This window comes from Balearica regulorum, chromosome 8 (genome assembly GCF_011004875.1).
Source record: "Balearica regulorum gibbericeps isolate bBalReg1 chromosome 8, bBalReg1.pri, whole genome shotgun sequence".
NCBI lineage: Eukaryota > Metazoa > Chordata > Aves > Gruiformes > Gruidae > Balearica > Balearica regulorum.
The window spans coordinates 21,103,264-21,347,056 of record NC_046191.1 but is presented as its reverse complement, the minus strand read 5'-3'; the positions used below and the strand labels follow the sequence as shown (position 1 = coordinate 21,347,056).

The window sequence follows — 243,793 nt, the reverse complement described above, 5'->3', positions numbered from 1 at the left end:
TGGAAAGGGGGAGCCCTTTGTCAGGTGAGATTAGCTGCTTCTCTAGGGTGACCTACGGTAACACGGCAACATGGGCACATCTCAAATTTCCTGACTAAAATTGTTTCCCAAATTGCTATCTGCAATCTTAAAAGCAGCTTTCAGCAGAAACCTGCCCAGTCACTGCTAACAAAAACTTCATCTGTTTATTCCTCAATTTAGCTGCTTGAGTTTCAAAGTTGGCAGCTCCTGATCTCTGCAGTATGTGTAAAGTTGTCAACTGAAGAAGCAGCAGCATCTCTAATGTTTGACTTTTTTCCAAAGAACCACGTGAAAAGGTTAGCTCTGAATTAAAGAATTTTATTTTGTGCATTTCAGAAATAAATGAATAATGACATTTTCTAAAATCAGTTGTTGCTGTGCTAGACAGACACATGTAAAACTCATCTTTCCATTTTACATTACAACATGCAGTACGAGAATGATACATTATTTTACTTGATTTATTCAAAGACGATTAACTTGAGAATTCAAGAGCTATTAACTGTACGAACACTGGTAACAGTCAATATTATTTCAATTGGGAGGAAGGAAAAAAAAAGTCATCTCAATACCATATAGATGAAGACGCACTACCTGGAACATAATGGATTCACAGTTCTTACTAAGTTCTTTAGTTTATTTCTAAAACATATTTTACTGATTATAACTTTGCATTATTAGAAGGTTTTGAGTGTATAATACAAATGATACTAATGAATGAAAATACAGTTCAGGATCAGTCAACATAAGTCAGCTATTTTTAGGGGATAATGACTTGGGTATAGAGTTTATCTAGATGAATGCCAGCTCATGTAAGTTAGATTTAACATTGCTTGCTTCCCTCTTCGTTTTTAATCTGGCTCAACAAAGTGTAGACTAGCTTTGTGATAAACCCCGCCCCCCCCCAAAAAAAACCCCAAACCAACAAATCACCACCAACTCCCCCTCCAACAGTTATAACCTCAAATCTTACTTTTGTTGCTACTTAACAGCAAAGTCAACCAATATGATACATATTTTTTCCTATTTAAAACATTTATCTGTCACTAAAACTATGCTCAACTAATCGGTGCAGAAGCAACATTATAAATGGGCATGTTTAGAAGTTCCGTATGTATTTTTGTGTACACAGTGGGGATTTATCTTTAAAATTTTACTATTAGATTAGAAAAAAACTAGCTGTGTCAAACATGCAGTGTCAAACAGTGCAGTTTGCAATACAGTAGAAAGTCATCTGTAATAATGTAAGAAGGTTTTGATGAATAATTTTCCAATTCTAAAAGTTTTCATCATGTAAGAACAGTTTGTTCTGCCATATTATTCCTGCTTTCTAAGCCATAGGAGCTATAAAACATACCTTGAAATAATAAATGAGAAAACAGTAAAAAGCTAGTGATACAGTAGGACTTAAACCTCAGTATCATTATCAAGAATTTTGGAAACTTCAGTATATTATGAAAAATACTTCATATGCCTCTTGCACATTAAAAAAAAAAAAATATCCACAGCTGACATTTCAGTAATGTTTTCGATCAAATGACATCTCTCTTGCATTGTGTCGAGAAAATAAAAATTTCCTAACCCATGTACTGCAGCAGCTCAAAAGCTGAGGTACAATACAGACCTTCTCTAATCATAACTGCTAAGTACTGAACACTTCAGCAAGGGAGTTCAAATTCTTATTAACCTTTCAATTAAATAGTGTGAATATAGCCACTTCTTACAATTCATCTATCTTCAGCCTACTAACTTGCCCTTAAATGTATGTATCTGTAACACATCTCCCTAAACAAGACAGCACACTTGCACTGTACTTTAGACAGGGTACAGAAACTTTAAAGTACGGATATAATAAAACCTTGACCTACGTGTTATTAGTGCATTGTAATTACATCCTGTGTTATTTTTTTTCAGCATGTGTTGTCTAACATTAAGAAATGCAGTATCAGTTTTGCTTTCCCCCGTGATGTGGGAAGCATTGTCAGTCTCACTCTCCGACTGTTTATTGCAGTAAGATGGAAAAATCTCATGAATAGAGAGTTGAGAATTACCAACCAATTCTGTCAACCATCCTTCAGTTTGGGAACACTGAACTGAACCCAATAAGGGCATGCAGGCATCCAAATATGAAAGAATATACATGCTTTGCATCATTTTCACTGGATGGTGTTCCCAAAGAACAAAACATAGAGGTAGCATGCTTATTCTTACTCGTGTAATTTCCAAAGGCCTAGAAATCTCATCTCTTCTCTGGTGGTAGGCTAGTATCTCTTCCCACCCATGTTAAGTGTTTCCACCCGCTTCAACAGATCTAGGATTTTCCTAAGAATACAGGGCTGAGGTGACCATATCTCCAATAAATTCATTTAGTTAAGCAGTCAAGCACATTGACTTCTGTATCTTTGGCCTCACCTAAAATATAGGCTGTGCATTATATACACATGGACATGTTTCTTATGAATTCCTTACGGTGGAAAAACAGATTTAAATGAATAAATAGGTTTGCTGCATGGCCCACAGTATTTAAATAAAGTTTTAAATGGATTAGCATAGGGTATTACCTTATTATTGCTCGAGTTAACTCTCCAAAGTAGTTTAGAGTTTTTGAAAATTTTATATATAATTTCAAAGGTTGGTTTATTTACAGTATTTGTAAACTTTATTTCTGTGGTTGCTTAATGGAGTATTCAACTGAACACATACAAAAAAAGCCCCGTCATACAGTTCAACAGAGACAACATATTCTGCCTTCATTAATGTATGGTGCTACAGCACAAAGCATACCAAACTCACAAAGCTATAGGTTAGTCTACTCTCCTTAAGCATGCATTTGCAAAACATCCATTTACTCTTTAAGAGACAAAAAAAAAAACAACCCATAAGAGCTGTGCTACTTATTTTTAGCTCAGGAAAGAGCCACCTTGTTACATTAAGATTTTGATTTGAAAAGTCTAAAAAACCAAAGCTGCTTGAAATTAAGTTTGTGCATATTCTTAAAATTGCTCCTTACAAAAAGCTTCTGCATCAAGTGTGCACTGCAGTTTTATTTTATTTTTGTGGCCTGATTTTCAAAATACAACCCAAGCCCCACACAGTTACAGGGCATAGAGGCTGCCTGGCATTCAGCATCTTTGAAAGTCAGGACACAGCTTAAGTGATTGTGCAGAACAGGACATTTCCCTTGCAGTATATAAGTGTTCATCTATGCCCAATAATAAGACCACAGAAGTCTCAGCAAATCAATCAAAGTAAAACTTTTACAAGTCATAAAGTATTTCAAGGATAACACCAATCGACCAGGCCTGAGTTTCACAGCTAAAAGGGCAATACTGTCCATTTTCATTGGTCAGTTCTGGAAGCCCTTTCCAGGATGATCTGATACAAGAAAAAAAAAACAAGTATTGTTGTTAGATTATACATTGAAATTAAAAGAACAGTTCATTTTAAAGCCTTTTAAAAGATTATCTCATTAGGAAACTCAAACCCATGACTAAAGGTCTATTGTCCTACAGCCATAGGATGTTCTTTGACAACTGAGATCTAATTCTTTTTTTTTTTTTTCCCTGCAGCTGAGAATTGTAGGGGTTTTTTGGAGGTGCCTCTCCTTCAAAGTAGACTCTCTGCTACTAGTGGCAAGATAAAAAAAAAGCTGGAAGATAGCATGACTGTATAAGCCTTTTTTTCCTCCATAGGAATAAAAAACCACCCACAAACTAATATACAGAAATACTCAGAAGTTCTGCCTGTTGCCACATGAATAATTCTGTGCACAAATGAAACACCAAAACAGAGTAAAAGTACACTATTTAAGTAGTAAGACAGAAAAACCAAAGAAAGTTACCAAACTGCAAGTTGTTTGTTAATACTGCCAAACTGAACAAATATCTTTTCTTATTCATGCAGTCAGACCAACCCATCCTGTCATGGCCAGTCCTACTGAGTTACTCTTATGGATACAAATAAATGCATATTTGAAGTACTACAGAACACATTATATGGAAGAGATATCAAGGGAAAGATCTTTGTTTTGTTTTTGTTTGTCTCAAATCCTTAAGAATTGAAAATATAACAGACAGGAAAAGGGGAAAAATAGTGTGGCTTTGTTGGTTTGGTTTTTAAGCGGGAGAACTCAAAAAGTACAGGAACATTTAAGGGTCATAAGCAAGTTCCTCTGCCTTCTTAATAACCTTGATATTCTAAGATTCTGAAACACTGTCGTACTAATTTCCTCTTTTATAACACAAGAAATCCTAGCAATATTTTGCATCAGCTTATCAGACAATTTTAATCTGGCACTACTAGCCCTTTAACTATTTTGTTTTGCAGGTTGTTTTGAAATATTTTGATTTTTTTATAAAACAACTCACCAACATTTTTTTCTGCAATTTTTTTTTGGTATGAAAATAAACCTTAGGTAAAAATTAGGATCTATCTATTTCACCCAGTCTTCACATGGTTAAGTATTAGTAATTCTGCAATCTATAAAAAGCACTAGATCTCAGCTGTACTTGAAACCTGACTTGAGATCTGCAGTAACACATACAGCTGTGAACTTTATATGTAGAAAACAGATGCTGTTTATATTATAGATCTGTACTTTTACATGCAATTGGATAGTGGATACCACTAGCTTGAATGAGTATTTTGAACCTGTGTTAGTTGGTGTCTTACCTTTCAAGGTGAACATAGTGGCGAGAAAGAACATTCTTAATCATAACTACAGTTTTTGCATATATCTCTGGACCAATCAACTTTGAGAAGTACAACTTGGCACGAAGAAAATATCCAATTGGCCACAGCCATTCCTAAGCAAAGAATGAAAAGAGATTATTACTATAGCTGTCAGTTTGAAAAGGTGACAGCACTTTTTCTAAAATTGAAGAAATTTGCTCTTACTGGTCCTTGGTGATAATTAAAACCTCTGGCTACATTATAGTTGTCATTGTCAAGAGCATTATCATATACTCCACAGTAAACCATATCACTGCAAGAAAGAAGAAATAAATTATTAAACAAAGCCTTAAAAAATGATACATGAAAATGGAAAGCAGAAATGAACCAAAAATTTGTCATGGCATTTACATTTAATAATGGTTCAGTTAGGGAGGTCTCCACCAGGTTCTGTATTGTACATGACAATGGAATTCCAAATACAGTTTAAACTAGTAGGGAAATGGTTAAAGTCTTGGAATGACTTGAATTCATAATTTTGCCCTGATTCTTTTACTCAAACTGTAGTGCTGTGCACTGTATCATATATAAGTATGTATCAAGATGCAAATTCAACATCTTTCATGATACCAGATTTGACTTGTGTACTGTGTGGCATCCAAACCCACCTGGTGATTGTCTACATAAATAACATCAATTGCATGACTTTCCGAACAGCAAAATAATTGTTCCAGAAGTATTTATTGCAGCCTTATTTCACAGGTATATATGAGGATTTTAACAAAAGTAGTACTACCCTCACATGTCAAATAACTCCTACAGTCATGTTTTGTAATTAACACTTATTGTTATCTCTACTATACTTACTCTGGGTCTAAAGTTTTCATGCCTAATGGACCAAGCAGTTTTTCCTCTGCTATTTGCAGAGCTTTCCAAGCTCTCTCAGGTGTGAACAACTCAGGGGCCTATTAAAATAATAAAGATTTAATGAGTAAACTGTGCACATGTACTCACATAAGACTGTGTGTACAAATCTAGAAAAGCACAAAAAGCCTAAGTTTTGTATTGCTGAATCAACTTCTGGAACCTACAAGTAGAGTAAAGCAAGATGACTGAAGCTATCAAGTGCTTTTTTTTTTTTTTTAATTTTTTGTTTTATCTCAAATACATTTGTCAAGTAGTATTACTGAAGCTCTTTACAAACCCAATAAAGACAACAAAACAACCCATGCTTTTTAGCTAATTAGATAGGGAAAGTGGTCTCCCAGACCTAACCTTAAAAGACATTCTGAATACACTTAACACTGCAAATTTATCCTAGATATACACTGGACAGCAGTTTCATTTAGCTAAGTCCTGTCAAGGACGTGTTTTTAAGAGATACTCCAAGATGGACTAATATTAAAAGCATGGAAAAGAAAAACTTTCAAAAAGTTATTTTAAGCAATGTATGTTTGTTGTGGTTTAACTGGTCAGGCAGCTAAAACTGCCACACAGCTGTTTGCTCACTTTCCGCTCCCTCAGTGGGATGGGGGAAGAGAACCAAAAAGAAGTAAAACTTGTTGATTGAGATAAAGACAGTTTAATAGGACAGAAGAGGAAGACGATAATAATAATAATAATCCTAATAAAACATACAAAACAAGTGATGCACAGCACAATTGCTCACCACCCAGAGACGAAGCTCAGGTAGTTTCTGAGCTGCCTCCTGGCCTACCCCCAAGTTATATAGGGAACACGATGTCATATGGTATGGAATATCCCCTTGACCAGTTTGGGTCAGCTGTCCTGGCTGCGTCCCCTCCCAGCTTCTCGGGCACCCCCTGCCTTCTTGTTGGCAGGCCAGTATGAGAAGCTGAAAAGTCCTTGACTGCTTGGCAACAACTAAAACACCAGTGTGTTCTCAGCATTATTCTCATCCTAAATCCAAAACACAGCACTATATCAGCTGCCAGGAAGAAAATTAACTACCCCAGCCAAAACTAGAACAATGTTCAGGCTGCCCAGGGAAGTGGTTGAGTCACCATCCCTGGAGATATTTAAAATGTGCATAGATGTGGTGCTTAGGGACATGGTTTAGTGGTTGGACTTGATGATCTTAAAGGTCATTTCCAACCAAAACAATTCTATAATTCTATATAATGCTGTGCAGATGAACCTTACGATGAAAACTTAGTTCAATAATAAAGAAAATTTTAAGTGCAAATGCTTCCCCCCTAGCCCCCCTCACTTACCACAACCATTGCTATTGTAAAATTTGGCCTGAGTTGGTAATCACACCATGGACTTGAAGCTCCATAGCTATCCTTATAGATTCCACGTTTGTGAACGAGATTTGGATGTTTCTCATTAGGATCTGCTGGATTCTCAGAGACAAAGAACAGCCTTTCAAAGTGTCCTTGAATTTTTCTGTTCCACTCATCATATGTGACAGTCTCCTCCTTTCCTGCAAGATGTTACACAGAAGTTTTATTTTCTGAAAACAGCCACAATATTAAATATGCTTAAGTCTGTTTTTACTGTTTTGCTTATTGAAGTTTTACTTAAGATACTCTTAACACAATAAAGGCCACAGTAGCATTGCAAAATGTTTTCTAGAAATTGAATTATACTGCAGATCAACTCCAAACACATCCACAACTTTTTTGTTTTTTTTTTTACAACATTCTCCATCTTGCAGTTAGCTAGGAGCAAACAGTATGAGGTACTGTGATCTATAATAAATATTTAATTGAGTAAGTTTAAAATTCATAATTAACATTTCAGCATGGTAACACATCAACTCTTTCATAGTACTTGATATACATACTCTTGCTATTTTGGAGACTTCAAAGAGTTTCAAAACATTAGCGTTAAGTGTCACTTTTAAAAGCTTTCTCTTCCTGAATTCCTGACACTTAACATAGCAGGAGCAGACCTAGGATCACCTCTCTCCAGCTGGTGATTCCCCATGCTTAGGCCAATTCTACAGTTCACAGGAACAACTCACTGAAACTTCAAGTGAGACTAGAAAAACATCAAGTTTTAGTCAGCAGAATTGTGCTTGGGATATCTTCCTGATCGAGATACGTATATGCATCTTAAATAAGCCATGCTTTTATGAAAGAACCAAAAATAGTAAAGAATTGTACATTAGTTTTATATTAGGTGAGTACAGGAGTATCACCTGTTTTTTTTTAAACTACAACTGAAATATAGCAAAAAGGACAATACTGCCAAAATCAAAAGTGGTATTGCCAGAAGAACAAAAAGCCTAGAACCTCTAAGACTAAGCCTATTCTTGAAAAACAAGGCATAGATCTTGAATAAGAATTAAGGCCGATTTTAAAATAGATTCAGCAGTAGATGAATGAAATTTAAACATAGGTACATGAGATTAACAACAGAAGGGAGTATGCAAACATCAAATTGAATCTAAAAAAGTTGCTTATGATTCTGGTATAGGAGAGAAGTCCTATACACATTATTTCTACATCTATGGATTATAATACTGCTGTGTTCTGAATTCTAAATTGTCTTATTCTAGACATAGATTTTAAGAAATCCTGAAGTGACAGGTAAGTTCAGGACCTGAGAATTTCTACTGTCTAGGACAGGTAGGACAAAAACCACAAAACACCAAAACTTACATTCACATTTTCTAAAACAGAATAAAAGAACCATTAAATTAATTGTTTTCCAGTATTATTCTTTACTGAAGAGTAAAAAGGCTTTATCGGGCATGTATATTAATTTGGGCTGGGTAAGCTTGTAAAGTAACTTTGTAATCACAGCAGTATCCCTCTGAAACATAAGGGATCTCTAAAGATATTTACATAAGTATTCAAAAAAGTGGTTTTCTGTGCTGTGAATATTGAGGGAAAAAAAAGAAAAGAAAAATAGAAGTGTCTTGGGTCAATTTACTTAGTATTCTTTTAATGAATGATGCATATCATCATAATGCATAGTAATCCTATCATTTATATCCATTTTGAGAAATGGTATTTAGGCTCCAAAACTCCTTTGTCATCCACACCTTAATACATGGAATAAAATATTTGAAATATTCACAAGGCAATATCAACTCTAAAAAAAATTTTCTAGTAAGAAAAGATTTTAATCATACAAGATACTTTCACAAGTTTTTCCCCTTTTCCCCCTAAACCTTCTTGAGTAGTTTGACAATCATCCCTGATGTTATATGGCCACCATTTCATCCTTTTAGTTATTTTTATACTCCAGTAATACAATTATGGGATGTGCCTGTTTTTACCATGTCTTTTTACAGTGACTCCACGAAATGGAAACACATTTTTTCTGGATAAATCCAGCAACCAGCGAACAGCCGACTTGCACAGGCCAACAATTTCCACAGCAGAGCCATCTCTAGAATAATAATGATTAAAAAAAAGCCCAAGAATTACTTTAAGAAGGCTAAAGTTCAATAAGTAACTGAAAAAGAAATCTCTATCTTATTTAGACACTTTATTTTCCCCTATTCTCCTCCTATTCCCCCATTTCTCCTATATGCCCCAAAGTTCTATAGTATTGCAGTGTTTTGTGACTAACAGCTCCATCATCGTCACTAATGTCATAATTTTTCTAAACTTCAGTCATATGTCTCTCACCCATATTCTTTTGAAAATAAAGAGTCCTTAGACATTCCGATCTCTCCTTGCAAGGCAGCTACTCCATCCCTTTGAGTTTTAGCTGCCCATCTTTGTACCATCCTTTATTATGTCCTCCTTGAGACGAGCACTACACATGACACTCAAGATACAAGTGCACTTGGCAGGTGCAAGGTTTCACAAGGAAGCAGAATGATGGCCTCTGTCTTTTCTAAAAACCTTTACTGATGACACTCAGTATTATTTTTTATTCACTTTTTTGGTTGCTGCTGTACACTAAGATACGATTTCAGAAAGCTACCAATGACTCAGATTTCCTACCTGGGTGGTAGCTTAGTTCTGACAGCGTTGTGTAGGCATGGTTTAACTATTTTCCCTCTAGATGTGTATCTTCTCTAAGCTGAAGCTTATTTACCACTTTCAGGCACACTCAGTTTTATAGGGTACTTTCGAGTTTCATGAAAGGTCCAAGAATAAGAAAAAAGAACACTAGCATAAGCAAACTGTGTCAATTTACTTTTATTTAGATCAGTAATATCCTATCTGATGAAGAAACAAGGGAGGAAAGGGCAGAAAACAGGTGAGGGTTTTTTTATCAGCTAAGTCAGGGAACAAGCTCGATTGTAAACTTTTATCCCTAAACAGATACTTTTTTCTGTACAATAGACTAATTTAAAGTGATATTATCATACCCAGCTAATTCGCACCAATTTAAGGTAATTTTATACCAGTGATGGAGGAACGTGAAAAAAGGATCAGCCCCAAACAACTTGATCCTCTGATATTAAAACTGCTCAATATAGATGTTCTCATCTTCATGTGCTTTTAGGTAAATTAGGTAATATTTCTGCCCTAATAGATTACTCAAATCAAAAGGGAGACATTAAAATAAGCACTAAATGCACTTCTTGGACTTGCTTCTTATTTCAGGTGATATTCTATAATCACCGTATGCATAAATTTCATATTATATCAAGTTTTACTGCCTGCTTGATGTAAAGTTTTCTCTAGCATCACTGATGATTTAGCCTCTTCAGGGCACATACCTCAACCTCTCCTTGTTCCCAATTAAAATCCCTGATTTGTCAAGCAAAATAATGTTTTCCTTCAGTTCTCACCCACAGATAGCAATTGATTTGAAACTGATGCTGTATTAAACTCAAGCAAGGATGCCTGCAGCAGATTGCTAGCACATCGTAAAGAGCTTATTTTTAAAATGTTTAATCTCAATTTTAAAAACTTAGATGTTGTAGATATTTTTGAATTCTAAGTAAATAGTATTCAAACAACACAACAACTATCAATAGATATCTCCTATAATAAGTCTAAATAACAAAGTACTGTTAGTACTACATGTATACAATTTTTCCTAAATTACGTTTTACTACTCGAATCCAAAAGTCGACTCTTTGCATGGAGGTAAAACCATGCCAGAATTTGAGGGCTTCACCTGCTAAAAACACACTTTTTTTTCTTCAAATGAGCACAAAGAAAAAAAAAAAATCCATTAACATTGTAGTAAGCAGAAACATTTAAAACATCTGAGAAATCACCTCCCAGATGTGTTAATGGAAGGCACAGTAGTTCTACAGAAGAATTTCAGTTTAAAAAAATAGTTAAACAAATCCTCCCCAAAAGCCTGGGTTTTGTACCTTGGAGTAGCTGGAATTCCTCTGTTGCGAGCTCTGTCACTCTCTCCCATTTTATCCATCCAAGTGCCACAATTGAAACGGTTCCCTCCAAAGACAAAGCCAGTTTCTGGGTCGACACCTGCAGTTACATTAAAACCTGCAAAGAAAGATCACATGTGAAGTCTGTATTCTAAGCAAAACAAAACTCCAACTGCCCGACCCCAGCCCAAGCCTCATAAATAAACAAAAAAACCTCCAAACAAGAGATCTGAGGTGGGTTTCTGAAGGCAACTATACTTTTAAAGTGAACTTTTATTTAAAGATAACTTGTACCACAACATATAAACAGTTGCTGATAACATGAAATTAATTAAGCACCTCTTAAACATTAAATGTATTTAAAGTAATGTAGTTTTAGTTAAACATAATACATTTTTCAAAAATATACTCAACAGCTAGAGGAAAAAAATACCAAATATATCAATCAAATATAATAATCTTCTGAATTGCATAGCAAGTGTTCTACTTATGTTACCTTCATCTCTCATGTTTTGATCTATCTGTGGGCCAGCATTCCTTTCTCGGAAATTTATGCCTTCCACGTGTCGTTGCATTGCTTCCTGTATTACTTCATAAAGTGGCTGATCCTAGATTGATTGAATGTTTGGATGATATATGAAAGGCAAGATTAAAAACGAGTAGAAAGGCTCTAATGTGCAAATAGTAGCAACTCTCAGCCTCTAGGTTAAGATACTTCAAAAGAAAAGCATCTAACATTTTCAGTAGCATCTTTGTCAATAGCAATACATTGTATACAATTTTTAATATAAATGTTTTTTCAAGACAAAAAGCAAAGAAAAGATTTAAAGTAAAGCTGATGGATTTTTTTTTTCCTCCATCCCCAATCACCCACACCTGTCTAATCATGTGATGCAGATGTAATGAGGCATGGCTAAAACATGCAATTTTTGTGCTACAATCAAATTTCACATAAACAACAGACAGCAACAGGTTCTTGTAGCTAGAAAAGTTACACTCTTACATTAAAAATTTACAGTTATGTTAAATACTTAAATCAGAAGTGATCTTTACCAAAGCGCCTGCAGGCTGAGGAGAAGAGTCATCTCTTGGGTACATCCTAGAAACAGGACACCTGAGAATGTCTAATCCATTTGGAACAATTTTACAGTAGTCCTGGATACACTGAAGCCACCACCATATAGCATCACGACAGTTGTATCTGGCATGTGTCCCCTGACCAAGCAGATTGGGAATGAGACCATGTCTTAAAGTCCCACCAAATGCTAAAATGATGTTTCTAGAAAAAGAGAAAACCAGTCTTGACTAAGTAATTTCAAGGCCATTATTGGACCAACTATTAAGTACAAAGCGTACAAGTTTATCTTAATAGCAGGGTAAGTCAAGGGGACAAACTGGATCTTAAAGACAGATGCCAAAAGTTTGCTGTTGAAAGCTACAAATTACTTCATTTAGCACGAACTTCTTTAAAATACAAAGTCATCTATTCCCTACAAATTCCCCAACATGAATACATTTAAATCAGTTTGTACAAGACATACAACATCTGCTAATACAGAAAAGCTAGTTTGCTTTTTCATAGGTAGTGATATAGAGCCTAAATCCAAATCCCACTGAGGTCACAGGGAAGATTTTTACTGACATTGTTTATGATTACCCTGGTATCCATTCTGATGGGTGGGGTGGAATGGGGACGGAGGGCAGGAGTAGATGGGAATTTCCTATTAAAATACAGAGAGGTGACAGCAACTGAGGTTATGAGAAGATTAATTTGAGAACCGTCGCGCATACCTTGCAGAAAACATGGATTCCAACTAGCTTTAAAAGGGAATATAAACATGCTAGTAGACTGCAGATCTTACTGCATGAGAAAGGTCATAGTTGGCCAAATGTACAACAGCAGAAATACATGCTAATTTAAAACAACTGATTTTTATGTTTGTATCATGTGACAAGCTCCACCCAAATTAAAATATTAATGGAAAGATCAAATCAATAGATCTGGCTTGTATCTGGCTCATTTGTCAGGTTAAACATTTAGAAACAGATATCAGATTGTAACAATCCACGATTAGCTGATTTCTAGTATTAACAGACAAATGCTAGCAGTTACAAAAACAAAATCACGATACATGCAATCATACCTTTCTGATTAAAATAGTATTCTCTTGCTACTTTAAATATTTAAATAAATAATTTGGAAATTATTGCTCAGTAACAGCAATGCAAGTACATGTGACACACAGTCGCTTTAAGGACAAGCAGTAGTGTTACATGGGTTAAACTACCTGATCTATACAGAACATCAGCTTCATATCAGAGCTAAGAAAGCAAGATAGAATCATTTAAGTAGTATTTTAATTCCACTTAGACAGAACTCCCAAATCTGTCTAGGGCCATTAAAGTTTTATACTGCACATCAACTGTTTCTAACAGCTTGTGTGTCATCTCAGGTTTTGAGATCTTGCTTTTTTCCTAACTACCTGCAAACCCAGTAAGAACTACGAATAAGTTGGTCTTACCTTGCTTCTAGATAGCGCCCAGTAACTAACATGAGACCCCTGAGTGCAATAAAGGTATCCCTTCCCCAAGAGCGAAAAATTCCAGAAGAGAAGTGAGGTAAACCTAAACAGAAATGCCACTGTTCATTGCATTTATTGATATTGCAGAAAAATTCAGGCACACATGTATGTATAAAATAACCGGAAGTAAAAATACATTCACATTTGTATTTTTTTTCCTGGATTAAGATACTTAATCTTCTAGACCAAGCTCCTGATAAAATGAAATAAAACCTCATTTTAGAACAATTATTTTCTAAAGTTTCAAGATCATGCAACAGAATTTCTCATAATATTCACATTTAAATTTTTATTAAATCACTTTGTAACTTAACCAAGTGCCATCCTTTAATTAAAGGAAGCAGAAAACTCCTAACATACAAAAAGCCAGAACTATGACAAGATTTATAATGCTTTGTTGGCAACAGCTCACGTATGAGAGCTGTGCCATCTTAGTAGCATAAAGGGGATAAGACTGCAGAGCTATGAATTTCTTCAGCCAAAAATTGTTCTCAGCCACTATAGAAGGAATCCTGCTTCTCTTTTACAGCAGCTTCTAGAACTACATCTTACTGCAGACATTATAACACGTAACTTTAAGAATGATTCTGACCGATAAAGCATAATAATTACAACACTAAGGTCCATCCTTGTCTTCCTTTTTTTTTTTTTTTAAACTTTTTCAATCTAATAAACAAAAAATTCCATAAAGTTTCAAAACAGTAGCGTCTCATGCATGATTGACAGAACAACATTTTAACTTCTATCACTTACTTTTCCAAAGTATTTGCTAATATTCAAATACAGCCTCCACACCTCTGCAATTTTATAGTATATGGCAACAGCACTTGAGAATGACAATCCATGTACGAGTTAAGTCTCAGACACAACTACCAGTTAATATGTGAAGGGAATATGAAGTATAATTAATCCATACAATATTAATCTTTTTTTCCAAGGGAATGTTGTGCCTCTGTGTTTCTAGGTAAACACTAAAGCAAGCAAATGGAATGCTACTAAACCCGAGAAACTAAAAACAATAAAATTCCATGAGAGAAAGAAAATAAACACCCCAGTAAGACAAATGCCATAGAATCTGTCAACGTTAAAAGTTTCCATGGTTTCAGAAAAGGAACGGGCCAAGGCAGACCAAAAATAAATTCACTCTACGCCACTAAACACAGAAGACAATACGTCTGACATAGGAAAGTACCCAATTCAAAGACTGCCAGATGCTGGCAGAACATTTGGAGGTATAAACACTATTTGCTGACTGCTTTTATGCTCTTTCCTTTTGGAGACTGTTTCAGATCAGGCGTTCTTCTGGTCTGCTAATGGTTCTTTCTTTTTCTGAGAACTTATAAACAATAAATTCACCCTTGTGCTCCATTACAATTCAGTTCTTAAATTCATGTTTAAAAAAGATAAATTAAAACCTATTATGTTAAGTATATTTATCTCAAGAAGGTTTTCTGGAAAGAAAGAGAACATACTTGTGATCTCTATATATGATTAAAGTGGATATAGCTAAAAATGTCTCTAAATAAAGTGTTTATAAGCACCCCCTCCAAGAGCAGTAACAAAATGGTTGTGCCCAAGTAGTGCTAGACGAAACTCTCACATTTTTAATATGGGCAAATCTTTATCTGAAATACAAGCTAAAACACAGGGGAAAAGTGAGGAAAACTGCTACCTACATTTTATACATGTTTGGTGACATATGGATCTCAAGCACAATGGAGACAATTTTAATATAGTTACTAAAAATAGTTTAACTACTTTGGAAGACTTTTTTTTTTTTTTTTTAAATGTTGTCCTCACTTACCAGCTGCCAAGGAAACACAACACTGTTCTTTCTCATTTGTAATCTCATTCAGCCTATAGGGAACATCATGTAAGGAAGGAGACAGATCTGGCAGACAAGAGTATTTTCCTATCCCACACATCTGGACTGAACCCAAGGAAAGATGCTTAACAAATGTTGATCCATTCTGCACAAAGCTGTAATTCAACATAATTAAATTAATTTTACATTCAGCAACATCAGCCTATAAAATGTACCTTTTTTCATTTACACAAAACTATTATAAATACTATGTATAATAAATGTAATAAACTAACAATGAGTTAATAGTAGTATTTTGCATTAACTTATTTTGTACACAAGCTTTAATTTGTAAATCACTTTTTTTCCCCAAAATGGGTGCTCAATGTTAGCCTTAAATTTTATTTTATTAATGCCAATGGGATTGTTTATGTCAAATACTTCTAGGGAAGAGGGTTAAAAAATTGCTTTGGTTTACTTCATGCCTACATACAGACCTAAGACCTCAAAAATATCATAAAAGATATTTTACTATGAACAAAAGTATCTGTCGAACCTAGTCAGTATTTTTAAAGATTGGCACACTTCTATATCTACTTATATATACAAAAATTTGTAAATAAATAAATCAGTTAACACATTGTCTACAACAACACAACCTGTATTCCTGACTAGTTCATCTTCAAGCATTTTTTCATAAAATACACTACTTTCCACATGATTTTGCAACCATAGCAAATTCTATGCCCATTTTAACATCTGTATTTTAACAAAACAATACTGATTTGTTCAGAATGCTCATAGCTAGAATAAAGCCTCCATTAAATCAATCTCTCTTCCATTTCCAAAAAACAAAGGAGAAACTGACGCTGAGGATTAAACAGTTATTTCAAGAACTAAGGAAAGTGCTCAGATTATGACGGGCTGTGTTAGAGAAGAAATGTTGAACAAAGCACCAACATCAAGTACAGTCTGGTATTTTCTTTTTTCCCCCGAACTTTAAGGAATCATTGCAGCTGTACTAAAATTATAGCAAAAAGAAAGTTTCTGAAGTCTGGCAAAGAAATGCTGGCTTAAGGTTTCCTCCTCCTACTGCACAATGCCAACAGTAGTTATAAATTCAAACCCTGGATAGACATCTGAACTTTTGACCTTCCAAACTACCACCATTAGAAGATGGGTTTGATATTCACTACCAGTTTTACCCTTTTACATTAGATAAGTATGAAAATATTCAAATTACATTCTTCAGCAGATAAAACTTAAAAGGTGCAAATATATACAGATACCTCTATGGCTCTGATATGCCAAGCGTACCTAGACATCTGATGCCATCCCACATCCAGAAGCGTTGTGTATGCACCCACTAATATGGCATCAAAGTAGCATGGGATGAGGTAACGTGGAATTCTCTTTAGGTAGACAAACATGGCCTTCAACCATTTACCAACCTATTAAAATACAATATAATTAGAACTTGATAACACTAGGGTTCAAAAATCAGTGCTTTCAGGATCCGTCTAGTTAAAGTATTTGTCACAGTTTTGGTATGTTTATTACACCCAAGTTATGCTTGACCTCTACAATGATAAGGTTATCTTATCTTCAGTTATTAATAACACCACTAGCATGCAACTGTAAACGTCTAAAGATGTCCACGCTAGGTATTTGTGGTAGAATTGCTGTACCCTCCTGCTTCAAAATTTCAGCTAAAATAGATGAGGTCTAAGAAAAGTAGTAGGGAAAAAAATCTGTACTATATATGTACTATGACATAAATAGACAAGAACATCAACTACAGAAAGAGATTATATTTTGCTAGTATTGTAGGAAGAAAAAAAAAATCGTCACAAAGAAGTTATTAAAACTGAGTAGCAAAGGAAAGCTGCAACTCAAAAGGCATCACTACAACCCAAGTGTGGGAAGCTTGAGACTAGAGATCGAAAAATTATCAGATCTCCTAGAAGAAATTGCCTAGACAAGAAATGTTATAAACAGACTAAATTTAAAAACATACCTGTAATTGAAAAGGATGCAAACTAGTAATTTAAAACCCCAAAGTCACTGTAAGTATTTTTACTCACTTCTGCACAGGCTCCTGCACGTGAAATCAGACGATTACTGACATAATCAATCATCCAGTCTCCAGATCTTAAATTATCACAAAATGGATGACCCAAATCATTCTTTGGTCTAATGTCTGCCATCACTGACATTAACCCTGAAGATACAAACCCAACTCTGTATTAAAAGACACACCATTATCACAAACAGCAATTACAATTCAGGAGGAAAAGGTACACAGCAACAGATGCTTTAACTGGATTTAACCGTATTACTTATCTTGATCTGCAGAATGAGTTAGGATACAACTCAATTGTAGTTTCCTCAGCATACATCCTAGACAGCTATGAAAATCATTATGGAATAACTAGCATGACTGAATTCATACATTTGACAAATGACTGATGCTCCTCAGTAATCTAGTAATGCCGAGGGTTTAATTAATGTGGAGGTATATGTATTTTCTTTTTATTTTAAAAGGGCATTGGTGTTAAAACACATATTGAAACTTAATTTTGCAGCCCAGAGTATCGAGGGAGAGTGTGCTTGTTTAAGTGTGTGATTTCCTGGGTACAGCATGGAAAAGTAGCATGGTCAAGCAGAAAAAACTTAACTGTTTTTCTATCCAAACAATGGCACTAGTCATAAAACAGCATTAAGGTACGATCTAGATTGAGTAGCTCTACTTTACTTTTTTTCCTGACAGAAAAGGAAAAGAATGCTGCAACTATTACCTTGGAGGCCTGCATACTTCAGTGGTGACCAGTTTGGTATATTGTAACAACCTCCACCATCTTCTTGTTCTTCTGCCTCACACCTATACAGTACTTGATTTAGGTCAGACAAAGTTAGCTTCGATGCAATACTGAAAAAACAGTGGAGAAAAAAAATTATTTCCAAACTCAAAAGCAACATTACTAGAGAAATGGCTTTAAGCTGAAAGAGGGTCGATTTAGATTAGATGTTAGAAAGAAATTCTTTATTGTGGGGGTGGTGAGGCACTGGAACAGGTTGCCCAGAGAGGTTGTGGAGGCTCCATCCCTGGAAGTGTTTAAGGCCAGGTTGGATGAGGCTTTGGGCAACCTGGTCGAGTGGAGGGTGTCCCTGCCCGCAGCAGAGGGCTGGAACTAGACAATCTTTGAGGTCCCTTCCAACCCAAACCATTCTATGATTCTATGAAATAGAAAAAAGATTTCACAAACAATTCTAGTCTCAGACTTACATTAAAATAATCAAATATATACAACTCCCTCATCACTTAATCTTGGAAATCAAGAGCCTGATTTTCAGATGTTCTGCTCAGATGTTTCAGTTATTTATTCAGAAACGCAGTATTAAGTTCAAACCCTGAATAATCATACTCCAACACTGAGAAGCACTCCATGTTAATAAGTCTACTTTAGGCAGCAATTACACAGAACGTGAACAAAAGAGCCAGGGAAGATTAAGTATCAACCCTGCTTAGTATTACAGATATAAAAAAAAAAATCTCAGTTTTTTTATTGCACTGACAATCCACATCCATCTGTAGTAACAAAAAAAAATAAATTCCTCACTTTAAGTTTACAGACTGCTCCCACTGTAGCTCTCGGTTCTACTTCAGAAACTTAAAGAATACTTACGAAGAAAATAATGTTTTTAATATAGGTGCTGAATGATCATCAGGAAGACTTCCAGATTTAAAATGAGGGCTGAACTGGACCAAATGATTGCGGAGTACACCAACAGCCTCTTGTGCCTTTGGGTCAAGACTAACTCTGTAAATATGAATACATAACTTCAGAATAGTTATTGTAAGTGCTACATTTCTACAAGTCTCAAAACAAAGAATCCCATAATTCTATTAACTAACACAGTCATTTGGCAATTATAAAAACGTACCTGAATACTATCACACTTCCTGGTGTTAATTTTTCAAATTCTATTTCTTGAACAAATTCATTTGGCCCTTTTATGGCAGTTCCAGCTTGCTTTATAATTTTACTCTCTTTAATCTTAGAAAAGAAAACACATTTGCAACTGAAATTCAGGTCTTTTTTCTAATAAGAAATATCACAAACTACAAAATATTAGATCAGAACATGGGTGAAAGAGGCTAATTACCTGGATATGCTCTCTGAGCTCCATTGTGAAATTAGGCAATCCATTTATAAAATGTTCATCTTTTTTGTAAGGACTAACGTTTCTCTCAATAGTCCTAGCCTCAAGTACTACTTCTTCTATTTTTCCTAAAAAAAGTTAAATCATGTAGTAGCTGTTAAGATACTTTAAATGAAAAATGATTCTTTTGAAAACATGAAGCAAAACCCAAAACTAAAAACCTAAATATTCAAAATACAAGCCTTGATTGTAAAGCTAAAGAACAACCAAATGTGACAAAACCTATAGGGAAGTGTTTTAAATATCCTATAAACACTCATTACACATTCATTGGCTGTATTTTATTTAAAACTGCAATTCTGTTATTTTAGAAGAAATTAACAATAAAAATCAGTTAGCAGGTAGTGAATTACAACCTGTCTTTTACTGATCACCAGCTCTGTTAGTTTCCTTATAATCTTTTAGGAGACTGTATTAGATTGGTTTCCAAACTGCAGCTACAGATGGTTTATCTTCAAAGCGTAACAACTTATCATTAATGTTCAAATATTCTTATTTTCTTTATCCTTTCAATAATCTACAAAATAAGGTATACAAGTACTGCAGCCACTTGTAAATGTCTTAACACATAACGTGACTGACTTTAAAACAGGCACACATGTGCACACAAAGAATCGAGTATACTTAAAAAGCTAGTTTGGAAAGGTTCTCTTCAGAAATATGTCCAGGTAATGTGTAGAAGTCATTATACTTTGCTACTATTAAGTATAGTAAACACTTTGCATATTTAATTAATATTATGTATTACCTATACATTACCTTTATATAAACTTACGCAGTACAAAGTTATAATTTAAAACCACAAAAATAGTCATTATATAAGAACACTGAATAGCAATAACATCAACAAGTATGATGAGATTTTAGCCTTTTTCCTCAGTATAAGACTTAATAAATATTAATTTCTCCCCAATTCTATACAATTAATCATCTTGCTGTTAACTATTTCTCACCAGTTCACAAAACCACACCCTCATGGAGAGCTTATAGCAGGAAGTATACTCAATATGAATGCCTTTGAAAACCTTAAGCAAGGTAAGTGTGTTATTGTTTCTTTAACCACTTTTGGTATATGCATGTTAGCAGATATAAAAGGAGTGTTATATACTGAAAATTCTCATGTTGATTTCATGCGTTTGAAGTTAGAAAGTATGGAATTAGGGTAACTTGAATTTTTTTGTACACCTGCTATCTCCCAAAAAGAAATCTGATTACCTGGGATACACATTTCAGGTACTTCTTTACTGTAGAAGGAAGTTTTCGGATCCCTGAAGGCAGTTCGACTTACAGCCACAACAGACTGGTGTGTGTTAGGGCAATGCCTCGTCACTGCCACTATATCTTCATCAACTTGATCTACATACACCTAGAAAAGACGTACCATTGCAACTGTGCTCACTCAGAACACAAATATAGAGAAATTGCAGTGGTACCCTCACTTCTTGCCTGATTAAAGCCTTTAGCCCCCAGCTCCTGATGCAGCCTGTTTATGGCCAGCCTTCCTGCTAGAATTCCTGTTTGGAAATTAACTTCACCAGAAGTCAGGTGTGCTGCTGGATTCCACTTTGCATAAAACCTCTCTTCAGATACTACAGAGATCTGCAAAGAAATTAAGATTTAAGCAAGTATTAACTACTCTGAAAAAAAACCCCAAAACCAGCTGGAGGTCTCAACTACATAATCAATTCAAATTTCATATGAAATTGGACAATTTTTGAAGTAATGCCAGCTAGTAAAACTGCTTGGAATTTCAAATAAACAGTGTTAAAATATATGTCCTAGGACAAGAATAAAAGTTTACATTTTTAAAAGTAACTTAGGAGTTAAACTGTAGGCACATACCTGGTGTGGTATTAGTTCATCATAGCCTTTGGTGCTTCCTGTAGCACAGCATGCCATGGAAACAATCATTGCACTAGGAAGAGCATCATATGCAGATCGGTGCTACATTAAAAAATAAATAGGTAATAAATAGTGCAACAAAGACATAATTCACCCCTCCCAATTCAGCATACAGAAGATATACTTAGTTTAACAGAGGAATTGCCAACCACGTGATGATCATTTTCTCAATCACAATAGAATTATTGAAAAAAAATTACTACAAATGTACTAACAAAAGCAACTTAAGAGAAACCCTCAAAAATAAGCACTCCAATTCCCACCATTCTCTCTCATTCTGTCCTGTAAAACAGGAGCTTAAGAGAGCAGATTAACAAGCAGAGACAGAACCACTTGTAGTAGCTCATTAAGTAGCTTTATATACTTTTTTCCCTTGAAAGTCAAAATCTTTACTGTCGGAGGGACTTATAAAATTCTATTCTCTGCATGACGCTTGGGAAACACATTTTCCCAAATATGGCTGAGAAAAAACATCCAGATTGCACCAAGCCTTCTAATAGTTCAGAAATATCAATTCAGAAAACATTAAATGTAAACTTTGGGTTTCGGTTTAGGTGCTCACCTGAATTGGACACTCATTATCATGCGTAATATCCATAAACAGTGCATGAGCAATAGCTGGCATCAAAGGCCTCAAACGTGGCTGAACAAAAGAGCCAACAGGTTCACCTCCAAAACGATAAACTAACCTTCCCTCTTCATGGCTATTATAAGCAGTCATTGCCTCTAAAGAACAAAACAGGTAAGTGTTTACATAAAAATAACTACCATAGAGTACAGCATGCACAAAGAGGTTAATGCAGCATTTTATAGTTGTTATTTTGGTGTGTTCAATCATTAAAAACAAAAAAATCACATATAACTATATTCTCCAACGTGGATACACAACCTTGGAGTATTCCATTTATTATAATATGCTAAGGAAAAAAAAGGAGAAAAAAGCAGAGATCTGAAACTGGTTTTCATAGGCTTTAAGAAACTCATGCAACAAAAATCAGACTTGATGCACCACTTGCATAGCAGAACTGTGCTACTTTTTTGCTCTTGCTAGAATAAGAGAGAAATATTTAACCTTCTGTAAACTAATGCAGGATGTCTTCTCTTATTTCACAGCTAGTATTGTATTTTTTGCTGAGTATCAATAAAGTCACAATACAAAAGCTGTACTTCTGATTGCATGGAGTATGCAATTAAAAGTACATAATACAGAAGAAACCTTTTCCTTGGAAAAAGTACGTCATCCATAATCCCTCGCTGGAAAGAGACCACACACACAGCAAGCCTACCTCTTATTAAGGAGGTAATGCCCAGCCTATTCACAAAGATATTGTCCAGCTCCTCATTTCCTGTGAACAGTTCAGCCACTACATACAAATCGGCTCGCAATTTTCTAGCTGTGTCCAGCATGTACTGCAAAAAGCACAGCCAAAAAAGCCACAGAAAGGGGAAAGGTAGATACAAAAAAGGACAAGTTTCAAAGCTAGGCGGGGGGTTGGACAATAGGAAAATGCCATGCAGCAAAGACAAACAGAAAGCCAAAATTAAGGAACAAAAAAAGTTGTTACACAGAAGAGGACACACAAACACACGTAAAAATCAAGAATTAGCATATAACACAGGAGAAGGTAATAGAACAACAAGAAAAGGTGATTGCGTAAGCAAAGAACATGAATATGTAAAAAAAATAAAAAAAAGTATACCAGTGTTAGTTTCACATTAAAAACTCCAAACCATACACGACAATCCTACATAATTTTCAACTGCTTATTGTACCTCTAATCAGGCTGGTAATTCCCAGGCGGTTGACAAAAACATTGTCAATGTACTCACTGCCCGTGAAGAGTTCAGCTATCACATAAAGATTAGGTCTGACTGATCTGGCTGTTGCTAGCATCTCCTATAGATCATAATACATTTTTAATGCAAGACATCAATTGTCAGCTGTGTATATACAATCATTAACATGAATGTTAACAAAACTTAAATGAGTCATTCATATATGCAGTTCATTTAAAATATTAATAACAGGTAAGATTCATAAAACCATGCTTATATTTTACAGAGATTATCTATGGATCAAGTAATTCTAGGAAATTCTCTGAAGACTTTAAGCCTTGTTTTTAAACAAAATCTTAACTCAAAATGCAAGAACAAAGGTTGCATAGAAGTGATGCTTGTTAAGGTAAGAAATAGGAGGAGGAGTTCAGTTTAAGCCTTTGAAGTTACCATTCCAAAAATAGTAACAATAAATGAAAGAATGGCAGAAGTTTTGAAATGGCTGCATTTAAGAGCCACTTACAACTTTTGTGTGGGCAAATCAACTTGTTTTAGAGAGCTCTTCATATATTTAGGTAAGGTCTGTAATCAAGCTAAGACTAAGCACTAACAAGCTGCACTACTCAAATCTATTTAAAGCTAATTTACTAGATAAGTACAATTTCTGGCTGTAGTCAGCTCTGTGGCAAACTGTAAGCACTAATCTTAGCAATAAACCTGCCAGACTAAACTTTTTGCACGTGTTCTTTACCAACTTTTAAATTCTGGGAAATAAAACACTTCCTGTTTAATTCAGCAATAGCAAAATATATCTGGCAAAGAAACACTAAGACTTTCAACCAAGTCTTGGCAGTGACCCCAGCTAAAACTGACATACTGGATACTGGCAGTCATTGCACTAAGTCCATAGCTACGCAAGGAAACAGTCAGGTCCATCTGCATCCACAATATTTCAGCTAAAGTGGAAAATTAAAAGATATACCACTCTGTTTAGAGTAGCTGAAACCATATCTAAACATCACCAGTCAAGAAACCTTGCTTATGGTATGAGGAAGATTCATTCACACCTTAACTCTGTCATGTAGATCCTTCAGATTTTGTAGCAACAGTGCAGGACTTAAAAGTTGCTTTATAATAAACATGCTTAATTTTGCGTACCTCAGCTACATGAATAGGTGTTGAGTGACAGTTGTCAAGACGAACACCATGGAAATACTTGGCAGTGATTTCAGTGTATTTTTTCATATGTGCCCAGAGATATGGGCAGTCTTCAGGTTTATTACCATAACGCAGTTTCACACTGTCTCCCCAACAAATAAGCTCTCTTCTCAAGTAAACATTTGAACCTGTAAGGGAAATAAATTCACTATAGTGTACACACAGTGTAGAATGTGCACCAAAATGAAAATGTGGTATTTCATTTTCTACTGCTGAAGAAGAGGAAGACACTGTGATGAAGAGTAAAAATTCTAACAATAATCATATCAACTCAAAACCTATATATCCTACACTGTTGTATGATTTCAGACTACTCCAATGAAAGACACACAACAAGAATAAGCAGCTAGTAAGTAAAGAGTACGGATTGTAAGTCACCACTGTGTCCAAAATCATTCACCTTAGCACAGCCTACCTTTCATCTTCACTAACAGCAACATAGCTACACAGACAGAAAAACTGGCTTTATCTGGATGTACACATGATTTTTTAAGGGTAATTTATAGCAGTAGCTGGATTTACTTTGCAATTCCTGTATTTGTGCTCCTCTGTATCATCTTTTCACATTGTATTCTTAGTTGAAACAACATGTGGCATAAAACAAAGGTGAAACACATGTAAAAAGCACCCAAAAAGCTGTAGACGAATTAAAAGAGAAAACTCAGTAATGGAAGTTAGGTATGCTAACTGTAGCCAGTGACTGAAGGAAAAAAATACAACAGTCTGCCCAGAAGAAAGGGCAATTAGCCAAAAGACAACTGAACAAAACCACCCTTGAAACACATATTATCTTCATCCTTGTGAGGGAGAAAAAAAAAAGTAAATAAAAAGCAGTGAATGGGCTGTAGATTATTTTGCAGAAATGAGGTGTTTGATAACTCCAGATCACCCTGGAGTATCAATCAGATTAGCTTCTAATGTAGACTTAACAAACTCTTAGATAGATGTTTTTAATTATAATTAAACTGGCCTTTGTTTGATTCCATTTATAAAGTGAACGACTACTCTGAAAACAAGAATTGTCAACTTCATTTTTATTGGATATCAATGCTGTCCCCAGAGGGGTTAGAATACAGTATTTCAGTGCACGGTGAATTCATACCCTATCTTACCTTCACAAGTAATCTGTATACTTCATTTGGATTAACTGAGTCATCTCTTGTCTGCCAGAATGCCACTCACTGGACCTTTCAAGGACCTCGTTTTCACTCACTAACATAGTAAAATACTATCCACATTTTTATTGCATTAGCTTTCTGCCACATTGACATTGTCTTATGGAAATGCCAACAAACAGTAGTGTTGGTAAAAGTACAAAGTAAGCAACAAAGACAGTGACAGAAGCGGGGAGGCAGAATGTCCCCATTTCAGTGGCAGAAAGCTGGTAATTTCCCTCTCAAATCTTGCAAAAACTGTACTTGAAGTCTCAGTTCTTACATTTGATCTGTAAGCTGAATGGGAAACAAAAGTGCTGTAAACTGAGTATCTGTCTGCTATTCTGCAACTTCACAGGAATACATCTGGAAAAAAGACAGATTAAATAAAATCTTTTTTTCACTTTGTCTAGCATATCAAAAGTTATGTAAGATAATTCAAAGTTCTTTTACAAACCTGGTTCTGCAAAGTTTCTGAGAGGATCATCTCCCATAACCCAGCCATTATGAGCCATGAAATAACAAGCTTTATCTGGCTGATGTATCATTGTTTCTTCTTCTTCCACAGTCAGCTCTTTGAATGGATAAGTAAAATACCTATCAAATAGACAGGCAATTAAAAAAAACAGAACAAAACCCAAAACCAAACCACACACAAGGTAACATAAGCTGAAATTCATTGTGTTTGAAATTAAAATATCTGCTATGAATTAGCTTGTAAATAAAACAGATACAAGAAGCAAGCAGCTGCTAGACTATAAATGATGGGAAGTTTTCTATTTTGTAGCATGCTTTGAAGGAGAAAGGACAGGTGTTGCCACTATCTTGGTGTCAGCTGGTAGTGTCAGATTAAAGCCCTAGCTCTTCAGATACATGAGTGGCATCAGGTACATCAAACTTGAAAGGTCTAAGTTGTCCTAGTTCCACCTCTCTTCCACTTACAAGAACAATTTGCATTATGTAAGGCTTCAATGTGCTCTGAGTATTGTTTCATACCCTCTGGCCACATTTAGCAAACAGTTATCGCTGTTGCTTAAAAAAGACAGTCAGTTCATGAAGAGGCATTTGTCCATGGGAAAGAAAACATACACTTGTACATATAAATGTATACTTTTAATGAACTTTGAACTCACTTTCCCTGGAGAGACTTGAATAGTTTACAAACAAACAAACGAAACACAACCCCGAAAAATAATACCTGGTAACTAAAGGATATTTTCTACTGATAGGACCCAGCTTAGGACCATCGCCAGCCAGTCGTTCATAAACCACAGTCCCCACAAGACAATTGACAGCCTAGAAGTAATTAAATTATGCATTATTGAAATGCATGCATTTATTTGCATTTGAAAACAATTCAGCATTAAAGCACAGTAATTCTAAGACCTGCTCTTGATGGTGATTAATTTGTCTGTATTGTTCAGCATTCAGTTCCTCAATCCTCTTGCGAAACCAGTTACAACATTCTTCTATTGCAGCTGGTCCATTGCTTATCAGGAGGACATTAAAAGCAGAGAACAATTAGAATAATTTATTTTTAAAACATGTAGTATACATAACTAAAAGGAATGAAAAATTAAATTTTTCCCATCTCTGAAAATAACGTCATTTATTTGATTTTGCAAATTTAACTTCACTTGTGATTTTAACTTGTAATCAATACTACAATACCTGTGTGGTATGAATGTTGCCAATGCGATATTCATATCTACAGTACACCCAAATCTTCTATAATCAGGGTCCTGAACTATTTGAAGATGTTGATTTGGATCAGATTTAGTGCTCATTTTGCCTAAGAACAAGATAGAAAAGAGTATTCATAAAGTACCAATAGGAAGTACATTTAAAAGACATACAACTTTTATAATTCTAGCACAAACAAGATATGAGTAGATAAAGGCTTTGGAGGGGTGTGAAGTCTTCAAAGGCTTTACTAGCCCTCAAAGCATTCTTGTATGCTTAAACCAGCACAGTAGATTTCTCACATAGCAAAAAAATGGAATTATTTTGTTTTCCAGCTTACTGTTAAGTTTACCTATAAATTTCTTGAACTATAAATATATAATCCACATGCTTCAGCACATACCCTTCCTTTACCTTGAGATAGAAGGGTTTTAAATTGCTGCACAGCTTTGTTAACATCCACTTGGAAAAATTCCCATAGTTTAATTTTTGGATATATATCTTCCCAAATTATTTTACGGATACACTGTAAAAATAAAAGTTATGTTAGTTAATAATGTTGATGATTAATATAACTAAGAAAAGCTAATTGCTTGTATGAATTGTTCAGAAAAAGTATTGGGGAGTAAAGGGTTATTTCGTTAACTATATCTGTAAAGCATACACCATTTTTTGTGCATTTCCACAACCCTGGAAATATTAAAGGTTTATTGAGCTGTTTATAGTGTTCATTACCTTACACTTAGTTCTCGTTCACTTACATTCAGGTGATGATCATTTTCAATCAAGGGAGGAACCCCTTTAGCATTACACTTTCCATCAGCCACCATACAGGTCAAGTGCCACAGAGCTCTATCCAAGACCCAAGCTGGCTTCAGGTGAGGAGAATTTACAAGGTTATAGCCACATTCTGGATGCATCCTGAGCCATTCACTGTTAGTAGCTTATTCAAGAAAGGGAGCGGGGAAGAAAAAAAGAAAAGTAAGTACACAAGATGAACATTTAGTTGTTTTGTGCAAATGTCTTAACAACAAGAAGTTAAGGTACTATGATATGTATAGTTAGTTCACATTTCAACTAAAGTTTTCCATGCCAATAGACAATCATGTCTTATACAGAGGTGTGCATTACGGATAGCCATTTATTTTGCAACAAATACAGCTGCAGAGAAACTTTTTGTTATTTACATAATAATATGCAATAGTACCACCAATTCTAAAACACTAAATAAAAAATTTAAAAAAAAAATAAATCACATTTTTGTTGCAGGAAATGTATCAAATAATGGACATGAAATACACTTTGTGTGTTGAAAGCCAAACGTACATCCCAAACCAAGATTTAAGATGGCCTAAGTTGTCTATTTTTTAATATTCTTAATCCTAGCGGATCCTACACACAGAGCCAGATAGCAAGAGTGCACATACACTGCCCAAGAAATAATTAATGAAGAATATAGTTAAATGGGCTTTTAAGAAAGGATTAGCTGTGACACTGCTGTGTACATAATAAGCAGCAGGGTGGTGGGAAGTGATGCCACCGAGTCTTACACAGGAAGATGAGTGTACTGCCTGGTGCATGCAAATGGAACACCAGTTCAGATCAAACACTGCACTCTACTGTGTCCATTTTCTAAACTTTCCCCATAGCCTCAACAAACACCAGAACATACGCTGAACATTAAGAATTAACTCAGAGAAAGTAAGGAGCCTTCACTAGAAAATGAGTGCAATATTCAAATATAAACAGTAGTGTGCATGCAGCAGTATGAGTAAATACATGTACAGAAGAAAAATTTTTATTTTGGAAGTATGGAAGAAAAATCCTCAGGAGTTAATCTCTTTCAATTTTTGGAACAGCCCTAAACACTGTTTAACTGAAACTAATTTTCGCATACTCTTTTGAATGAAACTCTGCAATTGAAAAACTAAATATTAAAAAAAAAGGCACGGAGTGTATAAGAACAAAAAAAATTTTACTCAAGTTTTACAAGTTTTTTTTAAAATAATTTTTCATAGAACATGGCTTATTAATCCATTATTTTAGAAAAGCATAGAAAAATAGAAGTAGTACTTCACACAAGGGAAAATACATAACAAATTATTATATTGGAAACATGAAGAAAGAGCCATTAACACGCCCAAAATTATAGCAGAACAATTAACACCTAGAACTCAAGGTTGCTAAGTTCAAAGTTAAAACAAAAACATCCAAGGGAAAGAAAAGAGTGTACTCTTTCAGTCTAATATATGAACAGCTCTTCTGAACAACCTCTCACATTACATCTCAACATCATTACAAACATGGCAAAATTCGTGTTTATAATTTCCACAAATAATTTGACCATAAGATAGTCATAGTTTAAATGCCACCTACAACTAAAGCCACCATAGTTATTTTAAAGTTACATAAAGCAATAATAAGCTCAGGCTGTTAAAGGCCAACCAGATCTTCTCCCTCCCCCCCACACCTTTTTTTTTTTTTTTAATATATATACTACTTCTGGGGAAAAAAAAAAAATTCTCCAAAAAGCAAAACTAGTTTACTCCATTAATCTAGCAAGAACCACAATTTACTATAAAGGACTTGCATGAATAAATACAATTAATTCTAAAAAGCCAATAAATCATTTAAATCTAATTTATCATGTTAAAAAAAAAAAAGTCAAGAGGCCTTCCACTAATTCTGGTATAGAACAGAATGATGTTTTCTGATCAGAAGGTAAGCTCCAATGATTGATAATGTAACACCAAAAGAAATCTAATTCTGCAGAAAAAATTGCCCAAAACATGACTTGTAATTATATTTGTTACAGCTGGGGAGAAAATACACGTAAGTATAAAAATATGGAAATATCGAGATAAGCAATTCCAGAAAATAGTTTCTAAAATTCATTACATTTGTATTAAGAAAATAACCTCATATTTTTCAAAGGACTAATTAATTGCCATAACATTAATCACAAACTTAATATTTAGTAGTGATGCTCACTGCCCAAGACTTTTTTTTTTTTTCCTCCCCCTTATAAAGCTGAGAAAAGGTGGTGTTTGATGTGATTAGTCAAGTGCTTGGAAATAGGATTTACTCAAGTGTTAAATTGCAATTCGACAAGAGTAGCCTCTTCTGAAAGATAAAGAAGATAAATCATATCATTTATTTCAGTTTAGTTTATTACTTTATACTACAGCCACTGAAAGCTCAGAAAAGAAAATAAACAAACAATTCTCCTTTTTCTCTGTAGTGGAGGGTGTCCCTGCCCATGGCAGGGGGTTGGCAACTAGATGGTCATTAAGATCCCTTCCAATCCAAATCATCTTATGATTCTATCTCCTGGTGAAAAGTAAATGCCAGCAAACACAGTATTTCTTATTTGAGGGTGTTTGAACACCCTGAAGGAAATGGCAGCCTAAAAAGGGCACATCTACCCAGTTACCAGACAGGGTTTTCAAGTTTATCTATAACACCTACTAATACACCAAAGGTGCATCTATATTTAACATTAGCACATACATCTACTTTACTTTTAAAGTCAGGCCGTAGATGCTGGCTTTCATCAGATCCAAACAGAGACCTTAGTATCAAAAACTGATTCCCACCATTCTGTACCATACAAGCAGACTGTCCTCCATTCCAGTGTAAAAACCAAACACCTTAGCTTAACCATTTAATATTTAAAGTGAGCTGTCCGACTTTACCACAGGAACAGAGGGGAAGCATTGCCATTTTCATACAGTGGTTGCAGCTAGAAAGCGGAAACTACCAACAGATACAACCACTGTAAGCGGAAGGGTCATGAGCTGTTAGCATTACCAGCCTTAGAAGATTTACTGAGACAACTTAAGCTTTTAATGCAGACATGCTCCAGAATTAATAACAATGTACAAGTATCCATAATCTGCTCAAAATACGTGACTAGACACTTTGTGTCTTTTATATTCAAATGGACCTATGAAACATGTTTTACAATTAAATCACCCTAATGTGCAGGAATTAATTTAATGACTAGAAATTACTGTTCAATTAAAATAAAATTTAAAAAAAAGGTGAAGTTAAATTTCCATCTAATCAAGATCCAGACAAAAAGAACCCCAAAACCCATTTGCCTATTTTCTTATTTCAAACGTCCCCAAAAAAGCTCCACAGGCATATACGACATTATTGTTTACTCAGACATTTACCATTCTGCTTATGCTAAATCTGACTTTTAACAAGTTTGGAGCCAGATGTAAATCAAAAGGCTTTGATTATAAACAACAAAGAGAGGGGAAAAAATTCCAGTTTGAAAGCAGGAAACAAAGCCATCAAGTACACCTTGCTTAACGATGGAAGTCAGGACTATGGTCATTTGAGTATTTCTATGCTGTTAGAAGACACTTCTAAACAGCCTTTCACGATAGTATAAGTGTTTAGTCATCCATCCCAATGAAAATTACTTTGAAGTCTGAATGTAACCTGAAAGTCCTTCTACAAATGTAGCCAAATAACGTGACATTTCTCAAATATATTTCTGGAGTCTAACAATTAGTTTGGACTTAGGCATTTCTGTCCATAAAAACGTTCTCCTTGGTAGCATGCAAATATAAAGAGTAAAAAGATGACAGGATCTCAAACATGTGAGAGAGAAACTGGACTTCTAGTTGGTAAAGTGCAAGAAATTTTTTTATCCGAAATTGGGAGAATGTCTAAAAGCCTAATTCCCTCAGACACATAGCTAATAACTATACTTAGTAACTTTTCAACAAACAGGGCAAACAACAAGGCCCACATTGCATTGCAGACTGATTGGACAGGAATGTTTGGCAGCAGTCAACACCAAAGAACTAAAGCAAATAAAGCTTGAAATTCACAGATATCTGGTGTTAGGATCTTTTCAAGCCTCAAAGGACTGTAACATCAACATACATAACCATTTGTTGTACTCCCTGCTAAGAGAATGCTAATTATTGTGATCTTCAGGATTACAATGCAAGATGATGTATTATAAACATAATCAAAGTAAACATTATCCAAGTAATCAGCAAAATTACAAATTGTGAAGTACTATAAATTTCATCAGATCATACTGAAGAGAACCCACTGTCTCTCAAGCAATTAAGACAACTAAAGCCTTAAAGGCATTGGCGTATCTATGCTTCAAAAACCCCATCTCAAACACAAAGCTCTTTCCCCCCCCAGACTGAGCTGTACCATTTCCTCCATTGCTTAATCCTAGCCTCTTGTCCCTATTCTGTTTATTGTCTGCACGTTAGATCCAAATTAGAGCAGTTACTTTTAAGCAGCTATAAGAACATTCCCCTGTTTAAAAAGAAAGTACTCAGTTTATGTTCACCAAATAATTCACAATGCAGATTCCATTCATTTATATGGGAGATGCACACTGCAGAATGATAAAAAAAAGCATATTATAAAAAATACAGGCACATGCACAGTTCATTAATTCTCTTTAAGAAGGGCTCTATTCACTCTTACTCTTTCAGCAACAGTACTAAATTCTTTTACATCTGTTATGGAGACATCTCAGTTATAATTGTAAAGAGCTGTCGTGGATTTGAGAGATTCAAAAACAGAAACAACTGAGTTACTTAAAATAGCTACTAAAAGTTGGGTTCAAGGGGGAAAGTTAAGGGAAATAATGAAATATAATTATAGGACCAGTCTGGTTATTAACGCACACAAAAATCATACCAGTATGATTGTAGACTACATCTGTGATGCAAAGCATATTCCATTCATTTTTCAATTTTTCCACAAGAGCTCCTATATCGCTCCAAGTGCACTTTTTATTATGGCTTGAAAATTCAGGATTTACTTCTAACTGATCAGCCAGTGAATAACATGATCTAGACAGTCCAAGCTTCTGCAGTGGTGTAAAATGAATCATGTTGTAACCTATGTAGTAAGAAGCCATTTATTTAATAAGAAAAACAAATTTCAGTCAAAGTTAACTGAAAGAAGCATAATAAGTTACAGTGATAACATATGCTTAAAAAGCTAGTGTTTGGAATAGCCAGTGTAAAGTAATCTGAATCTTCTCCTTGAAATTCTACATAACAAGCTTTATAAAAATCACCCTGACAGTTCTACAAACTTCCAAGTCTATCTGAAATCAAGATAATAAAAAGTGGTTTCCTGTATTCAGAAGTCCCTGAATTTCTGGACCTCTTCAAATATTTTAATCATCTCACTGACTTAATCTATTAACTAAATCTAGTAGAAAATATCTAGTCTACAAACTAAAGAACACATGAACTGTTTACACTGAAGAGCTTCAGTGTAACTTTGGGGTTTGATCATAAGACAAAAAACATATATCCTTTAATATGTGTATTAGCATTACCTGTTTCTTTTGCAACTTTAAGCCTATCTTCCCATTCATGAAATGGTCCCAGACACTTAGCGAGGAACGTCTGGAGTGTAACACAATCCAATGGTAACACATGATTATCGGCTCCAACATGCAAAATAGGATCCACAACTATGTAACCTCCACCACTTTTTTCATTTCTAGGAAAAATTAATTTTTGTTGGTATAGTGAACATCCATTGTACCAGTCAGTTTCAAAAGAGAATCCAACAAGCACAGCTATTTCAAAAACACAGTAGCCCAGTACAGTGGTTGAGGGGAGGTGGGGAACAGGACCGCAGGGCACCTGAAGAAAAGAGGAAACACTGAAGAGATGTTAATTTCTTAGGCATCATCTCTCTACTGGACTTAGAAGAATACAGTTGGGATACAGAGCTTTAAAGCCTCTGCAAAAGTAAGACAGAGTATTTGGTCTTCCTTTCAGGACATGGACAGGAACAGAGGAAGCATGACTGCCCATCTTTTATACAAAGACCTCCATTTGGAACACCATCACGGGAAGAGACCTGAGCTGAATGCCCTTTTAAGCCTAAAGGAATTTAACCACCCATCTTCCAGAAACTCAGAATACCAGACTACAAACATTAGAGATACTGGCATTCTCTTCTACACTTGCCCTGCTGAAACAAAGGAGGAAGTAAAGAATCTGAAGTAAAGCACGACAGCACCTCTGTGCTAGAAAGATAGAAAACCACCTTTCGAAGTCAATGAAGAAAGTGCAAATTAATCATTCAGATACTCAGAATGCTAATGACTTTGAAAACTGGTAAAACTGGCTTGCCTTTCCAACATTCACAGAAAACTGATCAATTTTGTTCTGTATATTCTCCAGAATATCTTTGCATTAGAAACTATTAAACAATCACCACAGCTACTGCCTTGTATTAGCAGATTCAGATAGGCCCATGGCTGCAATCTGAAAAATGCATGGAAAAAATCTTTTTATTCCTAACAGTGATTTTTTTCAGGTTAGACGAAGAGAGCAGACTGCATTTGGCTGTAAGTATAGCATTTCACTTACCCAAGACTGAAATAGTACTGGTATGACCCAGAAATTTGGAGATCCAGCTTGCAGTACTTGTCAGAGTCATCTTCTTTTCCTGTGGGATTATGCCACGATAGTGTCCTGAACTTGTGGCGATCAAATATTTCTCCAGAAGCTGGATAATTTGTGTATACAGTAACAGGCTTGCCTTGAAGAGTTGGGCCCAATCGGAACTGTAGTTCAAAACCTCAAGAAAAAAAAAAAGATAAAATCAATTTATCAGGAGGACTAGATATTTCTATTCTGTATTTACAAATCATAATTTGATATTATGTTAAGAAGAAAGTGCACCAACATATCTGCCAAGAATTTCAGCAGAACAATGTATTTCTACAGCAACATCACTCCCTACTTTCCTAACTTTTTCTTTGCCCACTTATATGACACTAGTCAACTCCTTTCCAATTTGTTCATCTTTGCTATATAAAAAGTCTTTTATAAAAACAAAACACAGCAAAACACCATGATCATCAGCCTACTATGCATATTCTGGATTATGTAGTATTCAAGTATTCAGGTTTACCAAGTCTATATATAAAGCTGACCCACGAAAACATCTGAAAAAAATAGGAACACATTCCGAAACAGAAAATATTTCTAATCCCTTCTAAATTTCTAAACCCCTGAGGGTTTATTAAACAATGCTAAACTCCTTATGCTTTTAACTGTAAAGTGATATATACTTGTGTGTAATCTACAACGTATAAACAAATTGTTAAGCTTTCAGAGAGCTCAACAAACAGAAGGGAGTTTTGTATGTGTGCTGCAGGTCACACACACATAGATACGCTTAAGATTCCCATGATAATGAGAACAAAATTAAGTTAAAATAAATAAAATAAAAAACATACTGTGGTCCATTTGGTTGGAGACAAAAAATTCAATTTAGTCAACAGGTTTCAGAACAGGTTCTACTTGCAGGTATGAGGGCCACCATCGTGTGCACGGCTAATTACAGGGTCCTTTCAAGTGACTGATACAGGTATGAGAGCTGGCACAATACCTTTTACTAAATTACATGTCAGTCGTGGTGAACTGTAGTAAGATACCCACTAGCCCTAGCAGTCTTCAAAACTGGGAGTAAAAGAAACCTGAGTATTTGTAAAAAGAGAAAGTTATTAATACACAGATAATGAATTATAGTGTGTTAAAAGAAACCCTGAACAATGGTAAGTTTCAAGTATTTTAAGTTGAAAAAAACCCACTTGCTTATTAAGTAGAATCATGGGGACTCTAATACCAGAATTCAATGTCTGAATACATTTAAATGTAAGTCTCATCAAGCTTGCAATTTCTCTTATTAACATAATCACCAGTGCACCAAAAACCATGATGTAAAGCAGTGGTTTTAGGATCTCAGCGCGTGTCAGGTAAAATGAAGCTTATTTGACTGCAAAAAAAAAAATCTCATATGAAAAAAAATCACTTTTGGAAGGTTAAGTACACTCTCCCCAGTACTGTCCTGACATTTTATTACAGAGATTACTAAAATTAGAGCACAGGGGTATATGCCATTGATATCTTATTTCCTGTAACAGTTATACTGACATCAGGAATGCTGTGCTCAAAATTAGCTATGCCCTCTCAGAGACTGCTACCAGCAGAGGCACTTTGCATGTTTGATAGCTATGCACTTCTGTGTGACTCCTTCCAATAAAATTTACGCAACTGGAAGGATGAGTTAAAAATGGAGTTTAGGTTGCACTTCTTCACTACTGACATTTTCTTACATTACACTGTCAGAAAATTTTGAAATTAATATAGCTTAGGAGAATTCTTATTCTCAAGAACCAAAATCTTGCTCCTCTACTAAACCATTTTAATATTAGGTTCCTAGATCAGTAACATAAAGTAATAAAAACCACAAAATGTCACGGATAATAAAAACTGTTGAATCATTAAAAATGTTTTCTAAAGACAGTGGCTTTATTTTCAGAGTCTGATTTTCCTGACCGCATTACAGTGGACCAATACGTGGGGTGTTTTTTGGTTTGGTTTTCATTTGGTTGGTTTTGGGTTTTTTTGCAAATAGACTTAAGAACACTTCCAGAAAGAAATAACATCAAGTTCTTAGAAGTATGTAGCCAGAATACTAACATAGCCCAGCTGTAAGAAATCTGCCAGGCAAGATAAGATTTAGGAGGAGGTAAAGATCCCATATTTTGAAATATTACCTGAGACCCTGCAAAACATTAGTATTACTGTTATACCTCAAAACTATAATATTAAAGATGAGGTGCTGCATAACTCATTGCAGAGCATAGAGAGCTTGACTTATGAGGAATTTTTGGGTCACCGAAGTACAGGTTATAAAAGGAGAGGTCCTGTCCTGCAGGACCTGTCTAAAAAACACTTGGCACTTAATTCCTATGAAGACTGACAGCTCTTAGCCCATCTGCTCTTCATTTCTCAAGAGTTTTATGAGTCAGACTGAATCGCGACTGGAGCCCATAGTGCTCTGCAGTGGAAGTAAGCATGTCAGAAATTGTTTCATATTAAAACAACAACAAAAAAAAAAAAAGGGAAAAGAAAAAAAGACCACCACCACAGGCTAAGCTCCTTTCCCACTGCTGCCCAAAGAAGGTGGAAAGCTCCCAGCCGACCCCGAGGGCTCCCCGCCGAGGAGGAGGAGGCTGAGGAGGCCGCAGCCCACCGCCCCCGACCTACCTTGCTCCAGTCTGAAGAGCGTCTTGTCCAGCTTCTCCATCTCGCTGAGGTGCAGCAGCCGCGTCTCCTTACTGCTCGGCATGGCTGCGGCCGTCTGCCCGACGCTCCTCCCGTGCCAGGAGACTCACTTCGGGGAAGGAGAAGCGAGCCCTGCCCCAAGGGAACACAGACAAAAACCCACAGGTCAGCGGCGGCTCCTGGGAGGACGGCGGCCGTTTGAGAACGCCTCACGCCGCCGGTCTCACTTACATGTTCCCCAGCCCCAGGGGAGAGAGGAGACTAGGCGCTGCAGAGCAGGGAGAGGAAGAGGGAGCTGTCAGGAGGCACCCAGCCCTCCCGAGGCCGGGGACCACCGCCGGCAGCACCCCAGAGCAGCTCCCCGTCCCACAGCGCGGCCCAGCCCGCAGCCAGAGCCGCGGAGGTGCCCCCAGCCCGAGCCGCCCCCGGGGGGGGGGGAGCCTGACACCTGTCACTCTCCCTGCTCGCCCCGGTGCTGCCGGGAGTGATCGCCAGGCCCCTTATCACTGCCCTGCCTCTGCGGGAAGCCGTGCCCGCCTCAGCCGTCCCACCATACTCACGAGCGGGCCCGGGGAGCGGCGGAGGCGCAGCTCCCCGCTGACGGCGACGGCTGCCGAGGCCGAGCGGGGCGGGGGCTGGAGCAGCCCCTCCGCCCTCGCCTGCTGCAGCAGCCCCGGGCTGGCCGCGCGGGCAGTCACTCACGCACTCGCCAGCAGCCGCGACAGACTCGGCAGGACTGCTTCTTTCCTCCTCTTTTCTTGCTTTTTTTCAAACAAACTTTACTGGTTCCTCCGTAGCCGCGCACTGAAACAGGCGACACCGGCCCAGCTCCCGCGAGAGCGCAGGGCCCGCCCAGGCGGCGGTGCAGGGCGGCCAGGCTGGGCCGGGCCAGGCTGGGTCTGCCCCGCCCCTCCCCGCCCCGGGAAGTGCGCCCTGAGGGGAGAGGTTACCAGAGAAGTGAGCTGCGTCCCCGTCGTTGTTTTGGGTACGAGCGGGCTGAGGTCCCCGCGAGTCTGGGCCCCGGAGTACCCCAGGGCTTTCGGGGAACGCAGCGTGCTGGTCCCTGATCTTCTGCCCCTGCCTTTACAGCCATAGCCCCCGCCAGCCCCTTTACACACGGCTTTGTGCGTACCGGCACGAGAGGCCGCCCGCCGAGGGGGCTCAGGCACCTGAAACTAAAGCTCTATGTGATTTAACGGGCATTCCCCTGAGGAAAATGTGACGTAAAAGGTAGCCTGAAGCAGCCCGGCTGACGTGTTTGGGCGCAGCCGCTCCTTGCCATGATGGAAACGCCGCTCCGCGGGGCTTCCTCAGCGTTCCCGCGCTGCTGCCTGAGGGTCCAGCCCGGGCAAGGAGCCCGCTGCCTCCCGCCGCGTCGCGGGCACAAAGCGGCCAGGCAGCCGCTGGTAGGCTGCGCTGCAGAAAAAACACGATGTCAGCTAGGGTTTAAGAGCTATATATAGAGTATGTGGACAAGACGACAAACTCCGGGCATCTGTCTTTGACCAAGAGGTAAGGTGGTTTAAAAAACCACAACACAAAACCAAAAAACCACCAAACTTGTTTTGAAGCATACTGTCATCTGAACTGCTGTCACGAGACAGCAATTTCCATTGCTTTTTATTGCAGAATACCTGGGACAGTTTCTCCAGGCCTCTCACCACAAGTAGTTAACTGCACCCCACTGTAAAGGTCAGCCCTGCAGCTTTGGAAGGTCAGTCTATTTTTATTGCCTAGAACTACATTTAAAAAAAAAAAAAAAAAGGTGCTTCTCAATTTACAGTCACTATGTTATACTGTTTATTGTTTTTTTCTTTTCAAAAGTGGTATATTTTGTGGAATTGGGAGGAGTCTGCAAAACAATTTAAATTTAACCATTTACTTCCAGTCATCCCATGCATACCCTTATAACTCTGTCTTCCTGCAATGTGTTCATTCAATTACGATGCATTTAGGGACAGTCCAAAGGCCTTGATACTCACGGAAACACTTCCACCCATTTCAGACTGAGTTTGTTATCTTTTGATAGGTAATTTGTTTCTTTCCTCCTTCACCTGCCCCTCCCTCTGAACATTTTAAGAAATGTTTGTTCCTCATTACAGCTCAGATTTTTTATTATTGCTGAGAAAGGTTTTCATGTTGGTGTAAGCAAATATGTCAACTTTTATGCCCTCTGACAATATTAGGGTCCTTAGACAGACTGAGGGAAAATTCCTAGTAAAAGCCCCCCTGTGTGTTTGTGCAGTTCCCCTAACATTCACCTCAGTGAGACTCATTCAGATACAATTCAAATGTGATACTTCCAATCTGGATTATTTTACACAGATATTTCCTGGGGGTCCAGCAAGATTCTCTCATCTTCCTTGTCCTTCCTAGCCCCTTTATTCCTTACTCAGCTTGCTGGCCTGTGGGTTTTGTATATAGGACAGACTTGTACCTAGCAGAAGACTGTCTGTCCTGGTATGCTAGCTGTTTGCTCTGAATTGGACGTGTCCTAGTAAAGAAGATAAAACACAGGAAGGGGAAATACAAGAAGCTCCAACAGGAATGGGGGTCATAGGAACAAAACCAACAGATATTTCATTGAAAGAAATCTGGACCATCTCTTTTGCTATGGTCCTCAGCAGGCTTCAGTATCTTGTAGTGACTTTGCAGTTTGCCTCCCACAGAGCCTTGCACAAACGCCTCTTCCTCCAGGCTTGCTATTGCATTGTCACATACTGCAAATGGGGTGGGATTTAGAAATTTCATGAGCTGCTTACGCAGTGAACAGTTCTGAGAGAGGAAGAGCAAATAAAGCCTATGCACCCAAGTCCTTTTTTTGCATGAATAGTTACCCCAAAGTACATTCTGAATACCTTGTAAAAAGCAAGAAAAACCTAAAAAAGTATTACTGAAGGCAATTTCACTACTGCTACTAAGTTTTAAAATGTGGCTCTCTTATTTTCCCTACTTAATAGGGAAACTCACCCTACTCTACTAGATTTGCAGTGCCACATCTCCACTATACTATGCATTTAGACAGGTTTTGCAATGTATCCAAGCTTATGAAAAAGGATTTTTAAGTTTCTCAAGACAAGAATCATTAGGAAACCAAACTAGCATATGGCCTGCTGATTCCAAATCCTGAACCAGTTATTTTGACCAGTATTTCTGACTGCAGCTAGAACAGATGTCAACAGTCTAAATGAAGGACTTGATCCACTATACAGCAAAAAAGTTCCCTAAGTACTATTAAGTCACTTAATAATTACAACAGTATCATTTAATTGGCCTTCAATATGAAAAAAATACTATTACAAAGATACGGAATGAACATAGCAGGTCCCTTGATGAAGTTTAATCAGGAAAGCAGAGAAGACTGCTCTAATGCTTTCTCAATCAACATCACTTCTTATGGTGGCACATTCTTTACAGACTTTGGGCCTCTGTTAATTTAGCAGATGTAAGTTGAGCAGGCTTTCTGTGTATGGGAAGCACACCAGAAAAACATCAATGCACATACCATTGCAGATATTGTATAGGACACAGCCAACAGCAATCATGCATGGCATTTGCTATACTGGCATCTAAATGGTGGGTTTCACAGTGCCATTTTATCTTCAGTTTGCAGTTTCCCTGTGTGTGATGTGATATACCACAGCAGGAAAAGATCAAAAGTTGCTTCAAAATAAGAGTAGATACCATGTCAATGTCATTATCAGGAAATAATTTTCCAGCTTTTTCAAATATATTAATACCAGAATTCTTCAGTCCTTTTACATATACCTTCCTAGTACTCCCTCCCCTTCCGCCTTCTGTTTTGCAAAACAGTATTACAGAACACTGCTCTAGCAGTGGCCTCAAAACACTTTGGGGAGCCTGTTCACAAGGTGTCAGATCACACTCACGTCATATTGCTTATGTCTATTTCAAAGATTATGACTGTAAAGTGTGGGAACTTAGAGCACTTACATAACAGTACTTTTGTTTGTTTGTTTGTTTTCCTAATAGCAGAACAATAGCTCCCAATAACAACAGTAAAAGGCACCTAGCACAGACAACTTAACTGAACATCTAACTAAAATTAAAAGCAGATTCCTTTGGCCTGTATGCAGGAGCTATGAGACTTCATAACATTTAAAGTGATAGCACAGTTTTTCTCAATGCCCCACACTCATGACCTGTACATTCACGAATTAATATTGTACTATTGTTCAAACAGTAAGAAGCTTCAGAGGTGTTGAATCTCCTGTCTTGCTTTTGTCTTCTAATGGGGAGATCTCATGCAGAAATGCAAACCTGATTTTCAAAGAAAGCTCCTTTTCTTTAAAACTGTATCTCTGCAATTTGGTTAGACTGCAGTCTTTTCTGTTAGATCTTTGCTATGCAGTGGCTGAAAACAAGTGCTGTTCTTAGACACATTACGTGCCCAGCGGGAATTTACACATGGCCTTAGACGTTAGAATCTAGTATTGAGAGAAAATTTTAGCCAGAACATTGAAGTAATTACCTGTAGCCTATTTTTTAAAAATCCCTTCTAAATAGCTAAACAGATTGCAATAGCCTGATAGGCAGTGAATAAATAGTAGGCTGGAATAAAAATGTCTATATAATTAAGAAATCTATCGAGATGGAGAAGTTAGGACACTAGACTACACAATTTGTTCTTGCTGAATATGTAAATACCCTTTCCTCTAGTTACTTGTCAGCGTTGGTTTGACCTTTCAAAGATAAACTTGGCGTCATGATGAATTTTTGGATTGCAGAAACATTTTTGGTTTGTTTTTAATCCCAGCTTGGCCATTCTTTTACTGTGTGGCCTCAAACAATCAATGGTCTCTGCATTAACGTCTGTGTAAAGTTAGACTGCTATTAATTTTTAATAGAAATTTGTAAAATTCAATGTATTTATCTTTAAAGAGGTCCAAATAAAATTTTATCATAGTCAAATATAGTTTTTCACATAATTGCTTAAGATATATTTGTGCTTTAGCTAACAGCATCACATTAATTTGATATTAATAATCTTCTGCAAATGTGGTGACTTGGCAAACAATATTTTAAACTGTCTGAATGGTATTCTTGTACCATTTAACTTAGTTAAGTGTAAAATAAATTCACATGTACTGGGCCAATTTTTGTTTTACAAGGAGAACATACACCAGTTTGCTGAATCACTACCAGCACTTGTTCTATTTAAACACTAATGAGATATGTTGAGATTTAAGACTTCAGAGTATCCATTCTTAAAGAAACTGTAGTGATGTTTTATCAAGCAGATCTACTCTTTCAGTTTTATATTTCCTCCTCAAAAATAAAATTTAAAGAGTGCCTCTTACACACTCCATTTTCTTTATGATGCTCTTTCCTACTGTATCAAACTGTAGTGAGAATACCATGGATATTTTCATGGCCATTAAAAGAATAATCCTTAGCACTTATCTAGACAGCTCTTTATGCTCAAATTGTAAACAACTGATTGGCTTGTGTCTGTTATATAAAATTGACATTTGATTTTTAAGCGAAGAAAAAAATTTTGCCTCCAACTACGTCACTGACGTATTTGTTGGGTCACTGCAGGCACTGTGCAGCAGGTTCCCCCAAAGTTTGGAACTTCCTTGGAGGTACTGGCTTGGACAGAGACTATGTACTGACCTGGCTCTGCAGAAGTCAGCTTCCCATAGCATCTCTGGACTGGGTCACTTTACATCTTGCTTCATATTCCTCTGTGATCATCAAGTGAGGATTGCTGCTTATAGGACTTGAAAGCTGGTATGAAACAATCTTCTCTCTTTTATTCTTCTCACAACTCTCCTATGTTGCATACAGCTTTTACTAGCTCTGTTATAGTCTGACCAGCTTATTAGCTTTTCAAAGTCTCTGCGAGCATTTAGGTGAGTCTTGCCAAAGTAAGAGCTACAATCCCTGCAAGCATTCCTACTGTTTGAGCAGGCTCAAACATCACCACATGGTTCCCCCCCAGGGGTACTGGGCATGTACTAACTGGCATATTGCTACAACTAACAACATTGCACATCGTGCATCATCCCTACAGAATGATTGCTTGTGCTGGAACTCAGAGCAACCACAGACATACCAGGTCTGAACAAAGAATGCCTTTATAAGCCATAAAGGAGACAAATTGAAAGCTGCTGAGAAGGTGAAAAATGGAAAATGGGTTATCTGTGAAAGGACCTCTGAGATGAGATGAAAGAAGGTAGGAAAATTAGTTCCTAGTACAAGTAAAAGGAAAGAGGAAAAAAGCTGTGGAGCAGAGATGGAATTGAGATCGGCTGGCAAAGAAACTCAGTGTGTGGAAGAGCATTGTACTAGATTTCAATTAAACTTGTAGTTTCACATTATGAATTATGCAATCAGATCTAAAGTGCCTTAAACTAAAGCACTTACAGGTCAATGCTTTCGCCAGCAAGCTCTTTGCTCCCTGTGAAATGGAATAGTAGGATCTCCTCATATCTTGCTGATATAACGTGGGCAACCCTGTAGTGGAGGGTGTCCCTGCCCGCAGCAGGGGGGTTGGAACTAGATGATCTTTAAGGTCCCTTCCAACCCAAACTATTCTGATTAAAAAAAAATAAAATTTAAAAGCACCACAGAAATGGTGAAAAATATAGAAGACTCAATAAAATTAATAATTCAGTACTTTTATCAGATAAAACTTCAATAGTGTGCATCAGATAAAGCGATGGCCCACATCCCTTGAAGTGAGTAAAATGATTTTCCTGTAGTCCTTTATCCATTGTTTTAATTGTGCTGTGCACTGAATCAAGTGGAGACTCTTTCAGAAAAGTGGCAGGTTGTCATTCTATCATAGCACCTATACAGACCTGGCTAAAATTGATATCAAGGAACCAAACTTAATGCTTTCATTTCAGATAAGCAAGGAAGTGTTTGGATTTTTTTGGTGGTTTTTTTGTTGGGTTTTTGTTTTGTTTTTTGAAAAAATTCTGTTTAAGTCAAAGTCGATACACGTTTTGGTAGAAAGCAATTGTGCACATACTTCAGCTGTTGATGTGTCAGAATAGCGATACAAAAAGAAAGTAGATTTCTGTGTAGTCGAGTGGAAAACTTTATTTTACTTAGTGGCTAATGCCACCAGGTGGCTAGTTAGTGTAATTGACTGAAAGCCGTAAAGTTCTTCTTTTATGTCTAGGTAAACAAGTATTTTCATATAAATAAGTTTTCAAGTGTCAACTTTGACCTGTCATATAAAAAAATTAAAAAATAGTGAAAATAGAAAGGACTGATTAGTAGAGAGGAATAAAGACCAAAGAGAAGCATACATAAAAAGGATATTCCTGGAGGTCAGTGGAATGCATTTATCTAGTTTGTAGGTAAAAACTTCTAAGTTGGTAAAACAAATAAGTATGAAACACTGCCAAAGCTCAAGGGAAAAGAATTAATTATGGAGAAAAATATGTCATCCTACATTATGAATTTATAATTCATTTCCTTTTAGATGGTCAGGATTGTTTCAATGACTCAACATTCCCCTCTCTTTGGGGAAAAAAAAAAGCACATGCAGATTGCTTTGGTAGGAAAAAATCTTCCTATCTAAGATAATATTTGTTATTTCTCTAATACATATTTAGCTAAGATGATAACACTGAAAAGCTTGAAAATTGATGAAGTGGAGTCATGTAAGTGTAGGATACACAAGAGGGAGGTGAATTAATATAGGTGTCAGGACTGTTATCTTCATAGGAAGGTCAGTATCCTGCATGTGTTCAGCCAAATGTAAATGCATTTTTCAAACACATGTCAATATATCAAAATAGAAAACAGTAGTAACAAAACCTTCTTAGATCCAAGTTATCCATCATCAAAACAATCTGACAGGGATGCAGCCTTTTTGCACATCACTTGATTTCAACTCAAGCGATGTTTTACCATGATAATCTTGCCAGTGACACAGAGAAACCATTTGCTTAGTGCACACATCTATGAAACTGGAACAAGGGTTGACTTTATAAAATACCACAATTTTGCTGTATAGTTAGCTTAATACCTAAAAGGAAAATTGATTACAAGGAACCACATAATAACAGAGGTTCTCTTCAGACCTAGCTTCAATGGCTTATTGTTTTCCATATTACTTTGGGCTTAAAAAAACAGCATAACTATCAGTATATGCTTTGGACTGCACAGTATTTAATTTCCAAAATTATATATATTTTACTTAATTGTTTCCTCACTTCTTAAACAAGAGAAATTCCCCTTTATATACTCGGCATGAAGTCTCCTTTATGAAATTGCTATTGCTTTCAAAATTATAAGCTTTCACTTACTTCCTTGAGGTCCTATAACAAACTATGCAAAAAAAGTCATCAGCTTCTTTTCATGTTAGATGTTAAGTTGTTCATTTGCCACTTGACACCATCCCCTGACATAGTTCACTAGTAGATTACATGACTTTATCTCTCTTCAGGCTTGCAAACAGATTAAAACCCAACCCCCAGCCCTCTATGTATCTAACTGATCATTTGCTTAAGCTAGGAACTTCTGCTTTGCAATAAATACAGAATTATTATGAACACACTAACAGAACTATAATTGTAGTACACTTTACAAAGAACGTACATCTGCAGGCTTTTTATAGTTCACGTATCCTAATGCATTTTATTTCCATAATACAACTTGGATATTGACACTGAAATTAGTGTGCAGTACTCTTTCATAGAAATATTTTCATTAATGCTGTAGAACTGTTGATTATTACTTTTTTTTTTTAAAGGAGACTAGTATGTTTTAAAAGAATCCTTCCAGACAGATTGATGATTGCCTATGCAGAAGGAGTATGAGTGCTTGTGCTCAGCAGAGATTATTTTTTCCTGGTTCTCTTGGTGTTTTTCTGGTTTTCTTGCTTTATGGCTCTTTGCCAATAGCTAACACCTGAAATAAGAGACACTATAAAATGAGAAGCTAAACAGTATTCCCTCCCTTACCCAGTTTACGTTTCACAGATAAATAATTTTTTTTCTTAAACTCTGATTACAGTTTCCGACTGGATTGTAGCTTGCATTTTCATCCCTTCTTGTTTGTCTTAATGAGAAAATTACTTCCATATATTCTTATATTTATAATAATGTTTCAGAAGTATATACCCCATTCTGTCAATGAGCCAAGACCCTCAAATAACAGATCTTAAAAATATTTGGATATTGATTCCACCATAATCTGTGAAAGTTACGAACCTAAATATTGTCAAGAATGTTGGTCACTGTGGTCACGAGAGTTTTCAGGCTATGAATGTATTTATGTTAGTATTTGTCATACTAATAATGTATCTGCAAGGAATGCTGGGTTTAATCAGCATAAATTAATTAGAAACACACGAGCACTTAATATAGCATGTATGTACTCAGGATTACAATTTTATCAAACACTTTCATATTCTGGGGAATGGCTGTGGTAAATGGAATTTTTCTCCCCCAGCTAGGAGGAGATATCCATATTTAATTTTAAGCTACTGACTATGCATTATATTTCTTCAGTTGCTGTACACTTAGTGAGATCTCAGCTTCCTGCTGACTTCCATGAGCAAGGTAATACAAGTGTAACAGTCAAATTGGCCTGATTAGGCAAAGCAGTTCATTATTGTTTTTCACATTAAATATATCTTATAATATGCTATTACAGAGTACCTCTTAGGTTAATCCTGCTTTTATGGAAACTGAGAAAATAGTAGAATACTAACAGAGCATTTACAAGTCTGCTATATTTTAGTAGATAGTACTTTTTAAGGAAATATAACTGAATTAATAGCACTGAGATCACTAGAACTGCTCAGACCTACTAATAAGCAAGTGAATCACCCGAGCCCTCCAATCAAGGAGTTTGTAAACACAAACACAATATTTCTATTCTGTGGGAAGGTAAAATTCCCATTGGATTTTTGTTAAATAATTGTGGTTTTGTGCTGCTTTGATTTGTGAGCAATTAAGGACTTGGAATAAAACAACTAAAACCAGAACTCTGAGAAGCCTGCAGCTCCTGCCAGCAAAACCCCAGTTACAGCCAGTACTTATTTGCTTTCCTGATAAGAAAAACCTGATTTTGCAAGCCTGTATATGTGAACAGCATTAGGCATACCAATACCACCCCAAATGAGCTCTGCAAGCTTTTACAAGGACAACCTCTCAGTAAAACCCACAGGGCAAGACTCTAGTTGCAAAACCAGGGCATTCATCAACACCTCCAACGTTTGGAGACTACGTGGAAATTACGTCCCCTTAACACGTTGCACAGGAGCCCAGCTCTTCTGGGGCTCCGCACCGGGCAGCGACTTACGCTAGAACACGGAGCGCTTCCAACGGGCCGTTCGGTGTGCCTCCGCGCGCAACGGCTCGCGGGGCGGCCCGTCCCCGGCAGCGGCCTCTCGCCGGGGTGCTCCGCTCGCTGCCTGTTCTGCCCGGCCCTTCTCCCGCGCCTCCTCAGCCACTACCCGGTGGGAGACCGTGTCGGAGCTACTCCCCGCCCCCGCAGCTAGAAAAGCGGCGGCTGCTGCGGAGAGAAGCTTAAGTAGAGGAAGGGGGCGGGCCAGCCCGCCTGCGCTTTCTGGCTGCCCTTTTCTGCGGGAGCGGTGCCGAAGAAGGGAGAAGAGTGTGGGGCTGTGTGGAGTGACGGTGGTGTACAGCAGCTAGGGCTGTCTTAGAGAAGTTGTTGTAGCTTCAGAACGCTGTGGTTAAACTCTCGAAATGCAGATACTGTGAGCTTTTCAAAACTATATGCGCTTAATAGAATATCTGTAGCAGCTATGAAGCAAATTAATGTCAGGTGAAGCTTTTGAAGTGCTTTGTAGCTGTGGCCTTTCATGCAAGCACTTGTGAGTTGCTTTAGAGAGAACTCCTAAGCCTGTTTGCTTTAATAAGTAAAGGTAAGCTATGGCTTATTTTATTTAGAAGCCACACCAACCATGTTCCTCTTGTATCTTGTTTGCTTCTAAATGTTATGTGAGTGTTATTTTATTATTTTGTTTCTTCATTAATGTGTATAGGATGTGGCTGTATGGCAACTGTTAGAGTAAATGTGCTGATGCTATAGTTGGATTTACTTGTTGGGGTAGCAAACTATGTTGGGTTTAGATCAGCCTGAAACTTAAAAGTTTGCAAGATTGGGGTCTTAAGTGTTGTATGCAGAGCAACTGCCCAACAGAAAGTTAAATAATCAAAGTAAACAGCCAAACAGGGCAAAATCCTTGTCTCTTATTCATTCATACTGGGATATATGGAAAAGAGACAAACTTATCATATTCCTTTTTCAGATTGCTTCTAAGAGAAAGTGCCTCTTTGATAGGGAGTAAATGCATAACAAGCTTTAAAAATCATGCTGCAAATTTGTACCAACTTATGCTTTGAAGAAGAAGGTACCAAAAGTTGTATTTTGTTTGGTTTGGAGTTGTTTCCCTTTAACTACACCAGAAAGTAATTAAAATAATTACTTAATATGAAACTCTCTGAGGCTTGGGGAAGTAGGTTTGACAAAGGAAGCTGTAGGGTCAGTGCTTCATTACAACTTCATGCACTTCAGTTGAAGTGTAGGGTCGTATGGGTTAGCTTGGGAAGCAGCATAAAATGTGTGCCTGAAGTAAAGAAAGCTTATAAATGTTTCCTTTTTTTGTGTGTGTACTGTTTTTTCTTTCAGGCAAACTTCCTCTGATCCTGGGTATGATAAAGGTTAATACTTTTAGATGCAAGGCGAATAGAAGAGGTTACAATGTAATATAAGTTGTCTTACTATAAGTATAGAGCTAATGGCATTTTTACTCAGACTTGGTCACTTTAACAGAAGGACTGGCTGTAAGGTAAGTACTTACCCTTAAACTGCTATAAAAATTTGTTTTGAAACAGAAAAGCCTTGATGTTCTCTTTGAATATTTCCTGAGTAGAAAGACCAAGAGGCTGAGGTATGTATGTTTTGTCATCTTGTGGGTGTGTGTTTGTATTTTAAAAGTAGTAGCTTATTGTGAATATGAACACTACTTGTTTTGTGCCTTTGCTCAATCTAGCTATTGTGATAGCACCACACTTAAATGAGCAGAAGTTAACCCAAGCTCTTTTTCTGAACTTGGAGGGATGGTGACTCTTAGACACCGAGACTGTCTGCTTTTGCTTTGTAAGAGTGTATTTCTGAAGAAACATGGTGTAAATACCTTCTGTTAATACAGTTTATTCTCCTTTCAATGGCTTTTTCCTTTTCTGCTTGCCCTCTTGTCTGATGGTACTCAGGATAAAATTTCTGGCTATGGTAGTTTTTGTACAGTTGAATTGGCAATATGTTTGCCCTGCCCCTCCTCTCATGTCCTCTTCCTCTCTGAAACTAGTTTTAGATCTCATATTCTGTAGCTAATGATGTTCTGTTAAACAGCTGAAAGAAGATTATTTCTGTGTAGAAATCCTGAGTTTGTGTATGAACATTGTGCTCTTGAGGAATTAGGCTACCAGGGCTTTCTTAGCTGTTGATACCTGCAGGGACTGTTAAGAGTTTTTTCAGCACAGGAGAGAGTAACTTACTGCTCTCTATTTATCCAAATTCAGTTACTGTAAGATTGTGAGATGTAATCAGGAGCATAAATTCCCATGTATACTAAATATCATGAAAACATTCCTTCTAAAATTTGGTATGGTTGGTTCAGGCTTTTAAAGATTCTATTCCTAAAATTATAGCACTCATTTTTTTCCAACTATTTCTTACTCTTTCCTCCTACCTCCTTAGGAGGAGATGACCCCTGAATGAATGGGATGATGAATTGCAAATTTTCAGACAAGTGTAGCTGTATTGCGTTGAAACTTGACAGAAGCTGGTAGCTATTATTATGAGCAAACTCATATTTCTCTTTGCAATCTGCCTTACCAGGCAGAATCTCTTGAGGTTAAGCCACAGATAATACTTTGGTCTTTAACCATTAATGTTTGAGTTATTACAGAGGTGTCGTCTTGTCATGGTCCATCATAAATATGAAGAATACTAGATAGTACATCTCCATTCATATGAACTGAAACAGTTGTTTCTAGCTCACTTTTTCAGGAATATCTGTTGTAGGATTTTGGTGAGCTTTTTTTGGCTGCCTCTTATTTTAAATAACAGTTATCCCACTACTGTTGGGATAACTGGCCACACATGGAGTACCTTTGGGACCCCTGTTCTGATTTTTCTGCATGACTTACCTCTGAATTTCTGGTGGGTTGTATGCAATGTAAGTTCCCAAAAAAGAGTGCTCTAACAAAAAGCTCTATTTCTGTCTTGAGTTCTGACCTGCCCAGCAAATATATAAAATAACTTGGTAGTATGGCCGAAGGAATGCTTGACTGAAACTTGGTATTACTTTAGAAGTCAGCTGTTAGTATTGAGTAATCTCTATATGAAATGGAATTTTACAGTTATAATCAAGTTGCATATGAAATAAATATTAATTGACATTATGATTACTCAGCTTCCTTGGAAAAGCTTATACTTCTTTCTGAAGCATTTTGCCCAAGTTAGGAAAGGGTGAAGATGACTGTCACTCATCACTTTGGCTTTGTATTAGTTAGGACTGTATTATAAATGGCTTACAAGTACACAATTGTCTCCTTCCTTCCTCCCCAAGAGTGACATGATACTTGAAACACTGTTAGAATTACAGGTAATGATGAAGTTTCTTTGAACAAGCTTTCTTTTTTCCCAGGGGATATGAGTTATATATAATACTGAAGATTTAAGTAGGGAGGATAAGGGAGGGAGAGAGGGACTAACAAATTTGTAGTCATGCCTCAAACAAATGAGTATTGAAATATTTTTTTTTTTAATCCTAAATAAAGGTATGAAACATAGTGGTTTGAATAAGTGTCTTATATTGTAATAGTATGGTATATGCTAGTACCTAATCTGTAGAGAAAGGACTGCTGGATTTTATGCTGTCTTTGGTCGTATATAACATACTGAAAAGTCTGTGTATAGTACAAGACTAAAATCAACAATCAATGCTCTGTGATGGTGTTCTGACTATGGAGCTAGTATGCTCTGTAGCACATCTTTGTAACCTTGGCTTGCGGCATTTACTGATGCATGCTACCACATGGTGTAGACCCTTGATTAACACAAGCATTTCAGTGTAATGCATTTGTCTTGGAAAACAAGTTACTGGATAGTGCAGAAATCCTTAAACTTCCGTTGTTCTTCCAGGCTGTTCAAATGATAGTTAACAAAAACACTGGAGAATTGCCAGTTGAAAAATGTTGCAGGAATTAGATTTATATTTTTTAACATCATTATGCTTCAGTCCTGAAGTCAGCTATTCCTATTCTCCTTTAGTACAGGGAACTTGATTGCTAATGCATAGGCAACTCCAGTGAGGAGTTGTATTTCAAAGGGTCATAAGTAAGCCACTATGGCCAAATTTTCTTAATACAATTTTTAAGCAAAATCTGTCAGGAAGGACAAATCTACAATTTATAATAAGTTTTATAGTGGAAACAGAGTATTTTCAAATACTGTAGATAATAGCAGGCTGTTCCACAGTGCTCTCACCTCAAAACTTGAGTTAAAATAGATTCTTATTTTGAATCTAGCTTCAGTGGCAATACTTGGTGATTTAAGGTGTTGCCACTGTTATGTTGTTTTTATCTAGAAAAGACAATTTTACACAAATCTGCTGATTCATCTTTATTAGAATGCAAATTAACTGGGTTTTTTTTATTCATCCATGTTTCTGGGAGGAGTAGAATAATAGTGTGAGCAACAGTTCTTTAAGATATGATATCTTTGATCAGTCTCTCAGGTCCTTCTTGATACAGATGAAAAGCTGTTTTTATTTTATTCTTTAAAAAGCATTTTTTCATTTGTGATGAGGTTAAGCATCATTCACGTATCACAGTTCAGCTTTCCTGAATCTAACCTCTCTGTAACAAATCCTTTCAATGCCACTAATCCCAATGTTTTTTGTTTGGGGTTGTATTTATATAGGTAGTTGTGAGATTTAGTTGTCTTTGTTTTTCCTGCAAATGGGAATGTCAGAAAAAAGTCATACATTCTACAGTTTATTGTATGTTCACTTATTACAAACTTTGATTCCTGTACTTCTGTGTATGATTTGTTAAAACTTTAAAGCTAGATAGTTCTCAAATTCTAAATAACTGTTCTGTATTGTGGTATATATGACATGCTAAATATCTAAAAATGCAGTCATTGCTGACATCACCTGGAGGGAAATAACCCTATTGTGGCTGTAGAACTCTAATCAGAGAAAAGAAGAAACCATGTAATCCTACAGAAGAGGTGACTCTTATACAGGCGTGACTTGCTGCTTGCCAGTGGCTGCATCTGTTTGGTTGGGATTTTTTGTTTAGTAAAGCAGATGATCTGTTGTGCAAATGGTTGGCTGAGGATGGATATAACTTAATAACTGCTTATTGATCTTCAGCTTGAGTATAAAGATTCTCTTTCTTGTCCCTTCTCACAATTGCTTATTGCTGGTTCATTAGTTTAACCAAGTATCTTTGTTAGGTGTTTTTTAAATATTGTTCACTTTTGAACTCCTAATGATATGTGCTCAGCTTTCCGGACTAACTCCCTTTTCCTTCTTTTGGCCAGACTGTTGTATTCATGAAGGCATGACATACTGTTTTGTGCTCTTGTAACAGGTACTCTTTAAGAGCTAAGGGAAACTTCTTAACCTGCTTATACAGAGAAGTTATGGGCATTTCTTGGATTTCCCTTCTTCCTTCCTGTATATTTAAATTTTTATGTCCTTGTCTTTCCTGCTCATTGTGATTGGTATGAGACTTGTTTTGAACAGATCTTGGCTGAAGGGTGAGGATTTGTGTACATGTTGCAAAAGAGGGTAGGGAGGCACAGTGATATCCTAGCTGAATTAGGGGCAGTGGATGAGTGATTCTAAACTTCTATTTTTGGCTACTGCAAACTACAGTTTTAAGTATGAAGTTCTACTGTGTTAAAGGGTTTTACTATGGTATTTAACTTGAAGTCCAGAGTTCTTTAATCTGAAATTAAGGAATAATTTCTTAAAGCTCGACTTCTCTAGAATGTTGACCTATTGTACTGTTTTGTCTACAATAACACTTTAGGAGGTAGTTTCCTAAAACTACAAAATGAATCCTTAAGCATAGGATGATTGGTGTTAGAGTGCTTCCCATCTTCCCTCTGCCTTGTTTGCTGTGTAAGTGCACAACATAGAGTGTCACAATGTATTTCCAGATTAAAGGAGGAAAGGGACTTTTCAAGGCAACTGAATAAGTGTTGTTAGAGGAAGGCTAAATTTTAATATGGAGATTACTATCCTTTATAGGATCTAGCCCTCATCATTGAGCGTGGATAGAGAAGATTGCTCTTCTACACTTAACTGTGTTTTAAAAAATAAAAAATGTTTTTAAAAAATTGCTCTTTAGTACAGTACTTCTTTCAGATTTTGGCCTTTTTCATTCTTTTCATCTCTGCTTCTTCCTCTTTCTCTTCTGCCAGCTTTTAAGTGAGTTAAGTCTGCTAAAGAATATGTCCTGTTTCGTTTTAAATCCCTACCACATCCTCTGCTACTTAAACTATAATATTAACCTGCCCTTTTTCTTGTCTCTGTGGTACGCAGCCTTATCTTCTGCAGCAACTTGTTTTGAAGAATTTACTGGTACATAGAAAAGCTGCTTTAATGCCACTGTTGTACTGAACCTTAGGTTTTAGCCTCCTACTGGCTTCCTTAACTCATGAATAAAGTCATGTTGACGTAGATTTGTGAGAGCTTGGAGAAGTATTGGAACTAGAAAGAAAGGCTTACTTTAGCTAGAAGTTAAAGATATTATCATGATGTTATCTTGAATATTTGAGTGGAGGAGTTAAGTGTGGGTGTGGGGTTTTTTTGTTTGGTTGGTTTTTTTAGTTCCTGAAATATAACTGTTCAACCCCTTCTCCCCTCTGATTTTCTTCTATTTACTGGTGTAAAGTTGCCAAGGAGCTCTTATGTTGAAGTACAAAGCTAGCATTGCCCTGGATATTGTGGATTTTTAGCACTGAATGTATGAGAACCTTGGACAAGTTAATATTGATGACTCTTGGAGAGTGTGTAAGACTAACGACGTGCCTTGTCTTCATTTGACTGCTTTTCAGGTATTAGAGTTCAGTCTGAAATGGCTCCATGCTTTTCTTATCTTCATGTCCATGCATGCTGTTGGGGAACTTCATAACCTGATACTTCTTATCACTTAGTTGTCAAATGGGTATGGCACTTCCAGGAGGCAGACCTACTTGCCTGGTATATGTTCCACTAGAGCTGATAATCCACTTGTGCCTAAGGATTGAAAGAAAGTTTATCTCGGTTTTCTGGGCCTTTTGGACATGCAAATGCTTTTTCTTGTTGGCTAAGGCATTCCGTAAACAACAATACAACTGTAAACCTGCATACTGCTAAGTAACAAAACAATTACCATAGCTTTTTTGAAAACAGTATTGTGGCAGAGGAAAACATATGATGAATGCTGAGATTGGGGGTTTGTATATACTGTTTTAGACTCTTCAGTCCTACTATCCCATGTTTTTCATGCATACCGTTCCCTTACTGAGAATGTGACAACCAATTACATTCTGACAAATTGTCTGGAGGCCCAATATCCAAAAGGAAGAGTTCAAAGGAAAAGTCTTCTGCTTGTCTGCAACAAACACGTATATTTCTTTGTCTAAATCATTATACCAAATTATCACTTTTTTGCATGTACAAAATCTATTTCTGACACTTGGCTGATTTAGTTTCCCTGCAGAAAGAAGAACTTGTTACCTGGGAATTATTTGTCATATGTGAAGAAATAGACACGAGTTGTGGAAACAAAATGCAGTCTGTAATGATGCACAATTTGGAGATATGATTAATAAAAGAGTGGGCTTGATGCTAGCTGCGTTGTTCCTCAGTACTGTGGATGTGCATTGATGTTTTGCAAAACCAACACACCTTTATACATCAATGAAACATGTTTTCAGATCCATCTGTCCTGTGCAGATGTTTAAGGGACTTGGATTTTTTTTGAGAGAGAGAACGGGGGAGACATAAGCAAAAGAAATGTAAAAATTGATGTCAAAATGCACTGAGAGAAATAATCCACTCAGTGGACAGAGGGATCCATCTGCTATCTGTACTCTCAGTGGCCTGAAACATGATATCTGAATATTCTTGCAAAGTTTGGTGGTTTTCAGAAGAGCACATTATGTCTAGCTTCTGCAGCTAGGAATGGTGTCTTCTCATGCATGCTTTTGTTTTAAACATGTTTTTAGATTTTAGTATTCAGCTGACTCCTCTAAAGATGAGTGGTGACCTGTAATGTAAAGGTTTATTGTATTTAATTGCCTGTAACTCTTACTTTACATAGATGGAGCTGCCTGGCCTTGCTTTTGCTGTTTGGATACTCATTTGCTTCTATGCACCTGTGGATGGCTATCCAAGTGGAAAAGTAAGAGAAGCCTGCACTAGCATGATACCCTGTCACGGTAGCTCTCCACAACTGTCACCTGAGCACACTATTACAGTGAATGGGACTGAATTTAAACCAGGGGACAACATAGAAGGTATTGTGTCAGTTATAGCTGAAGGGTTTAAATTACTGTTTCTTTGTGGTGTACCATGTTTTTACTCAGTTAGCTATACTAGATCTATGTAAGCAGTTGAATCTTGTTCAGGTGATCCATTTAGCAGTCATTCAGTACTTGCAAAATGAGCTTCAGGTGTTCATTGTTGAAATATTTCAACTTCCTTTCTTTTTTCTTGCTTCAGTTCATCTGTCTGGACCAGATTTTGAAGGATTTTTCATACAAGCCCGGGATGCAGAAAACCTTGATAGCCCTGCTGTTGGTTCTTTCATGTTAGTTGACCAGAGACTTTCTCAGCTTCTGACATGTGGCCGTACCAAGGTATAGTCTAGTGTCTTAAAATGGGACATCAGGCACTGAAGTGTTTGTACTAGACTACGTCTGTAATAGGACACAGCTATGCTATGTAATCTTCTTTGAGTTCAGTAAGTCTCTTGGGAAATTGGTCCAACTTGCAGTATAGAGGCATGGCTCACTGCAACTCTGTCAGATTATTCTTATATGAGCCGTTTAAACTACCCTGATGATAAAAGGCTATTGACTGCTTCAGGAAGATGCAGCATTCATAAAGTAATTTCTACTTGTGCACAATGAATGTAGTGTAGTCCTTATTGTACGTAATATTAAAAAGAGGGAGGGCATGCTTTATTTGCTTGGAAAAGGAGAATTACCAATCATTTTCCATGCTTGCTAAGGACAGCGAAAATGTCTTACAGCAAGGAAAGTTTAGGGCAGTTAGTGTGGTAAACAAACACTAGAATAGGCTATTATCTTTGATGTTGCTCTGTTGGTTGCTGTTAATGGAGCCTTCTTAGTAACAGGTTAGATCACAATCTTCAATATCCGTTTTAGATAAATTGATTCTGCCTCATGTGCAAGAGATGTGAACTCTGACTAGTGTTTCAGCAACCTGCTTGATTTTCATGAACATGTACAGTGTCATCTGAGCTGGTGTGGACAAAGTTCTCAATCTGCCTATATGTATTTTTTTTTTTCTCTCCACTTCTACCACCTGCCCTACAGTGGCATTCAGTTAACCCATTCATCAGTGCTGTAAAGCCATGAGGCTGTCTGAGTTGTAACCTCCGTGTTCTGAGGACTTAACTGCAGTGCTTTGTCTTACCTGTTTATTTTGTGCAAATAACTGTCTGACCCCAAGAGTACTTTTAGGTTTTGTCCTCTGGAATACTAGTTCTGTTCTGTCTGCACAGTCGTTGCACTGTCCCTTTGTGCTCTTACTATCAAAAAACTGAGTGTTATCTAGCTGTCAAAAAAAAATAAATAATGGAATGTTGTCACACCATTACTGCATAAATGCTGCAGGGACTTCTGTCTCATCACTGGAGCCTTCTGGATTGAAAGACCTCTAGTTGTTCCTTTTTAGCCTTAAAGTTTGTTAGTATGTATAAGTTTCAGTGGTAGACTTGATCATGACTGACTAGGGAAAAGCCAGTTGCACTGGGTCTGTGCTGTGTAAGAGTGCGTCTGTTCAGGATTTAGCTGCAGCCTGTGATGACTGTGTTAGCTGAAATCTCCTTCGTGCATATCCACTGTGTAATGCTTTATATGTGTGTGTTTTCAGAATTCAGCTGTCAGTCACACAAGTAAAGCAAAGAAGAAATACATAAAAGTTTATTGGATTGCTCCTGGAGATGGACCAAAACATGTACAGTTTCTGTAAGTAAATCTATTATTAGTTCTAGTTGATTAAAACACAAATAAGGTAAACCTGTACCAGTCTGTGTTAAATATTGGCCAGCAACTGAAAAGTATCCTTCAACTAATGGCCTGAAAAGTCAACACCTCTTGCTTGCTGTAGACTCTACATTAATGCAGACACGTGTTCTTTAGGGAAAGCTTGGAGGTGCTTGTTTTGATTTTTGTAGGGAGAGTAGAAAGGAATTTGGAGACCAATTTCTATAGTATTTTTAGTTAACTGCTCACTTCTCATTCCTGTAATATACAATGTCAAGAATCTTTTTCTGTGCTTTGTACCTAACAAAACAGTATTTGTACTTTCCTGTTATATGTCTAGTTTTTTGGGAGCTAATGGATAAAAGCTATACAACTCTTCTCTGAGGTTATAATGCTCCACAGGCATGAGGGTTTATTCTATCCAACAGAGCATGCAGTAATATGTTTTAAAATTATTTTTCCACTGAGATTTCAGATATTTTTCTACTTTAATCCCTAAGATGGTTGAGGTCTGGGTAAGGATGGGGGTTTTACAAAGAAATTGTAAAAACTGTAGAAGCTTTTCCTTTTTTTTTAAGTAACAATCAGGTGTTGATGTATAAAGTAATGACTCTGTGTGTTGTGTGTTTTAAGAGCCACAGTTGTGAAGAAATACAAGACCTTCTGGGTGAAGATTCCTGGCCCCATTGTTTCTCAGCCTAATACACCATCCCCAACAACACCCTTGCATACAACACCAGAAGCTATATCAACTTCACACCTGGTTTCCTACTTATCAAAGCCCGTAAGTAATTATAAACCTACATAATGCTATCTTTAATGCTTGTGATCAATGGAATTTAATGAAATCACATTGATAATACAGCCTATAGATAGAAAGGGAGGGATGATGGATGAGGAACTTAAATATCAGAGACTAATAACATAGCTACCCTCTTGTGTTAGTTGACTCGCCTGATCTTTTGTGTGGGTTAAATGTTGTCATGCCACACGTGGGTCAGAAGGTTGATAGAACATTTGGAAATTAATGGTCAGAAAATATTACGCATACTTGGGAAGAGAGATGGGAAAAGACTTGTTCTGGTCTTGACTAATAACTTCCTATTTAGTAACTGCAGGCTCAGAAACTTCCTTCTAGGAGTTCATATGTGTTACTGACTTCCACTACTGATTCTTGAATTGATTGAGCGAGCATCACTATTTGATCCAGAATAAGTGTGACTTTAAATCCATGTATATTCTCTGTCAAATTCCTACTTCAAAAGGAAATGGGTAGCTGGTCTTCCCTTCTTTTCTCCCTCATCCTACAGCTGATATTACCTTTCTAAAAATTAAACCAAAGAAATTTTCTGTGAAGTTTATACTTTCTTTTCAAAGTTATTCTATTATAATATTTTTAAAATGAAAATTCAATTTGAGTAAAAGTATAGCTTGGAACTCACCATCATTTTATCTACTAGTCTGAGAGTAATTGTAGGGATGGGTTAAGAGATTGGTATGTAGACATAGATGGCATTTCTTTGCTGTTCCTTGTATGCTTTCTTCTACAAAGGGAGGAAGAAGAGGGAAGCTCTCATTGCTTATGACTTGTTTGCTTATTTGTCTAGTTTAATGCATCAGGTTGTGGAAGTATGAAGTTCTGCGTTAGGAACCCTTCAAACTGTGATCCTGAAAGTGCTTCCTGTTTTTTTCTATCCTTTCAACATGAGAAGAGTTCAGTATTTATTGAAATGAGTGGTCCAAGTGAAGGATATTTAGCATTTGCATTGTCCCATGACCAGTGGATGGTGAGTGTTCTGTCCTACTTCTTTAGTTGCTTTTGTGATCTTAGTAAAGTTGGAATGGTACTCTAGCAAAACATGCATATGGAAAACTGAAATGCTGCTAGATGTTATGCAAAGTAACTTCTCTCCCATAGTGCTGATGCGCAGGTTGCCTTTAGGTGGATATTCAGTTTTCGCTACAGACTATTTGCAGTAGAATTTCCTTGTGGATATCTGTCTTAGCAGAATCCAACCTGTCTGATTGCACAGTAGCTGATTGCAATTCGTGGTTAGAGGAATCTTTCTTTTTTTACTTAGTTAAAACCCCTCACCTGTCGGAAGCTGAGTTGCTATGCTTTCTGAAAACTATTTGCATTTATCACTGTTTGTACAGGAGTGATTCCATTCAATCTTAAAAAGTATTTAGAGATCCTTTTTTCTAATTGGTGTTAAAATGAAGGGACAGTGCTGTTGACAAATGCATAATCCATAAACTGTTGCACAAAAGAGATGCTGTTTATATTCATGTCCTTAGTGCAAGAACACTTGGTTCTTAACAATACTGTCTTTACACCTGTGAGGAAAAGCAACTTTTTCCTAAAGAGGGCTTAGAAATATTATCAACATCCATCTCTGTCTTGTCTGGTTAATTTAGTAAATTCTAAATAATTACAGAAACTTCTGATATTATGGTTGTTACCTTGGGAGGGAGGAAGTGTAAATCATAATGTGTCTGACTGTCATCTGTTTGACTTCATGTGGTTCCTCTGTAATACTGAAGTGTTTGAAAGCTGAGAAATAATCACTTGACAGCTAGAGAAATCTGTCTCAGGTCTTGTTGCATATATTAAAACAAAGAGCTTTTGGAGACTGCCAGTAGTGGGTTTTATTGGGCTATAAATACCTTTCTCTTTTAAACTCTCCAGGGTGGTGATGATGCATATCTGTGCATTAATGAGGACCACAGTGTTCACGTAAGCACCGCCTATCTGAAGGGGCGAAGTCCTCCTGTTTTGGATTCAGAGGTACATTTGAAAACAACTAAGACGCTTCCACAAATGTAGGTTTGAAGTAATGAATGGTATGCTGCTGCTTTGTGCTTTTCTTTAGCACAGCAGCTGTAAAGAGTAAGGTGGATCCTTAATTCTTTAAGGTGAGATTGGTTGGGCTCTTACTTCCTAGTAAATGTTACTTTTGGCAGTCTAAACTTAATTTTTAAAAGTTGGTCATGTGGTGGGAGCTTACTCTGTTGAGGAACTTTGTGCCTATTATTACTCTGTCCCTTTGCTAGGGCTGCAGTTGCAATTGATATATCTTGGGCTAAAGGTTGGAAGGAGAGATTGTTGTTGTGAGCTGGAAAAATTGTTGTGAGCTGGAAAAATAAGTCCAACCCTTATGTTGCTGTATTGACTGACATACCTTCTAAGGCTTTCACACATGCATGCATCCCCAATCATTGCCATTCTTTCTTTGTTCACCAATGACACTCTTGTCTTTTGCAGGGTTACTCTTAAGCCAATTGCTTGGCCAGTCTGAAAAGACTGGGTATTGAATGTCTCCTGTTTCACAGAATTCCCTTGAAGATGTGTCATGGAGGCTTGTGGATGGTGTTCTTCAGTGTTCTTTCAGGAGGAGTATTCGTCTTCCTGCCTATAAAGGGAGGTTTAATCTGGATGCTAGTTACTACATCTTTCTGGCAGATGGGGAAACAAGTGAAGGTAAACTTGACTAGCATGCAGTTGCTTTTCTTTGAACAGTTCTAAATGAGTTAGTAGCCCTTATGGAAGATGTGGCTTAGCTGAGAATTAGTATCTGATCTAAGTTTTCCAAGTTTGAGACACTTAGTCCAGTCATCTTTGCCTCCTTGGATTGTGGGTTTGCTTTTGGCAGTTTTACTAAACTTACTCGTATATGTCTGTTGTATGCCCACTTGATGCTAGGAGCTGTCAGCTTCTTGAGAGCTGGTCACATCTTTTTAAAATGGAGACTAGTATCGAGGGGAATTATTCTTTGTGCCTTGTGTGTGTAGTGGAGAAAGCCATTTTCTGTAGAGGGGTGAGTTGGTTCTTGTATATTAAGTATGCAAGACAGCATAGATGATAATTACCATATTGTGTGTGAGAAATTTAGTATAATTATGCTCAGTAGTTACAATAGGGCTTGCATCCGTAAATAAGGAGTGGGCATGCTTACAAGTGCAGTGGCTTTCCTCAGCCATAAACAAACTGCCTTATGTCACTGCTTAGGTGGATTAATACACAAACATAGTCGTCAGCCTCTGATCACCAATGGAATATACAATGTCACAGGCCTTCCTCAGGATATTGGAGGTTCCCGGTCCCCAAGACTTATCAAGGCTCATGGTAAGCTGCAATTTCTAGTTTTGTCTTCCAGGTCTAGACTTGCTGAGACGGGAGAGTTAAGTTTTCCTCATTATTGCAGAGTAGGTATTTCCTCTTGTCTTTCTGGCACACGTGGTATATATGCTGTTGGCTAGCAAGATCTGAGACTGTGAAGACAGAGTAAAGCTATTAATAATTTTTCATTTCAAGAACAGCATTAGAAGATTCTTTTTGCCCAGGACAATGAACCTGCATTTGCCTTTTCTCTTAAATTTATAATTAGGACTTGTTTTTGTTTACCTCTTTCTCTCTGGTTTAATTTGTTCTAGTTGCATTATTGGTTTACTTCTATTTAAAATGAGAAACCCTTCAACTGGCAGTACAGAGCCATTAAAGTTAATGAGAAATTTTTCCTCTCACAGTACTGGACTTTAGGGCAGGCCCATGAGAGAACTATCACTCATTCTTTGTCAAATAAATTGTAAGAAATGTCACCTTTCATCTGCTGATGCCTAAGTTGGTGACAGAACATCATTTCTCTCCAGTGTGTACTGACTGTACTGGTGCGTATGAAATACATAGCAGCCAGAGCTGCTCTGTCGTGCTGTGTGGGCATAGTATGATTACCTTTTATCTGGATGTTTCTGCCCTCTAGCAAGATAAATGCTATAAAGTTGTAGTCTGAACCAGGTGATTAAAACTTATCAGTGGTAAATTCTGACCATATGTGTACAGACCAAACTATTACATAGTCTTTGAAGTTGTGTTCATATGCAGCTGGATTACTCATGTTTTTACCTTGTATTATTTTTCAATTTTCAGGAGCATTAATGTTTGTTGCTTGGATTACCACAGTTAGTATTGGTGTTATTGTTGCACGATTCTTCAAACCTGTCTGGTCGCATTCGTTCCTGTTTGGAAAGGAAATGTGGTTTCAGGTGGGCAAAATCTCCCTGTGCCGCCAACTGTATTTTCTAGCTTCATTGTAAGCAGAATTGTAAACCTACTAAATCCAAGAAATAGGATATTAAACTTTTGGTGCGACTTTCACCTTTCTGTAATATTATAAAATGAAACAATTACAAATCAGAAGTTTGCCTACTTACTAGTTAAAGCCAAGTCTAAAGAGGACACTAAGAACATCTTTAACTGTAGATCTGTTAAATGTATTTTAATAGAGGGTTAAGAAAGCTGTAGAGTTTCTAAAAGCAAAACTTAACTTTTCTAGGTGCATCGTATGCTTATGTTGACCACAGTCATGCTCACGAGCATTTCTTTTTTGTTGCCTTTTATATACCGAGGAGGTTGGAGCCCAGTAAGTGTGTGCTTTTGTTTTGTTTGTTAACCCAAGTGTAAAGATTGGACCAAATGAATGGGAAAGAGGTCTACTATGATGTTAAAACTATTGCTGAGTAAATTGCTGCAAAAGCTGTCCTTAAGTAGGCTGATTTCAAATCCTAGCAGCACAGAAGAATGTTGCCTCCTTTAACTAAAATTGAAAAAATTCTGTACTTTCCTTCCTTCTTTCTCCCAAGTAATGTCCTTGCTCACAGTTTCTTTATGTACTAAATCAGCCTTCGTCCCATTTCCTCAGAGAACTTGAATTTGGGAGGCAAGTGAGGATGGGATGGCTAACTTAAGGTGGTAGACCTGCTGTAAATAAGTGTTGTTATGAACTTGGACTTGAGTAACTGTATCCAGTAATTAAGCTTAGACTGGAACATTAGATAGATTGTACACCTCTGCTGCCACCTGTGTAATATTTGGTGCAATGTGATATCAAAAATTGAAAAATGTAGAGAGTATCTGAATTGAAGGTGGGAGAACGTGGTCACAGCTAGGAGCTAGGGAAATTGAATAAAATGTTTAAGGGCTAAGATTAGGACAGATAGGGTGAGAGGGGAGACCAGTGCTGGGGGGAGTTATGAAATTGGCCTCTCCTCAAGACACAGGATTGAGGATGAAGAGCTTGGAGCATAGCTTCTACAGTTGTGTTACTCTCTGCTCTTCAGCTAGTAGAATTTCTCAATACAGCAAAAAGGTGGGACAAATCCTAGGCAGACTTACCAGTGTCTAATACTGCTAAGGAGAACAATCTCCATCAGGCTGCTGGGCAGCTTATTGCATCCTGTTGCCCCTACCAGTCTAAACGCAGTGCTGTTTCACCCTTATAACTTACTAATACAAGCATAAATAAAATCATCAACTTTTTTGTATTTTTTCTGTATCTTCATATAGATACGATATTAAAGAAATATGTCCTGTGTTTAGCAAGCAGGTTTTCATCCCTATCTCGGCTGTACTGTGATGGCTCTGACAATCTTTCAACCACTTATGGCAGGTTTCAGACCATCTCGTCATGCGCCAAGGTACTCACAACTAACTCATTAAGTTACAGCCACAGGAATTAAATATGCCTGTTTCTTTAAAGAGAATCTTTTTACATTGAAAAGATATCTTTAAAGTAAGTAACAATGTTTTTTGATTTCCCCCTCCCCCCCCAAACTGTGTTATGAATAAAATGCTTTTCATTGTTTTGTAGGAGGCAATTATTTAACTGGATTCACTGGAGTACTGGTACAACAGCTAGAATACTAGCTGGTGAGTAGGAGTAATAGTTGTAACTCCTTAAGTGATTTAAAGGAACTTGGGTCGTTGTCTGGGCTATTACTCATCTAAAACATGTATGGACATCTATCCAGTTCAGGCATCTGTGAAGATTTATTTTCTTGCTGGCCATCTTCTGTGTGAGTTTTAAGTGGCTATCAGGTACAGCTTTAGGGAGCAAAAATGACTATGTAAGACCAAAAAGCTTACAGATATCTTTCAGATTTGTCTGTAATGAGGACTTGTTCTTACCTTAAATAATTTCTTTTTGTCTTGGAAGACGGAGGATAGTGTTCTTATAGTAACATAGTTCAATGTTATTTCATGGGAGAGGAGAAACTCACAGAACCAGAAGCTGGGCGTAATGCTATTAAAAGTGACAAATTTCTACAGGCAGCTTGACTACAAATGTTGTGGTGGCTGTGAGAGTCACAAATGCTAGTGTTTGTGTGACTGGGATGTGATGGGGCACTGAGCAGGATGAAAACTATCTTGGCCTTCTCCTTTGCTCCTCTCCTTCCCCCTCACACTACCAAAAAACCCCAAAACTTTTACCTGCATGGACTCCGTTAACCTCATCCTCTAAGCAGCTGTAGGCAGTTCATGGGAAGTCTGTTCCCAAAGGTATTGAGAGCATTTTTTAGTTACCCTGACGCAGCACTCTTACTGTCTCTTTATCTTGTTATTACTGTGTAGTGGTGACTATGTTCTTGGGAATGGATCTACCCGCACTTGACCTACCTGACCCATGGGACACCTATACAATGATTGGTTTTGTAGCCTGGCATGTTGGTATTGAAGTTCTTCTAGAAATACACAGCTACTGTCTCATACGTAAAGGTACAAACCCAACAAAACTCCTGTGGTTACCTTGCTTGCTGTAGCAGTGAATTGAATTTCAGGAGGTGTCTTTGGCCTCTAACTTGGAAGCTGAAAGGGAATAACTCTAGAGTAATAGTGTCATGTCTTCTGTACAAACTAATATGGGAGTAAACCAGTTTTCAAGACCAAAGTGTTCTAGAAAAATTGGTTTTGTGCCATTTTAAATAGTGGCCTCTTGGTTCTCAAACCACAGTTCATAAGGGCAGACTGAAATGAGTAAGCATTTTCCAAGAATATATCACTCTTTGCTTTGATTTTGATCCTAGGTCGACAAGTAAAGTCCAGATTAATTCATGCAGATTAGTCTACATTTTATTGTGACAAATTGCTGGTATGAATGGCTGTTGTTGCATGAGCAAAATGATCAGAAACTTGAGCACAAATACTTGCATTTTTGAGTGAATGGGGGAATGAAGGTGAAATCCTGACTCTAATGTGTCTAGTGAAGAGACTGGTAGTAAATTAATTGGAAATTCTTAGCTTCCTTGGCAAACGTTGCTGAGAGAAGATGACTGTGCACATGCAAATGACCTGTATCTAAGGCAGAGATGAGACATCTGCAGAATTGAGGAAGCATGCTTAGTTAAGAGGCTGTGTAAGGTGGCATGTGGAGAAGGAGTGATTATAAAAGATGTGAATTTAAATTTAACTGCAGTAATTACTTCCTAGAAAGAGAGAAATTAACCTGAAATGTTTGAACCACAAATGTTCTCATGTTGGCTAATGGAAATCTAGTTATCTTAAAACAAAAAGGAAAAGGGTTTAGATCAAACAAATGTTTTCTTTAGCTCAAAAATCAATATTTTGATGATTCACTCTAGCAAGAGAGACAAAATGTTTTGCCACTTCAATGTCCAGAAGTTACTTGTAGGTCAGCTCCAGAATAATTTTTCACTTGTGCTGTGAGCATAATAGTACAGGTCATGAAATGTCAAATAAGCACTTGCAAGTCTCTTCAAATTTGATGCTGTGTAAGACTTAGTTGCAGGATCAGGACTTCTGCAGTATAAAAATGAAAAACTCCCTTTTAAGAGCAGATTTAACTTTTTTTTTTCTTCCTGCTAACAGTTGAAGTGATAGAAGATGACAGAGTACAGATACTGCAGTCACTCAGCTCTGCAGAAGCAGAGGTAAGTCACAATTTTGTCAATAACTACTATAAGATGGGATGATTCTTTCTTTAAACCAAGAAAAAAACCCTGACATTTCAATGGCTTTTGTTCCCCTTCTCTTGCAGGGTCGTCTGTTTAATCAGATTGTGTTAACCATCTATGTCTGTGGCAATATAGTATTCCTCATTGCCTTCCTGGCAGCAATCAACCAAATATGAAATAAGTAATTGAGAATTTTGTGATGAAATATTGTGCAGTTGAAAAACCTGCAAGGAATGTTTTTTATTACAACTTTCCCTCAACACCTCCCTGAAGATGTAATTGAAGAATAATAGCACATACGTGTCATGCTCGCTGTTAGAGAGAACTTGAATTCAGATCTATAGAAGGATGCTGCAGCCCTGCAAAAGCTGTCTTCTAATGGGACTTCTAATGGGAGTCCTTGCCTGAGTAAGGAATGAAGTCTCTTATTTTTTAACTGCAGTAATTACCTTGATTGAAGCTTATAGGTTAAGAAGACTGAGAAGACATGCTGTAAATGCTGTTTTGTCAGTTCCCTAAACCTCTTGTGAATATTATTGGGAAAACTGGAAAGATTGATCCAGAATCTATCATATCTGTTCACTTTACTGCATTCTAATGGTGTGTGATGTGACAACTTCTTGCTCATGATTTTGTGCATTAAAAAAAAAAAACAAACCCAAAACTTTAGTGAAAAACCATCACAAATGCAGATTGATGCATGAGCTAAGTGCTGTTGTCTATCTTTGCAGTTAAATGCAAAAAAAAATTATCTCTGCTCTAAGAGCAATACGTTTACACAAGCATATGAGTTTGGGAACTTCAGTCCTTTACTAAAACCATCATTTGCCTCACTTAAAGTACTGTTCTGTTCCTTCCCCCTCAGTGCTTCTAAACCATAAAGAAAACATGTTTGCAACTTAAGTGTATTAAAACCAGTTGTACTTTACTCAGAACTCGGTCAGGAGGAACCTATCTGTGTGTATGGATTTCTGTGTTTTGCTATCTTTGGTTGTGGTTTCTGCATGACTTTTCTGTGTGAATAAGATGGATTTATGCCACTTGATGCTTAAATGGAAGTGAAAATATTTCCTCAGGAATGTTGCAGTTGTATTTGCACTATTGAGTGAAATGTAGATTAGGAGTTTGACTTCAGGAAAAGCAGCTTCTGTTAATGTGAAGAGTCCTTTCAGCTGGCATATCTAGGAGACAGAACTGTCATTATAACAGCATGGGAGGGCATTTTTTTGGTCAACAATAGATTTATTTAAATATATGAACTAGATAGACAGGGAATGGAAAGAGACTATTGTTTAACTGGTTTGGTTCATGGTTTGCTTAAGTACAGTGCTTTGCATTTGTTTTTTGCAGGTCTGAATAGTTGGCTTCCACACTTCATTTTTGATACTGGAAAGTATCGATTTTTATATATAGTGCTTCAAAATGTCTTCAGCCTAGGGCTACTAAGCTAGCTGGTAGTAAAAATGTTGGGAGTATTAGGTAGAATAATAATAGTGGGGCCTGGCTTGGTATAGACTATTACAGCAACATCTCTCTACAACCTGATGGCCACCTCTAAAATACTTGTACATGTGGGTCAGGCAGTGGTTCTCTCCATTTACTGAAGCTGTCTATGTCTGCCTCTTCCTCCATCTCCACAAATCCACAGTGCAGCCTGTTGCAAGGACAAGTCAGTCAGAAAGCTACAAGTTTGTGTATAGTCAGTGATCTTTTTGGCTGGTCAAGTAACTGGTTTAACCATAAGGGTATTTATAGAGCTGGGATTAATCCATTTGCCAGCAGTAGCAGCAGACTGCAAGTGAGCATAAGTGGAATCGTTCCCCTTCCTCTTGGAAGTTCGAAAAGCCACGTGCAGATTGGGAAAGGGGGACTGTGAAGAAATATGGCAAAACCTAGGCTGAAGGGCAAGAAGTGTATGGCTAATTGTGTGGGTTTGGGTTTTTAAGAGAACTGTTATCTCAAAAGCCTGGGGATCACAGGCCCATCTAGTGCTAAAGTTTTGGGGGACTCTGTGTACCATGAGTTTATAGAAGAAAATCTCCTCAACCTAGGCACAACTGATGGCTTTTAAATTAAAGTCAATGCCAGATTCTTCCTGTAATACAATAGCTGTACTGTGTGTTGTTTCGTTTGCATGTGACAATGAACACAGGGTTTTTAAAACATGAATGTAAATATCTTGATAAAAGTTTTTCTCTTTTACTAAGATGAAAACACTATCAAATAGAAACTAGAAAATAATAGTCTTGCCTAGCAGCAAAATGGATTGTTTTCTTTGTACATGTTGTTTTATAAATTAAAACTATCTAAATGCTTTCTGGAGAAACTCCTTTTGAAATTGAATGTTAGAATAGTTTATCTCTGTAATGCAGTTTCTTTTCCTCAAAAAGAAAAAATCCTTGTTTCACATCTAATACAGCTTTAAAGTTGGCAAAATTGTCAGTTGCTCCTTGGATAACTTGTTCCTTCCCAGTGTTAGCAATATTGCTTAGTTTCTTATGTGAGGCCTTATGTGGAGTATTGTAACTTATATAACAGAAAGACTTGTTAATTTTGTGCAATGTTTGTTCACACAACCACCCCTGCCCCCCTTCCTACATGACTAGTAAGAGGAAGCAATGTGTCACTATTCTAGTGCTTCTAAAATTTCTGGCATACTCCTTTGAAAGAAAAGAAGAAAAAAGTCTATGGAAGTGTTTGATATCAGCAGGAAAATAGGTGACAGGCAGTTTGGTTCTAGAGAAAATGGTGGGTGCTGTATATAAATTTATTGTTTTCCCTTGAATGATAAAATATTGTATAGAAGAATATTCCCATTACTTTGCTTCATAAAGGAATCCCACTGAAGTCGAGAAAACTTCTTCACAAGAAGAGATCAAGAAGATTTTGCTGTTCTTGTTTACTCTCAAATTAAACTTGTGATGACAAATCAACATTAGCATATTTTTTTTGCCTGGTTCTGGACAGACAAACACTCCCAGTCAAGTAGAAACTTGTGATCAGTCTCACAAGTAGTTTACTGTTTTGATTGAGTTGTTAGCCAGTATTCAGAGGCTGCACCTATCTGCTGTTGACTTAACTACATGTGATGTTTCTTGTGTATGCGTTGAACGAAAACTAACTGACGCGAATAGCTCAAATGCAAGGGAATTCACTGCTACTTTGCTTTACTTGAAATAATTTTTTTTGTTAGCTAACATGCAGGCTGCAGAATTCACTAAGAAAAGGTGTGCTTTGTTTCTCTTCCTTACACTGAATGCTACATTGTTTTCTGTTTTGTCAAAATTCACAAGATGAGGGGACTTCAGTGTAATAACATTCATGTTTTTCCTTTACCCAGGATTGAGAAGGCTAGAGAGAGATCGCCTGCCTTTTGTTTCCATCACAGTTTGTAACACTATGTGGTGCTCTTGTTCAAATAACAGCATTTTTATTTTGCTTGTTTTCATCAATCTCTCAGCGGTTGAGACATGTAAAGGATGTTCAAATCAGGAAGTATTCCTAGATGGACTAATCTGAAAAATTCTCAAGCTTTATTAAGAACCTTGATCTTAAATTCAAGCCAGTTCATACAGATAGACATTATGAAATGGGTGTTTACTTGATGTTTATGCTTAAGCTTTTGTTTGAACAGTTATGGCTTATTTTCTTTTGTCATGTGTGTAAACTGTTCTCTATGTGGGTACATCCCTTTCCAAACAACTTAAGATGAATGACAATCATTGAGGCAAAAACTGCAGTCTTCTGCTTTTCAATACAGAAGTTGGTATCTCTGTGATTTGAGACTTTCAGTGCAGCCTGAAGCAAGAAAGACTCAAGAGAGTAGAAGGACAGTTAAGAGGGATGATCTTCTAGTAATTGTGAAAAATTCTTTGCTCACATTGGTCTGATCCTAACTTCTCTAAGGGGGGGTGGTGGGGTGGCGTGGGGTGTGTGAATGGAGAAGCCGTTGCATTCACTTACCTGGTGGAGTGGCACAGCAGAATTGGCACAGGACAAATGCTTCAGAACATGCTTGGTACCATCTGTTTTAGCTCATACATGAGCTAATTCAACTGCTGTATAGCTTCTGCTGGTCTTCCTTGCACTGTGCAAAAGTGACTTTACATATTGCAAACCACAAGAGCTGAACATCTGCATCACGCTGAACGGGGTATCTATGATAGTCATTCTGGACAAATGATACTGCACTAAGGAGGACTCCAGCTTTGGCTTTGAGAGATTTTTGTATTGCTGGACCTTGGAAATGATTCAGCTTTGAATTGGAATTTTGAATGGCATCCGTACTGATGTGAAAAAGATGATTTGCTGCCTTGTAATTCTGTTCTTGATATGGGATGTGGAAAAGCTCTGGGGCTGCAGCACGCGGACAATGAACATCCCAGCTTCCCAGAAGCACACAACTCTTGAACGCTCCATTTTGTGTCTTTTCCTCCAAGTTAATGATCTGATATCCATGCTGCTACATAGCTAGTGTATTAGTGTGGGATAGTTCAGATTCATCTGGCACAAACTGAATAGTTACAATGTATGCAACATTAGAGTTGCCACACGGCAAACCAGAAGTCTACTGAGCCTGGTATTGTCTCCAGAAGTGGCAGTAATGAATGCTTAGAGCAGGAGGTATAACAAGGCTGAAGTGATATTTTTCTCTTCCTGCTAAGATCTCCTTGCTATTTGCCACAATATGTGCAAGGATGTCCTGAGCTTAGAAACTGCAGCCAGACCGTGAACTTTTGTAGTGATTGAATTTTATGGATGAAGTTTGCAATGAATTAAAACCTGTTAATGCTTTTGCCCTCCCATTTAATTAGTCACTGTGAGAAAGTGCTTCTTGTTTTTGTTTTAAGCCTGCTTCTTGGTATCATTGTTTAATGATCTGTATTTTGGTTTTACCCTCCTTTATCACAGTCCTCTAGGCCTCTCATGTCTGTGCCTTACTGTTTTTTTTCCCTTGTGTGACTGCTGCTCTATTTAGCTATTTTGCACTTCTGATAATCTTCATTACCCTTCTCTGTTGATCTCTTCAGAGATGGGCTGACCAAACTCTACTCAAGTTGTAAGTATGAAGTGCTGTGACACAGTTGTGTTTTGATTTATTTTCCATGCCTCCTCTAATGAGTCCTAAATTCTCGTCATTTTCATGGCTTCTGAGCATGGAGTTGATATTTTCAGAGGACTATCTAAAATAATGCCAAGGTGTTCTGCTTCCTAGCCAAAAGGTCTGTAACACCAACTTAACAGCTACTTATGCTGTGTATATATTTTTTTAATGTTACTTTTCATGTATTGTTAGTGAAGTTCACCTGTAGATTTACTACACATTCACAATTGTGAAGTCTCTCTTCAGTCTCCTTTCTTTTAAACTACTTTGAATAATATTATCTTGGCAGCAGCATTTTTTCCCCTCTTTTCTAGATCACTTAAGTTTAATAGCACAGATCATTGGGGAAGACAGGAGATGAATGTCCATAGCAATCTGCCACTGTTACAAAAATGGTTTGGGACTATTTCATATCACTCTCCTACTCTTGCTTTTTGGTGTATCCTGTTAAGAACTTTTGAGAAGATGTAAAACAAATAATATAAAAGTTGAAAGTAACTCACTCTTCTGCTCTCAGAACCAACAAATAACAGAAGAAACATAAGGGGAGAAAACCCCCACATAAAAAAGCCAAGACAGACATAAAGCGTAATATAGTTAAATTTATTTGTTCTTATCTACTATTCCACTCTCCAGGTAACCATCTCTACAAGTCCTAAAATTTGAGATTATCACCCATTTCAGACTGGGAACAACCAAGTGTTTAGAGGCTACAAGTCAGCTGATTACTACCATTGTGCCTCAGTATGAGGTAGTAGCTTCAGTTTCCTGCTTTGAAATGAGGAAGACCAGCAAAATATGGTGGTTTTTCACTGGTGCATAATCTGAGTCAGCTATACTAGAATAACACAACCTGAGCTTTATCTGTTTAGTGATTCAAACTAGGCTAAGGCCTAACAAAATAAAGCTATCAACTGATTTGAATATAAGGATGTAGTGCTATGAGGCACTTCCCCCTCCAAGAACTATGTTCTGGAAAAATCTCACTTGCATATGATTTTTCTAGGTATAATTGTAACTTATGGCTGCTTTGAGGGGCCCTTAGCCTCTCCCTCATGTGGAAAGAATTAACTGCTCCTTGGTGGGAGCTCTGGACCTTGCTGGAGAGCTGTGTCCAGCAGCGGTTGCACCTGCAACAGATCTTTTGTTGCAGCTGCAGGACAAGCCACTAAGAACTCAGTCTTTCTGATGGGAGGCTTGCACTAATTTTAGCTTCCCCAGCCAGCTGAAACCTGTATACTAAGCAGTATTTTACTTTTTTTTTTTTTTTGGATGGACAGGCACTGCCTGTCTGGCAACAAGTTTCCTGGAAAGGTAGGGCTTTATGTAGCTAGCTAGGAGGTGAAACCATGCTTGGGAGGTCAGGCTTTTCAGTGTTATAAACAGGATTGATCTTTGAGGTTATGGGTGGCCAGCATGTATGTGGCATGGGGAAGGGAGCAGGGTCTGAGGATGGCTATGCTGTCATAGGTAAAATAGAAGGGAGGGTGGACTCTGGGGTCTAGAAGGTGGCTAAATATTTAAATACTGAATTTACTGGGTTTGGTTTGTTTTGCTGTCACTTAAAAAGGAATGCTTTACATTTTGGCCAAGGTGGTATGCTTGGAAACCAGCTTTTATATTTACATTTCTTCCTGCTCCTCTCTCATGCTTGTTTTTTTTTTTTTTTAAATTAATTAATGCTCCTACCAGAAAAATGCTGGGACGGAATTTTCAATCAAGATCAAGTAGATTGGCACACTTTGAAGTGAAGCAATGTCCTGTGAAATTCTGTGGAGATGAGTATTTATCTGCTCTGTGTATATAGCAACAACGTATTCCTGATTGTGGGGACAGGTATGCATGTGTCGTCATACTTGGATATGCGCTGCATTTGTGGTGTTAAGTAACTTACTGCTACTTTTAGCAAAATCCAGGATGTGATTTGTGTGTATGTGGCACTTGGTCAGATCTAAAAGTCTGTTAAAGTTCATTGAATTATGCAGAGGGCAAAATGACCCAAATGCATAAAACGGAGGAGCAAAACAAGCATGATCCAAAAAAGGTATGTTGAAGAAACTCTTCTTAGCTTTATTCAGCTTTGAGTAGTAAATTTACTTCCATGTCATTACAGCTGTTAAATCACCTTTTTCCCCAGCTTTGCCATTCTCATCCTCAGAGCTGAAAAGAGAAAACAAACAAATCCATTGCATTTTAAGACTAACTTCCTGTTTCTGATGCTAAATCTCCTTATTTAGAAAAATGAAGAATACACATACCTCCAGTGGTTAATCCAGCAGAATGAGCATTGTTTTAGTGTTATAGAAAGAAATCAGTAAAAGGCATTAGTTCTGGTAATTTTGCAATAAAGCAAGTATATTAAGAAATGACTCCATTATCACTATTTGAAAATTAGCACAGCTCTCTTCTAACTATTTGATTTTTGTTATCTTCACTAAGGTGTTGCAGACAGATGGTATTGTCCTTGACTAGATGCTGACAGATTAAAAGGATGCATGAATAATTAAACAAAGTCTTTGTCTAAATTAAACTCCTCAGTGGGAGCTGTAACTATTTGAAAGCCTTTTTCTTTTGTGTTGATGTTCACAGAAAACTTTCCTCTCTTCCTGGTGTAGTGAGTCAGACTGGGAGTTAGTCATATTCCTGTTTGAGTCTGTATCCATATAAACATCAGTATGGCTATTGTCTGTAACTGGGTATAATGTTGGTTAGTTTGAAAGTGACAGTGCAGGACAGATGATTAAATGTTAAGGTTATTTTTAGAACAGCAATATAATGCTGTTTGATATGTAAGAGCCTCCCCCCACTATGTAGTTGATCTGAGAATGCAGTGGGAATGATCTCCAGCTCTGACCTGTTAGTTTGAAGAGTCACCCAAAATAGCATGTCTCGTTCCTTCATCGTGCATGTGTGTCTCTACTGAGAGACGGGGTCAAAGCAGCTGTTTACTTGATTTATGCAGTCAGCAGATGTCCAACCTGAGTTATGTTTTGAATGCTGAAGTCGTTGCAAATCATAAGCATCTGAGTGTAACTATATCACAGGGCTACTGATGTTAAGCTTAGTTCTTACGAAGACCCTGTGTACTGTTTGCAGACCAAGAAATTCTAAAGGATTCGAGTCCTGGCTGTGGTTTGAGACAGCACTCAATCTGATCCTTCACTTATAGCCAATAGTCCATTTTTGTCTTGCTCTGTGCGTTACAGAAACAGATGGTATGCATGAATCTCTGTTAAAAAGGGGTTGTGTTTTTTGCATGTTACTTTAACGCAAATGGAGCTAAGTCTCCATTGTGTTTTTCTGAAGGTTGCATAGTTTCCAGTGGTAAGGAAAAAAATTAACTCATCTAGCCTAGCTACCTGCCAAAAGTCTTGGACCTTCATGTCGTATGAAAGCCTGTTCCACACTGTGGGTAGGTTTTATTGCCTATTCAGCTTCAGTTTTTTCTTACCTTATTCATTCCACTATGTATAGCCTTTGCTCCCCCCTCAAGGACTTTTAATTTCCTTAATGAGTATTGAATCTTCAAAACATTTGCATACTAATTCATTTGATTGAAATTTAAAGAAGAAAATAAGCTCTAATAATGCAAAACACTGGTGTCCTAATTATAGCATTGTCATCCTTCTCTCTGCATGGTTTTTCTGAGTGCACATACTTTAAGGTATTGGTCTCCCATCAAGCTCATGGGGACAGGAAAATTGTTCCCATATGGAAAGAGGTATGCCCTACCTTTCTGTGAGTTTGAGGGCATGCTAAAAGCTCCTCATTTAATCTGCTGTTTCTCTATATAGATCAGTACATAGAACAATTTCTCTGCCTCCTAGTTGTTCTTGGCCATCACTGACTTTTTCAGTAACTTGCTCTGAAGGGTCATTTCTTTCCCGAAGCAAGATTGTTCCTTATGTAGCAGTCTCCCAGGTCTGTCCTGTGCTTCCTTGCTTTCCGTTCTCTTTCAGAGAGTCCTCAGTACCTGTTTAATGTTCAAATGCTGCAATTGCCTCCCAAAACTTTCGTTTCAGAGGATTATCTTTTCTGTTGTATCGTTTGTTGTTTTAGTAATGAATGATGAGGTACCAACAACAGTTTTGACTCCCCTCTTTTCATTGGTGGTGTTTAGGGTGAACCTCCTAGGCTGGACATCTGTGGCTGCTTTGAAAACAGTTTATTTCCCTAAGAAACAGCTCTGTGTAATACATTGTTTTAGATTTAAGAGGCTTTCCTGGCTTTGTTTCCTTTTTAGAAGTCACAGTAGGATTACAGGACTGCTTGGGAAAAATTGAGTCACTTCCTGGATTTTTCCACTGATCAAAATGTCCCAGGGAGTGGCAATAAATAGGTGGAGGGGTAGAGAGGAATATGGCTTAGTTCCAAATTCTACTGGGTACTTAAGACACTCAGAGGCAGTGCTGACTGTTGGGGTGTATTTTTGAGGCAGTTGCCAAACTGCTTTTAATTGGGACCAGTTTTTTCTTAATTGGCTATTTGGCTATTTTTTCCTTGGTAGAATACTTGTAAGTAAACGCATAAGACCAAATACCAATTAACAGAACAGTTTCTTCAACATCTTTGCTAGATTTACACTTGTCCTCCTTCCCTGAAAGTCAGGGTTTTTTTTCCACTAACCTCAAAAGAGAGAGAACTTATGTTGCTCAGAGAGTGTCTATGAGTAGCAGGGGAAAATGAAATTTCAGATGCTACTTTCAGGAGACAAAAAGAAGCAAAGAGTGTTGCAGGTAGAGGTGCTCAGCTAACATCTCATGGCCTGACTATGGCCTGCCCGAACGGTAGTGCCAGCTCATAGTTACTTCTTGGAAACATCTTTCCCAGGATCTGTGTGGGAGGACCCATACAGTGGGCTGTAGGATGAATTAATTGTTCCAGTAGCTGGTGGGTGGGCGAGTGTTGCTTCTCCATTATATGTCTGTACGTATGTGATGGGGGAATTAAGGGACCATCCCCAAAATATAATGGACTGGAGCAGTTGCTCAAGTGGTTTATCTTGCCTGTACCAGCTACTTCTGCTTTCAGTTGCTGGCATGAGAGTTGCTGGCAGCAACAGCCTTTGGTCCTGGAGGACACAGGGGAGTGCACAGATGCCGGGATTGGTGCTTGAGAGATGCAAAGGTCCTCTCAAGTGATAGAAAAGTGCAGTGGCCTCACTGATCAGAAAGGCTGGGCAGCACTGCTGGAATATTTCAGGCTGTTGTGTGCATGACTGCAGGAGGTTGAAAGGCCTATAAACTAAGAGTGTTACTGAAAGGCTCTTCCTAATTAGTGCATACTGATGCAAAACTACTTGAAACTCCTTATGTGATCCAATGACCACCCTCTCTCCTGGCTTTACCTGTATTGTGAAGAAATGTTGGGCTGACAGTGCAGCTTTAGACAGGGCCTAAACTTACACTTTTGCTGCCAAATTGCAAAATTATTCAGAATATAGCCTGCAAGAAGAGCTAGGGGAGAATGTGGGATCAGGACCCCTCATTGTCCTGTAATGCATGCACAGTGTTCTTTTTCTTGAGGTGGAATGTGACTGCTTTCTGAAATCTGCTCTGTAAATATACTTTAAAGCATGCAATGAAACTGCATTTAAGTGCAACATGAACATAAAGAGCTTTCTGCATTTCTGGAAGATCTTGCTATTGTTCTTTCAACCTTTTATTATAAAACTTTATAGTAAGAAATAGACATTTTGAGTATTAATAGAATATAAAAAGTGTTTAAAAAAACCCACCACTATGGACTATATGGATGTAGCGATGAAAACTGTTTCATTGAATTTTAGAGGCTATAAAAGTAACTCAGGCTAACAAAAAACTCTTAAAACTTGCATAAACATTGTCAAGGCAAGGTTGTCAACGCTGATTCCAGAGAAATGTGAAGTAAAGCTGGTTATTAAACAGTCTTTCTGATTTAAGGAGCAATTTGGATTATTAAGGAAGTAGTTAGAATGCAGATAGGCACAAAAACATTCCAGGGAGGAGACAGCGTTAAGAAGCAATGCTGTTAGTTACCTGGTAGAAATGAAAACTAATTCTGCTAATTGGGGTAGCATTAATGGATTTTTTTTAATTGTCACTTGAAAGAGAACCACTTTTAATCTCTGCAGGTTACAGAAATGGCTTTTCTGAGATATCAAAATTTGGAAAAATAACTACTGCATTGCTAAAGATGACATAATTCAACAGTACCAAAATGCAGATTGGCATTTGTTAACAAACAAGAGTGGATAAATGATTAGTGATTGCATGTTAGTCCATGCAACAATCCACATAGTAAAGTGAAACAGTTGCTAGCAGATAAGAGTAGCATCAGTTTGCTACATAAGTGAACAGCAGTGACATGATTTTCCTTTTCTGTTACCTGTTAGGGAGGGATCTTCGGTACCATCTCCAGATATCTGGCTGTGAAGATGAGCACGGTGTGTTGGTGAGCTTAAGCGTTCCTCTTGTTCTCGCAGGGAGATGGAATTTTTGTGGGGTATGTTGTTCAGGCTCACGCCCAGGCTGCTCAAAGGGTTTGTCTGTGGGACTTCTGTGATTTTCCTGCTTGGTGGCTGATAAACCTGACTGTAGTGGCCTATGGGATGATATGCTGGTTTCTCAGATTTGCTGTCATCTTCATCATCATCAATGATAACTAATTCTGCGTGGATAACCCCATCGTATCGTGACAACTTTTGGTCTGCTTCTGCATCATCGTCATCAATGCGCTGATAACCCATGAAAATCATTGTTACAGGTTCAGAATCATCCACATAACACGGTACAGCTTGGACAATGCTGTATTGAACATCTTCCTCATCTTGAGGTGCAGGAGATGTTTCATTAGGATGGCAGGGACTTAACAACCTTGTCTCATTATGTCTTTCTCTTGTATTCTGGTAAGGTTTTAATTCTTCGTGTGCAGCTTTTCTTTCTTCACTATGTATCATCCTGTTCTCAGGATTAGTGTGCACTTTCTTCTCGGAATGGGAAAGTACTGGAAAGGGAGACTTTGGCTGTATTACCTTTGGAAGATCAAGCCCATTCTCTTTATGTTGTTGCATAAAAGGCTCTATTCTGGAGGAGAATTCTGTCTGATTGCTAAATCCGTTCATCTCTCCTCTCTGAGTGTCTTCCAGCTTTGGTCCAGGAACTAATTTATCTTTCTGAGGAGTAACTGGTCTGCAAAATTTGTTTGCAAACACAGGCTCATGGTACTCTGTGGGAGACTGGGAATTTTTTTCAGTTGCCTGCCGTAGCAGGTCTTCCACTTCAACAGGAGCAAGTTCATCTATCCCATTTTGTGTTGTGCTCCCATTTGAGGACACTGCATAGACTGACTTCCTGCCATCATCATAGACTTTAATTCCTGTCTCTTTAAACTCCTTTGAGGGAAGAGGTATTGTTGATAACACTGTGTTTTCTCCTGTCTTCATGTCTTTTTCAACTTTAATTTCCATGGCAAACAGTGCTGTTGAAAGAAACAAGTGCTTAAACTGCTAATGCAGCAGCTGCAAGAAATATTCTAGAAGAGTTCTGACAGTGATAGAGAATGACTGTCAGAATGAATTATAAAGTATGTGAAATTATTACATATATGACCAATATATTGGATTCCCATTTTGAATGCCCCTTCCATCCTGTCAAAACTTGAAGTGGGGAAAAAATATTTTAATTTGGATATAATTCTGTGAGGAAAAATAAGCTGTTGAGGCACCAGTTTTCATGATGTGATTGATTGAGAAAACCAGATGTAACCTTGGCCCCAGTATTGTGCTGGGCAATAGTAGTTGTAAGAGCTCAATGTGCCACAGGACTAAAGTGTCTTGGGCACTCAGAAGGGTTAGGAGGCTTTGCAGTAGTTGGGGAAATAACTGGACTACTGCTGGCTGCCCAGTAGGTCTAAGTGCAGACAGAAAATGTGAAATGTATGATATGAAGGGAGGAACTACTTAAAAGTTATGCCAGGTAGAGGAATGAAGTGCTACAAAGAAGTGTCAATGTTGAAAACGCTTGATCCTTATTCTCAATGGCACATACCTTACACCAGTGTCCCACCTCTCAGTTTTGATGGCGTCACTGATAATATAACACAGCTTAAATGAGAAAAACATTGTCATGTGTCTGTAATGCTTATCCTTCCCTTAAAGTGTATTAGATTCAATTTATAGGAAGTCTTTGTGTGTATTGACACCCTTGGGAGTTACTGCTAAGCAATACCTTTTTTCTTTTCTTCATCACTGGTGGCAGCATGTGCTGTGCTCCTCAGTGCAGAAGGCTTGAAATACTTGGGAAGGTCAGGTATGCTGGCATATATGTAGTCTGCTGCCTCTGAATAAAGAAGATCCACAAAGCTTTCAGTATGTTTTCACTGACATCTAAGGGAACCTTTTTAAAAAACTTTTTTTACTAAACATACCTTTTTCAACTCCTGGTTTTTCAGCCTTCACAGACTAGGAAAGAGAACCATTAACAATAAATGTAATTAGTCAGTTTTAAGATGTTAACTAGACAGTGTTTTGTTCCACCTGATAGTTTTAACTTTTTGCAGGTGTGGCTTCTGGTCTTTTTTGCCAATATGATTCCAAGTCACACAGGGAAGGACAGAATGTTACAAAGTGTTAATCAGTGACACAGCCTCACACTGTGGCCTGAGCTACTTGCAAAGGCTCAGCTTTGGCTTTCCAGTTGTGCTTATCTCCCTGTATGTCTTTAGAGCGTGTATGCGTAATAACTGCAGAACCGAAGTTTAGTTTCATCACTATATCTTTGAGATGGTTTAATATGACTTTCAAATATCAATTGTCAAAGGTCATTTTGATAATATTAAAGTCATGTTTTGATATGCTCCATTGAGCTGTTGGAGCGAGTCCAGAGGAGGGCCACAGGGATGATCAGAGGGCTGGAGCACCTCTCCTATGAGGACAGGCTGAGGGAGTTGGGGTTGTTCAGCCTGGAGAAAAGAAGGCTCCAGGGAGATCTAATTGTGGCTTACCAGTACCTGAAGGGGGCTGCAGGAAAGATGGAGAGGGACTGTTTATCAGGGAGTGTAGTGACAGGACAAGGGGTAAAGGGTTTAAGCTGAAGGAGGGTCGATTTAGATTAGATGTTAGAAAGAAATTCTTTACTGTGAGGGTGGTGAGGTACTGGCACAGGTTGCCCAGAGAGGTTGTGGATGCCCCATCCCTGGAAGTGTTTAAGGCCAGGTTGGATGAGGCTTTGGGCGATGTGGTCTAGTGGAAGGTGTCCCTGTCTGCAGCAGGGGGGTTGGAACTAGATGATCTTTGAGGTCCCTTCCAACCTAAACCATTCTATGATGCTATATAGCCTCTCTCAGGGACTTGGGAAAGCATGATGCAATTTAGCTGGGCACATCACCTGCAGGAGAATGAATGTGTCAGCCTCTGTACCTGTTGTATCTGTCTTGGGCTGAGATGCAGTTGCTGGCTGGTGTTAGTGGCAGTGCTATATATATATATATATATTTTTTTTTTTAAGATGTCCTATAGACAAGTAATGACAGGAATTACTCCCCTACCCCCATAACAGGAACAGTATAAAATCTTGACTCCTCTTGTATTTGAACTACTGTCAGTTTAGAGAAAAGCTCATGACTGCTCACCAGATCCAGCTAGTTCCCCCTTCCCTGGTTATTATGATGAACAAATAATGAATTCTACTTCTGGAGTAATTTGGCACTAACCTTTATTATGTCTTCTGTTGTTTTCTCAACAGACTTAAGCTTCTTTAAAATTGCTTCTTCCTTAGCTGAGACTTTTATTTCCTCTCTTTCCAGAGCCTCAATTTCCTTCTCCAATCTGCAATCACAATTCACTTTGATTTAATAACAGGCAGAGAACAACACTGCAGACTTAATACATTGTTAATATGGACATTAGTGGGGCTGGGTCTACTTACCCTGACAAGTTTTCCTCTAATATGAGATCAGCTTATAATTTCACATGCATCAGGAAATACTGTGGAATAGTGTTCTCTTTGTTCTTTTCTTTTCTTTTTTTTTTTTAAATGTACCTGCCATAGATTCCTTCTGAACCTACTTGGAAACAGTGGCTGAAATTAACTTATTTTTTGGGAGGGAATAAATAAGGAATATAGCCCCCCCACAACATTTCCTCATGTCTAAGAAAATTTTCTCCCCTACATTGTCTCAAGAAATGTGATTACTCCATTGTAATGAAGATGTAGTAATCTCGTACATAGACACCAGGATTATGACTTTGTCTCTTAATTTTGTATGTGTACACATGATGAAAAGAAGTTCTTTTATTGTAAGAAAGTCAGAAGAATGTTCTTGTACCTGGCAGTACTTAAAGGGCTAGAGTACATCACCTCATGTTATGTTTTAATATATGTAGCCAAACTGTATTCAGGACGATCCCCTGTGGAGGAAAGTTTTAGTCAATCTGTAACTAACTAGCAGCTACAGTTCCAGAAGAACCACTCTATTAATGGAAATAAAATTGCATTTGTATTTCTGAGGGCTAGAACAGGTATCACTTTTTGTGGTAAAATAATAATGGCATTTGCAAGTACTTTTTGCAGCTCTCAACTAATTTACTAATATAAAAATCAATACAGCTAGAAATCGTAAGTGATGTGCTTTATAGGCTACTTTTATGAAGTGATAACTTCATAATTGTGTAGATTTTGAAAATTAAGCAGCCTGCACAGTGGGAGGATGCTCAAGAGACTAAAGTTTGAAGCTTTGATGTTTTCCAGTCTGTCCAGGATTCAGAATGAAGAATTTACAGACACTCAGGATGGAGGTGTGTGTGTTTGACTCCGAGATGCCAAGACAGTTATCCATGTTTTTTTCATGTGTGAATGTGGATTCTGGGATTTCAAAATTCTTTGCTTTGGTAAAACAGATGTAACAGTGCTTAACTGACAGCCTGAAGCTTGATTCTTTAGGGGAAAAAAGTCTTGATTAAAAACGCAAGATATTGCTGATGTGGGGTGGGTGTTATTGTAGTGTTCCTGATAGACTAGATCACAGCTTGTGTAGCTGCAGATTTAAAAATACTGGTGAGTTTTAAGGGCTCCTCTTTCGGGCTGTGTACTAAGGCTTTTACAGACATACATGTGTCCTTCTTAGTCACTGATCAGCATTTTGAGTACTTAATTCTCTACGAAAAGTGCTGAAATCTTGTTTCTGGAAAGCATTCCTTTCCAGCAGAACAGCGGTTGTGTAAGACCCTCTGGTTCAACGCACCTAGGATGAGCAACTGGGAAGGTTAATGTTTGCAGTATTTGCTCAAGTAATATCCTCACAAGTATTGCCAAAGAATTTGCAAGAGAAAACTGGGTAGTTCACATAAGTGTGATACATGTTGCATCAGGTGCTAATAGCAATCATTTTCTAAGATTGCAATTAGCTGAGATTTCCAACATAAAGAAACAATTGTTAAAGGTTTGTCTGTTAGAGGAGGAACCTTGATTGTACCCAAGTCTAATCAGTGAGAGCTTTGTTTTACAAAGACTATAAGCCTACCTCTTACAAATACTGAATATACTAACTTTGGATATTCTTTAAGACAGCAGGATATTCCGCAATTGACTTATGTCTGTCAGATTTAGCAGTGCAAACAAGAAGTATCTTGCCAGTTAAGACTTGGCCGATTGGCTAACAAGTTTCTTAAACTTTATCATTATATAATAAGGGAGATCGAAGCTTATCAGTCAAAATTTCTTCTGGGCTATTGACTTCTGCTGTAGGTTTGTACATTATTTAAAAGGAGTCACAGCTCCCTTTCCCTCTCTATTTGTTATATGTTAGATCTATGTTATATGTTTTTTGCATGTTAAAGCTGAGTACAATGTTTAAGGCATCTTTTCCCTAATTAGAGGTTTTATTTTCTTAGCATTAAGATGTTTGATGAAACACTTCTAGACAGAAAGGTCTGGGATAAATTATCTAATCTCTATGTATGTGAGAGAGGGAGAAAACTATGCCCGGTTGTATTTGGTTTTTGTGGCAAAGTTGGCTACTGGGGTGGCTTCCGTGAGGAGATGCCAGAAGCCTCCTCCATGTCTGATTAGAGCCAATGCCAGCTGGCTCCAAGATGGACCCACTGCTGGCCAAGGCTTGAGTCCATCAGTGATGGTGGTAGCACCTCTGGGATAACATAGTTAAGAAGGGGGGAAAAAATTGCTACAGAACAGCAGTCAGAAGAAAGGAGTGAGAATATGTGAGAGAAAAATCTATAAACAAGGTCAGTCAAGGAAGGGGAGGAAGCGCTCCAGGTGTCAGAGCAGAGATTCCCCTGCAGCTTGTGGAAAAGACCGTGGTGACGCAGGGTGTCCCCCTGCAGCCCATGGAGGATGATGGTGAAGCAAACTTCCACCTGCAGCCCGTGGAGGACCCCATGCTGGAGCAGGCGGATGCACCCAAAGGAGGCTGTGACTCCGTGGGAAGCCCATGCTGGAGCAGGCTCCTGGCAGGGGCCTTGAGGACAGAGGAGCCCACGCCAGAGCAGGTTTGCTGGCAGGACTTGTGACCCCGTGGGGGATCCACGCTGGAGCAGTCTGCTCCTGAAGGACTGTACCCTGTGGAAGGGACACACGCAGGAGTGGTTTGTGAAGAACTGCAGCCCATGGGAAGGACTCATGTTGGAGAAGTTGGTGGAGGACTCTCACCTGTGAGAGGAACCCTATGCTGGAGCAGGGGAAGAGTGTGAGGATTCCTCCCCCTGAGGAGGAAGGAGCAGCAGACACAATGTGCGATGAACTGACCACAACCCCCATTCCCTGTCCCCTTGCACTGCTGGGGGGGAGGAGGTAGAGAATTCAGGAGTAAAGTTGAGCCCAAGAAGAGAGGGGTGAGGGGAAGGTGTTTTTAAGATTTGGTTTTATTTCTCATTACTTGACTCTGATTTGATTGGTAATAGATTAATTTTCCCAAGCTGAGTCTGTTTTGCCAGTGATGGTAATTGGCGAGTGATCTCTCCTGCCCTTATCTCAACCTATGAGCCTTTTATTAATTTGTTGGGTTTTAGATAAAATTTGCCTCATTAGCCTAGTAGTTGGGAAGTCACTTGTCCATGAAGACCTAGAATCAAGTCCAGATTTAACTCTGAACTGGGACTTGAACTGGATTTCTCATGTTGTAGGTGAGTGTCATATAGCTTCAGTCTCTGGTTCATCTACCTTTTCTTTTTGGGATCATTTTTGGAAGAACTTTTTTAACTTAAAGGAAAAAACAAAAGCAAATTTTATAAACCTTCTATATTTGAGTGAAATATATCTTCCATTATTTTTGAATCCATGTCAGAAATTGATACCTGTAGACTTAAGGCAACTGCAACTGATATCACTAGTTGCTGCAATCAGTCAGAATAGAATTACAACTAGGTGATCTGAGTCAAAGTTACAAATAGAGTAATGATAGTCTTATAACCCTGATAGCAAAAATTGGTTTATGTTTTGACTTATTCTTTAGTATGTGCTAGGATCCACAATATTACACCAAAGTCAACATTAATAATAGAAACCTGTTGTCCCTTTAAAGTAAATGAACCAGAAAAGTTGAATGCAGGCTGGCAAAGAAGCATTATTTATCTCCTTCTGTGTGACTGCTTGAGGAGTCTGAATTAACACTGTGGCTCTTGCCCTATTTAAACTCAGATTTGTAGAGCTACAATAATAGGGTATTGTGTGGGCTTTTCTCTGAGAATATCCTCTTTTTTGAAACACAAAGGTATCACAGACCTGAGAACTGAGATGTGAAGAAAAATGCATTCAGGATGAAAGTAAAAGCTAAAAAAAAAAAAATATATATTTAAAAGCAGATAACACTTTGGACCTGAGCTCTGCAAGATGTCCTTAGGCCCCTGCTCAAAGGTACTGATTATAGTGCTAAAATTTTTAAAAATTTTATAATGCAGGGGATGAATATTCTTGGAGGACCATAAAAGAAAATAATGCAATGACCATGTACTGTATTTCTGCACTTCTTACAGAATAGTATTTGTTTAATATATTGAAATGTATTTTTACATGAGACTTGATTGCAATATTATCATGAGGTGAAAATTATTCATTAAAAGCTCACAGAAGCATAATGAACTGAAGAATAATTAACCTTTACTATGGGTTTATTTCAGTCTGGACTCTAAACACTCCTATACAGGAGTGGAAGAAGAGGAGGAAAACTCCTGGAAAGGTATTAAAAAAAAAAAAGGGGGGGGGGGAGGTGAGGAGAAGGGAGAGATACAGAGAAAACACACACAAATAAATCAAATATAATAAACTTATCTGGGAGATCAAGAAAAATATTATTTAAGTTCGTTTATGCTCTCACCTATACCAACACCCACTTTATGTGGTAATTAAGAGGACTGATTCAGTGCTCAGTGGGGTTAGGGAAAAATTCTCATACCTGCATAATGGGAATTGCATCTAGATCTTAATATCTTTTGCACTCGTACTTGCATATAAACATAAATTTTATGGTTCATTTTCAGAGGATATTCTGAGTGTGCATGCTGGAATTTGTTGAAAGGAAACTTATAAAAGATGCAATCTGTATACTTCAAAGAAACCAAAGTCCTTTTGATTTCATGCAATTGAAAAGTTAGGCCAGAATCTTTCTGGTGTGTTTAAATGTTTAGAAACGTCTAAATCAATGACACTTTTATGAAATTACATCACAGTTTGTATTTGTCTTGAAAGGATCGAGCAGCTACCTTAGTAATTGTAAGAAACTATCTTTCAACGATATGAAGCATTTCAGATGCATGTCAAGAAGGAACCTTAGAAGATGAGATGCTAAATTAGAGGTTTCTCTGCCAAAGTAGTAGCTGAATTAAGAAATTCTTCAGAGTATACCTGACTGCTGCTGGCCACCAGCTAATCTGCTGGGGTTGCACTGCTGCCACTCCAGAAGAAAAATAAACGGCTTAAGAATGAAAAGCAGATAGGAGGATACCACCCCAGAGAATACCAGCCTGAGAAGAAAAGGCGATTTAGTGAGTCCTCACACGTTTTGAGGTGAGTCAAATGCTTTAGCAGCTCTGGAGTCCATCGAGCCTTAGCATGCCTTCATGTATCACATTCAAACCATTGAACAGACCTTAGTAAACTGTGATGTTGTTTGTGCATTTTTAAGTATGTTGTTTAGCAACTAATTCCATCAAGAATGAGTGCTATTTGCTGAAAATTAAATGAGAAAATAGGACCACTAATTCTTCATTCAGCTTGTATCCTGAGCAAGGGCACGCTCACTTGGCTCACTGTAACCTCTAATGTGTAAAGAAGGTGAATAGGACAGATAATGTAAATGCTGGTTTTTGTCTGTAACCAGAGCTATTTGTCTGCAAGGTGGTTCAGGCCACTCACTATTCACTGTTTTGTTGTTGATACAAAGAATGGAACTCTCCCTTTTATCAAAAAATGCTCAAATCTGAACTGATAGCAGACACTAGCTCTATTCGACACTCAAGTACAGAATGTTTCAAAACAGAGGTACCATTTAGGAGGGTGATGGAAAGGCCCATGCCACTACTAGAAATAATCTGCCTGCAGTTGTGGTTGTCCTCTCAGCAGAAAGAAACAAAGACTGGTCTAAGGCTATTCAAAAAATCTTTAAAGTGATTCAGATTTTTTAACTGATGATAAAACCTACGCAGAATAATCAGAGTGGACAGAATCTGAATCAAGTGATGTTTAATAATTAGATGACCCAAAGAAAGAATTCTGCTGAGCTTTTCAATAATATATCTTACTGCTACTGCATGACATGTGTCTACAGTGTCAGTTTAGCAATCTTTGATTTACAGGGCAGGTCAAAGGTGTATGACTTCACATATATGTAGTCAGAGCAAAAGCACTGTGCAAGTACTGTATGGTGCATATTTTGTGCTTTTTAGTGGATTTTTTCATACTGAACTCTTTATTACTAGGTTTCTGTATTGCTGTTGGCTTATTTGAAAGTGGGCTGGATATGTCTAAACAAAGTGTAATGATATCTGGATGTTTTTCTAGAGGCCTTCTATAGACAGCTATTGAGGAATGGTAGGAAGTATAATTTATAGCAAAAGATGCTTGATGTGAATAAATTTGCTTAAACTGCTAGTTCAGAAGGAAGTTTCTACATGATTCTAGATATGTTCTTCTGCCTCCGTTCTTCATCTGTAAAATCAAATGTCCTTGTCTGGGTCCTCTGTGTATTGTGAAGATTGAAGCTGCCAAAGACTTTGAGGTGTGTAGATTGTTTGGTTATGAGCCTAAGTATGTCAGTAATGAAAATATTTCTTTTGATATCAAGGCCTTATAAACCTCTAAACTGTCTTTAGAACTTCAGGAATGGTCAGTTAAGTCCTCTTAATTCAGCGTGCCTCAGGAATGTAATTAGGAGCATTTCTGTCCTGACTTTCATTTCTAGGATGCATTATACCTGTGAAGTTATCGTAAGAGTGAAGACAGTGTGTCATTTTGTGTTAACTTTTTTGTCAGTTAATCTTTGCATTTTATGCTGATGTATTTTGTCTGATTTATTTTGTTACAAATAAATTTGAAATATTTCAGATGTATGTCAGGAAGTAGGAATCATTTTAAGGAGGAAGCAATTTGGTGGAGCTTCCCAGGACAATGTCACAGGTGGCAAAACCGTTTGGTAACACTGGTATTAACCATAAATGAGTGTGGAAATACTTAATTCACCATGGAAAAAAAAAATCAATTGCCATGAAAGAGTGGCATATATAAAAATATAAGAGGAATCATATACAGGTTCCGTTAAGCAAGTGTAGTAAAATAGCCTCATATTCTTGGAAAAAGAATAATATTTTTAAGAAGAGCAGAAAGTCCAGCAACTACAATCAAACATTTATTATAGCTTTTTCCACTGTAGTGCTTACAGTTGCAAGTAAACTTATTTCATTTAATTTTCATAAGCATTTAAATTGCTGGTTTATGGTCAGAATATTAGCCATCTAGATGTACAAATATTACTTGTGCTTATAATTAACTGAATCTGGAACTATGTAGGAAGAGAATTCATACCTAATACATTTCTTCTAAATGCAGGGGTATAAATAGAAACTATGTAAAACACCCCAAAAAACAACCAAAAAACCTTCGATCAAAACCAACACAACAAACCAAACCTGTCATTCCTATATCCCACTTAGATTTATTAGAAAGGAATTCTAAAATGGATATTTTTGCACATGCTGGATGTTAACCAAGTCTCTGGCAAAACTTCTAGCAGGACGGTAACAGGTACGTATCTATAGTTAGGCTGTTACAGGCTCAGGCACACATCAAGTGTACGAGCTGAGGAACCTCTGCCTTGTTTGGTGTAACGTGTGCTCTTGGCTACATGATGCAGCACTAAATGTGTAGTCTTCCCATTCACAGTGTATCTGCATTTAGTCCTTGTAATTATGAAAGAGATGGGCTGAGATGTTACTCCAGGATCCATGTTCTGATTTAAGAAAGTAATCGGGGAAAAATGATGGGCTTGGCATTTTCATTTCTCCTTCCTTAAAGCACAAAAGCATTTAGAAATCTTCCTTTAAATGCCTATGGGCACCTTTTAAGACCTAGAAGCTTCTAATTCAGATAAATGTTAAAATTTATAACCCTTTGTCAACTTTTGGATCCAATCTAGAATTAAAGTAGAAGGATTATTCCTCTGATGCTAATTGACCTACATGAATTAAAGGAGTGTTTCAGGTTTGATGCTCCAGTTGGTTAGATTACTGTCTTAGTATTTGTAACAAAGATAAATTCTAGTCATTGTAAAAAAAGTTTATATGTCTATATTCAGACAAGTAAAGCTTACTATGTGCGTTCAGTTTTGGTCTCTGAGGAAATAAAAATTAAGGTCACTGAGCTGATGACAAATTCAGGTCAATAATTACAAAAACAGTATCAAAAGACTTAACAACTGGAGTTACAAACCCAGGATTCTGAGAGACATTGAAATGACATTACATATGTGAATAATCAACCCTATTTGCTGAAATCTCTGAACTACTATTGTAGGAAGGGTTTTAAGTCCTCAGCCTGCATTCCAAGTTTTCTGAGGGATAGGACAGGAGTAGTTGTAAAGATCTCCCATCACCAAATTTCTTAAGGCATAAAGATGATCTCAGTTAAACCTCCACCTCTTACTCAAAGTCAACAGGACTTTGAAAATCCAGTCTATCTTCCCAGTGCTTGGAGAAGACCTGAACTTCCCACAGGTTGGTGGGGAGCTACTTGCTCAGTGCAACTTCCCTGTTGCTCCAAAGCCAGTCCTTCCCCGCTCGGCTCTTTCCTGGTGATCACACTGTCATAGGGACCCCTCTTGCATATCTTCATAATCACAACCTGCTGGGATGTTTTTAGAGCACACTGTCTACCTCCTACCACTGCAACAAAGAATTCCAGAGGCGTGCGAAAAGCTGTTCTATTGAACAAAGTGCTTTCAACCAAGAAGTCAGCATAATTATAGGACAAACTAGCACTAGGCTGCCGCCTGTCAGCCAAGAGAATTATCGTTTGTGTCAGAGAGATGGAGTAAGGAGGGAAGTGGGTGGGAGGTAACTGGAGGAGCTAATCTGGGTGACAACTTTACCAAAAGAGTGTGTGTAGGATGACAGTGAACGAAGAGGAGAGTATGGAGGGAGATGCTATTGAACTGAAATAGAGGAAGAAGCCTCAAAAAAGGATGATGAAAATTTCCAGAATCTAAAGAAACAGGATGTGGGTGTTAATGGGTAGTACCAGTCAGTATACCTGGACCCAGAGAAGGAGCTGATGTGTACGGAGCCCTGTTCTATTTGGGAAAGGCTAACAGCAGCTAATAAGCACCTAGAATCACATCCATAGTAAATAAAGGAGTAGTATGCGAGACTGTAAGCAGTTTGATGTTCGCCATATGTGGTAGGGAGGCACTAGGCAATGAGATTTGTAGGAACATCTAACAAAAGGTAGAAAAAGTCTTTTGCTATAACAGGCTTCTGGGAATAAATTGAGGACAAAACAGCATGGAAGATAAGCAGAAATAAGGCAAGTGATACCAAAGGGGCTAGGCAGCTTGTACTTTCTGAAGTGCTGTGTTATGGTAGAAGTCAGGTACTAAAGGCTGTGCAGGACCTAGTGGAACTGAAGAACTTTTATAGCTGTTTAGTGTTGTTTTGAATTTCTGATTCAACAATTGCTACTTCAGAGCAAAACTCATATACTGGGGCTTACATCTATTGAGTATAGCATGAAAGGGGTAGCTGGAACTAAAGAAACACATACTCTGTAAGATATTTATTGTGCAGTTTCATAAAATTCAGAGTATGGAAGCTTGCACTGTATATTAGCTAATTTTAGCTGAGCAGAAGATATAACAAAGATTGCTTTACTCTGTGTAAGTTTAGCCCTTGCTGACATTTTAATCTTTTATGAAATAAGGCAGGACTTTTAAGCAGGGACAATTTTAACTCAGACAGAAGGGCAGGGTTACTACCCTACCTGAAAATGTCTTGTTCCAGCTCATGAGTCCGTTGTTGGTCCTCCCGATTCTGCTTTTGCATTTCTTCTTGCTCTTTTGGAGTAAGAGAACTTAGGCCATCCAAAAGCCATTTTTCTCGCAGGGCCTTTTTCTGATAGGGGAAAAATACAGACAAGTAAGTGTACTTTAAAAGTTAGGCTATTCAATCATTTACTGTATTTGTCTAGATACCATAGAAGCGATCCACATTCTTGTGTTGTATCTAGCATAAGGCAACCTGATAGCGGTAAGTGCCACTGAAAGGGAAATATTACAAAACATTTGTGTTTTGAGATTGTTCTTAATAAGTTTGGTTTTAAGTCAATGTCCCATTTTATTAGTCTACCCAACAAATTCCTAGAGGATTTCAGTTGCTACCTGTAACAGGTTAATATTTATAAGTGGATCCAGTGGTGTGTTTGTCCTCAATAAAGCAAAACAGTTGTATGAAACCGTACATACTACAGACTCATGCAAAAAAACCCCAGTCAGAAGTGCTATAGTTTTATTTCAATAGCCTGAATTTCTGGGGTCATGGCATTGCACAAATTCGGGGAGGGGGTATAAAAGGTGAAAAGTTTCTATACATAAGATTGTATAGGAGGAAGAGATCTCTAGTAAGTGAAGCAATGCTGTCTCTGGAATTTACAAGAAACTTGCGTAATTATGGTAGTGAACTTGCATTTCATCTAGTGAGGATGTGTGGGGTAAGAGCAGGACTGGAAGGGTGGAGTGTGGGTTACTGATGTCTGGTTAGTGTTTCAGCAGATGTGTGTATTTAGAACTGCTGTTGTAGGGGAAATCCAGGGTTTATGTATTGAGGTCCTGACCTGTTTAGTGCCTGTGGAGTTCTTTCTGTACAGTAGTGGCTTATAAATGGGTATATTGCATGTGTACAGGTGAGTGCATCTCTCAGCTGTGTCTTCAAATTTTGAAAAACATGGCTGTATGCACTGATTGTTTCCTATAGCTGCTTTACAATATGAAAGGTGGCATGTGAAAGTCACCAGAGCTCTCTATTCCTGATGGGGAAAAAAATATTCATGGAGATAAGTTCATATTTGCAGCCTAGAGGTTGTAAACCATGCAAACTCTCTTGTGGTCTTTTCACTCCCTTCAGTCTAACTCAGGAAAATAAATCCAGTTGCTGCCTTGGGGAAGAACTGGGAATCAGAGCTCCTTAGAAAAACTCTTTCAACAGGGGAAAAAAAAGCATGCATGTAAGGTTTTTAATTAACCATGAATTTTCCATTTGTAATTTAGATTTCTTGAGCTGTCTGACTTCTATGCTAGTATTTTATTTTTTTTCCCCTGTATAGTTTCATTACTTGTAAGATGTGGATGAAGATTAAATTGGATTTTGACTACTGTTGCTTTGAGGCAGATCTATGCTCAGCCCTGATGAGAAGGCTGTATTAACCATAGTGCTGCTCACAGTGCCTGTTGGAGTCCCTGTCAGCATCCTGTGTGCTGAGTCACTTAAACTGTTGCTTCCTACGATTTTCTGTTTACTGTATACTCTACACGAAGTTATTACTGAGGCTCAACTGATGGAGGAGGATGCATGTAGGACTTGATTGCAGTTAAATGCAATTTTCAACTTGCTTGATGTGTGACATACATGACGTGATAGAAACCGTGGCTAAAACAGGCTTGTGGGGAATTCTGTGGCACTCCACAATATTTTTTTTGGAGGTTGTTTTTGAACATAGGAGCAATGTTTGCAGTTGCCTTTGCCCTGTGGGACAGTATTCTCTCTCTCAGCATTGGATCCTGGGAAATGTGTGGGGAACAAGAGCTGCTCAAGACTGTTCTGAACCTTGACTCTGGCTGTAGAAGCAATTGGCAGCACTTCCTGGCAGTTGTGTCTTAGGCTCAAATGAAATAAATGCAGATTTTATAGAATGATTTTACCTGATCTGGTACATGCATATAGTCTGGTGTTGGTACAACCCTTTTTTAACCACAAAATACTGTTTTTTTTTTTTCTCAAGTTGGAGGGAACAGTTATTAATTCTCTTTCAATCAAGCTGTTCAGATTTTAATGATAAGTAGGCCTCTTAGAAAAGTGAGATTTTTAATCCTGGCTGGAACTGAATTAGTCTAACGCTGTTTTCTCAAAAAATGATTCTGTAATTCCTGTGAGAATTACAGCAGGGCTGGCACTGTAGACCTCAAACTGATAACACCTATTGAAATCAACAAAAGCTTCATGTACCTATAGGGTTAGGCCCAAGAAAACAAACTCCCTAAATATAGGCATAACATAATAGTGATACTTTTTGCTTTTTCCTAGAATAGTTTGCTGCTGCTCCTAACTAAATGCCATGTAATCTTTTTAATTTAACTAGCCATTTTTGAAAGAATGACACATTGCGTAGTTTGGAAACAGCCTTTGAACAACAGACCATTTCAAGGCTGCTCCACTGAGGCATTGGCACAAGCCAGTGCAGGAGCAGCTGCTTTGGGGCTGTTGGGTTCTTCCTGCTGTCTAGCATTTCCTTCCACTGTAAAGCATCTCTAGCTCGGTACTAGGCTGTGCATGTGTTATAGCACTTATATGAATGCACTTTCATTTTGCATTAAGAGAAAGGGATACTTACACACTGTAATGTGATAAGACCCTGGTAATGGCCAGAGTGCTGGAAAGCAGTCACTTTCTTTTATAAGTTTATGGTCACATCAGGAGTACTGTGACAGTATACGGCAAATTTTGTGAATTCTGCCCTATGCGTGCTCTAGGAATAAGTCCACTGTAATCCTTAACAAGGTTAGACTAACACTGAAAGATTCAGCCTATCCTGGAAGGCACAGGTGTTTTGAGTTTGTGGGTCTTGATCTCCCAATGGTATAGCAGCTCACCTTGTGGCATGTTAGGGGAGGCATAAATCATTTTTGCAGTTTTCACAGAGGATGTAGTTCAACACTGTTAACTCCTGGAATAAGAAGGTGTGTGACCAGCACCTACAACGTAACACTAATGGAGTTCAGGCATGTCAGAAACAAAAACTTAATAAGCTAAACTAGAAAAGCTCTTGGAAAGTACATGCAAATCAGTGCTGACCTACACTTTTCAAGCAACTCTGGTCCTTCCACTTGTTGCCTCAGTGAGAAGGATTCCATGTAGGAGGAAGAATTAGTTGCTGGTGCATCTAGAATTACTTGAGGATGGAATTTTTCTCACTAGCAGTCCCCATTACCCCTTGCAGTTCCATGAAGCCCTATCCACGCAGGTATCTGTATTTGCTTGCATGTCCTCTGCTTCAGGTGGTAGAAGTGCACGTGTAGGGAATAAATATTCTGTCTCCAGTATGGTTCTACCAGACAACTGAGACCTGTTGTGATACCTCATCTGTCTCCTTACTAGAAAGAAGTTTAGCTTGGGGACAGCAAACTAAGTCACTATGAAGCCAAAGCAGAGATTTTGATTTACAAAAAAGAAATTTTAAAAAAACCCCAAACATGCACATGCAAAACAACCTTCTAAGGGCTATAAATACGAATGAAGGACAAAACAAGGAACAGGATAGTGATATCCAGCTAACAGGAACATCTATATGACAGTGAGATTTACTAACCTGCAATAGTTTCCTAAGGGACAGGTGCAAGTTATGTTGAATAGGTCATAGAGCTCTAGATTTCACCATACATAACTGGTAGGAGTATAGATGAATGAAATCAACTTGACTTGTAGGAAAACGAACCCTCAATAAAACTTTCAGAAGTGCCTATACATTTTGGAAGTCTAAATCTGTTTTGAAATGATTTTCTGCACTAGATTCTTGTTTGACACCATCGAAATACCTGAATTAGTCTGAAGCATAAATGTTCATTAAAGGCTTTTAGGGCATTGAGTAGAGGATGTTCATAGAGTAATGTTGTGTCTGATATTAGGTGCCTGTCTTAGTACTCAGTTGGAAAAAGTAGTCTCCACTTTCTGTCTTCCAAATAGCTAACGATATGTATGCATTTATACACTATACATACATATATATATTTAAATGTATGCTTGATCCCTTTTTGCCAAGTGAATAATTTCCTCTACAGATCCTTGATTTGCCTGATATGCAATATGACTGATTTTAATTTAAAAACTTTTCTGTATGATATCTGCATGATTCTTTCATAGAACAGGCAAAAAAATCACATCTTCTGTCCTCTTCCAAAGCAACAGCATTTCAGAAATATTTTTCCAGGAGTGTTTTAGCTTCTGTAAAATTCCATAAATCATCTTCAGAATAAGTGTAAGGTGGGTTTTTTCCTTATCTTTTTAACTCAGTGGTACCTATTAATCTTAGCTGAAGGCATGTACTAAAACTGTAAGGCAACTGCCCTAGGACTCTGTCTGCACACAGCAGTAGTGAGGATTAGCTGGCTGTCTAGTACAGATCAGTTTATCCTCCTTAAAAGAAGGGCAAAAGAGTCGTTCTGAATTTATAGGCATGGAAACTTGAAAGATAAATCGCAGTACTCCATGTAGCCGTGTATTGAGACAGAGGAAGACAGTCACATTTGCTGCTCATTAGTTACAGGACTTGGAACAGATATTCCTCTCTATTTTAGGCAAGACATTACAAAATTGGTCAAGCCTGTCCTTATTGTCACTACCTTCTAATAAAACCTAAGCATGGGTGATGTCTGTGTTGGCTTGCCTGGCCCAGTGAACTAGTTTATCATAACTTTTCGTTCTTTTGGCTTGACACAAAAGAAGAGGGTGGATGAAACCCAGGATCAGATGTCTATTTTGAAGAGTCATCTGTCTTAAAGATAATTCTCCCACATTTGCTCAAGGAGATGTGCCATGCTCTTGCTATTGCATTCAACATATCTTACTGTTTATCCTCTCACTTAATTAAAAGGGTATATAGAATACCAAGTTTTGCATATTTCTAGAAGCATGGATTTTCTCATCTCCATAACTGACATGTACTGCCAAAGTGCAACAGACATTTAAAGAATGGTGGTGTTGGGCAGAAATGGCTGCAATTTCAAATGTCTACTGAGGTGGATCTTTGGGTTTGTTAGTAATCATGAGTCTATCAGGCCATATTTCAGGACAATATTTGCAGCATTTATGCTTTTTTAAAAAAAAAAAAAAACCAACAAAGAAATGGTATTATTTTACGGGTGTTATTAAACAAGCTGACAAAAGGCTACAGCCAAATAAAAATAGGCTGCTTTTTCCAGAAAAAAGTGCAATAAGACCTCATGATTGTTTTGCACCCTGTACCAAGTGAGCTTGCTTCAGAGGAATTAAGTGAACACACCCAGTCTGAAATGTGAGGCTTAATTTTCAGCTGTGAGTTATTCCTAGTTATGATCTCATTTTATGCTATGAAAGTGATCAAATAACATTAGCTCCTGAGTGTAATTTTTTTCAAAGGGTGATGCTTATTAAAGTCAAATGGAGTCCTGGCAAGACTCCAAAAAGCTGTGAAAATTTGACAGTAAAAGCATGACTTAAATGCATGAAGATTTGCATTCCAAAATCCAAAACCTTTATTCATGCTGAATGACTTGTGGCTATCTTTAGTTACATAAATCCAACACTTTACTTACCTTTAAATGTTGGTGCTTCATTTTTTCCTCTTCAACTTTTAGACGTTTCTGTGCAATTTCTTCTTGCAGTTTTCTTTTGTCCTACAAATTCAGAGAACAACAAAACTGTGTTTAGAGAAATTACTTGTGGCTAAAAGAGAAAAATTTGTTTAAGTGCTGTTCAGTAGGGTGAACTCAATCCATGCAAATAAAGCCTTATTTTAAAGCTTATATGATGCTCAAGCAGTGCGTAATTCTAGCAGCAACAGCTTGTCTGTCCTATGCAGGTACGGTTTCTGTTACTCTTTCTCTGACGTACATTTAAACATGTTAACGACCACAAAGCAGGGATGATCCAAATTAAAAATAATTTACTGTTGGGAAGGGTAGGGGGGAGAAAATAGGAAGAAATAACATTTGAGCATAATTGTACGTACAAAATGAGATTAGAAATGGGTCCTGACCAAAATTCCTAAGGCAGCCCACACATCATTTAGGAGAGCAAAGAGTTTGCAGAGTCTACGCTGTGCAGCTGTGATACATCACTAAATGAAATAGGCTGTTGGTGAATCCAGCACTGAGCTTATGTATCTTGTGGCTAATAGCTGAAATAAACAGGAATAAATAAAGGCATAGAAATTTATTTCACTAGTCATAGTGGTGAAGATGGACACAGAGAAATGTAGTATGCTTCATATATGTTCTTAAAAAAAAAAAATTGTCTCTGCAAAGGCTGTTTTTATGGCTGCTGAACTTTAGAAGGAAAAACCTCAAGTAGTACTGATCTAGCATAATGCCACCTTCATCCTTTTTGCTCCGGATTATAGAAAAAAGGAAATGGGTGAACAGTCTCTGAATGCTGGCAACACTTGATCTTCCTGTGTCTTCATAAAGCTGCTGTCAGGTGGAGTATCCTTGTTGCTCTTCTATATGAAGCCAAACGTTGATTTAGTATTTTGTGTCCTCAGCAGCCAGTGGGAAGGAAATCATGCCAAAGGAAGCTAACTCTTACAAGCAGCATTAATAGTCTATTCTCTTTGTCAGCCTTAATACTATAAAATCCTGTTCTTGGACATGGAAACTATTGCACTTGTTTCTCAGTATGATTTAGGCAAGTAAATTTAATAATCTGTTGTCCTGTGCAGATGTGTTTGCTGATCGGAGGCTAACCCCCTTTTCCTTTCAGTTGGAACAGATTACCAATAGGTATGTTTTAACAGTCTGTTTTCAGACAAGTATGTTTTCAGGAGTTAAGTTCTTCACAAACATAAGAAGAGACTTGCCATTTCAGCTCACCTGAGCTGCATGTAAGGAGTGTAGAAAGTCAGTAAGAAGGAATTGCTGGGCATAAGACTGGGAGTTGTTCTCCACGGTTTCCCTAGGACCTGGGATTTGGAAACAGGAAAAGCCATAGTGTGCTTGGCTGAATCGCTTTGCTGTTATTAGAAATTAGCAGTGGGGCCACAGGCTATACGGACGCTTTCTTGAAGGATAAGAAATAGAAACAACCACCTAGCCTTGTGGAGATTGAGGGCAGGACTACAGGCTGGCCAAGCACAACTGATGGCATGCTGGGGGTTAGAGGTGAATGAGTGTCAGTGACGTCTTCTCTCTTGCAGTCTGTAAAGTGCGGTAGCCATCTATAAACACTATCTGTGCTTTACAGTTTTTCCTGGATGGTGTTAGTCTGCCTCTTTAATACACCGAGCAGGTAGGAATCTTGTCTCAAGATACATACTACCTTCATCTCTGTAATGGTTTTGAGTTTTGCCTATGCTCTTTAATACAGTTAACAAAGCTACTGATTTAGGATCACTACAATGTAATTTTTCTGCAATGTCCCTTTTTAAAGACTTTATCCAAGAGGTGCTATGCTGGATTTTACTCAGCCAGTCCTGACTTTGGAGACATAACATCTGGTCTTTGACCTTCACACCTTTCCTTAATTAGGAAGAAATAATTTCCTGATCTCATTGTATAAATGGCCTTTAAATAACCCATCATTAGATGAGCAAAGTGCAAGAAGAGCTTGCGTTTACAGATTGTTACAATTTTGAGGAAACTGCTTTTTTTCTTTACTGAAGTTCTAGATAAGGTTCTTAACGAGAAAATGAACTTTTACTTAGATTATACTATTAAAAATATTCTAAGTAAATTTAAATATTTTCCTACCGGTGGAGATGTGCACTAAGACTTTGGGCAGTCTGAAATGAGAAGTGGTACACAAAAATACTGTGCAGAAACAAATAAGTGTAAAGGCACAAATAACTACATTTTAAATTAACTGTGTAATAAGGAACTTATTCAGTAATGAAAATTTTGCCTGTTTCTCTTGTTAGAGGTCTAGAGAGGTTTCTTTTGTACCCTGTTTTTTTTTTCTCTTAAAGTTTTCTACTTGTATCCCTTGGTGTTCTAGAATGTTTTCATTTCACTGGTTGGTAATAAACATCCATTATACAATTATCCAGATTAAATAGGTTGAAGTAGATTGTCTTTTATATATCTAGTCAAAGCAAGCTGAAGGTCTAATGCCAGAAGCTAAATTCAAGGAAGACATATGAGGAACCATTTTGAACCTTGTGTTGTCAGAATAATTGTCAAAACCTGTTAGGGCACTTCCTACAGTGTATTCTGCTATGCTTTGTCTTCAAATCATGTCTTGCCGTACAAAGTTTTGACTATACATGTAATGGAATAAGTCTTTATTCCTAGATAGTTAACAGATCCATGCTTCTACTAAACTTCATGCTTTGCCCCTGTAGATAATCGGGTTGCTGGCAGAAGTCCTCTAATCCTCTCTTACTATGCTCTTGTTAATGTAAGCAAGATTTGCTTTTTGTGAAAGAACACCTTCTTCCCTTCCTCTCTATTGTGCATCAGTGCAAGGTGAGACTTGAGCCTTGGTCCTAATTTTACTTTTACTGAAACATATAGGAATCTTTCCTGACTCTTGAGCCTAGAAAAGAATTGTGTTCTAAATTGGATTTATCTGAAAGGAAGGGAAATGCATTTACAGAGCAGTGTCTTGCGATGTACCCTATGTGCCAAGTCCGTTAGTTTGTGTCAGCATTCCACAGTGGTGCCAGTGTTGGTCTGCTTGCTCCCATGGCAGATGCCGAGTACTATCAAGGCCTATGGAGCAGCTAATGTTTTAGCTGAAGTATTTTTGTTTTCATGTAATTTTCCAGATGTAATGCTTGGCTATTGAGTGGTCTTATCGAGAGGTATGGACACTTTAGTCTGATGGCACAAGATTGCAGAAATAATTCAAATCTTTAATCGTAATTCAAATCTTCTGTCACTTTTGTTTTCCCATAGAATGGAAGATTTGATGACAAAGGATTAAGCCTAAGGTTCCTCTTTGACTGTTTTCTCTCAACATGTTTACCACAGCAAACACTAAAGTTTTTGTATTTTAAGATATGACAGTCTCTCTAACAAAATGGATGCATCTTATTTTTTACTTATTCTATTCTATGTATACCAGCAGCAGGTGGAAGCTATATAACAGAGAAAACCAGTTCCTCTTCAGAGCCATGGGAGCATCAAAACATTATCATAATAACAGGGTCTTCCCTTTTGCTTTGCTATATAGAGAAGATACGAAAAAGAATTTGAAAACCCATAGTGGCTCTGAGAGCACCAGATGCTGTAAAGGAGCCAGGCACCAACAACAGAAGCCAATTGGGTTTTAGTGCAAGTGTAGTTGTTTACTGCTCTGAGCACCTGAGTGCACCTTGCTGTCCTCTGTTAGATCCTTTACAACATATATCTTGTAGGTAGCTCTTGAAATTCCTAGGTATGTTGCTTGGGACAAACCTTCCCAGAGCCACTGAGTCACTCGCAATTGTAATGTGTTTGTTTTCTTAGACAACTCATATTGCAGATTCTTAAACCTGATGATAACTTTACCTTATTTAGCCTCCTTCATTTCTGCAGTGCAGTATAACAAACACACTGAGTGTTTTAATTAAATGCTCTCAATTGATGAAAGTAGAGAGCAAATAGTTCCTTTACACAGAAAGCGTCATAAATGAAGTCATGGCCAGAACCCAAATATGATTACCTATTTCCTGTAATGCAAGAAGCTGGAAGCTGTCACAGTTTCTTAAAATACTTCTCCAGTATTTGTCTGGAGGCAAAGATGCAGCCAGAGGACGCTAACCCTAGGACGTTCATAAGAGTCCTCATTGGACAAGCGTACTGCCCCGTTCCTCCTGCCAGGTACCAGGAAGTATAAAACATAGCAAGGCCCGGACTCCTCTGCAGCGCCAAAATATTTCTTATCTTTTGAGCCCATACACTAGAGACAAAGTCCAGGTTATGAGTCTGGTTCAAACACCATGACAGTTAGAGAAACAAATATACTCTACACCCTCTAAAACATTTCGTATTACCTTATTGTGGGCTTAAGTCAGGTCTCAAGTAAATAGGATAAATGGGCTTGTTGGCTTTTATCAAGTGTCATAATTAAACCCCAACCTATTCAACTCCTGTAGCTTTCCAGTAATGTCTTCTCATGTTTAATTTGGTTCCAATAAGGTATTTTTAATTCTGCCCACCATTTATTCAACCAGTAGTGTTCTCACAACTAATCTGTCATGCTAAGTGTGTGAAACATACCTTTGTTCCCATTATTTATTTTTAAAGATTGCCTGTGAGTGATCCTTCTGCAGCTTTCATCCCAAAGGGCCAAATTTTGTTTCAGTTTAAATCTTTTGAGATTGAGTAGGTTTCAGTGGAATCAAATCAGATGAGAATTTGGATTCAGACGTTTTCGTTACATCAGGTTATAGATCTTTAAAAAATAACTCAGTGCTTTCTTTAAAACACAATAAATCTTTTGAATCAAATGTCCCTTTAGAAGAGAAACTGAAAATGTTTTCTGATGTCTTCAGCATAAACTTTATGAAGTCTTTTTTTTTTTCTTTCCCCTCCCCTCCCCTCTGAAAACTGACAGGTAGGGCTTTGCTTAATCCAAGCTTGTCCTTTTTTACTGTTCAGATAGAAATATTTATTTTGATCATTAATAAATCAGAAACTGTATTTGATTCTACAATGCACAACTAAAAATCTTTCATCTCTCTGTTTTGCTGTGAAACGGGAAAATTATCTATTTGTTCTGGAATTCTCTAGCTGCCTTTTGACCTGCTGTCCTTCAGGCAAACATTCAGTTGTGATGATAGTAATATGCATTTTAGACTGTCCAGTAGTGATTTGCACACATACTTTCACTGCTTTGAATTTAATTTGAAAGTGCAATACAACCCATAATAAAGTCAGTACAGGTAAATTTAATGTCTTTAAAGCAATAGCTTATAAACCAGAATTAAAAAATAACAATATCAAGCAGACATAAGTCTCTTTCTTTTTCTGTCCTGGGATAAATCATTCTTCAGAAAGCACACAGTAGCTCATTAATACAATACTACTTCTAAGCCTTTGGTTTTTTGTTTTTAATAGCAAGTTATAACTATAAGCACTTACTGTTATAGCCTGGAATCTTTCTTTCAGCAATTCAGTTTCCTCCATTCTAGAAATCAAAAACAAACAAGTAGTGAAGGAAAATAGAGTGAGACCATAAGCAGAAAGCCTCCTGGTGGGGCTACAAAAAAGGCAGAGGTGATTTGATCCAATTCCTGAGCAGCGAAAAGGCAGAATTTTTGACTTGTCAGGAGAGTCCCCGAACAGATGAGCAGATCGGCCCAGACAGACACATGTAATGAGGGTGTGTAGAAGAGGCAGACGTGGAGAGCGCTGGCATGAGCTGACTGACAAGTTGGAACAGTGGAGCACAAGCCCTTTTCCTTCAGAAGCTGCCAACTCTTTGTTTTAATGTGCTCAGTTAGCATGCCACTGCTGCTTTAACTGTTAAATGCCCAAACCAGAATTTTTCAGGACCATGGTAGAAGTAAACTTTTATTATTTTCCTATTCCTCTTTCTTCCCTTTGTGTATTCTTCTGGTGATAAACAGATATTTTAAACTTAGTAAGTATTCCTATTTCTTATGAAACTTATTTCACCTGTGCGTTTTAAACTGTTGCAATATTAGTCCTGTAGATGGCATGGGTTTTTTTGAGATGGCAGTTTTAGTTTCCTAGATGAAATTTTTAGAGAAGCTGTATTCGTAGCTGGAAGAATGCTTTAGAACTGCTAACCTAAAGTAAAATAAACTTTAAGCAATCAGGTCTGTCATTGAATGCAAGTGTTAATCTGTGCAATTACTGGTCAGCTATCTAGGACTCAGGGGAAGCTTTGTCTAAGTAAGGATTTCAGGATCATCATTTCAGCATTACCAAGACGAGTCTAAAATGCCAGCGGCTCTCATGCTGGATTTCCATTCAGCTGACTTGAAGGGGTTTTTTTTGCTGTAGATTTCTGCTGAAAACAGCGTTATGCTCCTCAAGAGATGTCGTACATTTTGACCTTTCCGGTTACAAGAGTGGGAGTCATCCTTCCAAAATCAATGTTAGGAAATTTGCAAAACAAGTGGCACTGTCTCTAGTAAAATCCAGTTGTGGAAAAAATTCTAAAGTGAGATAAAGCTGAATTCAAACAGCATAAAGATGTAGTGTGAATCTGGAATCCCTTTGTGACCCTTGGTATCATGTAACTTAAGTAAGGACGCCGACAGGAGAGTCAGTCAGCGTGTTTTGGTTTTTTCCTGCTAATTCACTGAGATGACTAAACTCAGCAGGATTTGGTGAGGGGTTTTACTTTGCATGTCAGTACAGTGACCTGAATCTTGGTGGCAAATTCTAAGGTGTTTGAGAATTGAACACCTGATGGTGAAGTTACATCCTCATAATTCAATATGAATCAATATTTAATTTCAATTTCCACCTTTCTAGTATGTCATGATTCATCCATATACACAAGCAGACTACCCCCCTCCACACTGGGATTAAGGATATGTTAATGTTTTGTTTATACTATGATCCACCCTGAGGTTTTGTTCAAACTTGCAAAGACCCCATGTTTTATTCTCAAGTGAAGATTTTTTTTTTAAAATATTAATATATGCCTCATTTGTTCAGCACCCGAAATTAAAAAAATTACCACATAAAAGCAAATGTGAAGTTCAAAGGCAAGTGTACTGAGGTATATCAAGAGACAGATTACATGGGAATTTAAATACGTTCAGTTTATGGATTTGAGAATATGTTCAACCACCCCACTGAATTAAATATATTCTTGTTGCAGAAGCCAATAGAGACACAGTCTTTCTGTTTAATCTTTCATAAGTTAGTATAACCTCCCTTATTATATTTTGAAAAAAAAACCCCAAACTTATTTCGTCTTTGCATTCTGTGAAGTTCATCTCAATTTAATCATGAATGTGGACTTCAAAATGTCTAGAAATATTTAAAGCAGCAAATGATAACATCAGAAATAAGGAAGTCTGTTTGGGGTGAGAATCTGTACTCTGATATAAATGGGGTTCCATTCTCAACAGGTGGAGAAATGAGATCGGTATTTCAAGTTCAAATTAGAATCAATGGGATTGCATAACTTTGAAATTTTATTATCTAAAATATTTTCCAAACTTTATGCTCTAAAATTATTTAAATATACTTTAAAAAACCTCACTTGTGGATGTTATATATTTACAGACTAGAAAAATATTAAACATGTCTTTCCCTAGTCTAAACCCCTAGATTTTGAAGTAACCTGAAGATGGTTTCTAAAATGTTGCTTCCCTTTTTAAGTGACCATTATAAGAAAGTACTTAAAGTACACTTTAAATATTTTTAAATTGTTTACATCCTATATATCCCCTTGCTAGGCAGGATTTGTTGTTCAGTCAATAGGATATTTTCCAGTTATCTTAATCCTTTTCTAAATGGGATTTATGTGCAAGAGAAGAAATGGACCAGCTGTCATTTTGTCTTCCCCTTAAGCCTGATTCACCAATAAGAGTATCTATGGTGTTATAGGTTAGATCAGTGAATCTGAATAACTGTGTTGTCAGTCTGCAGGATTCTTGGAATGAGGTTTTTCCTGCCAGAAATATATCCAGAGGAAACTATCTACCTATTCTGCAAGTTTAAGGTGGGGGGGGGTGGAGGGGGGAGAAAGAAAGAAAGGAAAAAAAAAAAAAATTTGTTAGCCTGTGTTTCTGTAACTGACAACTATGTATTTTTCTTTTGGTAGAGCAGATTCTCCGAGTTATGCAGAAAATGTTTGTTGTATCACCTGAGTCATACAGGTTGGGTTTTTTTGGCTTCACGTCTTCCTTTGTTCTTTTCCATTTTGTGCTGGTTACCTAATGTAGGAGTAATAATGAGAATCTAAAGCACAAGACGAAACAGTTGCATTATGGAGTCTTAAAGAAAAATGGGTGGAAATTTAGAAGCCTGCTGAACTAAAATCTAGAGGTAGGACCACAGAAGCACTTTCACAGCTGGAAATGCAAGTTCTGTTGTCCATTTCTGGATCAAAATCTGAGTACTGGCAAGGAGAAATCCCTTCACTTCACAACTGTCCCTGGCCACATTCTACAGACAAAACCATCCTCAGTTCTACTCTTACTCATTGTACTGGGATTTCTTTTGAAACAAATCATTAACCTAAGGTAATATATGTACAGTGAGTTATAGATTATTGTAGTAGCAAACAATAATTGCTGCTAAGAAGAAACATTAAAGGTAAGGAGCAAGAAGCTTTCACTGTTTCAAAAAGTGAGTTTGTAGTAATGGAGTTTATCAGGTTGTTTTCAACTGTTAATATAGCCTATACTTCTGGAAAGAGTGGTTACTGAGTTCATGAATCACCATTTTGTGCATCTTAACTAGTCTGATTATTTTGCTTCATGATGAGCTGCCTTCTGTAGCTGTGTTTGAAACAGGAAAAGGGCATTTTGAACTTGACATCAAAGTGAATTTTCTATTCTTACAGTGAGCAAATGTACCGCCACTATGCATCCGCATGTAGCCTTGAATCTCTGACAGCAGAGGAATGAAGAGGAGATAAAATTTATTGAATGTTCTTCATTGAAAATGTCTACTGCAGCGTCCTGTCAGTTGACCCAAAGGTTTGGTGTCTAGGATGCCTCAGCTGATTGAGAAATGATCTCTGCAGTTAGAACCAAGATTTTGCATTTTAAAGGTGAAAAATAAGCCAACAAGAAATTTGAAATGTGAAGATCTAAAACTTTTTGTTTATTCCAGATGAAATGCATGCAAATAGACAACAAAAGCCTTCGGGCAGTTGCTCCCAAAACTACTTTTTGTTTTAGAGAGACTTTGTCTTTAGCTGCACGTTATTTCTCAAAATAAACAAGGTTTAAAGGTTGGTTGTGAAGGCCATTTCCACCATTAGTTTGCAAAGTACTTCCAGTTGTTTCAGTCAATAGTGCATTAATGTTGCACAATAAGCAGCAAACAGCTTTTGTCTAGGAAGAACTCTTTTGAGGTTCATCGTGGTGCTATATTTTTGGCTAAAAAGCTTAAGACAGTTACACTTCTCAGCAATGGAAAACTTAGCCCTCAGTAAATAAAAGGCTTGAAGTCCAGGGAAAGAATAGTAGCCAGAAGCAGCACCTATTGCATTAAACGTGTTTTACTTTAACCTGATTTCTTTCATATTATAAATAATAATATTGATTTCCTTCTGTGGCTCATACATCTACGGCTTTCTAGCTTCTCAGTTTCTGTTGGTTGCTAAATCTTCAATCTAATGACCTAGTTAGCATGTGGGATTGCCTGACCCTTATCAGGTGAATAAAATTTAAGATGCTTTCTTTTATACTTTAGACAGTCAAGATTATATTAGCCAGTATGCTTAAAGATATGCCATAAATTGGGGGGGGGGGGGGAGGGGATATAAAAAAAGCCCCATGTCCCTCCATCAAATTATACAATATTAGAAATTATGAAAATGTGTACATTTTTAGGATCTTAAAGAATGTTCATAACAAAACCTCTGCCAGCTTTCAGGAGGGATTAAAATTTTGCCTTGAAGGTCTATTTTGGAGAAGTAATTCCCTACTAGGTTGGTCTTAATGAATTTCTTGGGTCCTCTCACTGAAGCAAAACAATATCCAAGTATCTCAGTTTTATGAAGCTAAATTCTACCTTCTTTACTTGTTTGAGTAGACACACAGCCTGAATCTCTGGGAGGAAAAGCCTTGACCTATTATGTTTCTGTTGGTACAACTCCCTTCCTGTTGCTATTCATATCTATGAATATATGAAGTCTTTAAAATCAAACTAAAGAAACAGCTGTTGGTGATTGCCTCCAATTGTTTTTAAAACATTGATTATTTTAAGCACATTTTATAATAAATCTGCTTGTCAGATATCTTTCAATATTATAGAGAAGTTTTAGAATGCAGCACAGGCTCCCCCATCTCTTCCATGGTAGGTTTGTATACTGTATGCACAGTGGAGCCTACCTATAAATGTTATTGTGCTAAATACAAATCATCTTGCCCCTATTTTCTAAAATTACAGAGTGAACTTTATCAAAGTCTATTGATTATTTTTTAATCAGTTAAACATTTTTTTGGCAGCTTTTTTCATTTTCCCAGACAGTCATCAATTCTTGGCCTCGTGTATTTTGGAAATGTTTTATGAAACTCTGAATGTGGGAGGCTTTCCAAAGCAGCTTGAACAAACTGTTGTCTCTGATTTAAAAATCACACTTCAGTGAATAGTTTAAGTGTAATTACTGTGGTGATATTAAATGTGAGAATGTGTTCAGGTGCCTAGATAAGTGATAGGATTGTGTTTAGTTTTTGTTGTTATTTTTTTAAGTGTAAACTGAAATAAACTCACAAAGTGTAAAATAGGCAGGATCAGAGCCTTAAACATGTTGTGGAACACATTGCCTGCAACCCAGCATTTTCCAACTGCTGCAGATACACGCTTCTAAGAATAGTGCAGAGTTTTAAATCCTACCCAGCCAACTGTGTGGGGAATTTTTAGCAGGGCTCTGAGAACCAGCTTTAGTTGTTGTGTAGTTTAATTGCATTTCATTAAGGGAAACCAAATACCCCATAACCAGGGCCACATCCTGGGGAAAGTAACAAAACCCCCAGGGGTGAGGTGCTGTCCATAGTAAGGTAAACTGCAGGACATATTCTGATTTTTGTGAATGCTTAGTGCCAGGTGTGGTTTCTCCAAGTACAAGTGCTGTTGATGGAAGCCTTTAAAGTATATGATTTGGTCTGGATGCAGAGCTGAAGTAGGAATTCCTTAGGAGAAAGTCTTTCTGCTGGGGTGGGGTGCAGGGACAAGGCTGGAGGTGGTGAAGCCATTCAGCAAGTTCCCTTAACAATGAACCCCTTGTTTGGAGGCTGAAGAATGGAAGCTGTGTCGGTTACATCAATTGATTCCCATCTCCTAAGGCATGGGCAGAGTGCTCACCCTGCTCCCCTGGGAAGCTGCTGAACTAGCCTGTGCCTGTAGCAAGGTCTACCCTGAGCTCTGGAGCTCAGGTGTTCTGCAAGATGGGATGAACCTTATCTGATAGCTCTCAGCAGAGCAGAGAGGAATTACTGCTTTCTCCACCCACACTTCCAGCCACATTTTCCAGCCACTTTCCATCTTCTGATTACTCTGTGAAGCAATTGAATTTGCTAATCTATTGGGAAAGTAATTTTTAAAAAACCCAAACCTAAACCCCCAAGTCCATGAGTGTCCACTATGCCAGTGAGCTGAACTGGCTCAGTGAGAGAGGAGAGGAGCAGTAGCATGAAGGAAGGAGGAGTGAGATTCTTGCTGGGAGATGAGCAGCAAGAGAAGAGGAGGAAATGAGACTCTTCTGGCAGCAGTGAGTTGCTGGGTGGACTCGGCCACCTTGCAGGCCTCAGGCTTACCTTACCACCATGGTCCAGGGACCGCAAGAGACCTTATACTGATCTGTATAATAAGCATGTACATTTAGCCATTTATCTGAAACTTGAAACCGCTGTTTCAAAAACATGATGACTTCAGACTCTGGCAATCCTTCCTGTGCTTCCAGATATTCAGTATCCTGCACTGTGGGTGGGCAGAAAATATCCCACATACTATTTGTTTTGCGTAAGCCTTTCCATGTATTAATGGAAAAAAATACGTGATGTGATTATGCAAAACTTTATTGTTAGCAGAGCTGATAAGAACATTTATGGCAGATAACACTTGTTGCAAATATGGGCCTATTTTCTTCATTGAAGAAGACCTATTTTTTTTGCAGAGGAGTTTGTTATTTGGAAGCAGTGCTTGAGAAAAACTCTCAACTTGTCAGTCATTCAAACTGTTAACTTCAGCTGTCCCCTGCTTGCTTGCAGTGCTGGGTAGATCATCTGAATAACACGGGGGCTCTGACTGAACGGCTGACGCCTGCTGCGCGGAGTGCCCAGCGATTCAGCCTCAGCTGCTTGCGCTGCATAGTGATCCGGATGCCTGTGAGAGTACGTCATCAACTTATGTTTTTCAAAAGATTCAAATATTTCACTTCTGCTTCTTATAGCACTGTGTATATTTACTTCATCTCTTACCTTAGACTGGTGATTATTATCTAGGAGCAAAAACCTTGGTCTAATGTAGTTTCCTTTATTTTTCTTGTAAGATTTGATTGTCAGGATTTCAGACCTGTTTCATAGCTATGTTTTCTTACCAGGAAGACAATATTATCTTCCTTCTTTTCACCTGAATCAGAAGTGGATCTTTTGAATGATATTCTACAGTTTGCTTGGTATTCACTTAGGGTGAAATTACATGAGAAGTTTGAACTGATATAATGGCTGTGTGGTGCTGAGAAGAGGCATCCTGCTTCTCTCTCTCTCTGGACCTGTATTCCCACAGATTACTTGGACGTCTCCTCACTGAATCCGCTTGCTAAGCTGGCAGGGAACTAACCAAGCAAAAAGGTGGCTTCTGCTGAGCTAGTGAGTCAAAGCATTGCCCAGAGAAGTCTGAGGAGTGCCAAAATGTGGAAAAGGAAGAGGGCAGAGGGTGGAACTGTGGCTACTGGAAAATGCAAAGGAGGGGGAAAGAGCAGGGGAAGAGGAGGGAGGAGTAGGAAGAAAGGGAAGTAGTGGTAAGCTGTTAGATGTAAATTTACCTTTATGGACTATTTAACACAATGTGGGGAAACCTTGTTTTTCTTTTTTCTTCCCCCTGAAGGCTGAATAGACCTTTCAAACACTGTTGGCAGATCAAAGGTGAATATTTTATTACCATCCATGAATAATGCAAAAAATACTCTCACCGCAAATTGCATGAAAGAATATTTTGGAATATAAAAGCTCTTTTCTTACTATATCTTCTCAGCTGTGAATAAGTCTTACCCAGTGACATCAGGAAAGCTAAGCTAATCTTAATTAGATGTAATTTCTGAAGAGTGTCTTTGCAAATTTCTCCTCTGCCTAGCAAGCAGGATCTTTGGGAGATCCATTATAGTCTTTGTATAGATTTCTCACTGTCCAAATGAACCTGGAGACTGATGGCCTGTGAAGGCTGGAGTTAGGTACTATTTTAATCATCTATTTTATCAAAACATTTTTGTATTTGAAAATAACACCATTGTATTTAGCCTGTAGATGAAATGACTTTTTGAAAAGGGTTTTGATGCACAGTGTTAACCTGGAAAAGGGGCTTGTCAGGTTACTTCTTATTTCATAAAGTAGTATAGTAGCTTCCTGTAAAGGGATCTAACTATATTGTCAGACTTATAATCAATAGAGTTAGGAGACTTCAAGAAGCCAGTTCTTGGGGTTTGGATTAGACACTTAATCCACATTTCTTGCTTCTGAATTGGACATAATTAATCTTGGTGTTTGAAGGAAAAATCAAGAACACTCTAGCGGTTCCAGTTAACTGCTACAATCCTTTAATTTAGTTGGTCTATTCTCTTATTTTGGCTGATGCAGCTCAGGATTGTAATAAAAAATTGTTGTTATCTTGTGGCTGTTCAGTGCTTGTATGACAAGTTTTATATTCTCAGTTACCAGGGGACCATCAGGAATGGGAGAAGCAGCAAGGAATGAGTGGCACACACAGTAATCTGTCCTTTCACTGAAGGAACACCACACATCAGTATCAACAGCTTTTCACATAGTCTACACTTCAAACACCAGTAAAAAGTTAATAATTAATTTATTTAAACATGGCGGGGTGTGTTTTTTCTGCTGAGATTCAAGAATGTTCTTTATGTAAATATCCTTTCTCCAATTGCATGAAGTATATGTTCACGTAGGTTCATATTGACCCTCTTTTCTCTTAGGGGACAGCCTCTTATATAAGTATTGTTTGGAATTTATACCATAAATCTCAATAACTGTTGCACTGATTTGTTGTTGAGCTGTTTAATGTTATAGGTCAGAAACTGAAGAGCTGAAGTTAGATAGATCAAACAACTTCAATAACATCAATTTGGACCTCCAGGTAGCAGAGCTTAACTTTTGGGGGCAAAATGATCTATCTGAAGGAAACATTGGCTTAAACACAGCTGAGGGACCTTAGCTCTCTTTAGTCCTAAGAAAGGTCCTACAGCAAGGTAATATTGTTCTGAACTGATTCTTTTTACCAGTATGGAATTTATTTCATGATTCATACAGTTTCATTTCATATGTGTTGCTCATATCTAGAAAACTTCATGCCTTTTAATCATACAGACAAAATTCTTACATCATCTTCTAGCCCTTCATTAATTTCATAATTCTGTAAATATCTCAAAAATACTGACAGGCTGTGATTTCAGATTCCTATATTGAATACTGGTTGTAGGGTAGTAGATAAAATAAAAACAAATTTGCATTTTTTGAGTACCTTGCCACCACTACCGATTGAGCAACGTCTGCAATTAAGAGCTGTCTGGAGGGTTACCTGTTCTTAACAGAGGCAGAAAATGGCTTTTGAGGTAATCATTTGGCTTCAGAGAACTTCAGAAACAAGTTATTGGGAGAGCTGATTGCTGGCTTTCTGAAACTAGGTTAAAACAATTTTTTAAGATATGTGTATGAATTCTCAAGAGGTGCAATATAGATCAGAAAACGAGCAATTTCTACACATTATGACCACAAGTCTTAGCTATGTTTAGCTTAGTTTGTCTGTGTTCAGATAGTGACATTGGGATCCGTCCTGAAAAATAGGTGAAGGTGTGTGTCGGGGATTTTCAGAACTGTGTGAGTGTCCTGTGCTTGCACTAACTGGGTTGTCCTGAGCCAAGCAAACACTGCCAGTTGTGTGCTACCATATGTAAATTAGCAATTAGAACTGATCATGCAGGTACTGGAATGAGTTTGTCCAGTGCCTCCTGCTAGGGGGTTAAAAACAACTCTTCTTCTAAGCCCTCATTCCTTTGATTGCAGCCTTTTGTCTTAATTGCCTTATGACAGTGACAGCAACACCTGAGCTGGTGGCTGGTACGTTCTCCAAACTGATAGCATCTGCTTTCCAAAAAACCTTGCGTGAGCCTCAGCCTCTTCCACCTCTTCCTCGCACTTCTGCTAGACATTGTCCTAATCCTCAGGTTTTTTCCTATCCTATATTAATCTTATAAACCCTGAGCAAATCTGTCTGCCTCTGAGTGTTTCGTGAGGAAGGTCCTGTTCTCCAGGGTGACAGCTCTCAGAGAGCACAGTCTGCGCTGACAGGCTGCAGTCAAAACTGACCGTAGTTTGAATCCCCCCATTTAATTGTCCCTAATCTAAGCAATTATGAAACTCTCAGAGCAGCTTTGTGCTCGTAGGACATTCTGAAAATATTCCTCACATACTACTCCCTTAAGTTGTGTATAATGCTTGTGGTGTAGGACTGTCTTTGAGTGAAATGAAATGGCAGTTTTGAAAACAACATGGATAATACAAGAATGGATACATGGGACAGACTTTGAAAGATCATGAGCATGACTGAAGAAATCAGGATTTTGTTCTGTTTGCACAGAGCTTTCAAAGGCAAATGTGAATCGACCAGACATCTTGACTCTTGATTCTTCTTGTTTCTCTTCTTTCTTTAAATTCTTTAATTGACCTTTACTTGGAAGTAGTGATTCACTTGAGATTTTTCTAATTCCTGTAGGTAAAAGCTATCTGTAGTACAGCTTGTCAAAAAGATGTGGTATGAAACGGAAATATACTAGAGACAGCCACAAATCCTCCTGTGCTAAATCAATGCCTTTGGATCCACTTTCCATTCTGTTTTTTTTTTCCCCCCATATACTTCTATCTGCATGCTGTGAATGAACCCTACAATTATTAGATCCTACAATCTGTTATCGTAGATTAACCTCTTAGTTGTATTTTTTAATCTAGTTTTGCCTTTAATTTACTTACTTGACCTTTTGAGTGATTAGCCAACAAATTTTGGCCTGATTTACAAGAACACTCCTAGCTGGTGAGACAATGTCTAATCTTTCTAATTTATAGTTACCTCCAGTATCTAGATCCTCTTGGTTTCAGACTTTAAAGTGGGATAAGAATTATTTTAATTCTTTTGTTTGTAGATCTTTGATTATTTAATTATTTTCTCATTTAATCATTCTAAATAATTGGATCTTCTTGAGTTATGAAAAGGTTTGCAACAATTCATGAACAAGGTGCCATGTCATCCCATGTAGATATGGGATGATTAATAAACAGTTTGAGATCTCTCATACATTCTCATTTATCTGTAGGCTAAATTAGTAGTCTGCCTGGGTTAATCTCAGCACTTTAGAAATTTAGAGAGAGTCTCTGATAGCATCTGCCTCCAATCTGCTTAATTACAAAACAGTTAGATTTGCCTAATCAGGCTTTTGTTTTTTTGCCTTTCAAACTCTGGTTTGCAAGGCTCATATCATTAACAAAGCATTATGAAGGAATAGCTGAATCTCTCTATTTTCCTTTGGACTTCTGCATATCCTGAGAATTCTTCATTAGCAGCGTTTCATATTTTTCCTCTGACAATGTCTACACATACGTGGCAAACAGACCTTTGCAGTGGCCCTCTACAATTCAGAAATGATAAACTGCTCCATATGTTTTTGGTAGTTCTAAGAAAATGAGTCTTATTTTCTTTTTTTCTTAAGGCTCACGTGGATGAGGGACATAATGTAAATGACAGTGCTAGTTTATAATTATTATAATTCAAAATCAGTACTGCTTAGAGCTAAAACAACAGTGCAGTATTCACAGGAGTTAAGATTTTGATGTGCCATTGTGCAGTAGGAAGACTATGCTTGTTAAATCAAACCGTAAGTGGCCTTTTGTATTCTTCAGTGTTCTGATCTGTGGCACTTTTTCAAAAAAAAAAAAGAAACTAATTAAAAGCAACTGAATCTAAATCTATCTGATTCAACTGGCAATGGCTTACTGTTAGGTATCTTGATCAGACAATTCTTGCTTGAGGATTAATATATTGGCTGGGAAAATAATGTAATCAAAAATTCTTCTTTGTTCCTTTAAACAAGAATAAAAAATGCTAGCAACTTAAACTTATCTTCATTGCCACATAAAAACTCTTTGAAAGAGAAACTTGTGATATAGAAGTAGAGAATAAATTGACAGTGCTTTGAAGAAGAGTTGAATGAACAACAAAATTAGCTTTTGGGTTTTTTCTCCCCCCTCAGCACCATAAGGAATTAGAATTAGCATTCATAGGCCTGCATTAAATGAAAAATGAGTAATGCTACACAGTTAAGAAACAGTTTATACATCTACCACATCATACTAAAATTTTGAGTTTCTAGTGACTTCTAGCAGACTATGTTACTTTCCAACTGAACTGCTGTGATATTCGAAGGCAGTAATAACTGCTGTCACAAAACCTTAAAGCCTTGGCTGTGGTCGTCTTTCCTTTGCAGATGTAATTTTTTTTTTTTTCTTGAATGGACAGGAATGATTTTTTTCCTAACTGTTCTTTAGTACAGTAAGTAAAAGCATAGTCTTCAACAAAAGTTACCAATTTAATCTGTAGCATATACTGCAGTTTAAAATTCCTGAGAGAAATGTGCTTTGCTATTAAAAGAGGTAGATAGTACGACCCAGAAAATTTTTGGCTTGTCAGCCTAACATCACCAGTTCCAGGCGAAGCGGTGGGTAGGCTGATATGAGATCTTACAATGCATTAAAGGAAAGTGAGTACCAATACATGGGAAATAAATTCTGTCACCCTAATTTGATGTTACTTCTGGAAAAGGTAATAGTGTAGATATATTATTTTCATTGATCCCTTTTTTAGGAAGCACTGGCATGGAGTGATCTGGAACACTAGCAGACTGTGTGCTCATAACCAGTATTCATCTCAATACTGTCTAAAGCAGGGTCGTATGTTTAGGAAGGATTAAACTTCTCAGATTATGACACTGCCCTGAAACCTCATGATGCTGGGGAGATCTTGTGAGTTCTACTGGATAATCAGATGAATAGTAACTCTGATAGCAGAGCTGTAGCTAAAACGGCTACTGTTCTAGAGAGATTTAAAGTTCCTCTGTATTTGGGAACGTGTGCAACTGTTGTGGGGAATAGATTGTCCAATTTTGCTGGCAATGTTTCAAGAGAGATGCTAAAATTTAACTGGAATGTTATGAGAAGAATGATAGAAGGATTTAATAGAAACTACATTCTGCGGAAGGAGTTTAACTTATTAAATAGAAAGTGGTTCATCAGGAACACTCTAAGAAACAGAAATTTGATAACAAAGAGCCTCTTTAGCAAAATTATAATGTAATTCAGTGACTGGATGTTGAAAGTTGAAATATCTGCATTCTAGAAGAGATTTTTAGCAGGGATATCAGGCAGTTGATGCAATGAGGTCTGAGTGCAGTATCCATTGCTGCGGACTTAAAAAAATCGGATTCCTTAGACCTTAAAATCAATGGACAGTAATGCCAGCAGAGTGGCAAAAGCAAAATGATGAAATCTATGACAAAACCTGACAAATTTCTTAACACACTCAGAAAAGTGATGAATTAGATGGTACAAAAATGGCTTAATCAAGGGTCAGCCTAACTTGTTAATACTGTTTTGGGCATTTACTGAAATAAGAGCATCAAAAATCCCTGACACAGGCCGGTATTCCCTTTTCCCCAGCCATTCTGCCACCCCAGCCATCAGAAACGTTCTTTGCTCTTCCACAGAGCAGTTCTCAGGTTGTGAGAACACCTAAAGCTTTCCTTACAGTCTTGGACAGCACCTCCTAGTTTTAATGAGACACTTCCAAAATAAAGTTTCCTAGTAGTTGACAGACACAAGTAAGAACGCAGATGGGAGTAAGACTCTGAACTAAAACTAAATTTATTTCAGATTTATACCTAACCAACATACTTATATTCAACTCTTCAGCTACCTTTTTTTGGTAATTAGTATTAGATGAATGAAGACAAGTAAAATTATTCAAGTTATTTAGGAACAAATGTCTTACTGAATAATTGATAGCACTGCTTACAGGACAATTTTAAATGATTTCTTATTGATATTTTTTAAATTTTCTGCTGACTTTTCACGTTACTGGAAGAAATTTAAAAAGTAAAAATCTATCACATCAGAATTTGCTATTTGTCACAGGTAGGTGGTGGTTTTGACAGTTAGCTGTCAGTATTATAATAGCATCTACAGTCCTACTCTACCGGTTACAGAACATATTTACAGAACATGTTTGTTATGACAGTTGCTGAATCCACTTGCTTGTAACCTTTGTTTTGGAACTTTACACATTTTAAGCCATCTTTTGTAATCCAGAACTAGTGATTTTCAAATGAGGACTGGATTTGCTGGTTGTTTGGTGGTCTGAGTAATGAAAGGTAAGTGTAAGGACTGTGTCTCCTTGCTGTCTTATCACGAGCCTAGATGAAGTATGAATGAGTTTGTGTAAATTGGGAAAAATCAACACTGCTCCACTGTGTATTTCTTGCTTCCTATCTGACAGATGGGGAGAATAGTACTTTCCTAGCTCACGGGGAAGGAGAGCCATTATTGAACATGGATTACTCCTCGCACAGCCATTTAGATGAGATCTGAATTCAGAATCTAGCTAAAATGATGGTTGATCATTTGGTAAAATAAACATTGGGGGGGGGGGGGGGGGGGGAAATAAACAGCCTTTTTTACTTATGTCCATGCAAAATAACAATTGCAACTGACCATAGCAATAATGGCATATTGCCAAAATTGTGCTACCAAAATGCAGGCCATCCCAGCCCAGAAGAGAACTGAAACAGCTGCTTGATTCCTGTTGAAAACCCTGGAAGTCACAAGCAAGTGCTGACTATGAAGTATGAGCTGCCAATGTTTCAAAGAGTGTCTCTGTTCTATTTTATTTCTGTTGCAATAGGCTGCTGTGCCTTACTAGTCTCCATAACTTTATCTTCTAATGAATTATTTTGGATGGCACAGACCCAGCAGCAGGTTAATATACTGTAGTCGTCATTAGCAAATATGATTTGCCCTTGAACAGTCTCCTATGCTAACCATTTTATGCTATCACCATCCTTTTTCAGGAGTAGCTGTATTTGCTAAAAGCAACCTACCCCTGTCGATTTGCCAAGGGAAGGTCCTGTCATGTGATTTAGTACCTCTCAAAAAATGTCTGTGTGGCTTGGCTGACTTCTCAATTCTTTGCATGCTGAGACTGAGTACAGCAGGCTGACTATCTTTACAGAGGGCTATAGTTCAGGTCTCATCTTAGTACCCTTTCTAAATCAGCAACCAGACTGATGTTATGCATTAGCAGATGACAGCACTTGGTTTGGTGATGAGGAGTGGCATTTTTCACCCTGGGAGACTGGATGCTGAACCAGGAGCTGCCATAGAATTTCTCCTCAGTCACAGCTTGTGCAGAAGTCCCTGGACATTTTGATATGCAGTAGAAAATGCAACCAGTAAGCAGGGCTTCTGGTAGATCAGGGTTTCCTTAGGGGTCAGCCTGATGGCATGAAGATGAACTACCTGGGAGGAATTGTACTTGTCCCGCTTGGCAGATGCACCACCTCTGTTATATTGCAGCAGTATCACTGCCTCAGCTCAATCTTTGTGACAAAGATGTTTGCTGCAGCAGGCACAACTGCTCTTTACAAACACATTGCTTGTGTGACAGGCCCAGCCAGGGGGAGGTTTTCCAGAGGGCTCAGTCGGCTCTTGTGACACTTACAGGCAGTTTCCTGAAGACCAAGGACAGTGAGCTCTGAACAGAGAAGAGCTGTAGAAACTCTGTCAACAGTGTGGGAAGTCTGTTTCTGCGTGTAGCAAACATCTATTTGTGCAAGTCCCCCTCTTTTCAGAGGGGCTGTTTATTGGCTTTTGAAAGGAAAAATGTGATTTGTCAATAACTGAGCTTCTAGTTAGCATTGAATTCCTTCTGCCTTGATAAGTGGTAGTCAGTGGTAATACATTATTGCATGGTATACGTATAGCACAAGCCACAATATTGGGCAGAAGAGATAACAATGCCTCTCTCTAGCTGCCTGCACATATCAGCAAAATGTGTATGTATGAATGTAAAACCCACAAATCCAGATATTCCTTTTCTGCATGTATCTCTATAAATAATCCTTCCTTCATTCAGAGAATGACCACTGACAGAACACAGTCTGTGCAGAGTCTTTTACAACCAGTGAAGTATGTTGTGCTCCAGTCATACTAGCTGTTTTACAAACACTTGGGCAGGTGATGGTGCCAGCGGTGAGCTTATGAAGGTCCCTTTGATTTTTTTTTTTTTTTTTTAGCTTATAAAAGGCTTGGCTTTGAATCTGTGATGCTTTGTATGTGCTACATTTTCTGATAATGTTAGAGACTTTATACTGGGCAAAGTGCACTGTTAGAAAACATGGATTTTAACGTACTTTAAATAACATAACGTGATTCAATGCTTACTGTGACCAAAGATCATCTAAAGCTAGCTGAACTTACTTAGCCTTCCACTCCCTTAACTTTAGCTGTAACTGGATAACTCTTTTTTTTTTTTAACTCAGCTGTCTGTATTTATTCCAGATCATAGCCTGTTTTATGTATTTGTAGTGTTTTTTCTAACAATACCTTCCAGTTTGGGAAAGATACAGAACATTTCACTGCCTGAAAAGTTACAAAATTTTATGGGAAAGGTAGGACAGGGTGGGTCATGGTCCTGAACACTCACAACATGTGAGTAAACTGATGTTTCTGATGAGCAATCATAGGGGCTTGGCAGAAAAACACATCTGGTAGTGGGAGATTTCTCTGGGCTGTAGTACTGGTAATGAGGAAGATGAGGGGAAAATTAACCCCAGAAGGGGTATTTAAAACCAGGAAAAAAAAAAAAAAGAAAAACATACAGGAAGCCCACTACTTTCTTTTGATTAGTTTGATTTCATTTTACTTTTGGTACTATTTCACGTCAATGATTAACTTATAGATGTGCCTTAGCACCTCTGGAAACATTTAAACAGATCATACTTGAATTTCTGGAAGAGATCATATTATAAAGGTAACCTCAAGAACACATAAAACAGGGAAGAGATCATAAGGAACAGAGATCATGATGAACACCAGGAAAAAGTTAACTGATACATGAGAAAGTAAGTTGCTGAAGAAGCAGTATTCATGATCTATAGTTTGGGCTTTTGTCTGGCCATCAGCAGGTATATAATAACAAAGCTTGAAAGCTCTTTGATCAGCAGTTCAGCTCCCACGCTGGGAATGAGGCAGGGCTTGCTCAGCTGATACCTCATTCTGACAAATTGAGTTGCAGGATGGACATAGAGCAGGAGTTGGTGTGGCATCAGTAAGAACAGTAATACAGTAAACCTCTACCAACCACTTTTTGTAGAAGAGCATGGAAGGGTTAACCAACAGTGCATCTGGTATTACTTGTTCAGCTGGAGTAAAGGAAGTACTTTTGAAAAAGGAAGCACAGAAACTAGCTTTGCTCCAGGGATGGACCTGCCAGGGCTTGTAGATGGCAGCTGTCTGTGCTGGGTGGGTAGGTTCTATACATGTTTCATCAGATCCTGCACTGCCTATGAAGAGAGCTGGGTTGTGTTCTGACAGGGAAATATGGGATGACACAGTAGCTTGTGTGGAAATAACACAGTGACAAAGTCATCAGACTGCATGAAACTTGGTGAGAGCAGAAACACACTGCTTGAGCTGGGATTTTAGCATGAGAGAGAGTTCTCCCTATTGTGAAGTCCTGACATGATCATGGTTCTTTCTCAGGGTACCAGCAGTTCCCTTTGCATGTTTTCGTATTGGATGAAACTAATGTTGCCAAGGAAGTGTCCATAGGTGCTTGTATACCATGGCTCTGAGAGCCGTGAACACTAGCATACTTCATAGCTATTGATTGTGATCCTTCCATCCTACAGCATAGGGAAATTACTACTAACAACTCACTGTGCCTAGGACCTAATTATATGGAACCTGATCCTCTATTTACACAGCCTGATCCTCCTCTGTGTCTGTTCACCAGTTCAGATCTAGCTAGGTCCCCCAGATCAGATGTGTAACCTTGACAGAGTTCAGGTTTCTGTCAACAATGCAGAGGATCAGGCCTACTATTTGTGAGCAGCTCTGGGTGATGTTGACCAACATGAGCTTTAGTCACCTGAATTTCAGCAAGAAGTTTGCTCCTGGGAGGGAAGTAGCTTTAATTATTTCCAGAGATCAAATTTGTTAAAGGTGGTTCTGGCTGTGCAATGTAATTTCTTTATAGCATCTGCTGGGATATCGCACACTTGGGCTGAAGGAGGGGCCGGCCAAGCAGCTTAGCATCTCCTCTGTACTGAGGGAGTCAGCCAAAAGAACGTTACTCTTGTAATGCTCAAAACTGACTGGAAAGCTAGAAGTAATTTTCAGTGGCACGCATAAGGTAGGTTCTGGCTCATTCATAGACTCCTGTTATTTTAGTTTTCTAAAATAACACTTCTTGTGGGTATCTTTCTAAAGACACACATACAATCTTTATCCCCCCCTAGTATTGACTTTGCAAGGAAGATTGGGTATCGTTATTTATTTTGATAGATGTTGTAGAGTGATGCTAGGAATAATAAACAGCCCAGATCTATCCTCTACCTGGGAGCCCTGGAAAAGTTCTGTGTAGATGGGAAATACCACTTCTTACTGCAGTTCAATTCTCACCTCAGAGAAGGTCACTTCTGTGTACTCTGTGAAAGAACATGTTTATTCTGAAACAAAAATTCTTGAACTTCAGCCAAAATTCCCACTTAGGGGATGGACTGTGTCTCTCTTTACGCTCAATTTTGCATGGATCACAGTGCATGTCCCAAACCAGCAGCCATGCATTATTTGTTTCAGTATCCCTAAAAGCTAATTCTTAATATGTTTGTAGATAGATACAATTTAGTTTTTGTTCCACTATGTAAAAAAACAACTTGAAACATAAGGATTGATTAGAAAAATATCTCATTTTAAGGAATTTCTCTTTTGGAATTTGCTGACTCTTTGGACTCCACTGAGCAATCCCAGGGCATTGTGATCTCTACTAGTAGGGGCTGAGGAGGCAAAGAGCACCTAGAAATGAAGTATTTGAAGTTCAAAACATATAATTACAAGCTCTGCCTGGGCAGATTCAAGGTCAAGCTTGTTGCCTCAAGACAGAGAATCTTTATGGGAAATGGCAGCTAAGGATTAAGTCTATAGAGGAATATATTTGTCCCCTGCCCAAATATGAGACAAACTGCATTAATGTGCTTCAGTACATTGAATTATTCTACAGTGCAATTAGGAGTATCTGCCAAGAAGATTTTTGGAGAAGATAAACCTTTAATTTCTAGCAGCAGTGTGCAGACAAATGACAGTCAAGGCACACATCATCCTGGCTATTCTGCAGTTGACTGGGAGCTCTGCACTCACTGCATTAGGAAAAAAGGAAATAAGATCGCCCTGGTGTGTCCTGAGTCTTTTAGCTTTCATTTGTGGCTAGTCAGCCATTACCAAAACAACCAGGGCCAAATTCAATCTTTGGGTATCTTTGAAGTCAGAGGAGTTATAGTTGTACGAAGTCCCAAGCTTCTTAGTATAAACGCTGTGTTGAATCTTGCAGTAGAATCCCTTTTTGAGAGCTTTTCTCTAATGGAATGCTGTGTTTAGTGTGGGTTTTCGTTATTCATCATGAGTCACTTTGCCTGTTCACAAGCTGCATTTGCAAAGAAGTGATTTTACATTTTCTCAGTTTTCAGCGAAACATGAAAAAAATCTCATGAAAATAATTAAGAATCATGCTTAGGCCCATATAGTATGCTGTGGGTTAATGAGAAGGTGGGTCAACTAAGGTAAAGGTCATATCAGTGAAAATGTTTTTTTTTTTTTTTCCCGTTACTGTCTCTTGATGTCCAAAAGACCTCATAGGGTTCCTTTTGCTATTACAGTGCTGTCTCTTTACCTCATCCTCTCTGCTGTGTGTCTGTGCAGTTTGACCTAGGTTACAGCCAGGGACACTGGGAGGGAAAAAGCCTGTTCTCCTTTCCCCTCTCTCTTAATGCAGGGACCGATTTTATCTACCTCTTAAGCTGATACACGAAGTAGTAGAAGTTGTTTACACAAATGTTTGCATGATCCCACTAGGATGACCATAACCCATGTTCATATTTTTTCCACTGGCTGCTTCATATGCCTTGTAATGGTTTTTTCTGTGGAGAATTAAACAGGTTTTTCTGCACCTGATAATCCTCATGGCAGATTTTCCCCAATACTTTGACTTTAGCATAGCATTAGGATGTTTTCAACAGGACTGATTCAATTGCAAACTAGAGCAAGGTGAAAATTCTTGACATTCCAGTCTATGTAGCAAATACTTACCTTCAAGTACTTGCTTTTGGGAGGCCATCACAATGAAACTCTGATGGACAAACCCAGGCTTGGAGAAAAACGTTTGTTAGTTTCCCGCTTTATTCTCTTTCACATGACAGTTGCTGTATTTTCCAGCTTACTGTTTCCTCAGCTAGCATTGCCAACATTAGCTGTTTCCAGACTAGTGGAAACTTTCTTCTGAATGAAGCAAGTTGTACTGCCATCTATTTGAAGATGGAAAACATTTGTAATCTTTACATACAAAGAAATAAGATCTTACTGTAAATATAGAAGCAAAGTGCTATTTGTGCCCAGATCTCAAATACATCTTTGAAATAGCTGTGAGCCAGAAAAATGTTTGGGAATGTGAAAGACGACAAGTGTTCTAAACATCTCATCATTAAATGCAAAAAGTTGCTATTTTATTTTGCCTCATGAGCTCTTTATTCCCACAGGAGATGGCCTTTTGAAAAAGGAAATGTGGCAAACAGGGAAAGAAGGTATTTAAGGAAGAAGCACAACTGTAGCCTGAATTGTTGGCTTGGCCTTATCACATTCTAGATAGAGGAATGGAAGATGAGTGGATTCACACCCAAATTCCACTGCAGTCATCAGCAGAACTTTAGAACTGGGCTCAGGGGCCAGGTGTTCCACCTCCACATGCAGCTGTTAAAGTGCAAGGATCTCTGGGCCTGTGTCCTGACGTACTTTTAGTTGGTTGATCCTGTTCTATAAATGGGAGTGGTCAGGTACTATGGGTGCCACCACAGGAACAGAGATGTCTTTAACCTACCTAACAGAGCTCTTGTGTAATTTTTTGTGATGGGGATTCATGATTCTACAAATCTGGCCTTTTTTGTTCTCTAGTCAGCATTGTCAGGCCTCCTAAAAGGGCATGACTGCTGTCTTCGTTCTTTTTCTGTGATCTGCAGCCAGAGTGTTGCATGGTATTTTGTCCAGGATATAAAAATGTTTATCTCTTGAGTAATTTATCAGATTTATTTAGTGTATGAAATAACTTTCTGAATTTGCAAAATTGCCTTAACTATAAATGCCTCAATTAGAAAATACACAGAACTGCAGAAATGAAGCTACAAGAAAATGGACATGTAAAAATATTCCAACTTTCTGTAACAAGCTTTAGGCAGACCAGATTTCATAGTTAAATATTAAGAGATTGCAATTTCCCTGTCTTAAAATCAGATTAGGAAATGGATTATCAGCTGAAAGAATTGATTGTCACTCTGTGTGTGTGTATATCACAGAGGGAGCCAAGCTTTTCTGTAACTTTCATGTGGCAGCTGCTAGAAAAAAACAAGTAAAGAAACCAGCAAAAAGTACTGGTTTATAGAACTTTATTTGCATTTTTATATAGACTATGTAATTGCTAGAAATTGGTTGCTTAGCAAGAATAGGGTGTGAAAAGTCATCACTAACTTGATATCTGGTCCCCCAGCAGACACTTTCAGAACCTATGGAACTCTGCAGTAGTTTCTATGTGGGGTTTTTTTGTGGGGGTTTTGTTGTTGTTTTTGTTTTTCATAAGAACATTCATAGGCAGGCCTGGCAAGTGCTTGCTGTGTCAAAGATCTCTCCAAAGTCTTTCTTGTATTTGTTAATTGCCTGAAAATTGCTATGGTATGCTCAATTCAGGGATTTTATTACAGGCCAAAGGTAAGTACAGTGTTATAAAGTAAACCAGGAAAAAATTCACCTCTTCTCCCATGATTTAATTTGTCCAGAGTTCTACATTGGCTTTTTCATGCAATGCATGGCTTGTCCAAAGTAGGAAATTATAGACGAATTTGAGAATTAAACTATCAGTATAGCATCACTGAGTTTTAGTTCATTTATATGACAACGAATCCATAATCAAATATTTTGTTCTCACTGCTTGCTGCTCTTTAAATGTTAGACTGGTATTATTGCTATCTATTAACCATGAGATCTTCCTGTGGTGGGAATCTTCCTTATCAGATCTAGGTAATCTTCCTATTGAAATATCTCCTGCTCAACAGACGGAGTGGGAATCTCCCTAGCTAGTGGCTAATAGATAAGTGCTGCTCATTAGAGGTTTCCCTTTCATATTTACTGCTTGCCATCTAGCCTTTGGGAAACTTGATTCTTGTAATCTCTTTAGTAATCAGTATGGACAAAGGTACTTCAAGGTATGCAGGAATTAAATAGAATAAGAGAACTGTGTTGGCTCTAGCATAAGCCAAGGGAACCTTTCCAAAATGATGATAAGTTTTAGTGCTATAGGTAGAAAACTACAGGTAGAAAAAAAAGTATAACTACACCTTCATAGTGTTTGCTAGGAGTCACGTTGTCCATCAACGTGTATGGAAATATATAGTAGTGGAGAATCTGACACTGTATTTCCATAGCAGATTGTGAATTTCCCCTGGAATTCCAAAACTTGAAGTGTCTTTAAACAAATAGAAGCAGCTCTTTTCAGTCTTACAAAGCCACGAGCATGTTCTGTGAGTACCAGTTTACTCTGATTCCAATGTCTCTGTAAAGTTATTCTGTTTTGTTACAAAAAACATCACCTGAAAGCAGCTGGATAGATGTTGAGTTATGATTACTATCACTGAGCCCTGCTATGTAGCACTGCTGGAAATTGTGTGCACTGATAGACCATAGTCAAACAGGCTATTATTGCTGTCACTCTGAGTCAGTCCAGACTTCCCCTCAACACCCAGCCTTCCTATCCTCCCCTGAACCCTTCTACCTTCAGACTTTGGTGATGTGACCTGTTATGCCTTTTCTTTGCTGCTTCCAAGTACTTAAATTAGTAAAATCATACAAGCTTCTGTTGCTTTGTGTGTAGATAAACTTTGCTATCAGTTGCATAGCTGGTTGTGACTGATTTATGCAAGTCCCAGTCTGAAGGGGTGCCAGGCAATCACAGTGCTGCTGTTTGCTCTCTGCCTTTTGCTCTATATAGCCATGTTCTGTGCCCTTCTGACATAGTCCTACCAGGAATTTTTTTTTAAAAAATATTGTTCTGATGCAAATTGGAAGAGGAATGGTACTAGAGCACTGCTGAAAAACTGGAAAACCTTTATGTTCACCTAGGGCCTGGGTTTCTGAGAGGAATTTACCACGACACTTCAGCCAACAGGAGTGTGCAAACACTGGGGCAACTTTATACATCCTTTTTTCAGGAAAACAGCTGGAGAAATCAATGGCTGTTTGTTGGACTGAAGCTGCCAGAATTTGATTTCAGCCTTCTCTGTGCCTGAGGTTGGATTTATTTTCATTTTTAAAATGAGTGATATTTTAAAAACCAAAGTAATTGAAAATCTTCACTATGTATTAAACTGCATCTGCTTAATAACTCTCACAGGAACTTAGCAGAGACATTCTTTGTTGAGATAGATATCCTGAGATTAAACTAGTTGCACACCAATATTGTTTAGAAGTTTGTGGGAGAATGTCATTCCACCAATTCCATGTACAAGTTTCACTATAAATGTAGGACAGACTTTAGATTCCCTCTGCAGCCAGTGGAGACAGGCATCTCCAGAGGGCCCTTTGTCCATTCCTAAAATAGATGAGTTGCTTTCTGAAAGTGGCTGACTCCCCCTGCTGACTACAGATCCTCTTTTCTGCTGTGTTAGTTTTCCTGTTGACCAAAAAAATGTTCTTGATTCTTTGTATAAAAAAACAAACCACAACAACCAATGCAGGTTAGAACAAGTCTAATCTGTGGGCAAATAAAAGTCCACAGACTTTGAAATTATATTAAATCAACATTTTAGCACTAACAGAAGCATTAATGTTGCATTTTCATGTTAATGTACATTCTTTATTCCCCCTAATATGAGCATTTAGGAGTGTTAACTCTATTGGACTGTTGACTACTGTCAAATCTAGGAAAACCGAAATGCCATCCTGGAAGGGAACCAAGCTGGATCTATGTCTGTTATTCCTTTGCCAATGCTGCACAGCCCAGTACTGATACTTCTGACGAAGGCCTACCAGCCTCCCAGGAGATGGATAAGGGATAATGGGCTCTTCCCTCATGGGCCTTACCTGATCTGTAGCAATTAAAGATTGGCTTGAATTCAGAAACATTAAATAATTTTTCTACTAAGCTGATATCCTAATTGTACTTGAAAATTCTGGAAATAATTACTTAATCTCTTTCTTAATATTGAATCATAGGTTTTAATAGTCTCCTGTGGCAACAGGTTCCACAGTTTGATTACATAGTGAGTGTAAAACTTATTTTGATTGCCTACCTTTTATGAAATGCCTCTTTTTTTTTTTTTTGAGATGCACACAGATCAGGAGTTTTTTCATCTTCCTTACTTTGCCTGTTCCCTTCTGCATTGTTTCTAAAATAGGTGATTTTAATATTCTCTGTTTTTTAGGAAGTAAGGTATTTTTTTACCATTCCCCAAGCCTGTTCTAATTCCCCAAAATCCTTTCTGTAGATGCAGAAATCAGAGTGCATACAATATTCTAGACAAATTTATGCTAATGGTTTCTATAAGCACATTCTAACATTCTCTTATTCACAGTTTCAGTCTTTATGTATCTGCGTTTTTGGCTACAGCTGTGTACATAGTTACATCTTCACTTACCTAAGACCATGCTGATGTCTGTTTCTTGACAAAATATTGCCATGTAAACATATCTACAGCTAATTCAGAGTTCAGCATGATGTTCCCACCATGCTTATCAGCTTTGATTTTCCTTTCTGATCTGTGTGTCCTAGTGTGCTTGGATCTCTTTCTGTACTAATTTCAATTTTTATTGTGACGTGCATGCTGTGTTGATTCATAGTGGAACTGAGATTCTGCATTCCTAGGGAGAAATAATAACCCATGGTAATCTGTGTGGGAAAACTTTTAATTTAATTTGTAACTAAGCATATTAAGGACACCCCCCCCAACTCCCTATATATTATGTTATGTCTATTATTTAAATGAAATAATTAACACTAACAGCTATGGTTAAATGTGTGAGGAAAAAAAGCTTGTGAGAAATTTGGTAACTTCTAAACCAGTTCCTACTTCATCTGCTTGTTTCTCTAAAACAGATAAATGTCTTTACCAAAACAAATCCAAAATTACAGATGCCCAGGGTTGTAATGTACCACAAATCAGGCAAAAATTACTGTGGTTAATTTTCTTCTCTGAGAGTTCAATCTGAAATGAATATTCTGAGCATCACTATTTAAGCAGGGTGTGAGAGAAAGGTAAACAGCCAAGGGAGGCTCCTTCACACAAAAGGAAAGCCCCTTGCATTTAAAAGCAGCTCCATCTGTGCTGGCAAATTCTACAGACAAGGTGTGGGAGCTAGGGAGAGGAGGGGCAAAACGTAACAGAGAAAATTGGACAGAGAGACATTGAAATAAAAGGGCAAGCTGAAGATATAATTTAGAGAGACAAGAGAGAGAAGATTGAAATTATCTGTTTTCAGCAACTTAAAGAGAAGATTAAGGTGCCAGAGTGTATGAAAGGTAAAATAACCAATTTTGAGAGTGAGAAAGGCTGAGCAGGAGTTATAATTTCTAGAGGTTAGGGACTGGGAAGTTAGGTCAAACGTAAGCTTCATGAGTATGCGACTTCTGATAATGGAATCGTCACATAAGACAGCAGAAAATCAGTGTAGGGGATGTTTAAGGCAATCCATTGCTGGATATAGCTCTGATGTCCAAAAAAAGATGCACAGAACAAGATAAAAGTCCTCTTTGTTTATCCTTGCTTCGCGGTGACGGCTCTCCTCACAATGCTTTTTGCCGCCTTTCCTGATCATACAGGTTGTTTAAACTGGAACTGGCTAATTAGACTCTCTTATTAAAATAAATAGTTCTAGTTCTGACAGTGGAAAAGTTGTGGTTTACATAAAGCCAAACCACACAAACTGTGTATCTATGTAAGCTGTGATCATTGCTATGCATGGCTGCTGTGCCGAGGGCCAAATCAGCACAGTGATCACAGTATTTCTTCTGTGTTCAAAATCACTCTCTAATACTGTTTAATGTCACAGAAGCAGGTTTAGAACAGTTGGATTAAATTTAACTATATTTCAATATCCCCTTCTCCTTTCTTCGTCACCTGTCTTTCTGTCCTCTCTGTCCCTGTTTTCCCTGTGTCTCCCAGAACAGCTAGTCACAGTCACACAGATATTTTAAGATTTGTGTAGTTGTAACTTTGAAATAGATACTCATCTATTGTGAACAGCCACAAATGCATTGAAGGTATGCTGGATTAATAAAAATTGTTCTCTGTCCTGTCTTCCCATATCTGAAAGCACAAGAACTCATAATCTAGATCCACTCCATAACTGTAGATATATAAACTAGGAATTTTTTTTAGTAAGCAAAAAAAGCAGAGTGAGAAGCAGGATCAAAATACTATGGAAAGACAGATTTTGATAGTCATATTTCTTAAGATCAGTATGCAGCCTAAATAGACTTTAAAAACTTGGGATCTTACCTTTTTTGTCTTTGTTCAGAAAACAAAGCGTCAGACTGCATTTTGATGTCACGTTTATCACTACCACTTTGCAAATGATGACAAGGTAGAAGACTGAAAGAAGTAGAGTCTGAGATGATAAATCCTCTTGATGCTGTGTTATTGTGCTTTATTCTTGCACAGGTGAAGATTGACCTTCTTCTGTGGGGTTAAGAAAAACAGATGGAAAAAGATGTTTTAGAAATGTCCATGGTGGCACCAAGAAATACTTGCTAAAGACTTTTCCTTGGATAAATCAGTTATCAACTAAGGGACCTACTTGTGTTGTTTACTAGTTATAATCTAGTAAATATTTAACTTAAGAGATTTGGGGTTGTGTGATTTATAAGTGGGTGTAGCCCTTACATTGGCATTTATTGTGGCCCTTTGTTCTGGACGTAGCCTAACTAAATTAGCAGGTGAGGTAAAGATTGTGGTGATTTACTGTAATTTCTGGACAGACAAAAATGCTAGACAGGTGCTAAAGGCTGCTTTCAACAAAAATTATGAGCTTTCATATGATGAAGTATTTTTAAAAAAGTGTGACAGTCTTCAGGAAAATTCACAGCAAATGCATTCTAAAATTGAACTTCTGTGATCAGGAATGCTGAATTTTCTTAGAGGTACTATGAGAGTACTATATTGGATATGGAATTAATACATGGTTTGTTTCATGCAAAATTGCTTTGAAAGCAATAATTTCATGGCACCTGTTTGATTTTCCTGTGTCAAGCTTCATGACACCTCAATCTAGTGGTGTGTGAAGAATGAAAGGAAACATGGCTCCATATTTGACAGGATGCCATACTTGCTCTCTGAGCCATATCTGAGACTGCAGGATTCAGCATACACGATGCACAGAATGTCTGCATCAAATCTGCAAAGGACTTGGCCAGAAAAATATCCAGTCTCAAATATTCAAGTTGGCTGGAGCACCTCTCCTGTGAGGACAGGGTGAGAGAGTTGGGATTGTTCAGCCTGGAAAAAAGAAGGCTCTGGGGAGATCTAATTGCGGCTTACCAGTACCTGAAGGGGGCCTACAGGAAAGATGGTGAGGGACTGTTTATGAGGGAGTGTAGTGACAGGACAAGGGGTAAAGGGTTTAAGCTGAAGGAGGGTCGATTTAGATTAGATGTTAGAAAGAAATTCTTTACTGTGAGGGTGGTGAGGCACTGGAACAGGTTGCCCAGAGAGGTTGCGGATGCCCCGTCCCTGGAAGTGTTTAAGGCCAGGTTGGATGAGGCTTTGGGCAACGTGGTCTAGTGGAGGGTGTCCCTGCCCGCAGTAGGAGGGTTGGAACTAGATGATCTTTGAGGTCCCTTCCAACCCAAACCATTTTATGATTCTATACTAGACAAATTGAAAAATCTGCAAAAGCTGCTTTTCTAAACAGATATGTCAGGAGCAAAGAGTTAAGGAAGCAGGGAGATTGGGACCAGGTCAGAAATGTGAGGGGTTGTTATGGCTTACAGTGGAAGTTTCAGAGGTTGGGGAATCTGGCATGTAAATCTCTGAACTAACACAGAAAGACATGGTCTTTTTAGTTCTTTCCATTTTGGCGATGTGGGATCTCTTTGAGAAGTGGAAATATACAAAGACCATCTGGGATATTGTCTGTGTTTTAAAATATAGAATCATTTAGGTTGGAAAAGACCTTTAAGATCATCACCTCTTAACTGTTAACCTAGCACTACCAAGTCCACCACTAAACCATGTCCCTAAGCACCACATTTATACATCTTTTAAATACTTCCAGGGATGGTGACTCAACCACTTCCCTGGGCAGCCTGTTCCAACGTTTGACAGCCCTTTCAGTGAAGAAATTTTTCCTAATATCTAATAATAATGTCCCATGGTGCACCTTGAGGCCACTTCCTCTTATCCTATTGCTTGTTACTTGGGAGAAGAGAAACTACACCCAGCTGGCTACAGCCTCCATCAGGTAGTTGTAGAGAGCAACAAGATCTCCCCTCAGCCTCCTTTTCTCCAGTCCAGGGGAACTCCACTTTGTGACCGGCAGCCAACTGGCTTTAACTCCATTCACCACAAATTTTGGGCTCGGCCTTCCAGCCAGTTTTTTACCCAGCGAAGCATGCATCTGTCCAAGCCATGAGCAGCCACTTTCTTCAGGAGAATGCTGTGGGAAATGGTGTTAAAGGCTTTACTAAAGTCCAGGCAGACAACATCCGTGACCAAAGGTAAAGGTAAGTTGGCACAGGCATTGGTTAATACAGAAGCATCAGCTGTGTAGCAGTCTGGGTCCAAGTCTATGTGCTGGCTGCTACAAGCTTTTTTATGCAAGCAGCATACGCCATTTCCCAGAGGTGACTCCTGCTGCGCAAGATTACAGGCTATAAATAAGGTCTGGTGTTTGCTGATGGGGAGATCTGTTGACTTATGAGACTCACTAGTCCTGGAGTTTTGGTCTCCCACCAGCAGAGCTGAAGGCTGGTGAACTGTCTCATGGTACCACCTCCTAGCCTGCCTTCTTAACTCACGGTCCCATCTTTTGGGTAGGTAAATGTAAATGAACTAGAAAACATAATTTTGTAGGTGTCCTTTCTACGCTTGGCCAGGTAAAACTAAAAATCCTATGCTTCTTGTGTATATATTGCCCTAGTTATTTGTCTTCAGGAAAAGATAAGAAAAATATGTTAAATACTAGTGAGGAAATAATTTTAAAGGAGATTAAAAAAAAATCTTTACGCTGGCTTGAATATCAACTCCTTATGCAAAATTTGCATCTTTAGATTGCATAAGAACCCAAATGTTGTAATTTAAAAAATATTTCCTTTAAAATGAATTCTGTGCGTTTAAATCTTTCCAGAATGTCTGTCGCGTATCTGGCTGTAGTGTGGATTAGGTTTTGATAAAACAGCTTCGAGGTATCTCACTTACACGGTCTGGTGCTACGAAGTCTCCCCCTTACGGGCTCTCTCTGGTATTGCAGGGGCTTGCACAGATTCTCCGCAGCATTTAGACAGGGCGTGTGGGAAGGGGTGGGTTCAGGGCTGTGCCGAGCTCGGTGCCGTGGTGCCGCAGCGCTGGGCACCTTGTCCCGGTCTGCGGGTACCTGCGGAAGGCTTGCGGGGAGCCAGCGAGCAGAGCTGCGAGTGCTGTTTCTGTATCAGATAAGAAAAACAGAGGCAATCCCAAATGATGCTCATTTTCTTGGCACCTCAGAAAAGCGACTACCAGCAGGAACAGAGCACTGAATTTCAAGCTTGATTATTAACTGTTTAATGCCTCAGGACAGAATTATTTTTAGAGCAATGTGAGAGACCTAATTCATTAAAAGGTTTGTGCTTCTTACTTGGACAGAAACAATGTAACTTATTTTTAAATATTTCTTTTTGGTATTTTTTTAGCGTTCTCTAAAAACATACACATGGGATTATTTTTTGCTATAGGCCTGTCACACTTTAAAAAAGGGGGTCAGAAGTGTAATTATGGTGCTAAAATTAGATAATTTATATGTATCCCCTATATCTATTCAATAAAGACTTACTGTGTGCTATGTTCAGGCATTACTCACGAAGGCTTAGTTCTAGACTACAATGACTGTTTTGGTCAAATTTGAGTAAACCAATACCTGAACAGTAACGTGAAAAGCAGGATGGGAATGTAATGAACATACACAAATATTCAGAAAAGACTGGACAAAATAGAGAGGTACCTACCAGACTGTGACTGGTAAGAAAATCTCCATAACATAAAAGTGTTCTTGTTTATTCATGAAAGCATTGTTTGGGTCTATGTGATGCAGAAGACAGGAACGTGCAGTTAGTGGACATTCAAAAATATGCATGTTAGTTTTGGACATTCAAAAATATGCATAGATGTAAGTTAAGGACCACAGACCATGTTGATTTTACTTTATATAGAGACTTTAGTCTTCATATAGTAGTGTCTGTAGTGTGAAATTATCTTATTATTGGTTGTACTACAGGAAATTTGCTTGTCTGAAGAGATAATTTTGTTCTGAGAACTGCCACACAGTATTATAGATGTGATGATACTTTCTTGATTACTTTCTTTTGATTCTTGCTGCTATTGAATTTTAACTCCAAACAGCTTTAAAGCAAAAGAACGCCTTTTCATCCTCTGTTAAGATGTCATCTTTTTTTACTGTTGCTCAGTTTAACCAGAACAGAGAAGCAGTAGCATGGTGGGTTGGCAACTGAACAGCTCAGGGCAGCTGATGAATTTATGGTTCAGGGTTTTTTTTTTGTTCAACTGGTTAGATATTGCTTTTGAAGTTTTGTTACTATATTTAATTTCTATCTGAATAAAAATAAATTTATTTCTATTTAGGCCTGTCAAAATACCTTTGGTTAATTTTTTGTGATAAAGCCTAGATACAGAAAAGCTGAGAGTGTCAAAGGTTTTAAGCCTGGAAAAATCCTGATCTCTTTTCTGTCATTTGAATGTCACGGGAGAAAGATCCAAGACACTAGAGAAGACACTCCTCTTGGTGCTTAGCTCTGTGGCTCATGCTGCATAGCTGCTCTCATTTGCTTAAAATGTAAAAGCAAATTTTACTCTTGGAGGGAGTAAAATTGCTTTAAATTGCCTCATTCCATTATGTCTAATTTAAAAAATTGCCTGCCCATCTGTTTGTCTTTCGCATAGCATCACCTTACTTTGGAACGTGCATTCTGATTTTACTTTTCAGGGGTCCATCTCTGGGCATAGCACAGAATATATTTTATTCCTCTGTATATTCTGCTGTTAGGGTTTCATGCAGGAGAATTTATAGTGTGTCTAGATTGGTGGTTTAGTTCAGATCAGGAATGTGCTTTTGAAGCCAATCTGCTTGTCCCTGCACACATGGAGTAGTCTTGGGGTGCTTTATTGAATCTCTTTCAGATGAAACTGAAGAGGACGAAGTGTTCCAAAAGCACATTCAATGCTCACCAACTGCATTCAGCCTCTAATGGGACCCGATTAGTTCTTGTCTGAGGTAAACCCCCATGAAATATGCATTGTGAGGAAATATGCATTGTCATCAGCACCAACTGTTTCATTCCACAGCTGTTTCTAGTGAACCCCAGTCCATGCTTGATGTGTACGTGGCCTCTGTCTTGTTAGTATGATTCCTTTTAGCAGAGGTTGTATTTGTCTCTTTGGCCTTGGAATTCCTTGTGGAAATGTCTGTTAACAATTACGTTTCTGTGGGATCACATGTCCAATTGCACTTTCTCTATTTTAGGAGGGAAGGAGGAAGGAAATCAGTTCTTTGCCAGAGCCCACTCTGAGGTTTTACAGAATACAGGGCAGATTGCTCAGTGCTGCAGTTCTGCTTTGGCTAGAGAAGCTGGAATCAACTGTGTTTGGATTCAAATATCTGCAGAATCAGAGTATTCCCCAGGTACTCTCTGGAGCTTAACTTCAGGCTTAACCTTCTACAATAGTAGGGGAGTGGAGAGAGACACAAAGAGATGTTTGCCACCTAGCAACAGGGAAGTGACAAAATGGAGCATTCTCAACTTATGCCATATAGATAACTGTTTCTGGAGTCTTCTGGGACACATTTGCATTTCCATTTTCTTGCCTCCCCCAAAAGAAGTGATAGAGGCTGACCTTCAGATGTCATGTTTCTTCCCATGGTATCTTTTTTGAGAAAGCTTGACTCTAGTGAAACTAAAAGAAAAATAAATTTCAGTAACAATCAACTAATGCAGTCCTAATGGAAAGCTCCTAGACTGACTGGGATTTAATGGCATGGCAGTGTAGCAAATTTCTGGATTTTAATGATAAGCGAAATAACTGCCCTTTACATGGTACTATTAATAGGCTGAACTTGATTAAATTAGAACTGAAGCAGTTTGTAGAATGATGCAGGTATACTGTGGAAACACTGAGTTCAACGTCAGTGACATAGCAAAGATTTTTAGGTATAAATCACAGCCATAGGAACCTAAAAAAATTAAATTTGGAAAGCTGCCCACATTAGTAGATTGGATTGATGCTTCTTCAAGACTTTTTTATCTTTTTTTTTTTCCCCCCCTTTCTTTTTCCTGGTCTGTAAAAGCTCAGAGTTTTCTATCGGTTGCAGTGAACTCTGGAACAGAACGTGTGTAAATGTTAAATCTGAATTGTTTGAGATAAAATACTCTCAGTACGATGCAAATATTTGGTGCCTATAGGACAGTTCAAAGCAGTTTTGAGTGAATTCTGGTTTTCTGATTTTTACTGTGATTTGGCATTTGTAATTTTATACTATGTTTGAAGCTGGCATTCATTTGATATATCTGAGGTTGATGTCTCTAGCATATAAGAAAAGGAAGTGATCTTCCTTAATATTTTGGGCAATTGTTCTGTGGAATCTAGGTAATCTATGATTAAAAGTGTCCTTCAGTTAGAAGTTGAGGCTTGAGCTGAACTCACAAAACACTTGATGTGCTTTTCAGGTATGAAACATGCTAGTCATTTTTGTTCCCCACTGGAACTCAGAGGCAGGGAGCAAGCTACAAACAGATGTTAGTTTAGCAATGTGTTGTTAACTCCTCTTTGCAGTTGGATGAAGCCTTGAAGAATTCGGGGTAAAACTGAGCTGTCTTAATGAAACAGCAGGTTTTTTTAATTGTAATTTGTACCAAGCTACTAGCTGCTTCACAATTTTGCTTCATTAACTGGGAAGCATTAAAAGCTCAAACCCACTGTGAAGGTTGTGTTAATCAGAAATATTAATGAAATGTGCCAGCCTCCAGATATATGTTTCTATACACAAAAATAAGGTCTCTGTAATTAGGGAGGCATTAAGTATTGTGGCTATGTTGGCTGAGTTAGCAGCCTCAGGTGCTGGCTGGCATTCAATATTGCCAATTTTTTGCTCTGTTAGCTACATAAATGGGGGGGGGGGGGGGGGAGCGGAATGGGGAAGAGGGAAAGCCTTAACAGCAATCCAGTCTTTATTAATGGGAAGGTGCTTAAGATGCAAATGAAAAGCTCTCCTATTCCCTCTTTCAATATATATAGAGAGTGTATTCAGTCTGTCCTTGCTTTCTTCCTGTTAAAAGAAATTTATTATTTGAGACTGAGCTGTGCAGGTTTCTGTGCTGCTCAGTGGTGGTGCTACAATACAAAGATCATAGATCTCATTCCCATGTAAGGACACCTCTTTTTTCTGTAGCAGAAACTCATTAATTTTAATAGACACCAGTGAAGCAGCTGAGTGGGCTTTGAGGTCTCCTTCATAGCAGTGTGTTGTGTTGTTTCTGCCCCACTGAGTTCATTATTCTTTTATTAAGAAAGCAAGGAGGAATACAGTATGTACTCTCCTCATGCTTTCTTGCTCAGATATCGGAGGGCATCAGTACTCTGCAGAAACATAGAGAGCCTGCTTGAAAAATGAAATAAAGCATTCTTTGTTTTGTTTAATCCATGAGTAAGGAACAGGTGGCACATATTTCTACATGATTTGCTGCTTCTCTATTTCCATCTTACTCTAAAGTTACACAGGTCAAGGCTAGGAAAATTGGCCAGCAATGCTATGTAGGGCCGATAAAGGACTTGTCCGCATTTCCTCTGCAAACAACTGTATGTAAGGTATTTCCTCAAGCCTCCAATATCTAACTGTGCTGACATAAGTATTTTTAAATAGGTATGCATTTACTTTCTGTGTTGCTTCTTTAGGATTGAGACTTCTTTCAAGCCTTGGGATCCCAGTTCCATTTCTGCCAGTGCCCAGTTTTGCCAGGAGGCATTCATCTAGTATTCAGGTTGGTGAAGCTTTTTAGGGGAGGCATGCAGTGGTGCTCGAGACATGTATGTATTGATTCAGGTCCAGTTCTGATTTGAATTCAGAATGGAGGTTTGATTCGGCTGTTTCATCCTCCAGCCTCTTTGTCCCACCTCTGTTCTATCAATACAAAAAAACCACAGCAAATAAAGAATCTGTAAATTTCAGCACAGTTATTTGAAGTTAGTACTCAAGCAGAATACTTGGTAATTTCTGCATATCCAATATTAGCCATGATTTTACTTTGTTCGTTAAAGAAGTCCCTGTTTAATTTCAGTTGTGATTCTGCAGAATTTCTCAGGACTCAGCTTTGAGGGTTAAATCCAAGCAGCCATTCTTAAAGTTTCTAAGACCAAGTCTCCCTTCTTTTCTCTTTTTAGGTTTATCTCTCCTTACTGTCCCTATGTAAATATGCCCTTTTTTCTGGTTTGCCCCAAGACTTGTTAATTCTAATTTATAGGCCCGAAGGTCTCCTTCACATGTGGTAATTCCCATATTCTGAAAAATGTGCATCCCAAGCTCCAGCAGAGCCTTATCCAACTTACCTCTCCTGGGCAATTGTTCAGGAAAAAGAATGAAGGAAACATATTGGAATATCTCCCAGTAACCCCATGCCATTGTCTCCCTGTGGTGATCGACTAGTGTCGTGTCAAGAACTGCACACGTTAATTGATGTGCTGTGTGATAGAGGGTATCTGCTGTGTTTGCTTGTTTGCAGTTCATGCATAACAGAAACGTTCTATGTAGCGTCTTTCTGTTCTACGCTGGGAACTGGGGTATGGCTGGACAACAGAGAGGCAGGCAACCTTGCTTTCTTGTTCTTGTTACCTACATAACAGGTTGGGTGAATCCTTTGGCAGGAAGACAAAGCAACTGAGCATATTTTGCTAAGCAGACTTTTGTCTGGCATGGGTAGAGACTAGAGGGCTCTGGAGAAGAACAGAGACAAAAAGCCAAGCATTGGAAATGCTGAAAGAAAAAAGACTTCCGGGAGGACCCAGAGTGGTGTGCTGCAATCTAAAGATGAAGCAATGTTTATTGTATGTATTGTTCTCCTCACATCTGCATTATAGTGTCAGTGCTTTCGTGGTTCCCTGAGAGTTTTATCAGCCATTGAAACCATGACTTTAAGCCAGATCAACATTTTTGAATCTTTATAATATATTCTGGTTGCAAGTCAAATGGGAAGGAGATGAAGGTTGTGATCTCTTGGAAGCAGTGTGGCCTTGGATCAGTGTAAACTGATTGGGAAGATTCTCTCACCTTTTATCATTGCCCTGTCAGGCAGAAAATAGTATTTGCCTCAGAGTAAGTAAACAACCTGTTTATATTTAAGTTAATCACTGCAGGAGTTGGTAATACCCATTTACTGTAGGAGGAAAGGTGTTTTCCATGACCAGATGTCTGCATTCTCTTGTTAGGAGGACATAGTCAGGACCCTGGTGGCTGGCATGCTAAAAGTAAATGGCTTGCTATCAAGAAATCTCTGGTGGATATGACTGAGGAGGGTTGGAATCAGAATAGTAGGTCTGAGTATGAAAAGACACATAAATTAACACCCTCACTCTATCTTGAATGCTCAGTTAGGCAAAGAGAGCTGGATACCTGGCCAAGAGGCTGGGTAAATATTCTGGGAGTATGGTGGCTGGAGAGAGAGGCTTGCTGCCTGGACAAAAGCAAATCCTTATTGTGAAATATCTTTACAAAAAGCATTGAAGCTTCCTACCCAGAGAAAAACTTAGGCCTGGAGACAACTGAGATTTAGAAAATGCCAGATTTTATGAAAAGAGCCAGGTGATGGCAGCATAGGATGCAACAGAAGACACAGAAAATTCCTGGGTAAGTAGCAAAAGACCTGCCTTTGAAAACTGAGTCAGAGTTCAACCTTTCCATCTCATCCTCCACTTCAGCAGTGGCTGTTGAAATACAGGTTTACGGTTCTGGGAAGAAGAAAAGAAAACAATGACTTTGTTCTCTGTACATGTGTTGATCTTTCATAAGCTATGCAATAAATCAGGTCAGAAATTTTTCTGTGTGGTGTCAGTGAAAAACAATTCTGGTTCATCCTTTCTGACCCAGAAATCTTGTATTTTTTTCCTCAGCTGTATAAATTCTTCTAGCAAGTCCTACCCTCTACAAATAATACCTTCCTAATTCTTGTGATCAAAACCTAATCTGTAGCTACTGCAGTCCCCAAGACAGAATTCAGAATATAGCTCTGGATATAATGGAAAATACGAGCCATATGCCTGTTAGTTTTTCAAGAGAAAAGCTTAACAACTGATGTCTGAATCAAAGATGATTGACTTGGTCACCTAAGAAAATAATGTCTTCTTTTGTTGTGTGATAGAGAACTGCTGCCTTTGTGGTAAAATACCAGCCTGTGTCTTCCTGGAGCACTGTTTACTAGTATTGGGAAAGGACAAGATGATCACTGTGCAGGGGCTATTTTCTCTAGACCTACTGGTTTGTATTGGTCATGAAAGCAGGGAGTTGGGTTTTAACACAGCCCTTCAGAATTGCTTCTGCAGAGGTAGCCATGCAGTCCTGGGGGAAGCAAGCATGTGACAGAGCACTTTCATGATGTGCCATTATGAGATAGGAAGGGAAGACAGTGAAGCAACACAAGGTCACACTGCATTCACAGTGATGTGGATATGCTGTACCTCTCTGCTGGCACCACTTGGAAGTGGAATTGCCAAGCTGCTCCAATGGTTTTATTTTAATGTTTATTGACAATTTTACCTTCACAAGCTTATAGAAATAGTTTCCTGGACAAGCAAAAGATAAATGGCTGTAATGCACTTGAACATCGAATGCTCTTCTGCCAACAGAGACTACTGAATTAATGCTCGTTACATCTGCAGACTCCTCAATCTCCTTGAGGTTTAGTTTGAAATTTAGAGAACTTAGGTACTTTACTGAACGCTTACAGAAAGAAGAGATGCTGCAAAGAGGAATTGGGACTGTACCAGCTGCTGAGTTTTGGGGTGGGATGAGAGTGCCATATATTTTAAGTTCAACTGTTTTCTGGAATGGCAGACTCTGCTACTGTGACAGAGTCTGGCTCAGTTACTGTACAGTTGGCCCTAGTTTATAGAGCAGAACTGACTCTTTTGCCTGTACTTTCTGCCACCTGAAAAGGAGGTAGTCTCCTATAAACAGCAGGAATTGTCAAGCCCTGCTTCACTGGGCTACTTTGAAAAAACTAAGGACAATATTCTTTTATTCTTGTATTTGTGTCAGCACCATCCCTGGGACTGTGCTTATTGTGAGTTTCTACCCCAGCACTTGCGAAAGATGAGATTCAGGCTTATTCTGGTTCCACTAATTGTGATAGTAAATAAGAGCTAGAAAAAAAGGTGATATTTCCTAGTGAAACCTACCCAGGGCAGCGCAGTGTTATGGCAAGAGAGCAGGCCCCAGAAGAAAGTTGAATCTCTTCTATTCCTGAGAGATCTTAGAAATAATAGATGTCTGATGGGTTCCTCTTGCTGGTAAAAGCAAATTCAAGCCATTCAGTAGCACCAGTAAGGGAAATCTGGAATTCCTATGGACAGAGAAGCAAAGCCCTCATCTAGCATATGTGCAATAAAACAGGAAGGAGAAAATACCTTAATGGGAGGAGAAGTGATATACCTGCTGCTACTTACTGTCCAATGCAAACTAAAACCCTTGCCAGTAGGGACAAATTGCTTAATATCCATACTGCACTTGGAAGATCTAAAGTACAGTAAGTGCTGTTGTTCTTATTTTTACTTCAGAAGGTAAGATTGTTCTTCCAGATAGATATATTGGAATTTTATCTTTAAAACATTGTATTAAAAAGGGTCTGTATGATTTTTTTTTTGAAAAGGAATGAATAATATGGTACACTTATCAACACAGTAATAAAGCATTCACAATTAGGCCCTCTACTTTGTATAGGCTTGAAGGAAACGAATTTCTGAGTCAGCATGTGGTGCCATTAAACATATTTAAAGGTAGTTTAATAATAGTCTTTCCGCAGCCTTTTAGTGCATATGACTCTTACTTTAAAAATAAAAAAAGAAAATTGCTCCCGGGAGTTGAGTGCACTGCATTCATGCTATTCTGCACCTCTGATTGTAAGTACTACCATCAGGAGGTTGAACAAAACATGACCATGAAAATGGGCATCGTAATTGTGGAGTGACACTGCTAGTGCACATTTTCCAGGAATGCTAATGAGGTGCATGTCAGGGGTAAGTAGACAGATCCTTGGTACATGGCTGTGCTGCTCCCCCTCGGAGATCTGCGTTTCTATTTGTGAAATCTTTGGTGTCTTTTCTAACCCATCATTTCCAAGACAGCCCCATATTGGTATGTCTGCTGTAGAGTCTCTGCTGCTATTCCTTTGGAGTGAACAGGAATATCCTGACACTATTTTGTTGCAATCAATTTTAAGGGTTTGAACAGCTCCAAGAAAACACTTTGCTCCTAATTGGCAGCTAATTTAATACACAAAAGTTTTGCAGCTGTCACATGGCTGTGCTGAAAATGTTGGCTCTTGGTTACAAAAGGTTGCAATGCTGGAGTGAGGACAAGACCTGCTGGTCATTTACTACAGAATCACTAACATTGTCTTCACATCTTCATCTTTTCTGGAATAGGAAGGACCACTGTGGCTTTGTGATGAGGTTAAACGTGATACTAAGAGTGCTGTGACTTTGTGTGACCAGGCCTGGATTACTGTGGGTGGAGAGCAGTTCTTAGAGAAATTCAAAAGGTAGGAGCTGGCAGCTGAACTTCCTGAGGTCTTTGAAAATCCTCCTCTCAAAAATATCTTTAAATAAAAACTACATTTCCAGTTTCATTTTACTACAGGATCATTCACTGCACTTAAGTTCTTCTGGGAGCTCTATAAATATACATCATAAATTATATTGTATGTCTGCTTAATATTCATTTGATTTGTTGAGCAGCATTTAGCGTTTCCTTCTTACAGCACATAAACATAATATGAATACATCTACAGGAGATAGGACAGATTCTGTGCTGAAACAATATGTCAGTCTGGAAGTGGTCGAATGGTAACCAAAGGAGGTAACATTTTCAAGTAATAGACCTCACTACAGCATTTTTATGTTGCTTCAGTTGAAAAGTAAATACTGACTTTTTTTGCTGACTCTGCACATTGTACTCTATTGCATGTTCTTTCTCCTACCATTCATTTTTCCCAAGACAGAAAATTTTATTGTGTTTGAAACAACTGCTTTTTCTTGATTATTCTAATTTCATAGCGATATGCGTGACAGTATCAAACTGTCCAGAGCCTCCCACACTACCTCCTAATAACAAATATAAAAGTATATATTCTTGGCCACATTACCTTTGGGGACATTGAGGTTAAGATGATGTATACACATTTACTGTACATATGCAGAGTAAGTCTGCAAAACTAACATAAGTTAGCCACTTAGTCGTGTTCTGTTTTCAATGTCTATATTTGCAGAGCATTTTAACAGAATTGTACTTATCAAAAGGAAGAAACTAGCTGTAATGAAATTATTGCTTCACATATAGAGTGAAACTGAGCAGATTGCAACTGATTTGTAACTATAATTTGTCTGCCTGTGTTCCTCTCATGATTTCAGTTTATTAGGACTTTATTCTTCACAACTAGTTACAAGTTGTTTCATAGCATTATTGTGTGCTATTATGTATTTGCCAAGTCTTACCCCAAAGGTATTTGCATTTCAGTTCTGAGTGAAATTCTTCCTGTACAGTAGGTGATTTGCAAGGTGCTTTGTGATATTTGGTGATAAAAGATGCTATGTAAATTATCTTTACTACCATATGGCCTCTTCATGTTCCCAGTTCAAATCTGCTGGGAGAAATCTCTTGGCAACATCAACAGAAGCACATCTAGTCCACACACAGCCTATGACAGAGTATTCTTTTGGTTTGATTACTCCTTCCATGGTAGTTCAAATGTGTTGGGCATAAGAAGAAGAAACAAAGCTTCTCAAAAATGAAAACCACTCTACAATGTGTTTTGAGAGATGCCAAAAGCTGTTCTCAGTAGAGACAAGCATAACAGATTTTAAATTGGCTTAGTCAGAGTGACAATCACTTGTAAGGGCACTGCTTACAAACCATCTGGACTTTCAGGTCAGTAGCTTGCTGAAGAACTGCTCCAGACCCTGCATATTCAAGCACAACATGCTAGATCTTACTAAGTTGTCTCTTTCCCCTGTTGCTGACCACCAGTGCACTGATACGAAAATAAATGATGACTGTTGGTGCAGCTGTTTTGTGTTGCTTTCAGATGAGGGAAACAAGTAATCTTACACGTGGGATATACTGATTGTCATGCCTGCAATGCAGTTTCCTTCAACTGCTTACAGAAAAGCACGCCAAATTTGTGTCAGTGACTCTTTCCATTGCAGCCTCTTGCAATCAGAAAACATTTTCAAAATAAAAACGACAATGCTAGTGAGAATGAACTCTGACAGCAGTATAATGAAATGTGTGGGAGGGAGCACTCAATCTGCAGACTTCGGGGGAAAAAAAATCTAATTCCACCTCCAGTCCTGCAAGATGTGGTATTGGACCAAGGACTTTCGGTACAAGTAGCAACAATGTACAGTCTAATTCATGCATGGTGAGAATAATCCCTTCTGGTGCATGCAATATTAATACTCCAGGGTTTTCTCCATCTGTTGTCACGTATGCTTAAATTGTAACCTCTTTGAGGCAGGAAGTCACTTTATTGTTTCATGCATTTACTGTGCCTAGCACAGTCAGACACTGTTAGGGGGATATAATCACTACCGTAGTACAAATTACTTTTTTTTTCTTCTTCTTGGAGAAGTCACAGGAACAAAGGAATAATAATATCACTCCTAGGTGTATAAACTTCTTCCTAAAAGTAGATGTATTTTTTTTATAACTGAATGCAGGTATAGAAGTTACCTCATTACTTTAATGAAGGTCCAGATTTTCACATAATATAACTTGTGGAAATCTACTGACAATGGTACTAAGCAGCAGCAGAAGAGACTTCCTGTCCTGGTAGGAAGATAAAACCAATAATCCTGGTACCTGTGGTTAAGGTAGGAAAAGGGAAGTAGGCTTCCTGACAGCTCTCAGCTCTGAGGACACATGCCATCAGTGTGATTTCTAAAACACAGTCTCTCAAAACTGTCACCTCTGCCCAGGCAGATGTGTCCACTTCTTCCTTCTTGAGCAGTAAGAAGCTAGACTGCGTTTCTGCAGCCTTGTTAGGAGGAGCATTCCTATTTGTAATCCTGCTGCAGTACAGAAGGTGCCTCACATGATTTTATCAGTTTTGGCCTATAGTGTTTCAGGTGAAACTTTTGTAAGTTAGATGTATTAATGACTGGAAGGAACGGGGAAAGGGGTGATGGACTTTCCATTGCTTTAAGTAAAAAAAAAAAGAAAAAAGGGTGGTTGTTGGTTTTGAAGAAATTCTATGGACTCCTAAGTATAAAATTAGAGGATTTAATGACATTTTGGAGACCTTATGTGCTAACCATATTAAAATTTATCAAAGATTAAGAAGTATACAAAAGGAAGATTCTGTTTCTATATAGCACCTTCTAGAAGAAAATTTGATCTAAGGTTGCCTTTTTTTCTCTTGGGGTACTGAGTGTCTCCAACAATTAATTCCAAGCTGTTATTTTTTAGCTTATTAATAGATAGACAAGAAATAGATTAGATTCATGCTTGCGTATGTACTTACCCTTTACTGTACTGCTAACAACCTGCACTTTGTGAAGTGAGCAGTGAGCGTTTTCCCAGCAATGTTGCTGGGAAAGCAGAGGACAGAGGCAGCCATCTTGTTTGCTGCTCTGACATAGCTTTTTGTGTGGCTGATCTGAGGGGGAGAATTACATTAGTCATTGGGAGAAGCTAAGATGTGTCTTTGCATCTTTTTGGTGATGAACATCTCAAAATTATTTCATAAAATATTCCCTATTGGAAGAGCTTTGATAAAAGTGCTTTTTGTAAAGAGCACTTTAGGAGTGCTCTTTAGGAAGGCAGTTAGGAAGGCAGTTGGGAAATGGAATATTTCTCCAGGAAAACATTCAAGTGATTTTTTTTTTTCTTGAAAGAATTTTTTTCATCCTGAATTAAGACAAAAAGCCAACAGTTTGCAGTCTCTCTTGGGGTAAAAACTACGTTTTAGGAAAACCGGCTTGGAAATTTCAGTGCACCTTTAGCTGCTAACAGGCAATACAGCTGCCTCTTGGGAATGGCTGTGTTTCTCAAAATCCATTCAGTTCTCTCATGCAAGCGCTTTTTAGCTGATGGTATATTTCTTTCATCGTAATTTTGACCAGCTCGAATAGTTAACCAGGCGTGGATGTGATTATGGATGTGAGTGGAAGATTGCAGTGACTTATTTCACTAAGGAGAATTCAATTTCAACTTGCTTGGACTGTAAGGTATCACACAAATTTCAGACAACTGCTAAAAAGAAGTCCCTTCTGTGAGTGAGGAAAACCAGCACTTTTCATCATGGAAAAACAGCAAACTATTGTCATTCTTAGAGCTGTGCGAGTTTCACTTCATTGGATGCCAGAAAACATCCTGAATTTTCTCTTTATTGGATTTCTTTGTGCTGGGTTTCTGTGGTGAGGTGCTGGCAGTGGGGTGCTGCAGGGTGGCCTCTGTGAGGGGAGGCCAGGGCTGCCTCGTGCCAGGCACAGCTGGTTCCAGCCAGTTCCACCCAGTTCCACCAGCCCCACAGCAGGGCGCAGCTGAGCCCCTCAGCCATGCTGGTGTGGGATGTCTGTGAAAGCGTATTTATGAAAGGGCAAAATGCCACAAAGATGGTGAGGAGTGAGGAAAAAAGTGTGAGAAACAGCCCTGTGACCCCCAAGGTTGGAGAGGGATGGGGAGGAGGCGGCGCTCTGGGCACCAGAGCAGAGATCCATGATGTGAATGGGATGAGAGCTCCCTAATGCAAGCCAACAGGTTCCCTTGCTTCTCTCCAATGAAATGATACAAATGTGTCTCTAGCATTTGCTGGTTACAAAACATGGCAAAAAAACCATCTCAGGTAGGGGAGAGCACATATCTTTCCATATGTGTGTTTGTATTTTAGATCTTCTGAAACAAAAAAAGAGAAGAGTAATTGCTTAGAAGACTGAAAATATGCAAGTATTAATATTTAATTCGCTAACTGGGTCATTCACTTTTTGGCTGTAATGTGTAAAGGCCTTGACTGAAGACTGAAGAGATGGAAAACCTGACCCTCCCCCCCCAGGCATTGGAACAAATTCTCTGCAGGGAGTTTTTCCAGAAGGTGAATTACACTTCCAGTCAGGCTGCAGAGAGCCAGAGCCCAGCCACAGACCACAGTTTGCAATGAAAAAGCGAATCAGTGCCCTGTGGTAGAAGCAAGGTAGGTTCTTTAGTTACAATTTCTGGTCACTGGGCCAAGTACAGATAGCCCTCAGCCTCCCCTTAATCTGTTTTCTTTTCCAGAGGCAGTGTGATACTCAATTAGCTACAGTTAGTTTCTTTTTATAGTGAAAAAAAATATTTGCAATATATCTTGTGTAGTACATGTCTGATGCAGCCTTACAGAGTGTGAGCTCAAATAGATTTTTAAAAGTTGCACAGCTGAAACTTGTTTTTCTGTTATTTGTCCGGATAACTGGTACTCTCTTGTACACACATACACAGAGGCATATTGATGGTTTCTGCTCTATTTAACGTTGCCAGGAAATGTGGGAATTTTTTTTGTGTTTTGTGACGTGTTTTGCTGCTTTCCTTTGAGCAGCTTAAAAGCTTGTCTGGGAGGTCAGGTAACTTATGCTGGCTGCATCCTGGGCAAAAAGAGCAAGTCCTCTAATGGTCTTACAGTGGGAAGACTTGGGACTGCCAAGCAGCACATCTTTCTGTAGAAAATGGTCAGACAGTTATTGGTTGTATGGAAGCCATTTGGTGATTATATAGAAGTAATCTCTTAATTCTTTAGAATTCCTCACACTTCTTATAAGATTACTGAAATATATTCCCACTTGAGGTTTACTTCCTTCTTCCCCATTATGGGTTGAGGAAAGAGTTTGTGAGGCTATAGAAACTATTCTGTGTGATGTTAGTGGAAGGGAACAGATAAAAGTTCTGCAAGGAATTTGCTGCACTCTGCTTAGATGACGGAGGACCATCGGAGAGGTTCACAGCAAAAACTAGCCAGAGCCAAGACACGTATACCAACCAGTCCTATCTGTTAAGGCAATTATCTGTTTTCTAATGTCAGAGGTTTTCTTTTATTCAGATAGCTTTAAGTGCTTGGTGAGTATGCAAGATGGATAGACAGAGGTAATACCTTATATTAGACAGACCAGTGGGTTGGAAAAAAAGGGATTTGGGCACAGAGAAGCCATTAAGGACCATGCGTCTTGAAAACGTGTCTTTTTTTTTTTTTTTTTTTTTTTTTTTTTCTTTCTCCTAGATGTATCTTTTAGTTTGATGAAACAAGTCAGCTCTCCTGGTCAGCAGCCCCAAGATGTGAAGCAGCATGCCTGGGAGCTATGTTCCAAGCCTTTGTCACCTCCCTTTGTTGGCTCCAACTCTGTCTGGGCTTTGGGGCAAAAACTTTGGAGCATCACAGCAGGTAAAAGGAGAGGTGTTACACAAAAAAGTCTTGAAAGCCCCATAACTTGCTAGGTGGGAATTTCTTCCGTTCTGTAGCTTCTGCAGAACTGAACACTGAGGCTGATCCCTGAGGGGTCCATTCTGTGGCCCAGAGGTGGGGCAGAGCTGTGCTATCGCTAGCTTGCTTCAGGAAGATTCCCCTGACTCACAGGCTGTCCATAAGTGGGCAGGGTTTGGCTATCTGCCTCTTCCTGAGCACATCAAGAAAACTGCTTTATGGGCTGGATGGCCCAACCAAACAACTTTAGGCATGGTAGTGTTTTATAAACCAAAGTACCACAAAAAATAAGATACTTTCTCACCTTGCAAAGCTTCCTGCTTGCTTATTTACTTAGTTCCTGTGTGCAGTTAGAATATTAAAATCCATGTTGTTATTTATCTGAGTATATCCTGTTTGACATAACAGGGATTGCAGAATCAGGTCCTCATATAAATTATTTAGAATATAAATTTGTATAAATCCGGGACTAAATCAATTACAGTCACTGGAGATGAACCAGAATTCTTTCTGTGTTTCAACATAAACAGAGTGGGAGCTTTGTTTTATAATTAGACTTTATAGCACCTACTTGTACCCTTGGCAATTAAATTGAACTTAGACAAACTGAGATCTCATCAGGTTTTAATTGTGTGGTTAGAGCATTATTAAAATAAGCCATGAAATGGCCCTGAAAACACAATCCTATGTACCTCAGTACCTGGGGTTCATCAAGACATATAAGGCCTGAGCACAAATTAGTCTGGGTTGGATGGATAAATAGAGAAAAGGTTGTCCTGTGATAATACACAGTCATGAGAAATTGTTCTCAAAACTTTCTGGTTTTAGTCTGCAGCTGGCAGTTTGTCTTCATCTGCAACCTACCCTTTCTTACCAGGTTTTTGATCAGTCAGGGGCACTGTAATTCTGTGTCTCGTAGCCTGGGGCATTTTCACATGCCTCTTCAGGATAGACCAGTCTGATTGCAACTTGTAAATTCACAACTTAGGCAAATTGTTATGTAACTGCAATAAGATATCTAGTCTTCCCTTGCCTAAAGCTGTCACACATGGTTGGATTCTTGGTGAGTGCAAAGCAGTTAAGTTGAGGGCAGTGGAAATTACACTGTTCTGTACTAGCTGAGAATCCAGGCCACAATGTATACAGAAATCATAAAGCCTCTGCTCTGGTTTCTGGTATTTTCTGCTATTTTAGTGTTTTGTTCTTACGTATGCCTCTACTTCTGATTTTTATTGTCTGGATGAGAACAGGATTGAGCTTTTTTTATCAGCTTGCATATATATACTAAATTACATTAAAAAGTAACTCTTGCTCTCTGTGGCAGGAAACCGAGGAAAGGTATAAGAACCCATTTGTTTTTTAGATGGATGATAAAGGCAGCTGTACCTGAAGAAAGTCAGGTGGGCAGGGTTCTGGCTGCTGAGACTGTTCTGGTTTATCAAGAGGCCTGTGGTGGTTCCTGGAGTGTGGGGAAGTGAGTGTCCTCCAGTGTCACTAGTCTTGCCATTATTGGTGCAACGGTGTAAATATTGTTGCCTCAGTGACTCTAGTGTGTTCAGAGACTGCAGTACTGATGTTTTCCCTGTCAAACCTGAGTGGAGCTGAATGAGTTTTCCCACCTCCACTACAGCTCTAGTGTAGACAAGAGCAGAATGTGCTGCCTGCAGCCATTAGAGTCTACAGAACCCAGAGTTCAGGGCAAGAGAAAGCTGAAGTGCCCGGTGATGACCTCGCTGCCTGAGGGAGTTCGTGAGCATACAGAGTATTTTGAGTTAAAATAGCATGAAGGAATTGAGGTTGCAATACAGATGTGTCAAAAATAATCTAAACTGGCTGAATGTGCTGAAGAGGTTAAAATTAGCATTTATGTGTGCTGGTAGTATCTTATTTTGTAACTCTTAGAGAAAATCATTCAGTGAGAGCAGATTTGCAGCAGTTAAATGGATGACAAGCGTTAACATTTTTAAGGCTTTTGATTGTGCTTTTGTACTTCCTACCTGTTAGATCTAACAAGTACCTTTTCAACTACCAAGCTATAACCCACAGCAGGTCTATGCTATCATCTTTGTTGATCCTTCCAGAATTTATGTAATCTGTAAATGAATAAACTTTCTATGAGGCTATAGATGATGGTATATCTTGAGGTATTACTAAACCATCATTGAATAATGAACATTGTATGATTACATACGTATTTTAGTATACATGCTCATTTAATTGTGACTATGAAATATCTATCTATAATAGAAAGGATATTTATTGCAATGTTGTAAAAATTCTGCAGGTGCTGTGTTAATTTTTAGATAAATCAACACACAACCTTTTATTAAATAATAATATTTTATTTCCCTAGTATTTAATTAAATCCTTCCTATGTTGAATTATATACATTATTTTTCAGAAATAGCTATATAAGAAATGCAGTGTGATTTGGGGTTACATTGTACAAACATGCCTTTCTGAAATCAACAGACCCGTGGCCTGTGCTCCCACCAGGGGGCAGGATGAGACAAAAATTTAGGAGCATTAGAGGGGAAAAAACCCCCAACAGCCCTGCTTTTAATTCCCCCCCAATTTCTGCAAAAGCACAGTCTCTGCAGCTGTATGACTATCTGAGTGAAAGCAAGTCTTCTGTTTGGTTTTTTTCTTTTTTTTCTTGGAGGGGGGGAGTTATGTAAACAATCTTGCTTTCTGCTTCAGTGAATATATATGTATTCCGGCTTCTGAGATACTGCATGTCCTCACAGACATAAGTACTATGATCTATTTACAGAAGCATTTTTAAACTATATAAAGCTATACAATAAATCTGTATGTTTTCCATCTTGCAAAAAAACCAGTGGTGGTTTAAATACCCTCTGAAGCATTTTAGCTATTATTTTTCTTAAACATAGTTTGAAGATAATCCTAGACACTACTATTCAAGACTCTAGCATTATATTGTCCTTTGTAAGAACAGCATAGCAGGAGCCTGAGGCTTATGCCATGCCCAATTACAGAAGAACTCTGACATCTTCAGTGTTTCTTATGTCTAGGAATAATGCAGATTGCAGCCTAGTTTCTAACACATTGCAGTGACCCACTTGTGCAGTGATGGAAGGGAAGCTTGTTTAGCCCAACCATAAGTCAAATACCTGTGAGGACCAAAAGCTATTGCAAAAATTAGGTTTGTTCATAAAAGTGGATGTGCTTGTAAGGAATGCCGTTCATAATTAATTATAGCCTAAACCCAGATGATTTGAATACTCATCTCTGAGCAAGAAGATGGTGAAAGACTTTTTAGTAATTACACCACATAATTTAATATCTGTAAAAGGAGATGAATCATCTGAGAATAGAAAAGTATCAACTAGTTCCCAGGCCACTCCAAACCTACAGCTAAGGTGTGAAGCCTGTAGCTGTTACCTGTGGGTTGCTCACAGCCATAATTTTACATGTACGCTACCGGAGGTATGAATCACCAGGCACCAGAAACTGCCGTAAGAGTAACTGGGTTTTCATTCATCATAGCTTTGTATTAGGAACACTCTTGGCAGTGAAAAAGCAACTTGAAATTGGCAGTACACTTAGCTTTGCTGAAGGATCTCCCAGGCTTAAGGAATGTGTTTCAGCAGTTACTGGCAAAGCGAGGCCCCCTTTGCTTAAGAGAAGGAGGTTCTCTTTATGACCTGTAATTAAAGACTCTTAATTTGAGTATCTCTGGAGCTTTTGTTTTTCATTAAAACTTTATGCTTCAGTATTGCATTTGGCTTGAGAAATAAGTTATTTCTTATAGGTAGGTCATAGGTAGGTCAACTATGTCAAACAGGTAGTTAAAATAAATACAAAGTGATGTGGAAGGTCTGAATGCTCAGAGATGTAAACAACTGCATGGAAGCCTGGCATATACTGTTTCTTACCCACCACTTCTGAACGGAAACTGTGAATCTCAGCATGGTCTTTGGCACTGCAAAACTTAACCCACTGCTTTTGGGTGGTGGTGGGTTGTATTGAGAATGTGTTTATGGGAATTGACCACAGCGCAGGAGTCAAGTAGAAACTCTGTCGCAATGACATGATTGTGGTCGTCTGCCAGTTCTCTTCCAAAGCAGCCAGAGATTTTACATTTCTCTTATATCCTTGGGATTTCTTTCTCATTTCAAAAATCAGAATTATAAGGGAAAAAAATTTAAAAGTCCAGAGTCCTGAATGCTTCAGAATCTATGTGTAAGTAATTATACTTTTGGCTTTTACACAGACATGTCATAGATTCACAGACTCATGCAAATTGGATCCAGTCCAACCCACTTCTCAGAGCAGGGTCTGCACTGAGTTCAAAGTTGGTTTCTCAGGGTTTTGAAAACCTTCAAATGTGGAGACTTCTTGGGCTACCTGGGCAACCTGTTTCACTGCTTCAGCGTCCTGTCACTGTCAAAAACTGTTTTCCTGATGTCAAGTCAGAATCTCCTATTTTAATTCATGTCTATTGTTTCTCATCCTCCTGCTAGGTACCTCTGTAAAAAGCTTTATCTTCCCAAGAACCTTGTTGCAGGTATTGAAAGGCTCTATTAAGTTGCTCTAAACCTTCTATATTAGTGCTGTGGAGGTGAATGTTTGTGTTCCTATATTTTCACCATAACTATGACACTTACATAACAGTGATACAATCTTCAGTTATTTTCTATACATTTAGATGGAATCCAAGATACTCTTAAAGGTTATGGATCAGATTATGGTAACTTCCCCTTAAATAGATACAAATAGATATGATACTTTAATGTGAACATACAATATATCTATATGTATAACATAGACATGTATTACTGTAATAATATATAAAAATTCTATATATCTTAAGCAAGATATAAAAAATATTTATCTGAATTTATATATAATTAGATATATAATTTTATTTCTAACATCTGTCAAGTGCTTTAAGCAATTTTTGGACTACTATGCTAACAGTTCTTCAGAAAGCGCATGTATTTAAGTACAGAACTGTAGCAACTTGTATCAAACAGCTCTGACCTGGTAGGACAAGAACTGAAAATTTTCTGGTCTTATAGAGTGAAAATGAAATATTTTACTATTATTACTGGCCTCAGTCATTCCAATATTATGAGTCAGGGCCCCCCCCCCCCCAAGAGAATAAAAACATTTATTAAGATTCTTTTTATTTCACTTCATTTTTGCTTATAGTTCCATTTGTTTAATGTGTTAAGCTTTTGCCACTGGCTACTGAAGCTAAAAACATAACACTTTTTTGCTGCAGCAACTTAAAGGGGTCAAAATGAAGGGGCCGTGAGGGAATCTCCAAGTACGTTATTTCAAATGGAGTGAATTAGCAAGGAACAGATGAAGGTCTATGTAAGGTAAACTTAAAGTACTAAAGGGAAAAATTTCCTCAGGCATATTAGTATGCACTAACTTCCAGAGGGATAAATATCCACACAAAGTGGAAGCCAGAAACAATGCTTTTACTAATTTTTTTTTTTCTCAGTAGAACAATTCAGAAAGTGGCTTTGTGTGTGGGAGTTTCACGTCTGGCTGAAACACAAAGAAAGTTTTCAACTAAAAACATTTGGCAGAAAAATGAAATTTTTTAAAGCAGCTGCAGAGACATTTCTGTTTTGCCAGTGGCTTATATCTCCTTTTTCTCCCTTGGGTTGTCTGAGGCTGGACTGCATGATGCTCTTGCAGTGGTGGCATGGGATTCGTAGTGGTGCTGCTCACGAAGCTCTGTAAGTGGTGGAAGCCACCGGTATATCTAATTGGTCTGTATTTCCATGTCAGATGACAAATTAAAACAGGTAGTATGTGAACTCATATGTACTTACACACAGGGAAAATACAGTTCTGTTGTGTGACAGGGAAATATATTAATATAGCTAAAGCATGCTTAAATAATAAAAGGAACTTTTTTTTAAAGGTAATATCTTGCTTTTAAATTAATGTCAGAATATTAAGCTATTTAAGCTTATTAGCTAATAATCAGGTATTCAGAAAGTTAAAACAAGACCATCTATTTTTAATAACAGTCTGTAATCTCTGATGAATCAAATGTCATGATCTTAAATTCTGAATGTGATTCTGAAAATTATTTATCTTACTGTACTTTGTAAGATTTCTTATTAGATAGTTGTTACAGACACTAAATGGATGTCTCTCAGGAATATTCAGTTAATAACTCTAAGTAAATGAAAAGTCTATCTTTCTACTGAAAACTGCCAGAAGGAAACCAGCATATATTTGATATACACAATATTGGAGAGTTGAATTTCTCCTTTTCCTTTTCTGACATACTCTTGATATTATTTTAACTGTCTAGATTATATTTTATAAAATAATTTCTTACTCTGTTGTTGTTAATTCAAAATGATTGACAGGAGAAACTAGGGGCTGGATGTCAAAGTACATAACTACAGTGGTGGGAAGATCAGGGTAGATTTAATGTATGTTGTCTTGAGTTGCTGTTCCCAGTGAACAGATTCTGATGAGGTATCTGGTTGGTGTCAGGAGTTAAGGAACAATTATGCTGCTATGCATCTTTTTTTGGTATAATGTGGCTACTTCCAGGAATGAAAGAGATGAAAGATGCTCAGTCCATCTCTTTGCACAGGGGTGATTACAAAAACATGATCTAACCTCACCAGTGTTACCTAGACACAATTGATTAATGTGTGATGGATGCAATTTACATGTTTTTCTAAAGCAAGTTATAATATGGAACTTCAAATCTGTTAAGACACTTTGCAGCAAACGGCAACTTGTAGGAAAAAATAAAATAATAAACTGAAGAAAAGAGGATCTGAGAATAACAATATAAAATTTCTCCTTGATTTAATTGCAATTATGACAGTGAATTCAAAGTTTCTCCAAAGCCCTTCTTATATGTACTACTATTTCATCTGGGAATCTCAGGAGTCCTAGAAGCATTAATTAATTAACCTTCTTAATAATTCTTTGAAAGAAGATTGCTAATTATTACGAGATACTAATTTTAGAGTGGTAAGACAAGGCACAGAGAAGTTTAGTATACATAATGTTAGATACTTTAGTAATATCTGAAGTAGTTACAGTGTGAATTCTGACAAGTAGAGTTGGGATCTGAGAACAGGCTAAAAAAAATAGCCACCTTCAGGATATCTTAGATTGAGAACAAGAAATAATTTTCTAATCTTGATGCTCTTGTCCTTTTAGTAGTAAAAACTGTCAAACATTAATTGACCAGCAATCTTGATTTCAGTAGCTATAGGAACAGGTGCAAATACAAATATCTCTTATGATGAATTAGCTTCTATTTGATATTTTTCTAAACCTCTCTGGATCAAAAAATTCAAAGACAGTCTTCAGTTCTCAAGTATTTTTCTAACATTTATAGTACAGAGAGAAACCTTAAAAGATGAATACAGTTAATGGCTTATGTACTAGTAGGTAATCTTTTCTTAAAGAAGTCTTTGCTTTAGAGCAGTGGCTTGAGGTAGCCTAAGTCATTATTTTTAATGCTCATGTTGATACTACTATGAACTGTACAAATTCTTCCTGATGTGAGAGCAATATTTCAGATCATAAAAAAAGAGATTAAAATACAGACAAAAATGTAAAATATGATGTGGAATCTGATGTCTCTTAATGAAGAAAAATCTCATGGTCATCACTTAAAGCTTATCTGAGGATAAAGTAGATCCTACAGGAGGAGCACAGAGGCAAAAAGAAGCTCCAAAATAATTATTCAAATTTATTGTTATGTTCAGTGACAACTATTGTGATACTGAAAAGAAAAAAAACCAAAGCAGTGGTTACAGTTATTTCTCCTTAGGTGCTTGTGTTTGAGTTTTGATCTGATGCTTTGACTTGCTTCCTTTGTCCCCTAAGCTACAGGCAGGTTGTACAACCCCAGATAAAGGAGAGAAAAGGCAATATCTGTTTCTCCCCATATCTGTAGACTGATCTTGGAGTAAGGAGACTCTTATAACTTGGGACTAGTCATCTGCAGTTTCAGTGGACAATGAAAATTATACCAGCTGTACAGTTTGCAGGGAGAGCCTAAAGCCACGGTGTTCCTGTGGCCAAGAGGAGAAAGAGGGAGTACTGTACAGCTCCAGTATGTGTGGATTCTCATTAATTGGGGGATCATGAGGAAGCAGGGTTTGGTAGAGTTCCAGATTCTTTCCTACATCCACACGTTGAACATTATCTTTCCATTGCTGAAAGAGGAGTGGCTGGGAAGTTAGCTGATTTTCATTGTGTGATAAATTGACATCCAGACCTGAAAAGCTGCAGATTTGCACTTGGTTAGGCTGCAGAGCACTCCACCATGTTCAGTTCCTCCCTTCGTGGTCTGATGAGGCTGTTTCAGAGCTCTTCAGCTTTGATTTCACATGTATCTACTTTACTTCTCAGCCTCATCAAGGTGTGAATTAGAACACTCTTCATTAAATAGCTTGTACAGCTGATTAGCTCCAGCCTTGATGATTAAAGGAGAATTCTTCCTTGGGTAAAAAAAGTGCAGCGTAGATGGAATGTACTCTTTCCTTGGGGCAAATGGAAATGCAGAGTATGAAGATAATCTATAGATAGATGCATACATATTGTGGAGTAGGAATCTCCTTAATTTTTTTCCTCTGTATCTTTTCTTTTATAATTTTAGTTATATGTATGTCAAGTATTTGATAAAATAAATGTATTTAATGTTTGTTTAAATAAGAAAATGGAGAGGAGGGGGGGGAAAAAAAAAGACATAAATCTAACAGAAAGGCTATAGATATCTTCCTGGCTTGCAGATGTCTTCTTCAGCACTGTTTCCATGGAAATTATTTGTAGTGCCTGGAGGGAGTGAAGTGCAGGTCACAGATCCACAGAACTACAGTAGGCTCTCAGCCCAGCTAGGCAGAATCTGACAACAACAAATGGGGATGTCTTTGAATGGAGCTCTCCTGCTTTCAGAGGAAGACGTAATCTCTTATAAAAATGTGGCTTTGAAAGAAAATATTAATCTCTATGGCAGTTTGGGGTGAAATTGAAACGAAGAGCTGTCGGTTTTCATAATGAAAACAGCTTCAAACTCTCTTCCCTCTGTTTTCCCTCCCCTTACTGCTTGAAGTTTTTAAGGGTTTCATCACACTTATTAGAGCAGAATTCTAAGTACCATTTTGGATAATCACAATATATTCTAATTTGGCTAATTATTTTACTTCTTGAATGTCCATCTGGGATATGCTGAAACAGCACAAAAGACAAATCTGAAAAATGCTGTGGATATTGCCAATCATCGAGGAGCATATTCTGCATTTTATTGACATCAAGATATATTTTATATAAAATATCTAAACATATTTAGAATTGGTTTATATATTATATTTATGTGTGTATTTATGTATATTACATATATGTATTTTTTTCCTCCAAAAGTTACAAAAATACATTATATAACAATTTCTGTGACAGTCTTTTGTGGAAATGAATGCTTTCTATAAAGAATTTGTAAAGAGGGGTGAACAGATATATGGACTGCAGTTTGAATTAGACTATCAATCTTTCATTTTGTCACAAATTGCTTGGGAGTATTAATGCAATATTAAGGAGTTTCTTACCCATTTCTGTCAAGAAAAACCCTTTAGGGGCATTTGATTCATGCAGTGTATTGCCTAGCCCACACTGAAGACAAAGATATAGATCTCCTGTTGTGTTGCCCTGGAACAGAACAGGATGGTGACTGGGGTATTGAGGCCTGTGTTGATTTGCAGTGCAAAATGGGATGCAGCTGGGTGTGGTATGTTGGTCATTAGTTCTCAAATACACTGCAGAAGGATGAATTTTAAGCAAGGAAATTGTATGACCAAGGCAGAGGTCCTTTCAAGAGCATTTGTGTTTCAGCTGTTTATAGTTGGCTTTCTGTAGACAAGGTCTAGTGACTGTATTTTCTGTCTGTGGGTACCACAGCATGAATCTATTATTGGCATATTAGCAAAAAAAGTGAAAATGTTTAAAAATTTTCTCTTTAAGAATTTTGAAACCAAAAGAAATTTGTTGTTCTCATAATTTTTTTTTTAAAAGAAAGATTCATTTGTTTCTTAATCTCTTTCTTCCAAGTTTACTGGAGAATAATGAATACTCCCTATACTCTTCAAAGATTAGGATATGCCATGAGTTACCCATGGCCTGTGCAGGGTCTCTGTGAATCAGATACTGTGGAAATAGCTACAGCATAAGAGTGTGTGACCAGGCATTGTTTTTTCCATTTTGTTGGAGATGTGTAGGATGTTCAATATGATGGTAAGTCACTTCAGAATGACTTCATCTGTATTCCAGGAAAAGAATAAACACAGGAGGAAGATAATGGAGTGTCCTAATAATTATTTTTGTTAGGATGGTAAATATTTACTAAGAATGCTAATATTTTTCATTTGATTTTGCTCTCATTCATCTTTGATTTCTTGTACATACTTCTGTACAGTGCACTTCAAGTAGTTACTTCAAAACGTAAATGACGGTGAATATTAGTAATAACTCTGAAGTGTTTAACCAGCAATTCTACACATGTAAATCCAATTCAATTGTTTTAGCCACAAACCCTGACTTTAAATCTTGCTTACTACTATTTTCCAGATTTAGTTTAGTGTCTGAAAGATTCCGTAAAGTGATACACTTTCCTGTAACTTCTTAGCCAAATGAACTGTGAAAATTTGGAGATATTGAAGAGGTATTCAAGACATGCTATGTCTGCTGGTTATATCAAGTAACTTTTATGATGTCTTAAGTACAGAGACAAAATTCATTATTGCAGATGAACTTTCTTTTGTTTTGGGTCTTTTTTTAATGGAAAAGTAAGTTTTTACCATTCTAAAATTGTCTAGAGATGAAGGGAAAAAAATGTCTTAGTGATCCTTTTCTTTTTCTTCATTTGACTGACATAGTATAATACGAGCTCACATAGTCTGTGTGTCTCTCCTCATCATAGCTTCTCAGAGGGGAAAAAGTATTGAATTTCTAGTTCCATACAAGTGTTGTGACAAGGTCTCCCCCACCCCCTTTTTTTTTTTCATTTGGAAGATACTCTTCAAATTAGCACAGCATTTCTAACGGTTCAATTAGGTAGGCCTCTTTACCACTCAGGTGTAAAAATCTTAGAGGTTTCTGCTGGCTAGAGGTTAAATATTAACCACAACCTAGAAATTCAGCACTCATTAATCTGTTTGAAACCATCTGTCATAAAGGGATGCAAAATGCCACATCACTTTTTCCCCTTTGGCATCTGCCAATTAATTTTTAATCTCTAAAAATGTGTTGTTAAAATCAGTAATTCGTGGCTGTGCTTTTGTCACTTTGGATAAATATCTTAGCTGATATTTATTAAGATTGCTTCCATTAATAAAGGCTCCATTTGAAATCTTTTCTATATGGCAGTAAACAATTCTTCCCTTGGTGTCATCTTTTCTTGTTGGGACGGACTGTTCTGAACAGCAGTATGCACAAAGCTGTTCTCCCTAGGACATCCTCGTGGGGGAAAAAAAAAAAAGAGCAAAACAAACCTGGCCCATATGCTCCCTTCTTGTGTAAAGTATGTTCAGATTCTCACAGTGGTATGGAATGAAATATCTTAAATGTGCTAGGATCTGCCCACACATATTGTGCTCCATTCCTATAGGCATGGACTGAACGCAGAGAGCAGTAAGAGTCGTGAGCCTTTCCCAAAAGACATGGTGAATGGAAGATTGTGTACTTAAGTCCTTTCTATGGTATTAAAGAGAGTAAATCTGTATGCATTTCTAGGACATCATACTGTTACGGACTGAATGCCAGACTCTGTCATCTCTTTAACTGGTAAGAGATTCAGCAGATGATAACTTAATCTGTTGTTACCTATGGTGGTGTTATTAAGACATACATTAGTTAGTTCTCAAAGACAGTTTTACACTGATGAGAATAATTGTTGTAAGAAAAAGCATTGTTCCACCATTATGGCTGCCTGAACAGGGCACACTTAGGTATTTCAATATTCCTTCTTGACATTCACTAGCATACTTACATCCATGCTGCTTCTTTTGCATAGCTACTGAAAAGAAGCCTTATTTTTCTTCATAACAAGCAAGATAGACTACTTTGCTGTTTGAGATGTGTTCATTTATTACTTTTTCTCATTGTGCTTTGAAGCTGTTTCTTGATGAGAGAAGGCTTATGTCAATGACAGTGTTCTGAAAAATAAATTTTTAGCAGAGCATTAATCAGCAATATTGTTTTTGCTGCAGGTCTTTTATACAAGCTTGTCCAGCACTATAGAAAACCCTTTATTGCTTTTGCAGATGGAAATAGAGATACTATTTCTGACTATATTTTGCCCTCAAATTCCCATGCATATAATTGCAGTGGTAATTTGCTAATTGCTCGCTTATTTTTTTTAATCTACAAAAATCCTTAATATAAGCAGTCAGAACCCAGAATATGTATCCCAAGAGAAGCTCTAAAATATAATTTCATAAGAATGAAGCAATATTTTAACCCTATTGGATCCTTCCATTCTGATGGTATCCCTGTTCTTTCAATTGCATAGCATGTAGATTTGTTTTTCATTATAATAATACTATCATAAAGCTGGGTGGTTTCAACTCCATTGTCGTGATAATGTTTTGAAATAATATAGCTTCTTATTTATCTTATAAATTGCTAAGAGGTGGTTTTTAATTGCTAATTGGCTAGCAAACTGGTGTTTTAGTTGCCATGGTCTGTTTTGTGTAGAAGCTGACAGGAATCGCCTGCTAGAAAATAGTACAGTGGTTAGCTTTACAGTTACGTAAGAAGAGAAAGTCAGGTCTCCCCTGATGAAAACCTTGTAATGAACTGCTTTTTCCTGAGGTACTAATTGAAGCTTAGCAATGAAAAAAGGTAAGCTGACAGTGATTAGTGCAAACTCAAACAAAGGCCTGAATCCACATCTGAAAATTTTACTACTCTAAATGGCTTCCTTGTCTTTTGTTTTCCATTGCATCAGGTTAATCTCATTTATTTCACCAAAGTGAAATAAGTAACAAAAAAATGTCAGGTAAATGTTTTCTTGTCAGCTGATGAGTAGCCATGTGCTTATCAACCAAGCAGAAGAGTACTACTCATTAATGTGAATAATGCTTCTAGACTCAGTTTTGTGCTGTGGGTTTTTTTGGTTGGGGTTTTTTTTTTTTTTTTGGCAACCAGGCAGAGTGAGTCTTCTGACACACATTTCACAGAGATTACTTTATAAATGAATTTAACACAATTGTCCCAAATTTGTTAAGAACTCTGAGATGGACATCCCTGATGAAATATTCAGGAGAGATTTGGTTGTTCTGTGCAGTTCTCCACTAGCTATTACTGTGTGACAGCTCTACAGAGACATAAAATATGCAATACCTGAGATTTTCTTATAGCACTTCAGCTCCACTACTCTTTCTCTAGAGCTTATTTCACAGCAGCTTGTGCAGAACCATTATAAGTAAACATCTAGTGTGTTTGCATAGCCAATCCATACAAGCATGAATGAGAGGAAATTATAATTCTTCTGCAGTTTACTGCACTTGTGAGGGGTACTTGTTTCTATAGTCATTATTTTATCTTTCTGTCTCTGTAGAATTTTAAAGTATCAGTGCATTAGCTTGTACATGCCAGCAAGATGATAGACAATGCACAGTGAAGAATTCTAGGCCAATAAATAATCAGCTGTCTTTGGCAGGAAGGTGTATTTGAGAGCAAAAGCACTTAGTGTAAGCTGAAGTGACCATAGTTAATGTTACATGGATGTCAGTTGCATGTTGTCCTGCTGATACTTAAAGCTTACATTTTCTGTTACAATTCCAGGATAATTATGCAGTACCCTGACATGAATGGACTCGGTCAGTCCCTAAACAGAGTATGTTTGCAGTTGAAATCAAATGCAGTCAATGCTCTTGGATTCTGCTAATTAAGGCTGACACTGACGACATGGGAGAGAAATGTATAGATAAATTGTGTAACTGCCTTCAGCTCAGATCAGTAATAGTAATTACATGTGGAAGTGCATGAAGCAGAATGATAATTTTTTCTTATTATGACTCAAGCCTCACTCTGGACTTGTGCTAAGGAGTGTTTTGTGTGAGCTGTCTGCAAAGGGGTATCTGTTCATTTGCTCTGGGAAGGCAAAAGTAACCAGATCTGATGCTAAATGAAACCATTCCTTTTGGTGAAGTTGACTATATAAGCTGGTGTCTCTAAGTTGTACTAGTCTAGTGATCTAGCTAAGATCAGGAGGATTTTTGGCCTTTTCAATTAGAATAGAATAGAATATTTCATTTGGAAGGGACCTACAACAATCATCTAGTCCAACTGCCTGACTGCTTCAGGGCTAGCCAAAGGTTAAAGCATGTTATTAAGGGCATTGTCCAAATGTTTCAGACACTGACAGGCTTGGGACATTGGACACCTCTCTAGGAAGCCTGTTCCAGTGTTTGACCACCCTCTTGGTAAAGAAATGCTTCCTAATGTCTAGTCCGAACCTCCCCTGGCGCAGCTTTGAACCATTTCCATGCATCCTATCACTGGATCCCAGGGAGAAGAGATCAGCTTCTCTGTCTCCACTTCCTGCTCTCAGGAAGCTGTAGAGAGCAATGAGGTCACCCCTCGGTCTCCTTTTCTCCAAACTAGACAAGCCCAGAGACCTCAGCTGCTCCTCATAGGACATGCCTTCCAGCCCTTTCATCAGCTTTGTTGTCCTCCTCTGGATGCATTCGAGTACCTTAATATCCTTCTGAAATTGTGGGGCCCCAAACTGCACACAGTACTCAAGGTGAGGTTGCAGCAACGCTGAATACAGCGGGATAATCACTTCTTTTGCCTGGCTGAATTACATATGGAAAACAAAACTTTAATATGATCTTACCTCTGTAAAGGAAGGACCTTGTCATCATAGCATCTTACTGCAGAGACTGGGATTATAGAGATCTAGTCCAACCTCCAAGCATGGTTAGCCATCAGCTCAGACCAGGTTGCACAGGGATTTTTTCAGTCTTGAAAACCTCCAAGGAGGGAGATGGCACAGACACCTTGGGGCACCTGCTCCACTACCTGACTGCTTCACAGTGGGAAAGTCCCTCCTTACAACCAGCTGGAGCCCCTCTTGTTTCAGCGTACCCTCACTGCCTCTCACTCTCCTGCCATGGACCAGTGTGAAGGGCCTGGCTCTGTCTCCTCTACAATTGCTTTACAGGCACTGGCAGGTTGCCAGTGAACTAGAAGATGTGTTCAAGAGCTGGAAGATATGTTTGAAGCACTGTTTATTTATTTCACCCATATTTCTGCATTCCTCGTGAATATTCCTGGGCTGCATCAAAAGGGGTGTGAGCAGCAGGTTAAGGGAGGTGATCCTGCCCCTCTACTCTGCTCTTGTGAAACCCCACCTGGAGTACTGCATCCAGCTCTGGGGGCCCCAGTACAGGAGAGACATGGAGCTGCTGGAGACAGTCCAGAGGAGGGCCACGAAGCTGATCAGAGGGCTGGAGCACCTCTCCTATGAGGACAGGCTGAGAGATTTGGGATTGTTCAGCCTGGAGAAAAGAAGGCTCCGGGGAGACCGAATTGTGGCTTACCAGTTTCTGAAGGGGGCCTACAGGAAAGATGGAGAGGGACTGTTTATCAGGGAGTGTAGTGACAGGACAGGGGTAAAGGGTTTAAGCTGAAGGAGGGTCGATTTAGATTAGATGTTAGAAAGAAATTCTTTACTGTGAGGGTGGTGAGGTACTGGAACAGGTTGCCCAGAGAAGTTTGTGGATGCCCCATCCCTGGAAGTGTTTAAGGCCAGGTTGGATGAGGCTTTGGGCAACATGGTCTAGTGGAGGGTGTCCCTGCCCGCAGCAGGGGGGTTGGAACTAGATGATCTTTAAGGTCCCTTCTAACCCAAACCATTCTATGATTATGTAATAGTATGTGAAACAGCATTTAGATCCAACAAGATGTACTGAAGCATCCTGAGTACTTTTTAGAAAAAGTCTCAAGCTTTCATAAATTCAGATTTTATGGGAGAAATAAGTATGCAGTGTTGTTTCTTTCTTCCAAAACTGACTTTTAAAGCTCCCGGGGGTGGGGGAAAGAAATGAAAAAGAAACAGGGCAGTGGGGGTTGGAAAAGGTAAGTTTTGATTTTTCTTGGATTTGTAATTCTATTCACACTAACATTCAGTCTGGCTGTGAAATGTGCATGAGAGTGTTGGTGAAACTCCTCTTGTAACAGAGGTATTGTTGTGTTCACAATCAATGAACTCTTAATGTTTCCTTTCACATTACGTGCACCTGAATATAAGGCTGACTTTTTGTAACTAGGATCTCAAGTATGGCAAACTAATGATTGTGTATTTTTTTTTAATGTTTTAACTCTCTAGATCTGTGTGTTCCCCAGTAAAAAATGTATAGTCAAATAGGAAATAACACATTCCAGTGCTGAAATTTTTATATCTTTAATGATAAATAATGACATTGAAATCAGAATGGGACAAATTAGTTTGTCACACACTAGTGGTTGATTTCCTAAATCTATTATTAATGAATTGTAACTGTTTAAATCAGTACTGGGTGTGGTAACATGAAGTTTTGAATTTATTTAATAAGGGTAATCGATATCTGCTGGAAGGCAGTTCTAATAAAGCCTCTTGGAACAAGATGAAAGACAAAGGAAGATAATTCTAGGAGTTCTTGTTCAGCTAACATCAGTGGGGACCTTGTTTAAATGAAGAGGGAATTTGGTTAATAGATCTAAAACAGAGGTGTATCATTTTTCTGGAATATGTTTATATTTACAGGTTGGCTGTAAAATAGTCACAACAGGCACAATGAAATTGCATGAAAGCTTTAGAAAAGGGAGTGTTGTATGTACGGTATAAGAACACTATATTTTTATGTGAGCAATAGAATGCTCTTTTGCAGTTCTATTCAAGTTGCTTTAAGGAAACGATTTTATGGTTATCTAATCTAGTCCACTGGATATAGACACACCTATTGCTGCATTGTACCAGTGCTGTTTGTAACCGTGACAAAAAAGGGAAAAATTGACTCTCAGGACTGTAGCAAATAGTACTAATGTACTGGAGTGGGGGAGTACAACACCAGGCATACTGCCTGGACTTTGTCTCATTTGAGATGCATTGGTAGGAAATGAGTGGCTGAGAGTTAGATATAATTTAAATGCTTCTACATTTACATTTCAGATGACTGATTCTTGGGTTTGTGGGTTTTTTTGACTCCCTCTTTGGTTGATTGCTCCTTCATTTTTAACTTTTGTGATCTCATAAGTTCCTGTGATGTCTAATAAACCTGGCAATGAGAGCACATTACTGTCAGGAGCACAAATTGCTTCTCAATATGTAAGTGTTGAATCTGTTCCTCCAGCTAAGTAATAACAACACTGATACATGTAACAATATCAAGTAACACCAAATGTTAGATTTTTTTTTCTTTATTTGCAAGTAACAGATTAGTTTTTCAGCATATCACTTGTACTTTGAACCTCTTCTTATTCCTCTAAAATTTTGGTAGCTTTCTCACCCGGATTTAGAGATCAAATGACAGCTATACACAGTTCAATAAACTCAGTTATTTAGTTCAGTGGCTTCTGCTTTCTGCACACTTTTCTGAGATTTTTCCTTTATTTTCCTCAAAGTACATTTCACTTTGCTTTTTGTGGTAAAGCTGATGATCTCCTTTAACATTGCTTTGTCAGACTGTTAGGTTAAGCAGTGCTATAATATACTAGAGTCTTCGCTTTGAAATCCAGTAGCTAAATTTACTTAAGTGTAGCCTCCACAAAAGTTAATAGAATTAAACCAGAGCTCTGACTTGACTCTCACATCTTAGCAGTGAAAATAATTTGTCCGTTTACTTGTTCTAGCTCACAGCTTAGCACTGTTCAGCCTTTGACCTGGAGAACTCTGAGCTACAGGACAAATAATGTGTGAGAAATTCAGCGAGATGATCATGGAGACTTTACACAAAGAATGTTTGTTTTGAGGGTATTTTTACCTTCCTGCCAAAAAATGGAGTAATATGTTACTTTAAATCCCTCCTAAGTTACAGATAAAGATCCCTGTGTTGTCTGTACAAGAATGAGCAGCATTATCTGACAGTATGTAGTTGCCCAGGAATTTCTATTATTTGCTTCTTTCTGCCCCCCTGCCCCCCCCCCCCCCCCCCCCCCCCCCCCCCCCCCCCCCCCCCCCCCCCCCCCCCCCCCCCGCAGTGGCCTTGCAAACAAAATCCTACCTGTTGTATTTATTTACTGACTCTCTTCCTCTAGTTTTAGCACTATTTGCACTCTTCTTACTGGTCATATTTACATTTCTATGTTTTGGGGTTCTAAACAATATGTTATACAAGACAACCAGCTGGTTTCTGGTTAGTCTTACAAGGGTGAACAAAGTACTTAATCTCATCTTAAAAAAGGGAGATTGTCTTGTTACTACTGTCACTAACCATTAGACATTAATTTTCTTATGATTTAACACATTTTTTCTTAACAAAGGTTTTCAACTTCATCACTATCAGCCGAATTCTTTCCACTTGTTGCAAAAATATTACCTAGAATGAAAAAAGTAACACAATTGCATGAATTTGATATAAAGCAATACATTAACTACATAAAGTTATGTAACAGTGGGAAAATAAAATGGTGACATATATAAGCCCCACTCCAATATATTTTAATGTGGATTTGACTCTTAAACTTTAAGCTTACTCTGTAACAGAATCTGGCTGATTTGCTGACAGCCTTCCCCCAAAAGAAGGAAGTATTTATGTCAAGTCTGAGTACCCGAAGTGACACTTGCTTTGTGACCATGTTTATTCATGAACGTTAAGTGCATGCAGTAAATACTGTAGTCTGTGAACATTTGTGAGTTCAATGGAAAAACCCAAATATTCATCACATAAAAAAAGATGAACAAACTGTTTTCACACAGGAGTTGTGGATCACACTTTCAAAGGCACAGCAGGAGCCTCCCACTCCCAACCTACTAATTCCAATGTTCATGTATGTCACTGTGCACACATAGCACATGTTGGCCCATCTTTGGTTATTCATTTTGTACTCGTAAGTTCAGTCATTGTATATACACGTGAAAACACTGGAGCAATACAAATAGGGAAGACTTGTAACAAATAGCCCACAGCCTCTACTTCAGTGGAAGTAAAAATTGGGGGTAGAAGATGCTCTTGCTTCTTAGCATCCAGGCTTAGACCTAGATGCTGATCATTTAGATGTTCTTGAATGGAGGTTTTCCTTCCAGTCTTTGGCTGGCTGCAATTATATTTCTATCGCATTTCATTTTAATCTGTGCTGATTTTTTTTTTTAATCTTACCAAATATGAAAACAGGAGCAAGGAAAAACATCTGCTGTAGAAAATATTCTGAATTGCAGTTTAGAGAACTTTTGAACACTGTAGGCCTATCGCTTGTCCAGAACTGTGTGGGTGGCACACTGTCAAGTGCAGAGAGCATGGTGGGAGATCCCAGTATGGGAAATCTTTTTTTAATGGTAGTGAAAAGATGAAAAGAAAAAAAAAATTGGAGGGAAAAGGCTTGATTTGGAGGGTGAGAATAGCATGTTGGACACATTCAATTACTGTATGGATTTAGACAGATATGATGTGATTAAAAATCCATGTACATAATCAACCAAGTCTTTATAGAACTTATTACTATCGAGTGGGAAAATTCCAGCTGAGACCTTTGGGCTGATTTACATGAATAGGTATTAACTTATGGATCTCAGGGAGCTGGCCTTATATTTCTAAAATCTAAATTTGCCATGCTATTCTATGAACCAGGAAGGATTTGAAAACTCAGCTGTGTTTTTTCACTAGTAAAACTATGTGTTTTCTGATTGTATTATTGTTGTTTTCAGCTCTTTTGTTAGTGCTTCTACCTGGCTTTAATATTGCTATGTCTACCAGCTGGGTCTCTAGCTAACTCTCAGGAAATATTAACAGAAAGTGTTTGAGAAATAGATGATTAGACTGTACAAAATAAATATTGTGGGCTCTGACAGAATGTAAAAGATTGTACTAGTTACCAGAACACTCTTCTGATTTCCAATATAAACGCTAGCTAATATATGTGTTCGAAAGACCTGCTTGCCAAACACATTGGATTTGGAAAAGAAATTTTCCTGTCAATTGCTGTATGCTTAGCCTGTCTGTCATTATCCCTCTCAGCCTTTTTTCAATGATTGTGCATTTTACACAAGTGCAAATGAGAAGCAATTTAAAAAGCTTTTTGTGTATAAGAAACTCTACAGGCAACTCACCTGCTGGAAATGAAAGAATTCTGCATTTGTGACAATTTGTCCCCTGCATGTAATGTTTATTCCACAAAAGGCATGATTGTGGAATTTGTAATGAAATTTGGACCCTTGAAAATATGAATGGACTTATGGAAAAAATGCAGTCATGAAAATTGAAACTTTTAATTCAAATTATTTTTGAATATTTAATTTTTATCCTTATTTTATATTATAAATTTGTATGTTCAAATATAAAAGGAAATTCTAACCAAAAAATAGTATTTTCTGTGTTTTGAAAAAACAGCACAAGCTATCTGGATATCCAGAGAGATTTTTCCATTTCTATTAAACAAGAAATCTGTTAAAGTGTTTCTTTTCCACAAAAAGTGTTAACTCTGACAATGCCATGTTTTGAATTGAAAATACTTAGTCACATAATTGTCATCTAACTCCAGTGCAGACTTTACGCTTATATCAATTTCTGATCCAACCAATACTAGATTTGTTTATTTCAGTTTAGTTATAAAGACAATATAGAACATTTGCAATATTTTAAATGACTTCAGTAAACCAAGCAGACCCACTGTTTTATTGATCTTTGGTGATCTTAGTCACCAAAATATTATAATGAAAACTTCTATAAGAGCTTTCACGTTGGCACTGCACTGAACTATGCCTATCCTGATAGTAGCCCTTATGCTGAATACAAAAATGCTGGTGCTTGACATATACAAGGTAATTTAGGGGTCAGAAAGCAATTCTATCTATAACAGAGCAGGGATCCCCCTGCACTCTATGATTTTGCTTATGTGAGTAAACGTCCTCATGAATAACTAAATAGGTATTTAAAATTTTAATGGCAGATGTGTCTCCAGGTTAGCAACTTCCATGGCCCATGTGCCTTATCAAACACACCAGCAAACAGCAGCAAGGGGATGTGCACTATGCTCAGCACTGGCCACCTAATATAACTGCTCACTGAGCTGTTGGATCTCCACAGACTCCTGATACTGTTCATGGAGAGAGGTCAGATCTCCCAGGCAGCACATTTGAGGCAGGGGCTCAGAATTCCCCACTGTAGAAACTTGTTTTTTCCATTGACTGTAGAAAGTTTAGGATGATTTGGTGGAGTGAGGAGCCCAATGGTGAAGGGAATAAATATACCTATATGGATTACCAGGCATCCTGCTGCAGAAGACTGTGACATAGCGCCTTGGGGGTTTTGTCAGCAGGTCACAGGAGTGCAGGGCCATGTGGCAGTCCCGTGCACTTAGTAGGCAACTTATGCAGTACAGGAGCAGTTTCTCTGGGCACTTACTGTAGCTATTTTTCAGATGAGCTACTACTGTATCTCTTATCTGAGACCTGGGCTGGGTCCTGGAGGCCTTTGACGTGTACTACAAGACAATCTTTTTTCTCAGGATAGTGTCTGCAGCTTAGGTGTGGCGTCATGTTCTTCTAGGTAACTACTGGGATTGCTAATGTAGTTTTCAGATCCTTGCTAGTGGAAACAAAAGAGCCAGAATGATAGTTGTATTCTTTGTCTGTATTGCATAGCTATATACTGTGGCCTGTAAAACATCTACTTACAGAAGGCCGCTCACAAACTAGCACTAAAGTCTTTGTTGTTCTACTACAGCAGATAGTTCTGCTAGTTCAATTCACAAAGTCCATCAGCTGTCATAATTTTTTCCTCACTTGTTTTTAAATTATGGTACTTCTAAGAAAGTGAAGCTTTAGGCTCTTGCTTGAACATTCACCTAAGAAGCATCACTTAAGCATTTTATAGGGGATTGGTTCCGTGAAGTAGGACAAGAAAGAATTCAACGTACCACATGTGTTCTGCTTCAGAAATTTATTATGTTTCTGCGGCACCACTACGTGGTTTATGTGGCAATGCTGGGTTCTGGTTGTCTCCTCTAGACTCACAGCTCTACAGCATGCTAATGCCATGCTGGCTGTGACAAGGGGATGGCTTCTTCAAGGAGTGTTTTAGTGTCTTTGTGGAAGAACAGAAGTTACTGTAGGTCAGCACTTTGTCAGGCTCCATGGGCTATAGTTTCAGCAGGTTCTCTTCAAAATATTTTAGACTGGTATGGACCTTGAATTAAAGGTTTCCGGAGAGATTGATGACAAATTTTCTGCCGAAGAATGATATTTAATGAAAGTTTTGCTGTTTCACACTATAATGTGGTTAGTGTTTTGTAGGTGTGACAACTCCTGATCTTCAAATGGATTAAATGTGTCTCATGGACACCATGGGTCAGAATTTGTTCCTCTTGGCTTAGAATTAAAATATTAGGGAGAGGATTTAATGTAAATCCTTACTTAAGGGTGTTAAAGATTAAAGTGAGTTCTGATTAGCATAAATCTTTCAGTCTCTGCTCCCTGGCTCCTCACAGCTGCCTATAGGTACCATCTTTAAAGAAACAGCACAGAGAGTTCATCAGAGCTTGTTGGGATAGGCCACTGTGAAAAGCAAATCCATCATGACTTTAGGCTATATGGTTCCTTGAGTAGGGAATTGTAATCATTGTGCATTTGCCAAGTGCCTGGGAAAGTCCTGTAATGACTAAATCTTGCAAAATAATTCTAATCTTCCCTTCTTTGTCTGATCCTTCCCAATTCAGATAATCCTCTCTAGTTTTTCTTAAGCTGAAGTTCATTATTTTAAAAGTTAATGCAAATTCAGGTATCTAAATAAATAACCTAAATGTCATTCAGTGCTTTCATAAAATTCAATGGAAGGTGTAAGCATCCAGTGCATTTGAAAATGAAAGTGCTTCATTGGAAATGGTAGCTAAAATGTAATTGCCTTTAGTTGAACCATGAATCCAATCTGGATATTTAAATGTGTATTATAATAGAACCTGGACACCAGCTGTCTGTGTGCCATTTGTGCTTTAAAATTTTGGCCTCATAGCCCACTTTCTAAAACACAGGTTTGAAAACGTGGAGAGTTTTTCTCAACTGGGAGAGCAACCTACTAATTAAAGTGGACTTCCATGTTAGTATTTTTCAGATCTCAGAGCTCTGGTACAAAGTTGTATCAGTATTAAAACAATATTAATGATGTTGAAATGTTACATTCTTTTCATACCACACAGTCAGGTGTGGTGTAGTCATGGGAGATCTTATGGCAAGGTACTGCACTGAAATATAAATGCGATTGTTACAATCTCACTTATGGCTGGTTTAAAATGAGCATTTATTCCTAACTCTTAAGACACGCATACACACATGTACACATATACACATACAAAAACCAGTTGCTAGCATTTCTAAAAGCCTCAAAGTTTATTTTTAATTATAGACTAAAATAGTGTCATATTTTTTCTTTTAGTCTGATCAAAATCAGACTCTCCATATTATACTAATTGTTCATTTGGTTCTTATATATGCTAATATGTATATATTATGTATGTATTTGAGGAACAAAGACTTAAAGACTCATAGCTGGCCTAAATCATGTTCCTAATGTGGTGATTTTTGATCTTTCTGGTGTATCTAAAGTTTCCTCTCCACTTTTCACTTATATTACTTATAACATTCTTCATACATATTGTTAGTGAAGCTGTGATAAAAGGTAGAAGTGGTAAGTGACATCATGGATAGATTGTTGGCTTTTTTGGGCAGGTTTTTTCTAGGGAGCTGAGATTACAAACTCTTGGCTGTAAAAGTGTCCCAAGTACTCTCCTCTTTGACCCTTGCTCCCAAAAATGGGTTTATATTTACTGTTAGTGTTAATGCTACTGCTGCTTCTAAAAAGAAATCTTACCAAAATCATAATCAGCATTTGTACCCCCTTCATGGAGAGAATTTTGGAGTAGCTCTATCCACTGTTGTAAGGGACCCTTATACATCCCAAATACAATTAAAATTGAGGATCATGTACTTCAGTTGGTGCCAACTTAGACTGAAGACAACACTCCTCATTAGCTACAAGATTTTTCTTAGATTATCAGGATAATCCTGTGCCCTTTGACCAGTGTCAAGAGGCTTATTATTACCTCTTTTATGGAGAAATGATCAAGGTCAAAACCACTGTATCTTAGTACTAATATTGAACAGTTTGGCTGTTAAATTATATTTAGCTTTCCACAGTGACTTTGACGGAAATAATCAAGGCTCTTAAGATATGCCACCCTAATATAATATTACTTTAGCTCTGAGCACTCCTGTGGTTATGAAGAAGAGAAGGGAAAACACATTACAGGCTCACAAAAGCAGAAGGGAAAAATGTGTTGGTTTTTTTTCCATTGGAGTTCTGGCTTTTCAAATGAATTTGAGAACAGGTGTGTAATGTAAGGAATTCTGTTTTAACTAGCTCTTAACATTAAGGTTTTTAAAAATCATGTTTCCTTCTCCATAATACATTTTAACAACACAAATGATTTTTAAAAATAATAATTTTAGGCTGTGTCATTATGGATGGGTGGATGGATGAATATCTGTCATTGCATATGACAGGTACCTACTCTTACAGAGCTGTCAGGCTTGTGCTTTTAGTGTAACTGTTTCCAAGAAAGAATGCTTCTGTTAGAGTTCTTAGAGCAGAAGGCAGGAGAGAAGGCATTTAAGATCTCTTTTTCAGCAAAGCTGAAGTTCATATGACAGGGTACTAAGTAATTGTATGCATAAAGTACTGGACACAATTTTTAATATTAATTTTTGGAGAGGAGTATTGTAGTATTGAAGGCCTTGATGTTCCAATTGACATTGCATCTGGTCTTGCATTGTGTTGTACTTTTTGTAGTCATTTGTGTAAATTTTATTCAAAATCTGTGGTGGTTACTCTTGATAGCTGCTATGTGACAGTGAGAAAGACTGTACAAAGGAGGATCACTTATCTTGTTTGGAGACTGCGTGATATCCATGCCTTGTTTCCTCATTCTGGCAATACTGGGAACATTGTTAGTATAGGATTATTCAAACATAAAGTAATTCTTAAGTAGAAGTTTATATTTGGGTTGGGATGTTGTAAATCACCTTAGAGCTGAATGTTGGATACCAATAGCTACATCCTGGGCACTACAGTTTTCTGTCAACTGTGTAAATTCTCACTTTTAGGTGACATACCGTATTTTAATGAACACATGTGAGTAACACTCACAGTCTGACAAAGGATTGTGGACAACAAACTACAGCAGTTTAGAATACTCAAATCACACCTGCACTTCTGTTTTTCAAGGCAAAAATCAATAGGGAGAGGTATCTAAATGAGGTGGACTGGTGGTGTGCTGGTGGAATACTGTTCTGGTCCTGATTTTCCAGCCATGCTGCTTTAACTGAAGCTACTCAGAGTTTTACCACTGATGGAAGAAAATTGTATCTATGAATTTGTTTTCTGGTTTATGCTAGACTACCTCTGTATATCATTTCACAGCAGCCTGTTTATGCCTGTATGTGGGCCCTAACCTGTCCTTCATGGATGAGAGCCATGGAGATATGCTATGGAATCTGTGTGAGCCTCTGGAAGTGCTTAAAAGCTTTACAAATTAAATGTCATATCTAAATGAGCCATCTGGTCTGCTAAAGAAATAACTCACCTTAGCAAGTGTTTTATTTAGAACTACTGAATAAAAATATTAACTATGTGTTATTCTAAAAGTAAAGGAAGAACACAAAAAATCACTCTGAAAGAAAACAGAAAGAAGTTTTAAGTGAAAAAAACACACACACACAACTAATCATAGAATCATAGAAGGGACCTCAAAAATAATCTAACTCCAAGCCCCTGGCCATGGGCAGGGACACCCTCCAATAGATTAGGTTGCTGAAAGCCCCATCCAACCTGACCACTTCCAGGAAGGGGTCATTTACAACTTCTCTGGGAAACCTGTTCCACTGCCTCACCATCCTCTTGTTCTCTTTTTGGTTGTATGGTGGGGTTGGGTTTGGTTTTTTTTTTGGGGGGTGTGTGTTGTTTGTTTTTTTGGGTTTTTTTTGGGGGGGGTGTTGGGGTTTTTGTTGTGGGTTTTTTTTTTTACCCCAAATGTGAATGAAAGTAGATGACCATCATGAGTTAAGATTTGTTCCATTTTGCACAAGAGGAAAGTATTTAGAATAGATTTGTCTGAAGTTTTGAGTGATTTTAATGTGGAATTCACTGCTGAAAAGCTGGAACAAATGTAGTTATGAAGAGAGAGAGGCAGAATTCTTCATCCTCATGTTATGGTGTGGAAATATTCTGATAGAAAGTGGGAACTTTAAATCATGGCTGCCTCCCTGTATTAAATGACAACCAATCAGAAAAGTGTACTTCTGGAAATTATGGTCCTGAATCTTGTGATCAACATTGCCAGTGGAATCAAGGGGTTAGGATGAAGCTGGAAGCTGTGGTGATGGAATAGATGGAGAGAGAAATAAAAACACAGAAGAGAAATCTTTTCAGCAGTTATATGAAAATGCTGGCTTTGTTTTGTTTTTCTGCTATGTAGAAATGAGTGACAAAGCCACAGGGAAGCAAACATGATTTCAATCCATCCATTATGAAAACACATAAAAGTGTTTTTATCATTAGCTAATTACAGTTAGAAACCATTTTAATCATAACTAAGACCAGTTAAAAGATGACAAATGTTGAGTTTTGCAGTTATAGCTACAAAAATTAATCCTATGACAGATGTGATTTTAAGATACAAAGTTATGATGAAGATATTAAATGTTTCATTGAATTCTTGCTATGTATCATTAATTCAATTCTGAAATATCTCCCAAAAATGAAAAGAAGAAAGAGTACATAAATAATATTGGTATAGGGCATCCTACCCCATGTTAAACCAGTATTGTGCGCTGACAATAGCTAATGGTGATTATGTCAGCTAGACCCAGGTAGAAGGCTAAATCTGTGTATCTTTGCATTCTTGTAAGACTCTTTTCTTCTTCTTCTTCTTCTTCTTCTCTCTCAAATACAAACTTGCCTACAGGGTTGCTGTAAGAAGTTTTGGAAAATATTGCTTTTAGCAGTTTTAATACTGAGTCTGAGCAAAAGACTGGAGGATTTTGAGTTCACTATATTACACTCATTTTAAAAAAATCTGATTTTTTTGTTTCCTGCTTCTTTTAAGTTTATTTCATTAGGGATATTACAAAGTTTAAAACTGAATCTGTAGGTCATCCTATATTGTGAGTGATATAAGGCATGTGGTGGGCATAGTCCCCATCCTCCTAACAGTGAATTCAGATATATTTCCCTACAGTTGCAGGCTGTGGTTATTCTGTTACTCCAGTGTAATTTTATGAACACGTTGGACATGAAGAGTGAAGATATTAGTTGGTGTATTTTATAAGGATGTTTAGTACTGGTATCATATGCTATAAATATACGATTGGGATGGCTTCTGTTTGAGATTTCCAGACACATGAATGTTTTTCTAATAGAACTGATGGTATTCCTGGGAATTCTGTCTAATTTTGCAGAGAAATACTAGACAAGTTTTAGAAAAATAAACTTGCTCCATTTCTTCAATTTGTACAAGTTTTACATTTTAGAGATCTAAGAATGCACATTAACAGTTTATATTTGCTTTTAATCTAGTTTTATATTTTGTTGAAACTCTGTTTTTTAAACAGTAATTTGTTGAAGTAATTTTCTTGTACATCCTTAATTTGTCAGGCACTCAACTGCTTTTAATATTGTGTTGCTACTCCAAATGAGATATGGAAAACAGCTTTTTAATATTTTGTGTTTCCCAAGTTGCCTTTTAGAAGCTTTCTGCAGGAGGATCTATAAACTAGGTCTCATCTGGAACTGGAAAAGGGATGTTAACATTAACGTTTTGGTGCAAGCCTAAAGCAGTCTGCATTTTTAACCACTAGGAACCGTCCAGAAATATAATGTCAACTTTGATAATTTTTATTCCTAGTGTCTTTCTTTTGGGTGGTTTGCAATTGCACTTTAGAGTCAAAGTTATCACCAGAGTAACGTGGCTCATCAGAGCCATTACAGAATGCCTGTATGAGTTTGTTCGCTTGTTGTTAGGTTGTAGATGCCCCCTCCCTGGAAGTGTTCAAGGCCAGGCTGGATGAGGCTTTGGGCAACGTGGTCTAGTGGAGGGTGTCCCTGCCTGCAGCAGGGGGGTTGGAACTAGATGATCTTTAAGGTCCCTTCCAACCCAAACCATTCTGTGATTCTGTGATAACTGACATGGTATCTTGGTTTCAGTTGAGATAGAATTAATTTTCTTTCCAATAGCTGCTATAGTACTGTGTTTTGGATTTAGGATGAGAATGTTGATAACACACTGATGTTTTAGTTGTTGCCAAGCAGTCAAGGACTCTTCAGCTTCTCATACTGGCCTGCCAATGACAAGGTGAGGGGTGCTCAAGAAGCTGGGAGGGGACACAGCTAGGGCAGCTGACCTAAACTGGCCAAAGGGATATTCCATACCATATGATATCATGCTCTGTATATAACTGGGAGGTGGGCTGGGAGGCGGTTTGGATTGAGAACTAGCTGAGTATTGGCCTCGGTTGATGAGCAATTGTGCTGTGCATCAATTGTTTTGTATATTCTTCTATTATTATTGTCTTCTTTTTCTGCCCTATTAAACTGTCTTTATCTAAGCCCACAAGTTTTACCTTTTTTTTTTTTTTTCCTTCCCCCACCCCCCCGCTTCCTTTTGACTCTCCCCCATCCCACAGGGGAAGGGCGGAGTGAATGGCTGTGTGGTTGTTTTAGCTGCCTGCTGGGTTAAAACCATGACACATAGATGAAAAGAATGAAAACAAAATTTATGGCTTTATGCCATACTTGTCTATGGAGAGGTGTGATGAGATATTTAAGGACAGCTGTTTTATGAAGCCTTAATGTATTCATAGTGGCAGCTGCAGTTTTCTTAGAACAGAATAGCAAGAATGTAAGAGCAGCAGTGCTCTAAGGTTTGAAGAAGAAATTTTTTATCATCTTCCTATCCATCACTGAACTGTAGATGATAATAAATTGAATAGAAAATGTCAGGAAATTGCATGGTAAATGTTCTCGCAAGGGCTCAAGTCAGATACTAGTAAAAGCTGGCTCTGGTTTAGGATATCAGTCATTTAACATGGCTGTATTAAATCCAGTTTGCATCAGGCCTCATGTATTACCACAAAGACATAGTTTGAGAACCCTCTGAACCATAGACAGTTGAGCAACTGAGATTTTTCTTACATTATTGTGTTGATATTTCTGCTTGGTCTTCCATATCCTGAGATATTTTTCTCCATCAAGCCATTCTAGCGCTAATTCTTGTAGTACTCTTGGTTTTCACTTTGAAGCTCCAATCAGTCCTGATTACAATATACACAAGAACATAAGATTATTAGTCTCAACTTTATAAATGTTGAAAAAACAGAATATGGTACCTTAGATATATGTTGTGTATATCAGCCATAGCTGCCAGTACAGATAGGCTTTGCTTGTTTTACTGAATTACAGATTTGAAGAATGCTGAGGAGTGGTGGTGAGTAAAAAGATGTGAGTCCTGGATTTACAGTTGATTCTTGTATGTCTCTTGTAATAGCCATCTGGTATTCACAAACGCTGGATGTGCATAATGCCAGTCTTATATTTCAGCTAAAGCACCTATGAAAATATGTTGGTACAATTGTAGATGGATACGTTTTAGTTGCTGGTTTTGTATTGTGCTGTTCTTTGTAACTCAGAAATACTTGGTAATAGAATTATTTCAGCCACCAGGTGGTTGTGCAGCCACTGTCTGTTCTGCCATCAACCAGGCTGCTGCTACAGTGCTGCCTAGGAAGAGATACTTTTCAATGAGCGACCAATGTCTTTCCTCTTTCAAAGTGTCCAATCTGTTTCAGAAATCAGTTCTTTTTCCTCAGACCATTTTGTGAACATGTCGTAGATATTTCCCATTTTTAAGTGAGCTTATTGGGAAGGGCAAAGCTACTCCATCACAGACTGTACTTTTGCTTTGATCTCAAGTGGAAATTTCCTTTTATCAGGTTCAGTAAGCTTTCTTTTTTCACTGCACTGTAGTACTTAAAAAAAAAATATGCAGAGAATAAAAGCTAGGTATCGTGGAATTTTCTCTTTCTGATAAACCACCTTCCCAGTAGCCTTTTCCAGGAGTGGAATCTAGACAGCTGCTGCCATTTCAGCAGCTGCACTTGCATTTAGGGTAGTAAAAGTCTGAAAGCCTCTTGAACATCACTTAGACTGAGTTCAGGTTTGATCGGCTTTAGCACTTTTTTTGATGTTTCAGATACTGAAGTTAGTAATAAAACACAAGATGTCATGCAGTAATACCAGTTAATTATCTTAGCCATATGGGGAGGTAGAATATCTGTTAACTGCATTTCAGCTGTATACTAACACTCATTATGACACAGCTTATGCAGTGCTCTATCCTAGTCTCTTGTATAGCCCCTGCATAGCATTGGTTAAAGTTCTGAATTTACATTTCATAAAGGAAAGTGTTCATTTTAATTTAGAACAAAGCAACTTCAAAAAACTTTTTTTCATTATGGAAATTCATAATATTTCAGTTTTAGCATTTGATTTCAGGATTTTGAAAAGATATTTCACATTATACCCTGCAACTATTTTTAGTACGTCCTGAAATAACGGAGAGATATACACACACACACATATATATATAAAAGAATAACAATCTAAAATAGCAAACATATAAATTCAAGTCTAAACACCAATTGGGAATGTATATATTTTTAATCAATTTATTTTATCAGACCCTTTGGTTTTCTAAAAGGAAGTTTGGACAGGAGAAATTAACTCATTTCATGCTGAAGTAACATGAGCTGTTAATGGAATCATCCAAATCAGAGGTTTGCTGTTTTGAATCCTGATGCCATTCCAAGTGAACTTTTTAAGGCAAAGTTGTTGTTAACACAACATTCTGTTTAACCTATTGCATCAGCAGACATGCTTTATCTAGGGTTTCTTTACAACCTACTGTATAACGTAATTTTTAAAGTATGGACACTTTCTTGCAACCTTCAGAAATGTTTGCTCTTCATCCCACAATCCAGAAGATCAGCTTGTTTTTCTCAGACTGAAGTGCTCATAAAGACTTTGCAGACCAGCCTAACATTTCATATACCACGTGCAATGGGAAATGACATGCAGCAAATTACTAGGCTGCTGCTCTGAGTTTAGCTACCCAGGAAGCACTTGTTATCTCTTTTTGGTGTGTGTCAACAAGCAAGCAGAAGCATGTGGTGCTGCTGTATCCATAGCATGGAAAAGGAGACAAGCATCTGCTGACAGTGTTTTGCTATTTGGTTGATGTTTGGGAGTTACCCCTATTACCTGGATCCTACACATTGACGAGCCAGAATTAGTGCACGATTGTTCATTGCTGGCTGTGGTGGCCGTGGTTTAATATGCATAGTTCTGCTGAGAACAATGTTTCCAAGTACATATCCTTCTATATGGCAAAGTATTTTAAAAAAAAAAAAAAGTAAATTCAACCTTTTCATGGAATGAGTTGTCTCCATGTCAGTTCTTGTCTTTGGGATCAAGTTTATCAAAACACTAGTCCCAAACATGCAATTTATTTGTTTAGAACAGCCTTTCTACATTCACTCAAGTCCCAGAAAAAATGTTTCCTAATTCAAGCACAAGTGAAGTTTGCAGCTAATATTTACCACCTGAAATACAAATAAGATGATATAGGTTATAATAGTGAACAGGTATTTATCTTTTATAAAATATTCTTCTTTTATGCACTTTGTTTTTGACAGGCCATTATACTAACACCTGTAGGCTCCATAGAATCACTGTTACAAACATTTAGAAGTAATGAATACTTACTGTTTAATACATCTGGTAAAGAAGGTTATGAGAAGGTAAATTAGAGGAAGAAATGGAACAAACAGTAATTGGCCATGAACTGTGAAACGAAAGAAAATAATTGGTGCAACAAGGAGATGAAGTGATGTTAATGAAGGAAATTACTTAATAGACAGTGAAAGGGAATTATTTGGTCATTATTTGACAGATACGAAAGATATACGTAGGATGGAAGGATGAAGATAATGTAATAGGCTTTGGTTTATTTGAGCCTATGAAGCTGCACAGCAGTTTACCTGCGAAACTGTCTGGTTTTCATTTCATGATTATTTAATTTTTGTATGGAGCACATCTGCTTTTGTTCATTGCCATCTTTCTTTTGAATCTTGCTCTAAATTCTTATTTTATGTGGGCTTTGTTCAACGTAATGCCATCAATTTCAGTGTACTGATGTACGGCATTGCATTGTGGGTGCTTCATCTCATGGAAATTTTTCAGATCTTTGTATGTTTAAACTGCTGAAATTCTTGTGTAAGATACAATCCAGTACTCTCTGAAACTGGTGAGTTAGACCCATACTGCAGACAAAGAGGCAAAAAAAAAAGATATATTTATGATGTATGGAAAGATGTATGGAAAAGATGTAGGAGAGGAAATGAATGCCCTTAACACCCAGTGATGACAAGCCTCACTACAGGAAATGATAATGACCCATAGATTACATTTAGACAGGGAAATAAACGTATGTATGTACAAATGTCTATTTTACAGGTATTCATAGTCTATCTATATCAAATGAAATGAACTTATAAAATGTCACCAGCCTGTTTTCCCTTCTGTACTTTGAGCTTATTTCAGATGACTGCAGGGTATTTCCTTTGAATGGTAACTTTCACCTGTATATCAGCTTACCAACACAAACAAGCCACATAAAATATACAGGGTCTTGATTACTTTTATTAATTTCAAGATCTTGCCCACAACAATGCATATTTATTTAAGACTAAAACCTACAGTCCCTCAAAATCTTTTAAGAACACTGTAAGCCTGAGTCCTCATTAGCTTATTGTTTTTAATTGCAATATGAGCTTTTATTTTTACTTGATGTTACAGAACACTGGCTTTTCAGTAAATAATACTGTTGATTAATTTCAAAGTTTGAGAACCTGGCCTGGGTCCAGCCTTATTTTCCTCTTTAAGAAAAAGTCATAGAAGCAGGGCACATCAGACTGGACTCCCAGCAGGGAGAGGGAAAATGTCATGACTTTTTTTGGGGAATGCAAGCAGTGCCACCTGGCTCATTGAGTTCATTTATATGGAATCAGGCAGAGTTGCAGGTGACCTGCCTCAAAGTTTTAAGTTCAGCCTTAATTTTTATGATCAGACAAGGATCTGCATTTGAAAGCAATCATCTGATGTTCAGCTTCCTGACATCACTGCAACCAGCAGTGCTATATAAGAAATCTCGGATAAGATATAACTTGTTGGTACTCAATGTTTGACTTTTTTTCTGAAAGAGGGACATATCTGACTCATTGCAAACTTGTCATTTCAGTCTCTTACAAGTGGGACCACAGCACTGAGACAAAGTTCTTCAGATTCCTTTTCCTTCCCCAGCTCTATCCATGTAGTCTTAAAACTTTCAACAGGCTCCTTTTGCCTACACTGTAAAGTCAAATAGGCATTTGTAGTCAATAATAATTTTTGGTAGGAATAATACAGTATATATAATGCTTAGAAAATATGTTATATTAACATAGCTACTGAGCATTTTGATGTGTACATGACTCAGAAGTGACCAATTCAGAATTGGGATTTTTGTTTTGTTGTTAATTTAATTTAATGTGTGAATTGATATTATGTAGGCTTTGATTCCTGGCATTGAGAGATGTGTTGGGGACATGTAGGAGAGAAAGGTAGAAGAAGGGAGATATAAATTGCCTGTTATTTCTCCTCCCATGTAAGCTAAAGTAAATGGTTTTGTCTATAAATCTAAAATAGGGTTTCTGCAAAAATAATTGTTTAAATTGATAAAAAATTATCTACTCTGTTGAAAGTCAATACAAAGATTTTTAAAAGATAAGGAAGGAAAATACTGTACTCTGGTGTCCTTATGCCTACATTTTAGTTGAGCTAGAGTAATTACACAGACGATGCAAATGCTGTCGATAATACATTATAATCCACCCTTGAGTTTGCAAATTTGTGCGTGAACCCTGGGGCAGCAACTTGAAAAGGTTTAGCCCACAATGACAACTCTGAACAAATTATTAATAGTAATAATATTGAGCTGTGTTTGGATTGGATATAGAAATCTGGTCCGAGAATCAAAAATGTGTGTAAAATGAATAGCCATTAAAAATCACTGATTAACACCTATATTGCAAACCTTTCTGTCAGATTCCAGAAAACAAAAATCAATAACATTTTAGAGAAAATAATGCTCAGAGAGCTGCCAACAAAATTTTACTTGTTAGGTGACTAAACAAAAGTGATTGCAGAATCATTGAGTGTGAATCTGGTATAACAGCTGCTCTCATTTGTAGGGCTCCACTGACTGCATTGAAGTTATGTTAGATTATACTGGGACAAATTAATTCTTAATTTGACCATTGTTATCTGATTTGATTCTTAAAAGATCAAATATTTTATACTGTTTGCAAGACGGAAGACTTGTATTTTCCAGGCTTAGATAAAGCAGTTACATCTGGTGAGGCTCACATTTGAACCAGGATTTCTGTTGTATCCTTCACCTATTCTGACCTTCTCTAGTTTTACTTTTTATTTCTGGAGAGTGGTGACAATTTTTTACTACCAAAAAAGTCACAGCATTGCAGTGTAGTGTCACGAATACATAAGCCATTACACGTGCTAAGGATTTTTCCCAAAGTTCTTTATGGCAAATATACCTTGGTTTAACCCACAGATTTAGAGAGGTTAGTATTGCTTCTGATTACAGTAAGGAAGGGAAAAAACCAAGTTAGGGAGGGGAGAGGAGATAGTTATAAATGCAAGGGGCGGGGGGGAGTTCTTTGATTTGAACTCATACTGTGTTTATTGGTGCCACATAGACTGCTTCTTGAAAACCTTTATTTTGAACAAGTAGTGGTTTCCAGACTAAGGGTGAGGATTTTTTTAATAAACCTATCAGTATATCCACACTATAACTGAAAAGTCTAGCAATAGTGTGGATGTGCATATTTAAGCTACCATTAACCTAGCTCTGGCCCCCATATCTATGTAAAGACTTCATCATATGTTGAACAAATCTGTTGAGGTCCCTTGATCCCTTGAGCAAATATTTGCACTGAAATGTACATTTCTGCTTTTCCCAACATCATCTAAAAGGAGATATGGAGAAGAATGGGAGGAGGAATAACAGAGGACTCTAGTCTCTGAATTCCTCAGTGATGACTGTGGAAACAAGCTATGAGATGGGGTTTTTGTTTTTATAGCAGTCATCATGATCTCGACCTTGTCTCTGCTTGGCTGCACCCACCCTCTGACTATGGTGTAGATGCTTTAATGCAAGCCTGTCTTTAGAACGCAATGAGATTTGTAATACTTGGAGGTAGATGTTTCACAATGACTAATTCATAACAGTGTCCACATTCAGATGGGGACTCTCAAACCTTTGTGACTGAAAAGCATAGTTTGAGAACTGAAAGCTACTATGAGAAGTATAGGTTTGCAACAGTGCATATGCAGACGCTGAATCAATGTATAGAATTAGTTTGGGTTCCTGTTCGAACAATTCATGATGACAAAAATATCACTGAGCTAACCAGTTTCTTGAGTTCACAGAGCTTTATCCAAAATTCCTTTCAAAAGCTGTTTCCTTTGACTTCGCTGGACTTTGAATCAGACCTTCTTTGATACTGATTTACCTACTTATATTTTGAGATTTGAGGATTTCCTCCTGATCTGTCAGTACTCCTCATGGTTTAATTCTTACAGCTGGAATGGTTGGTGTTGATTAAACACAGCCAAATTATCATGAGTCAAATCCAGATGCGTAAGAGCGCAATCATGTTTTTACAAGAGCAAACTCCTACCCCCCTGCTTGAACAATGTAAAGTGACTCTGGCAAGAAGAAGAAACATTTTGTACTTTTGGATTTTGATGTTTGTTAGATGTTTCTTTCTTGTGTATTGGCTTTAGTAATTGCTGAATTCCATCTGATAGAAATGACAGATAGTTTTGTTTTCCAGCTGATAATTTCTTCATTGTTTCTAATTAAAAAACCCAAGTACTTTTTGCATGAAAGAGAATTAAGATTCCTTTCTTTAAAATGTAGTGACATCTTCAAAAACTTCAAGAAAGTTGAAAATAGAAATAGTGCAGCTTACTTCAATAAGCATAACTCAAGAGAAGTAGAATAAAAACATCATAGCATAATAATTATTACTGCTTAGAGGATATCTATGCTACAGTAAGCCCTAGAAGTCTTATAAGACTCATGGACTCATTGTACAGATATAAAACAGACTCTGGTCATACTTGCTCAGAATCTAAGGACTTAACTGCAAAGGGATCTTTACACCAAAGTTTCTGTGTCTTTGCAGAGTCATCTGCCTATGCACAGAGTTCCTCTGGTGGAAATTCAGTGGCGGGGTCAGAGTTTCATGACTCAAGCAAATTCAAGTACAAATGTAAGGCTTGACACAGATAAATCAAATGCAGGTAACTGGTTCAGCAATGCAATAGCACGAACAGGGGAGCCTTTCTGCCATCACTGAGTAAGAATGGATGTTGTGGCAGAGATCTCCGATACCAATACCACAGTGAAGTCATGGGTGAAGTGAGGAAATAAGCTTGAGATGGGTGCTAAAATTAGCAAATGTGGGATGGATATGTCAAGTCTAGAGTCACTGTACTTATCTAAATAATTTAATCCTGAAGTAATGTCTTCTGTCTGAAAATAGTTAATTGGTTATTTTATAGTAGCAGAGTAACCTATTCAGAAATAGAGAAGCTTGGGATTTTTAGTTTGTGGTAGGTGACTCTATACTCCTTATGAACGTGTGTATCTGTATGCTGAAATTAGATTATCTAGACCCTTAATGAAATGTATCCTGAATAGTATTCCACCTTTTTGACTTTCTCAGAAGGAGTTTAGAAACATAAGATGGTAAAGTTGCTAATATAAGTGAAAGAACAGATGAAATTTTAGTTACAAAAAATTGACTCAAGTTATTAGCTCTTAGGGTAAGGGGGAAATCAGCGCAGTGCAGGCCAGGCTTGGGGACCTCTTGCAGCCAACTGGTGCTAAGTAGATACTGAGAGTCTTGTTCACACACTGTTGCCCCACCCGCCCCCCACCCACATAAGGACATTCAGAGAGTTGAAAAACAGCTGTGCCATGAGCTGTATTTTGGTTTTGCTTTATAACTAGAGATACTAACAGAGTAAAGCTTTTGCTGTTGAAGGATTGTAATTGCAATAATTGCAATAACCTTATGTGGAAGTCCAAGACTGACTCCTGAATGGGAGATTGGCTTTGGAATGGGGAATTTGGAACACAGAGATAAACCAGCCTTTGAGCTGCTCATGAAGAAATGGATGGGAAATCTATTTCAGCTTGGTTGATGTCAATGTTCTCCCTCACTTTAAAATAAACCATTCTGCAAATCTACATAAAATAAGTCCTGTTTTGAGTTTGAAACTGTATTTAAGAAATAATTGGGTACGTGCTTCTCTCCTCACTGGAGGGAGGTGATTTAACTCCTCTGCAAGTCCTCAAGCAGACTACTTTGGCAAAATCATGCTTGTCTCTTTGACAGTTATATACTTATGGCTCAAGTATTCCTCTGCCTTTGCCTGCACAAAGCCCTCTACATGTCCGTGTGATTGTGTCAATGTAAACAAGACCAGAATCTATCTCACTCTTGATTTAATAGGAAATGCTGAATTGGTTAACAGGCTTTTTTTCCTGTCTCTCCTTCCCCACTACCCTGTTAGTATATTAAGAAATTTACATGAAAAAATGTAAAAAGTAGTCTCATCAGCTATAGTGAAAAAAGGCACTCTTCTTCTATATGGCTGGAAGAAAGAAGCATTAAAGCAGACTTGGTAAGAAACTCTTTGCACTGAAAAACAAAATGCCACTATGAAAACTAGTGCGGAATAAAAAGAATCAGTTTTAGGCAGTAATATGGCATCCAAGAACAGGTCTCTGTCAGGAGTAAAATTACAGAATCTTGATCACATTAGTGTGGGCATAATTACTGCAATGCATGGGAATTCTTATATAAGGTTCTTGCACATAACAAATATTTGGTTGGTTGGGCTGCTAGTGGAGTGGTTCCTGTACAAAGATTGAGTCTGGGCTTTTGGCTTTGTCATAAGAAAATGATGGGGATTTTAACAAAAGCCACTTCTTTTGCATGAGAGCTATATGTTTGGCCCAGTGCTGTAAGAATACAGTTTTGGGAGTCCTGAGAGCGTTAGCATTCAGCTGTGCCTTTCTGTTACTGATGGAACAAAGTGAGGTGGATTTTATTCAATGGGATTTTCCCCTTTTTTCATGTTCTCCCTCTCCAAAAAAGCAGTTATGACCTATGTCCCCTTGACCAGGAGGAATTAGCCATGTAATTAATAGCAGCAGCACTCAATGACACAAAAATAAAATTGGTAAATAATGTTCACAAGGACAATACCTTTTAGTTATGAAAACAAACTGAGACAATTTCTCTCTTTATCCTTGCTGCTTTCTTTATCTTTATGTAGAAACACAGACCATTTTAGAACTGTATTTCCTCTACAGTGTCTACCTCATGCTGAGCACTGGAACTTGGACTTCACTCTTATTCCTCCTTCCCATGAAGTAGCTTCCTTTTCTGCATTCTTGCTGATCCTGTTATCCAACCAATCAGCCCGTTTCCTCCATCAGCCAGCTGTGTATTCTCCACCATTCTGGGATGCTGCGTGTTACTTGTGCCTGCCACCTGTGGTCGCATATCTTCCACAAGGTAAAGTCCAGGCTAAGATGTGTCTTGCAGGTTTCCCATGCAGTCAGCTGTATTGTCTGTTTCTTTGCTCTTTTCTAGTATTTCTTAAATCAAAATCTATTCCCCGTTTCTAGTCTGTAGCCTTAAAGGCAAGGGAGTAAAAATGGGCCAGAGTCTTCTTAAAAATGCCCACGCAAAAGCTCCTGTTGTGAATTCACATTAATCAGCACAGTGGATCTTAGGAACCTGTATTCTATTGACAGGTTATGTGTTATTTCAGCTCAGACTGATTTCTTCACAAACATGGAACAGAAGCCGCTAAAATATGAAAGGAGGAAATTCTGGAATGCAGATTTATTTTCTTCAGTGTAGTTTGATCCTGTTCCCATTTATTTCAGTGGCTTTAGATCAGGCCCTATTGTTAATTTCTGTTCCATTCAGTTTCCCTGGTAACGTTTTATTTTTAGCATCATTATTCTTCAGAGATCTGGCATGGATGGTTCATTTTGAATACGAACTGTTATAATTTTATTTTAAATGTTTTATTTCCTGGACAAAATGGAAAAAAACCCCAACACTAAGCTGTTCCACAAAATATCTATAAATATCTGGAAAATGTGGCCATGTCATGTGGTTAAAACCTTTATTACTTTTTTTTTTTCCCCTCATGGTTCAGTGGAAGATTTTTGGAAGCCAGGTTGTTATGCATTCATGTATTTCTAAATCTCTTAAAAATCATTATCCTTTTGTACACTAGAGGTGTGTTGTTCTGATTTTTCAGATCTGCTATCATAGCAGGCCCAAACTGTCAGTGGCACAGTGATTCTAAATTAGTGTGGTGGAAAAGGAGAAATACTTCTCTCATTCATCTTCAGCACCAGTCACCTTCTCTCCCTGCAAATTGGCAGAACAGAAGTAAAGCAGCTGTGGAGATTGTATCTGTTTCCATTTCTAGGTTCTATTTAATGACATACACTCCTATAGTCATCTAAGTGCCTTGCCTAAAAATTTCTTCTGTTTCTACAAGGAATGAGACTAGCTAAAATTCTTATTTTGGAGACTCCAGCAATCATTACATAATGGGATTATACTTGGAGGTTGCAGAAATTTTTTGGGTTTTTTTTCTCCAATATTACCTGCTTGTCCATTTGAAATTGACACAATGACTGACTAAAGAACAAGCATAGCAGTTGGTAAGAAGTTTTGCGTTCCATATATTGATTGAATGAATTAATTATGATTTAACTCTTTTTCTCAACTGAGAGAGTGGCCAGCCTCCCTGACAAATAGCAACGCTTGAGAACTTAAGCTGAATTTAATGGGAATGAAAATAACTCTACTAAACATTAATAGGGTGAACAAGTTCGAAAACATACAGACAAACAAAACCCCCACAGTCCTATGTCAATATGATGCCTAGAGTTCACTGATACTACCTTGCTCACAAAGAGAAAAATGTAAATTGACAGTTTATTTCAGTATTTTTCAGGGTAGTTTGTACTTAGACTATTTGCCCGTTAACAGATCAAGGACTTTCTGATTATGTCTTTCACTCAAGTTGCATAGGGAAAGATATGTCAGAATTTATCAGCAGATGAATAATTATTTATCCTCTTATGTAGGCTCCTATTTATAGTATTTGTCAAGCAAGTTCTCTGAGGGAGGGATTATAATGTGAACACTACATGGTGTGCTGAAAGCCTTCCCATACCTCTGGCTTTGTAATTTTCTTTTATCTGAAATAATTGCTATAATAGGACACAAGGTTTAAAAAGCTCTTAGGGTTTTAACAGAAAGTCCTTTGCTATTCAGAAAATGCCTTGGTTCCAAGTAGATGCTTCTATTTTCCAGCAATCCTGAAATCAAGGCTCTTATATAAATGAAAAAGAACCCCTCATTTTCTCTGTTGCTAGGGAAATGGTAAGAGAGAAATAATCTTTCCTCTTCCTTGAAGAAATGACCAATTCATGTCATAAAATGTTATTCACAGTATTTTTTAGCTCTGTAGCTTCATCTGTCCAAACAATCTCGACTAAGTCCGAGTTAAGATAGTCTGATGAGACTTAAATGCTAATTGGGCCAATAAGATCTCATCACTATCTCTCGAGAGGTTAAGTAAAATGATGAGAAAGTGGGTAGTTATGGCCTTTGGCCCATCCCAGCTGCCATACCCAAGAGTAGTGCTAATGGGAGCTGATGGGTTGCTTTCTGCCAAATTTACTTGTTCTCTTCACACAGACACATTTTTTGCCTCTTACAGTGAGCAGGAATGAAAGGCTTTCTAGAAGAAGGAATTACTGGAGCTTACATAGTACAAAGGCTCATACAAATTGCCTGTCAGTCAATTGAATTTGACGAGCATGAAAGATTGGTGAGAGAGAGAGTTAGGATATTTGCTAGGTTCCTGTTAGAATATTTCTCCTTTCGAGGTTTTGAATTTTAACACCAAGGGGACAGCTGAAATGTTGCTGCTTTAATTTGTTAGTGTAGGTTAATAATTAGCCCCTGCTTGCACTGATGGTTTTGTTAGTGATGATTACTTGATCTGCTTTGGAAGACACTCTCCTGTTTTGAAAGCTACATGTGATGGTACTGCACATCATTTGCACTTCCCTTCTGTAGAATCTTTTTGTCCTTTCTTAGTAGAGAGAGAAGGAATGGAGAGCATTAAAAATAGGTACCTGGAAGCAGTAAAAACCTACCAGAAGCGTGTGTCAGTCAGCTTTTGTTTCTGTAGACAAAGGGGCATAATGCTGCCAGTGATTCACGCTGCTAATACAGCAGGGACCAATACTGTCCCAATGGGCCGTGGCATAGCAGTTTATGTTGGGTTATGCAGTACTTTCCCTGGTGTCCTGACTGCTGGCACGTAAATGCTTGGCAGAGATTAGCCTCTAGGGTCACTCTTTGATATATATATTATGACCGCGTATATAGGTTACAATCACTATTTTTCTCACGGTATAATGACAAACACAGGGAGAGATTGCGGTTTGCAGAACATATGCAATCTAAGGAAAAAGAAAAGTAACAATATGGTAAAAGGAAGAAATGGGTAAACACAACCTATTTTATGGTGTTGTAGTTTTAAGAGAAGAGAAGGGAGGGTACTCGAACATGACATCAATGCTATGGTGAGGAGCGCTAGATAGTATAAAACTTTAAAAATACCTGGATTTCTACTTTTCCAAGAGCATTAGAGGAGAACGGAAGAAACTGGACACCAAAGGTTTCCAGACCTCATCTTCCGCTCTTCTCCTTGTTCTGTTACTCGTTGTTCCATCCTGGTTAATCATTGACCCCTGCTACTACTACTCCAGGTTTGTCATTGCCCAAGCTCCTATTGCTAAGAATTTTCAAAGCCCAAAGCTTCATGCTGACTTCTTATGCTGGAACAAAGACAGCCAGGGCTGCACTGAACCTGTGTGAATCCATGTTCTACCTAGTCATGCTAAGGATAGTGCATCTGATTTCTTACTGGCATTTATCAAATAATCCTAGCCATTTCAAGGGAATGTTTCTGTTTATTTTTTAATATTTTAGAAATTAATTTAATCCACTCATCAATCATATATGTGTCCATGTGTGTGCCATATTTTGACATGATGTCATGTCAGGATTGCTTACCTGGGCAGAGCTGTAATTGGTAGCAGCAGCTAGAAGATTCCCTGTAAGATTTCAGCATAGGAGATTATTTAATCTTGGGTTGAATTGACAATACACATTTCCCCCAGATTTATCTGGTTTCAGTCAACTCAATGGAATTCTGTTCCTGAAAACACCGAGTGATTGTTAGCTAATATACAGAGTTGCAGAGATTTTTAACATCCACTATGACAGTTAAAGGATCTTGTTCATTATAACTGTGTCTCCACTGTCTCCATTTGGGGTTTTTTTTGGTTTTGTGGTTTTGTTTTTTTTTTTTAAGGTGATGTAGATTACAGTTAGAAAAGAAACAGCATACAATATACAAAACTTCTGTCCTTTTGTCTCACCTTCTTAGTTAGCACTCATTACTCTGGTATATACCAAGCACTCTCAAGGAGTAATACCAAGACCAACCCAAACGGAACAGTTTTCTTTCTTAAGTCTCCTTTCAGGCAGTTAAGAGCAGAATACTCATAGATTTGAACTTTGTGCTCAGAGGAGAGGCAATATAGTCACCAGAGATATGGCATAATATGTTCCCAGAAACCAATACTGCTGAGCCAAAGATCACTCCTTTTCCCAGCAAGGTGAAGAGTCACCAGGATCAACTGGATGCTCAGCAAAACATCTAAAAATGTTCATTGCTTCTGTATTTGGAAAGACAGATTTCAACGCTTTTGTGCTTAACACGATAGATCTGTGATATTCATATCCAGAGGCTTCTGCTTGCATAGGTTGTTCTATGGTGTTGGTACCAGAGATGTGTAAACATTGCAAATATCTGAACTTCTAGATTAATAGCTTCTTAATTCAATTGAATTTCCTGTTCTGGAAAGATGAAAGATCTTTTAATTAATGCAGGAAACAATTACTACAGTTTACATAAGGTCAATTCATGCTTTTTAATACAAAACAGCATTACTGTGCAAGCTGCTGCCACTGAATACCATTATGCAGTGAAATCCATGCAGGAGTGTATTTAAATGGAACACCTTATTTTGGTCTTACAGAAGAAAGCAAAACTGAATTATTTTCAAAGATACAAATTTTTTTTTCCCATTTAAGTGATATAAACAGAATTCTGCCAGGAACTGGCAGCACTTAGTAAAGCTTAATACAGTTGCAGGAGATACATCTACCAAATATCATCTTTTTGCCCTAAATATCTGTGTTGGTTTTGCGTGGCAAGGTTTTGGTAGCGGGGGGGCTACAGGGGTGGCTTCTGTGAGAAGCTGCTAGAAGCTTCCCCTGTGTCTGATAGAGCCAATGCCAGCCGGCTCCAAGACGGACCCGCCGCTGGCCAGGGCCAAGCCAATCAGCGCCTCTGGGATGACATATTTAAGAGAAAAAAACAGTTAGAGAGAGCTTTTGCAGCCAGAGAGAGGAGTGAGAAGATGTAAGAAACTCTGCAGACACCAAGGTCAGTGAAGAAGGAGGGGGAGGAGGTGCTCCAGGTGCCAGAGCAAGATTCCCCTGCAGCCCGTGGTGAAGACCATGGTGAAGCAGGCTGTCCCCCTGCAGCCCATGGAGGGAGGATGAGGGGGTGTAGTGATTCCACCTGCAGCCCGTGGAGGACCCCATGCCAGAGCAGGTGGAGACACCTGAAGGAGGCTGTGGCCCCGTGGGAAGCCCACGCTGGAGCAAGCTCCTGGCAGGACCTGTGGATCCGTGGAGAGAGGAGCCCACGCCAGAGCAGGTTTGCTGACAGGACTTGTGACCCCGTGGGGGACCCACGCTAGAGCAGTTTGCTCCTGAAGGTCTGCACTCCGTGGAGGAGACTCACGTTGGAGAAGGTCGTGAAGGACTGTCTCCCGTGAGAGGGACCCCACGCTGGAGCAGGGGAACGATGAGAGGAGTCCTCCCCCTGAGGATGAAGAAGCGGCAGAAACACCACGTGATGAACTGACCGTAACCCCCACTCCCCGTCCCCCTGTGCCGCTGCGGGGGGAGGAGGTTGAAGCCGGGAGTGAAGTTGAGCCTGGGAAGATGGGAGGGGTGGGGGGAGGTGTTTTAAGATTTGGTTTTATTTCTCATTCCTCTACTCTGTTTTGCTTAGTAATAAATAAGATGAATTCCCTCTCTAGGTTCGGTCTGTTTTGCTCGTGATGATAATTAGAGAATAATCTCTCCCTGTCCTTATCTTGACCCACAAGCTTTTCATTATACCTTTTCTCCCCTATCTGGTGAACAAGGGGAGTGATAGAGCGGCTCTGGTGGGCACCTGGCCCCCAGCCAGGGTCAACCCACCACAGTCTTTTCAACCCACCACAATATCATACATGTAACTGATATTACATCTCTCCCTGTAAGTTATTATACTACTATTTTTTTTTCATGTAGTCAAATCCTTTCAAGGAAGTGAGAATCAAGCAGGCTCAGAGTTCTATGTATTTGCTATATATGAACGCTAAATTTTCTCTGGATAATATAATGCTGCATGGTGCCATAATTTTAAAGTAGAAATACATTTGTACTTCTCTACAGAATTATGAATAATGATATACTGACTACACAGAAATAACATTTCAGCCTTGAACTGTTGTCATTATAATTTCTTCTAAAAGTAAACGTAAAAATCCAGTTTCTGAAGCGATTTAGACAGTGGCTTATTTTTATTGTTCAAAGAGTTAATTGATTCCCCATACAGTAGTTGCACTCTAGGTGAAACAGGCTGGTAAGTCTTTACAAGACTCGTATAAGACTGGCTATAATAGAAGATGAGATGTGCAGTGTTGTCTATAAGGAATCCAACTGCCAGAACCATACACTACAAGAAAGTACCATCAATTGGAATAGAAGAGATGGTCTTGCATTAGAAATATGGAATTTGAACTTCATTCTGTGGGAAATAAGTACAAAAACTGCACAATTAATGCACCCTGTAATTGCTGTAGGAGTATTGCCTTGATGACAAATGAAGGATCAGACACTAGAGGGTTTTTTTTTTAATTATTTTTCTGATGATGCAAAGCTCTCTGGACATCGGATTAAAGCTTCTGAATGATATTTAATCCTTAATGTTTTTAGAGTTTTTCATCTCCAGTTTTCCACTACTTATTTAGTCCTGTTAGAAAGTATGCCAAGTTTGTGCAGCTATGTTGTCTTATATATAATAATTGATCATCGTGTATATGTTTCAGAATTTAATTTCTTATTGAACAAAGCAAGTTAGATGCAGTTTGTGGTATATTGCTGATCCATGGTTTGTCCTTAGTGTAGCAATGATGCAGTATATCTAGCAGCCTCATTTGTTTCTATGGCTGCAGATCTCTTGCCATGTCTCTCTACAGGTTCTTCTTTATAACAACAGACCATTTATAGAGTCTAACATTGCTTAGTGGCACACAACTGCTACTACCCAGCTCACCTTCCTAGCTAAAAATTCACTCTGTGAGCTTGACCTGGTAATATGCTCTTCTCTTGAGTTTTGAAGTATTTTAGTTATGTTAGTTCCATGTCCAGGGTTGAATTAGCTAGTCTTCTTCCTTGTTGTAATTTTCCAAATTTTTAATCCTGAATCTCATGAAGTATTCATGTAGCTTTTGTATCACTTCACAGATTAAAATATGCTCTCATCAGTTCCTTTGGTTCCACTTCTGCCCCCTCCCAATGACAAGAGCTTGGGGGGCTCTGTAAACTAGGCACATTTTCTTTCTAAACTATGGAGGAAATTAATTGTTTCACAGTGACCCAGTCTTCAATTATTTGATGAATAATTGAAGAGTGATTAAGAAAGCACTGATTGTACTAATTATCTGCCTACTCTGCTTGATAAACATCATGTACAAATTTACAAATGACGATTTGTGCTTTGTTATGTGCTGCTTAATCTTCCATTTTGTAAAGCACCTTGAACTTCCTCCTGACTCATTGTTAGAGCTTTCTCTTGACTCATTTTCTTTTCTTGGGTAAGTTATAGGATATTTTTTGCTAACTTGTATCTGAATTCTTCTACCTGCATCATGAAAAAGGTTAGTGAAAGGAGGACTCTTTCATAAATCTCATTAAAAATGAAAGTACTTTAAGAAACCTCTTCAGTGGTCAGCCTTGGTTTAGCAGATTAGAGAAGTCTTCTGTCTGTTAGGCATACAGAGCTCACAGCACTTTTGTATTAAAAGCAGAATGTGATATATGATGTCTTAACTGTCCTGATCATTTAAACCACATGCTTCTCTTCCATTTTTGTGCTCATTATTAAAAGGTGAAAACCTCACTGTCTCTGGTAGTAAACCTAGGCATTAATTTGGTTTCAGACCCATGGTAGTTCTCAGGAAACAAAAACCTGGAAGTGGCTAAAGCCTACAACTATTCCCCTGCCAGGCTGGCGTGATCTCAGTGTGGGGAGGTATAGGTTGCTGGAAGTACTTTCATGAAAAGTCTTTTCTCTGATAAGAGTGAAGATAATTGTCCTAGAGAGAAGAGAGAAGCACCAGAGGAGACTGCAACTGATACCATGCAGAGGTTTTAGCTAATGTTTCTTTTGGGCCTGGGAACAGATTTTCAGCCCCTGATGATGCTCTGCTAAAAAAAGTGTACACCTGGTACTCTGCTAAATATCCACATCTCCTCTGGTCTAAAACAAACAAGTTCCAGAGTGACTGGCCCTCAGGGTGAATTATGTTGCTCAGGCAATGGACATCACGTGAATATGTGTATGAAAGAACACCAAAAGAATACATTCTGAAGAGTTTGATAAACACAGGCTGTACAAATTGAAAAAAACCCATTATAGCTAGTTTTAGGGAAAATTCAAATATGGCTATTGTTTGCAAAGCATTGATTATATTGTCATATACTTTACAGGTAAAAATCAGCAAAGTTATTGCTCCCAATTGTGTGATGTTATTCTCTTGGTAGAGCTAGTTTTCTGGCCACAATAAAGTGTAGAAACAGACATTGTAATCAACAAGCTCAGTTTGAAGCAGGAACAGAAATAGGAAAAGAATCAAATTATGTTGATCGCATTGCACCCAGATACGCTCTGGTCTCCTCTGAATGATTTGGTGAGAGAGTAGAGCTTTCCCTTATGCATCATTTAGTTGCTGCAGAGACTTGAAGATCCACGAATCCCCATGACTCTCATTTTTCTCTGAGCATCACTGGGAAAGTAATACAGTTGGAAAAAGCTGAATGACAGTTGGTCTCTGAAGGAAGGGAGGTTTTTTGGCTTTTTTTTTGGGTGGGGGGGAAGGTTTTTTCTTTTTTTTTTTTCTCAAACATAAGAGGTGCTTTCTAGGTCTGAGCAGACTTGTTTGAGTTCTGGATGACTTCTCATCTTCTTTCTTTTTTTTTAGCAGGGCTATGGAATGTACAAGTTTCTTATTACCCTTTATGGCAAACCGCTGGAGGAAGAGATTTCTTCTATGGGAGGTATAACCAAATGATGTCTTTAATGCATATTTGGAATGCCTGAATAGATTACTGCAGGTAAAACAGAAAAATTTTAGAGAGTATTTGCAACCTTGCCAGAGTTAGTTCCTTGATTTAAATTATCTGTTTAGCTTTCTGTTTCTGAAGCCTGATTTGAACACATTAACTTTGTGTTATGTGTGCATGTATGCACATCTATGCGGCTAGACTTCTTTCATTTTGAATGTGCAGTATGGAGACACTTGCTAGTTTTGTCCAATGATTGATACATTCTGTGCTATAAGATTTGTGAAGAGATTTTATTCACAATTTATGAACCAGGGTTGTAATGCCTTTAAAATGCTCCTGCCAAATTAGCTGTGCACTGTTTTGTCATATAAAAGGTCTTCATAAATCTATACCAAACTGATTATGGTACAATATGTTTTATGTGGCTTCCGATATTAAGACTTCTGAAGTTCTTTCAAAATCCAGCACAAAATAGGTTTAAGTTTCAGTGTAATCACTCATACCTTTGAAAACTCCTTTGCATGATTAGATACAGTCATCAATCTGGATCACAGTGAGCTCTCAATTTAGTGACAGTGTTGCTGTAGCCAGAATAGTCTAAGAGAGTAAGACAAGGTTTGCCAGTAGAAGTAATTTCTCATTTTAGATCAAGTTTTATATTATAACCTTTACATCCAAGGTACCCTTCAGAGGGGGACTTCATTTTTAGCCTAACTTTAGATGTTTAAATTGTGCCTTTTAAAATGTTTGAACTAATTGTCTAGGCTCCTTTGTAGTCCATGGAAGGGGCCATTCCCAGAGAGAACTCCTCAGATTCGTATTAGGTGTATTAGGTCTCAGCAGTCATACCCTAGCATGGTCTGGTTTACCCTCTTGCACTCCTTCCCAGGGTGTCCCTGAGCCATAGCTGAGCCACCACTGCCTGTAGCTTTCCCAGGCTACCAATACATATCCTGGAGGGTGGGACACCCTTGATCCCCAGTCTTCATGTTTCACACAAGATAATCTGCTGCCACACCAGCATCTGCTGCTGGCCAAAGTAGAGGTCTCTCCTGAAACTGGCTACTCATGCAGTGGGGTCAGGACATTCTCCAGCTGCAGCCACAAAGAGCGAGCTCCTTTGGTCACCACAGAGGGAGTAGTATCACAACTGCATGTACGCTTCCCTTTCTCTCAGAGACAACATACTGTTTTCCGATTCTCTTTTGCCCGAGGGCACTGATGACCACTTTTACGTGTCATGAGATACCTAATACTGAAAAATAATTTGAGGGAGAATGAGACTTCGCTTCACCACAGAGATGACTAAATATCAATGAGGAATTTTACCTTTATTTTCATGAAGTTAGCACGATAAACTCACACAATAGCATTGATCTGTACTTATTTAACAAAATACATTTATAGCAATTTACAAATTCTTTTCCATTTGAAAACATTGCATAACATTTTATTAAACACAATACTTTATATAGAGAATTTTCATTTAAAAACATATTTTATTTTTGAGTATTTTCTTTTCTCAATAAAGCACAGCCTAACAAAGAAATTCGTGCCTGTTAGCAAGTAAGAAAATCAGAACACTAAGATGTCACCTGTCAATTTATTTGATTAAGTTTAAATTAAGGTATCAGTGGAATGTAAACAAAGAGTAATTTTACAAAAGGCTCCTTATCAAATATACATGCAGAGGTCTGAGTTCCAATGTATATATTATTACATTTCTGCTCTCTAACGTAATATAATTTGATAAGCCATTATTAAAAACAGTAGCCTTTGGCACTTTGAGTAAAAAAGAATATATCAATATTTATGTAAAGAACACAATTTCAATGATTACACAAGAGCTTTAAAATCTTTTGTTAAGAAATAGGAAACCTTAGGAAAAATACCACACTGCACTTGAAATAGTGCAGCAAGTTTTAGAGTAATAAAAGCAACACGTATGCCAATATATATCTGACTAAAACCAAGGAATAAAGAACAAACACTCCCACCAGGAATCCTGCTGTTTCCAAAACAGCTAAATCGCCAGAGGGAACATTTTCTAATCTTTGCTTTATTGCCATTATTCTCTATTTCAATTTTCCATTATTTCCGGGTTCATCTACTTATGTTCTTTTCCCCTGCACTTACAAACTAATAAATGATTGCATCTTATTTCCCTGCATCGATAGGCCAACAGTGATTGTGTCTTACCCTTTCCTTTAAAGCTAATCCTACCCGCTTTATTATGTACCTAGACTAAACTAAATCCAAAGGGTTTTATTCATGACAATCCAAGTTTTTGTAATTCCTAGGAACCTTGTACAAAATTTGATATTAAATACCAAGGACTAAAGATTCATCCTTTTAAAAAGAAAAAAACAAATCCTGACTTGTAAATACTAGAGTCTGAGAACATATTTCTAAAAAATTACTCTTTTTTTTTTTTTTTTCCCTTCCCTGGCAGCTATGATTATTTTTCCCAGTTAATGTGCCTTACAGTGTGTCTTCAACATACTGTGCATTTAGCATATACAACATGCTGCAACCCTACTGCTTAGCTTCTTACATGTAACTTGCAGAATGCTTCCTCCCAATCATCAAATGTATGATGGGGTTGTCTTCTATTATTAGCAGGAAAAGTGTGGTCATTTCCTTAAGAACCAACACTCTTGCACAGGACTGGGTGATGGGCAGGTGATGGAAGCATTGCTTGACAGGGTTGGCTGACAGCACTCAGCTAAGCCTGGAGCACCTGTATAACTGGGAAGGTATATAAAGCTTTCCATTGACTCTGAATCCCTTATTCTATACAGATTAGCAAACACCATCCTCATACTTCTGACATTACTTAGAACTGGGGCTGGGTTTGGGATTTTGTTTTGGTTTTGAGGTTTTTTTGTAGTTGGTTGTTGGGTTTTTTTGGGATTTTTTTGGTCTGAATATGTGTTGTGCTATTTATCTTCTTGGGATGGGATTATTCTTCCTTCTACCTCCTACTTGGCTGGGGTAGGGTGGGCTTTTTCTCAGAGTTATGTGGGGTAGGGTCTGTAGACAAGTTCTGACTATGCAGTACAGATCTGGTTCTCTGATACTCTAAATCAGAAGAGGACTTAGAGCAAAACACACCTTTCAAGAAGCCAGAGAACAGACCTGATCTGCTGCTACTTATTCAGTGAAGGAATTGCTAAGCCATTCCCTCCCCTTCCTAGCAGGGGAGCTGGGAGGTGTCTGATAGTAGTTCTCTTTCAGGTGGAAATAATCTAGGAGAGAATGAGGAGCTGCACTGGGTGAGCACTGCCCCCAGCTTGCTTCATGGTTTAAGTCAGAGCCAAATGTAATGAGGCATTCCTTCTAGCATGCCCAGGACATGCTATGCTTATTCCTTTCAGAGCTCATCCTTTCAACAATTTTTGGCAATAGAAATTTTTAGCAGGTAAGTTCTTTCATTATATTTGAGCTCAATTTACTAAAATAATCTGTGTTCTCTCAGGTGCAGAGACCCTCCATATTCTTAAGTGGCAGTGGTGGGGGGAAAAAAGAAAGCTTAAGAAGGCTCTGAAGGGTGTCTCAAGGAGGTGAACAGTAGTAGTGGCACAATGCAACACTCATTCAGTGATTCCGCAATACCAAGGCATTCTATTTTTAAAGCGAAGCATAAATCCCCTAAATGATAGTGATTGGGGTGAAACTTGTGATTGTTCCTGTGGCATACCAAGCAAATGAGGTGAATGACTGCTTCTAAGTGTGAGCTATGATATTAATTACTGTCTCCTTGCAAGCTGGTCAGGAAAGTGGCCGTTTGTTTTTATTTACTCATGGCTCACCTTTCACATTAACACATCTTGCAGTTATTGGTGTCCTGCTTTATATGTTTAAAAACTAATAGAAAAATGGAAGGGTTGCTGAAGGATAGAATAAGAGGTTTAGAAATGTAAAATTGAATTACTTGTAGTACTTTAAAAGACCCCTTAAAAACCATAATTTAAAACAATTCTACAAGTTAGCCCACTAAGAAGCAGCCTCTTCATTAGTAGCACCTGTTCTTAAACAAAAGTTGAGCAGTAGCAGCAAAACTATTCAAAATAGATAGTTATTCCATTCTAATGGAATGTCACCCACACATTTTTTTGTTGCAGTAGACATCTTAAAGAACTACACAAAACCTTTGCAATCTTTGAATGTGACAGATCCACTATAACAAAGCTGTAAATATTTCCTACGCTAAATGAATGCAGCCAGCATCATCATAGTATTAGCAATATTACTTTTAAAGTAACTGCACATCAATATGTCATGTGTTTGTAGAGTCTAATAAGTATGCAATTTTTCAAAACATGTAAAGTTATCATCAGCACCATCCTGTATTAAAGATTTGGTGCAAATTCTGCAAAGGTGAATATATACTACTGATACAGCCTTTGCTGTGAAAAATTCAGTTGATTTTTGGACACAAATATAAATAAAAAGTTGGCACATTCAGGAAATAAAGTGTCTGTGTTCAAGACCATTCTTTTGATTGACATCATCACCCTTGGATAAATGTTTTGAGTCCAAAGAAACAAGTTGCATGAAAATGTTTCACATTAGTTAGGTTCTGGCATTGTGCTTTTCCCCCCACCACATGCTTCCCACAGGCTCATGCACATTGCACATCAGCAGTGCTCAAGAACAGTTGAGCTGCTGGTCAATAATTTGGCACATCAAAGGTAAATATCAGCTCAAAACGTAGAGAGCAGAACCTGTGTCAAGATGTGTTTACTTTGTGGTGGTATGGACCAGCTGATATGTCTCCTTTCATTCCTTGTATGCTCGTGTGGGGGATGTGCCTTTATAGAAGATGTTTCTAGTGTTCTCTGGACTGCTCCCTCTCTCAGGGATTAAAATGATGTTCCCTTTTCTTCGAAGTGTTGAGTCCCGGCTAGAAGAAATGGACAGAGTCTCTGAGCCAATCTCACTTCCCTCCACTGGTGTGACTCTTATTGTAGTGATTCCATGATGGTGATGTTCACTGTTATCTATGTTGCTCCTTTTCCTGTCACCTGACCCATAACTGTCTTTTAAGGAGTCACAGCTCTCAGAGTCTCTGTTAAGATCATTTAGCTCATATGTCTGACGGAGGGTGATTTTTTCGGGACCTTTCCATTTCCATGATCCGCTTCCTTCACCTTCTGATGGCATCTGAATTACAGGCCTGTTATTTTCTGGATGAGCCTCAACTCTGACAATGCTACTTGGCTCATGGTCTGTCAAGGTTTTATATCTGATGGCTCCTGTACAGGTGACTGTGCTTCCCTCTGAACTCTTTGGACTGCCCTGAAGCACTCCTTGCTGCTTAGACATGGCTATTACTTGCATGATTCTTGGCTGGCTATTGCTTCTACACGCAACACTCTTCTCGGCAGCTTTCAGCCATTTAGCTCTAGCTGAACTACTTTTGGGTGATGTGTTCACGTTCTCTTGAGTCTCTTCAGGAATATGCACTAGCTGGGATGAGCCAGGACGTGACTGAATAGAGACCCTCGGCCCACCAGAAAGACCTGAGTTGTTACAACCTGGTACATTGCCAGGTTGAATTTTCAGGTACTGGCTAGTTGGGCCATGATGATCACCATTTACACCCACTCTAGAGGGTTCTGAGCTTGACCTCATTTCAATAGCCCGTGGTGGTGACTGGCCAGATTCAGTCTCTATTACTTGCAGTGACAACTTTCTACTTTCATTCTTGTTCTTCCACTGGGAAAGCAGCTGTTTGGAACGGGCAGAATCCATTGATGCGTGTATTGTTGCATTTCGTCTCGCTGGATCTTCTAAGGATGGTGTGTTGACTCTTGGCAAAGTGTTGCTAAAAGTAACCATATTTTCCTTTCCCATTGGGCTTCGTGGTGTTATTATTTCTACATCAGCATTTGCTCTCTTGATATTGGTCAGAGACCCTGAATCTCTGTGGTTTCTATTCAGGATACTGTCTGTACGGTGAGAGACAATGCCATCACTGCTGCTACCATTTTTACCTGGCAGGATTCTGTTGGCATCTTGACTGAGATCTGTCAAAGACCTTAGAGGTTCTCTGTGAAAATTTGGGTGAAAGACATTCTCGTCACTTGGTAAGAAGTTCCCCACAGCATATAGGCCCTGATATTTGAACAGAAGCATCAACAATCAGTTATGGAAAAAAAAGACATTTTAAGGTATTTTAATTATATTTTTCTGATTTTAAATAAATAATGAGTGATAGAATTAGTCCAGCTTAACTGACAGGGTATACTCACTTTCCTTTCCTCATCAATATATCCTTATTCTAAATTCTGTCTTGAATCTGGTATATCTAGATATGTATGAAGTTGTCTCAGTAGGATAACTAGGGCACATAGTTCCTGGCAGTAAATAGTTGAGGAAAAGACAGCCTCCTTCAGTTTTCATTTTATAAAAAAACAGATACAGCTGAAAGAATGTTTTTTTATGAAAATAACAAAATAAATGTTTGTAGTCTTCTAGGCAAAGCTATTTTACAGCTATACTACTGCCTGCTCTGATTTACTGAATCTTGTTACAGCTTGAGTTGTTCTCTGCTCTGTGATTCTGCCCTTTCTACTGCATAATAACCATGTAACACTATCTACATGATAAAACAATTTATCAACTTTAAATCAATTGCTTTCCAAGCTGTGCAGAACTGTAACAAGATTTAGTTATACAACATTTATTTTTTTTCTTATTCAGCAGACTCACTGTAAAATGCTGTCATTTTAAATAGACTGAGAGAGAATATTCTATGAAAGGGTCAAATGCCTGACTCAATCACTTAGATTACTTGTTCTTTATGCTCCTTTCAGAGTTATTTGTAGTTTCACATTATTTCCCCTCCCCTTCCTCTTATTGGTGTGTAGTTTTCAGGGCAGATTTACTGACTACGGGGTATGCAGGACAATGTACTCTCTCATGTATGTTGTCATGCAACAGTATATGGAGAAGACCTAACAAAGACCATACTTGTTTGTGGCTTTCAAATATGGGAACAGCAGCTCCATTTAGGAGTCTACAACAGCTTAATCATTTGAAATAATATTCTCAGAGTGCCTTTCTGATCACAGTGAAATCATAGAAACTGACTTTAGTAGCTCCTGGGGTTTCTATTATCTACCCTGGTTGCTGTTCCTTCTGCCACTGTGAAAGCTGTTTTTCCCCCAGTCACCTTTGTAGACCATCTGCATGTACCTTAGATTATTTTATTACAGGAAAAAAAGGAGGATAGGGTATGAACTTGTTTTAGTATTACACTAAAATTAATCATTGACTTCTTGGGGGTCAAAAACTTCTCACTGCCTGTTAAGACTCTTCTGTTCACCTGCCTGCACTGGAGCAGAAATGTTGTCAGTAGAAGTTCCCCATTGCTCACAGGCACCTGGGTTGACACTTGCTGAACAGCTGGGGCAGCAACAGTCATTTTGGAGGCATACTGAGCACAGCAAGGAAAAACAAATGCCTCATGAGCTTTCTACTGACAGATACAAACAGGCCTATCCTACATACTCCCTTACAGGACCCTTCCAAGGTGCTCCATCTGTTTCAACCCAATACAGAGGAAAAGCAGAGGAATAACCTGGCGTGGGCATTCTATTTCCCCTGCATAATTTCCCCAAGAGCTCCAAAGAATCACAAGGATGTAATATTGTCTTTAATTTCTTACAGGTTCAGCAATTTACTCAGCTGAGTTATTCCATATGAATTCAACTATTTTTTGGGCATTATAAAGTTAATATTGGCAATATAAACTCAAGCTGGCAACAAATCAATTAATCTAATATTTTTCTTGCATTATGCTTGTAAGTGTGGAGTAGAAAAGATGAGGATCTTTAAGTATTTAATGAAGCATGTAATGTTAGCGTTGTTTCTGTATACAATGCCAGATGATTATATACCACTTTGTGCACTGTTATGGCACTTTAAATTGAAATACATATTTGCTTTTTCCTGTTCATTTTTAAAGTGATTACCCCTAACATCATCATCTTCAACACATTTTGACTATGTTTTTTCATTAGGGCAGGTGACCATGATGAAAGGTTTTCATAAAATAACCAGTACTCTTATTACTGCCTTATTAGTTTTATTTGCTAAAACTTAACCACGTGAATATTATATTTACCAAATAAAGAGCAATTCCTCCTCCTATGAGAAAGCCACAGTAAACATCAACTGGATGATTCTTATACTGGGTGATACGAGTTAGACCACATATAATTCCACAGATGATAAAAGCAAAGACCAAGAGTGGCTTCAGGAGTTTTGAGGAGTCTGTTAACGTAGAATTGAAGTACATCTTGAAAAAAGAAAGAAATGAAGAAGCAGTTGAAGAAACTTAAATTTACCTAAGAGGACATTAATTTCCCACATTCAATGTTTCTTGCACACATATATCACTATCACACAGTAATACTGCAAATATTCAGTTTAATTTTATTTTACAGCCCTGTTAAAATTTGCTCACTTACTATAGGAAAATGTGAAATCACAAGGAATGGATTTCCAAAAACATAGGCAGTTTTGCTTATTGATGTCAATTAAGATAAGGATTTTATGCCTAAATACTGTTCACAGTCAGAGCCTAAATGTTCTGTAAATGTGACTAAGGAGCCACTGCTTCTGAAATACAGAAGCCAGATGTCATGCCAGATGAAAGCAATAACCTGTTCTAACAAAAGCTACCACCAGATGCTTTAGAGACACATTTCTAAACTGGGGGCCATGATGCCAGGGAGGTCACAAAAATTAAGTGGAGGTGGTTCATCAGTATTATTCCAAATTTTGGCCTTTCCCTGGGCGGAATAAAGACTGGCAAGCTGCCAGTACAGGCACAATTCCATTATCTAATTTGAATAACTGGTTGTTATTGTTGTTTTCCTCTGATTTTTACAGCGTGATTGATGGAATTATTTTATTATTTTTTAAAAAACTTCAAGTAAATGGTCACTCATACAAACGTTGTAGCCCATACTGAAGAAATGCCATTGGTCAGATGTGGAAAATCAGCTGTGGTCACTGCAGCATGTCCTACAGTTCCCTGCTAGTTACTGATGGTTTTTATTCACTTGCTTTGCAGTAGCACTTTGGAGACCTCTGGGAGTGATTGTGCCAATTCATTCATGCTGGAGTTCTATGGAGGTCAAATGAAACTAGATCACCTAAATGTTTGTTCCTTAATGCCTCAAGTTTAAAAGCAGCGAGTCAAGTGAAGATAGCAATAAAGAAAAGGCAGAACACATAAAAGTTAATTTGAATGGTAAGTTAAAATATCACCCTGTAAGACAGATAAGCACTGCATTTTATATGTGAATAATATGAGGCACCAAATATACTTTAACATTATACTTTTTGTTGCTTCTTAACAAAGGACGTGAAGCAGCTGATTTTTTTCTGTATTATTAACACAGCTGGTTTTATTTTCGCTGTTAGTAGTTTTATTTTGCTTTCAAACTGGGAGGATAAAAACTTACATCTGTCCAGGATATCCAGGCAACACATGACTTTACAATATTCAGCAAATGACTTTCTGAATTTTGTCTTGTGTAAATGAAAATGAACAGAGTTGGTTACTCACCGAAATGTACACTGCTGCAAAGGCTGCCAGGGTGGCGTGTTGAGAAGGGAATGACTTTCTGCCAAGGAAGGACACTCAAATTATGCTTCTGAGTTCAAATACACTGTGCTAGTGTTCACTTGAAAAAAACACTGGGTGGTACAGTCATTTTCAACTTACACTTCCTAAGCAATATATGGTCAATCAGTAACATTTAAGTTCTACATTTCTATAATCTGGAGAAAGGACCAATGTTAATGAAAAGCCTTTGTTTTGAAGTAAACATTTAGCATGAAAGTCTGTGTGTGTACTAAGAAAAGTGTGCGTACTAAGAGAACAGTGGGAACGAGCTAGAGACTGAATACTTGATTGAGAGAAATATCTATACATTTATTTCTGTAAATAAATTTCCCTAATAACTTTTCAGTAAGTACCTAATTTATACAACTTAATGCATGAACCTTCTCACTGACTTCACTTGGACTCTTTTCAAAGTAAGGACTTACACACTTTCAGTTCAGCAACTAAATTCATCGTCTTCATGCCCATGCTTTTTTGCTCTAATAATGGGGGGGGATGACAGGGTGACATTCTTCTCAGAGAGAGGCAAACTACATCTTTATTTGCTGTTAGGTTTATTTTTTAAATTTCAGCACTTTATAACATGATAGGAGTGAAAGGAGCACAAGAACATGGAGAAGGCATTTTAAGAGTTACTGGGCACCTTCCTGAAGCCCAGAACAAATATGTCCAAACTGTGAGAGACAGTAGGCAATATAAGGTCTATTCTTGAAATTGCTGAGGGCCTTCTGCTCTCACTGAAAACCTGCAGACTTGAATGATGTGGAAACTACAGATATGAAAATTAAAAGTGACAGCTTAGCTTCTACTTCTCTGACAAAAAGGAGGGTTTCTGTAAGCTACACAGAACCATCACATGAGGGCCTCTAACATTTTAACGTTATTCTTCATATAGACCCATTTCAATCCTCTAAAAACAACAAAAGAAAAGTGATGGGAACATGAAGGAGAGATTTTTACACAGTAGAGGGAAAACCTTAGATGGCGGTGGATTCAGTAACCTCTGTTCTGTGGCAGACATCTAGTTCATAGCTTGTAGAAGCCCTAAAATATTTTATGACCTCTAGCTCTAGAAGTAAGATGCAGTAAAGATATGTAACAGTTTTTATCTGTACATTTATCTCCTTAAAATGGCATGGACGTGTGATGTAATGTGCTGGCTGTCTTGGTGAATATCTATCTTGCAGCCATGTTCATCTGAGAAAGCTCAGCTTGGGATAAATGCTTCATCATTCGGCTTCATGGATGGGTCTTCCTGCCCTTACTGGGTCCATGTATACCCATTTTTCTAGCAGCACCTGAGTTAGCTAGTTTAAAATAGCAAAGACTGAAACATAGTCCTTTATCTTTAGACAAAGACATTTTTCTGCAAAGCAGCAAAGTCTACTTTCTAAATTTTTCCCATGAATTTTGCCTTATCTGTTCCAAATAATTAATTGGCAATTAAATGTGTGCATGTAGCTCAGTGTGAATGCCACATTGCTGACCTGGATTTGAGCCTATGGCTCCAGCAGGTTCATGACTCTGGCCAAGATGAAATCAGCATGACTCTTTTTCATTTCTAAAGACAGACCTAAATTATTATTCTTCCTTGCCCCTCCTCCAGCTCCCCAACCAAAGCTTTCACAAATAGCGTCCCTGGGGAACAAGTTCAGGGTTGAGGACAGGAGGATAAAAACATGAAAAAATTTGAATGTTTATAATGGCTAATCAACTCCTTTACCCTGTGCAGGTTTTAGTGGAAGCATAAGTCTACTTACAGTCTCTGTGGAGCTAATGTGTAGATTTGATTCTATGAACTTTAGTACCACTCAGAACTCAACCTTAATTTGATGGCATTTTTATAGTATATAAGGTGTCACTATGCTACAGTCAATTTTCTTTGTTCTATTTTCTATTCATGTGCTTTCAGGGCAAGAACCACGTGTTACAGACTGAACACACTCTGTGTACTGTAATGGTGACACTGCTTTTGTTCCTCTATTTGTTATCTTTTAATCTAAAATGAAAATAATTCAAGCTAAAAATATCTAGCCTTTTTGTATGGCTCTGTATTTAAAAGGTGAACAAAGGTCTCAAAGAAAACATATCCTGAACTCAGATGACAGTGTACCACTCTAAATGCTCATGCATGAGGGTGTGTAGAGGGGGAACAACGATCAGAAAGAGTCATACTGAGTCAGAACATCAGAAATGAGGATAGAGAGCTCACTGGAGATCTGAATAGAAATGACTGAAAAGACTCTTTGAAAATAAATAGAGAAAAAGATGGACAAAGGAAACCACTGGATATTTGGGGATGTTGCAGAAAATGATTTCATATAATCAGCCAGATAAGTATGTGTTCTTCTCTATACTTTCATTGGGGAGTCTAGAGGCAAATTTCTGGAGCCAAAGTTTCTGGGAGGTACAAATAAAAAATGAAGGCCATTAGCAATCTCAGAAAAACAAGTTCCTTACAAGCTGAAATTATTGAAGTCAAATTAACCTCCTGGGCTGGAGAAGTTATACCATAACTCCTATAGTAGATGACTGAAGGAAATTTTGAACCAGTAGCAACTGCTGATTGCTTTGGTAAAGTTGAGACAGGCACAAGGAAGCAACAATTTAATAAAGAAAAAAGGCAATAAAATTGAATTAAGGAGAAACTGAGGGTGGTGCCAGAATATTATGGATCACCAAATGTATCCTCTATGATGGGAATAAATTTGAGATATCAATATACGGTCATCTTCTTAAAGAAACAGAAACACACAAAACCTGATTGCTTAGTCTTAATATGTTACAACAAATTTTGCTGTGTTTTGGAAGTGATGATATTTAAACTTAGGAGCGATCAGCATTTTGGGAATGGCTACAGGCAGTCAATTCAGAGCAGTAGCCATCATATTTGAGATAATAATAAAATTAATGAGATGTAATCATGAAAATTTTTCTGCCTGCTCACGTGTAAAGCTACACCAATTTCCCTGGCACACCATGTAGGTGTGAGACACTGCTTGCAAGCATCAGGCTTCAATGGCAGTATCCCAGTAACAGCAAATGGTTATGGGAAAAGAGACAGTGAGGTGAAAGCTGATATGGTAATTCTGGTTATGCCTTTCACCAAATTATTTGGTCCAAAGAGAGCTACAATTCTTCATTCCAGCTCCAGACCATGCCCACACATATAAATTGAAAAGATATTGCAAAATAATCAATGCTAATTATGAGTCTTAGTCCACTAGACGTATTTAAGACCAAATACGTCAAATAATTGAGGATCTTTAAACATCAGTGAAATTGGTTTGTCCCAGTGAAAGGAGACTGATTATGAGATTTGCTGGAAGATACTTACAAAGTGAATGATTTCATGGCTCCCCAGGGTGTTCACCATTGAAATAAATGGAAAAACAAACAAACAAACTAGGGAAGGGGTGCCTTAATATATAGACAAAACATTTTCATAATATCCATGTGACAAAAATGTAATGCCACGAGGCATCAAGTTAAAACAAAAGCTAGCATCTGGGGCTGCATACAGAACAAGAAAGGAGTGCAAAACTTTAGTGAAGTGGATGTGACAGAAGTAACACAGCTTCATGTCTGCTGATCAGAGGTACACAGAGAAATCATGCAGCTTGGACAGAAATTGTAGTCATTTCAAGCATTCTATAATTTTGCTGTAACTTTTTTGGAGAGCAGGAGATTTAAAAAAGCACCAAAATTTTGAAAGACTGCAAAACATTCAATGACTAACAGGCAAGAAACCTTAACCTGGTGTGGAAAAGATATGGAAGACTACTATTGGATTCAGCGAAGAGCTTCATGATTTCAGTAGTGTGGTGCATATGTTTAGGACACTTCATACTAATGAAGTGCTTGAACTAACGAGTAGCAGATGTATTGGAACAGTACAACTTACTGACTTATACCTTCAGATTCCTTGTTTAAATCTATGATCTGTCATCAGTAATTGAATTATCACTATTTTATCACATCAAGATTGTTTAAAATAAGACATATAGTCTAGGTTATATTTCAACTTGACTGATATGCATGTCCAAACCCTGCTATTATAAACAATATTAACTTCTCTCATGACTATTTAAGTAGGGAGGCTAAAGACTAAATGATCAAGGAGGATAAACTACCAGTTAGAAAACCACAAAAGAAGAGGCATGTGTTACGTGAATACGCGGATTTGCACTGTTGTGGTCTTTCCTCTAATAAAGGGATTTTTTCAATGCTGTCAATATAAAAAACTTAATCAACTAGAGAATCAGAAAACAAACTCCAACAAATCCCAAACTGAAGCCTCACAAATTAAGACCAAAATGCCAGAACAATAATGTACGTTATACAGAGGTCTCAGATAAAGTACTTGGGTGATTTCTTCCTCTGCCTGTTATGGGGAACTTACCCAGATCCCACTCGGAGAAGCAGTAGAAGTTATACGTATAAGTAATTGTATAGGAAATTGTCTCCTTTGGAGAAGGGAAAATAACTAGCTACTAACAACTGTGCTTCAGAATCTGACAAAATCTTCCAAAGCCCACTGTTGGCCTAATATCTTTGTGCAGAAAATGAAACACCACTAAAGAGACACTTATGCTCTCACCTTTGTTATAAAAAACCGACAAAACTCATTCAGACTTTAACTAGAAAAAAAAAAATCTTGAAAGTGAGACAGAAAATAAAAAATGAGTACTTAAATGTACACAATGAAGGACAGAACTAACCTTCCAGCATTGATAATATTGAGATCAGCTCCTGAGCAAATATCTTCCACAACGTATGAATTCTCTGTGCAGGATACATTTAAGGATGTATAGTTAGGCTTGCAAACGGTCAGGAAATATGGTGCCTGATATCCTGTTGATAGCTGTATAATATCAGTAACAAGAGCAGTAGAACAAAGACCAAACACATGAACGCCTAGGAAAGAAATCAATAGAGCTTGTTAACTTTATGCATAAATTAGATTAATTCATTGTGGCAAAATACATTAAACAGAATTCTGGTGGCTTTTGTCATTGGACTCGAGAGAATTTAACTGAAGAATAAGATGTATTTTTTTATCAAAGCTTATTGCAAAGTTGAATTCTTTAATGTAAAAAGTTAAGATTATTTATGCTGCTTTTCTTCCTGTTGATACTTAGCATTTCATTTTGATGGCTTGATGTCCTCCAACATCTTTTCATAAAAGTGAACTACACTGGAGCTGCTTCAATTTGGCAGGCTAAAGGACAGCCATCTATGTGAGGAGAACATATATGCTCATCCAGTCCTTGGACTTGCCCACTGGGATACAGGCTTTTAATAACGTGGACAGGTGCTCTGAGGACCTGTTCTTTTTTCACCACCAGGGACTCATCAGCTGACAGTAACTTTGGCTACCTTCACACCTCTGATATTTCTTGAGTACCAAGTCCTTGCCACTAGTCCAAGTATTTGAGTCTTTTTGGTAATTCATCAATGTTTTTGTCTGGTTAATAATGCCAAACTCACAAGGCAGTTGAAGTAAATGCAGTTGTTTTACTGAGCATTTTCAACTGCTTTTCCCCTAAAGATTTATCTCTAATTCCCTACTTGTTTTCATACAAATAAATTTATTTTTCATCTTAAAATTGAAAGAATGCTAAGGTCATTAAAATATGAAAGAAACTGCAAATTCAGAGTATGAATCAAGAATGAAATTCATGCATCTTTGAGCTTGTCTTTTATGTTGATGGAATGGGATGCCATAGAGAAGAAGTTGAGAGCAGTTTTACAGTCCTCCTTGTTGATGTTGTAACCTAACATCCCCTCCGCTCACTTCCTCACTACTGCTCTTTAGAGGATGCTTTACTGGTCATAGAGTGTATAACCTCTCCTGTCATTACCTCCCTGCTTGCAAGACTACAGAAACCTAGTGTACAGTCCTCTGACCAGGTTTTCAGTCTGCTGTCCTGCAGGTTGTCTTTGCCTAGACTGCCCTCTCTAATGAAAGATTTGTGGAATAGAGAAAACCTTTCCTTTAGCCACTCAGTGGTAGAGGAAATTAACTGTAAGAAAGGGAACAAAGTCCAGTTGCCTTTTCAAGTTCAGTTTTCATAAATGACAATTAAAACAAAGTAAAATAAAACAATTCAACATGTTCCTCTATCATTAGGTTGCCAGATTTTAGTGCCTTTTCAAGAGGTAGATAAACACATCCCAGAAAAAGAATGTCAAATCTACTGACAGTTTCTGACAAATTTTTACTGTCATGCTGAATACTGTGTCAGGTGGGTTGAATCCTTATGATGCACTGAAGGTAGGTGGAGGAAACTATACACTGAAACCATTGCAAGGAAGCCAGCTCAAGGTGGGCAGAGAAGGAAAAACAAATTATTCTTTTAGAAACACTGACAATAGTACAGGAGGGGAAAGGGAAAACTGAGAGCGTTAATGCTGCATTACTGAGTATAGGGCTCCTCTGTCGCTTGGTTTGACAGTTTCTTCTCGCATTTTCTGGTAGAAAAAGATCTATGCCAGTGACAGCCCTGCAGTGTTCTGAAAGATTGTTTCAGAGAAGGAAACCTGCATCATGAAAATTGAATGTATATGGAAAGCTCTTCATTGTGACTAGCATTTGAGACCCACCAACAAATCTGACAGCTCTTCTAAGAAAAGAATTGAAGTTGCATCCTCCTGCATTAATATTGGCCTCTGTTCCAATCCCATTTCTTCTTTTGGACAGGCAACAGTAGAGAATTCCTTCTCCTATCATTATCTGCAATGACAAAGGAGCCGTTAAATTAAATGTAGCAGTTACTCAGAAGACACTGATTGAATTTAAAGGGCTGAAATATAACTATACCACAACCAATGCCATCCACTGACATGTACTCGCCTTTAAAAGATATGTATCAGTATGTAAACGTTCAGTAATACAACTTAGCCTGAATGAAGGCAGGCAAGAAGGTGGCACTGAAAGTGGCATACAGTATACACTGCTCAGTGGAATTAGGGTCTTGATCCACAGTTGAAATTTGATGTTTCTACAATAAAAAAGTAATAATTAGAAAATCTCACCTCTAAAATAATCCAGAGCCACTGCAATGTCTTAGTGCTCCTGAGGTGGTTTTAGTACTCAGTCTTGGCCTCAAGCCTAGCAATCCCTAGCAGCTTCTAATTACATGGCAACCTGCTCTTCTGTATTTGTTTAATTTGGCTTGGGTTTTAACCAGATCTACAGCAGTAGAAAAAGTTCTGTCATTATGGTCCCTCTGAACACAGCATGCAAAACAGATTATGACTGAAGCCCTAGACAAGAGTTTAGAATAGAAATAAAGAGAAGAATATAAAGGAAAAATAGTGTTACTTTCTGGAAAATCCAGGTGCATTAATACATTTGTAGTCTCAGGTTTGATGCACTGTTAAATAGTGCAGCGGCTTGGAAATCTATGTAGGGCTTGTACAGATTTCAGAATAAGGGTTGGGTTGAAATATTGAAATTAATGAGGCAGTTCTCACCACTAAGAGGAGATTCACCTTGCCTTACCACAGATGCATTGAAAACTAATGTATGCAATGCACAAAGCTTACAATGCAATGAGATGTGAAAGCATCTGAATTATGCTGAATCTGCTGTAATTACCAGTGAAGTTTGTGCCTGCTGAGACCCTTCACTCTAGGAGAAGGGAGATACAACGGACAAGCTTAGTCTAACTTTTTTAGCTAAAGGTTCAATAAATTGGTTTCTTTTCTTTGCCAGAAAAAAAATTGAAGTAGCAAAGGTTGTCTCATTCCATGGAAAAGTCAGTGGTAAGGTTTATTTAAGGAATTTTAATTAGATGAGAATGATGGTCACTATTATCTGCCTCCGTTTGATCAATTTACAGCTGAAACTTTTCCCAGAGAATCAGTAGTATTTCAAACTTAAAAAACAGAGAAACTCTAATAGTTTTTATCCAAGCTCTAGGGAATGTCTGGCACAGGGAAAAATACCAGAGTGATGGATTAGCTTGTGTGATAGAGGAGAAAATTGGGAAACAGCAAGGCCTATGTCAAGGAAAATCCAGAGGCTGGTATTTCCAAGGAAACAAACTCCCACAGTAGAGGAGGCAGTAGGACTGAAACTGCCAACAGTGAATTTCTATCCTTGCAAACTGATTTCCCAAATCAATGTGATCTAATTTCCTGGTGATCTCTGTTAGAAAAGCACATTTTTACCTTTAAGTAGGTTTTTAGTCAGTGGCTGATAAGGGTTTGAACCTACATTGATGTGATTAAATAACCGGTCCTAACATTTTTTAATGAATAACTAGAGAGAAAATATGTCAAAGGATCAGATTGAGAGTTCTTTGAAGCAAATGGAAGTCATGTTGCAGTTCATGTATATCTATATTCCAGATATAAAATATCCATGTTGGTAATTTCATGCAAGTTCACACTGAAGTCTCCTGTGCTTTATGAATACGTATAGGAAATTTCATATATGCTATAAGACATACGTCAATAATACAAGTAGTAATTTTCTGTAGCACTTCAAGGCTATAGAACAGACCTGGTTAAAAGCAGTTGCTGCTCAATGAGCAAAAAAACCCAAAGAGAAAACCAAAACTATAAAGCCCCAAATCCACACAGATTGTTCTGTAATGATAGCTTGGGAAAATAAATTACAAAATGCTAGATTTGTTATTAAAAAAATTACTGTAAAATGAATAGATTTAATATGTACTCTAGTCTTGGGAAAACTTGAGTATATCAACAAAAATAATATAGAAAAAATTAAGTCCTATTCTAATATTTATGTAAGGCTTTAAGGAGGTATCAAGACTGGAATTTGCTTGTCTTCGCCCCTCCTGCCCCCCCTCCTTTCCCCCCCTCCCCCCAATTATACTCTTTAGTAATATTTAAAATGTGGCTTAATCACACCTGTATTTTATTGAGTCTTGATGACCTTGATGACAATGGCACAATTGTAATCTTTTTGCATTGAGCTTTATTGGCCTATTTTTCCAAGGAAAAAGGGAAGAATTGGACAAAAAAAACCACCCTAGCTTTTTATTCAGAAGTGGACTTGAATAATAAAGAGCTGATGCTCTACACCATCTTCAGTGCCTTTTATTAAAAGATGTAGTGTATTTTGCCCTATAAGAGCCCATTCTCCAACTAATACAAGCATCATGTTTATGCTCACACTAATACAAGTGAACTATACCTTCCTAATGCTTGCAGCTTTTACGTAGTTGTACTTTGAAGCTTCAAGATTTACTTTCTTTACTGATCTTATATTTGATAGGCCTGCTTAAGTGTGGGTTTGAATTCTTCGCATGTCATGGTTTTGGTTAGTTGTCTGTACTGCTGGTAGGAGAATGATTCAAGAAAGAATAACATTTTCTATTGCAAGATTTCATGCAATGCTGAAATAATTTAGCTGTAATCAAAGCCCTTAATAAACATTCTGTAACAAAGTGGGCATCTTTCATCTCCATTGAAGGTGTTTGATAGTACCTAGGCTTGACATAAACTCTCTGAAGCAAAAATCAGCTTTTACTCCTATACCGTGGCCCAAGTGAGCCCATATAGATTCCTTCTATGGTTATTTCAGGAAAGTCCACTTTGTTTTCAGAAATACTGTCTAAACTTAAGAAAACCAGCCAAACTGCAATACCAACAAGTTTTGGTTTTATCACAGTATTTAGTGTTTGCTGCAAGTATCTGCACCAGGAACACTGAAGCTCTTAAAAAAAAAAAAAAAAAAAAAAAAAAAAAGACAAATAAAGAAAAAACATCCTGGAAAGCAAAGAGATAATGGCACTTGATGATTTTTACATGGGCATCACATTTTACAGATTTTGGAATTGCAATTTGGCTAGTATTATAAAAGGAATGAAATGGTTGAATTTAAGGGAATTCAGTGGAGTTGGCAGCAGAGATACATTTGCAGCTGGCCTTAGAGAAGTGCCTAAGCAAGATGTGCAGTTATTGCTGTCAGGGGAGAGAAGAGATCCTTTTAGAAGGTTGATTCAGCTTTTTAGGTGCATGGAATCACGCAGTGAAGGTGAATTTCTCCATTTGCCACACAAGAGTGGTGTGAGGATAAGGGTCCTATCTGAGCTGCCTAAAATCAGATACAATGAGTTCCCTGTCTCTATATAAAGTCTTTAGATTTCATTTCAATTTGACGCTGCAATTCCAGCAGGGACAATAGTCACCTGTATCAGACAATTTATATTTTGTTTCCGTAAAATAGGGATCAAACTGCTCATATTCTGACACAAAATTCCTGTTCTGCTGAAATCATCTTCTCCCTTTGGGTGAATGATTAAACCATTCTCCTTTTGCGTGCTCTTAACAACGAACTTGCAATTTAGAGGAGTCCCAGTGCTATTTAGGAAAGTGTAATTGATTTCATTGACACACTTGATAGACCTTCTCACTGAATAAAGCTAGTTCTAACAAAAGTGGCATGTTCAGTGCTGTAAATTAAAGGCTTCCATTTCCAACAAGTTCTTGAATTTTTGGTGTATCTCAGAGTATGGAGATGTCCTGTCTGTAAAAGATCAAATATTTGTACAGCATAACAGAGTGATTCAAGCTATTCTCACCCAACTGTAGATGCTGTTTCTTAATGTTAATTCCCACAATCAGGATAGTGTGAGTAGATGAACTGCTACAGGGAGTGCTTTAAGGAGTGTGCCTCCTTCTGTTATAGAAGAATAAAAGATGAATTTAAAATCCTAAGGTAATTAGTCTGGATGACACTCTGCAGCCTAACTGACACCAAAGGAGCTATTTTCTTTACGCCAACTGAAACTCTGTTCAAAATCTTTAATAAGTGACAGCAGCACCTCAAACTTACCGTAATTGATGGTCCCGCAAAAACCAGACTAAGCAACATCAAGAAGGGAACAGACTCTTGTGTAGGTTCAATGTATGGCATACTCAGACTCTTGTCATAGCAATTAAATCCAGAGTGAACTGGCTTGAAGACATCGGTAAGTTCAAGAAAATAGAGGCTAACAACAGAAGATGCCAATATGGGCAACTAGAAGAGAAGAAAGCAACAAATTACTGTTTGGAAATGGAATAGCAATGCTTTTGCAAAGACAGCATAGTCTGTTAATAAATCTCTGTGATGTTTGCTATTTACATCTCACTGCTCCTTGTCATATCCATTTTACCATCTTTAAATAATTAATTCTCTAGAGATATGATACTATTCAGTTGACATCAGATAACCCTGTTGTCTACCAAGCTAGTCAAATCACCCAATCCAATCTTGAGCCCACATAATTTAGCCTTTTCATCTATGACTCATTAATAGATAAACTTTGATTTTTTTTTTTTTTTTTTTTATTTTTAAAAAGGAAGTACCAGGACTGCAGTCTCCCATGTGGGTCCTCAGCATCCTGCTGTTCATCATTACCCTTTTTGGTCCTTTAACAACTCTCTGTCATGTATATGACTGTTTATATCAAAGCCAGTTTTCATTAAGTTTCAAAGTATCAGTTAACGAAAAACAGTATCCAGTGCTTCCCCAGAATCTAAATATGTGATAATACAGTGTTCTGCCTTCACACATTTATTTTGTAATTCTATCAAAAAAGCAATTAACTTCAGCAAGACTCAGTCTGTGTAAAACCATGATGACTACAGTTCACAATTCTTTTATCCTCTAGCTACTTAGTGATTTTACCCTTCGCAATTACTTCCAGTAATTTATTAAGAGCGAAGTTGGCTCCTCTGGGGATAAATTCACCCCAGCTTGCCACCAGCTCCTGAAAGCACAGATTCGACCAGTAAGCCTCTGTGGAAGGAAGCCGCTCAAGAGAAGAAATAGCAAAAAGACATTTTGAAGCCATCGATTTATAAGTGAACAGAGAGAGCAGCCCTGCCCCCAGGGTGGGCATTGGGGCATTCAGAGGTGACCAGCAGCATGTGATTATTCTCTGTATCCTCTTAGTAAATGTTTAGAAACATTTTTTGTTTGTTATTTCCCAGAGTCCTCACTGAACAAGGCAACATTAGAACAACTGCCTGCTCCTCCACCAAGGTGAATGACTCCCTCCCTGCGTCGCCACTGCAATGAAGGTACCTATGGATAATATGATGTGAACTGCCTATCTGTTTCCTTTTTTCTTTTTACAATGGCTATCACTTTAACTTTTCCTCATTGTTAGCTGCAGCTGAAACGTAAAAGCTTGCGACTACAAAATAGATTCACTTAGATAAAATCATAAAAATCTGATACGGCTGTATCACATTCTTGAGAAAAAAACCCTCCTTTTTTACATCAAGCACCTCACATTATGAGAAATAGGGATTGTCCTAATATAATTTCAGGCATATTTAGATTATATTATTCTTGCAATGTTCAGTACAGATTTACAAAAATAATTGATTGATTAAAATAAATGTAATTTATCCCATTCTACAATGGAATAAAAAAGCAGACATAAAATTTGATAAATATGTATATTGGAAAAATGATGAATAAAACCTGCTCTATATGGCAGAGGGACAATGGTTTTTTGCATTAACTGGGCATTTTCACATTTTTAAACATTGGGCTTTTAAAATGCAGACTTTTTGTGCATAAAATATAATTCAGGGTGCTTAAAGAAGGAGAAGTCTAGCTAAATTTCACGGAAACATTTTTTAATATGACTTAGTTTTTGTTTGAAAAGAAGAGCTTATCTTTGATGTGCTGAAGGACAGATTTGAAGAAGGTGAGTTGTATCATTGAAGTGTTATAAGCAAAATTTGCAGAATGTGGAGAATGGAAGAATTTTGCCTGTCTGGTTATCTGTGTTCAAGTACATTGCATTGAAATGTCGCATAGTTTAGAGGCTGTGATTGTAGAGAAAAGGAGGGAATATGCACTGGCATCCTTACGTGCTATGAGCATTACAAAAATAACACCAGGCATCTAGTAAGTTTGCTTCAGTAAGTAGCGTGTGTGTATATATATATATTTATAACTCAAATGCATATGTATATTTGCAGTCACATACTATATTACACATACATATTATGTATAGCATATGACATACACAATGTATAATACATATTATGTAAATACATAACTATTATATAATCTCACATATAATATGTATCAAATAATTATATACAATGTTACTAAATTGAGTCCTGCTTCCTGCCCATCACAGAAAGAAGTCCAATGCTGTAGCTGGATGCATTATATAGTACTACTTCTTACTTCCTGCTGGATGCAGTCCTTGATTAACTATAATGCAAGCACACATGATTAGTCAACATGGGCTAGACTGTTTCTAGTCATTATACAGATGTGCAGGGATAAAAAAGGACTTCCATAAAGTCTTCATACTCTGGGAATAATTAAGATTGTTGTGGAACTGCATGCACTTCTCTCCACACCTGTCTGCACAGAGATGGTGGAGCTGTTTGGGATAAGCGGCCTACTGACCAGAATGCTGGCACAGTGCACAGTGCCCTGGTGTGCAGGGAGCTTGCACCAAGTCTCTGCTGGTCTTGCTGGGACACTGAAATTCTGCACAGCATTTGAGCTGACACATATTGCAACTTCACTTCTGCACAGCGTTTAACTCTTTGCAACACCTGCAATGTCTTTTATTATTAACTATAAAAAAAAAAAAAAAAGTCATACCTAATGACTTAGCCAGGGTCTAGGTCCCATGGGGCAAAGCATCTTATAACAAGACACAAGCCTATTCCAATGAGCTAAACGGACCAAATAGGCAAAGTGCCTATTGCCCTTCTTTTCAGAAATTATGCCCTTTTATCTAGATGCCCCCTAAGGTTCATTTCGTAGAATGGAAACAAAGACCTGGCAGACTCATGGAACACCTCACACTCAGAGATTCATCTTCATTGTGTATTTTTCCATTTCTCTAATGTCAAGAAAAGGAAAGCTTCTCCTTGAACAACAGGCTCTGCATTACCCACAAGTCCAGCTCTACTTATAGTATTCTTAGGCAGGCAACTTTTTAAAATGGCAATATTAGACTACCAAAAATAGGTGATATGAAGTGATATTCTATTGTGAGACACTAAAATAAATGATGTGGATAACTTTTTTTTTAAACTACTGTATGTAAGCTATAATTTTATTGTTAATTACAAAATCAAGTAATCATAAGAATTGCATTTTACTGTCTTGTGACTTCACTACAGGACTCCCATATTATTTCTGACTGTAATTATCCATTCTGCTAAAAGAAAAGAAATAATTCTAAAGGACTAAGAATCTCCAATGTATCTGCTTACAATACTAATGAATAGATTTATAGTCAATTTGCTATATACACTATGTCAGATCCCACAAGACATTTTTCTTCCTATCTTTTTTAAAATACAAATACAAAATGTGTCTTCTAAAAGTCTAACATTTCTTTAAAAAAAAAAGAAAATGTTTCTAAAATTTTTTAAACAATATAACTGGCTATTTAATATATGAATATTTATGGAGTGTTCTGCTTAAGGCAGCAGTAGTTCTGTAATTATAGACTTCAGCTCCCAACACCTTGAAAATGTCAAATATAATTAGATGGTAGGATGTATATTGTTTTAATTACAAAATGGAATAGGAATTTTCCTGTTCCTAATTAGAATAATAAAACCCCCAACCTCAGTTCACATATCTTGACTATTAAGTCTTTATACTCTTACTTCCTTGGTTGGCTAATGGAGAAAGATCCCTGTTTAGCTTGTAATTCAGACCTGTAAATGTAGAGTTTGACCCTAGTGGTCAAACTCTTTTTATCTTAAAGTCAGGACCATCATCAACATAACTACTGAAAAGGTTTGATTTGGGGTGTATTTATTTATTTATTTATTTTCTTTTTCTTTAACTGTAAGTTACGAGCTTTTATTAAGCCATAGGACTTTGCTATTAATAATAACGCTATTAATATTTAAAAAGACTTTGCTGTATTGAGCTAGGAACTGTTCAAGCACGAGAAAAGATGATGTTTATTCCACAGAGCTCAACAAGGCTGCAAATACCCAGAGATCTCGTAAGAAGAAAAATAAAAGGTGAAAACCTCCTGTTTGTAACATAGTGCAGGAGAAACCAAAAGAGCATTTGGTAGCACAATAACTTCTCTGAACTGATGTAATATGTAAAAAATCTTCCTTCTGGCCAAGAGCCACAAGACATATATCACATATTGCAGAGAACAGAAAGAAGAGATGGCTGTGAGAGTTCAGAGGTAGCAGATAACAGTTCTTCAGATTGCCCATCGCTCTTCTGGGGGACATGCTGTGATTGCTCCTGGTGCAGTTTTGGGGTGCTTCTGATTTACTTGTGAGGATTAAGATTATCCAGGACCCACAGTGCCAGTACAATTTGTTACTGGTCATATGATATAGCCTACGCATGGAAGCCATGATGGTCCTGCCCAAAACCCACAAGCTGGCTACCCCTTAACCACCAGGCCCAAACTTGCTGGGACACCCCAAGGTAGATGGAACTGCTTCTGTTAAATTTCCCTATGAGTAGTTTTCCATGGCTTCAAATGCATGAAAAGAGGAACCTGCAGAGCTGTACCACTAAATACAATATTGTCATTGCTACTAACTAGCCACAGATTTCGTACTGAGTTTGCAAGGACTCAGGACTGGGGCTTGTCAAACATGCTTTGTCTGTACTTGTCTTGATGTGCCTGGAACTTTGTTTTTATTTGGTTTAATTGTAACAGCAGTTTTCTAATGACATTAGAAATTAGGCTATGCCTAATTTGTTTTACTTTCATGTATCTTTGTATAGTAAACTCTGCATGATTTTTATATCTATATCTAGTAGTAACAAGTAGTTATTCTGTATAAACTGACTGTATAAATTTATGCCTTTAGTGTAGCGCATCCCAAATCCTTAGTCAGGAGCAGTATGATGTTGATGGTTATTCTTCCTCACCCTAGGAATCACTTGGGTTCATTTTTATGTTTGATAATGCGCTTTTACACCTTGCTCTTTCTCTTTCGGTCTGTCTTTTCACATTACATCCCAATTTACTATATTTACTACATATGGCTTACATATGTTGGATGCTTGTTTTTTGTACTCTTTGTTATCCCTAAAATCAGTTTTGCCAGTTGCAGTTCTGCATTTCTTTATGTGACCACTGGGTGAGGTGTTTATAGCCTTGAGGTCTCCAGTACCAGCATATACCCCATCTCTTATCCTATACCTGTAACTCCTCCACATTGCACCCTCTGTAATGCAGGAATACAGGTCTGGTGTGACAGCAGAGGTCTTGCAAATGGGGCAGTGGAAGGCCAAGCCTTAATAGGAAAATCTTATTGCAGTGGACGGAACCCTAAAGAGCACAAGGTTATCCTTTGGATAGCTCAGCATATGGGGCACTGACTTTTGTCTCCGGCCCTCCACCAGACACACACTGGGTTTTTTCTGAAGAAAACATTGAACTGCTTGCTTTTGAGTTAAAATATAGGACCTTTAACTTTACTCTTCCACAGGATGTCTGCAGACCCCTAAATTTCTAATTCAAGGTGCTCACTCCCCTTGGAGAATTTCCAAATAATCAAAGCTTCACTAAAACCACATCCTCTCTGCAAGTGTTACAGGCAAGTCAGTTACAATCAGATATTGCTGGTTTCTTAAATGACACCATGGAGATAGTGAGGCTCAAACCAAAATAAAAGCAACAAATAAGCACACATCACCCATCTCCCTCCAGTTTTACCCTTACCTTGAAAGATTTTTCAACTGGACACATAAATAATTCAAAACTCTCTGGGAATTAGTAGCTTCTATAAATCCCCTTTCCCTAAAACTGTACACTGGTAGTTATATAACTAACTTATATTGCCAGCACTTAACTAAGCAAAGAGTCCATATTTATCTTCAGGAGAATAACATCTTAAAATTCATAGGTATTATGAGAGTGCAAGCATGGAGAGTCACATACTCAAATGTCTGAATCTGTTTTGTACGTTGCAGTTATATGACCTCTCTTTGCTTTATAAAATGCACCACAGGCATTATATCTCTTACTGTAAGCTCATATCCAGATCCTGCAGTGGTGTTGTATTGGGCTGTGTTGGTGGCCACCAGCAGACACTCTTTAAATATGGGTTACAGAACTGATTAGCCTGGGCTATATTTCAGTCACGCTAAGTGGGGGGAAAAATGAAATGACTCTTTTGTAATTATAGCTGAATATTGAAGTCACTGCTCAGTGTGCTGGCCAGAATGACTTGAGTGATTTTCCTTGAGACTGGTGAATTGAATAGTTTTACATACCTGTATAAAAGCTAGGCAGAAAAGACAGAAGCAGTATGTATGCAGCTTTCAGAGAAGTCAAGACATGATTAGCCAGATGCAGAATAAAGATAATATGACTAGCCCACTGGTCAAAAAGGGTTAAGGGATGCCTGGTACAGTATTTGGATCTTTTATATTTTGTAAACAATTTTTAGACTTGGATGGCCAAGAAATTCTTAAATCCTTAGGTTGTTCTGCAACCCTTCCACAGCAAGGAAGGAGTTCCTTCTTGCAAGGCAGCAAGGGAGCTGCCTTCTGATGTTCCTCTTGTTTTGTGGGAATCAGGGAATCGTTGTAAGTAATCAAGTAAATAAACAGGATTGCCTCAGAGAGATAGCTAATGGATGCCATTGGTTCCTCCTCATGGAAAAAATACCAGCTGAGTACTTGGAAGAAAGATAGTCTATTTAATAACTATGTTGTATTAGCACTGCAAGGCTGTGGTATTGTGGAAGATTCTGTTAAAATGTATCATAAATTTCAGTCCTTGTGCCAAAGAAATCATGGTCTAAATGACAAGTCACAACAGATGGATGAGATAAAAAAGAGGGCTGTGGTGGGTTGAAGGAGACAAGGTATTCCTATTCTAAGCCAACTGCTTTTTTTTTTAGCAGCGATTGCAGCTTTCAATCACTCTGGCTGTTGTCCTGTTGTACTTTGCTGTGAGATTCACAAAAGACAGGAAGAGAGAATGGAAGGAGGACAGGTCTCTTTTATCCTGACAGGAATGAATACTGAGGTCATGACTATGATTGAATACCTTCCAGAAACAGGTCAGGAAGAAGAAATTCTATCAGCACAAATTCTGTTGTTTTCTTTTGTTTTTGAGAACCCATGGGCTACTCACCATGGCTGCTGCTTAGCTACACTGGTGCTGTACCATGACCCTCAGTGAGACTGCTGTGCAGGGCTGGGATTAAGACCAAGCACAAGCTCAAATGCATTGCAAACTGGGCTGTCATGAGGACTTTTGATAGATGGTACTAAGCACAGGATGGCTGTGGAGCAGGGGACTGGCTTGACCTAAAAGTGAGGTTTGTAGAAATTTTTATGTTCCAAACTTAATTCTTAAATGCCTCAGGCTTGTAAGAGAACACATTCAGGCTTTTCAGAAATCTAAAATTTGCATCTGTATAAAGGTTTTTTGCTTTTCTCTCTGAACTCAAGTTTCTGCTACTTCTTGTCCTTCTTTTGGATGCAGGTTTCATCTGGCCCAAAGCTGTAAGGAACCGATCTCTTCTCTAAAGGATTTTTGCCTCACCATTGTCTAAGTTTTGTGGAACTAATTGCAGAGACATGATATGATAGTCTTTCTTCTAGATTTAACGCTATTGGATTTAATTTCAAATCCCAGGTGTTACTGAAATCTGTTATCATAACAATTTTGGAAAATTAAGTTATCCTTACTTCCAGCATTGATCTTAGAGTTTAATTGAATTGTTCAGTGACTGCCCATTCGAGTCTAGGTTTAGAAATATAACAGATATCTTCATGCAGCTCCTCAAACCTCTTGATTTTTTGCCAAATCTTAATAGAAAAGCTCTCAGTATGTGTAACACTAAAAATAGAGGTGATACATCAGTGATAAAATTCCTAGTTATTTTAGAAACCTGAAAGTCATGCTGAATGCATGATAATCCTAAAATTGCTGATTTCTTTTTTGTTTTTTTCATAAATGTATGTGAAGCAGCAATGACACAGGGAGAAACCAACAAAATAAAAAATTGTTTAACAAAAATATTCTGAGACAGGAATAATGTAAAAATACTTTTAAAATATTTCAATTTAATTAAGTAGAAGTGTTTAAATAGAAAGCAAATCCTAAGACAGAAATTTTACAACACAAAAAACTATCATTAATGCATTTCTTTTCAGCGTGACTTCAAATGTAATTGATGATTCATTATATTAATTATGATTACAGTTAATTATGATTATTAATTAAATCAATGATTAGTTATAATCAATGAATAGCTACAAACAATGAGATTTAGGATATTGCACATACTATTGATTATGAAGTTTCTTTTATGCTCCTGCTGCAAGGTTATGGTAAATCAAGAACAGCAACACTTCAAAAAAAGGCAGTTGTTTTCAGGTCAGAGTGTTACCAAACTTCAGCTAGAAGTTTCCTCAAAAACCCTGTCTCTAGGGGACAAAGCTGCCTATCCCTACACAATACTACAATTCATTCTACTCTCTAAAACACACTGGTCTCCATAAATATATATAAAAAAAATTTTCTGTGGGTGCCAACCCTTCTCCAGGGGCTTACTCCCATCTTGTTTTGCCACTTCTGAATTCCCTTCCTAAAACTGAACTTTTAAGTGACCAGGTTCCACAATAGGCTGTTCTTTATTAATTTTGGCTGCAGAGTAACAGTTAATTTTTAACAATTATAGAAGAAAATCACAGAGAGAGGTATAATTTTTTTCCTGCTTTTGAAAGAGGTAATCATTTGGCAAAATGAATCTCCTTTAATTTCTAACATATTCTGGCCTCCTTTTACTACTGGGGTATTAGGTCAGGAGGATGGTGCAGGGCCTTCTTTCCCTATAAACTACTCAAGCTCTACACTTGCCAAGCAAGTAGCCAAACACAGAGGGAGATCTAACACGTGGCATTTGCATTTTTTCTCCCAGGACAGCCTTGGCACAGGCCTGACACCTCCCTTTTTGTTCACCCTTTCTGCTCATCTTCTGCTAAAAACTAGTAGTATGCAGGCTGTACAGCTCTTCTATAAGCACAGAAGCAGTGTGGAAGATGTAATGTTGATGGCTTGGCCACTGAATTATATAGATGCTTTGAATGTGTAGCGGCGTCCTCAGGCCTCAGATAGCCCCTCAATACTTTGGGGATGCTGGTCTCTAATACACTGTTATGAACAAATCTGACACCTATCTTCTGTGAGTCAGCCACGTGACAAGGTCAGTTAAATGAGCAGACTGTTAAGCATATTTCTCCTTCTTCCTCTCCCTTCACACATGGTTGACTCTTTAGAGAGAAAAAACAATGTATTTGTAAAGTATTATGCTACTTCCACAGTACGGAAAGAATTTCATCTGCTACAGATGGGATTTTTTGCTGGTTTTTTTTCCTCCCTAAGGCTAATTTAAGCATAACAGAAAACCTGTTTAGAGAGAAATGTGACTACACCGTGCCTCCAAGACACAGCGGTGTAGTTTAACTCTTACACTAGATCCAAACATCCTGTTCTTAGGAAGAAAGATTTAGCCCACTAGCCTACTCACCCTCTACTATTATTGTAATCACTGCACTCATTTGGCTTTTTGTGTCTCTTGCAGTCACACCTATACATGACTTGCAGGTGACAAAGTGCGTAAGTTAAATGTGTTGGGTCTTGCATGGCTGAATAGCTGAAAAAAAAATCCAAATGTGACTGAGAAGGGGCACTGAGCTACCAAGTGATGTGTACAAACATGTGACATTTCAAACCTAGGTCTGTCAGTATATGTTAGAAAAAAAAGAAAATAAGGCATCTGGTGCTGAGACACAGTGAACATTCTCTACATGCACTTATTTCAATAGAAACTGATGACCTCCTGCATTTTTCAGCCTGGAGTCCTACAATGATAACAGATCTTTGTGCTTTATGCTGGTGAGAAAAAGAAGCTACCTGTATCTGTATGCATCCATCATACACAAGAGTCTAGAAGATAACGTAAGGAAAAATTTTAACTGTACAAGGGACATTGTCTGAAATGTCTCTGATTTTAGTCCCTGGAAGTTAAGCAACCAACAGATGAAGGCTTTGCCACAGGAACACAATTTATCTGGAGAATAAGTGCATCAAGTCACTCAGATTGACAACACCTTGGCATTTTGCATTTGCATATATGGGGCACACGATGAAGCAATAGTGCTACTGAAGTCAAAAGGCAAAATTCGTAACAGCTTCTGTGACGCCAGGATTTAAACCAGGAGTTTTTGAGGTGGGATAGCATGGGTGAAGACAGTCTTTTTCCTTCACCAAGAAGAAATACATCTGTCTGTCCTGCCTCTGAACTGTGACCATTCTGCCAGGAACAGAAACTATGTAACTCTGGAAGTTTTCCAGATTCATATTAAAATAAGAGACCTCCATATTTCTTCCATAAGTGAATATACTTATGATATACCCTGAATATGCTAAAAAGAAAGTCAGTTAACAAAAAGAAAAAAATTATTCCTGGAATACTAATTTTCAGTATCTCCCAGAGGCACGTAGACTTTTTACCATGAAAATGAATTCCCACTAGACCAGAGGGACTATGAATTTTCATTGCAAGTTTTGTCTTTCTCAGCTATACAAATGAAGCTTAAATAACCCATACAGTCTACAGAACCCTAAAATGCCACAAGCATAATTAGGAATAAACCAGGCCAAACTGTCTGGCAGTGCTGATTACCACATGCTTCAGGTAAGCATGATGCACAAGGCAATCTAAAACTATTTAGCTCTCAGGAGTGCGTGCTGATCAGAGGCACAAGTATTACCAGTGTTTTAAAATAGCCTCTAAAACATTCTTATGATACGTAGGATAAATCATCAAGTTATTTTATTTTATGAATCATGAAACTTGAAAATATGTAATTGAAAATGTGTTAAGATTTATTTCATAATGCTCATTTCTTTGCCCCTGGTGTTTTTAGAGAATGACCCATCCACATTTTTCAGAAGTTCCATCTCTTAATTTTATTTCCTTTTCATTTCTATGTCTTCCAAAGCTCTAGCCTGATTATCCTTTTGCTTTTCCTGTGTAAATGAAGAATAGCTGTAGTGATAACAATGATCTTAAGAGGGGCATATTGGTTTTATGTTTTAACTCTGTTGTTGGTAAAATCTGCCAGTTTGAATTATTCTTAAATTAGACTGAAACCATATTTCTTTTGAAGTTAACCATCAGCTGGCCTGCATACATTCTACGTAATCATATTTTATCCAATTCTGAAAGTTGCTGCCACCAAACACTTTTGTTTACCGGAGTCAGCCTCATTCACAACACATTTTTAAGTATATTAGTAGCAGAAAACCCTCAGTGTCAGAACTCTTTGCTGCTATTTCTAAAGATAAGGGCCTTCTGAAGCAGAGAATCTGTCTTTAGTTGTTCTGCATGCCTGAATTATATTAGTTATTACAGAAAATTTTGCACTCTTTACTGTATAATATATTTAATTTGTATAACATGAATGCATCCCTTTCCTACCGCTTTGGAATTTTGACTTCCACCTTTACCCAACATCCTTTTTTTCCATGTCTTTCCTTTTGTCTAGTGTTTGACAGAAAAAACAGTGCTTTTTTTGTAATGTATTTTCTAAACAATCTGCTTTTCCTTCGGCCTAGACCACCTAGGTCTTGATGGATGACAGCAAACCCTACTTTTCTTGTTTGAAGGTGCAAATTTAATGTGTTACATTTCTTTTGTGGCAATTCAGGGTGGGGAAGGACTGTCTGCTATGAATAGGACAGGGAAAATTAAAGTGAATGAGTGGCAGAAGAAAAAAAACATAAAAGAATTGACAGCATTCAGAGGAAGAAGGTTGAAAGTTTGTTTCCCACCATCCATTTAACCAGCGTTCATGAAAGTAAAAGCTTTAAAATTCAGAGAGCCTTAATTAAATTGGGTAAGTTTGAAATAGTTGGCTGTTGTTAGATCTCATTAGGAACTTACCTGGTGCTTACAAAGGAAATCCATATTACATAGTAATACCAATCAGCCACACTGCATGACTCCTCTCTCCCTTACACTTGCAAACTTCTAATTGCAATTAAATGATCTTTGATTAAATCCCTCTTTATGAGGTACAACTCAATCACTGGTTCTTCTTGAGCCAATCACAAGGGAAGAATCTAAGCAATCATGTCCTTTTTCTGATGCTGTTGAAGTGCTGGCATCTGCCTGTGCCACAAACCTCTAGAAAGACATTCTCATTAGTCTGGTTAGAATTATTGTGCATGTGGGTAAATGCAGGGTGGGTGTACACAAGTAACACAAGGCAAGTGTTTCTTTCTAAATATCATATGAATTGTTGTCACCCTTTCACTCAAGTGATTTTCGTACTTGACTGAAATGTGGGAAATTGTTTCAAATCCTCCTACTGTGTAATGAGAGAGGGCTGATAAATCACCAAAGAGTGTCCTAATCGATGTTCAGGTTCAGGTGCATTGCAGTCAGTTTTTTCTCTTGATGTTGCTTTCACTTGCATTGAATACCTGCATGTTTATCAGTTCAAGAGGGGCCATAAGACCGCAAGTCAATAATTAGAACTCGCTCCTGGGGGAGAAGGGCTCACACAGGCTCTAGGCTCTGCTCCCATGACTGAGTAACATAAAAATCCTAAAAGTTAATTAGGAGACCATTCTCATAAGTGAGAACTCTGACTGCTTCTTGGAGCAGGTGTTGAGATCTCCACCTCTTTTTAGATCTAGCTGTAAATGACTTGCCAAAGGTCTTAAGAGTCCACACCAGGGTAGAGAACTTGCCTGCTTCACGTGGGAACTGTACACAGAGGTCAGTCAAAGTTCATTGCTTGCAGAATTCTTTGCCTTATTGCCTGGAACTGCTACAGGGAGCTTCTGGAGGAACTACAAGTATGCAATTAATATTATAAGACAACTCTTTTGAGCAGCAGGCACATATTTTGTGCTGCTGCTCTGTAATTCATCCCATCTTGCTGCAGGCCAAACCCCAGCCCACCAAACAGCACAGTTCTGTTGTGTTTTGCAGGATCTCTACATTGTCTCCTGCATTAGAGTTATGCCCAAGCTGAGATCCAGCAATCTCCCTTCCTGTTTGGATTCCCAAAGCAACAAGGAGTGTAGCACAGAGAGTGAGGAAGCCCCTTTTTTTAAAGGGCTTCTCCAAGCTTGACTTCTCCCTCCTATGCAAAGCCAATGTAAGATACATGGCATAGCAAGCACCTTCCATCAAAGGGCTTTTCTTGAGCGGGCCTAATTACACTGATAGGATGCAGCTGATGCTTCCATATAACCAGCCTCTACAAAGCTTTCTAGTTGGTGCAGTTTATTCTGGGTTAGCTCCTGATCATGTCCAGGTGCTTAGGGAGCACAGGGTACAGAGATGCTCCACTATTACCTAAAATCCCTTCTCAACCTGACCCCTTCTACCTCCCAGAGAACCCCCAAAGCCCTTCAAGTGCACCCAAAAAACCCCCTAATTTTGCTTTATATTTCACCCAATGTTTATATTTTAATATTTTATAAATTAAATATTGTATATATTTTAATGCTTTTATTAGGATACTGGTTACAGTTAACTTACACCATATTTTATCGTTATGTTCTTGACATTATTTTCACAATCTGTCTTTCAGGCAAGTTCCATGGTGCCTCAAATTGCTTCAGTCACTTCCCTGTGAGTGGGGTCACCTGAGACACTTTGCTTGATCCATAAAATATTTCCCTTTTACTGCTGTGCCATTAGATAAATTCACATCACACCGATGTCCTTAAGCTTAAACTGTGTCTACGCATGATCTTATAGAAGTACATAAGTGACTGTACTTTCCAGGGGGGCTAAATGCCTCTAAGTGACACACCAAGCAGTGAGTGCCTCTGCAACTCCACCTCCTACCAGCTGAGCAGCCATAGCAGGTTTTGCTCTTTAAGATGTGCTGCGAACCTCATTCCATTTTCAAAACAGACATTTTTAGCTCTGTTAGAGGAAGCACATAATCCAGGGGTTGGTAAAAAAACATACCACCGCTTATCATTTTGAGAACATTTCTATTTTCCTAAACATTCCCTTATGAACATGATTTTTATTCTACCAAAGCAACGCAAACGGTGTTTGCCCAGAAGCCAGCCCTTCTTGAAACATGTCTTCTTCCCGAGAGGTTCCTGTGCACATAGCATGATTTAGTTGAGCAACCCTTTCATTTTCTGAGTAATTCTTAGAAATAATTCCCACTTGAAAAGACTGCAGTGAAGAGGTTATTTTATGCCTGCTCCTTATGGGGGGCTTCAACGCTGATATTAGTAAGGCAAAGCATCACGTAGGGATTTTGCATCAGACGGTGCGGAAACAGCGCCAAGGCGGGCTCCCTCTCCGCGGGGAAAGCGGCATTCCCTGCAGAAATGCTCCGAGACGCTCCGCTCCCCGCGCCCGCCGCCAGCCCCGCTGCCCCCGCGGCTGCTCCCGAGGGGCCCGCTCGGCGGGCGCGGCCACTCACCTCCACGAAGTAGAAGCAGGGCAGGAGGGTGACGCTGTCCTTGGTCACTTTGCCCTTTTGCCGCTCCTTTGCGGACATGCTGGCGGGGGCTGCGGGCGGCGGCCCCGCGCTCCCCCGGCCGCTCGCAGCCGCCCGCCGCGGGTCTCCTCCGCCCGCCGCCGCCGCGCCGAGCCCCGCGCCGCCCGCTAGCGCGTCCCCTGCGCCGTGCGCGGGGCTGACGTCAGGCGGCTGCTCGGCGGCGGGGGGAAGGGGCCTGGCCCCGGCAGCGGGGATGCGGGCGGTGGGGGTCCCGTCCGCCTTAACTCCTTCGCGCCGGCGCTCCGTGGAGTGTCAGAGAAACTGGGGCGGCGCGCTCAGACCGAGGGAAGCTTTGGCCGCAGCAAGCCATTTGGAAACGGACGTGGACAGGCCTGAGACGCCCGAACAGGATCCCTGCAGGCATGAGGGTGTGCAGGATGCTCCACGGGGAGTTTGGGGCTTTTTATCGTGTTTCTTTCCCTGAAACAGAGTAGTAGAATGACCCTAGGAGTAGCATTCCTGTATGGCCAATGTTCTCTTGCATGTGTACTCTTTCTGAGATCAGATTGCTAATGACAGCTCACCCCAGCCTCAGCGCTAGTTGGGGGGAGTGGTGTAACTGGGACTCAGCAAAACTGGGCTCTTCAACCTCATGTACAATACTGAGGCATGTGATTTCTCTAATCTGTGAAGTATCTGGTGCAGCTCCTGCTACAATCTTAAAGAGAACAGAATTAACCTGAGCAATTGTTTCCATGGTGAAATGTGTTATTTTGAGATCCTATTTATGGATCAAAGTTTGCAGCCTCTTCTCAGGCAAGCTCCTGTTGATGTCAATGAGAGGTACCCTGGACAAGGCCTGCAGGAGCTCTCTGTGCAAGATAGCATTTTCATTCTTTTGTAGCACATTAATAATATCTGCAAAGGTTGTCTCATGCTTGTAAGCTTGTTCTTGCATTGTGGTGTTTATCTCTAATGTTCAAGGAGAGAAGTGTGACTCAAGCAGTCATCGTTTATTTCCTGTCCCTCCATTTTGGGTGGAATATGGGAAATAATCTGCTGTTCTTGTTCAGGTGGTTGCTAATATTTTGGCTGCTGTAGCCAGTGTGCTGTGGCAATGGAGGTGAAGATTCTCACCAGCCCCTTTCCTTTTCTAGCTGTTTTCCTTTCATTTACCCAACAGAGGATGTGCCAATCCGTACTCTGCACTGAGCAGACAAGCAAAAAAGTTTCATAAGAGGGTAAAAGCAAAAATGTACTCCATGCTTGCAGGCAAGTGTGGAAGGCAAATCTGTAGTCTGACTCCAAATCATTGAAAAAAGACTTTTCAGAGCTGCAACAGGTTGCAAGTGTTGCCATACCAACACATAGTCTTGTCCTAACCCTGCTAGGAAAGATTTCCAGGGTTTCTACTGACTCAGTGTTACAGAGGACTGATTGGTACCCCTGTGAAAGGGAAGTCAGGGGGCCCCAGGCAGCAGAGGTGGCCAGGAGAGTTTCTGAGAGTAGAGAAGCTGTGAGCAGAGGAGGTTAGTGCCTGACTATTATTTTGGGCGGTGTGGGGGTGTCTGGTAGTGGTTCCTACCCATCAGTGGTCTAGCCTTTAAGTAAAAAAAATTCCTTTTTGTTAGCCTTGCTGCTGAGTTATTCCAAGTAAAACAGCAAGAATTGAGGAGTTGTAGCAAGACTTTGCTACTGCCAAATATGTAACTGTTGTTGGGGAGAGTGGTTAATGAGTGATTGCCACTTAGAGTTGCATTTACTGTATCAGCCTCACTTGTTTTGAAATCATGTATCTGGCTCAAAAATAATTGGCACGCACCATTAAAAATTACTCAAGAGTGCTTTGTCTGCCTCTGTTTCACACACGATTGCTTCATTCTGGAAGAGCAGGGTGGTTAGGGTGCTTCTCTGGTAAAATGAACTGAGAAGCTCACATTGTGATGTAACTTCAGAAACTGGCAAAAACTCTCCTATTAATTAAATTTTATTATTGTACTGCCTAAAGGCCAACTGAAGAGTTCAGCTGTGATAGGTACAGTAAAACACAGAGTAGTAACCAGTCCCTATTCTACAAATTCTCACTGTAAGTAAGTGCTGGGTGGGAAGGATGCAATACAAGCTGTGATTGCTGTAAGGGAAGAGTTGTGCTAATTCTCTGGTTTTGTTTCGCATTGTTTTGTGAATGTACTGATGGAGTTAGGAGAGGGGTTATACATAATTTAGCTGAAGTGAAGCAATTACTTTTTTGTCAGTGACAGACCTTGACAAGAACTTCTGCTCTTTATCTAGTCAAATAGAGGAGGAAAAGGATCATCAATGCCTGAGTCCCAGAGTGTGGCAGATCTGCCTCACACTAGTCTAAATGTGATACTGATGGGCATGTATGGACATGGCTAGGGTGCATTTCCCACCCTTCTCTCTGGGCTTTCCCTTGTTCTCTGTTGAGACTCAGCTATAACAACCACTTTTTAAAGAGTAAGTAACCAAGGTGCAGCTAAGATGCCACTCCATCATTTCACACTTGCTGTCCTGCCAGCAGTGCATTCCAAGCTTCCGCCTTACCTGCCCGAGCCTCAGAGGGTAGCACCTGACGGACTCTATGCAGAAGCTCTGTATCTCCTTTCATCTTGCAGTATCCAGAGAGGGCTCCAGTCATTTGGACCTTATGTCCCAAACAAACATAATGGAGTAAGAATATTTCTTCTCTACTTCTCAAGACTGACATTTAGGTTCCTGTGTGTCCTCTTTCAAGCACATGTATATTGATGGAAAAAGGGAAAAACCCCTTGCTGAGTGTAATGATATGACTTTTGGTCTAAGGGATTCATCTATACATTAACACCTGGAAACACACAAGTCCCCCCAGTACTGTTGCATTCAGCTCTTTTGACAGTTAGTTATTAGAAATTATGGGATTGATTCGTGTTTACATAAAAGCTCATTGGATTGCTCTAGAAGTATAAGCAGCCTTCAAATGGGTATGACATACATTTATATCGTTATTAAATTCCCTTAATGTTGACAGAACAGTGTGAAATGGCTTTTGTGTAAATGAGTATCTCATCTATATGATCTTCTGAAAGAAAATGTGTTGGTGATAAAAATTTAGAAAACGCCTTCTGTCCATTTCAATACAAGAAAGCGTGGTGATGCATGGCTTACTAATGCCTGTTATCTATGTGCAGGATAGTACATAGTCATATCTACAGGATCTGCGCTAACACTGACAGCTTTTTTTTACCTACCTTCAAGCAATCTCTGTAACAGGAAAGTGTCATGGAAAGATGTTAGCATAAAGCATAAAACTGTTTATGCTTTGCTTCAGCAAAAGCAATTGAATTCATGGAAAAATTTAAACTTGGGGAACTAAAAGATAAAATTCATAGACATGGAGGCTAGATGTCTTCTGACTCATCTGGAATAAGATTTTAAGGAGAGAGATCTATTCTTCCTTCAAAAAAACCCCTCAAACTTGGCCATAAGTGGGTGCCCCTGGTGATTCCAGCTGATTTTAAGAGCTCAGCTTTACACAAAACCTTGCCCCCCTAAAAGAAGTATTATCAGTAGAGCTTCTTTTGGTGAAGAAAGCACCTTTCTTTGCACTTGTCAGGCAGACAGCAGCTGCCACAGTTATTAGAAACATGATTTGAAATTATTTTCCAGCACAGTTTAGTGTGTTGGCAAAGCTGCACTGTATAAAACATGACTGCAGGTTGTCATCTCTTTATCCAGGTGCTCTCTTCCCTCTGCAGCAAAGTCTGCCTTTATTCTCAGGCTTTGGTAAGTGCCAGACACAGGCAATGGCTGCAGTTTCACTGCTTCCATGGGAACAGAAAGCACACTGCATAAGCAGGACCTGGGCTATATCACTGAATAAACCCCCTTGCAAAAGCAGGATGAAATAATTTGGGAAAGAATTAGAACTGGCCAAGAGCTGGTGGGTCTGTGACTGTGCAGATCCACTGGTCAGACAATGGCACTGGGGGGGCTGTAGCAAGCACTAGCTTGGCCAGAGGCTGCAGCAGCAGCTGCAGCTGCAGTTACTGTTGCTTAGTAGCCTAAGAGAACCTGCTTTCGCCTGGTCACCACACAATTTCCCTGCACAAAAGCCATTTCTGGGACTATGTGTATGGATCAGGGTTAGCTCTTTCATATTATATAGGTGGATTTTTTGTTTTTGTTTTGCCTACTGAGCATGGAATAGATGATGTGAATTCACCATATTAAAACAGTAATCCTCTTCTGGAGAAAGAGTGGCATATGGGAACTGGGCTCTGCTGCGTGGAACTGACAGATGATTTTTGTTCTGCTTTGCTTGCCATATCAGAATTCAGAAATGCAGCAGTGTGTGTATGTGTATGTATATATATCTATCCTTTTTTTCCCCCAGTCCCTCAGGAAAATGTCTGGTTGGGGTAATTTGCTGTGTATTGAATTCACATGTTATTCCATAAGTAAATCTGCCCTGAGCAAGTGAGAGGACATTGTTTTACAGTCATCCATTTAAAAGATTGTCATGATGCCAGATAATTTTTTACAAATATTTCATGAACAGGCTTTCTAATCTTTGGTGCAACTACTTTTATAAAGTCTATTACTTGGAGAGAAGAAAATGGTGGCTCCCAGGACAAAGTCTATATTAGACAACAAGGCAACATCCTTCTAGCATCCTAACAAGGTACCCTGTATATAAACCTGGTAAATGTGATGAAAGGGAAAAATGATAGGATATAGCAAAATTGGATAGCTGAATGATATCAAAGGCATCCCCTTAATTATTAACATTTGCAGCTTTTTGCAAGTGCAAGAATATTTTTTGCTTACTTTTTCATGTTAGGGCAAAATTTTCCACTTTGACCCATCTGTAGCTCCCATGTGAGCAGCACATAGCACTCTTGGATAGATTGCATGTGACAGCACTGGGAAATTCATAGTGGAACAAGTTTGAAACATATGAAAGAGATCCACAGTGCAGATGGGAGAGTTAAATTCTGCTTTGAAGTTGTAATTCCATCAAGCAATTGCTTCTCCACTATGCCTAATAATCTCCTGTTGCTGTAGAGCTCTGTCTTCTTTTCTTTGGCTGCCAGATATAGGTCACAGCTTATAAGAGTCAGATGGCTCTGAATGATTCCTGGCTCTCCTGCTGCCTTTTACACTGCAGTGTTTGGTCTCGAAAAGGAATTTTGCATGTTTTGCATGAGTCATGCTAGGGTCATTCTTCTGAATCTGTGGCTTTAAGTACTACCTATGAACACATCTGCATAGTATTTTGCAGACATACGTGCCTGTGCTTTCTGGCTTTAGGCAAGTTTTAGGTTGCAAGCTATGTGGCTGTGAAAGTGTAATGCTGGACTGTGGTTGTCCTGGTTTTGTCAGGGATAGAGTTAATTTTCTTCCTAGCAGCTGGTATAGTGCTGTGTTTTGGATTTAGGATGAGAATAATGTTGGTAACACACTCACGTTTTAGTTGTTGCCAAGCAGTCAAGGATTTTTCAGGTTCTCATACTGGCCTGCCAGTGAGGAGGTGGGGGGTGGGGGGGGTGCCCAAGAAGCTGGGAGGGGACACAACCAGGACAGCTGACCTAAACTGGCCAAAGGGATATTCCATACCATGTGATGTCATGCTCTGTATATAAATGGGGGTTGGCCAGGAGGTGGTGCGGCTCAGGAACTAGCTGAGCATCATCTGTGAGTGGTAAGCAATTGTGCTGTGCATCACTTATTTTGTATATTCTATCATCATCATCATCATCATCATCGTCACCCTTTTCTGTCCTATTAAACTGTCTTTATCTCAATCCAGGAGTTTTACTTTTTTTTTTTTTTTTTTTTTTTTATTCTCTCCTCCATCCCACTGTGCAGGGGGAAGTGAGTGAACAGCTGTGTGGTTGTTTTAGCTGTCTGCTGGGTTAAACCACAGCAGTGGTTTGTACAAACTGCTTCCCCTTAAGTCAGGTTCAGCATCAGGCTGAGTAGTTATGTGGCTTTTAGTGAAGCTGCCTTGTGGCTGGCTGATGTAGAATATGGGAAAAGGAGTTTATGTTTGTTATGTATTATGCCCATGTCACAAAAGGGCTGATATACATGTCTGACATTTTGAGGAGTACTGCTACAATAGCCTGTTGATATTAATCCATCCCTTTCTAACCACTGCACATATTTGCATCTGAACTTAGTTTTGCCATTTCCAAGACTCTGCTGTAATGTTTCCGACTTAAATAACCTCATTCTCAACATTTTTTCTTAAAGTAATATCCATAAACACAATATTATTCAATACATTTTAATGAAAAATGTATGCTTCAAATTCTGTGAACAAGACAAACTGCGTGCATAGCTTTGGGAATGAAATTTACCAAGTGAATGGTAAAAACCCAAGATGGTGACTTATTCATAGGAGGTGGAAGGAAAAATGCCTAAAATACTAAAATAACTATTTTTCAGTGTTCTTAGATATTCCAAATTTACAAATTAAAATCTTTTATTTTTGCAATATTGAAGTCCAATGTTAACTTTCCTATAAGAATATAAATTATTTTGGAAGTCTATAATCTCGGTGCTGTTGGTTGTCAAGGGGACAAATTAGGTGGCCTCAGGACTGAAGAAAACTCCTGTCTCCCACCACTAAATACTTGTTTTCACTGTTATTAAAACCGAGGCATTAGATCCTACCTTATATGTACATATACACATAAATATGTTTTTATGTACTTATGAGGTCTTAAGGCTTATATGCAATGTGGCAATTGAATGAAAGCACGTTAGCTAAAAAGGACTGCAATTCCACAATCGCATTCAATATATAGCAGCGTTAACTATTTATACTGTATAGCACCAGAGAACTCTATCATTGAACTAACAGAAAAGGGAAAACCATGAAATGTGTATTTTATTCTTTGTTTAACATTTTCCTTGAAAAAAATTCTACATCATCAGTCAGTAGAAAAACTCATTATCAATAAATGTTATGCAGAAATAGCACAGCACAAGAATCAGTCTATTGTCTATTAGACTAAAAGTGAAAAAACTGATCTGTGAGTAAGTTGAGTAGAAATAGCTTGATTCTAAAAACTAGTTGAATATCCACAGAGACAACTTTCTTTATAAAATTAACATGGGCGAAAATATAAGAGGCTATACAATCATTTTGCATCTTGGTTCTGTAATGTGAGACTGAAGAACTGCCAGATGGCTTTCAGCCCCTTTGTGATCATGCTTAGAAAGCTGTTAAGTTCAACCATTGCTAAATTAAATGGGGAAAAGTTTGTTAACAGTGGGAATGTCGATGCAAACCGTCAAGCGTTCACCACAGAAAGGGAACAATAACTGAGTAATTATTCCTTGATATAGATAAAGATATAACTGTACAGTTTGCATTATCATTAGTGAAAATAACTTGATGTTAAAAAATTATGTCTAGCAATAGTGCCTGCACAGCAGAGGTATGCCAAATAGGCATGCTTCTTAGACATACCCGGATGCTCTGGATAGTTTCTAGCACAGAACATAAAATGACAGTGGCAGAAATGGATATTTAGCTCTCCAAATAGTTAAAGCTATAGTGTTCAATCTTCTTCCAATGACATGACAAGTTGCAAATTGCAATCTTTCTCTTGTCTTACGATGGAATCTACTGCACATATATTTTACCATCTGTCTGCACATGCTCGTATCTGCAGTGCTTCCCAGGAGTGCGGATTTATCACACACATGGAGATCAGTAATACTGCCCATGCACAGTAGGTGTAGTCTTATGGACCATAGTTGTGCACACAGTAATTGGATGCATTCCAGTTTCTATACATTCCCAAAGAATAAAGGCCTATGCAGCCAGTTAAATATTATCTTTATTCTATACCAAATAATTTGTGTCTATGTTACAAGTTCATTGTAGAAACTTCTGGACTTCTGTTTGACAGAAGTATATTGCTGAAGTTCAGAATGCAAATCCTGAACAAATGTATTACGCCCATGCACTTGTTCCAAACACTGTAAGCTCATATTTTTTTGCCACTTTGATTTTTCTAATACAGCTGCTCCTGCCTTTGAAACTGAAAGGAATGTGTTTTTCAAGATGTAGTTATGATAGCCTGTATTATTATTGATTGCTGATATTTTGGTTTCTGAAATAATTGAGCTTTTTTTCTTCATTTTATCTATTATTCTATTATTTCAAATATTTTGTGAAAAAGCAAGAAATGAGGCCTTACATAAAAAGAGAGCTGTATATTGTTAGCAAAATATCACTGGGCAGTTAGGAATGAGTTTTCATTAGTGTTTGAATAAAAAAATAGTACTTTGCTTATATAGAGGACACAAAATGGAGTGGTTGATAGGCATTAAAAATTATGCAAATTCAAATGCAATTGTTCTGAACCAGTTCTTCTCAACAACATCTGTGTGACATTGTTATAGTTGAACAGGTTCTAAAGGAAGTAATTTGGCTCCATGAATTTGGCTTTGGGATCTCCTTAATGTGAATCAAAATGTCCTTTTGTTGATTTAGACGTTCCCAGGGTGGGCAGGCCAATATCAAGCTGTACTCTCTATTCCTATGTATAAATTTGCCCTTGTAAAATTATGCTTCTGCAGAAAAGCACATGAGGTCATAACACACATACACTTTGTTTATTCTTGCCTAAAATGTAGCTTCAGTGGGAATACTGTATAGTTTATAATAATACAGTGTTGAAATTCTCTGCAATATACTGGTTATTTTCAGTCAACTGGAAGTGAAAGACTTTAGTGACAAGTACACTGGGCTTGCTTTTGATCTGGGTAAGCAGAGAACTCTGGTATTTCATGTTCAGTATTGAGGTTATGATTATTTATCTAAAATACTGATTTAGCTTATCACAGTAAATGAGCACCTCATAATTTAAGATATTTATCCTTAAGGTATCCCTATTTTGTAACTGAGGAAATGAAATATGAAAGACTAAGACCTTAACAAGACCTTAGCTTTGCTGGAACAGCTCTTTGGTTTGACCTAACTGGCATAGTTAGACTAATAAGAGTTCAGTGTGGATTCAGTGATACTGACCGAAAAATTATCTTTATGGCTTTTCACTTGGAGAATAGGAATACATTGTCCTCGTTATGAGACTTACTTTGTTGCAGTATAAAATACCACTATGTTTAAGGCTCCTGAAGTAAAATAGTCACACTTTCCTCAGCATAGTTACACAGTCAAATTTTGTAAGCTCTGCCATGGCAATTTGCCTGAAGGGAAGCTGTGAGAGGTGAACTAGTATATTCTGAGTCTTGCCAGTGCCTTAAACCGGTGAACTAAGCTTCCATTTCTTCCTGTGCCAAAAACTAGGGGCAAAGAATAATAAAACACAGATTGAATGGATTAGCTAAATAACTGAAGGAAAATTATCATAAGTAATGGAGACAGTAATAATGAGAAGATATCTATCATGTAAGGGGGTGATTTCCCTGACTGGAATATCATAAACACATTCAAGTACTTTTCACTGAGTTTTAAGGATTGTAAGTAATAGGTGTAACTTGCAGAAAAAATGGAGATGCTCATTGGTAACTTGAGTGATGTGGGCTATATTCTGCTTATAGGCATGCCTGTACAATATGTGCTTGAGACTTAAATGGGTGGCATTTTCCATGATTGTATTTATTCAATAACTTGAGTGTTGGTTTGTTTTTTTTTTTAAATTGAATTACTGATAATTAATTCCTTTAAGTAAATGGACTGCTTTAATAAATAGATATTTCTACACATGGCTGGGAGCATATGCATATTAGGATATATAATTTCCAAGTTGTCAACTCTGCATCTAAATTCAGTCTGTCTTCTGGTACATACCTACAAAAATCGGCAGATTTTTCAGATAGCATTTGGGAATAGGCAGTTATTGCTGATGGTCCCAGATAACTGTCCTGCTACAGCTTGTTATGTTTGCAGGACGTGTGGAAAATATAAGATGCTTTTGCAATAGGGCAAGCAGAAGTGGAGGCTGTGTATCTGCTTGAGCTGTGTGCAGCTCACTGCATAGTGTGGCAGTTCTGTGTAGCCGCTTCAGTAAACACCAATGGTAGCATAAAAAGAAATGGGGAAGAGCCCAGAATTAGACATATCTGATGACTTAATGAATGCTTTTAACATCATGTTCTTCCATTTAGCACCTGGCTTTCCCTGGGCAGTTTTTCCTGAATTTGACACAGTCTAGAAAGAAAATGGCTACATGTAAAATATGGAGAAATTAGGGCTCAAAGTGTTACCTAAGATAAACTGAAGTAGTTCAAGCGTACCTCAACTTCAGTCTGCAACAATGCCCTGTGGAAGCATTCAGTAACACCAAATACTTAAAGTGCTCCAGTAACCATAGCTTCTGCAGGCCTCTGCCTTGTGGACTGACTGGTGGAAAGTTCTCCTGCTGGCCTTCCATCTCTGCATTGTGTCCCTTGGCCTACTGACATGTCTCCAGAGAGATATCTGATATCTTTATGGCTTCTGTATAATCAGAGAACTGTAAGAAAGTCCCAAATGAGGGGCAAAGGCTTTGCTCACATAACTTGAGAGGAGTTAGTCTTTATCTTTGATTTTGTAGATGTATATACTGAATATAACACCTGCATTGATTACATGAGGGCAGCATCATTTCAGGGAGTTTTAAACTTTGCCTAAGTGGAAGGGTTGTGGACAGATTCTGTTGACATTATGATCTATTCTTTCTGGAATAACAATAAACAATTTCATTTGTATGGAAAGCCAATACTATATAACTGCAGACAGTTACAGATACGTACTGCCAGAAGATTTGCTAACTCAATTCCTCCAAGTAAATTATGTCCCTTTAAAACCATAAGAATTCTTTATTTTCAGGAAATTCATGCATTACTTTATTTCTTGTCAGTAATGGGAGTAAAATGGATGCAACTTCTTTGATGATTTTGAATGAATGAATGCCTCATCTACCCTGACAGGCCTGCTGAAGGCTTCATCCTGCACCAAGTGAGCTTCTCCCTTTTACCTGAGCTCTCACTCTGTTTAGTAGAAGTTGAGTGCAATAAGCAGTTTTGGAACTTGGACATGATGTCTCTCAATATGAAGAGGTTTTATCATAGAGAAGTACAGGATGCACCTATTTCACCATACATGTGACATTAGCAGTGTGAGGACAGACACTTAACAAAGATCATCTGAATTGATTTCAGAGGGGAGATGCTGTGTAGCCCAGCAATTCCCAGGGAGTTCCAACCTGAGGAGAGGCTTTATGAGTTAGGTGGTGAGATCTACAAAAGAGGAGAAGCTCCTTTTGAACAATATGTAAGAAATTAAGAAAATGGCTTCCATGGACAGATAGACCTTTTGACTGGGTAAGTCAGCTATCAGTGAATTATAGAGCAAGGAGCTGTGCATTGCCTGAGGCAACAGATCACGGTAGGTTAAGGGAGCTTTCGTAAAAATCATTATTGAGCTAAAAAAGTTATTTCATCCAAACACTTGTAAATCAATGAAAAGCGAGGCATTCTTTCTTTGAAATATTACTGTAAAAAGCCCACAGCATTTTGCATACTAGGATTTCAAATTAATATGCAGCTTAATTAGATACCGGAAGTTGTTTCAAATCTCTTTTCCCACTGTGAACAAATAGATGTCACCCTGCCCAGTTTTCAGCAGTACCCCTGAATTGCACTGAAGTAGAATTATTTATATGTTTAATCTAACTCAAATTAAAAAGCAAACAGTTGGATTTTTGAAAGAAGAAAAAGCCTTACAAGTATTTTCTTAATTCCAAATTAATCCAAATATACAATAGTGTAGCTTTTTTCATCTCTCCCAAGAGTCCATTTATATTGATTGTGGGATTTATTTGTTTGGGATTTAAAAGGCTTTGGTAACAGAACATCAATATAAGCATTTATTTGGTAGAATGTAGTTTTCATGTGTTTGTCATTACTATTATTTGCCTTCCTGCCCTGGCAGAATGCTTTCCAGATACAAATTCTAATGATAAATAGGGAACTGTGACCAATGACAAATTACATGTCTAAAAAGAGGGAAAATATATGAAGGAGGTGATATTTTTGTTACTGCTTAATACTTAATTTTACTGTTCTTTGAATGGGCTCATTTATGTCTCTAATGGCAACAATTTATTTCTACTATTTTTCCTGCATCTAATACACCACTTTGGCAACAGAAAAGTTTAACATTTTGATGTAAAATTTTACACTTAATTCATAATAATTAAATAAGAGTGTGTGGATGTTTCCTTTTGTTCACATTGTAGTTAAGTTCAGAACTTATATGAACTATATCACCATCTTGGATACCAGATGGAAATTGTTTATGAATCTCAGATATGATCAGCTACCTTATGTATGGTGCAAAAGCAAAATTAAAAGCAATGACTGCACTTATCATCTTAATTAAACAGGTTAAAATGCTACATTTTTAATCACTGTGATGTCAAGATTGCAACCACTCTTAAGGAGATCGAAAGTATTAACATCTTCCCAGGAGTTAAAGTGTATCCATAATCTGTTAATGGGTTGATGGCTGAACCAGTGAATATTGATTTGTCTTGGGATATAGATACAAGGTTTGGAGATTTGAGGAAGGATGTGATGCTCCAGAAGCAGGTGTCACTGCCTATAACATGGGCTACACATTTCTGTGTGTTCTTGCTACACATTTTTGTATGTTCTCCTTTTATTTTATGCTCTCCAGATGCTTGTGTATCTCTTGTTCATGTCTCTTCCATATAATTTCCCCATTTTCCTTGCCATTTCACCGTCCCAGTTCTATCACTCCATTTCTACACACCTTTTCTTTCTTTTCTTCTATCTTCATGTCTTTTCCCTCCCTCCTACATAATTTCTTACTTTTCTTGCCCTCTCCCCCATCCTCCCTTTTTTATCCTTTTCTCTCATCCACCTCTTTCAGTCTTCCATTTTAATCTCCTCATCCTCTTGTTTACCTTTGCCACGTCTGTTTCCAAACTTCCTACCCCTTTTTCCACAGTGCTCTACTTTGCCGTTCCCTGTCATGCTGTCTCCTGGGTATTGCCAGCCAACCAGCTTTGCTTAGGGCGACAGTTAATTGAGACAGTAACCAGAAACCAGGTGACTAAACCCGGAAGTGAAGAGCAATACGACACCCTTTTACTTGTGTCTCTTTACTTGTGTCTGTGTCCTGTGCTTACCATACCCTCTAAATATTACCTGTACCAAGGTCGTTGCTACCAATGTGACACCATCTCATTTTTGCAGGCAGAAGTGACGCTGAGGAGCTGTCCAAGGTATGTCTGGAGGTCCCATCTGTCCTGTTCTGTGCTGTACTGTCCCGTCCCATCCTGTCCTGTCTTTCTATCTCTTTCCCCTTCAGTGTTTTAGCACTGAGCAGGAAAGTGGCTGCAGACATAACCAGGAAGCCTCTCTTTGTCTAGCCTTCAATCTAGTAACTCCACTGCAGTCTGCAGTGAGGTATCTGTTGATCTGTGACCCGCTAATAGAATCCAGGCCAGCAATCTCAAGGTGCTGGAGTCAGTAGGATGTTGCAGTGCAGGCAGCTCAGACACCACTTTAGCTGAAGAAGATAAGGAACACAGTGGAAAGCAGTATGTCTTGTTGCAAAGTTTGGCAGAAAGAA

General features: G+C 38.1%; 4 protein-coding genes and 1 long non-coding RNA gene across 20 annotated transcripts; 2 read left to right on the top strand and 3 right to left on the bottom strand.

Moving 5' to 3' along the window:
• Positions 1-318: 318 nt before the first annotated feature.
• Positions 319-47,819, bottom strand: AGL (amylo-alpha-1,6-glucosidase and 4-alpha-glucanotransferase). Of its 10 annotated transcripts, none has more exons than XM_075760002.1 (34): positions 47,697-47,819; positions 37,389-37,538; positions 34,698-34,908; positions 33,650-33,816; positions 32,998-33,201; positions 28,074-28,255; positions 27,727-27,838; positions 27,301-27,421; positions 27,016-27,118; positions 26,828-26,925; positions 26,087-26,226; positions 24,416-24,603; positions 22,768-22,891; positions 22,044-22,207; positions 21,422-21,523; positions 21,026-21,178; positions 20,795-20,945; positions 19,523-19,647; positions 19,301-19,413; positions 19,042-19,176; positions 18,154-18,284; positions 17,440-17,576; positions 16,673-16,806; positions 15,356-15,531; positions 13,492-13,594; positions 12,023-12,248; positions 11,466-11,577; positions 10,952-11,087; positions 8,945-9,057; positions 6,927-7,138; positions 5,560-5,657; positions 4,918-5,005; positions 4,693-4,826; positions 319-3,396 (listed from the first exon to the last, which is right to left on the bottom strand). In XM_075760002.1, exons 2-34 carry the CDS (start codon positions 37,468-37,470, stop codon positions 3,279-3,281), a joined length of 4,593 nt encoding a protein of 1,530 aa, XP_075616117.1. In that variant the 5' UTR covers positions 37,471-37,538; positions 47,697-47,819; the 3' UTR covers positions 319-3,278. The 10 variants fall into 10 exon arrangements, 9 of the variants coding, with proteins under 9 accessions (XP_075616117.1, XP_075616115.1, XP_075616119.1 ...); XM_075760000.1 differs by lacking the exon at positions 47,697-47,819 and adding an exon at positions 38,190-38,285; XM_075760004.1 differs by lacking the exons at positions 22,768-22,891; positions 47,697-47,819 and adding exons at positions 23,255-23,378; positions 37,967-38,271.
• Positions 47,820-47,888: 69 nt separating this feature from the next.
• FRRS1 (ferric chelate reductase 1) lies at positions 47,889-69,343 on the top strand. Of its 5 annotated transcripts, none has more exons than XM_075760007.1 (17): positions 47,889-48,282; positions 49,050-49,209; positions 55,751-55,946; positions 56,152-56,288; positions 57,550-57,644; positions 58,296-58,446; positions 59,270-59,449; positions 60,352-60,450; positions 60,996-61,143; positions 61,672-61,788; positions 62,590-62,705; positions 62,996-63,082; positions 64,039-64,136; positions 64,310-64,368; positions 65,071-65,214; positions 66,325-66,386; positions 66,494-69,343. In XM_075760007.1, the coding sequence occupies exons 2-17, from the start codon at positions 49,159-49,161 to the stop codon at positions 66,584-66,586; spliced, it is 1,833 nt and encodes a 610-aa protein (XP_075616122.1). In that variant the 5' UTR covers positions 47,889-48,282; positions 49,050-49,158; the 3' UTR covers positions 66,587-69,343. The 5 variants fall into 5 exon arrangements, with proteins under 5 accessions (XP_075616122.1, XP_075616124.1, XP_075616123.1 ...); XM_075760008.1 differs by having other exon boundaries at positions 47,944-48,282; positions 49,050-49,070; XM_075760009.1 differs by lacking the exon at positions 49,050-49,209 and having other exon boundaries at positions 47,936-48,282.
• A 4,218-nt stretch (positions 69,344-73,561) lies between these two features.
• On the bottom strand, positions 73,562-128,841 carry PALMD (palmdelphin). 2 transcript variants are annotated; one of them, XM_010297971.2, is made up of 9 exons: positions 128,672-128,841; positions 102,016-102,061; positions 96,550-96,630; positions 90,972-91,102; positions 81,205-81,319; positions 79,921-79,954; positions 79,722-79,832; positions 77,881-78,972; positions 73,562-73,674 (listed from the first exon to the last, which is right to left on the bottom strand). In XM_010297971.2, the coding sequence occupies exons 1-9, from the start codon at positions 128,710-128,712 to the stop codon at positions 73,631-73,633; spliced, it is 1,695 nt and encodes a 564-aa protein (XP_010296273.2). In that variant the 5' UTR covers positions 128,713-128,841; the 3' UTR covers positions 73,562-73,630. The 2 variants fall into 2 exon arrangements, with proteins under 2 accessions (XP_010296273.2, XP_075616128.1); XM_075760013.1 differs by lacking the exon at positions 128,672-128,841 and having other exon boundaries at positions 102,016-102,342.
• LOC142602768 (uncharacterized) lies at positions 85,595-108,986 on the top strand. The gene is made up of 3 exons (XR_012836561.1): positions 85,595-85,683; positions 86,318-86,510; positions 108,804-108,986. It is a non-coding gene; the product is annotated as an uncharacterized LOC142602768 (long non-coding RNA).
• Positions 128,842-196,567: 67,726 nt separating the features above from the next.
• PLPPR4 (phospholipid phosphatase related 4) lies at positions 196,568-230,663 on the bottom strand. 2 transcript variants are annotated; one of them, XM_075759994.1, is made up of 7 exons: positions 230,152-230,663; positions 215,530-215,715; positions 211,323-211,452; positions 209,438-209,633; positions 204,657-204,714; positions 203,205-203,378; positions 196,568-201,190 (listed from the first exon to the last, which is right to left on the bottom strand). In XM_075759994.1, the coding sequence occupies exons 1-7, from the start codon at positions 230,227-230,229 to the stop codon at positions 199,853-199,855; spliced, it is 2,160 nt and encodes a 719-aa protein (XP_075616109.1). In that variant the 5' UTR covers positions 230,230-230,663; the 3' UTR covers positions 196,568-199,852. The 2 variants fall into 2 exon arrangements, with proteins under 2 accessions (XP_075616109.1, XP_075616110.1); XM_075759995.1 differs by lacking the exons at positions 215,530-215,715; positions 230,152-230,663 and adding an exon at positions 211,755-211,918.
• Positions 230,664-243,793: the final 13,130 nt, after the last annotated feature.

Bases quoted from the DNA above. Each gene is read 5' to 3' on its own strand.
- AGL (XM_075760002.1), bottom strand. From the start codon at position 37,470: ATGCCGAGCAGTAAGGAGACGCGGCTGCTGCACCTCAGCGAGATGGAG. The intron at 21,524-22,043 runs GTGAGCACCTAA...TTTTTAATGTAG, and splicing joins ATAATGAGTGTCCAATTCAG to CACCGATCTGCATATGATGC. The intron at 18,285-19,041 runs GTAAGTATTCTT...CTGTTTTTTCAG, and splicing joins TTAAAAACATTATTTTCTTC to TATTGCATCGAAGCTAACTT.
- FRRS1 (XM_075760007.1), top strand. From the start codon at position 49,159: ATGGCATTTTTACTCAGACTTGGTCACTTTAACAGAAGGACTGGCTGT. The intron at 56,289-57,549 runs GTATAGTCTAGT...GTGTGTTTTCAG, and splicing joins TGACATGTGGCCGTACCAAG to AATTCAGCTGTCAGTCACAC. The intron at 62,706-62,995 runs GTGGGCAAAATC...TAACTTTTCTAG, and splicing joins GAAAGGAAATGTGGTTTCAG to GTGCATCGTATGCTTATGTT.
- PALMD (XM_010297971.2), bottom strand. From the start codon at position 128,712: ATGCAGTCTGACGCTTTGTTTTCTGAACAAAGACAAAAAAG. The intron at 91,103-96,549 runs GTAAGTAAAGTG...TTCCCCTATCAG, and splicing joins TGAAGCACCAACATTTAAAG to AAAAAGGCCCTGCGAGAAAA. The intron at 78,973-79,721 runs GTATTGCTTAGC...TTCTTTCAACAG, and splicing joins TGATGAAGAAAAGAAAAAAG to CACTGTTTGCCATGGAAATT.
- PLPPR4 (XM_075759994.1), bottom strand. From the start codon at position 230,229: ATGTCCGCAAAGGAGCGGCAAAAGGGCAAAGTGACCAAGGACAGCGTC. The intron at 211,453-215,529 runs GTAAGTTTGAGG...TTGTCATTGCAG, and splicing joins TTGCGGGACCATCAATTACG to ATAATGATAGGAGAAGGAAT. The intron at 201,191-203,204 runs GTAAATATAATA...TTCAAATATCAG, and splicing joins GAGGAATTGCTCTTTATTTG to GGCCTATATGCTGTGGGGAA.